The sequence below is a fragment of the Neoarius graeffei genome, chromosome 10, assembly GCF_027579695.1.
Source record: "Neoarius graeffei isolate fNeoGra1 chromosome 10, fNeoGra1.pri, whole genome shotgun sequence".
Lineage (NCBI taxonomy): Eukaryota > Metazoa > Chordata > Actinopteri > Siluriformes > Ariidae > Neoarius > Neoarius graeffei.
In genome coordinates this window covers 20494306-20782663 of record NC_083578.1, presented here as the reverse complement: position 1 = coordinate 20782663, position 288358 = coordinate 20494306, and the positions used below count along the sequence as shown (strand labels likewise).

The following is a 288358-nucleotide window of genomic DNA, read 5'->3' as shown; positions in this document are numbered from 1 at the left end:
CAAAATGCATTCTTTTAATGTATGATTGTGAATTATTATTTGACTATTTATAGTTATTTGTTGAACAGTGTGCTAAACTGTGCTTATGGTAAACAGTTGTACTCCATCTAATATTCGGTGAAGCAAAGTCAGTGGACTTCTGTCCCCTTTTCTTTTGATGAAAAGAAAGTCCTTCCCATGCCATGTGGTGGCGCCGATCTCCGTTTCTGTAGCCCTCGGCCTATTCCATAGCTAGGGTTACAGTGAGGGGCTAGTCCTCTGGTAACTGCGAGAGTTTGACTCCCCACTCGCATCTGTACTGCAGCATGCCTTGCCAGACGGCATCAGGTACCATTTTTATGATGGTCTTTGGTATGACCTGACCGTAAGTAGAACTCGCGATCTCCCGATTGAGAGGCAGACACGCTAACCACTAGGCCACTCGCCGGTATATTTTCTTTTGATGAGTCATACATCAACATCCCTCCTGTTACTGTTACGGGTAGAAGGAATCGGTTTAGTTTTTCAAATGTACATGGCAAAAATAGAATAGCACAGCACTGTTTTAGCATTGCAGACTGAATAAAGTGCTGTGCATTGAACTTATCTGGGTTTGGGTTTAACTGATTTGTATGAGCTACAGTAATTTGCCCCAGGGGTGCCACTAGAAATTTTGGACCTGGTGAAAGAATATAATATCAGCACTTGCTTGTTTGCTTCTGGCAATTATTTGGCAACATACAGGGTTAGTCAAAATTATGTTAACAGTAATGGATTATTTTTCTCCTGAATGTGTGGTGCACCATGATCGCTGCTGGCGTAATTGGGCCCTACTTTTTTGGCACCCCAATAGTGACGTCAGACGTCTACTTACAGATGGTGCAGCAGTGCGCCATTGATGAACTTCCACGACAGATCCGATTGGTTTCTACCATTTAAGTGTTAACATAATTTTGACTAACCCTGTACTAGCTTACATACTTACAATGTAACATGTATATTAACAGATTTTAAAATCATTTATTTAAATAATAAACATCTAGTTATTTTGTTCTCTGGCGTCAAATATGGTCTGAAAAATGTGCCGTGAAGACTGGAAATGTGAATATGGAAAAAGTGTAGGAACCCTGTCAGAAATACTCCCTATTTTATGCTCCTTAAACATAATCCCTAACAGAATTCAATTACACAAACCAACTGTCGTTCTTTGACTTCATTTCTGTTCAATCCCCAGAAACTCTGTGCCTAAAATAAATACGGTTGATCATCTCTTAGTCATCCATTACCTTAGGGAAAACCAAAGAACGCTAAACAGACAAACTGCACAAATCAGACAATGGATGTTAAAATAGATATAAGTAGTTAAAATGCCATTTGGCACAATTAATGCCATGGCGAAGTTTCACGCGTGTGATAGCCATAGCCACACAGGGTAATATCATCCCACATTTTACCTTTTGCACCTTATTAGTTTGCTGTACAGTCCATCATTTACAGACATCTATACAAGCATACTCAAATAACTGACAACACAGTTTGTTTGATTTACAGTTTATTTGCTTTAACCTTACTTTGTTTTCTATGTACTGTGCACATTTTAATACTATAGGGTTGCAAAAGCTATGTTTCTTTGTTTGAGCTTTTTTTGCGTTACCTTGAGCATTGGGGGTGGCCCCTTCCTGGTTGGGCATAAGGCATGGCTGAGGGCTGAAGAGACCTAAAACTTGGAGCCTGCTCGTTAGGCTGTACCATTCCTCACCACACCTCACCATGTGCCCAAGGGGGATTTTGGCTTTAGTTAGTTTGGCTTTGTATCTGTTTACTGTATAGTCAGTGTTTATTTTTATTTACCCCTTCTGTGTTATTTGGTTTGGCCAAGCCACTATACAGTGTTGTTTGGAAATTTGTGAACCCTTTAGAATTTTCTAGATTTCTGCATAAATATGACCTAAAACATCATCAGGTTTTCACACAAGTCCTAAAAGTAGATAAAGAGAACCCAGTTAAACAAATGAGACAAAAATATTATACTTGGTCATTTATTTATTGAGGAAAATGATCCAATATTTCATATCTGTGAGTGGCAAAAGTATGTGAACCTCTAGGATTAGCAGTTAATTTGAAGGTGAAATTAGAGTCAGGTGTTTTCAATCAATGGGATGACAATCAGGTGTGAGTGGGCACCCTGTTTTATTTAAAGAACAGGGATCTATCAAAGTCTGATCTTCACAACACATGTTTGTGGAAGTGTATCATGGCACAAACAAAAAAGATTTCTGAGGACCTCAGAAAAAGTGTTGTTGATGCTCATCAGGCTGGAAAAGGTTACAAATCCATCTCTAAAGAGTTTGGACTCCACCAATCCACAGTCAGACAGATTGTGTACAAATGGAGGAAATTCAAGACCATTGTTACCCTCCCCAGGAGTGGTCGACCAACAAAGATCACTCCAAGAGCAAGGTGTGTAATAGTCGGCAAGGTCACAAAGGACCCCAGGGTAACTTCTAAGCAACTGAAGGCCCCTCTCACATTGGCTAATGTTAATGTTCATGAGTCCACCATCAGGAGAACACTGAACAACAATGGTTTGCATGGCAGTGTTGGAAGGAGAAAGCCACTGCTCTCCAAAAACAACATTGCTGCTCATCTGCAGTTTGCTAAAGAATACGTGGACAAGCCAGAAGGCTATTGGAAAAATGTTTTGTGGACAGATGAGACCAAAATAGAACTTTTTGTTTTAAATGAGAAGCGTTATGTTTGGAGAAAGGAAAACACTGTGTTCCAGCATAATAACCTTATCCCATCTGTGAAACATGGTGGTGGTAATATCATGGTTTGGGCCTGTTTTGCTGCATCTGGGCCAGGATGACTTGCCATCATTGATGGAGCAATTAATTCTGAATTATACCAGTGAATTCTAAAGGAAAATGTCAGGACATCTGTCCATGAACTAAATCTCAAGAGAAGGTGGGTCATGCAGCAAGACAACGACCTTAAGCACACAAGTCGTTCTACCAAAGAATGGTTAAAGAAGAATAAATTAATGTTTTGGAATGGCCAAGTCAAAGTCCTGACCTTAATCCAATCGAAATGTGGAAGGACCTGAAGCAAGCAGTTCATGTGAGGAAGCCCACCAACATCCCAGAGTTGAAGCTGTTCTGTACGGAGGAATGGGCTAAAATTCCTCCAAGCCGGTGTGCAGGACTGATCAACAGTTACCGGAAACATTTAGTTGCAGTTATTGCTGCACAAGGGCCTCACACCAGATACTGAAAGCAAAGGTTCATATACTTTTGCCACTCAGATAATGTAATATTGGATCATTTTCCTCAATAAACAAATGATCGAGTATAATATTTTTGTCTCATTTGTTTAACTGGATTCTCTTTATCTACTCTTAGGACTTGTGTGAAAATCTGATGATGTTTTAGGTCATATTTATGCAGAAATATAGAAAACTCTCAAGGGTTCACAAACTTTCAAGCACCACTGTATACGTTCTCTTTTGTCTCATTGTGGGAAGTCAGTTTTTGTTCAGTTAATGTCATGTCACATGCCTGTGTCTCAAGCCAAGTTATATTTTGTTGACCTCTTTTATAGGCCTAGTCATTATTAATTTTGGTTTTTGTAAACTTTTTTAACACTTTTGGGTCAATAAAACCCTGCCTTTTGAACCAAAAACTCCTGTGTCCTCTTGCCTTGCTGTTTAGTCCCTTACGGCATGTCTGAAACAGTTGAAAAGTTGCCAGGAATTTTAATCGTGGTCAATCTGCACATACTGATATTGGGTGGCATGGTGGTGGAATGGTTAGCACTGTCGCCTCACAGCAAGAAGGTTCTGAGTTTGAGCCCAGTGGCTGACGGGGGCCTTTCTGTGTGGAGTTTGCATGTCTCCGTGTGTCTGCTTGGGTTTCCTCCCACAGTCCAGAGACATGCAGTTAGGTTAACATGGGGCAGCTTTGGGCTGAAGCGCCCTTGAGCAAGGCACCTAATCCCCAACGGCTCCCCGGGTGCTGTAGCATACCTGCCCACTGCTCTGGGTATGTGTATGTGTTCACTGCTTTAGATGGGTGAAATGCAGAGGATGAATTTCACTGTGCTTGAGTGTGCATGTGACAAATAAAGGCTTCTTGTTCTCTGTTCAGCATATTTCCACTGAGGTTTGAAACAGCAAAAGGTTACAAAAGGCTGATTTCAATGAAGACAGCTGCATGTGTGAAGGTATAAAATGCTCCTTGTCTCCTTCGGAATGCTATGAGCAAGTTAAGGAATATTAATAAACACCAGCAGACTGCTTTAATTCTATTAATGGCTATGTTGGGGAAAATGGGCTGTGAATTGAAGTGGATTTTTTTTTTTAAATGCTTTGGATAAAAGCATCTGCCAAATGAATAAATACACATGTAATGTGCACACAGGTTTCAGGCTCTGTATAGGTTCCATTAGCTGTTGTGTTGCATTACGGCATGCTGTGCTGGACTCGGTTTTCCCACTGCAGCTCAGCTTCATCAAAGCAGAATGATTCTCAGCACTGTTTGGTCTCCAGCGAGCTGTTCTACATCGTCGTGCTCAGGCAGATGCTGCAGCGAGGAGATGGAGTGCATTAATACCTGCGTAGTCTTCGCACCAGCTGAGGATAAAAGGGCTCAGAGTGGCATCTTAGGGGATACAGCATTACCATAACGTGATCTTTCGGCCTGCAAGGCCATTGCACGCTACTATTAAATGACAGGAAGGCACAGCTAGCATACTCGAGGGGTTTCTGTGCAGAATTCATCATGACACACAGTACTGTGCAGAAGTCTTAGGCGCATGTAAAGAAATGCTGGAGACCAAAAATGACTGAAAAATAATGAAATGAAATGTTTCAGCATTAAAAAATTACCATAAACAGTACAGTAAGCCATAATAAATGAAACAAAGTCAATATTTGGTGTGAGACGACCCTTTGCTTTCAAAAAAATAAATAAAAAATGGTAGTCTCAGGTACAATGAGTGCAGTTTTATAAGTAAATGAGCTGTAGGTTTTACTGAGCATCTTCCAGAACCAGCCACAGTTCTTCTGGACACTTTGACTGTCACACTCGCTTCGTCATTTTGCACCAAAACCCAGCAGCCTTCATTATGTTTTCTTTTTTAATCTGAAAAGTGGTCATTTATGCAATATGCTGCTCAGATACAACATTTTTTTTTCTGCAACATTTAATTTTGTGCTGGAAAACGAATGTTTGGAACTCTAAAATGTTTTTGCCGTGACTCGATAATGTAGAAGTCATAAGATACGGTAGAAATCTATAACAAAGTTTGTATGAAAAAAAAATCGGGAGCATGAGACTTTCACACAGTACTGAATGTACATATGGACCCTTTTCACGTGACGTCACGACAAACGCGGCCGCCATTTTGGACGTGTACTACCAGTAGTTTACCACAGCCAGCATTGAGGAACGGCAGCAAAGAAAGTGTTTATTTTCAGCAAGACTTCCATCATGCCACTATATTGTTGTGCACCTGGATGTAGTAACCATCAACAAACAGGGCAAGGGTTATCATTTTATCGGATCCCGGTAGATGCTGACCGACGGAGAAGACAGATAGCGGCATACCAACGCTTGTGTAGTGACCACTTTGTTGGAGGTAAGACGAATAAAATTAGCCAGAAAAGGCATTACATTGCTGTTAACATTCCATTCTAGTTTACTGTAATTATGATCTGGCAGCTATTTACACCGGATCCAGTGTAAATAGCCGCTGGAGCCAACATCCGAGGTTCCGGAGCGCGGTCGCTCGCGGCCCGGCCGGAGCCAGCGGCCGCGGAGCCGGCGCGTGCTCGTTCGCAGCCCGGCCGGACCTTGGCTCCGGCAGCTATTTACACTGGATCCGGTGTAAATAGCTGCCAGATCATAATTACAGTAAACTAGTAAATACAGTTTTCTGCATCTCGCTCCTTTTTCTTTTATGTTTGTCGCCTTCCTCTCATTCAAACCGATTTGAGCCGAAGTCCACTACATGTCCAAAATGGCGGTCGCGTTTACGAAGGTCACGTGACTGAAAAGGGTCCATAAACATAGAATGCATATCCATCTTGCTCAGCCTTAGAAACGTCTGCACGCTTATACATCTATTACTGTACACGTACACAGCTCTTTGCTCGTGTGCCCTTAGCATTAGATAAGGTGTCGTAGTATAAGAGTATAATGAGTTCTGAATCAATAAATGTAAATTATGACTGACTCAGTCGTACTTACTCGAGAACACCATTTTGGGGTTTTTTTTTGGGGGGAGGAGGCATATTCTGTGTGAAAGAATGGAAAACAATTAGTACTTCATTCCTTTTGATCAGGAAAACACATCTTTACAACAGTAAATCAGTAAAATTATATTTTGTTGAATCCAAACCATGAAGTTTTGTGTCATTTTTGACCTGATTTGAAGAAGACGGGATATGACATCTGTCAGCGCTATAACATACAGTGCTCAGCGTAAATGAGTGCACCCCCTTTGAAAAGTAACATTTTAAACAATATCTCAATGAACACAAACAATTTCCAAAATGTTGACAAGGCAAAGTTTAATATAACATCTGTTTAACTTATAATGTGAAAGTAAGGTTAATAATATAACTTAGATTACACATTTTTTCAGTTTTACTCAGATTAGGGTGGTGCAAAAATGAGTACACCCCACAACAAAAACTACTACATCTAGTACTTTGTATGGCCTCCATGATTTTTAATGACAGCACCAAGTCTTCTAGGCATGGAATGAACAAGTTGGTGACATTTTGCAACATCAATCTTTTTCCATTCTTCAGCAATGACATCTTTCAGTGACTGGATGCTGGATGGAGAGTGATGCTCAACTTGTCTCTTCAGAATTCCCCATAGGTGTTTGATTGGGTTCAGATCAGGAGACATACTTGGCCACTGAATCACTTTCACCCTGTTCTTCTTCAGAAATCCAACAGTGGCCTTAGATGTGTGTTTAGTCATGTTGGAAAAGTGCACGATGACCAAGGGTATGGAGTGATGGTAGCATCTTCTCTTTCAGTATAGAGCAATACATCTGTGAATCCATAATGCCATCAATGAAATGCAGCTCCCCGACACCAGCAGCACTCATGCAGCCCCACATAAGGACACTGCCACCACCATGTTTCACTGTAGGCACCATGCATTTTTCTTTGTATTCCTCACCTTTGCGACGCCATACAGTTTTGAAGCCATCCATTCCAAAAACATTTATCTTGGTCTCATCACTCCAGAGTATAGAGTCCCAGTAGCCTTCATCTTTGTCAGCATGGGCCCTGGCAAACTCTAGGCGGGCTTTTTTGTGCCTGGGCTTTAGGAGAGGCTTCTTTCGTGGACGGCATCCATGCATGCCATGCTATTTCCCATGTGTCACGGGAAATAATCACCCCAGTTTGGCTTTCTACTTCTTTAGATAACTGCAGTGAACTTGCATGCTGATTTTCTTCAACCCTTCTCATCAGAAGACGCTCCTGTCGAGGTGTTAACTTCCATGGACGACCTGGATGCCTCTGTGAGATGGTTGCAGTTCCATCTTTCTTAAATTTTTGTACCACTTTTGCTACAGTATTCTGACTGATAAGTAAAGCTTTGCTGATCTTCTTGTAGCCTTCACCTTTGTGGTGTAAAGAAATTATTTTCTTTGGGGAATTCTGAAGAGACAAGCATCACTCTCCATCCAGCATCCAGTCACTAAAAGAGGTCATTGTTGAAGAATGGAAAAAGATTGATGTTGCAAAATGTTGCCAACTTGTTCATTCCATGCCTAGAAGACTTGGTGCTGTCATTAAAAATCATGGAGGCCATGATTTTACGCTGAGGACTGTATATGTCAAGAAAAACTGTCAAATATTGCCACACCAATTGTTTTGTTAGTATTTAGTGTAAATACGCAGGTGATTAGAAAAAAGCATGCGCTGATTGGTTGAGAAATTTGGACTATTTCTTGATAATCACCTCGAGCGACTCAGCAAAATGGCTGCCAAACGCTTCGTCACCGTAAGTGAGGAAGAATTACAAATGATGAAAGAAAATGCTGTTCTTAAAGGCACTAAAGATGCTATGAAGTTTGGTCAAAAACTATTCAAAAGGTAAGGTGGAACTGTGATTTATTTTATCGATTTCAAAACAAAGTATTTTATGTGACTTGGCATAGATGAGTGACTCAAGACTGTGCCATGCCTTTATTACCTTTACATCCCACTTTTGAAATTTGAAATAAATTGTTTTTAATATGATTTTTTAAATGATAACCTGTGTATTTACCCTACAATTATTCACCTCAGGCTCAGTGAATATTGGTGATTATTATATACTAGCAGGTTACCCGGCATTGCCAAGGTTTTGCAAAATTCTGGGTTGCCCCCAGACTTCCATGTCAAATTTGGCGAAGATCCATCAAGAAATGGTGATGTTAACCCAAGCCAAACAAAAATCCAAACATCCACCACCCAGGGGCCCAAATATGGAATTTCTGAGTTCTGCCAAATTGTGGCTATCTCCTGTACCTATGTGCCAAGTTTAGTGAAGATCTGCTGAGAGTTTATGTTGATAAATGTAACATGAAAGGCATTGAGGGAGGGGGTGGATGGATGTTGTACCCCCCCCCCCCCCCCCCCCCCCCCAGGGACCTCCCTGGGGCCCATACATGAATTTTGTTTATATCCATCAAGAAATGGAGACATTAGCTCAAGACAAACAAACTTTGCCGCTTATTATATAGAGAATACAGACACTTTTTTGATGGAAAAAAACATGTATTCTATTCCCTTCTAGCAGGTTTCTTTCATTTGGTTTGATAGCATACAACATTGTTAGCATATCGCTTATCCTGCATGTATGGTGCCACTCTACCCAATGGAGAATGAGCACTGAATATGGTTTATGATATTCCATGTTGTCAAGACAACATAACGTCGCACATTGGAGCTGATGCGAATATTCAATGAGAAACTTTTCTGCTGTGCATGCGCAGAAGCATTTCTTTGTTCGCCAGGAAAGAGAGAGATGCATTGAACACCCGAAAGGCAACCAAAACTTCATGAGATATTCTTCACGCATATTTACAAGCAGTGGCGAACCGTTACTATTAGAGCTGGGACTTGAGCTCAGCCAAAACTTAGCCAGACACACCAAAAAAGCAACGGGGCAAAGGATTTTGCAAGGGATTAGCAGCAGGCTACCAGGTAGCTCCGTTGTGTGTAGTTGTTAATGTTGATTTTAAAAGTAACTAAGTAAATTAGATAGAGAAATGAATACTTAAGTCTTAGTGAAAAATACTGTGGTGAGCGTGTGTGCGTAGAAGAAGAGCCTGGAGACATAAATCTTAGTTTTTCGGTTGTTAGCCTGTGCTACTTGCTCTCGATAGCACTGACTTGACTGCTTTATTAGCATTCGCTAACACTACTGATGAACGCTACACCGGCTGGAAGGTAACTTCACTGCTGCACTGACAGTGCCGACTCGCGGGTAAGCTCACCTTGGCCTTTGAGAATGCTGATATGAAGAGTGTGTATTAGAGGTCTGCGCGGGACAGAATTTTCAGTCCCGCTCCCGCATTGTGCAGTCCCGCTCCCGCAAAGAATTATGATTTTCAGTCCCGCCCGCGCCCGCAAATCCCGCATGATGCAGACGTTCTCGTTATTTCTCACAAAAGTTCTTGTCATTGGCTTGGGGAATTAAACATGCTGAGCTTAGCTGAGCTCTCCACTGACCGATCCTTCACCTAGCGCACGTAGCGAGGGTGCGCGTTGCCAGGTGGCATGCACAGCTGAGGCTTTACAGAGATACCCAACACACCTACCAAAATCTACAGTGGATATTAAGAATATTGTACATTGCACATAGCTTATATGTCACTCCTCACATTTACATTCTAGGAAATACAAGTAGGCCTATAAGAAATTAATATAATTTAAAGACACAGCGTGATGGTGCCCCGCCCCCTACTTTCTTTTTAAAGCAGCACTTACTTCTGAAGCACTGTGAGCTTCACTAGAGGAGCTCTGCTCTTCTGCTATGATCGGAGATCTCAAACACGGAAGAGCAGAAAGGAATCGGAAACGTACGCGAGATTAGACCACATCCGCAAATTTAGGCATCTTAAAATGTTTTTATTAATGCCAAATAAAATATCCAGCACAAATTATATATGATAGACATAAATTAATAATTTATAAATTTTATTTTAAACATGTTTTTAGTTAGCGAGACTGCAGCTTATCACCTCTCCCACCCGCTCCCACATTGTGCACTCCCCCTCCCTCCCACGCCCACAATGAGCTTTCAAAATTTGTCCCGCGCCGCACTGCTTTGCGTCGGGTCCCGCGGGACTCCCACGGGAGTGCAGGGGTCTAGTGTGTATGTATAATAATAATAATAATAATAATAATATTGGCTGGCTTTTTTTTCATGATATATCAGATATATTCCATTCAGCTAGCATGATATTGAATTCATCTTCACATCGTTCAGTATCATGCTAGTAGAATGGAATATATCTGATATACCACTCAAAGTTAGCCAATATTATTTAAATAATAACCTTGACTTCGTCATGGTTATTATTCATCCATATTCACTTCACCTTCAATGAATAATTGTTAAATAATAAATAGCTTTATTTTCTTCGTTATATTCTAGGAGTATACAAACTTTTTTACTCAACATATGACTGTGTAAGAGCCACCTAAAGTCCAGACAGGCGAGATACAGGTTGGACATTACTGTAAGGACTGCCTTTGTTATCTGAAGTCACTTCATCTAGCACTGCTATCACTGAATGAAATGAATAAAGTGAAACTATACAGCCCATCCCAAAACAATTACACTCTCCATTAAATGGCAAATTAAAAAGGTATATTTTCAAATGCTAATACTATTAAAAGAATGTACCAAGCTTGACGGCTTAATGCAAAGTGATATTACGTTATGAAGCAAAAGGAGATCTCTCCATTTTAGCAATTTAAACTGAAAAATTTTCTAAAACAAGGTTTTTGTCAGGAAGAAGGGTGATGGTGGATGGGCTATAGAGGAAACAGCAAGGGGAGGGCATTTATTTTTCATAAGGGAGAAGCAACCCTTTGAACTGATGTCTTTTTGTTGTTGTTGTTGTATATTATAACTTATCATGCAGGCTTTGACCAGTTTTCTTGCTTGAGCTAATGAAGGAAAATCTGTAAAAATCTACTAAATGTCTTATTGATATAAATTACATTTCATCATTATTTTGTTCCAAAGGAAATATTTGCACCATAAAATATTTTTCTATGAATAAATAATGGTAAGTTATTTATATAAGAAATAAAAGCCATTGCCCTTCAGCAAACATACAGGTTCACAAGGTTATGCTGTGTTTTGTGATCATATTTACCGGTATAGATCCTCCTCAGGCAACTCACTCGCTTTCCCCTACATCTGTTCATCCATCATTAAGCTCCATGTTTGTCTGCTTTCTTAAATCCGTGGTTTTTAGTTATTACTTCTTTTTCACTAGCTTTCATGGGAACACACACACACATTTCTCATCTGTGATCGGAGAAGAACAAGGTATTTTTTTAAGCTAATTGCATATATATACTTTTTAACCTTGTAACTTCTTCCTTTTGTCTTGAACTGGTTCGAGCTCTTGGGGTTGTTTGTTGACTGCGTGTCCTTAGTTTCCACATAATTAGAGCAAATTTGAATAATAGTCTGTGTTGAAATGACATCTGACCTAGTTAGTCTGCACCAATGTGTAGGAGAGTGCAGATGTTCGACTGAAGTACAGAAAGACTTAGTGTAACTCTGGGGATTTGGGATTTTAAATAAATCAAAAAGCAAAAAGAGCTGTTGTGCCATTGACTATACAAATAGATTCAACAAGAAAAAAATTCAGAGCTATCTTTTTACAGACTGTCAAAAACTAAAGAAAAGAGAAGCAAATGGAGGTAGTTCTATATTGAAGCCTGACTACAGCCTTCACAAATGTTCATAAATGATTATTAAGAAAAAGCCTATTTGTTATTACCTTGTTTCATGCCCTAATGGTTAGAGGCACTGCTTAGGGACCAAAAGGTCACCAGTTCAATTCCTTGGACCAGCAGGAATGGCTGAAGTGCCTTTGAGCAAGGCACCTAACCCCCAAGTGCTCTTGGGTTGTATGTGGTACACAGAGCTTTGGAAATACAGAGGTCCAAAAAATATTTTTTTAATTTCTCTGATCTAGCTTATGTGCTTCATAAGACATTTGGAGGGCAAAAACTGAATAACAGTAGCTTTAAAACAATGTCAGTGGGCAGTAGTATAAATTATCTGTCAAGTAGGCGGCATGGTGGTTAGCACTATCTCCTCACAACAAACAGGTTCTGGTTCCCCCCCATGGGGAAGCCAGGCCTAATGGTTAGAGAAGCAGCTTTGGGACCAAAAGGTTGCTGGTTCAATTCCCTAGACCAGCAGGAATGGCTGAAGTGCCCTTGAGCAAGGCACCTAACCCCCAAGTGCTCGCTAGGCTGCTCTGAGTATGTTGTATGTTGCTCTGGATAAGAGCATTCGTTAATGTAATTTTTAATAAAAGGAATATTTTTGTTAATATGCTATTATTAAAGATTAAAGATTAGACTTCTTAATTTAGGACTTTCAGAGCAAGCAGTAGCATGGTTCTCAGATTACCTAAATGATAGATCTCAATGTATTAAATATGATGATCTTTGTTCAAAATTTGTATCTATTTATAAAGGTGTTCCACAGGGTTCTGTCTTAGGTCCGCTTTTATTTACTTTATATATAAATGACCTAGGACAAAATGTGCCAAATGCAAATTTTCATTTTTATGCTGACGACACGGTAATTTATTCTTGTGCCTCTACTGTTATTTTGGCCATTGAACACCTGCAAAATGCATTTAATGCTTTTCAGAATACTTTAATCCAGTTGAAGCTTGTTCTTAATGCTGAAAAGACAAAATGTATGATCTTCAGCAATTCAAAGACCAGACCACAAACCTCTGCTGTGGTTACTCTGGACGGAAGATGCATAGAAATGGTCAGCTCTTATAAATATTTGGGGGTTTTAATTGATGAGTCTTTCACTTTTAAGGCACATGTCCTCCAGCTAGTGAAAAAGCTGAAACTTAAACTGGGTTTTTATTTTCGTAATAAGTTATGTTTTTCTTTTGAGGTTAAGAAGAGACTTGTTGCTGCTACTTTTTTATCTGTTTTAGATTATGGAGATCTGTTGTACAGAAATACATCTGCTCAGTATCTCCATAAGATTGATTCAGTGTATCATGCTGCCTTGAGATTTATAACGAATGCAAAAGGCTTGACTCATCATTGTGACCTCTACTCTCGGGTGGGATGGCCTTCTTTGGCCACTCGCAGGCTCCATCACTGGTACGCCTTTATATACAAGGCCATTTTGGGTTTGCTTCCACCTTATTTGTGTGTTTTCATGGTGCCAAAGATTATGGGACAATATTCCTTGCGTTCCCTTGATCATTATCTGCTTTTAGTCCCAAATGTCCGTACTGAGTTTGGGAAAAAGGCCTTTGCTTATTCAGCTCCTATGGCATGGAACAACCTGCAAAATGTGTTTAAATTAGATTGTCTAGTTACTTTAAACGAATTTAAAGCTAAACTGAAGGATCTAGAGATGACTTCTTTAAGATGTCGGTGTTTTTAATGTATAATTTTGATTTAATGTTGTAATATTGTCTCTATGTATTTATTGATGTTCTTTTATATTGTATGTCTGTAACAGTTTTCAATGTTGCCTATCTTGGCCAGGTCTCCCTTGAAAAAGAGATTTTTAATCTCAATGGGACTTCCTGGTTAAATAAAGGTTAAATAAAAATAAAATAAAAATTATATTTTACTCCATCCTTTACAAGTGTTTGTAAATAACTATTGTTGATCAAAAGTATTTTTTATTTAACAAAAGGAATTTATAAGTTGATGAACAGGAAAATATATGTTGCATTTTTTTTATAATAAAACTTTCTTCATTTAATTTTTTTAACAAAAATATCATGGGGAAAATCGAATCATGAACCCAATATCACAAATCAAACCAAATCTTAAATTGGCTGAATCATTACATGGCTACAAACTAAACAAGTGAGCACAATTGGGTAACAAACTGATGACAGGACTAGAACAGAAAACTAACACATGAGCATTTGTTGCCATGGGAATAGCAATGCAATTAGGAAAACTGTAACAATCATTTTATGTATTTGTTTGGATTTTCCTCCATTTGCTCACCCAATTCGGTCCCTTGTCAATTCCTACCTACACGCTAGCTCTTTATCGTACAACAGCTATCAACCAGGGAAGATGAAGCCAGATGATCTCATCTTTTCTAACTGCTGCTAATGCTGTGTTATAGGGCAGTGTAAGACACTTGCTATTTACCCTCTTCCACATACCTACACATGAGCTTACAAATGCCGACAAGTAGCTAGTTTTACTGTGACTGACACAGGAGAGAGAGAGAGAGAGAGAGAGTATGCATGCATCCATCCCACCCAGAGACCACAGGCAATTTTTGCTCCATTGGCTCCCAGCCATGAACCAGCTGTACCATTAACAGAATTTGATCTGTAACAATCATTTTACCATACCAATTTTTAGAAGGTCTATTACTTATTACTAGTATATGAAAAATAAATTAGGTGGATTTCACTTGTGGTGCTATGCAATGGATTGGCGTCCCACCCCACCTTACACCCGGTAATAGCATGGGTGGTGCTGGGGGGGGGGGCCTTGAGGGTGGTGTAGTTACCCCAAGGATAGCCACCCAAGAAATTTCAGTGTTTTTTTTTTTAAATGTGTGAATACTATCATTTATAAGTTGAACAATAAATAAATTCATTAATAAAGCAAACTGATTCTTTTTAGACTAAAAAAACGTAAGCCAACACAGGTGATCTTGTGAACCTTATATCTATATCTCATGAGCTGAATATCTTGACTAGTGTCTAATTTAGAATGTCATTATAATTCTCGCAAAGTGGGTATTTTGTGTGTGTGTGTTGGGAGTGTTTCAGTAAGGGCACTCAAAGAGCTCAGACCGCCACCAAGGCCAAATGTCGCAATGTTAGTAAAAGTGAATCTAAATTTGTCAAGCCACTCTGTGAGTCGTATCTGCTCCAAAACTGAATGGCTTGTACCTTGGTCCATACTACACCTTTCCACCAAGTTCCATGAAAATTGGGCCTGTAGTTTTTGCATAGTCCTGCTTAAAGACAAACCAAAAGCATAACCTCCTTGGTGGAGGTAATTGAACTGTGTTGCACAGCCCTAAATTTCAGAACACCCTCACTGAAAAGTCAAGCAACCATAGGTGCTAAAGAAGGCAACTGGACTTGCTTGAAATCCTTGAAGATGTTTCACCTCTCATCCAGAAGGCTTCTTCAGTTCTGTCTGACTAGTGGGGAGTTCCAGGTATTTATCCTCTAGTGGACCAAAAGCAACCCTTAGGAGAGTCATTGAGATCACATGGATCGTTGACTCTCTCAGTCATCCTGTAGGTGTTAGGGTCACTGGAGGCCGGGTGTGAACAGTGTTAGCAGCCTAGAGGGTCGTTAGGGTGATCTGTGGGTCTTTGGCTCTCTCTGCCACCATGTGAGTCATTGAAGTCAGCTGAGTCTTGGTGTGGATGTGTACTCAGTTTTCTGGGAAGTGTGCCAAGGACTGCATTGTAGATGGCTGATAAATGGTGTCTCAGACCACCTCCTCTGTTCAGTGATGGTCATTCCAGGTTGACAAAGATGGCTTCTTTTATTCCTCTTTCAAACCAAGCCTTTTGGTTGAGATGTGAAATGTCTTCATGGATTTCAGTCGCCTTCTTTAACACCTACAGTTTACGATGACTTGGATGACTGAGAACTTTCACAGACATAAGTCAAGCAACCCCATAGCACCAGCAAAAGAGCCAGGCTCCCGATCCACCACAACCCTGACCACAATAAAGCAGACGATGAATGAATGATTGATTATACCTTTGGAAATCATTCAGTTTGACCCAAAGCCTCTGATATGACTGAAGATACAGTGTTAATTCAGACTGATCAAGGCAGTTCAGCACTTATTCAACTGTAAGTGACAGTCCATGATGTTCTCTTCAGTATACAGTGTATTTTTTTTTCTTTTATTCTTTCGTTTACCGAGAGAGAACCATTTGTATTCTGTCCAGTAAGAGTGGCACATCCAAAACAGTTTCCCTTTTCGCTCACCTCAGTTGACTGGCAGTGTTCTGTAACAGCACCTGACAGTGTAGCTCTTCTGACAGCCACCATGCTCGAGGGCATGAGCACACCAGAGCTGACAAATAGCCACTAACCTGAGAGGAGAGGAAATTATGGATGACTTTTTGCCCATGTAATCTCATTCATGACATGGACGTAGGCTCTGGATACAACACTAAGGATTAGGAAAGTTACAGGAAGGCAGAGCTCATCTAAAAATCAAACGTGCTTTTTTTTATTATTGCTAATTACATTATTAGTGCACTTAGAAACTAGATTGTTATTGCTTCTAGTCTCTTAGTAATAGGTGTACTATTTTACATTTATTGCTCATTTTGTCAGCCATATACAGTAGGCCTTGTTTTTACCAATAATGCACTTAGAAATAATGGAATTTCTAGTGGATAAGAAATCAGATTGGGGTCTCTCTCTCTTTTTTATTATTATTTTTTTATTTTTTGGTAATGCATGTTGTTTCATTTGCCAATAACCAATAGTTCAAACATACACTAACAATGTCTCTGGGGGCCCGGAATGGAAAATCGATTCAAACAAATCTTTAAAACATGTACAGTACAAGTCAAAAGTTTGGATACACTTACACAATACAATGAATGATTAAGTTTGTCCAAACTTTTGACCAGTGCTGTATATGAAGTGGTTATGGAGTTGTAGCGGTCAGAGCAGGTGGGTGGAGCACAGAAGTACGGCAGGACAGAACTGAGTTCCAAAAACTATTTATTGTTTCACTTTTCAGTTAAACACACTCTCAGTCACCCAGACACACACACACACACACACACACGTCGTCTGGTGCGGGAGAGAGCTCACTTCCTCTGCTCTCTCTCTCCTTATATAGGGTGTGGTTGCTGGGAAGACACACAAACACAGGTTAATTGCTCTCAGGTGAAGTGATTCTGCCACTTACCTTCCCTGACTCCGCCCTCCTGTCACAGACCGGCGCTTGACCACGCCCCCGCTGCCACATACCCCCACCGCCCGACTCAGGCCGGGCGCCTGTCCGGCCTGCAGCCGACTCCCCCCCCCCCCCCCCTTGACGGGAGAGGAAGTCCGCCACGACCATCTGCGCCCCCGGCCTGTGGACCACCTTGAAGTTGAAGGGTTGGAGTGCCAGATACCAACGGGTGATCCGCGTGTTGGCATCCTTCATGCAGTGGAGCCACTGGAGGGGCGCGTGGTCCGAACAGAGGGTGAAAGGGCGCCCCAGCAGGTAGTAACGGAGGGCGAGGACCGCCCACTTGATCGCCAGGCACTCCTTCTCAATCGTGCTGTAGCGCCCCTCACGCACTGACAGCTTCCGACTAATGTACAGGACCGGGCGGTCCTCCCCCTCCACCTGCTGGGACAAAACGGCCCCCAGCCCTCTGTCCGACGCATCCGTCTGTAACGTAAAAGGGAGAGAGAAGTCAGGGGAGTGTAAAAGTGGCCCCCCACACAGTGCAGCCTTTACCTCAGAGAAAGCCCGCTGACACTGCTCCGTCCACTGGACCGGGTCTGGCGCCCCCTTTTTAGTGAGGTCAGTCAGCGGGCTGGTGACGTCCGAATAATTAGGTATAAACCTACGATAGTAGCCAGCCAGCCCCAGGAACTGTCTCACCCCCTTTTTGGTCTTGGGCCTCGGGCAAGCCGCAATCGCTGCTGTCTTATTAATTTGGGGATGCACCTGCCCGTTGCCCAAGTGGAAGCCCAGATACCGTACTTCCACCCGCCCAATCGCACACTTCTTTGGGTTGGCAGTGAGTCCCGCCCGCCTCAGCGACCTAAGGACGGCCCTCAGGTGTTGCAGGTGCCGCTGCCAGTCATTACTATAAATGATAATATCATCTAAATATGCGGCCGCATAGGTGGCATGGGGCCGGAGGACCCTGTCCATCAGCCGCTGAAACGTAGCGGGCGCCCCAAACAGCCCAAACGGAAGTGTGACGAATTGGTGTAAGCCGAACGGTGTGGAAAAGGCCGTTTTCTCCCGGGATAATGGAGTCAAGGGGATCTGCCAATATCCCTTCGTCAAATCCAGTGTCGAGTAAAAGCGAGCCGTGCCTAGTCGATCGAGCAGCTCATCAATACGAGGCATTGGGTACGCGTCGAATTTAGACACCGCGTTGACTTTTCTATAGTCCACACAGAACCGGACCGAGCCGTCAGCCTTGGGAACCAAGACCACCGGGCTGCTCCAGTCACTGTGGGACTCCTCGACGATGCCCATTTCGAGCATGGCCTGAAGTTCTTCCCGAACCACCTTTTTTTTGTGTTCGGGTAGCCTGTAAGGGCGGCTACGCACTACCACCCCCGGGGGCGTCTCTATGTGGTGTTCTATGAGGTTAGTGCGACCGGGCAGGGGCAAGAACACATCCGAAAACTCGGCCTGCAACTGGGCGACCTCCGTGAGTTGGGTCGGGGAGAGGTGGTCTCCACAGGGGACCGGAGAGGTACGTGATGCCAATGTCCCTTTTTGAACCTCCGGCCCCAGCTCCGCCTTCTCCGGAACTACCGACACCAACGCCACGGGGACCTCCTCATTCCAGAGTTTCAGCAGATTGAGGTGGTAGATCTGTAGCACCCCACCCCTGTCTGTTCGCCTCACCTCATAGTCGACGTCCCCGACTCGCCGTGTGACCTCAAAGGGCCCTTGCCACTTGGCGATCAATTTGGAGCTCGACGTGGGCAACAGTACGAGTACTTTATCTCCCGGTGTGAACTCTCTAAGGCGCATACCCTTGTTGTACAGGCGGGTTTGCCGTTCCTGGGCCTGCCGCAAATTCTCCTGAGTTAGGTGGGTGAGCGTGTGGAGTTTTGCGCGCAGGTCCATAACGTACTGAATTTCGTTTTTACTTTGCGAAGGTCCCTCCTCCCAATTTTCCCGCAGCACGTCCAGGATGCCGCGCGGCTTACGCCCATATAATAATTCGAACGGGGAGAACCCCGTGGAGGCTTGGGGGACCTCTCGCACTGAGAACAGCAAGGGTTCGAGCCACTTATCCCAATTACGTGCGTCCTCACTTACGAATTTCTTAATAATATTTTTGAGGGTGCGGTTGAACCGTTCCACTAAACCGTCCGTTTGTGGGTGATATACGCTGGTGCGGATCGGCTTAATCCCCAATAACCCATACAGTTCGCGCAGTGTTCGTGACAAACGTAGTGCCTTGGTCAGTCAGAATCTCTTTCGGGATTCCAACTCGGGAGAGGACACGGAAGAGTGCCTCTGCAATACTGCATGCTGAGATATTGCGCAGAGGCACTGCTTCCGGGTATCGCATTGCATAGTCCACCAGAACTAATATAAAGCGGTACCCTCGTGCTGACCGATCTAATGGCCCGACGAGATCCATCCCAATTCTCTCAAACGGGGTCTTGATTAACGGTAGAGGGCGCAAAGGCGCTTTTGGAATGGCCGCTGGATTTACTAACTGGCATTCGCGGCATGCCGTACACCACCTACGAACATCGCCGCGAATCCCCGGCCAATAGAATGGGGCCATTATTCGGGCTAGTGTTTTATCCTGCCCTAAGTGTCCAGCCATGGGATTAAAGTGAGCCGCCTGGAATACCAATTCCCGGCGGCTCTTTGGAATCAAAAGCTGCGTGACTCGCTCTTTAGTTTGAGTGTCCTGCGTCACTCGGTATAATCTATCCTTCATAATCGCGAAGTAGGGGAAGGACGGGGTGGCATTCGGCGGGAGCGTTTGACCATCAATTACTCTCACTTGGTCAAACGCATGCCGCAGAGTCTCGTCTCGCGACTGCTCTAATGGGAAATCCGCGAGGGATTCCCCAATAGAGCGAGGAGGGGCCGGCGGCTCCTCACTCTGACGTGGAGATGACGTAGACGGCTCTGTGACAGCTGCTCCCGCCAAAGCGACACCGGGACCTCCCCCTGTCAAATGGCAGGACCCACTCTCTACTAGGCATGTCATTAAACCCCGAAATCCCGGCCAATCAGTCCCCAAAATTAACGAGTGGGTAAGGCGAGGATTAACCGCCGCCTTCACTATAAATTTTTCGCCTCTGAAAATAATGTGGACCGGCACCAAAGGGTAGCAGTGAACATCCCCGTGCACACACAACACCCTCACCCCTTGTGCTCCCCCCAATGCCTCGTTTTGAACCAGGCTTTGGCGAATTGAGGTCTGATTACAACCAGAATCCACCAACACCTGATATGTAGCCCCTTGGATACTCACCGGTATGCGATACGCTCCGGCCCGATCGAGGGCGGCCTCTGGCACGTCAGGGATCCGAACCACCGCGCCCACTTCCATTGCTGTGCACTGCTGTTGAAGGTGGCCCGGCTCCCCGCAGCGCCAGCCAACCGGCCCGGGCTTTCCCTCTGCACTGGTGATCTGGGGTTCACTCACCTGAGGTGGGGGAGAGACAGACACAGAAGGGAGAAACGGGAGGGCACCGCGGGTGCGGCGGGCCGGCTGGGGTGGGGCCGGCCCCCGCCTCCGCGGTGGGGGAATGGGGCGAGGACGGGACACAGGAGGGGGGAGAGAGAGAGAAGAGGAGAGAAGAGATGTCTTCTGCCGTCCTGCCGCTGGGACAGCCGCCAGATGGTCCTCCGCCAGCTCGACTGCCTGATCCAGCGACGCCGGGCGGTGGCACCGGACCCACTCCGCAGTTCCTGCTGGCAAGCGAGCGACGAACTGTTCCAGTGCCACCTGGTCGAGTATTCCTTCGGCGTCGCGGTTGTTGGCCCTCAGCCACCGCCAGCAGGCGTCCCGGAGCTGCTGGCCAAACGCGAACGGCTGGCCGACTTCCTCCAAGCGCAGCGTGCGGAAGCGCTGGCGCTGCTGTTCTGGAGTGCGCCCCACGCGCTGAAGGACGGCCCGGCGGAGGTCCGCGTAGGCCAGCCGGCGGTCGGCGGGGAGCTGTAGCGCGGCCAGCTGTGCTTCTCCCGTGAGCAGGGGGAGGAGGCGCGCTGCGCGCTGCTCCATCGGCCACCCCGAGGCTTCGGCGACTTGCTCAAAGAGCGTGATGAACGCCTCGCGGTCATCCTGCGGGCCCATCTTGGTGACAGTGAGGGGAGACGGGCCCGCAGTAGGAGCGCTGGTGGACCCCGCCGACGCGAGGAGGTGCCGGAACGCCTGTCGATCTTCTTGTTGGGCCAACACCAGGGCCTCGAACCGCTCTTCTTGCTCCTTTCAGAGGGTGAGTAGCGCCTGGTGCTGGCTTTGCTGGGCCGTGGCAAGGGCGTGGACTAGTTCAGCAAACGGGGAGGACTCCATGGGGCTGTGAGGCTGCTGTGCTCCAGTTCCCGGGTTTCGGCACCACTGTAGCGGTCAGAGCAGGTGGGTGGAGCACAGAAGTACGGCAGGACAGAACTGAGTTCCAAAAACTATTTATTGTTTCACTTTTCAGTTAAACACACTCCCAGACAGACAGACACACACACACAAGTCGTCTGGTGCGGGAGAGAGCTCACTTCCTCTGCTCTCTCTCTCTCCTTATATAGGGCGTGGTTGCTGGGAAGACACACAAACACAGGTTAATTGCTCTCAGGTGAAGTCATTCTGCCACTTACCTTCCCTGACTCCGCCCTCCTGTCACAGACCGGCGCTTGACCACGCCCCCGCTGCCACAGGAGTGTATCTCTGTGTATTAAGGAAGAGCTAGTCTTTATTATGGGGCAAATAAATCAGGACTGAATTTGTATTGAACTTCTTTTGCCCATCATTTTGCTCTGTATTTAGGAAGAAAGTTCAAACTGTGTACTGAAATACCCCCCAAAGACCCCCTACAAACTCCAGAAGACAGAGAGAGAAAAAATATATATCACGGAAATACGTGAGTATACAGCTTCAATACAAATTCTGATGTTGTATTTTCACTCTGTCTAATGCATGAAATGAAAAGTGAGCCTGATCCTGGAAAAAAAAGGTAGTCCCTGATAAGGGTGGGGTGGTTTAGGCAAATGGTACTAGTCTTGGATTTAAAAATCAATCAGTTAATTAATCAATCAGTCAATCAACTGTCTAGACCAAATGGATCACAGCCAAAGTAGTCACCTGAAAATGACACTTTTCTTCTTTTTCATACAAAGCAGAAGAACAAAAGCAAATTCACTCAAGGGAACAAAGGAAATTTATATTTCCACGCATAATACACTAATTTTGTAACAGTTGTTTATAGTGCATTTATACATTCAGCCAGGGCCGTCGACAGGGGGGGACAACCGGGTATTTTGTCCCGGGCCCAGGCATGAGGGGGGGCCCAGAACTGGTCCCTCATGAAGATGCCATTAATCATTCTGTTTCATTTCAAAATGTGTTGATTTGGGGGAGGAAAATGTGCTATATTTGCATTCAATGAATGATTTCTGGTTCTTTTGCCTTCATTGTCTTCGAAAATAGATTCAAGAACCCACCTACCACCCCTAATGCAGAAATGGTTTGGTCTTTGATTAAGGCGCCAAATAACACGGCACTATTCCATCATAACGCTTCGACAATAAGCGTGCGAGCCCGTTTGCCAACATGCACAAGTCAGGAGCAAAGAAAAGAAAAGAGAAAAAGAGATGAAGAAGCCAAGAGCCTCAGGGGCTCACTGCAGACCCGGCGCCAGACACGGACTGACGGACGGGCCTTGAATTGCTTTGGGGGGGGCACACATTTTATACGCCAAGCCAGGGCAACACAACTGTTTCTAGCAACCCAGGAGAGCAGCACAGACGTGACGAGTTAAATATTCTAAGAAACCTATAAAGCAACCAAAACAACTTTCCAAAATGTATCAAGCATTGCTCAGCATATTAAAAGTTTTTGTTTTTGTTTTTGCTCCGCTGGCCTCACAATACACAAAGCTGATTTCGGGTATCTACCGGAAGATGTCGTGATATGATCCCGTCCAGCAATAAAATGTGATTGGCTGAGACAGCTGCTCATTTACCCAGATACCATCTGAAGGAAAAATGCGATTGGTCGGTTGGTTCATTCCATGTCATTAACCCATTGGTTCCCAAGAAATATTAGTCCACGTTTATAGCAATGATCCAGAAATTATTACTAGTGTTTCTGTACTCACGGATAATAATGAATGAACCGATCAGCCGATTTCGAATAGTTTCAATACATTTTAAATTGAGCACATTTTTCTTTATTATTGTTATACTGAAAAACTTTGACTTGTAGTTTACGTTTTTTTTTTTTTTGAGGGGGAAAAAAAACAGAAGAAGCAGCAGCTGTGACGGGCTCCTATCAGGCCAAGTGCGGTCACTCGCCGGCCACTTTCAGGCATCTTTTTCGGATTAGTGAGACCAGACCCTCTGAACATGAATGGGGAGATATCAATACTGGACTCTGTGAAAACTAACGGTCGCGAAGAGCATATGATTGAAATCGCCATGAAAAGTTGATTATACTTGAGTGTTAGGTTGGTTCTCATGACTCAGAAAAAGCTTTAAAATCCACTTTTCTCGTGGATTATTTTGACACTGCACAGGCGCAGTACTTCTATAATGGCAGGAGAGGGACAGCGGAGCACGAAGCTGCAAGATGATTGGAAAGCTGTTGGTTCAGATCGACATATGATTGGTTGTTGGCAGCGGAACAGGCGGGATATTTGCAGACCCGTACTGCCGTCAGAGACGGTTGATTAGAATGTTTGCTGCCGTTACGAACTGTCCCCATTCATTTCTATGGACGATTTCTTCAGTGACCTGTCTCCTATGAAAAAAAAGTCTCTGCTCTGGGTTCCAGCAGGGCGGGCCCACATGAGTCTCAGGGCGGGCACGGCCCCCTAAGGCCCGCCCATGGCGCCGGGCCTGGCTCACTGCATAGATATTTTAGAAAAGATTCAGATGATGCAGCAGGTGGTGAAGGCAGTGGGGCAGCTTAGCCAGGTAAGACACAGATAACTTTTTTCCAGCCCCGTAATGTAACCCCAGCACGCGCGACGCGCCATTCATATTGACGACTTTGCCACAGCAAAAGTCCGGCGCATTGCATTTCGCACCTGAATAGTTGCAGACTAAGGAAATGTTCAAACTGTAAATATGTTGAAATGTTGAAATAAAATGGTTGACTGTTATAATGGGCTTGGAATACCTGTTATTTAAGGGTTGGAGTGAATGGAGACTGTGAAAAGAGGGGTTGGGTGTGGGTGGTTGCTGTGTGGCGATGTGCGTGCGCACGTATGTGTGTGTGGGGGGGGCACTCAGATTATTTGGGGGGGGGGCCACTCAGATTTTTTGTCCCGGGCCCAGCCAAAGCTGTCAATGGCCCTACATTCAGCTATTCACCAAATCCAACCATTAAACACCTGAATATCAGTTCAGCCACTACATCGTTTATCATTTATTCTGTTAGCATGGAGCTGTCTGATCCACTGACATACAATACCCAAAGGTTTTAAAGGAGAACTTCCTTTAGCCTTCCTGTCTTGAATAACACTTTTTGTTGCCTGAATCAAATCAAATCAAGTTTATTTGTGTAGCGCTTTTAACAATAAACATTGTTGCAAAGCAGCTTTACAGAATTTGAACGACTTAAAACATGAGCTAATTTTATCCCTAATCTATCCCCAATGAGCAAGCCTGTGGCGACGGTGGCAAGGAAAAACTCTCTCAGATGACATGAGGAAGAAACCTCGAGAGGAACCAGACTCAAAAGGGAACCCATCCTCATTTGGGCAACAACAGACAGCCTAACTATAATATTAACAGTTTTAACAGGTATAACCCTCAACTGTCCTCATGGGCCGTCCTTCACAGGAGCGGTGCGATAAAACTCCGACCAGACACAGGGCACCAGGATGGATCAAGCAGGTCCAAGGGGCAGAAGAGGCCAGCATCTCAATCCCAGGATCAACATGTAACTCAGAGGGACAGATTGGGGGGGGGGGGAGAGAGAGAAAGAAAACACAGGTTGTTAGGTATGCCCTAAAAATGACAAGTATTAAATCTGTGTGGTAGGCTCGCAGAGACGAGAGTCTTTACATCAGGCATAACACACAACAATGGCATGTTAATATGGTAAAAAATATCATGACCTGCTCTGGCTGGATGCTTGATTGGGTGATGGGAGCACACTCCTCAGCAATGATGAGATGCAGATGGGACCCTTAGGGCTGGCCAAGACAATTCAGTTACATTTCACCGGGTCTGGGACATGCGACAGAATGTCTGACGGCCGATTCCCTGCAGGCTACGATAGCCAGTCGAGGTCTCCACCCTCTCCAACAAAAGATTTCCTGTTGACTCCATGTAACTCAGAGGGACAGATTTGGGGTGGGGGGGAGGGAAAGAAAACACAGGTTGTTAGGTATGCCCAATGTCACCTGAATAAGTAGGAGCAGTATACATATTGCACCGAGTACAAGCAGGGACTCCGGCAACTAACTATGACAGCATAACTAAAAGGAGAGAGCCAGAAGGTAACACAGGCATGGGGGAGCCCCGGGACATAAAGCAGCCAGCCACTACACCGTCAACAAACTCGAGTGAGCAAGCGAGTGGGGACTGACAGCATCCATACATCCCAGTTTACATCCCAGTTTAAGAATAACAAACGAACGTCCAGGCTGATTAAATTAATGGCCTTATACAAGAAATCAAAGCTAACATGAACCTGAGTAAGCTATCGATAGCTGGCTAGACTCCAAACTAACATTCATTATGATAGCTGTGTTGTTATCCACTGCCCACATATCGGGAACTTTACAGCATGATAGTGGGCTCACAGAAAGTGTGACTGATATTCGTAACTCTTGACTTACCTCCTGAAATGTTTTTTCTTGCGATCTTAAATCCGAACTTGCTTAGGTCTTGCTGTACACTCTGCTTGGCCATGATGCTGCAATCCGCTGCTGTCACTGACGCCGAATGAAATCAAAAATAACGGAACCCCAACTGAATGTCACCTCCTCAAACGCTTCGCTTGCGCGTGCCCTCTCTCGCAGTAGCTTATTGTATGCTCAGTTTCAGCAAAGCTACGTGGAATGGCATTTCTAATTCCAATGTTAAATAGAAGTAATGTCCACATTTATTGATAAAATTGCTCAAGGGAAGGGAGGGGGGATGCCCGTTTTAAAGGGGGGATGATTTTGACCATTTTTTATTCCAGGGGGGATGGCACCCCCCCATCCCCCCTCAACTCGAGTACAGATTACTATTATATTGAGATAATAATAATTAAGAGATCATCAGCTTAACATCAACAGCTTAATATATTAAATGAATAGGATGTATGAATAAATTACTTGGTATATACATGCACATGCAATTTTTCTGTTTCATAGACGCAGAGATGATGATGGACTGTCGCTGTGGATCATGGGAAGTCTAATATAGCGTGGGGAATAGAGAAAATCAATAATCGTAAATTAGAGTTATTATTTCGTTTTGGTTTCCCTGTTTATTATTTGTTCTGTTTTGAGTTGGAAAAAGGAAAACAAACACCAATCCCTCATTTTTTGGTCATACAGAAAAACAGGAAAACGAAATATTGAGTGGTTTTTTTGTTTTTCATTTTCCAGATTGAATGGAATACTTGAATGATCGGATGATACACGGACCGAGAACTGAAGGCAAATTTTTAATTATCAAAATTCTATTTATCTCATTTTATTAAATATCGGAATGCATTTTTGATAGCTATTTTGTCACTGCTATAGCAAGTTATGAGTCTTTGAAATATGCTCTGTAATATATCAGTCCATATGTCAAAGCAATGGCCGTAAACGAGATTCGCTGAGACCTGTGCAAGACATCGTAGGACGGAAGTAAAACATACAGCGGAAATCAAAGTGACCAACATCTGCCAAGGTTGTCAAAAGACGTGCTCGCCCTCTTTCGAATGCTGATGTAATCAAGCCGGGAGTTTTGTTTGTTTTGATAGCAATCAGGAGAGTTTGAAAAAAGTAGGTGGTAATTGTCATTTAAACTCGTTTTTGTGCAATATTTTGTTTGGAAAACAGTTTTCAAAATGGCGGCACTGACACCTGGCTGGCACTTCATGTTTCAAAGTTTCACTCAAGTCTCGTGAAGATTGCATGGATAAGTGACGCCTGCCGTGGACCGAACGAACTAAATGCAACATGGCTAAAAACCGAATAGACCGATAAGTATAATATTTAATTGCGATTAGTTGCCAATATGAGTCACGATATAAGGTTACTAAAACCGAAAACATAATTGAATAACATGTTAATTAAGAAATAAAGCAAGTTTAAAAATGACTTCAGTTCTCGCTTTTTACCTCCCAGTGTGACAAGCGGGAGCACAACCAGCGCCGTCATGGCTGCAGGACCGGACTGCTTGTTTGCGCTGGGTTACCTGTACCTCTGCCCCTCCCCCTTACCCCCTCCCATGATCGCTCCCACCCTCACTCCCTCCCCCCTCGAGTCCCGAGTTTTCATGTTATAAAGTGTACTGTGTTATTTTGTGCTTATGTGCTGAGGTGTTTTTTTTAATGTTCCCACACTGTACTCCCCACAGGAGCATAGTGTGGGGGTTGCTTTTTTCTCCTCCCCTCCCCTCATGTTACTCTGTGTTTTTCATCCCTGTCTTCCTGTCCTGTCTACTCCCCCTGTGTCAATTGCATGTATGTGTATATGTACGGACGGGTTGATGGCCAATTTCGCTGGTACTTGTGACTAGTGACAATAAAGGGTTCATTCATTCATTCATTTAAGTTTAATGAATTTAATTATAACAGTTATGGAATAGCCTTCGGGACTCAAGGCCTCTGCATGCTCTTGCGACAAGGCTTTCGCAGATAGCTTTTCGCAGACAGTTGTAATTTATCGTTGAGCGGGGAGTAATAGGCGTGCGCGATATTATTCACCACCATAATGCAAGGGGGTGCGAAGTCGCGAAATCGCTAGGAGTAGTTGGTGGGTGTGGATAGTGGAGTGTTTATCCTCCGGTTACTTATAATGACTAGAACTGGAGTCGTATAGATGTACGTACTTCCTCACTTCCTCGATCAACCGCTCTTCGTGCTGCTCCATCTTCGCTCGTGTTTTTAAAAATGGCGGTCGTGAAAACAAAACAAACCGGGAAAGTAGGGAAGCGGAAGTGCATGTACAGCGGATGTAGAGTGGACCAATCAGAGCCCTCTTGTCTGCAATGCTGTCTGCGAGGCTGTCTGCAGTGGTCACAATTTTTGGGAGGTGCGCGCAGAGCGTCTGCGAAGGGGGGGCGGCTTTGCAGACGCCATCTGCGACGCCATCTGCGAGGACTGGGTTGTCAGCATAAATTGGCCTTCAGACACAGTCTCAGTGTTTAAGTCGAGGCTGAAAACATATCTTTTAATCAAGCTTTTTTTCAATAGTTTTTATTAGGTAAAGGAGTAGATCTAGAGGGTCCTCAGGCATAGAGTGTTTTGGTAAACTGGGATGTATAGATGCTGTCGCGCCCCCACTCTCACTCGCTCACTCGGGTTTGTTGATGGTGTAGTGACTGTCTGCTTTATGTCCTGGGGCTCCCTCATGCCTGTGTTACCTTCTGGCTCTCCCCTTTTAGTTATGCTGTCATAGTCTTGCCGGAGTCCCTGCTTGCACTCAGCGCAAAATGTATACTGTTCTTACTCTTTAGGTGACATTGGGCATACCTAACGACCTGTGTTTTCTCCACCCCCATCTTTTCCCTCTGTCTGTCCCTCTCTGAGTTACATGTCGATCCTGAGACACCAGAGATGCTGAACTCTTCTGCTCCTCAGACCTGCCTGATCCATCCTGATGCCCTATGTCTGGCTGGAGTCTCATCACATCGTGCCTGTGGAGGACGGTCCCATATGGACAGTTGAAAGTTGCACTTGGAAGACGCTCCGGACTCTTACAGTAATGCATTTATGCCTGAGGACTACAGTTGATTTGCTAACTTTAGGACTGCTCTTGTCATGAACAGTTTTGTACTCAAGTTTCCATCAATGAACAGTTTATAACTTCAACAAAACAGACTTCATGTTAAAACTATAAGGAATTTCCTGGTTTCACAGTTATACTTTATGACTATATAGGACACAGTTATAGAAGCGAGTTATTTATAATCACGCTATCTGTTATCACCCAGATGAGGATGGGTTCCCTTTTGAGTCTGGTTCCTCTCAAGGATTCTTCCTCGTGTCATCTGAGGGAGTTTTTCCTTGCCACCCTCGCCACAGGTTTGCTCATCGGGGAAAAATTAGGGATAAAATTTAGCTCATGTTTAAAGCCTTAAATTTTCTGTAAAGCTGCTTTGCGACAATGTCTGTTGTTAAAAGTGCGATACAAATAAACTTGACTTCATTCATTTAATTTAGTTTCAATTTCATTTCATTTTTTTCTCTCTCACTGGCTGCTAGAATTTTCTTGTTAGCAATATTGCTACCTCTGTATTAGCAAGAGCATTACATCGAAAATCAGTTATCTTTCTTATAAAGATCTTGGTGGTATATTTCGGTGAACTAAAGACAAAATAACTGTGGGCCACTCACTTTCTAGACTTGTATAATTTTTACCTACTCATGAGCCTGTATTTAAGACCTTTGATGATAAATTTTACCTCGTTGATAGCGAGATAAATTGATACACTTTCCTTATTGTGCTTTTGTCACAGGTTTTACCGTAGAACAATGTCAATGGAGATTTTAACCGTATGAAAGTTATTATTATTATTTTTTTTTTGTCCCCCAGCTTTGTAGCCACGGTTGCCGGTTTGTTGTCTATTAATATAATTCCTTTCTACTTTAAATATTTGATGTACAATTACTGCATGATTCATAACTGGAAGTCATGTTGTCTAGCTCATTAAAGAAAGAAGAGCTGATCAGAGAACATCATCTCATTAATATATACATGCACTTTATACTCTCTTGCTCTATCTCTCTCACTCCCACACACACTCCTTCTCTCTATCATACTCTTTCTGTTTGTCTTCATCTCCTCTTTTGCATATTATTTACTGTGGTATTTGTTTGTACTCCTCTTTTTCATCTCTCTCTATCTCTCTCAGTACTTTTTCTCACACTCTTTCTCCTTCAGATTTTTCTGTAGCCTACTGTTTGAGATAGACAAACAGTACAGAATACACACTCACTCCAAACAGGATCCTAAGCTTCACGTAAAGACTGTTATAGCTCTTCACCTCTGGCATTCTCTCTTTCTTTGTTCTCAGTAGGACAAGTATATTAGAACATGCACGCGCGCTCGCACGCACACACACAGTTTTCAACTCTGTATTAAAGGGTTTACTCTGTTTTAACATAATACATTATGTATATATCACATGTAGAACTGTTTTGTGTATTTATATATGTTACTTTTTTTTTTAGTTGAACAGGCATTATGTGTCCTTATTGTTGAACTGGAAATTGATCTAAGTTATTCTGTTGTTGAATCCTGAACCTGTATCAGAAGTACTTAAAGTGGTGCTTGAAAGTTTGTGAACCCTTTAGAATTTTCTAGATTTCTGCATAAATATGACCTAAAACATCGTCAGATTTTCACACAAGTCCTAAAAGTAGATAAAGGGAACCCAGTTAAACAAATGAGACAAAAATATTGTACTTGGTCATTTATTTATTGAGGAAAATGATCCAATATTACATATCTAAGTGGCAAAAGTATGTGAACCTCTAGGATTAGCAGTTAATTTGAAGGTGAAATTAGAGTCAGGTGTTTTCAATCAATGGGATGACAATCAGGTGTGAGTGGGCACCCTGTTTTATTTAAAGAGCAGGGATCTATCAAAGTCTGATCTTCACAACACGTTTGTGGAAGTGTATCATGGCACAAACAAAGGAGATTTCTGAGGACCTCAGAAAAAGCGTTGTTGATGCTCATCAGGCTGGAAAAAGTTACAAAACCATCTCTAAAGAGTTGGACTCCACCAATCCACAGTCAGACAGATTGTGTACAAATGGAGGAAATTCAAGACCATTGTTACCCTCCCCAGGAGTGGTCGGCCAACAAAGATCACTCCAAGAGCAAGGTGTGTAATAGTCGGCGAGGTCACAAAGGACCCCAGGGTAACTTCTAAGCAACTGAAGGCCTCTCTCACATTGACTAATGTTAATGTTCATGAGTCCACCATCAGGAGAACACTGAATGACAATGGTGTGCATGGCAGGGTTGCAAGGAGAAAGCCACTGCTCTCCAAAAAGAACATTGCTGCTCGTCTGCAGTTTGCTAAAGATCACCTGGACAAGCCAGACGGCTATTGGAAAAATGTTTTGTGGACAGATGAGACCAAAATGGAACTTTTTGGTTGAAATGAGAAGCATTATGTTTGGAGAAAGGAAAACACTGCATTCCAGCATAAGAACCTTATCCCATCTGTGAAACATGGTGGTGGTAGTATCATGGTTTGGGCCTGTTTTGCTGCATCTGGGCTAGGATGGCTTGCCATCATTGATGGAACAATGAATTCTGAATCATACCAGTGAATTCTAAAGGAAAATGTCAGGGCATCTGTCCATGAACTGAATCTCAAGAGAATGTGGGTCATGCAGCAAGACAACGACCCTCAGCACACAATTCGTTCTAGCAAAGAATGGTTAAAGAAGAATAAAGTTAATGTTTTGGAATGGCCAAGTCAAAGTCCTGACTTTAATCCAATCGAAATGTTGTGGAAGGACCTGAAGTGAGCAGTTCATGTGAGGAAACCCACCAACATCTCAGAGTTGAAGCTGTTCTGTACAGAGGAATGGGCTAAAATTCCTCCAAGCCGGTGTGCAGGACTGATCAACAGTTACCGGAAATGTTTAGTTGCAGTTATTGCTGCACAAGGGGGTCACACCAGATACTAAAAGCAAAGGTTCACATACTTTTGCCACTCATAGATATGTAATATTGGATCATTTTCCTCAAAAAATAAATAACCAAGTACAATATTTTTGTCTCATTTGTTTAACTGGGTTCTCTTTATCTACTTTTAGGACTTGTGTGAAAATCTGATGTTGTTTTAGGTCATATTTATGCAGAAATCTAGAAAATTCTAAAGGGTTCACAAACTTTCAAGCACCACTGTATCAAACCTTCTCCTGAGGTCATAAAAATACTGTATAGTATTTTTATGATAAATACTGTATTTGGAGCAGGTTATTGGGGTGCATTAGTAATCACTACAACAGAGCAATGCACTAACCATGTAGAAGCAGAGCTGAATGATCCAGTATCAGTTTAACACACACACACACACACACACACACACACACACACACACACACAGAAAGAGAGAGAGTAATACTGCCCCCTACAGACCTCAGCATCACATGACAAGCACAGGGAAAACACAATTTTGAAAAATCCACTGCTCCATTGCTGCATGTCATTACTACAAAGGGTGAATTCAGTTATATTGGGACAGCAGGAAAATTGGGACAGTGTGTGTAGTACTGTGCAAAAGTCTGAGGCACATGTAAAGAAATGCTGGCGACCAAAAAATGGCTTAAAAATAATTAAATGAAATGTTTCAACATTAAAAAAAATACTATACACAGCACTAAGCCATAATAAGTGAAACAAAGTCAATATTTGGTGTGAGACGATCCTTTGCTTTAAAAAAAAAGTAGTCTCAAGTATAATGAGTGCAGTTTTATAATGAAAGAGCTGTAGGTTTTACTGAGCGTCTTACAGAACCAGCCACAGTTCTTCTGTACACTTTGACTGTCACTTCTTCATTTTGCACCAAAATCCAGCAGCCTTCATTATGTTTTTTCTTTTTTAATCTGAAAAGTGCTCTCTTATGTAACATGCTGCTCAGATGCAAACTTTTTTTTTCCCCCTTCAGTCAGGAACACTTTGTCAAAGAATTTTTATTTACATTGCAACAAATTAATTCGGTGGTGTGGCTCTGTTCTGGGACCTCCCTGCCCTTCCATGTGCCTACATGGAAGCTTGACTACGTGACTCGCCTGAACTACGCTACGCACGATTTCTATAACATTTAATTTTGTGCTGGAAAACAAACGTTTGGAAGTCTAAAATATTTTTGTACTGACTCAATAATGTACAAATAGGGTGCCTAAGACTTTTGCACAGTAATTTTTATATATATATATATATATATATATATATATATATATATATATATATATGGTGGCACGGTGGTGCAGTGGTTAGCGCTGTCGCCTCACAGCAAGAAGGTCTGGGTTCGAGCCCCGTGGCCGGCGAGGGCCTTTCTGTGCGGAGTTTGCATGTTCTCCCCGTGTCCACGTGGGTTTCCTCCGGGTGCTCCGGTTTCCCCCACAGTCCAAAGACATGCAGGTTAGGTTAGGTTAACTGGTGACTCTAAATTGACCGTAGGTGTGAATGTGAGTGTGAATGTTTGTCTGTGTCTATGTGTCAGCCCTGTGATGACCTGGCGACTTGTCCAGGGTGTACCCCGCCTTTCGCCCGTAGTCAGCTGGGATAGGCTCCAGCTTGCCTGCGACCCTGTAGAACAGGATAAAGCGGCTAGAGGAGATGAGATGGTATAATATATCCAGGCAGCATGCTGCCATCGAGACAAGGTCTTTCTAAGTGAAGGACTTGCTTATTTCAACAAGACAATGCCAAACCACATTCTGCATGTATTACAACTGCATGGCTCCATAGTAAAAGAGTCCAGGTGCTAAACTGGCCTGCCTGCAGTCCAGACCTGTCTCCCATTTAAAACATTTGGCGCATTATGAAGCACAATATATGACAAAGGAGACCCCGAACTGTTGAGCAACTGAAATTGTATATCAGGCAAGAATGGGACAACATTTCTCTTTCAAACCTACAGCAATTGGTCTCCTCAGTTCCCAAACGTTTACAGAGTGGTGTTAAAAATAAAGGTGATGCAACACAGTGGTAAACATACCCCTGTCCTAACCTTTCTTGAAACATGTTTCTGACATCAAATTCAAAATAAGCATATATTTTTCAAAAAAAAAAATTGTTTTTTATTTCAACATTTGATATGTTGTCTTTATACTATTTCCAGTAAAACATAGGGTTTTCATGGTTTGCAAGTCATTACATTCTGTTTTTATTTATATTTTATACAGTGTCTTTTTAGAAACAGGACTGTAAGTCGATTTAACTATACTTAAAATATTTCCACTTGCTGTTATTTTGTGTACTGCACTGTTTTCCAAATACTCAGGGAATTGTTTAACACATTCCCTCGCAGAACTTCTTTCTGTCCGGTTCAGTCCTAAAGCACACAAGGTCTGAGATCAGTGGTCAGTCTCACTCTCCTCATCTAATATTCTTTTTGTAGCCTCAGTTCCTTCATCCTTGTCTGCGCCCCTGCAGACTACAGCACTGAGAGCTAGTTAGATTGATCAATCATGCCCAAATGTTTGATGAGATTTCAGAATCTAAGAGCACTCTTCAGTGCAGAATCTCTCCACATCCTCCAGGGTCCTTTCTTGTGCACTCTCCTCTTCAGTTCACTCCAAAGGTTTTTAATCTGGTTTAGGTCAGAGGACTGAGATGGCCATGTCAAAAGATTGATTTTATGGTCATTGAACCATTTTTATGTGGAATGGACAGAATGTTTGTTTTAGATCATTGTCCTGGTGGAAGATGACCATGGTCCAGTTGTAGCTTCTCAGTAGAGGCAGTTGATTTTTATTTAAAGTCTCATGATACTTCATGGATCCCACACTGAAAAAAAGCTAATTGAACTTGCTTAATTCAAATGCATACATTGGTTCCATGGGACTGAATTGAGTTATATTGACACAATTTATACTATGTGAATTGATCATGCTCACTCTGCATAATTCAATCTAGTAATTAGAAATTTGTTTAAATTTTACGATAAGCAATGAAGTAATAAGTTTGGTATAAGCAACAAAATCACGTTTTGATGAGAAACTCATCTCATCTAATTATCTCTAGCCGCTTTATCCTTCTACAGGGTCGCAGGCAAGCTGGAGCCTATCCCAGCTGACTACGGGCGAAAGGCAGGGTACACCCTGGACAAGTCGCCAGGTCATCACAGGGCTGACACATAGACACAGACAACCATTCACACTCCCATTCACACCTACGGTCAATTTAGAGTCACCAGTTAACCTAACCTGCATGTCTTTGGACTGTGGGGGAAACCGGAGCACCCGGAGGAAACCCACGCGGACATGGGGAGAACATGCAAACTCCACACAGAAAGGCCCTCGTCGGCCACAGGACTCGAACCCGGACCTTCTTGCTGTGAGGCGACAGCGCTAACCACTACACCACCGTGCCGCCCATGAGAAACTCTATATAATATATTCCATTTTTTCAGAACAATATTGTAAAAATACAAGTAAGCAATAGTAATAGATAATTATCTGTTGTTACCATATATTTGTGCCAAAATTGTGGTCTGACATATTTTTCTTTACTGCCTCATGGTTTGCATAAAAGAAGACAACTGTAGCCTACAGAAGCCGTCAGCCTTGACCCACCAGCAAATGTAGGTTTTACGTAATCTACTTTAGATGGCGGTGCAGTGGTTAGCACTGTCGCCTCACAGCAAGAAGGTTCTAGGTTTGAGCCCAGTGGCTGAAGGGGGCCTTTCTGTGTGGAGTTTGCATGTTCTCCCCGTGTCTGCGTGGGTTTCTTTCGAGCGCTCCGGTTTCCCCCACAGTCTAAAGACATGCAGCTAGGCTAACTGGCTACTCTAAATTGTCCATTGATCAAGCTTGGAGAGGGATGGGCTCTGCCAAGTTTAAATGCCCTAAACACACCAATGATGTACGTTAAAAATGTCAGCAGTGGTGCCCCTATGGCCCCTGCTGGCTATGGGAAGAAGAATCTACTTTAAAATGTATAGTTAATTGTCTAAAATTATTTTATTTTACATTCATGTGGGAAAAAATGTAAAAATGTAACAGGGATTGGATACCTCTTTTCTAACACCAGCTAAGTCTACCTATCCAGCACAAGCTAGCTAGCTAGCTAAGAATAGCCATCAAATTGGCACATGGTTTTCAACAAATTCAAAGACAATACAGTAGGTCATTGATGACAGGGGCAGTGCCATAAATTTTCTTTTGCTGGTGCTATGGGGTTGCTTGACTTTTCAGTGAGGGTGTTTTGAAATGTAGGGTTTCCCGTTAATGTGCCAATCGCCGCAGTTTAGTTTCCTCCTTCAAAGAGGTTATGCTTTCAGCTTGTTTGTTTGTTTCCCTTTCAGCATAATTATGCAAAAACTACTGGCCCAATTTTCATGAAACTTGGTGGGAAAGTGTAGCAGGGGCCAAGGAAGAACTCATTCAGTTTTGGAGCAGGTCCGACTCACAGGGCAGCTCGATGAATTTAGTTTCTCTTTCGCTAACATTGTTGTATTTGGCCTTGATACAGTACTTGCTCTGCGAGAGTTATAATGCCATTCTGTGTTAAACAAGGTGAGATATTCAGCTCATGGGAGGTATAGATGGAAGGTTCACAAGCCAGCCTATTATACACACCTCTAAATATAAAATTTCACACATTTATGCCATGGCCAGGGCTTGCACACAAGCAGCAAGCACCAGGCACACAGTTCTGTGCACATTTCAGCCTCAGATTCCGAGATCACAAGGGCATGCTGCCAGTTACCAACACCTTGACTAATGAATCAACAGTATTCTGTTCCGTTGCTCTAATGTTATATGAATGAGCATTGCTAGAGTTAGAGATAACTATAAGGAGTCAGAATTTGTGCCTTAAATGCCAAATGCATTAAATTTATAATTGCCAACAGAGAAAAACAGAGCACCCATTGGCTGAATCAGATCAGCTGTGTTGGATTTGTGTTTTGTTTGGTTTTTTTAAGTCTAAAAACATTTGGTTTATTTGATATTCATTCATTCATTCATTTTTTTCATTTTTTCAAATTATAAATTCAAAATGAATCACAGAAATGTATTGGGGTTGCTAAGGGGTTGCTATGGCTATCCTAGGGGTAACTACAGCACCCCCAAGCCCCTCCTTGGCACCGCCCATGATTGATGAGCCTCTTCCATGAAGTGCTTGGTTCTGTCCTCAATCTGTCTCGAGGTAAAGCCATTTCTCTTTAATTCTGCCTCTGTGGCTTGCTTCCATGTTGCCGTGTGTTGACTGACTCTTCTTCTGCCCTGGGGCTTCCAAGTTAGCACTGTCTTTGTGATGTTAGTTAGTTTATTCCATAGGGTATGTCCACTTTCTTCTCCAACTTCAGTTCAGTTCAACTTCAATCTTGCTCGGTAGTTCTTGGTTCAAAATTTTTTTTTATTCTTCCTATTTTCAAGATTCTTTTTAGAAAGAAGATTCAGGTCAAGGTCAAAATCCCTCTCATGCCAGAATCTGGTTTTCCCAGGCAGTCTCCTGTCCCAGTACTAACCAACTCTTTAAGGCATATGGGTGCGGCGCCGATCTCCGTTTCGATAGCCCTCGGCCTCTCGCCTATACAGCTAGGGTTACAGTGGGGGGCTAGTCCTCTGGTAACCGTGAGAGTTTGACTTTCCCACTCGCATCTGTATTGCAGTGTGCCTTGCCAGACAGTAGTAGGTACCATTTTTATGATGGTCTTTGGTATGACCCGACCGTGAGTAGAACTCATGATCTTCCTGTCAAGAGGCAGACACACTAACCACTAGGCAAACTCGTGGTAGAAAGAAGATCTCATCTCATCTCATCTCATTATCTCTAGCCGCTTTATCCTTCTACAGGGTCGCAGGCAAGCTGGAGCCTATCCCAGCTGACTACGGGCGAAAGGCGGGGTACACCCTGGACAAGTCGCCAGGTCATCACAGGGCTGACACATAGACACAGACAACCATTCACACTCACATTCACACCTATGGTCAATTTAGGGTCAATTTCCATGTTTTCAATTAATAAAGGAGTACTGATTTCACATTTGAGTTGAAGATCTTAATTACCTCCGCCAATGCTTTTGGAGGACATTGTTTCCACCTCCATTTGTTTGTTTGTTTGGTTGTCTGTTTGTTCCCAATATAACTCAAAAAGTAGTGAACAGATTTTGATGAAATTTTGAGGAAAGGTGGGTCATGGGCCAAAGAACAATTGACTAGATTTTGATGCAAGTCCAAATATGTGACTTGGCAGAGGTATACCTTGACAGAGGTATGCACTCTACTGAGTGCACTTCTAGTTTTTGGCTGTTTGTCTATTCCAATGGGATAACTTTGAGGTAGTTTTGACTGGAGCGGCACAGTGGTGTAGTGCTTAGCACTGTCGCCTCACCGCAAGAAGGTTCTGGGTTCAAGCCCGGTGGCTGACAGGGGCCTTTCTGTGTGGAGCTTGTATGTTCCCCCCGTGTCTGCATGGGTTTCCTCCGGGTGCTCCGGTTTCTAAATACTGTAGTTTACATGGAGTTTGTGTTGAATTGTAGATTTGGTGACATTACCATCTTCTGCAAATCATCCATGACCCTTGCCTCTCTACCCTTAATCCTCATGGCATGTGGACACAACATACATCTTCTTCCAGGCGGGTTCATTACAACTTTTTTTTATGTTTTAATTATTGACCTATTCTAACACAAATGAATTAAGCTCCATCAAAGAGAAAAGAGAAGGGTAAAATGGACAAACCATGGGGTCACGAAAAAAGAAAGGGTCATACTGCACAGACAGAAGAGAAGTCTTGGGGGAGCTGCTTGTTCAATGAAATATGGTCACTGTCAGGTATGTAGCTCTTTATTTATAGTCATTCTCTTATTCCTGAGGGTCTCATTTCATTTTTCTATTCCCTAATCTTTCCCATATTAATGAATGTCTGATGGAATTTGTCCTCTTTGTCACCTCATTGGACTAGTTACATGCCTAGGAAACAGGCAATCATGGATGTTAACAATTCCAGATGAAGAAAATGAGAACATGCTTCAGGTACATTCATCCATTCTGTATCCTGCTTATCTATCAGGGGCGTGGCAGAAGCTGGAGACAATCCCAGTTGACTTCAGGTGAGAGGTGGGGCTTCAGGTACATTTTGTTCATAATTATTTCTAGAGCTGTCAAAAATTGGCACATTGTTGTTACTGCTATTTTCTTAGTATAAATTTACAGCAAATAAGTCAGGATTTCTAACATTTATCTAATTTTTTCAGTATGAGACTAAGCTAATTAACCACAATACACTGTATTGTATATCTTTACTAAGGGTGGAGGTGAATGTACAGTGGTGCTTGAAAGTTTGTGAACCATTTAGAATTTTCAATATTTCTGCATAAATATGACCTAAAACGTCATCAGATTTTCACACAAGTCCTAAAAGTAGATAAAGAGAACCCAGTTAAACAAATGAGACAAAAATATTATACTTGGTCATTTATTTATTGAGGAAAATGATCCAATATTACATATCTGTGAGTGGCAAAAGTATGTGAACCTTTGCTTTCAGTAGCTGGCGTGACCCCCTTGTGCAGCAATAACTGCAACTAAATGTTTCCGGTAACTGTTGATCAGTCCTGCACACCGGCTTGGAGGAATTTTAGCCCATTCCTCCGTACAGAACAGCTTCAACTCTGGGATGTTGGTGGGTTTCCTCATATGAACTGCTCACTTCAGGTCCTTCCACAACATTTCCATTGGATTAAGGTCAGGACTTTGACTTGGCCATTCCAAAACATTAACTTTATTCTTCTTTAACCATTCTTTGGTAGAACGACTTGTGTGCTTAGGGTTGTTGTCTTGCTGCATGACCCACCTTCTCTTGAGATTCAGTTCATGGACAGATGTCCTGACATTTTCCTTTAGAATTTGCTGGTATAATTCAGGATTCATTGTTCCATCATTGATGGCAAGCCGTCCTGGCCCAGATGCAGCAAAACAGGCCCAAACCATGATACTACCACCACCATGTTTCACAGATGGGATATGGTTCTTATGCTGGAATGCAGTGTTTTCCTTTCTCCAAACATACTTCTTATTTAAACCAAAAAGTTCTATTTGGTCTCATCCATCCACAAAACATTTTTCCAATAGCCTTCTGGCTTGTCCATGTGATCTTTAGCAAACTGCAGATGAGCAGCAATGTTCTTTTGGAGAGCAGTGGCTTTCTCCTTGCAACCCTGCCATGCACACCATTGTTGTTCAGTGTTCTCCTGATGGTGGACTCATGAACATTAACATTAGCCAATGTGAGAGAGGCCTTCAGTTGCGTAGAAGTTACCCCAGGGTCCTTTGTGACCTCGCCAACTATTACACGCCTTGCTCTTGGAGTGATCTTTGTTGGTTGACCACTCCTGAGGAGGGTAACAATGGTCTTGAATTTCCTCCATTTGTACACAATCTGTCTGACTGTGGATTGGTGGAGTCTAAACTCTTTAGAGATGGTTTTGTAACCTTTTCCAGCCTGGTGAGCATCAACAACGTTTTTTCTGAGGTCCTCAGAAATCTCCTTTGTTCATGCCATGATACACTTCCACAAACGTGTTGTGAAGATCAGACTTTGATAGATCCCTATTCTTTAAATAAAACAGGGTGCCCACTCACACCTGATTGTCATCCCACTGATTGAAAACACCTGACTCTAATTTCACCTTCAAATTAACTGCTCATCCTAGATGTTCACATACTTTTGCCACTCACAGATATGTAATATTGGATCGTTTCCCTGAATAAATAAATGACCAAGTATAATATTTTTGTCTCATTTGTTTAACTGGGTTCTCTTTATCTACTTTTAGGACTTGTGTGAAAATCTGATGATGTTTTAGGTCATATTTATGCAGAAATCTAGAAAATTCTAAAGGGTTCACAAACTTTCAAGCACCACTGTAGGTGATCTCCGTTATTGAATAGAAATTCAATATTGTACTACTGTTTCTCCGACGGATCTGCATTTGAACAGAAGAGGGCACACGTGTTCTCCCACTCTGCCAGCTGCTAAAGAAGGTTGATGCCCAACCCCCATCCCCACATGCACACACAAGGCACTCTCAGAAACCAGTTCTTGCTTACAGGTTACTTGTAAACATTCCAAACAAGTGAAAACATGCTTTCCGAAACCGTGTTCTTCAACCCCAATTCCAAAACAGCATAACTAAAAACAGAATGCAATAATTTGCAAATCATGGAAATCCTATATTTCATTAAAAATAGTACAAAGACAACATATCCACTGTTGAAAATGAGAAATTTTATTGTTGTTTGAAAAATGTTTACTCATTTTGAATGTGATGTCAGCAACGTGTTTCAAAAAGTTAGGACAGGGGCATGTTTACCACTGTGTTGCATCACCTCTACTTTTAACAACACTCTGTAAACATTTGGGAACTGAGGAGATCAATTGCTGTCATTTTGAAAGCAAAGTGTTGTCCCATTCTTGCCTGATATACAATTGTTCAGGGTGTCCTTTGTTGTATTTTGCGCTTCATAATGCGCCAAATGTTTTAAATGGGAGACAGGTCTGGACTGCAGGCAGGCCAGTTTAGCACCTGGACACTCTTATGATGGAGCTAGGCAGTTGTAATACATGCAGAATGCAGTTTGGCATTGTCTTGCTGAAATAAACAAGGCCTTTCCTGAAAAAGATTTTGTCTGGAGGGCAGCATGTTGCTCCAAATCCTGTATATACTATCATTCGGCATTAATGATGCCTTCCCAGATGTACAAGCTACCCATGTCATGTGCACTAATGCACCCTCATACTATCACAGATGCTGACTTTTGAACTGTGTGCTGATGACAAACTGGATTGTCCCTCTCTTTATCTCAGAGGATGCGGGGTCAATGATTTCCAAAAACAATTTCAAATGTCAGTTTGTCAGACCTCAGGACAATTTTCCACTTCACCTCAGTCCATCGTAAAAGAGCTCGGGCCCAGAGAAGGTGGTGGTGTTTCTGGATATTGTTTATATCTGGTTTTAACCTGCATTTATGGATGCAGTGATGAACTGTATTCACAGATGATGGGTTTTCTGAAGTGTTCCTGAGCCCATACAGTGATTTCCACTACAGACACGTCTACTTTTAATGCAGTGTCACCTGAGAGCCTGAAGATCACAGGCATCCGATGTCAGTTTTCAGCCTTGTTTCTTGCATACAGAGATTTCTCCAGATTCTCTGAATCTTTTAATGATATTATGTACTGTAGATGATGTGATCCCCAAATTTTTTTTTGCAATTTTCTAATTTTTTGCAATCTGAGCCCACTGCATAATTTTGAAAACATTCTAAAAAGTGGGCAAGGGGCTGAGAGGGCAGGATATAGGGACATAGATGTGTGAGGTAGTAGTTGCTGAGTTTTGATCAGCATATATTTGAAAATGAGCACGGTTTCACAGCCTCCCACTCAAGGATTGAGGCTTGGGGTGGTGGGCTGCCCACCTCTGATTACAGGGCATTAACATTCTTTTTTAATGTTAATATTATTATATAATTAATATAAATTTCATGACATGCAGAAGTACTGAACAGTCAACTCTATGTCAGCATCGACCTTGCAAAGCTCAAGATGATTTTGACCAGGAGATCAGTAATTCACTCTGTGTGTTTGTGTATTTCTTGGTCTTTGCCCAAATACGTAAGAGTCTGTTATCTATGATCAGAGCATGTGCAGTGCCATACAGAAAGCCAGGCACTGTATTAAGGTATGTGAATCCTTTCATCATGGCACACTTTCAGCCTGTTCAGTGTGCTGAGTGCAGGATGTTTAGTCATTCTTCCTCCATCGCTAGCGATAGCTTTATTTGTGATAAGTGCAGATTAGTTAGCTCTCTGACGGAGAAGATTGTAGTGTTAGAAGCGTGTATCCAGGCTTTAGAGAAGGTCAGTGAGAATGAGAACAATGTAGTTTCTGTAGGGGAGAGTCTGGATGCCCTAGGTGGAGTTAGTAATCCCCCAACTCCGGCATTAGAGTACTTACAGCCGGGCGAATGGGTGACAACTCGGCGGCATAAGCATCGAGCCAAAGCTACCGCTGAGTGAGGCTTCCCCACGGGAGCACCACTCCTCTCCGCGTCACGTGTCGAACAGGTTTGCTCTCCTTAGTGATGCACCCACTGAGAAACCTGAAAGAGCTCTGGTTATAGGGGACTCTATCATACGGCACGTGAAATTAGCTCAGCCTTTAGGGGCACCAGCAGCTTTAGTCAGGTGTATAACCGGAGCCAGGGTGCCAGACGTAGCAGGTAATCTTAGGGTCCTAGGCAAGCACAGGTTCTCAAAGATAGTTATCCATGCAGGAGCTAATTATATACACCTTCGTCAGTCTGAGATTACTAAGAGTAACTTTGTAGAGGTGTTTAAATTAGCGAAGGTGATGTCCGATGCTGTAGTATGCTCTGGCCCCATCCCAATGTGGTGTGGCGATGTAGCTTACAGCAGGTTATGGTTGCTGAACTGCTGGTTGTCCAGGTGGTGCTCTGAAAACAGTGTGGGCTTTATAGATAATTGGGCTAATTTTGAGGGCACTGCTGGCCTGTTAGGGCGGGACGGTATCCATCCCACTCAGGAAGGTGCTGCTCTCATTTCCTGCAGCATACCGTAGGTCATAGTCTCAGAACAGGCCTAGTTAATTTCTGACAATCCAGAGCCAAGGCCAGGGAGCAGACGAACAGGCTAAACCAACTGTCTGCTAGCTGCACAGAGTCGTCACTCAGGGTCCACTACATCGAGACTGTGTCTGTTCCCCGAGCTCAACAAAAAAGTAGAAATATTCAGAGAGTTTGTTCCAGTAACCTAATCAATATAAAATTAGATCATACTGACTGTACAGCCGCTGCCAGCACCTTTGATCTAAAGGTGGGGCTATTAAATATTAGATCTCTTACATCTAAAGCACTAATGGTTAATGAACTTATTACTGATCAGGAGTTTAATATACTGTGTTTAACTGAAACATGGATTAAGCCAAATGAATATATAGCATTAAATGAAGCTAGCCATGTATCACCACGCTACTGTATTAAATGTACATTCATGTCAACTACTGCACAGAGCTTTATAAATGATCTCCCAGAGTTATCAACTTTGATTGAGTCACTGTCAGCCCCTGCAGAACTTGATCAGGCAACTGAATGCTTCGAGTCAACATTCCGCCATACTTTAGATAATGTAGCTCCTCTTAAAAGGAAAACGGTCAAAGACAAAAAATTAGCACCCTGGTATAATGATGACACTCACACTTTAAAACAGACCACTCGAAAATTGGAACGTAAATGGCGTCAAACAAAATTGTTAGTGTTCAAATAGTGTGGAAGGAGAGCTTCCTGAAGTATAGAAAAGCTCTTAGTGCTGCTAGATCAACATATCTCTCCACCCTAATAGAAAATAACAAAAATAATCCTAGATTCTTATTTAATACTGTAGTAAAATTAACCAGGAATAATATTGTCCACTATAGACACATGCACACCTGCAGTATATAGTAGCAACAACTTCATGAATTTTTTTAATGACAAACTTGAGAATATCTGACAAAAAAATTCAAACTACTAATTTAAGATCAGACAATGTAAGTGACCCTGTAGTTAACAATATAACTGTATCAGATAAGCAATTAGAATGTTTTACTCTCCTTAGAAACCACGAGTTGGCCTAGTGGTTAGTGTGTCCGCCTCTCGATCGTGAGTTCTACTCACGGTCGGGTCATACCAAAGACCATCATAAAAATGGTACCTACTGCCATCTGGCAAGGCACGCTGCAATACAGATGTGAGTGGGGAGTCAAACTCTTGTGGTTACCAGAGGACTAGCCCCCCACTGTAACCCTAGCTAGATAATAGGCCGAGGGCTATGTAAATGGAGATCGGCACCGCCCTATGCACCACATGGCATGGGAAGGACTCCCCTTAGAAAAATTGAATTACTTTAATTAATCTCGGCATCAAAAGCCTCAACTTGTGTACTAGATCCCTTACCTACACATCTGTTCAAACAGATAATACCTGAAGTAATTGAACCGCTTCTAAAAATAATAAATTCTTCTCTTAGGATTGGCTATCTACCCGAATCCTTTAAACTAGCAGTTATGTGGAGGACGGCCCCATGTGGACAGTTGAAAGTCACACCTGGAGGACACTCTGGACGCTTACAGTAATGCTTTTATGGCTGAGGACTACAGTTGACTTGCTAACTTTAGGACTGCAGTTGTCATGAACAGTTTTGCACTTAAGTTTCCATCAATGAAGAGTTTATAACATCAGTGAAGCAGACTTCATGTTAAAACTGTTAATGTTATAGTCATGTTGTTGCCCAAATGAGGATGGGTTCCCTTTTGAGTCTGGTTCCTCTCAAGGTTTCTTCCTCATGTCATCTGAGGGAGCTTTTCCTTGCCACCGTCACCACAGGCTTGCTCATTGGGGATAGATTGGGGATGAAATTAGCTCATGTTTCAAGTCGTTCAAATTCTGTAAAGCTGCTTTGCGACAGTGTTTACTGTTAAAAGCGCTATACAAATAAACTTGACTTGACTTGACTTGACACTGTGCCAGCCTGCGTATTAGATACACAAACTAGCAGAGTTTAACCTCAGTTGGACAACAACAAAGGCACAAACTTATTCTGAATGCCAAAAATTGCTGCAATGTTAGAAAGAATACACATACAGTCTGCCCTCGCCAAAAAAAACAAACAAACAAAAAAAAAACCCAACCAGAATTGTAAATAATGCAATGCAATACACAGGAATTAGTAACAGTTACATAAGGGGTTGGACAACTTTGAATAAATATAAAGCACAACTTCTTGAATATTGAAGATAATGTTTAGTTTCCTGAACACAGATGCAAAGAAAAAAAATGCATTTTCATATGGATGTATATTAAGGCTTTAGTCAAAGAAAAGTCTTAATCTGTGCCCAGGAAACCAACATCATTCTTTTAAAAAAATGTTCTGCAGATAGTTCATGGCTTTAGCTCCCTAAATATGTTTTTGTTTTTTTGTTTTTTCTGGGAAAACTCTTAGTTGCAGGGTCCAGGAAGCTTCAAGGGTTTCTCTAGAAAACTAAACCCAAGAACCCTTCAGAGTGTTATTTAGTAACTAAATAGAAATATTTTGCATTGATTAAAGGTGCCATATTTATACCCCTTTTCCACAAGTTGACACAGTTCCTTGAAGTCTTACAGGAGAACTGAAGTAATTTTTAAACTTGCTTTATTTCTTAATTAACATGTTATTCAATTACGTTTTCAGTTTTATTAACCTTATATCGTGACTCATATTGGCATATTATATTACACTTATCGGCCTTTTCGGTTTTTAGCCATGTTGAACGTAGTTTGTAAGGTCCACGGCAGGCGTCGCTTATCCGCGTGATCTTCACAAGACTTGTGCGAGACTTCAAACGTGAAGTGTCAGCGCCGCTATTTTGAAAACTGTTTACACAGCGGCCAGATCGCCATATCATTCCAATTTAGATTCATTTCAAGATTTGCTAGCTTCATTAGTGACGGAGATTATTCCATACAACTTTGAACCAGTGTGGAGTAGAGAAGAATTGGAAAGACGACAGGATAAGGACTAGTCCGTCGCACTGGTATTTACGTCATTACTGTCGCACAATTAAAACGTGCCAGATCAGGAGGCTGGTGGGTTTTCAAAATAATAAATCCATGCATGTATTTTTGTGATAAATATGTATTATACTGAGCGCATTTTCCACATAATCCTCACTAAGGTTTCGGACAGCGCTATAAAATGGCATCCCCACTATATAGTGCTCTATGTAGTGAGTAGGCAGCGATTTCGGACACAGGGAAAACTTCCGGCTTGATTACGTCAGCATTCGAAGGAGGGCGCACGTCATCTTTTGACGTTGGCAGATGGTGATCACTTTGATTTCTTCCGTCCTACGAAGTCTTGCGCAGGTCTCAACAAGTCTCATTTACGGTCATTGCTTTGACATATGGACTGATATCATCTCATCTCATCTCATTATCTCTAGCCGCTTTATCCTGTTCTACAGGGTTGCAGGCAAGCTGGAGCCTATCCCAGCTGACTACAGGCGAAAGGCGGGGTACACCCTGGACAAGTCGCCAGGTCATCACAGGGCTGACACATAGACACAGACAATCATTCACATTCACACCTACGGTCAATTTAGAGTCACCAGTTAACCTAACTTGCATGCCTTTGGACTGTGGGGGAAACCGGAGCACCCAGAGGAAACCCACACAGACACAGGGAGAACATGCAAACTCCGCACAGAAAGGCCCTCGCTGGCCACGGGGCTGGAACCCGGACCTTCTTGCTGTGAGGTGACAGCGCTAACCACTACACCACCGTGCTGCCCGGACTGATATAGTACATAGCATATTTCAAGCACTCATAACTTGCTATAGCAGTGACAAAATAGCTGTCAGAAATGCATTCCTGCATTTTATAAAATGAGATAAATAGAATTTTGATAATAAAAAAACTGCCTTCAGTTCCCCTTTAATGAAATGTCTGTGACATGCTTTGGTCTACCACAAGGATAAAGCACCACAGCTCCCTTCTCACCCTGTCTAAACAGCCCTGTTCAAAACAGCTCATTTGAGTGCCTGTTCCTTTCAATGATAATGAACCATTGCTCAGCCCTCACCCCTTCCACCAATCAATCAGGTAGCACTCTTACTGATGTATCGATTGTGAACGATTTGTTCATTTTGAGCTAATCTTTTGCGTAAACCATTCATTTTTCCCTGGCTGACTCAGGCTCAGCTTTGTTTACGAATTAGTTTTTTGTGTATTAGTCTCTCATTAACTTGTCACATGACCGCTGCGTATTCTCAATCGGAGGAGCAAGCCATTCGCGAATCATAATGACAGGTCTTTCGGATATGAGTCTCTCGTTCATTATTCACGTGCTTACAGCAGTCACATGACCGGTGCTATTGTTGGAGACGAGACGAGAGCTTGCTAACATTAGCTGGTCAACCAGAACATTTCTGTAGCTAGCTAGCTGTGTTGTAATGTAGCAGTTGAATGGATGTTTAATTTGCCTTTCCACTGGAACAAGGTCATATATAGGTCATCAATGACCAGGTAGGTTAAGTGAATAGCTATCAGACAGTGAATAGAATGATATTTTTAATGATAGGCACAGCACTCTTGTACGAGCAAATGAACTTGAAGTAATCAGTCATTCCAACTGAATAACTCAATAGGCTATGGTCCAAAGGGTTGCTTAAGAGCTTAATAAAAGGGAACTTGTGTAATACTTTACCAAGTGAAGCAAAGCATGTTACTCTTAGTTTTTGAGAACTGTCTGGGGTGGCCACAGCGCTATACTCGTTCCAGTGAACAAGATTTGACTGAATGGGATTCAAAGATCCAAGTCAATAAAAAGATCCAAACTTCCCATCATGAATATTATGAATGTCATGAATATTAATTCACAAAGGCAGTTCTTAAGCCATGAGTGGAAATAGTCAGATGAGGAGGCGGCATAATTCTAATGAGCTCCCCTTGTGACATAGAAAGAGGAGCCAAATTTGAACAGCTTGCTGAAGCATATCCATCCATCCATCCATCCATCCATTCATTATCTGTAGCCGCTTATCCTGTCCTATAGGGTAGCAGGCAAGCTGGAGCCTATCCCAGCTGACTACGGGCGAAAGGCGGGGTACACCCTGGGCAAGTCACCAGGTTGTTGAAGCGTATTATGTTTTCTGAAATAGGCAGCCCAAAAGAAACTGACTGGGTGTCTTATTTCAGAATTTGTGGGTTGCTAGGCACTCCAGATACTCAAATGTATGTGCACAAGCACTGAAAAAGTGAGTTTTTCATAATATGTCCTTGTTACACTCTGACGGCTCAGGGAATGAGGAACTATGAGACAGGCTTGACAACTCAAGGCATGCTTTATTTTTAACCCTTGTATGATGTTTGGGTCTGTGGGATAGAGCCCTGCACTCCTGCGGGACCCGCCGCAAAGCAGTGTGGCGCGGGACAAATTTTGAAAGCTTATTGCGGGCGGGAGCGGGAGTGCACAATGCGGGCGCGGGCGGGAGCGGTGATAAGCTGCAGTCCCGCTAACTAAAAACGTGTTTAAAATAAAATTTATAAATTATTAATTTATGTCTATCATATATAATTTGTGCTGGATATTTTATTTGGCATTAATAAAAACATTTTAAGATGCCTAAATTTGCAGAGAGAGTCAGATTGCCATTGATCACCCTAACGGGCAATCCTTTGATCACTCTAATGACTCGCCGTTCACACCCAGCCTCCAGTGACCCACACTAACATGATGCCTCAATGACACCTTAGATGAGCTGGTCATCAGGATTCTGATTCTGATCCAGGAGAGGATAAATATCTCTCGTACGTTTCCGATTCCTTTCCTCTTCCGTGTTTGAGATCTCCGATCATGGCAGAAGAGCAGAGCTCCTTTACTGAAGCTCACAGTGCTTCAAAAGTAAGTGCTGCTTTAAAAAGAGGTACATTTACCATTAAAAAGTCAAGAGTCCTGAAATCGGACATTTGGAAATCATTCTCACTCGTGTACGATGCGGAGGGAAATCAGCTGCCCTTTGCTTGCTGTGATAAGTGCCAAAAGGTTCTGACATACTAGGATATTCTAGTTAGAAATGCTTTACAAATGTAAACTGGGTTAGCCTAATGTTTTGTATGGCTGAACAATAAATATACCAAATTTCCACTTGGAATTACGTGCTCGCCTGTCTTTTTTTATTGTTTATTATTATTATTATTATTATTATTATAGACACTGACGAAGGCAACAGCCGAAACGTTTGTCTCCTTCTGCTGCTAAAAACAACTGAAAAGAAATGTAACTAAAAGAATAAGTTCAAGAGTGCGATCCATCTCTCCTTTCACACTAATTATTCATAGGAGACGCACCACGGGAGAGCGCATACTTAAATGATTAGCCTACTTAAATAATTATTATTATTATTAGGTCTACATGTTGCCATTTCAACATTCCGAATTCAGAAACAAGATAAATAATAACAAACGTGAACGTGAGCTGTAGATATTTATGCTCAAATCCACTCAAAGTAGGGGGCGGGGCACCATCACGCTGTGTCAAGACAAGAACTTTCCTGAGAAATAACGCGAACGTCTGCATCATGCGGGATTTGCGGGCGAGAGCGGGACAAAATATGGCAGGCGCGGGCGGGAGCAGGACTGAAAATCATAATTCTTTGCGGGAGCGGGCGGGAGCGGGACTGCACAATGCGGGCGTAGGCGGGAGCGGGACTGAAAAATCCGACCCGCGCAGACCTCTATTGTGGGACCTGTTTTCATTTTTTTTATCAAAGGAACAATGATACGATTAATTATTTTTTCAAGCTCAGACTCATTGGCCTTGGTTTCTGTGAAGAACATATATCAGAACACATTTTCGACGACCACACACTGTACCCCCCCAACACATTTATATTACATACAGGATGTTCGGGTCCACTGGACCCGGGGCTAATAAAAGTGTGTACCTTCACTCTGTCGTCCTCCTGTCTGGGCCTGCTGTTAGTGTGTGTGTGTGTGTGTGTGTGAGTTTTGTGTTTCTGTCCCTGCCATTCAAGCATCGACACCTGTCTGCTCTCACATTCCTGCACATTTTACCCTCTGTCTTGTGGGAACCAAGACAGAGGTTCCCGTAAATTGGGGGCGGGACACAATAAATACAGCTTTTCCAATGTGGTTCCTTATCACAACTGATCAAGATGGCCAAAAGATTCTCTGTATGGACTTGCAAATGATTTTGGAAGAGAGAGAAGCTTTTGATGATGATGTAGAGGAAGATGTTTCAGAACGTGAGGATCACATTTCTGAAAATTCAGAGTCTGACAGTGACTTTGAAGAAGAGGATGAAGATGGAGCATCAGCCGGTCCCAAACCGAAGGCGAGCATGGGGATGATGTGTTGTACAGACTGACATGGTTACTGTATGTGTTCAGCTTGTGTTGTGTAAACTGAACTGAATGGGTTAAATTTCTAATGAAATTCAAAGAAATAAAAATCAGTTGTTATGAAAAACCTTACTTTATTTGTAAATTTGAAGATAAACATCTTTTTTCCACTCATGTTTTGACTGCAATTGATTTTCTTTTTGTAAAATTACATTTTATTAAAAAACAAACAAAGAACGAGTAGCACTTTTTTTCAAATAAATGTAATCTAACAAAGGTAAAGGGCAAATATTAACCATATAAGCTGTTTATGTTGCTTGTAATTGGGGTGAAGTAAACATCTGTTAAGTATTTAATGTAAAATTGTTTGATTGTGTTGAATTTAAAACACCAAAATGCAGCGGGTCTACCAGACCCACAAACCCTGGTTGAGTGACAAAAATATGAACACCACACAAGGGTTAATTTGGAGTTCATTTTTCAGTGTCATTATATTCTCTCTTTTTTACACACACACACACGACACTGGGTAGCCCATCTCTCTCTCTCTCTCTCTCTCTGGTTATCGGTTTCTCCCTGAAAGAACACAAAAGACACGCATAAGTAACCTGCCAGTAATCAAACACGGGTGAAACTCATCACATGTTACCTGCAGGTTCCACCTGACTTCTCACAGCTGACACTCGATCACACCCTCGCTGTCACAGTGCCCTTTAATGAAAGGAATCCTGTCTTCTTTTTTGCAAAAGTAAATATCATGGCACCATCAGTATCTAAAATCAATAGCAAAGTCCTACTGCTAACTTTATGTGAGGTTTTGATCTGTCTGTCCTGAAGGAGGTTGAATTGACAAAGTATGATCTAGGAATGTAGACCTCTGCCGTCTAAGAGATTCTGCTTCACAGATATCTGGGAGATTGGTTTCTCCCTGATTGATCTGCAAGGTGGAATCTCCTGGATATCTGTGAGGCAGAATCTCTTAGGCGGCAGAGGTCTACATTCCTAGGTCATACTTTGTCAATTCAATCCGAAATGAACCATTTTGTTGGCTCACAGCAAGAAGGTTCTGGGTTCGAGTCCAGTGGCCAACGGGGGCCCTTCTGTGTGGAGTTTGCATGTTCTCCCCATATCTGTGTAGGTTTCCTCTGGGTGCTCTGGTTTCCCCCGCTGTCCAAAGACATGCAGGTTAGGCTAACTGGTGGCTCTAAATTGACCGTAGATGTGAATGTGAATGGTTGTTTGTCTCTATGTGTCACCCCTGTGATGACCTGGCGACTTGTCCAGGGTGTACCCCACCTCTCGCCCATAGTCAGCTGGGATAGGCTCCAGCTTGCCTGCGACCCTGCATAGGATAAGCGGTTACAGATAATGGATGGATGGATGGATGGATGGATGGATGGATGGATGGATACTACAGACCACTTAGTAAATCCAAAGCTGTGAATTTGCTTGAGTTTCACAGCACATCTCTTCATGTTGTGACTTTGAGGAAGAACCTTAATTGAGACTGGTATTTCTGTTTGGAGACATTTTGGCTCCAGACCATGTAAAACTGGTTCCACTCCCCTGTGGCACAGAATATGCTGAACATCCAGGTTTGCATACCTTGCATTTGCCAGAACTCTTACTGTTTGATATGATTTTTTTTAAGGCATGGACACCTACTATATAGATAGCAATGATCATTAGCAGCTGTGGTTTTCATAATCTGGTGGTGATTCTTAGTTCAAAAGGAAAGGAAGTGTTTCACTAACAGCCCTTTACCGGTAGTTCCTGAGTTTTCCGGCAGAATAATGTTTAACAACCAACCACTTATTCATTCTATCAGCTTCCTGTGATGGTGTCCTTGAAAATGTTGTCAATACAGTGTTCCTAAAATTATCTTACTGACCAGCTGAGAAGGCCTTTTATAACTCCACAGTAGAACTGGTTTGCTTGTCCCAAATTGTTTTTAAAGGTTGTGCTTTTCAAAAGTTCTGGTAGAAAAAGACACGTTAATAGCAGCATGTTTTGAAATAAATGACATCAACCTGCTATTACTAAAATGCTTCCTCATAGTTATATTAGCAGGTCACTGCAAACTCAAAGCAAGTAGGACTGAGCCTCCTCTCATGATAAGGTCCAGAAAGAACAGTCTTTTTTTCAGGTATTTGCAATTTGTTTGTTCCCTGTAACCAAAGTGCCAACACACACAGAGCAGCAGAATATTCTAGATTAAGGTTAACCTGACACCCTGTGAACACGAAACATTCTAAAAGTCACAGGGGCATTAAAGCCTTAACCATTAACTCAGTTCACCTACTACAGCTACAACTGACCATGTGCACATAGCCCTTAGCTCATACTTGGTTTTAAAAAAAACCCAAACCTTTTGCTTGTAATACAGCACTCAGTTTTATTGTATCCCACTGTTTCTTGAAAAAAAAAAAACACTTCAGCTCTATCAAACTGAGAGGGGATCTCCTGTGCACTGCCTTCTTCAAGTCATTCCACAGGTTTTTGACAGGAGTCGGATCTGGCCTTCTTCTTAAGCCATTCCTTTGTTGACTTGAATTTGTGCTTTGGGTCAACGTCATGCTGGAAGTTCATTGGTTTTCAGAGGCCTGGAAGTTTTGTGCCCCCCCAAAAAAAAAAAAAAAAATTGGTATTTGGAGTGATCCATGATTCCCTTGACCTTGACTAGCACCCCAGACGCAGCTGCCACCACCATGCTTCACCATGAGTATGGAGTTCTTTGGGTGATAAACTGTTTTATCATTATGCCAAAATAGTTCTATCTTGGTCTCTTCTTACTATAACACATAAAGAATAAGATAGATTTCTGTCACATGCAGTGACAAAGAGTGACCATTACTTGCCAGATATTCCTATAGATCCTTTAATGTTGCCATAGGTCTCTTTGCAGCTTCTCTGATAAGTTTTTTTCTTGTCCTTTGATCAGTTTTCAGAGTATCACTGTATTGCCCCATTTTCTCCAATTGATGAGTAATAAAGATTACTTGTTGCGATCTTTGTAGTGTTTGATATATCTGATGAGAATGTCAGTATTTCCATTGTGCTGTGGTATATGTTGTATCGTAGCTCGCACTGCATGTTTGCTTGTTCAGTGAAGCAGACAAGAGCATTGTGAACCCTTAAAATGACATGGCACTTATTTTGCTAATATCAAGGCCATTCTGTTCTCATTATATAATGAAAGCTGATAGTTGTACTGGTATAGTGGTTAGCACTATCGCCTCACAGTAAGAAGGTCCTGGGCTCGAGCCCAGTGGCCGACAGAGGCCTTTCTGTGTGGAGTCTGCATGTTCTTCCCGTGTTTGCATGGGTTTCCTCCGGGTGTTCCGGTTTCCCCCACAGTTTATAGAGATGCAGTTAGCTTAACTGGCTACTCTGCATTGCCTATAGGTGTGAATGTGTGTGAATGGTTGAGAGGAGAAAACCTGTATAATAATCCAGTAGAAGGCAACAGGAACCCACTACTGTAATTCTTCCCTAGAAACTTTGATGGCTGAAGCTGTCAGAGCAGACCTGCCATCAGGCAGAACACTGAAGAAGTGGTAATAGAGCTGTGTTTTGGATGCATTGACTTTGAGTTTTCAACTGTACATTTTCAATTAGTTATTAGTAATATTACAATTCGTATTCATGTCAATGTGGAGCAGTGGTGAACCATTACTATTAGAGCTCAGCCAAAACATAGCCAGACACACCAAAAAAGCAACAGGACAAAGGATTTTGCAAGGGATTAGCGGCAGGCTGCCAGGTAGCTCCGTTGTGTGTAGTTGCTGATGTTGATTTTAAAAGTAATGAAGTAAATTACATAGGGAAATGAAAACTTAAGTATGAGTGAAAAATACTGTGGTGAGCGTGTGTGCGTGGAAGAGGAGTCTGTTGACAGAAATCTTAGTTTCTCGGTCGTTAGCCTGTGCTGCTTGCTCTCCGACTTACAGTTAAGCTCACGTTGGCCTTCGAGAAGGCCTAGGGTGATACATTTTTGGTCCCTCCCAATATAAATCAAAATCTGATTGGTTAATTTGTCTGTCACTTCCTACATAAACATACACTCCGATGGCCTTCTGTCCCAGCAATAAAGTCCTAACCAATGAGCGAGCCAGCTCTAAACTCTTCTCTGCCTGGAAACAACAAACAAAAAAATCTCATTGGATAACTCCGTTTTAATGTTTTCAGGACGTTTCTGAAAACATTCAGGACATTCGCCTTTCATTTCTGAAGCAAATTTGATTAAAAAATGAGGCCAAATTAGAAGAGAATAATTCTAATGAAATTATGAAAGAAATTAAATATAACATTTGAAATGCTGATATGTTTGGTCCATCTCTGAAAGCCTCGAAGGCCCTGACGGTTCCCCACTGATGTGGAGCATATTAAAATGACATCTTAAAAGGTTAAAAATGTGACCGTGTAACAGACAAACAATTCACTTATTCATTTTAAAACACTAACTATGTTTTCATGTATGACATTCATCTCATTGTAATCTAAGTGCATCCTTAGTTATTGGTTACATACAGTATATGTGGCAGCAGGGGCATGGTCGAGCGCCGGTTGTGAACGGCAAGGACGGAGTCAGGTTGAACCAGCGGGTAACATGTGATGAGATACATCTGCGTCGAATTACTGGCTGTCTATTAACGTGTGTCTGTGTGTCTTTCAGATAGCCAGTACCGAGAGAGAGAACTGTATCTCCTCACATGAGTGTGTTTGTAGCATCTGCCTGCAGTTCCTCATTGCCCACTCTGATAAAGTTGTTACAAGACATTATAAGTTGTTTTAAATGGAAGAAAAGAAGTTAACGAGATCTCATGTGTAGATTGTTTTTGAACTACCAAAATCTGGAGGATTCAAGATGGCGAGCTGAGCCCAGTGTGCCTGTGGACAATCGTGGGAGTGGTGTGGACTACCGTAGGATCTGTTCCCAGAAGAAATTAGTTTGTTCCCATTACAAATAGATTGGTTTTTGAACTACCAGAATCTGGAGGATTCAAGATGGCGAGCTGAGCCCGGTGAGACTGTGGACAATTGTGGGAGTGGTGTGGACTACCGTAGGATCTGTTCCCAGAAGAAATCTGATGAGCTTGTTTCATTCGTCTAGACACCAGATAGTTACAGTAGAAGTACAACCAGTACAAAATCTGATGAGCTTGTTTCATTCGTCTAGACACCAGTTACAGTAGAAGTACAACCAGTACACACACCTGGACCCCAGTATTGATGCACAGTATTGATGGACTGAATTCCAAAGGGATTTTCTTTAATTCTCTTGTTTATTATTCTGAAGAGTTCTTCCTTTTATTTCATTTCCTAATCTACAAAGGAAGAGAAGAAAATGCTGTACATTATATTGCCTTGCAAAAGCAGTGCAATCGTCAACATGTTCAACTTATCAGCTCCTCTTGTGAGATAAGTTAAGGTATATCTCTTCCCGAAACCAAGTAGATGTTGGCACCTTTATTATTTATCTGTGTAGGACTAGGACAAAAGATGGCGAGCCAGCCAGGAGAGGTTTTGAGCTCTGTCATTTGAAAGTTGAACAGTTTGACACTTTTGTTGCATTGTAAACATCTGTAAAACTTCTGTAAATATTGATACCACCTACTTAGAATTATTTTGTGGTAAAATGGTAGCCTAAATTATGGATGTAATTCAACCAGAAAACTTTAAAGTCCCCAAATCTCTCCTAGTAGGAGACTTGACTGGTAAATGTGGACAGTTTAAAGACACACTTAGAAGATTGCTCTGGTCACTTACAGTTTTGCTATGATGGCTTAGGACTACAATTGCCCTGACAACTTTAGGACTACGGCTGTCGTGAACAGTCTTTCACTCAAGTCTCCATCAATGAACAGTTAATAACATCAACAAAACAGACTTCATGTTAAAACTATAATGAATTCCCCCGTTACACTACTTTGTGACTATACAGGACACAGTTATGGAAGCAAGTTATTTATAATCACGCTATCTGTTATCACCCAAATGAGGATGGGTTCCCTTTTGAGTCTGGGTCCTTATAAGGTTTCTTCCTTGTGTTGTCTGAGGGAGTTTTTCCTTGCCATCGTCACCGCAGGCTTGCATTTATTCGGGATAAAATTAGTTCATGTTGTGGGTGCATTTGGGTAATTGAGTGATCAATCTCATTAAATCAGTCTCATATTAAATTTGAAGGTTAATAATTAAATTGAATCAGTCTCATTTGAATCGTCTAAATTGAATCACTTAAAGTGAATCAATCAAGTGAATCATTCAAGCGAATCATTCAAAGTGAATCATTCAAAGTGAATCACTTAAATTATTATGATCACTTACCTTATTGCATAACTTATATGCACCTTTCTGAATTCTTTGGGAGATTGGGGACTTCAAAGATTTTGTTAGACACAACAAATAAAGACACAGTTTCAATAATAAATGAATTTATTATAATAAAGATAAAAATGGATAATAGCAGATGGAATATATACAAACGGTGAGGTGTGTGTGTGTATATGTGTGTGTGTGTGTGTGGGTGTGTGTATGAGAGGCCTTGTGTGGGTGTGGCCCACACAAGAGAATTAGCTTTGTGTAGCTAACTCCACGTGTGCTTGTGGGGGAGGAGTTGACCACGTGGCTAGGCCTATGGCCTAGCAAAAGAAAGAAGCTAGCGTGGAATGCTAACTGAAGTGTGTTTGGCCACGTGGTGAAGGCCTAGATTAACCTCGTGTGGCTAAACTAAGACAAAGGGGAGCTAGCTAAAGGTGTGTTTGTATAGGCCTAGATTAGCCTGTGGAGCTAACTCCACGTGGTGGAGGCCTAGATTAGCTTTGTGTTGCTAAGTAGACAAAGGAATGCTAGCTCATAATGCTACTAAATCCACTGAAGTCTTGATGCGGTCAAGATGTATAAGGAAATTAAGTATGTTAGTACAGAATAAAGAGAAGCATGCACAGCCTATCTATTAAACAATTGAGAGAACATAGAACAAAATAAATCAACACGCTGCGTGTTTAACAGTGTAACAAATAAACCTGGGTTTAAGTTCACACTATTTCAATAAAAGCAAATTCATAAAGACTAGCTATAATTATGCCCAAAAATGCCAGTCTTACTTAGGATAATATCCCGCTTCTACGCGAGATTATGAAAAGATTTTCCGAGACTTCGGAGGTTCGCCGTTGTGGAGCACGTGAGTCGATTCCGTGAGTTGATTCCGTGGACAGAGAACTTCTCTTGAGCCGACGCGTCGCTCGTGATGAAAAGAAAGTCTCTGATTAAATTAATGTACACAGCGCTTCAATCAGGAGGAATTCTGGTCGCTCCTAATTATAAATTAACTGCTTTGAGCTGCAGTCGTACGTACTTAATGAATGAAACCGGTTGTAACTCACTGAGTTTAAAATCGCGCGATCTTAGAGTCTACCGTGGCCAAAGGTAAACAAAGAAAAGCGCGAAACTCTGATTCTTGCAAGAAAGAAAGAAAAAGAAAAGACATCTTTATCTGGTTGGCTCGCAGAGCGAGCCTTCCTCTCTGTGTCCGTGTGGAATCACGGCGCCAAAAGAAGCGGAGCTAGGAGTTCCGGGGTTTCTTATGCCTTCATGTAGGATGTGACGTTGGTGATCCCGCCCACACGTGACGTAGGTCAACGCGGAAGTTGGCTGATGGGAAATGTAGTTTCTTAAAGAGACTGTGAATGTACCTACAATGTGTTTAAAGTCTTTAATTTTCTGTAAAGCTTGCATCAATGTCTGTTGTTAAAAGCACTATACAAATAAATTGACTTGACTTAATCAAATTTTGTACATTTGAAATTCTATGCCAAAACAACAACAACTTTAAACCCGTTACTTATTTACAAACGAAAAAAGGGAAACCTTGTAAAAAAAAAAAATTAGATGTTGCCTGAGATGGGTTAACTCATTTTTAATGGTTAAATCCACATTGTCTTGAATATTTAATGTTGAAAAATGAATTCCAAAATATAAAGTTTAGTTTTGATGAGTTATATGGGGCAAATGGCACCACAACCTTGGAATTAGACACGAATATTTTTCCGAAGGTAATTATTCAAAGAATAATTTTTAGAAAACAAGAAAACAGTCATCTATATCCCCCGCCCTATATACCAAGTATATACCAAGTTTCACGATGATATTTGTCACATTTTTCAAGTTCTGCTGCAGGAATCCAACCCTACCTCTTTACACTGACCTCAGCAGCCCATATACCCGCCGGACCTTTGGTTCCAGGTGAGCTAAAAATTTAAATTTCTCGCATTTCTTAGTATCAAAAGGCACATGTACATTACTTAATCAACACATATACCAACTTTCAAGACCATACCATACCATAGTTTTCAAGTTCTGCTCCGGAAACAAAACCTACTCCTAAGACTAACCTGAGAGATTAAGTCTGAAATTTTTTCCATGGAAACATGAAAAATTAAAATTTCTCAAATTTCTTAGTATGAAAAGGTGCATCTACATCACCTTGTTAACATGTATACCAAGTTTCAAATCCGTATCATGAATAGTTTTGGATATATGCTCTGGAAACGAACATTGCTCTTAGAAACTTAGTCAAAATCTATTTTTAATGTAAAAATTTGAAAAATACTTTTTTTTTTTCAAAAATCCAAAATAGCAAAAGGCACCAGCTCACACGTTGCAGTTCATACACAAAGTTTCATGAAGATATCTTCAGTAGTTTTAAAGATATGGCCCGGAAATGAAAATGTGACCGGACAGACGGAAACTTTGTTTGGGCATGGGATAATATTCAGGTAAAAGTCAAAGTCCAGGTTCAAATATTATACTCAAGTAGGTAGGAAAGTATTCAGCTGGCTAACAGACTACAGTCGACATCGCCTGATCAGTCACATGACAAATCTCCCCATTCACAATCGCCTGTACTTATATTCAGACTCAGATGTTTCTAGATTATACCTTTTTTTTAAGAATGTTCGATTTATGTGTAATGTAGTACTTGATCCATGAGATGCATTTGAACCGTATAACTGTTAACAATTTCTTTTCAGTGTAAATGACATCCTTCAGGTATAAATTATGTCCCAAAAAGTTATCATTTATGTCCCATACCAGTCATCAGTTACAGGATTTTTTTAATGGAAATAAAAATTTGATGTATGCGCATGTACTATAAATCATACTTTACCAGTTTTTACTTCAAACTTAGGTTGAATTTGAAATAATTTCTGACGTATCTGTGCTGTACACACTTGCAGTTGCCTAATTAGACCACACACACACACACACAGTATGTAGAAGCACTCCTCTTAAGGTCCCTCAATCTGCTTAAGGTGTTCTTCAGACGGCATGTGACTTGCTGGGCCAGGCTACATGACTTCTATGGTCTTGCTTTAAATCTAAAAAAAGCTTGCACTATGTCTGGACTGTTATTTAAAAAATGGGAATCCTGTTATGGAAAGCTTGTCATGTCCTTAACCCTGACTCATAATGCTATGGGATGATACAATACATCACTGACATCCTGTTTTTGATGATGATTCAAAACAGTGGGTAGTCGTGGCTTTGCTATAGCAAGATTTACAGAGGATTGCATCAGATTTTTATACATTGGTCATTTCAGGTCTTTGGCAAACCATGTGACCAGCTATAATCGTTTAATAATGCCAACAATGCCCCCATTATAGCCCGAAACCAAACGAGGCATAATCGAGTACTTTATAGCATTGTACAGTAAAGAATGGCAATCCGTGAACCTTAAACCTGTACTTATTTTCTATCTGCTATGTTCTCATCAAACAAAGAACACTTTGTTTTATATATAATTCTATAACACAGTCAGCAAATAAAAACAAAGCACATGTGAAGTAATGTAGCTTGAATTATGAGCTCGTTGGCAGTTAAAAGGTCAGTGAGGTAGGTTATATAAAATAAGGTCACACTCTCACAAGCACATCTAATCTAGATCTGGCAACTCCCACACCAAACATCACTCTCACACTGAGACCCCACAACCAGAGCACCTGTTTCTTCATGTGAGTGAGTCAAAGCCCAGAAACAAGGCTGATCTAAGAAACCCTGAATAAGCACAAGTAAATGTGGCTACAAATACAAACGCACCTGCATTATAAATAATTGTCCAAAACCTAGAAGTGGTTTACGTAAAAGATAAAAAGAAGCTTGACAAAGAATAAGACAAACATTACGTATAAGGATAAAATGACTTTAAGATGATTTTTCTTTACTTAAAAAGAAAAACAAGGAATCACAGTGATGATGTATGAAAAATATAATACTATTTAGACAAAATGTGGGTGGCACAGTGGTGTACTCGTAGTGGTTAGCGCTGTCGCCTCACAGCAAGAAGGTCCTGGGTTCAAGCCCCGTGGCCGATGAGGGCCTTTCTGTGTGGAGTTTGCATGTTCTCCCCGTGTCCGCGTGGGTTTCCTCCGGGTGCTCCGGTTTCCCCCACAGTCCAAAGACATGCAGGTTAGGTTAGCTGGTGACTCTAAATTGACCGTAGGTGTGAATGTGAGTGTGAATGGTTGTCTGTGTCTATGTGTCAGTCCTGTGATGACCTGGCGACTTGTCCAGGGTGTACCCCGCCTTTCGCCCGTAGTCAGCTGGGATAGGCTCCAGCTTGCCTGCGACCCTGTAGAACAGGATAAAGCGGCTAGAGATGATGAGATGAGATGAGATGAGATAGACAAAATGTAGCATGATCAGTCTCCTCTAACTTTCTGCTCAAAAACTCAAGGACATACATATGCTTGTTCACGTTCTTTCATTGACAGTTATCCTAATTTATTGAATCCTACTCCTATTCAAACCACGAGTTGGCCTAGTGGTTAGCATGTCCGCCTCTCGATTGGGAGATCGCGAGTTCTACTCACGGTCGGGTCATACCAAAAGACCATCATAAAAATGGTACCTACTGCCGTATGGCAAGGCATGCTGCAATACAGATGCGAGTGGGGAGTCAAACTTTCACGGTTACCAGAGGACCAGCCCCCCACTGTAACCCTAGCTATGTAATAGGCGAGAGGCCGAGGGCTACGGAAATGGAGATCGGCGCCGTCCTATGCGCCACGTGGCGTGGGAAGGGACTTTGACTCCTATTCAAGTGTATTACAAGCCAAAATAATCTAAACTGATGTGATATACTGTCTTAAAAAAATTCAAGTTGAAAACACAGCCAAAGAAATGTTTACTTTCTATTATAGAAGAAGAACCGATGTTAGCAGACGTTCCGATTCATAAAAATAGTCGAATGCATGGCCAAGTTCATTTTAGCGAAGCCATTGGACCGGTGGAGTCGAGCACGAGGCACTTTATGAATCATCTCATCTCATCTCATTATCTCTAGCCGCTTTTTCCTGTTCTACAGGGTCGCCAGGTCATCACAGGGCTGACACACAGACAACCATTCACACTCACATTCACACCTCCGGTCAATTTAGAGTCACCAGTTAACCTAACCTGCATGTCTTTGGACTGTGGGGGAAACTGGAGCACCCGGAGGAAACCCACGTGGACACGGGGAGAACATGCAAACTCCACACAGAAAGGCCCTCGCCGGCCACGGGGCTTGAACCCGGACCTTCTTGCTGTGAGGTGACAGCGCTAACCACTACACCACCGTGCCACCCACTTTATGAATCAGTTAAACTGAATTCAAGTTTATTAAATGGTTACAATGTCTCTTTATAGAAGTCCACATATAGCTTTAGAACCCTGATGACCAAGCCCAAGGCAACAGTGGCGAGGAAAAAAATTCCCTCGGACAACATGATGAAGAAACTTTGGGAGGAGCCGCATCCTTTTTTGACACTAGTGTGATTATGAGTCATCACTCTTCTACAACTGTATGCTATAAAATCAAACAGTACTGAGTGTGTAGAAAGGATCTTCAGCACAAGCATCAAGGTCTTTTATGACTTCAGTAGAGTTTTTAACTTTAAGGGCCCGGTCCTACAACACCAGTAATAATACCTCTGCCTGAATTTAGTTCCAGTCTGGAGCAGTCACACCACAACTATAATCCCGACTACAATATCACTTGGTCCTGCCACTCAGCTAAATAAATACATCTCATCTCATCTCATTATCTCTAGCCGCTTTATCCTTCTACAGGGTCGCAGGCAAGCTGGAGCCTATCCCAGCTGACTACGGGCGAAAGGCGGGGTACACCCTGGACAAGTCGCCAGGTCATCACAGGGCTGACACATAGACACAGACAACCATTCACACCTACGGTCAATTTAGAGTCACCAGTTAACCTAACCTGCATGTCTTTGGACTGTGGGGGAAACCGGAGCACCCGGAGGAAACCCACGCGGACACGGGGAGAACATGCAAACTCCGCACAGAAAGGCCCTCGCCAGCCCCGGGGCTCGAACCCAGGACCTTCTTGCTGTGAGGCGACAGCGCTAACCACTACACCACCGTGCCGCCCTAAATAAATACATGTAACTCAGAAATAGTCATGGAAGTTTTTACCAAGTCATAGCACGTTATTCTGGGTCATACTGTACAGCTTGGACTTCAAAACAACCCATACACACACTCCAGTGGTTGGTAAAATATGGACAGGTCATAGACTACAGAAATATAATAAAAAAGGATACAAAATACAGAGTGGCTATGGATTTTAATATGGATGCATCACGGATGCTAATAATTTACGGACATTTCAGTATATTACAGATTGGTTACCGATTTCATACGGATGATGCATCATGGATAAAAAATTAATAAGTCTAAAACAGTTAAATGTTTGGACTGCAAAAGTTCATAATTAAAATATCTTATCTGCATTCAATGCATCACATATCCATGAATAAAAGAGCCATACTTTGTATTATATATATATATATATTTTTAATTTTCTGTGAATCCATATTCTGTGACTTCATGATGCAACAAGGATGTACAAAGATGCCTGGGGAAAACAGCACGTGCTCAGACAACGTCACATGTAAACAATTACCTGATTGGTCAGATGTTTTATCGGATCAGGTCCAGGCCTGGAAAAATCGCTCCAGAAGCAATCTCACTGATACGGATAAACCCAGGCCTGGGCTATACATAGGTATTGTTATCGGTCTGGTGTGACCACCAACCACATAAACTGCAGGGGACTGATTTATTTATAATTATAGTTATGGTATTGTGGGACCAGGCCTTAAATTTATAATATCCCCATGAAGTTATCCACTGAAGAATGGATGACACTTGGGCATTAACTGGCTTGAGTAGGCAATCTTTAGGCTACCTAAATGGGACCATCCACAGCAATCTTTAGGGTATCCATGTGGTAATTATTCATAAATTACACACTCAGGAGCAAGAGCAAAATACGAATGTTTTCCTGAATATACAGGATTGCCATGAATACCAAATTTCTTGTGTGAACACTCGCAGGAAACTTTTAAAAACAAATCCATTAGTATCAGGTTTTATAAATGAAGCCCATTGTGAGCAGAAATGTGACAGCAGAAAAACATCCTAGCTTACCAAAACTCTCTATGTACATGACCCCGGAACTGTAAGCTTTCACGCTACACTGAACACTATTTGAAAGGCTGTTCTACAGTTTGAAAAGGCTTTGTAGGAAAACGCTCTGCCCCCTGCTATAATCTTCATTATTCTATGTACTAACTAGAAAAGCACTCGGAGAGTGCAGACCTCTGCCAAGAATCCTTTAAAAAATTCCGGGATCCAGACGGTGAGCCGGATCACTGCCAAAATTTAATGGATTGTTATTTGTGCCCAGTCACACCTCTGGAAAAAATTTCAGAGCAATCCGTTCATAACTTTTTCCGTAATGTTGCTAACAGACAAACCAACAAACAAACAAACAAACAAACGCTACCGAAAACATAACCTCCTTGGCGGAGGTAACAAGAAGACAGAGTCATCTATATCCCCCGCCCTATATACCAACTATATACCTAGTTTCAAGATATTATTTGTCACATTTTTCAAGTTCTGCTGCAGGAAACCAACCCTACCTCTTTACACCGACCTCAGCAGCCCATGGCATAAGCCCATCGGACCTTGGTCCAGGTGAGCTAAAAATAAAAATTTCTCACATTTCTTAGTATCAAAAGGCACATATGCATTACTTCATCAACACATATACCAACTTTCAAGACCATACCACTCATAGTTTTCAAATTCTGCTCTGGAAACAAAATCTACCCCTAAGACTAACCTGAGAAACTAAGTCTGAAATTGTTTCCATGGAAACATGAGAAATTAAAATTTCTCAAATTCCTTAGTATGAAAAGGCACATCTACATCACCTTCTTAACATGTATACCAAGTTTCAAATCCGTATCGTGAATAGTTTTGGATATATGCTGCGGAAACAAACATTGCTCTTAGAAACTAAGTCAAAATTATTTTTTAATGTAAAAATTTGAAAAATACTTTTTTTAAATACAAAATAGCAAAAGGCACCAGTTCATACGTTGCTTGAGATGTACACAAAGTTTCATGAAGATATCTTCAGTAGTTTTGAAGATATGGCCCGGAAACGAAAACGTGACCAGACAGACGGACGGAACCCGTTTCTATAATAAAGAACCTTTTGATTGAAGCAGGCATGGTGGATCATAATAGACCAAAAACTTTCTCAGGTACTGGAGTGTGAGACCATGCAGTGCTTTGAAGGTCATTAGCAGTACAGTATTATTAATTAATTCAGGGATTAGAGTGAATTTGGATCCGCAACAGCTGACTGCATAGTCAGTGAAGTAAAAGAGGAGTTGCTGGATTTCGCTAATGAAGACCAGTGCAGCACCTACAACAGCAATCAGTGGGACTTCTTTCCATGACTACAAGCGATTCTTTAGTTTCATCCTGATGCCAATACTAGTTGACAGTTGTGCATATCGGAGCATATGGCCATGATAGTCTTTTCAAGAAGCCATTTGTCTGCCAGCTTATCCAGGGCAAGTTTCCCTCCATCTAATCTGCCTGGTAGCCAAGTCTTAAGCCCCCCCAAGTGTTTGTAGTAGATTAATCTTCTCACTGAAGCTGAATGTGATCCAACGATATGTGTGTATGTCTGCAACTTTTATTATGCATTAATGATCTTCATTTTATTAAATTCAAGGTCATTGGAGTGGTTCCATTGACAAGGCCTCCACAGAGGAGCTCCTACAATTACCTTTGTGTCACTGATTGACTCAGAAAGGACAAAGTACATCTCCAGCACCTTGGTGAATGAAGATGGTGTCTCTGGAGAATGGAGAAATTTGGGTGAGAGACTCCAGCCTCGCTGATACATGATCTGGCACTGATGTCCAAAACTCATCTCATCTCATTATCTCTAGCCGCTTTATCCTGTTCTACAGGGTCGCAGGCAAGCTGGAGCCTATCCCAGCTGACTACGGGCGAAAGGTGGGGTACACCCTGGACAAGTCGCCAGGTCATCACAGGGTTGACACATAGACACAGACAACCATTCACACCTATGGTCAATTTAGAGTCACCAGTTAACCTAACCTGCATGTCTTTGGACTGTGGGGGAAACCGGAGCACCCGGAGGAAACCCACGTGGACACAGGGAGAACATGCAAACTCCGCACAGAAAGGCCCTTGCCGGCCACGGGGCTCAAACCCGGATCTTCTTGCTGTGAGGCGACAGCGCTAACCACTACACCACTGTGCCACCCTCGATGTCCGAAACTGTTTTTTAAAGATTATTTTCTGATGGACAGAAGGTGGCATTTCAAGCTCGCGCCCTCCCTCCAGCAAAGAATAATGGACTAGTTTTGTAATTACTTTGCATCCTTAAAAGATATACTACATTATAATTTAAGTTTACAACTTAAAAGTAAAAGAACTCAGAAATAAAAGCCTTCTCTAATAAAAGAAATAGAGACAAAATGGCGGCGCGCATAGTCGCAGCGGCTACAGGCTGTCCACTTAGGTGCTTTACTTTTGTATTTTTCCTTATGTTTGGGTGTTATTTTACTGATTTTTGCGAAGCAAAACTCTTGTACAGCCACCGGGAACTATGCAACATTGGATACAATTGCCAGATTACCATCACGAGCGATTACCAGTGGACTAACAACATCCCTCCAGAGATAGCGAGACCATCGGACGCTCCATGGATTGTTGTTGGCTCGGCCAAGCGCCGCAGGCGGCGGAAGGAGCGCAAGTAGAAGCGGGGCTGCCGGTCAGGCCTGCTAGCCAGACTTAAGAGGCAGCCATTTAAACCTCCGCTCCCCAGCATCTTCCTGACCAACGGAATGTGTGAGGACTACTCAAGCGAGTAGGACGCTTTTTGCTTTGCTCCTGTTTGAACTTCTCTTTTCTGCTTTTTTCACTATTTCTCTATTTTTTCTTATTTGCTTTCTTTTTACTTAAATTCAACAAGATAACCTAGAAGTTAGACAAAGAAACTGACACAGAAGACTGGATTATAGCAAAATGGGGAAACCAAGGAACTCTAGTAACAAATGGACTGAGCTTGAAAAAAGAATTTCTAGCCTGGAATCTATGATTAATGCCCATCTATTAAGGATTGAAGGGAGTCCAGCAGCCGATACCGCTAAAGGGAATGCGGGGAATGTTCAGCATCTGAATGATGGGAACTTGGATGAATCGGTTGACTTCACAAAGCAAAATGTGAGTACTGATTGCTGGAAAAGACAAGGTGCTAGACCCAAAAACAAAAGGGCATTAACTTCAACTCCATTGCGGTCTGATGCCGTCAAACCTACAGTCTATGAATACCACCGGGTTGAAAACTACAGATATACACAGCCCATTACACTCCAGAACAGATTTCAGTGCCTTACAGACATGGAACCAGTAGTTCCTAGAAAGTGGCAGAATTTGAATAACAAAAATAAAGCTCACAGTAGAGGTAGAAAGCAGCCGCCAACACTTGTTAATCCTACAACCCTTGTTGTGGGTGATTTCACTGTGGAAAATATTGGAGGAGAGTCCATGGTTGTGTGCTGTTTTCCTTACGCTTCCATCTCAGAGACTACAGACAACATTTCAAAAATGCTGTCAAACTACAAATCAATTAAACGCATTATTGTGCATGTTGGAGCAAATGATGTTTTCAGGGAACAGCTCACTGTGAGGAAATCTTTCAAAGACCTTTTTTCTGCCCTAAACGGACTTGGAATGCCTTTTTTTATCAGTGGTCCATTACCAGGATCTGTGATCGGCAATTACGGGTTTTTCCCGACTGCTCAGTCTCAACACCTGGCTTGCAAAGATATGTTTTTCCTCTGGCATTAATTTTATTGACAACTTTAACCTTTTCTGGAAACGCAAAGCCTTTTTCAGCCCAAATAGCACAGAACTCAGCTGGACTGGTGCCAAAGTCTTGGCAGACCATTATCAACACTCTGTCCACCATTCCATGCCGACCTTGGGTACACTCTCTGATAAGCGCTCTGTAGCTGCACTGAAAGGAGCTAACAACACTGATACGAACTCTGTTTGGGTACAAACTGAACCTCCCAGGAACATCAACAAAGGCTCAAAAACAGTACGGAAACACACTGTTGAGGTTCAAACTCAAGCAGTGAATCTGCAGGCAGAAAGAAGCGGGACTAACGCTCACTCTGATGGATTCAAGCAAAACTCCTTGTCACCAACGAAGGCAACTAAGCCCCCAGCAACTACAGAGGATCATGCTGACTCGTCTGCCCCCAATACAGTTCAGGAAAATGATCAGAGAGTGGATATATCACCACACACATCCCCGTCACTTTCCAAGGCTAGCAACATGATATCTGAGCTAACGGGTAAGCTGGCAGAACTATCAGAAAGACAATCAGATAAACAAGCATCACCACAACCTCCTGAGACTGGCAATAGGCAATCACCAACAACAGCAGTGGATGTAACCCCAAGCCCCTCTGTATCTCCTTCACCCCCCAGACTGCGTTTTCCTGAGAAAATGGAGAGACTATTGTCTTTAAGCCGAGTGTCTTTGGCAAGCCCAAGAGGACACTCAAATCAAGTACCGTACACAGAGCTGTCTCATGGTCAGGCCTTGTGTACCCCAAAATCTCTAATGATATATTCAACTGCCACAGCACCCAAGAAACAGAGGGCACCACCTCCCCCTGTGATTACAGATAAGACTCAAGGACCATGTGCACAGCTACAGTTCACCAGCAGCAGTGAAGACCTTTATGTTGGAACGAACTGATATAATCTGGGTCCAGATGGTAGTTTTGAAAATAAGCTGGGACCCACAACGTACTTTTCTATTCCTGTGCTAACAAGAAGGAGAGGTGTTCTTATTCATCCTATCAATGGGGTAAACTCGTCAAATCTCCTTCCAGTTCCAAAACAACCACAGAATGCTTCTGTGGAAATTATCCCCACATTCACTGCAAAACTAGCTCTTCAGAATGTAAGATCACTTAATAAGCCTTTTTTAATTAATGACTTCATCGGTAAACACAAACTGGATTTTATGCTTCTTACTGAAACTTGGCTTGAACAATCAAGTAGCTCTATTACTCTTATTGAAGCAACTCCCCCACTCTTTGATTTCATGAGTGTTGGAAGAGCCAATAAACGGGGAGGAGGAATAGCAAATATATACAAGGCATGTTTTCAGTACAAACAGACAACTCTTGGTGATTTTACATCTTTTGAATACCTAAGTGCAATCCTAAAATGTTCTTCTAACATATTAGTGTTGACTATTTACAGACCACCAAGACTTTCTGCACCACTGTTCCTAGAGGAGTTTGGGGAACTGTTGTCAAATATTTGTTTAGAGTTTGACAATCTTATTATTTCTGGGGATTTTAATTTCCATGTTGATAATCCAGATAACACGTATGCAAATGAATTTCTTACACTGATTGATGCCTTCAACCTAACACAACATGTACAAGGGCCAACACACTCCCATGGCCACACCCTCGACCTTGTCATCACTAAGGGTCTTAATGTATCTACTAGTGTCATGGACCTGGGTATATCTGATCATTTCTGTGTTTTCTTTGATCTTTCCATTTCCCCTCACTTTCAAAACAAGTCTGTGACTGTAAAAAAGAGGGTAATTACCAATGGCACAGCAGCTCTTTTTGAGCAGGCACTCTCAGAACTCCCATGTCAATCTTCAGATTGTGCAGATGATCTAATGGAAATTTTTAATTCAAGAATGAATCATATTATGGATGCTATTGCTCCTTTTAAAATCAAAAGAGTCATAGACAAAGGAAAAACACCCTGGAAACTAAATCCAGCAGTTAAAATGTTAAAGAGGGAATGTAGAAAGTCTGAAAGAAAATGGCGTAAATCTAAACTCCAGATTCATTATCAAATCTACAAAGGGATGTTATGTAAATACAACTTAGAAATTTCTAAAGCAAGACAGTCTTTTTTTGCTGACATTATTAATAGGAATATCAACAATGCCCGTGTGCTATTTTCTACAGTTGAAAAGCTAACAAACCCATCAAAACAAATGCCTTCTGAATTTCTCTCAGTTAATACATGCAACGACTTTGCATCTTTTTTCAAAGGAAAGATTGATAAAATACTTATGAATATAGCCACACAGGTGCAAACACTTCAAAATCTGGAACCACTGGATAACGAGAGAGGGGGTCGTAATACAATGTCAACATTTAGTTTAATTGATGTTGAGACTCTGAAAAAAACAGTACAAAGTCTCAGCTCCTCCACATCTGAACTGGACATTTTACCTACAGTCTTTTTCAAATCTGTTCTTCACCTAATATCAGACGAGGTACTTCAGATTATCAACACCTCCTTACGAACTGGCATGTTTCCTTCATCTCTGAAAAAAGCGGTTGTAAAACCCCTACTGAAAAAGAATAACCTGGATGTCTCAGTACTCAACAACTACAGACCCATATCCAATTTGCCATTCGTTGGTAAAATAATTGAAAAAATTGTTTTTAATCAATTAACTGCCTTCCTGACATTAAACGGATGTTTTGATAAGTTTCAGTCAGGTTTTCGTGCCAATCATAGCACTGAAACAGCTCTTACTAAAGTCATGAATGACCTACTTCTTAATTCTGATGCTGGTAAAACATCAATCTTGGTGCTTTTAGACTTAAGTGCTGCATTTGACACGGTAGATCATTCCATACTGTTACATCGACTGGAGCATTGGGTTGGATTTACTGGTATAGTAATCAACTGGTTAAAATCTTACCTACAACAAAGATTTTTTTATGTGGCCACTGGAGGCCACAGTTCATCACCAGTGTCCTTGAACTGTGGGGTTCCCCAGGGCTCAATCCTGGGACCATTACTATTCAACCTTTATATGCTCCCACTTGGACAAATTATTAAGAATAACTCAATAAACTTCCATAGCTATGCAGATGACACTCAGCTTTACTTAGCTATGTCACCTAATGACTACGCCCCTCTTGAGTCTCTTCATAGATGCATTGACCAAATTAACAAATGGATGTCTCACAATTTTCTTCAGCTGAACGCAGATAAAACTGAAGCAATTATATTTGGCAAAAAGGAGGAAAGGCTTAGGATTGCCACTGTTCTTGAAACTAAGGGGCTTAAAGCAAAGGATACTGTCAAAAACCTTGGTGTCCTTATTGACAGCGAACTTAACTTCAACAGTCATATGAAAGTGGTAAAAAAGTCTGCATTCTCATCTCATCTCATTATCTCTAGCCGCTTTATCCTTCTACAGGGTCGCAGGCAAGCTGGAGCCTATCCCAGCTGACTATGGGCGAAAGGCAGAGTACACCCTGGACAAGTCGCCAGGTCATCACAGGGCTGACACATAGACAACCATTCACACTCACACCTACGGTCAATTTAGAGTCACCAGTCAACCTAACCTGCATGTCTTTGGACTGTGGGGGAAACCGGAGCACCCGGAGGAAACCCACGCGGACAACATGCAAACTCCACACAGAAAGGCCCTCGCCGGCCCCAGGGCTCGAACCCAGGACCTTCTTGCTGTGAGGCGACAGCGCTAACCACTACACCACCGTGCCGCCCAAGTCTGCATTCTATCACCTAAAAAACATTTCTAAACTCAGGGGTCTCATGTCAAAACATGATCTAGAAAAACTTATTCATGCTTTCATCTCCAGTAGGGTTGATTACTGCAATAGCCTTTTCACAGGTCTTCCAAAAAAGACCATCAAAGAGCTTCAACTAATCCAAAATGCAGCAGCAAGGGTTCTTACAAGAACAAAAAGGGTAGTCCATATCACTCCAATCCTAAGGTCTCTGCACTGGCTCCCAGTGAGCTATAGAATTGACTTTAAAGCACTACTTCTTCTATTTAAAACATTAAATGGGATGGGACCCAGCTACCTACTGGATATGTTTCAATTATATGCACCAACTAGGTCTCTAAGATCACAAGAGAAAAACTTGCTAGTAATACCAGCTGTCAAAACGAAGTGTGGTGAAGCAGCCTTTAGTTGCTATGCTGCTAAGCTTTGGAACCAACTTCCAGATGATATCAAAAATGCTCCTACTGTTGTTAATTTTAAATCCAGGCTCAAGACAAAGCTGTTTTCAGATGCTTTCACTTGATTAATTTTTACCTAAGTAATTAATTTCCTTTAACATAATTTCTTTTAATTTTGATTTTAATGATTTTACTTTCTTTATTTTAATTTCTTTTTAATCTTGGATTTTAATGATTTTACTTTAATTCTTTGTTACTGTGATCCTCGTAGATTTTGTCTGCGGGATGGTTTTTGGTGATCCTCGTAGATTTTGTCTGTGGGACGATTTTATTTGGTGATCCTCGTAGATTGTGTCTGCGGGACGATTTTTGGTGATCCTCGTGGAAGAGCCACGGGAAGAGCGCGCTTTATATGATATTTGTGATCCTCGTAGATTTTCTCTGCGGGATGATTTTTGGTGATCCTTGTGGAAGAGCCACGGGAAGAGCGCGCTTTATGAGTTAAACCCATAATAATAATTAATCTCGAGGCTGATTAACTTTATTTCATTTTATTATTTTATTTCTACTATTGTTTAATTCTTATTATTTTTCTTCCCCAATTATTTTATGTAATTTTATTTTCTATTGTTTACTGTTCTGCTTTTACTTCTGTAAAGCACATTGAACTGCCACTGTGTATGAAATGTGCTATATAAATAAACTTGCCTTGCCTTGCCTTGCACGATTGATCGTCAACAAAATCGACGAATTGGATGTGCAATTGGATGTATTGGCTGTACTGGTCAGACATCCACTCGTTTGCGACTGCTGCGCCCTGGTCATCACGGAGACTTGGCTCCGGGAGGAAGTCCCCGATGCCTCGATGCAGCTAGCTGACCGCACAATGCATCGCAGCGACAGGAATGCTAAAGCCGGCAAAACCAGAGGAGGAGATTTGTGCATTTACACACATAATGACTGGTACACAAATAGTAAGATCATCGCCACAGCCTGCTCCCCAGACTTAGAGCTAATGACTGTCGTATGCAGACCATTCTATTTGCCTAGAGAACTGTCGGTTGTGTTAATAACCGCTGTCTATATAGCTCCGGATGCCAATGTCAGCTTAGCCCTTGCCTACCTACACGACTCAATCACTGAACAGCAGCGGACATACCCAGAGGGAGTACATATCATCGCGGGGGATTTTAACAAAGCTTGTTTAAGGTCTGTGCTGCCCAAATTTGTTCAACATGTGAAATGCCCCATGAGAGGGAACAACACCTTGGATCATGTTTATACAAATATCAAGCTAGCCTATAGATCTGTACCTCTTCCCCATCTGGGCATGTCAGACCATATCTCCCTGCTTCTCATCCCAGTATACACACCACTTAGGAAAAGGTCAAAGCCTACCACCAGAACCATTGACACCCTGTCTGATGAGGCCCTGGCCCAGCTGCAGGACTGTTTTGCCCACACAGAATGGAGTGTCTTTGAACACGATGACCTGCAGACCCATACAGATACAGTGCTAAGCTACATCACGCACTGCATGGATACTATCACCACGGAAAAGCGGGTCCGTGTCTACCCCAACCGCAAACCCTGGATGACGGGCAAGGTCCAGTCACTGTTAAGAGCACGCAACTCTGCATATAAATCTGGGGACCAGGCACAGTACAGCAGAGCTAGGGCAGATCTAAAAAAGGCCATCAGAGAGGCAAAGCTGGCCTATGCAAATAAGTTGTCCGACCACCTCTCAGATAACAACCCCAGGCAGGTATGGGAGGGCCTGAAACATATCACCAACTACAAAGGTAATGGGACAAGCACAGGAAACATAGACTTCTCTCTAGCTGAAGGAGCTAAACCACTTCTTCACTCGCTTCGAGAAGACTGTAAACATCCCTAGAATAGAATAGAATAGAATAGAATAGAATAGAATAGAATAGAAGCTTTATTTGCCATTGCATAAAATACCTGGTATCAAATACAATGAAATTAGAATTGCCACTCTTGATCAGTGCTTCAAGACTAACAGGTAGTAAAAAAAAAATAAATATTTAAACAGACAGGACTCCATACACTCTCACACACACCCTCTTTCCAGCTCCAAAGACAGCCCCACCTCTCCCACTCAAACAAACACTCCCACCCCAAGCCTATACTACTCCCTCCTTCCCTCCCAGACAAAACAAGACACTCCCCAGCACCAAAAGTATAGCATCATGACAAAACATAGCAGCACCAGACTGTAAAGTGCCTCGTGATAAAATGCAAGTGCTCAAAGTCAATGTCCAGAGGTACAGTTAATCATGGCAAATGAAGAGGGGGGGGAGGGGGTTGGGCTGGTAGGTGGCTAATGTCTGCAGGGGGATATTGCTCTTGTTAAGTGAACGTATGGCCCAGGGGAAAAAGCTGTTGGACAGTCTTGTAGTGCGGGCGTTTATGGACCTGAACCGCCTGCCAGAGGGAAGCAGGTTGAACAGGTGGTGGGCTGGGTGGACAGAGTCTTTGAGAATGGACCTGGACCTGGAGAGGCAGCGGGCGTTGGCAAGCTCTTCCAGGGAGGGCAGAGGGCAGCCTATGGTCTTTTGGGCTGTGCTAATGACCCTCTGCAGAGCCTTCCTGTCCGTTGCCGAGCATCCCGCATACCAAGCTGTGATGCTGTAAGTGAGAATGCTTTCGATGATTGACCGGTGGAAGGACACCAGCAGGTTCTGTTCCAGATGGTTTTTCTTGAGAATTCTCAGGAAGTGCAGTTGCTGCTGGGCCTTCTTGGTTATTGCCTTAGTGTTGGTGGACCAAGTGAGATCTTCGGAGATGTGCACCCCTAGGAATTTAAATGATGGCACCCTTTCAACACAGTCGCCATTAAGCTTTAGTGGGGCATGGGCAGTGCGTTTGCGTCTGAAGTCTATGATGATTTCCTTGGTTTTTATTGTGTTGAGAAGTAAGTTGTTTGATGAGCACCAGGTTGCGAGTGACTGCACCTCTGCTCTGTATGCCGTCTCATCGCCCCTGAAATGAGACCGACCACTGTGGTGTCGTCTGCAAACTTTATGATGAGGTTGGAGGGGTGGGTGGGGGTACAGTCCGATGTGTAGAGAGTGTACAGAAGTGGGCTCAACACACAGCCTTGGAGGGAGCCAGTGCTGAGTGTGAGCGGAGGGGAAAGATGCTGTCCAAGTCTCACCTGTTGTGGCCTATTGGAGAGGAAGTCTTTAATCCAAGTGCAGGTGGAGGGGGGGAGGTGAAGGTCCAGGAGTTTTTTGATCAGAATGTCTGGGCTTATTGTGTTGAAGGCTGAGCTGAAATCTATGAAGAGTAGTCTTGCATAGTTACCAGGGTGGTCAAGGTGGCTCAGCATTCCATGGAGAGTGGTGGCAATGGCGTCCTCAGTGGAACAGTTTGCCCTGTAGGCGAACTGGTGGGAGTCGAAGGATGGAGGGAGGTAGCCCTAGGTGTGCTGGGCAACCAGCTTTTCCAGGCACTTCATTGCCACAGATGTTAATGCCACTGGCCTAAAGTCGTTCAGGTTTTTGCTGGTGGACGTTTTTGGAACTGGAATGATAGTGGCGGATTTCCAGCAGGATGGGACGATTGCTCGAGACAGGGAGGTGTTGAAGATCTTGGTGAAGACTCCTGCGAGTTGGTCTGCGCACGCCTTAAGTACCTTGCCTGGTACTCTGTCAGGTCCAGCTGCTTTCCATGGATTAACCTCCCTCAACACCCTCCTCACCTGATGTTCCTGGAGGATTAGCGGGGTGTTGGTGAAGGCTTAGGGGGGGTGCTGATTGACCATTAGCCTCGAACCGGGCAAAGAAGTTATTTAACTCCTCTGCCATTGAAGCATCGTCGGAGGGGGGTGTGATGTTGTGGCCCTTGTAATTGGTGATGCATTGCAGTCCGTGCCACACTTGACGTGGGTTCTTCTCTGTGATGTATCCCTCTATTTTCCTTTTGTATTCCGCCTTAGCAGCCCTGATGCCCTTCTTCAGGCTAGCTCTGGATGTGCTGTACAGTTCTCTGTCTCCTGACCTGAATGCTGCATTACGGTCCCTGATGAGGTGCCGTACTTCACTCGTCATCCAGGGTTTTTGGTTGGGGAATATCCTGACGCGCTTAGTGATGGTAACCATTTCAATACAGTAAACAATGTACGATAGCACAGTCACTATAAATTCCTCCAAAACCTGGTTTTCAAACAGGTTCCAGTCCATGGTGGCGAAGCAGTCTTGAAGCTGGGAGAGGGCGTCCTCGGGCAAAGTTTTGATCACCCTGGTGGCCAGCTTACTTTTCCTGATGTGGGGAGTATAGGTGGGTATGAGGTGCAACAAAAGGTGGTCAGACTGGCCAATGTGAGGGTGTGGCTCTGTTTTATATGCATGCTTAATATTACAGTAAACATGATCAAGGGTGTTGTTTTCTCTGGTGGCACATTGCACATATTGGGTGAATTTAGGGAGAACAGTTTTCAGGCATGCCTGATTAAAATCCCCAGCTATTATGTGTACCCCATCTGGATGGGCCTGCTGTTGTTTGCTAATGCATCCATGGAGATAGCTTAGGGCCAAGTCCACGTTAGCATCTGGATGGATATACACAACCGTGATGGAGACAACAGTTAGCTCCCTAGGTAAGTAAAAAGGGCGGCAGATGACAGTTAATGCCTCGAGATCGGGGAAACAGTATTTATGAGTGGCATGGCTTTGTGAACACCAGTCATTATTGATGTACACGCATAGACCACCTCCTCTTTTCTTACCAGAGTCACTGTTTCTGTCGTTCCGGTGAATGACGTGGCCTGCTAACTGCACAGCGTTGTTGGGTATAGCAGGATGTAGCCAGGTCTCAGTCAGTATCAACACACAGCAGTCCCAGACAAAGTTGTCGGTTGCTATCCATAGCTCCAGGTCATCCATTTTCTGCACGACAGATCTTACGTTTGCCAGGAAGACGCTGGGAAGCGGTGGTTTGTGAGGATCCTTCTTAAGCCTCTTTATCAGGCCGGCTCAACATCCCCGCTTCTGTTTCCTGTCCCGTCTCCGTCGCCGCTGCCTGTGGGAGCCGACAACAATCCATGGAGGTCCCGGTGTCCTCGATATTTCGGGCGGTATGTTGTTGGCTTGTCAGAAATAGTCCGTAACAGGAATGCTGTTTTGAAAACCGATGCTGATCAGGTTTGCACGGCTATATACACATCGTGCCTGACAGAGCTCGCCATGTAAATGCCATGAAAAACAAACTAAACACATTAAAAAGCACCAAACTAGAGGGCTACAAGCCGCAGCACTCACGCGCGCCGCCATTGAATGATCTGCAGTGCTGCAGTGATCACACACACACACACCCCTCTGTTCACAGCCTCCCCTGAGCCCAGTTCACACACAGTTACCCTCCAGGAACACCAGGTCCGCAGTGTGTTCAGGGCAGTGAACCAGAGGAAAGCTGCTGGCCCAGATGGTATACCTGGCAGTGTACTTAAGGCCTGCGCTGAACAGCTGTCTCCCATGTTCACCAGGTTATTTAATCTCTCTTTGTCACTAGCCACCGTCCCCCACTGCCTGAAATCAGCAACCGTAGTTCCCATCCCTAAGTCCACCACCATTAGTAGTCTCAATGACTATAGACCCATTGCACTAACACCTGTGGTGGCAAAATGCTTCGAAAAGCTGGTCCTAAAACACATCAAAGATTGCCTCCCCCCAGCTTTGATCCCCACCAGTTTGCCTATAAAGCGAACAGGTCTACTGAGGACGCCATCTCCACTGCCCTCCACCACCTGGAGAATCCTGGGACCTCTGTAAGAATGCTCTTCATCGACTTCAGCTCGGCCTTTAACACCATCATTCCAGACATCCTCATAGCCAAGCTGGTCAACTTGGACTTCCCTCCCACCACGTGTGCCTGGATCAAAGATTTCCTCACCGACCGCCCACAGTCTGTCAGAATTGGTAACAGGAGCTCATCCACTCTGACACTCAGCACTGGCTCTCCACAGGGCTGTGTGCTGAGCCCTCTCCTGTACACCATACACACACATGACTGCACACCCACACACCCCTGTAACATCATCATAAAATTCGCTGATGACACCACTCTGGTAGGACTCATCACAAAGAATGACGACTCTGCTTATAGAGATGAGGTCCAGAGACGGACAGAGTGGTGTGACAGCAACAACCTTACCCTCAACACCAGAAAGACTAAGGAGGTGGTCATGGACTTCCATAAGAGCAAAGCCGACCCCCCCCACATAAAAGGCGACATAGTGGAGAGAGTGCCCACCTTTAAGTTCCTGGGGACCCACATTTCTGGGGACCTGTCTTGGGCGGCTAACACAACTGCCCTAGTAAAGAAAGCCCAGCAGCGCCTCCATTTTCTGAGGGTCCTGACACGGAACAGGCTGCAGACCGACCTGTTGGTCTCATTCTATCGGGCCATAATTGAGAGCGTGCTGGTGCACGCCATCCCAGTGTGGTACGCTGGCTGCACAGTGGCCGACAGAAAGAGGCTACAGAGGGTCACCAGAACTGCAGAGAGGGTGATTGGCTGTCCATTCCCCTCCCTGGATGCAATCGCCAGCTCCAGGTGTCTTACCAGAGCTAAGGCGATCATAAAAGAGCACTTTCATCCCAACTATCACCTGTTTAGCATGCTGCCCTCTGGGAAAAGGTTTAGTTCCTTCAGATGTAAAACCAACAGATTCAAGAACAGCTTATTCCCTTGGGCAGTCAGAACGTTAAATGCACTTAAAAAAATAATAATAATAAAAAACAAACAAACAAATTGTTTTTACAGGCTGCTATGAGTTAGTCTGGCTAACGCGACTTCAAAGCTCTGCGAGCATTTGGTCTGGCAAAGATATTAAGCCCAACCGTTTCCCAAAGGCGTGGTTGACCCGCCTCCCTGAAATGCTTCAGTTTGCTACTGGTCGAAACCAGAAAAGGCTGTGACGAAGCTTAAACCAATCACATCACTCTTTCCTCTGACGTATGTGACGCGACGGAAACTGCTTGAGTAACAGGAAGAAGATAAATACCTCCAGGGCTGCTCTTTGCTCCGTTTTCAATGAGAACTTCCTGTTGAATGCTTTCAATACATCATCTACCGCTGTGTCAAAGGCTTGCTGCTGCTCCATGTTCGTAATGTTTCTAGTGAATGAAGCGCTTCCGGCATAGATTCTGTAAACAATCTATGGCTTCCGGTCGCAGTTCTACTACGTCACTGCCTTGAACACGCCTCTACCCAGGGCCGTTGGGGATGCTCAAAGTTGATTGGCTCCCGATTTTTCAGGAGCTTGGAAGAGCTGGAGATAGCTTGCCTTGCCAGACTAAGCTCGCAACAGGCCCTCGTGTTGTGTCACACTTAGGATGGGCGGGCCCCGGCTAGCTATGAGTGAGCGTGTGTGTGTGTGTGTGTGTGTGAGTATGGGACACCACACTACCATTATTGATCGATCATGTGTGTGAGTGTGTGAAGGTCACCACACTGCTGCTACTGATCATACCCATATCATGTGCAATACTAATGTGCAATATTACCTCTGCCTACCTCTATTTTTATTTTTTTTATTTATTTTATTATTATTACTAGTAGTATTACTTTTTATGTTGTTGTATTTATTATGAATTTTTTTATATGTTCTCTTGCACCTTTGTGGCCATGCTGGCTAAATTTCGTTGTTCAGGCAACTGCTCAATGACAATTAAAGTCTTGAATCTTGAAGAAATAGACATAGATAAAAAGATATAGACAATTTCTTTATAAACATTTACTTACAGTTTTATTAAACAGAAAAGGCATAACATTAGAAATGCCTAAGGGCCAGTTGTTCAAAAAATTTAATCTGGATCAAAATGATCCGTATTTCCAAATCACATTTTTTGCTATCCAGGATCAGGTAATCCTTCTTACTTTTATGCCGGTTTTTCAAAGCAACATTGGATTGGATCACGCTAATTCAGATACACCGTTTTCAAGATTACCTAATCCAGATAACCAATGCTCTAAATGGGACAGCATATCACAATGTGGGCTACCAGGTATGTAAAGAACAGGTGGAAGAGCCAATATGGGGTCACTTAAATGTATTTTATTTTGAGACAAAACACAAAAATAACCCACAAAAAGACCCACTTTTATTCATAATTGCTTTTACAACCTCCTCTGAGCAACAACAAATAAAAAATACATTAACAAATACATTGTGACTATTTTGAAAATATAGTAAATTAAAAAAAATGTCCTATTCACAGGGTTCTTCTTCAGATGAGGAGGGAAGACCAGCATTTTCAAGGCCTGCTTTCAGGATGAGGATCTGAAGTTTTGCTTTGGTTTGCTGCAGTCTGGTCAGTTTGATTTGTTCCTCTGCCAGGAGTATCTGTGTTTCTACCCTTTCAGTTTCTCTTTTAAGTAGTAATTGACTTAATTAGTAAGTAACTTCCTGCTTCCTGAGTTGTTCGCGCCGAGTCCTTTTTCCCGCGAGTGCCGGCGTTAATTACTAATCCTTTTTTAACTTTTTTTCTACAAATAAATTTCCAGTATCCTCTTCATTTTTATTGTACTGTCGCTTTCATTTTTGTACTTTTCACTTTCGCTTTCGGGCGGCACGGTGGTGTAGTGGTTAGCGCTGTCGCCTCACAGCAAGAAGGTCCTGGGTTCGAGCCCCGGGGCCGGCGAGGGCCTTTCTGTGTGGAGTTTGCATGTTCTCCCCGTGTCCCCGTGGGTTTCCTCCGGGTGCTCCGGTTTCCCCCACAGTCCAAAGACATGCAGGTTAGGTTAACTGGTGACTCTAAATTGACCGTAGGTGTGAATGTGAGTGTGAATGGTTGTCTGTGTCTGTGTGTCAGCCCTGTGATGACCTGGTGACTTGTCCAGGGTGTACCCCGCCTTTCGCCCGTAGTCAGCTGGGATAGGCTCCAGCTTGCCTGCGACCCTGTAGAAGGATAAAGCGGCTAGAGATAATGTGATGTGATGTGACTTTCGCTTTCCTTTTTCCGTTTTTTTTCCCGTTATTTTCTCTTTCTTTTTTCGGAAGAACGCCGAGACCGGAAGCTTTCTTTTTCTCTCCTCCTGTGTAAAGTCCACAAGCGGAGGCCATCCACATCTGATCTGCTTTAATATCAACAGATCTTCATTTAAGGTACGTGAATCTTTTCATCATGGCACACCTTCAGCCTGTTCAGTGTGCTGAGTGCAGGATGTTTAGTCATTCTTCCTCCGTCACTAGCGATAGCTTTGTTAGCTTTACTTGTGATAAGTGCAGATTAGTTAGCTCTCTGACGGAGAAGATTACAGTGCTAGAAGCGCGTGTCCAGGCTTTAGAGCAGGTTAGTGAGCGTGAGAACAGTATAGTTTCTGTTAGGGAAAGTCTGGACGCCCTAGGTGGAGTTAGCAATCCCCCAACTCCGGCATTAGAGCCCTTACAGCGGGGCGAATGGGTGACGGCTCGGCGGCATAAGCGTAGAGCCAAAGCTACCGCTGAGGCTTGCCCACGGGAGCACCACTCCTCTCCGCGTCACGTGTCGAACAGGTTTGCTCTCCTTAGTGATGCACCCACTGAGAAACCTGAAAGAGCTCTGGTTATAGGCGACTCTATCATACGGCACGTGAAATTAGCTCAGCCTTTGGGGCACCAGCAGCTTTAGTCAGGTGTATACCGGGAGCCAGGGCGCCGGACATAGCAGGTAATCTTAGGGTCCTAGGCAAGCACAGGTTCTCAAAGATAGTTATCCATGCAGGAGCTAATGATATATGCCTTCGTCAGTCTGAGGTTACTAAGAGTAACTTTGTAGAGGTGTTTAAATTAGTGAAGGCGATGTCCGATGCTGTAGTATGCTCTGGCCCCATCCCAATGCGGCGTGGTGATGTAGCTTACAGCAGGTTATGGTCGCTGAACTGCTGGCTGTCCAGGTGGTGCTCTGAAAACAGTGTGGGCTTTATAGATAATTGGGCTAATTTTGAGGGCACTGCTGGCCTGTTAGGGCGGGACGGTATCCATCCCACTCGGGAAGGTGCTGCTCTCATTTCCTGCAGCATAGGTCATAGTCTCAGAACAGGCCTAGTTAATTTCTGACAATCCAGAGCCAAGGCCAGGGAGCAGACAAACAGGCTAAACCGACTGTCTGCTAGCTACACAGAGTCATCACTCAGGGCCCACTACATCGAGACTGTGTCTGTTCCCTGAGCTCAACAAAAAGGTAGAAATTTTCAGAGAGTTTGTTCCAGTAACCTAATCAATATAAAATTAGATCATACTGACTGTACAGCTGCTGCCAGCACCTTTGATCTAAAGATGGGGCTATTAAATATTAGATCTCTTACATCTAAAGCGCTAATGGTTAATGAACTCATTACTGATCAGGAGTTTAATGTACTGTGTTTAACAGAAACATGGATTAAGCCAAATGAATATATAGCATTAAATGAAGCGAGTCCTCCTGGATACAGTTATATACACCAGCCTCGTCTAACTGGCAGAGGAGGAGGTGTCGCGGTTATTTATAACGATTATCTAGGTGTAACACACAAACCTGGTTATAAATTTAATACATTTGAAGTTCTTCATACTCATATAATGTATGTAGCCTCGAAAAATAAGTCTACCCAGTTAATTCCATTGCTTATTATTTACAGGCCCCCGGGGCCATATTCTGAGTTTCTTTCTGAATTTGCAGATTTTATCTCAGATCTGGTTATTTCCTTAGACAAAGCTTTAGTTGTCGGAGATTTTAATATTCACTTCGATAACCCAGAAGACCCTTTAAAAACAGCGTTTGTGTCCATCTTAGATTCAGTTGGGATTAAGCAGAATGTCATAGGACCGACCCATAATGGTGGTCACACCCTTGATCTAATACTAACATTCAGATTAAACGTAGACAATATAGTCATACTTCCACAGTCTGAAGTTATCTCAGATCATTGTCTCATCTCATTCAAAATATGTCTGAGTAATAATATATGCACCTCACCACGCTACTGTATTAAACGTACTTTCACGTCAACTACTGCACAGAGCTTTATAAATGATCTCCCAGAGCTGTCAACTTTGATTGGGTCACTGTCAGCCCCTGCAGAACTTGATCAGGCAACTGAATGCTTAGAGTCAACATTCCGCCATACTTTAGATAATGTAGCTCCTCTAAAAAGGAAAATGGTCAGAGACAAAAAATTAGCACCCTGGTATAATGATGACACTCGCACATTAAAACAGACCACTCAAAAATTGGAACGTAAATGGCGTCAAACAAAATTGGTAGTGTTCAAATTAGCTTGGAAGGAGAGCTTCCTGAAGTATAGAAAAGCTCTTAGTGCTGCGAGATCAACATATTTCTCCTCCCTAATAGAAGATAACAATAATAATCCTGGATTCCTATTTAATACTGTAGCAAAATTAACCAGGAATAAGTCCACTATCAATACATGCACACCTGCAGTATGTAGTAGCAACGATTTCATGAATTTTTTTAATGACAAAATTGAGAATATCCGACAAAAAATTCAAACTACTAATTTAAGGTTAGACAATGAAAGTGACCTTGTAGTTAACAATATAACTGTATCAGATCATCAGTTAGAATGTTTTACTCCCCTAAAAGAAACTGAATTAATTTCATTAATCTCTACATCAAAAGCCTTAACTTGTGTACTAGATCCCTTACCGACACATCTATTCAAACAGATAATGCCTGGAGTAATTGAACCGCTTCTAAAAATAATAAATTATTCTCTTATGATTGGCTATGTACCCAAATCCTTTAAACTAGCAGTTATCAAACCCCTAATTAAAAAACCTGACCTTGATCCCTGTCAGCTGTCCAATTATTGGCCAATATCAAACCTCCCCTTTATCTCCAAGATCCTTGAAAAAGCTGTGGCACAGCAGTTATGCTCATATTTACATAGGAATAACATCCATGAAATGTATCAGTCAGGATTTAGACCTCATCATAGCACAGAGACAGCACTGGTTAAAGTAGTAAACGACCTACTGTTGGCGTCTGATCAGGGCTGTGTCTCGCTACTTGTGTTGCTTGACCTTAGTGCAGCATTTGATACCATTGATCATTCCATTCTTCTGGATAGACTAGAAAATGTTGTGGGAGTTAAGGGAATGGCCCTCTCCTGGCTCAGGTCTTATCTAACTGATCGTTATCAGTATGTTGATATAAATGGTGATATTTCTAGACGTACCAAGGTAAAGTTTGGTGTTCCACAAGGTTCTGTCTTGGGTCCACTGCTTTTTTCTCTATATATGTTACCTCTGGGCGATATTATTCGTAAACATTGTATTAGTTTCCACTGTTATGCTGATGACACACAGTTGTATGTCTCTGCAAAACCTGATGAGAGACACCAGCTTAATAGAATTGAGGAATGTGTTAAGGACATTAGACACTGGATGCTTATTAATTTCCTTCTGCTTAACTCTGACAAGACTGAAGTACTTGTACTAGGACCACATACAGCTAGAAGTAAGTTTTCTGATTACACAGTAACTCTGGATGGCCTTTCTGTTTCTTCACGTGCAGCAGTAAAAGACCTCGGAGTGATTATTGACCCCAGTCTTTCATTCGAAACTCACATCGATAACATCACCCAGATAGCTTTCTTTCATCTCAGAAATATTGCAAAGATAAGAAATTTAATGTCATTGCATGATGCAGAAAAACTAGTCCATGCTTTCGTTACCTCCAGGTTGGATTATTGTAATGCCTTACTGTCTGGATGTTCCAATAAATGCATAAACAAGCTCCAGTTAGTTCAAAATGCAGCAGCAAGAGTCCTTACTAGAACTAGAAAATATGACCACATCATGTCTGTCTTATCCACACTGCATTGGCTCCCAATCAAATTTTGTATTGATTATAAAATACTACTATTGACCTTTAAAGCACTAAATGGTCTCGCACCACAGTACCTGAGTGAACTTCTGCTCCTCTATGACCCGCCACGCCTACTTAGATCAAAAGGTGCAGGCTATCTGCTGGTACCTCGTATAGTGAAGGCTACATCAGGGGGCAGAGCCTTTTCTTACAAAGCCCCACTGTTATGGAACAGCCTTCCAAGTAATGTTCGGGAATCAGACACAGTCTCAGCATTTAAGTCTAGGCTGAAAACATATCTGTTTAGTCAAGCCTTTTGTTAATGGTGTTTATGAGGTAAAGGAGTAGATCTGGAGGGTCCTCAGACATAGAGTGTTTTGGTAAACTGGGATGTATGGATGCTGTCAGTCCCCACTCGCTTGCTCACTCAAGTTTGTTGACGGTGTAGTGGCTGGCTGCTTTATGTCCTGGGGCTCCCTCATGCCTGTGTTACCTTCTGGCTCTCTCCTTTTAGTTATGCTGTCATAGTTAGTTGCTGGAGTCCCTGCTTGTACTCGGTGCAATATGTATACTGTTCCTACTTATTCAGGTGACATTGGGCATACCTAACCACCTGTGTTTTCTTTCCCTCCCCCCCACCCCAGATCTGTCCCTCTGAGTTACATGGAGTCAACAGGAAATCTTTTGGTGGACAGGGTGGAGACCTCGACTGGCTATCGTAGCCTGCAGGGAATCGGCCATCAGACATTCTGTCGCATGTCCCAGATCCGGTGAAATGTAACTGAATTGTCTTGGCCAGCCCTAAGGGTCCCATCTGCATCTCATCTTTGCTGAGGAGTGTGCTCCCATCACCCAATCAAGCATCCAGCCAGAGCAGGTCATGATATATTTTACCATATTAACATGCCATTGTTGTGTGTTATGCCTGATGTAAAGACTCTCGTCTCTGCGAGCCTACCACACAGATTTAATACTTGTCATTTTTAGGGCATACCTAACAACGTGTTTTCTTTCTCTCTCTCTCTCTCCCCCCCCCCAATCTGTCCCTCTGAGTTACATGTTGATCCTGGGATTGAGATGCTGGCCTCTTCTGCCCCTCGGACCTGCTTGATCCATCCTGGTGCCCTGTGTCTGGTCGGAGTTTTATCGCACCACTCCTGTGAAGGACGGCCCCATGAGGACAGTTGAGGGTTATACCTGTTAAAACTGTTAATATTATAGTCAGGCTGTCTGTTGTTGCCCAAATGAGGATGGGTTCCCTTTTGAGTCTGGTTCCTCTCGAGGTTTCTTCCTCATGTCATCTGAGGGAGTTTTTCCTTGACACCGTCGCCACAGACTTGCTCATTGGGGATAGATTAGGGATAAAATTAGCTCATGTTTTAAGTCGTTCAAATTCTGTAAAGCTGCTTTGCGACAATGTTTATTGTTAAAAGCGCTATACAAATAAACTTGATTTGATTTAATTGATAGGCATCATCATTCTTATTTGGCAAAGGATGCTTCAAGGATATTTTCTGAGCTCCTGTGACTGCTGGCTCTAACTGTGAGGATACAGGTTGTTCTTCCGTAACAGGGCTGAGATCTAGAATAACTGTTTCCTCCTCATTAAGGGGAACTGGCTCACTTTCCTCTACAGTTGGCTCACCATCCCCTACAACACCTTGAATCCCATGCAGAGCATTAGAGTTCTCACCTCCAATAATGTCCAGAACCACATCTGTGTATTCACCTTTCTTCAAGGGTTTGTTGCCCGTTTGGGTGTTTTTTACTTCAGCGAGGTCCTTTGTTGCTCTGGCCCTCAGATTCTTCCATCTAAATTTCACTTGATCCAAGGTCCTCTTCTGGCCAGAGCCCATTGCATTCACATTCTGGGTGATTTCAATCCAAATGTCTTTCTGCTTTTTGTTAGTTACTATTGCACCTGAACTAGGACTTCCTATTATTGAGGCATAATGGTGCTTAACACCCTCCAGCAGTGCATGGGTTTCTGCAACAGTGAAATTAGGTCCTTTTGAGTCCATGGTTCCACCTCATCTATTGCAGTGAACAGAGTATTCATAGGCTTTGGACATGATTGATGTAATTGAACACAAGCTGAAGGACATCAACTAATGAGTAGGTGGGTATTTGACAACCATCTTGTATTCAGCCTCTCTCAGAGGACTTACAGAGAGACACTGAAATGGCAGGTATTGTCCATCGCTACCACCATGTTGGAGGAAGAAGATACCATCAAAGGGTGTATGTTGAGCGTGCAAAACTACTCGAGCAATACACCACTGAAGAAATGTATGCTCGCTTTCGCTTTGGGAATGCAGATATTATGTACATTGCAGACCTTGTCAGGCCAAAACTTCAACGGACAACCCGAAGGAGTCACAGTCTGTCCGTGGAAGAACAGGTCCTCATTGCTCTGCGCTTCTATGCATCTGGGACTTTCTACCAAGTTGTTGGTGACAATATAGGAGTAGACAAGTCAACTGTGAGTGATGTAGTGAAAGCTGTGTCAATTGCATTGGCCAGCCTGGTCAATCAGTTTGTTTCATTTCCAAAGGATGACCAGATTGCACAGACCAAGCACAAGTTTTTTCTTTTGGGGAACATGCCCAATACTATTGGGGTTATTGACTGCACTCATGTGCATATCCAAGCACCTCATGAAAGGGATTGGGAGTACATCAACCGAAAGTGGAGGCGTAGTATCAACAATCAGCTTGTGGGCGACACTGACCTAATCATCACAAACTGTGTTGTGAAGTGGCCTGGGTCTGTTCATGATGCACGTATCCTGAGGGAGAGTGCTTTATACAGAGAGCTCCAAACTAACCGACCAGATGGCATAATATTAGGAGACAGTGCCTATCCACTCCTACCATGGCTAATGACTCCTTTTCTTGCAGCAGCCACACCTGCTCAGGCACGCTTCAACACTGCTCATTGCAAAACAAGATGCTCAATTGAGCGTTTAAATGGAGTTCTAAAGAGACGCTTTGCATGCCTTAACTACTTACGAGTGAAACCACAGGTAGCATGTAACATAATACTTGCATGTATTGTCCTACACAACATCGCTACCAGACGCAATGTGCCTCTCTGTGACGTTTATGATGCACCTGAGCCTGTTGAAGAACCAGACCAACCTCTGGCGTTTTGTCAGAATGTGGGACAGACTGGATGTGTAGTAAGGGATGCAATTGTTAGAAATAATTTTTGATGGCATCTGTCATCTCTGATTGTTTCTTTGAAATTAATATAGGCTACAATGGTCAATGACAGAAAAATATAATGTATTTTAATTTGTTAATGAATTCTGTTTGGGGAAAAAAAATATATATATATATGTATATATTTAATACAATACTGAAAGGCTTAATTGGTAGCCTATGTCTACTTCTACTTTATCACTGCATTGGTTAAACAAGTCAAGTGCAAAACATAAATAAAAGTATCACTAAATAATGCAGTTGTATTATTGGACCAGTTTTTGAAGTTTTACTACATTTTCTACCTGATATCCACCTTGAACCCCTCCTAGAACTGGACCAATTTTTGAAGTTTTACTACATTGGACCAATTTTTGAAGTTTTACTACATTTTCTACCTGATATCCACCTGGAACCCCTCCTAGAACTGCCACCTTATTGTGGTGGAGGGGTTTGTGTGCTTGAATGATCCTAGGAGCTATGTTGTCGGGGGCATTATGCCCCTGTTAGGGTTTCCCAAGGCAGACAGGTCCTAGGTGACAGACCAGACCAAGAGCAGTTAACCAAAAACCCCTATGGAGAAAAAATCCAGGACCGTGACGTCTCCCGGTATGACGCAGCCGGGGCCCCACCCTGGAGCCAGGCCCGGGGTTGGGGCTCGTATGCGAGCGCTTGGTGGCCGGGCCTTTGCCCATGGGGCCTGGCCGGGCTCAGCCCGAAGAGGTGACGTGGGCCCGACCTCCTGTGGGTTCACCACCCACAGAGGTAGCAGTAGGGGTTTGGTGCAGTGTGGATTGGGTGGCAGTCGAAGGCAGGGGCCTCGACGACCTGATCCCCGGACACAGCGGCTGGCTGTTGGGACTGGTTGGGAGGAACGGCCTCCCCGATCTGAACCCGAGTGGTGTTTTGTTATTGGACTTCTGTGCTAGTCACGGTTTGTCCATAACAAACACCATGTTCGAGCATAGGGGTGTCCATAAGTGCACGTGGCACCAGGACACCTTAGGTCGGAGGTCGATGATCGACTTTGTAGTCGTTTCATCTGATCTCCGGCCCTATGTCTTGGACACTCGGGTGAAGAGAGGGGCTGAGCTGTCAACTGATCACCACCTGGTGGTGAGTTGGATCTGCTGGCGGAGGAGGAAGCTGGACAGACCTGGCAGGCCCAAACGTATGGTGAGGGTTTGCTGGGAACGTCTGGCCGAGCACTCTGTTGGGGAGGTCTTTAACTCCCACCTCCGGGAGAGCTTTTCCCAGCTTCCGAGGGAGGCGGGGGACATTGAGTCTGAGTGGACCATGTTCTCTACCTCCATTGTGGACGCAGCTGTTCGGAGCTGTGGCCGCAAGGTCTCCGGTGCCTGTCGTGGCGGCAATCCCCGAACCCGGTGGTGGACACCGGAAGTAAGGGATGCCGTCAAGCTGAAGAAGGAGTCCTATCGGGCCATGTTGACCTCCGGGACTCCTGAGGCAGCCGACGGGTATCGGCAGGCCAGGCGTGCTGCAGCTCGGGCAGTTGCGGAGGCAAAAACTCGGAACTGGGAGGAGTTCGGTGAGGCCATGGAGAAGGACTATCGGTCGGCCTCGAAGAAATTCTGGCAAACCGTCCGGCGCCTCAGGAGGGGGAAGCAGTACTCTGCCAACACTGTTTACAGTGCGGGTGGGGAGCTGTTGACCTCGACTGGGGACATTGTCGGGCGGTAGAAGGAATACTTTGAGGATCTCGTCAATCCCACCGTCATGTCTTCCACTGAGGAGACTGAGGCTGATGACTCAGAGGTGGACTCGTCCATTACCCAAGCCGAAGTCACTGAGGTGGTTTGCAAGCTCCTCGGTGGCAAGGCACCGGGGGTGGATGAGATCCGCCCTGAGTATCTCAAGTCTCTGGATGTTGTGGGGCTGTCTTGGTTGACACGCCTCTGCAACATCGCGTGGCGGTCAGGGACAGTGCCTCTGGAGTGGCAGACTGGGGTGGTGGTCCCTCTTTTTAAGAAACGGGACCGGAGAGTGTGCTCCAATCACACTTCTCAGCCTCCCAGGGAAAGTTTACTCCAGGGTACTGGAGAGGAGAATTCGACCAATAGTCGAACCTCGGATCCAGGAGGAACAATGCGGTTTTCGTCCTGGTCGCGGAACACTGGACCAGCTCTATACCCTTCATAGGGTGCTCAAGGGTTCATGGGAGTTTGCCCAACCAGTCCACATGTGCTTTGTGGATCTGGAGAAGGCATTCGACCGTGTCCCCCGTGGTATTCTGTGGGGGGTGCTTTGGGAGTATGGGGTTCGGGGCTCTTTGCTAAGGGCTGTCCGGTCCCTGTACGAACAGAGCAGGAGTCTGGTTCGCATTGCCGGCAATAAGTCAGACCTGTTCCCAGTGCATGTTGGACTCCGGCAGGGCTGCCCTTTGTCACCGGTTCTGTTCATAATTTTTATGGACAGAATTTCTAGGCGCAGCCAGGGGCCGGAAGGAATCCTGTTTGGGAACCACAGGATTTCATCTCTGCTTTTTGCGGATGATGTTGTCCTGTTGGCTTCTTCAAACCAGGACCTTCAGCATGCACTGGGGCGGTTTGCAGTCGAGTGTGAAGCGGCTGGGATGAGAATCAGCACCTCCAAGTCCGAGGCCATGGTTCTCGACCGGAAAAGGGTGGCTTGCCCTCTCCAGGTTGGTGGAGAAGTCCTGCCTCAAGTGGAGGAGTTTAAGTATCTCGGGATCTTGTTCACGAGTGAGGGAAGGATGGAGCGTGAGATCGACAGGCGGATCGGTGCAGCCTCCGCAGTGATGCGGTCGCTTTACCGGTCCGTCGTGGTGAAGAAGGAGCTGAGCCAAAAGGCGAAGCTCTCAATTTACCGGTTGATCTACGTTCCGACTCTCACCTATGGTCATGAGCTTTGGGTAATGACAGAAAGAACAAGATCGTGGATACAAGCGGCTGAAATGAGTTTCCTTCGCAGGGTGGCTGGGTACTCCCTTAGAGATAGGGTGAGAAGCACAGTCACTCAGGAGGAGCTCGGAGTAGAGCCGCTGCTCCTCCACATCGAGAGGAACCAGCTGAGGTGGCTCGGGCATCTTTTTCGAATGCCTCCTGGACGCCTCCCTGGGGAGGTGTTCCAGGCATGTCCCCCCGGGAGGAGGCCCCGGGGAAGACCCAGGACACGCTGGAGGGACTATGTCTCTCGGCTGGCCTGGGAACGCCTCGGTGTTCTTCCCGAGGAGCTGGCCGAGGTGTCTGGGGAAAGGGAAGTTTGGGCTTCCATGCTTAGACTGCTGCCTCCGCGACCCGGTCCCGGATAAGCGGAAGAAGATGAGACGAGACGAGATCCACCTTGAAATCCTACCCCCTGTTGGGATCAGGATAATCTTGTTTTTTTTGGATTAAAGTTATCCAGATCCTTCTGAAAAGTTTTGAACAACACAAACTGAAGGTTTGATCCAGATTGAAACTAGAATTGGATTACATGATCTGATCAGATTTCAGAATCCTACTTTCGCTTTTGAACAACCCATTTTCAAGATTTGATCCAATCCGATTACCAAAATCCGCTAAGATTACCTTTGAACAACTGGCCCTAAGTGAACAAAAAAAGCAGTTCTAATATGCTTGTTAAACAGTACAAAAACTAAATAACTACCATATATTATATAGACGTGAGTGTTTTACTGGGAAATACGCCACTCGTTTTGCATTTTTCATACAAACTACATTCAGGACATTGAGCAACACATTTTTCAAAATGTCACTCACTCGTGAGGAAATCCATGAATTGTTTTGATACATTTGGAGACATTTTGTTCGTGAATGTGTCTATATAATCAGAAAATCACATGTTGGTTTGAAGATATGAAGTTTATTTTCTCGTGTTGAAAAACTCGTATTTTTCATACAAAATACATTGCGTATCTGAGTGACATTTAAATAATACTGGCTGGCTTCTTTCCGTGATATATCAGATTCCATTCGGCTACCATGATATTCAACGAGTCGAAGATGAGTTCAATATCATGCTAGCTGAATGGAATATATCTGATATACCATGAAAAAAGCCAGCCAATATTACTATTATTATTATAATACATACATATTCCTTTCAGGTGTTAACAATGCGTCTTTCTCTTTCAAAATTCTCTCAAAATCTTCCGTACAAACAAACCTGGTGGCCATGTTTGTTTACAAATTGTCATGGAAGTTTTATGTGTAATCTTATCGCATTTTCAATTCACTGCGACAGTTTACTGCGGGTGTCGCCAGCGAACAAAGAAATGCTTCTGTGCATGTGCAGCAGAAAACTTTCTCATTGGATATTCACGTCAGCTACGATGTGTGACGTCATGTTGTCTTGACAACCGTGCAATATTGTAAACCATGTTCAACGCTCATTCTCCATTGGGTAGAGTGACATAATACATGTAGGATAAGCGATACGCTAACAATGTTGCATGCTATCAAACCAAATGAAAGAAACCTGCTAGAAAGGAATAGAATACATGGTTTTTATTCCATTGAAAAAGTGTCCTGTATGTATAATTCCTGATATTTCACTCCAATGATGTCACTCCCAGTGCTTTCCTACTGATTGAATGCACGTTGTCAAAATGGAGAACTGGTTCAAAATTAAAATTCTTTAACTTGCATGCATATATATATATATATTTTTTTTACTTCATATCTTCACACCACCATGTAATACCCTATGCGCGCATATATATATATATATATATATATATATATATATATATATATATATATATATATATATATATATAATGTGTGTGTTTGTGATTTTTTTTTCTATCCACATTCACTGGATATGAGCAATTACGCACTCTGATTGGCTACTCTACTAATAGGATATCAGCTCATATACCATGAGTAGAGAAAAACAAAATGGTGGAGCATGTTGCTGAACCAACCGAGGACGAAATAAAAACTCTGCTCGTAAACAAAACCCCAAAAATATCCAAAAAAGCAACAAAATATGGAATAAAAGTATTTGATAATAAGACTGTATCTTCTTTCAATCATAATAATAATTATTATTGCATTTTTCACTAATTGCTACTGTCATTTCGCCAGTTTGTCTACATTATAAGTGGAAATGATTTTATCAGACCATCCATCATCTATAACCGCTTATCCTGTGCAGGGTGGCGGGCAAGCTGGAGCCTATCCCAGCTGACTACGGGCGAAAGGCGGGGTACACCCTGGACAAGTCGCCAGGTCATCACAGGGCTGACACATAGACACAGACAATCATTCACACTCACATTCACACCTACGGTCAATTTAGAGTCACCAGTTAACCCAGGGGTGGGCAAACTTTTTGGCTCAGGGACCACATTGACTTTTGAAATTTGCCAGGCGGGCCGGGCCAACACCAAATTCATACATATCGAACATAAACCGGAAAAGCTTTAGTGTTATTGTAAGGCCTTCACTGACAGAGACCCAAATGCAGATCAGATTGACATTTATTTTAGTTCTCAGTCAACAAAGGCAGAGCAGAAAAATGCTTGCAGTTCAATAGATTGGCACTGGATCCATCCAGAAAAGTAATACACACACACACACACACACACACACACACACACACGTACGTGACAGTAAGAAAAGTAGCACACTTAATTCTTAAATTACATCTTTGAGCTGCCAGGATGAGTAGGATGCCAGTGTATTTGTATATTTGTATCATTTTATACATACAACTAAATTGCATATCATTAAATTGAACTAAATTACATATCAGTACATATCATTTTTGTACATTTCACTGAACTCGTAGATTTACACCTGAGTGGTTTTTTTTTTTAACCATCCACTTCCAGCCTGCCAGTACAACCAACCACCATTAGTAGGAGAGGCACCACACCATGCCAACATGTTTGCAGTTCAACAGTTTGGGTACCACACCATGCCAACATATTTGCAGTTCAATGGTTTGGCACTGGATCCATCCAGCCCACAAAATCAAACAAAACAGCTCAAGAAAGCAAAAAACTCCAAACTGGTTTTCAGGTTCAAAGTCACTCACTGAAATATTTCCAGTCCTCAAAAAATCAAAACACAGGTTCCAAACAGGTTTTCATATTCCAAAAGGCCACTCATAGATCAGAATAACCTCCACAGGCAAAAGTCCAGGAACAGATATAAGCAGAAGCAAGGTCAGCTGCTCATAATACACCTATAATAGCAGACAGGGACATAAATGAGGGGCGGAGCAGACACCCAAAAGCACACGGTACTTAAAAACAAACGCCAGCACTACAGCAGCCACCCACGACAACCAAAATTACTAAGAGTTATACTTTTTATATTATGTCTGTAAACATGTGACTGCTATCTTATTACAGCTCCAACATAGTTTTAAAAAGAGAAAGTGTTAATACGTTCACTCCGCAACCGCTGAGCTGTATTCGTCCGTGCTTGCGCTGACTGGTTGTTAGCATAATTAGCATGCTTGGAGGAAAAGTGCCGTTTGATGTTATATTCCTTTAAAACTGCAACAGTTTCTTTGCAAATAAGGCATACAGCCTTTGATCGGACTTCAGCAAAAAAATATTTAGTTGTCCATTCTTTATTGAACACCCTGCACTCACTGTCCACTTTTCTTTTTTTAGGACCACTCATTGTAAAGCAGGGGTCACCAAACTACGGCCCGCGGGCCAGATCCGGCCCGCCACCCCCCTTTGACCGGCCCCCCAGCCCCTCTACCCCCCATCACTTGAACCGGCCCTATGAGGCAATCCCCAAAAGTGGTCATGGCCTATTTTTTTAAATTGCTTTTTGGCAAATAATAACATGTCTGCATCTTGTATTTTGTTGATTTTATCAATTAAAATTGATATTTAGTTATAAAATGAACTATTCATATTTTCCGAATTTTCGTCATATGCTCGCGATCAAGCAGTGACAGGCAGCGCATGCGCAAAGAACTGTCAGTGTTCAGGACAGCAAAATGGCTAGCGGTCAGCGAAAAGCTGACACAGTGCAGAGTTTTAAAGAACAGTGGACCACCGATTATTTTTTCGTTCAGTGTAAGGACCGTGCAGTTTATCTTGCATGTAAAGAAAGTGTGCCGGTTTTCAAAGAATATAATCTGCGTCGTCACTATGAAACCCGCCACAAAGCAGGGTTCGAATTATAAATTTGACCCTATGGGGGTCTCTATTTAAAAAAAAAAAAGCAATGCATACTTGCTCTCCTGGACCAGCGCACTTTTGCGCACTGCAGTGCACAGCTTTCACACACAGGCGCGCGCATGCACGCACGCGCACACACACACACACGGTGTTGCATTTATATATATATATATATATATATATATATATATATATATATATTGTTAAACAAAGGAAGATCGTTGTGAGATAGAGGACAAGTCTTCTTCGGACTTAACTACACATTCGATTTCGCAGGCTGCAAATTTCAGTTTGCGCGCATAGTGGTGTGGTGGTGAAGTACAGCCGTACATGTTGCGGTTTAATAACACGTTCAATACAAAGTTATGGCTGCATGGTGATCGGAAATGAAATGAGTTTTATTTATATTTATATGGTGATATAGGCTATTCAAGCTTATTATGGTGATATATGACGTATTTGAGAGACTTCCACAGAAAATTAAGTTTGCTTCTTTCATGGGAGCCTGAGGGAATGGGAGCTCAGCTCCCATTGGCTCCCACGTAATTCGAACTATGCCACAAAGAGTGTGCTAGTTTGCGAGGGCAAACAAGAGAAGACAGGATTCTGAGGATGAAATGCGGACTGGCTGCACAACAGAATGTATTCCTTCACCAAACCCAGATCAACCAGACTGCTGTCCGAGCTCGCTATAAGGTAGCTCACCTACTAGCTACCCATGGAAAGCCGTTTACTGATGGGGACTCTGTTAAAGTATGCATGCTTGCTGTGGCCGAGGAGGTGTGTCCCGACAAGTAGGATGCGCTCAACGCGGTGAGTCTCTCCGCACCTACTATGACCAGGCGAACCGAAGATTTGGGGGACAACGTGTCTGACCAGCTGAATGAGAAAGCGTCAGAATTCGAGTTTTTTGCTTTGGCCATGGATGAGAGCAATGACGTGCAGGACACAGCACAACTGCTGTGATCTATTGATCTATTGCTCATATTATTATAATTTCACTGTTTTTTAAAATGTATTTATTTTATAGGCCTATTTATTTGACCTTTATTAAGTGCTGCATACAATTATTATTAATATTATTAATGATATCAACAGGCCTACCTACAATTTATAATTTTCCACTCACCTTTGCCAGTGTCAATCACCTCAACTAGGCAGATGTTTCTTACCTTGACAGCTTTGATATTATTTTTATTAGAAAATAAATAAATGGAATATCAGTGGTATTTCAAATTAAAACAAAGTGTGAAGACTTGATTACTACTTTTGCAAACCACTAGTAAAGATAAACAAATATGTGCCAGGAATCAAGTGTTGATATAGTAGTGTGGATATAGTAGTGGGGATATAGTAGTGGGGATATAGTAGTGTTGATATAGTAGTATGGATACAGTAGTGGGGATGGCCGTGCCAGGCTAGTAATCTCTACTACACAATGAGGCCTGCTGGTGGTCATATTTGTCTGGGTTATACAATTCTATGTGATATAGCTGACCCGACCCCGGCCCCCATCACAGTCAGGAACGACAATGTGGCCCCCAGAGAAAAAAGTTTGGTGACCCCTGGTCTAAAGTGATCTTCATTGAAAAGAACAGTGCTTTTCTTTCAAAAATAAGGACATTTCAAAGTGACCCCAAACTTTCGAACGGTAGGGTAGGTACATTTAAACTGAATCACAGCAGTAAGAAAATAAAGTCATTGCACTGTTGGTTCACAAACACAAATGGCTCGATGGAACTGTGTCTATTCATACCTCATTATTAATAACAAACATAAAAATAAAAAGATTGCACGGTTGTTACACTACCAGGAATGGCACTACAGTACTGTGGGTCTATTCATAACACAGCACAGGCTGTTTTATTTCCTTAATAAGTAGCTTGGTGTCAGTTTTGGAAGGCTGCTGAAGGACCCTGGTGAACTAATTTCCAAATACACCGCACACGACGCGTTCACTACGCTGACGCGTAGCGTTCAGGACGCGCAGAAGCAACGCGCGCGATACGCGCAGCAGCCATCTTGCGCACGCGTAGTTAGAAGCGCCTTTAAATCTCGGCCAGAGAGTGCTGACTGCTCTACATTTCTCACAACTAACATTATTATTATTATTACTGATGATGAAAGAAGAATAACTAAACATTTTTGCTCTCATCAGGTTTCTCACTGCTTCCTAATGAGGATTTTCCTATTCAGGCAGATTCATTCTCCAAAGCGGATGGAGCCCGTTTGCTGTGTTTAAACAAAAACACCTCTTTAATGATAAATAAATGTTTATAGATTTTGTAAAATAATTTTATTTTTAATTATAATAATAATAATAATTATTATTATCTTAACCGCCGAAGCTAGCGAGAATCACCCGGCAGATTCAAAAACAGGATGCGCGCCACCGGAAATACGTCATGGAAATACGTCATGTCTCCTCCCTCCCGATGCAATGTTGCATCAGGAGATTTCATCAGCCAGAGGCATGAGCGAAAACGTAATGTCTCTAATACTCGGGAATGAGAAAAGTTTAAAGGTCATGTACCGTGTTTTGATGCTTGGTTAAATGTGTTTTAAGCATGTTCTTGGTTGCCTTTATCAGTCATCCTTTCTTTTTTATTTTGAACTATTGTTTCACTTCATATATGTTCTTTATAATTTTGTTAATTATTTAAAAAAAAAAAAAAGTGTGAGCATGTGTGCATAAGAGCAAGCCCAATCATTCTTCTCTAGTAAGACAGGGAATTAAAAATATGTTTGGCATGCTTGGACTGGTACATGCTGTTCTGATTACTATTTGTTTTGGTTTAATCACATCCTTGATATTTATCTTTGCTTGTTCAAAGGTATGCAGTTCGGTTAGGTAGGTTAATATGGGACGGCCTTGGGTTGAGGTGCCCTTGAGCAAGGCACCTAAGTCCCAACTGCTCCCCGGGCACTGTTATTATTATTACTGTGCCAGTTTGTTATATTATTATTGAATAATATTATTCATCACATGTGCGCATGGCGGCCCACTGCTCTGGGTATGTGTGTGCGCTCATTGCTCACTTGTTTGTGTGCACGTGTGTGTTCACTGCTTCAGATGGGTTAAATGCAGAGAGGAATTTCACAAGCGTGTGATGAATAAAGTTCTTCTTGTACATTCTGCTCTCTGATTAATGGTTATGGAAGAGATTAGATAGAATCATATGATGTACTCTCTTCTTTCATCCAGTAACATAGTCTAAACCAGTGATGTAATGCTTCATCACCCATTTATGTTATACACTAACGAAGCTATCACATCATCCAATTACATAGCTACAACACACTCTTGAATGTGAACATATACTCATGTTTGTCCTACAATAAACTGAGAAACATGTCTGAGCAGCTGTGTCCATGTCAGTGAGTGATTGTTCCTGGATTGATCTGTGAGGCAGAATCTCTTAAACAGCAGAGGTCTACGTTCCTAGATCATGCTTTGTCAATTCCTTCACTACAAACAGATCAAAACCTAACATAGTTTCTCCTTTACTCTCATTCTATACCATTATAAAGTGCCACAGATTCTATAACATGGCTGATAATGTGACAAAATGACACAAAATTCACAACTCAGGTAAAACAGTCTCCGTGTGCAGAACGTTCCTTTTAATTTTACTCTTATTCACCAGCAATTCACAAACATGGGGAAATAAAAACAAAATGAACATAGGGGATGAAAAGTCCAAGGTGATGGCAAGCAACAGCATTTTTTGTCAAGATTATTACACAATAACCCGAATCACTGTCAATGTCCACGTCCTTCGATGACATGCATCTGCTTCTGATTTAGTCTCTCTTTAAAAAAAAAAATTCACACACTGACTTGTGTATGTTTATTCCAACTGGCAGAAGTTCCCAAAACAGTCTGAAAAGCCTCAGACTTGTTTGATAAGTGAAAACTCCGTTCATAAATAGCTTTAAAAGCAGTTAAGTTAAAGTGATCGTATCAATACGGTGATATTGAAATTTTGGCAAATAATTTTGCGCTATAGTTTATAACCACATTTAATAATGGTGTTTAAAATAACCCACTCAACATGAATGACTTTTTCCAACCGAGTACTGCTCTGAAATGTTACTAACATTACAGTATCATGAACAACCAAAACATTAGTGGTGGTTTAATAACAATGTCTGGGGTGTTGTTACAAAGTCCTAAAATGAAAAAGCAGCAGATTGGCTAATGAACATTTGCTTCATCCAGAGGTTCTGGAGGTGCGTTTTGCAATTCAAACATGTCATCGATGATTTGCCATAGACAGTTCTCCAGGGGGAAATCATTGTCCACTAGGTTGACGAGGGAGTAGTTATCATGGATGTACTGGATAATCATTCTTGAAGGGGACTCGTCCTCGTACAGTTTCCCCCACTGCTCAATCCACAGCGCAAATGCCTCGTCCTGTAGGGGGAAAAAAACCAAACAACATTGTCACCACTGGCAAACATAACCACAAGTGATTTCCCTTTCAGATTATACATAGAACAGCAAGCAACCTTTTTTTTTTTTTTTTATATTATTCAATAAAAAATAAGAGGCTACACAAAGGTGTGAAGCTTTCATACTGGCCAAAAAGTGTAAAGGTATATCCACCTTAAAATCTAATCGATTCCTTTCAAAATATCACAATATTCCACTATCCTGCATTAACTCTATAAATCAAACCATATAATGAACCCATAAGGAACATTTATGGGTTCACCTGCTCGTTCATGGAATAATTCAATTAGCAAATCATGTGGTAGCAATGCAATGCATAAATTCTTGCTAAAAATACTACAAAAACGTGATCCTTATGACTTGATTTGTGGAATGATTGTTCCATTTGAGTATTTCAGAAACTGCTGATCACACTGTCTACAGTAGTTCAAATATCCACTCGTTACAACTACTGAGCAGAAATCATCTCAGAACGCACACATCAAACCCTGAGGCAGATGGCCTACAACAAGAAGACCACATCAGGTTCTACTCCTGTCAGCCAAACACAGAAATCTGAAACTACAGCTGGCACAGGCTCATCCAAACTGGACAGTTGAAAATGTTTGTGCCTGCTCTTTTTCGCCTGATGTTCAGCTGTAGAACTGCTGCTCATTTGATTTTTTTTTTTGTTTCGGCGTAAACTCTAGACGCTGGTGTGCATGAAAAATCCCAGGTCAGCAGTTTCAGAAATGCACAAACCATCCCACCGGTCACCAACCACAAAGCCACGGCTACCAAGATCACATTTTTCCCCCCGTTGTGATGTTTGATGTGAAAATGAACTGAACCCCTTGACCCGTGTCTGCTGTATATGATTTCATGTAGCGTGCTGCTGCTTGTGTCTGGCTGATATGAAAAAGTAAACAATAACAAAATTATGGACAGATATCAAAAGTATAAAAGCTCCCTCACCTTCCAAGACATAAAGCTGACTGGATCCACTACTGTGGGCTGAACAATCTCTCTGCCAGGGAAAATCCCCCAGGTTACAGCATTGGGTTGCTTATCGGGTGCATTTGTAATATCCTTACCCTACAAGAGAAGTTAAAGCCATGTAAAGTTGATTATACAAAGAGGGGAAACTGAAGGTGTCAACGTGCCTCACTGTAGAAAAAGCAGAGAGAATTTTACCTTCACGTTGACAATGTGATAGTTCACACGCGGCTCGTATTTCTTCAGCACTTTAAGAAGTGCATTTATATTTTCATGTGATGTGAAAAACTCCAGGTAAGCCTTCAAATTTAAAAAGAAAACGCATTTTATTTTTAGTTGTCCATGTTTGAATATAAACGTCTAATTACAATACTATCCCAGTACTCCATTTCCAAAGAAAGAGAACAGCTGATATACCTTAAGCCTAGGTCACAACCGGACGTACGATTTTTTGGCCGTGCGATTTTTGGCGTTTCCCAAATCGCTGCGTTTTTTTTGTTCATGGAGAAAGACGCACGTTGGCCGCAAGTTTGTCTTGCAACCTGAAAAAAAACATAAGCGCCTGTAGAGTTTGTTTGACATGACAAAGAACCTCTGCGGCCGGTCTACGGCTCGAAAATCAGCACGTCACACGCGCGCCCTCCGTGCATTTCTTGTGTTTTTTGCACATAGACCGGCCATAGGAGCACGTACGGCCGGTTGTGACCGAGGCTTTAGATAGCATTATAAATACTAAATAATCTGATAACTTTTTCACGAAGAGTAATGATGGATATAAGGCAAAGTAAAACGATGAGCCTTAGAACACCGCAATGCTCTTCATGATTTTTCTACCTTTTGGAAGACGTATCCTCCTGGGGGTCCCCAACCTACAATCGGGTCAGAAGAAGGCTTGCCATTGATGCTGGGTTGGGAGTTTATGGTGAGGATACCTCGACGGTTCACTTTTGCTAGCTCATCCTTCAGCATGTTCGTTTCTGGAGCTAGAGGGTCATCGTTCCATGGTAAACACATCACCTGATAATTAAAATGAGTGGCTTATTTCATTTTTGCAATGCCGTAAAACCTATACAACTCATTAATAGTAACCCAGGTAATCAAGCACACGTTTAAGCTTTGAGATTTAAGAAAAACATGTGGTTTAAACATTAGAACAAATAAACTACAGAGTCTGTTGTACGGAAATTGGCAATTTTCTGTAATGTGCAAGAAGAAGCTGCAACCACTGTCCATCTACAGTACCTTGTGTCCATTTTGGTTGGGCTGTGCTGTAATATAGTTGGTGAAGACTTCATACACACTCTGCTCACTCGTTAGCTCCTCTCCCCACATCTTTAATAGGGCTTCTTTCGGGCTCTTACTCTTCAGGTAGAACAAATAGTAATCCGTCAGCTCACCAAAGGCTGGAGATGAGGAGTTCCCCCTTTAAAAAAAAAAAGCAAGTTATATAATGCCGCACATGAGTTTTTTGAACGAAACAGGGGCTTTGATGTTATTTTGTCAAATTTATTTAAATTATTATCAAAACATCAAAAGATTTAGAAACACATCATATGTGATAAAAAAAAAAAATTTGAGGTACCATCTCCCATTGGGAAAATCATCCCAGTCCTGCGTCCTATAGATGTAGCTTTTGGACCTCGCAGACCAGAAGATTGGCCGGACATCCTCCATCTTTCGTTTGGGATGAGCACTAACAGTCCAGGGCAGAGGTCGCCTTAAAAAAAAAAAAAAAGTGTCAAAGTCAACAATTTCACCAAAAACACATACTTGGATGATACTCGTTCAACGTTATTTATTAAAATTAAAACTCAGAAATTTTCAAAAATGTCGTTTTCAGCATGAATGCACTATGGAGCTAAAGAGCTCAGATTCGCTCACCGAGGGTCCTCGAGCCATAAGCCGAGCTGTTTGAGCACATCAATTGTAGCCACCTCTCTGTTGAGTGTGTAGAAGTGCAGGCCGGGCACATCGCCGCTGCTCAGTAGTACCTTGCACATCTCCACGGCCTGATGGATGCCATAGTTGCGGATGGCAGCATCGTTGTCTTTGATGGGCTCGATCGCTTCCATGATGTCGTTTGGCACCTCCAGCTTTGACAATTTGACCAGTTGACGAAGTGAGTGATAACCCTATGAAGAAGGAAATATGTAAAATCGTTCTCAAATACAATAAGTTAGGAGCAGACTAAGAACTAGTCTTAGATGCTATTATAGAACATTAAATCAACACCTCCTGACCAATCAGATTCGAGAACTCAGCAGCACTGGCGTACAACAACAAATAGAGGGTTTTTTTTTTTTAAATAAAGAATTAAAACGCCACATATGGCACTTCTGTAAGTACAATTACATGATTCGATACTGTGTGAATGAATTCAGCCTACAATTTTAACATGCTTTATAGCTTAAGATATAGAGTCTGATGTAATTTGTGGGTTAAGTGTCATTTTAAGACAGTTTTTTTTTTTAATTTCATTCAAACTGCCATTTTGTTCAACTGGTTTTAATTACCTGAAGGGGGAAGATTCCAGGCAGAATGGGACAGGTGATGCCGATAGCTCTGCAGTCCTTAAGAAATTTCAGAAACGTTTCAGCTCTGAAAAAGAGCTGAGTCACGACAAAGGCTGCTCCTGCATCCACTTTCTCTTTTAAGTGCTTCAGGTCCTCTTCATAGCTCTCAGCCTCTGGGTGCCCAGCTGGGTAGCCTGGTCATCACAGAAAGTGAGGGAAAGAATAATAGTACTGTACACATTTTCCCCCCCAACTCCCAGCTTACCTGATCCAATATATGAAAAAGGTTTGATAATCAGCTGATGGATTGGATCAGGTCAGGGAAAACATTACGCTATACAGAATTGTGGCAGATCACAGAATCCAGGGACACATGTCTGCCTGGGGGCATTTTGAGTTATTGACAGATTCAGAAAGTACAGTTTCTAAGCTTTCCAATGATGCCTTCCATGTGGGCTACATCCACACGACAACGAGATGTTATTTAAAAAAATATTGCGTCCACATGGGCAACAATCAGTAAAATATCAGGTCCATATGGCAACGCAACGCTTGCTGAAAACGATGCAATACACATGCCACACCTCTAGGGGCGCTGTAAGACGGTCCCTTCGGAGACACCAGAACAATAGAAGAAGTAAGGACGCATGCGCATAAACTATTATGCGCGAGACTTCATATTAGCCACAAAGTCAGAAAAATCTGTTCGTAAAATTACATTATAATGACCAAATACAATGAAAAGTATTTTTCCAGTCTCACCTGTGAAAGGTAATCCCATGTGATCTCGTTTGGACGGCAAACCTGTTGGTACAGTTAAACGCAGCACATGAATGAGGCATCTTTATTCTCCGCTTTGACCCATCCAATATGGCGGTGAGGATGACGTACGATTCTACTCGGAAGGCGGCGTCTTTAATGGTCCGGAATAAATTGAATGCTACACATTGATGGATTAATTTGTTCTTCTACACCCTTTTTGAGGAATATATTGTAGGACTTAAACCAACATCTGAAGAGGTGAGATCGCTCCTTTTTTTCCCTATTTTTGCTGGCGGGATTGACTCTGCCCTAAGGGCTATTCTCTCTCTCTCTCTCTCTCTCACTTTGCACCATTACACAATAAATATTCACAGTGAAAATATTCTGTAAGCACGTTTCATGAACCAAGTTATAGGATTTGTTGACAACTCGCATCGAGTTCGTTACACTTCTACCCGGCGTGAAGCACTCACAGTCATGTGGTTGTGACGTCATCGTAAACAAATCCGTTCTACTCATCCAGACGACTTCGCAACGGCAACGTTGCCAGATCTTTCCACTCTGGGACCTGTTCTCAAAAGATTGCATTTTGGGGCACCCAAAACGCCGGTGCCGTGTGGACGCCAGGCCTAAATGATAAACAATTGTATCGGATTCACCTGAATCCGTTGCCGTGTGGACAGGGCCGTGGAGATCTGACAATATTTGAAGAATGTGTGGCCTTTTGAAAGTGTATACTTCTTAAAACAGAAAAGGGAGAAAATCGCCCTCAAAGTTTTCCATCTCAGCTACTCTGGGTGTAGGGTGGGCACATAATGGTGCTCATCTGCATGACATTAAGGAAAGCCCTACCCCCTACGAGCTAGCACGATACTACTTTCATGTAAACAAAGATCACCACGTCAATTTTCCTTCCATGCAAAGTATGCCCAACACAATTATGAAGTACAAAAATAAGTCCTAAAGTATACTTTAACGTTTTGTGGTTGAAAAATTACTCACACCGTAAGAAAGAAAGATAGCACGATGATGACACAACTAACACAACACTAGTTTCATGTAAAGCCTCGGTCACAACCGGCCGTACAGTACGCACTCCTACGGCCGGTCTACATGCAAAAAACGCAAGAAACACACGGAGAGCGCGCATGAAACGCACGAGAGCACGCGTGTGACGTGCTGATTTTCGAGCCGCAGACCGGCCGCAGAGGTTCTTTGTCATGTCAAACAAACTCTACGGGCGCTTACGTTTTTTTCAGGTTGCAAGACAAATTTACGGCCAACGCGCGTCTTTCTCCATGAACAAAAAAAAAAACCAAAACACAGCAATTTGGGAAACGCCAAAAATCACACGGCCAAAAAATCGTACGTCCGGTTGTGATCTAGGCTTAACCAAACCACAACACTCTCCGTTACATGCAAAAATAACCACACAGCCTTAGATTAATAAACTCACCCCATCAGAAAGAGAAACGGCGCCTTGCACACACCAATGCCTCCGATGGAATGTAATCCTAGAACGGTCCGTGTATCATCCAATTATTCAAGTATTCCATTCAATCTGGAAAACGAGGTTGCGTTTTTTTTTTTGCTAGAAATGGTGATCTCCGATGTAAATACCGAGTGTCTGTTTGCTTCGCAGTGTTTGCTCCTCTGCGCTCTGTTTAGTAACTCATTCCATAGTGAAATCACACGCGTCTATGCAGTTAAGTAGCCATGCACTCAACTCGGATCATACAGCTGATTGGCGAAAAAAAAAAAAAGACTTAAATCATCATGTGAATGGCCCATATGGTAATTTACCCACACCCCCCAGCAGGCTACAGTCCTGACAAAAACGAGACAATCTGCAACAAAAAAATGTATGCTTTTCCAACAAAACAATCTATTATCTGAAATACTGATTGCATTCTTCAAGATCTCAGCTTGCACATGATGGAAAAAAACAAAAATCACAAATTTCGAAAAAAAAAAGCTTCTTTTGCGATTATCTCGGATTCGTTTCGGCCGACATGTGTCCCTGGATCCGGTGAGGGGTCACAATTAGGGAGCTGCGAACCCCTGTCGTTGCTGACCGCTACAATACTTACCAGCAACGCAAATGTCAAAGTAATCATCAAATTCGCTGCGGATGTGCTTCACCAGGTCTACAGCATAGCTGAACCCTCCTTCTTCTTCTTCCCAGTCTGCTCCCACTGGATCTGCGCAGATATACCGTTGTCATGCACTGGGTCACAGAAATATAATAGAATACGCAAGTCTGATTCAAAATTCAGGTCCCACTAAGTATCTCACCTCCCCTCAGTGCCATGATGTTCTTCAGTCCCAGGTGCTTGGCCTTGTTCAGATGGGATGTGAGCTTGTCTTTTGTTTGTTTGCAGCAGGTCATGTGCAGCACACTCTCTAGGCCACAGTAGTTGACAGCTGTGCTAGCGATCATCATGGATGAGGTCTCTTTGTCTGAGCCAGGATCTCCCGCTGGATGCCATGTAATGTCAACAAAGAGAGGCCCACCGGCACCCATACGGTCAAATCTAAAACAGAAAGCAAATTATACTCTTCTGTACCGTTTTAACACACGCATATCAATTTGGCTAATTAAATAAACTCTGTGACGACCTTTATGTGTCTTCGTTCTGCTAGTTAATAAGCCAAGATGATACCTGTAAGGCTTGAAAATCGCCAAGCTAATCTCTTCATCTGCTTAGTGCTGGTTGCCAAGGGCAAGTGCATTATGATTAAAAAGACAGCTATGCTGCTCACTGGAACATAGCCTAAAACTAAGGTCTTGTATTTTCTCCAATATATGTTTTTTGAGCATCTCATTACAGATCTAGTCTCCCTTTTCTGTTATAACCACCTCTATTCTTCCGGGAAGGCTTTCCAGTAGATTTTGGAGTATGGCTGTGGGGATTTGTTCACTAAGGCAAAGTTTACATTAGACCGTATCTGTCTCGTTTTCTTCGCGGATGCACTGTCCGTTTACATTAAAAAGCCTGGAAACGCCGGGAAACGGGAATCCGTCAGGGTCCACGTATTCAATCCAGATCGTGTCTGGTCCGGTGCTGTGTAAACATTGAGAATACGCAGATACGCTGTGCTGAGCTCTAGCTGGCGTCGTCACTGGATAACGTCACTGTGACATCCACCTTCCTGATTCGCTGGCGTTGGTCATGTGACGCGACTGCTGAAAAATGGCGCGGACTTCCGCCTTGTATCACTTTTCATTAAAGAGTATAAAAGTATGAAAATACTGCAAATACTGATGCAAATACTGCCCATTGTGTAGTTATGATTGTCTTTAGGCTTTCCATCCTTCCACTTGCAAGTGGTAAGTGACGTGCATGCCAGACATGCGCTGAGATCGCACACACAGCGGCTCAGTCCCAAATCACTGCTTGTGCGCTCCACTCGCGCGCTCTGTGAGCTGCGCAGGGCCGGAGTGCGCACCCTCCAGAGGGCACTTGCTGTTCAGGGCGGAGTGATTTGGAGTGCAGGATGCCTGCGGAGCCGAGCGTATCCGTGTATTGGCGTTGCTATGTGCACGCGAATCGTGTATTGGCGTTGCTGTGTGCACACTAATCGTTTTAAAAACGTTAATCTGATGATCCGCTGATACGATCTAATGTAAACCCCACCTAAGCCACAAGAGCATTAGCACGGTCAGGCACTGATGTCAGGTGAGGAGACCTGGGTTGCAGTCGGCACTCCAGTTTCTCTCAAAAGGTGTTCAGCGGGTTTGAAGTCAGGGTTCTGTGCGGGACACTCGAGTTCTTTCACTCCAAACATGGTACACCATGGTGGTCTTCATGGACCACGCTTTGTACACAGGGAGCACTGTCATGCTGGAACAGATTTAGGTCTCTAGGTTCCAGTGAAGGGATACTGGAATGCTACAGCATACAAAAACATCCTATACAATTGTGTGCTTCCAGCTTTGTGGAAATAGTTTGTGGAATAACCACAAATGGGTGTGATGGTCAGCTATCCACATACGCTTGGCCACATAGTGCACATATGCACCAAGTCACTTTCTTCTATCCAAAAAAAAAAAAAACCCCACTATTTTTTTAAAATCATTGAAAATCTGTCTGTGATGAAAAGGATTCCGTTAATTTATTAATTCATTCACAGGACACCATCAGCATACGCGTTCAATTTAGCGTCGCCAATACTAAATTGCTACTATGTTTGTTGTTGTTATTGTTGTTAACAACCAAATCAGCAAAGGTCCGTAACCAGGGTCCGGACTGCTTGCGAGCCAGTCAGAGCGCACGATTTAATGGAAACTGGACTGCAAAAAAAAATAAATACATGACACCACATTAAAATGTGACGGTACTGTTCCATCCTGAGTTATAGGAGATGCGCATCTGCATGTCTTTGAACTGTGGAGGAAACTGGCGCATCTGGAAGAAACCCACGCAGACACGGGGTTTGATATGAGGTGACAGTGCTAACTAACCACCGTGCCACTCTGCTAATAATAATACATAGGGCCAAATTACTCAATTCTGATTGGTCAATCAAGGAGGGCTTTTTTCCTTAACACGGGGCCATATTTCTGAAATGCTATTGGCTAGTTTGTTGCTTGGTTACGGTTACAAAAATTAGCAAATTTTGTCAACAAAATGGCTTTTGTAAAGAAGTTCCAATAAAATTTTGTAAACCACTTTCAAAATCCTCGTGTCGTGGCAAGACGAAAGATGCTTTAGAAACTGATTCAAACGTGCAAGATAGTCTTGCGCCCTGATTGGTTCAGAAAATGTGAATGACAAATGTTGTGACCTTGAATGGCTTCCGAAGTATGAATTTGGCCCTATGTATTATAAACAAGTAATCGTAAAATTAAGGATCAATTTCACTCGTGATTTCAAAGTTTTGAAATTGCCCGAGTCGCAAACTTCGAAATCACTTGTAAAATTAATCCTTAATTTTACCCGGCCCCATACGATTACCTATACTAATAATATGGCGCAATGTCAAATTCTCATCTTTAGTACTGTTTACTAACTACAGGTAATAATTTGGAGCGGTTTTGAATTCCTGTTGTATGTCAAATATGAAACATTAAAGGGCACATCACGGGTAAATTCAGGAGCAAGATCAATGTAATTCTATTTTATATTAAACTTTGGTCAAATATCTGTCAGATTTTGTGCTTTTTTTTTTTACCTTGCGCAATACCAAAAAAATTCAGTTGAAATCAAGCCATGAGGTGAACCGGTCTGCCTCTGAAAAAACTTGGCATTTGGATTTCCCGGGAAACACTGATTTTCGTCTCTAAATTGACCGTAGGTGTGAATGTGAGCGTGAATGGTTGTCTGTGTCTATGTGTCAGCCCTGTGATGACCTGCCGACTTGTCCAGGGTGTACCCTGCCTTTCTCCCGTAGTCAGCTGGGATAGGCTCCAGCTTGCCTGCGACCCTGTAGAACAGGATAAAGCGGCTAGAGATAATGAGATGAGATCTGTCAGATTTTGTGCTTTTTTTTTTACCTTGCGCAATACCAAAACAATTCAGTTGAAATCAAGCCATGAGGCGAACTGGCCTGCCTCTGAAAAAACTTGGCATTTGGATTTCCCGGGAAACACTGATTTTCGTCTCTAAATTGACCGTAGGTGTGAATGTGAGTGTGAATGGTTGTCTGTGTCTATGTGTCAGCCCTGTGATGACCTGGCAACTTGTCCAGGGTGTACCCTGCCTTTCGCCCGTAGTCAGCTGGGATAGGCTCCAGCTTGCCTGTGACCCTGTAGAACAGGATAAGCAGCAACAGATAATGAGATGAGATAAGTTCGATTTAATGACGGGGCTAAACTACCGTAAAGCACTGCTGCATGTAGGGTTTTGTTTCTGGGGTTGGAGGAGGTGGAAGGAAACCGGAAATACAAGCGGTGCAGGGAAAGATATGAAGCTCACCTGGAAATGAGGTTGACAGCACCGTTGGCTGTGCGTGGCGGAAAGAACTCGAGGGAGAACCAGCGGTCCCCGGAGTCAATGCGCCGCCTCATCTTGTCGCTCAACCGGGTTCCGCGGTCCACCTCCCCGACAGGGGTCGAACACCTGGAGCTCTCCTTGGAGCTTTCATCGCTGTTACTCGCTCCGCTCGAGTCGCTTTTAAACGACCAGCCGTTCTCCTCGTTTTGCAGCACCATGACTCCTAAATGATCTGGATATACACCAGCAACAGGAAGTGAGCAAAGCTCCAAGCAATCATTTTAACAATTAAATCATGCACGAGACAAAGATGCGGCTCGCGCGCGCGCACAACAACATGACTTTCCTATTATAATAAACACCAAGGTTGTTTTTAAACTAGGTGGATAAGACACGTTTAATATTATCACTAATATATAAATAACCCCCATGTAAAAAAAAAAAAAGAGCCGATAAACTGAGGCGATCTTTCTAAACCGACAGACACGTTTACAAAATGACGGCATCCGGAGGAACATGTGCGCTCGTGCCCGCGATTAGCCGCCGTGACGGTGCTAATAGCTCGAAAAGCTAGCGCTTACTCACTTAGCTTTCAGTCGGTAACAAAAAAGAAAACAGAACCAGCCGTGTTTACCTCAGACAACTTCCTGAGTTTTCAAATAAATAAATAAATATAGGCGAGCAGGAGCAGCTCCGTCGACTACCCGGTCCAGCATCCGCTGAATGTGCCCGAAAATGGTGCTATAGCGAAGTAGGCGGAGTCTCAGACAACAGAATGGGCGGGGCGTGTAGTAATACAGAGAGGAGGATTGTGGGTAAGCGTGATACGCGGAGAAGAGCGACCTGTGCGTTGTGCGATCAGAGCGGCCGGTTATGAGGCGACGGCTGGTTTGTTGGCAGAGAGGTGTGTTGGGTTGAGTCCCGCTGACTAAACACTGGGTCAGAAGGTGTGGCATTTCTTCAGCAGGTTCAGTCAAATTATAAGGAAGACCGTTTCTGTCACTTGGGGGGGAGAAGAAAAAAAATCATAATAATGAGATTCATCTCATCTCATTATCTCTAGCCGCTTTATCCTGTTCTACAGGGTCGCAGGCAAGTCGCCAGGTCATCACAGGGCTGACACATAGACGCAGACAACCATTCACACTCACATTCACACCTACGGTCAATTTAGAGTCACCAGTTAACCTAACCTGCATGTCTTTGGACTGTGGGGGAAACCCAGACAGATACAGGGAGAACATGCAAACTCCGCACAGAAAGGCCCTCGCCGGCCACGGGGCTCGAACCCGAACCTTCTTGCTGTGAGGCAACAGCACTAACCACTACACCACCGTGCCGCCCCATGACTTCTCATCTCATCTCGTTATCTCTAGCCGCTTTATCCTTCTACAGGGTCGCAGGCAAGCTGGAGCCTATCCCAGCTGACTACGGGCGAAAGGCAGGGTACACCCTGGACAAGTCGCCAGGTCATCACAGGGCTGACACATAGACAACCATTCACACTCACATTCACACCTACGCTCAATTTAGAGTCACCAGTTAACCTAACCTGCATGTCTTTGGACTGTGGGGGAAACCGAAGCACCCGGAGGAAACCCATGCGGACACAGGGAGAACATGCAAACTCCGCACAGAAACGCTCTCGTCGGCCACTGGGCTCGAACCCGGACCTTCTTGCTGTGAGGCGACAGCGCTAACCACTACACCACCGTGCTGCCCCATGACTTCTATTATAATAATTAATTACTTTTTCATAATACTAAACGTTTTCTCATCTCATCTCATTATCTCTAGCTGCTTTATCCTTCTACAGGGTCACAGGCAAGCTGGAGCCTATCCCAGCTGACTACGGGCGAAAGGCGGGGTACACCCTGGACAAGTCGCCAGGTCATCACAGGGCTGACACATAGACACAGACAACCATTCACACTCACACCTACGGTCAATTTAGAGTCACCAGTTAACCTAACCTGCATGTCTTTGGACTGTGGGGGAAACCGGAGCACCCGGAGGAAACCCACGCGGACACGGGGAGAACATGCAAACTCCACACAGAAAGGCCCTTGCCGGCCCCAGGGCTCGAACCCAGGACCTTCTTGCTGTGAGGCGACAGCGCTAACCACTACACCACCGTGCCGCCTAAACGTTTTCTCATTTTTTAAATTCCATGTATATAACAACTTTCCCATCCATCCATCCATCCATCCATAGCCGCTTATCCTGTTCTACAGGGTTGCAGGCAAGCTGGAGCCTATCCCAGCCAACTATGGGCAAGAGGCAGGGTACACCCTGGACAAGTCGCCAGGTCATCGCAGGGCTAACAACCATTCACACTCACGGTCAATTTAGAGCCACCAATTAGCCTAACCTGCATATCTTTGGACTGTCCAGGGAGCACCCGGAGGAAACCCATGCAGATACAGGGAGGACATGCAAACTCCACACAGAAAGGCCCTCGCTGGCCTTTCTCTTCTTAGCCCAGGTAAGACGCTTCTGATGTTGTCTCTGGTTCAGGGGTGGCCTGATATTAGGAATGTGGCAATTGTACCCCTTTCCTGAAGACGTCTGTGTGCGGTGGCTCTTGATGCACTGACACTAGCCTCAGTCCACTCTTTATGAAGCTCTCCCAAGTTCTTGAATCGGCTTTTCTTGACAATCTTCTCAAGGCTACGGTCATCCCTGTTGCTTGTGCACCTTTTCCAGCCAGCCTTTTCAGCAATGACCTTCTGTGGCTTACCCTCCTTGTGGAGGGTGTCACTGATTGTCTTATGGACAACTGTCAAATCAACAGTCTTCCCCATGATTGTGGTTGCGTGTACTGAACTAGACCCAGAGATACACACTATTTTACTAAAACTTGAAAAGTAGCTCATATTTTGAGATTTTTTAAAAAACTTTTGCACTGTAAGCCATAATTATCAGAATTAAAATAGAAAAAAGCTTGAAACATTTTAGCTTGTGTGTAATAATAATAATAATAATAATAAATGCCTTTGCCATACATACATTCAGTCTAGAATGTATTAAATTTTCACTTTCTTAAATATCTGATGGAAAATATTGAACTTCACAATATTCTAATTGTTTGAGATGCACTAGTACAATAAAAGCACATTTTTTTCATAACAGAAATGGATCATTTTGTACAACAGTAACCTACCAACATTTTCAGTTGATTTTGAATGTCTTAATTTTACTTCTTTCACCAAAATCATCACATAGCCTTTTTGCATCACATTTTGCATAATAGTAACTGGTGATCAGCTTTCAGAACAGTGCAAAACTGGAGTACCACAATGTGGAGCTGAGGATATGGATTATCTTCTTTGGGACTATTTGTATCAATAGCAATATAAGTGATAAAGACTGGGTTTTATTCACAAAGATACAATTTTTTTAAAAAACAGTGTGTGAGGGTATAAGTGGTGCACAGAGCTTTGGAAATACAGAGGTCCAAAATTTTTTTTTAAATTTCTCTGATCTAGCTTATGTGCTTTATAAGACGCTTGGAGGGAAAAAACTGAATAACAGTAGCTTTAAAACAATGTCAGTGAGCAGTAGGATAAATTATCTGTCAAGCAGGCGGCATGGTGGTATAGTGGTTAGCACCATCTCCTCACAACAAGCAGGTTCTGGTTTCCCCCATGGGGAAGCCAGGCCTAACGGTTAGAGAAGCAGCTTTGGGGACAAAAGGTTGCTGGTTCGATTCCCTGGAAGTGCCCTTGAGCAAGGCAAGGCAACCCCCAACTACTCTCCAGGCTGCTCTGGGTACGTTGTATGTCGCTCTGGATAACAGCGTCTGCTAAATGCCTGTAATGTAATGTAATGCTGGTTTCTGTGTGGGATTTGCATGTTCTCCTGTACGGATTTCCTCCCACAGTCCAAAAACATGTGAATTAGGCAACTGGCTTCTCTAAATTTCTCATATGAATGTTAAGTGTCTGTCTCTCTGTGTTAACCCTGCAATAGATTGGCGACCTGTCCAGGATGTACCCTGCCTCTTGCCCAGACTAAGCTGGGATTGGTTCAGCACACCAGTAAGCAGTAGACACAATGAATGAATCTGTCAAGAAGTAAATCGATGGGAATCAGGTTAAACATTGTCATGAATGATCCACACTACAATCTGGAATTACAGAAATGTCTAACAAACAGTGCATAACAACACAAACAAAAGCTAAGTGTGTTTTATACAATAATGTCTTTCTACAGAAATACTATATTATAACACTATAATTATGCTTAGGTTTTTGTTGTTGTTATCCTGAGCCTATTGTAATTACCAAATAATCTATCTCTGTGCTAATTAGGCCTACATAGTTTGAACATAATCAGGTCGGTCAGCTTTTGTTTGTGCTGAACAAAACAGGGATATAATGTCTATATCAAATAATGTCTATCATATATCAATGTCAAAATCAAGAGACCTATAATCTTATCCTGGGCACATTGGGCAGTACCTGCACTTCCATCTCCACCACCTTCTTTCTTTCTTTTTCTCTCGGGCTCTTCATCTCGTCTCGTATAGCTTCCCTTCCCAAAGCTGAACTTTGATTGATGTATTCTTTTCATTTTCGTCTGGGTCAGTGAAGAAAGCAAACACAGGCTCAGTTAATATTTATATACAAATTATGAAATATACACTCACCGGCCACTTTAACAGGAGCTTGTTCTTGATTCTAAGATTCCTGTTCTTAGCTGGCAAGATTGAAACCCAATGTGAGCTTCTGCTGTTGCGTGCTGAGATGCTTTTCTGCTCAGCACGATTGTAAAGAGTTACTACGAGTTGTTATATTCTTCCTGGCAGTTTGAACCATTCTAGCCATTTTCCTCTGTCCTTTGTTATCAACAAGACGTTTCCACGCACAGGTCTGTCGCTCACTCATTGAATGTTTTTCGCACCATTCTGTTTTAAACGCTAGAGACTTGTGTGCCAAAATCTCAGGAGATCAGCCGTTTCTGAAATGGGAATCTCATCTCATCTCATTATCTCTATCCTGTTCTACAGGGTCGCAGGCAAGCTGGAGCCTATCCCAGCTGACTACGGGCGAAAGGCGGGGTACACCCTGGACAAGTCGCCAGGTCATCACAGGGCTGACACATAGACAACCATTCACGCTCACATTCACACCTACGGTCAATTTAGAGTCGCCAGTTAACCTAACCTGCATGTCTTTGGACTGTCGGGGAAACCGGAGCACCCGGAGGAAACCCACGCGGACATGGGGAGAACATGCAAACTCCGCACAGAAAGGCCCTCGCCGGACACGGGGCTCGAACCCGGACCTTCTTGCTGTGAGGCGACAGCGCTAACCACTACACCACCGTGCCACCCTTGAAATGGGAATAATGCAATTTTTTTCCCTATTCTGATGTTTGAAGAAGTGAACATCAAGGAAAGCTCTTGATTTGTATCTGCGTGATTTTTTTTTTAACTATTAAGTAAAACAGCTGAATGAACATCCTCCAAGAATAGTGATTCCATATTTTTGCCAGGGGTTATATAAAGGGTAGGATAATCTTAGAATGAAAATTACACACACACACACCTCATTTTACCATGCATTTCTATCCTTTCTATAAACTGAACTGAAAGAAAAGCATTTCTATTATGGTTGAAAGTTGATCAGTCTTACATTGGATGGATGGATGGAATGAATGAATATCGTTACCGAGCTAGCTAGTTCATTCACTAATCTGAACCTGACTAGCCAGCATCATCATGGACGGCTCCTGTGTTTTAATGGAGCGGAAACCCACAGGAGCCACTCATCAGATGATGCCTGGGGATGAATGGCACTGAACTACATACGAATAAAATTCTCTCATTACCTGAAAGATATCACGTTTTCGCCGGATTCAGACGCTTTTCCGGTTTGCTGGCGTCAAAGAACCACCCGGTTGAGGAAAGATTCTGGAGTCACTGCAAGACCATTCACTCCACCCACGACAATGACGTCACTCCTGGGGATCAGATGACAAATTCGTTATCTTGACATCGGACAATATCTTTACAGGACCAAAGCAGAAAGTTATTTTAGGCAAAAAAATTTCACGACTTTTATTACTATTATTATACACACCTCCGCAAGGGCGCAGATAGGACGGGGGGGGGGGACAGATAGGGGTCACTATACGGTAAATCTGGGGGGGGGGGGGACATGTCTCCCCCCCCCCCCCCCCCCCCAGATTTACCGTATAGTGACCCCTATCTGTCCCCCCCACCCACCGTCCCTACGTAGGGCGCCAAACACAGGTAGAAAAAGGTGAGGATTAATGTTCCGTTAGTTAGGCTAACTTACATTGCAGCACAGGGCGGCACGGTGGTGTAGTGGTTAGCGCTGTCGCCTCACAGCAAGAAGGTCCGGGTTCGAGCCCCGGGGCCGGCGAGGGCCTTTCTGTGCGGAGTTTGCATGTTCTCCCCGTGTCCGCGTGGGTTTCCTCCGGGTGCTCCGGTTTCCCCCACAGTCCAAAGACATGCAGGTTAGGTTAACTGGTGACTCTAAATTGACCGTAGGTGTGAATGTGAGTGTGAATGGTTGTCTGTGTCTATGTGTCGGCCCTGTGATGACCTGGCGACTTGTCCAGGGTGTACCCCGCCTTTCGCCCGTAGTCAGCTGGGATAGGCTCCAGCTTGCCTGCGACCCTGTAGAACAGGATAAAGCAGCTAGAGATAATGAGATGAGATGAGACATTGCAGCACAAAGTTGAAATGGCAGCAGCAGTAGCCTTGTCTGTGATCAATCCACATTACACCGATTGAAGAAGGGGAAAGGCTGGAGCAGATCCTTGCAGAGTTGGGAAAGCAAGGTGTTCAATTTTCCACATAATTCTGGGTTAATAACACTGCACAGCTCATCCATTTGATCGCAACGGTGTTTCTGCTGCGACTAATGGTGCGTTCAGTTGTACTCATAAGTTGGAGGTTTGAAGTCGGAAAAGCATTGAAATCCAGCATCTACCAGCATAAACGCTGGGGTTTTCGTTTCATTTCATTAACTGTCCATTTTTTTTCGAATTCCATGTTCCATGTCCCAGTTTTTAAACTGGGAAGCGGCGGAGAGATGTTTTTGGGACCTGTTGAGTCTGATTCTAGACTTTGTTTGGCTGCAGAGGGAATTTTTTTTCCGATCAATTTTGTTTATTGGAAAAATAGTTTTTATTTTTATTTGTATGAATCTGTTGTTCAAGTGTTTATACTTCTGTTTTCATACACATTGTATGTTTCTAATCATTTACATGAAGGCACGAGTGTGAATCATTTCAATTTTATTTTATTAATTTTTTGGACATTCCCTTTTTGTTAGAAGTTACAGTTAAAGTTTCTGTGATGACATTCTTCATCCTGCTGAGATCAGCAAATGTTTAAATAAAACATGCAGAAGACATGAAATTTTGGAGCGTGATGAACATACCAGACAAATAACAATTTGATCATGTATGGCTAGTGTTGACCAGGTAGGCCTTTGTCTACCAATGTTCATTCAGTTAGAAAACTCACAATTCTAATGTATATTGACGCTTCAGTATATTTTATATATATACTGGCGGCTCGTTAATAGGGGCGATTTGGGCGACGCACTCCCAAACAGGGAGGGAGATTTTTTTTTATCTACTCCTACTACCAACAGTAATGTCATTGTCCAATCAGGCTATTGCCGCTTTTCCACTACAAACGCGGCTGAGTCGGGCTGAGCCGTGCCGTGCTGAGTCGGGCTGAGCGGGGCTGTTGGAGTTGCATTTCGACTACAACCGCGCTGAACCGTGCTGGCTGGAAGTGGGTGGACACATTGGGTGGAGTTAGCGAAAGTGGGTGGACGTCACGTGATGTCGTTAAGCAGCGCAAACAGTGACATCAGTGAGCTTTTAAGTGGTAGTCTCACGACCCGAATAGTAAACAATAAACATGGAGGACATGGAGTCGTTAGTGTTGCTGGTCTTGGTGCTGTGGCTTGTTGTCACCAACAACGCGGACAGATACTGGCAAGAGCGTATAGATGAGGCGAGGCGCATAAGGCTTCAGAAATTCTCGCAATTCGTAATTCTTCTCCTTCCAGGTTTGCGGTGTTTACAGATCCCAGCGTGCTCGCGGGGCGTGTGTGGGCATGTGAGGACACTCCTCCTCACCAATCAGTGCACAGGGGAGTGTCTGCTCACGCCCCCAGCCTCACTCGGCTCGCTTTGGCTCGCTTCAGCCCCACTCCAAAACGGTGCGAGTTTTAGGGGCTAAGCAGGGCTGAAACGAGCTGAGTCGTGCTGGTTTTTGGTAGTCGAAACGCGAGCCGTGTCGGGCTGAAGTGAGCTGAAGCGAGCTGAAGTGAGCTGAAAAAGGGTAGTGGAAAAGGGCCATAAGGTCGCGCCTGGTGTAGCCACGCCCTTTTGGGGCGATTTCTGTCAGGTTCAGATTTGCCCCAAAATCTCCCATTGACACTAATGGTACGTACGTTTTTTTTTTTCGAAAATCATGCTCCCAATGCAGTTTCTATTAGGTTTTATGTGCTCGCACAAGCAGCGTGCTTACGTCATACGCCTGTTGCATCGCGCAAGTGTTGCCAGATTGGTTTTAAGTGCATTTTGGCGGGTTTTGAACATAATTTTGGGCTGGAAAACGCAACTTGCGCGGGAAATGTGTGAACATTCTATGAAGAAGATGGCGAGTGTTGAGTGCAACAATACGATAGCGTCTCTGAAAGAAGTTCCCTTTAGTCGTCGTACCAATGAGGAGAAAACGGCAATCAAACAGCTAGGACCTCCTAGACTGAATTTAAACATCAAGCAAGTGTCTACGAAGGGGGAGAAGACCTACTCAAGAGGTTTTAACAAGAACTGGTGCCACCGGAAAACTTGGCTAGCTGGCTGTGATGTAGTCAATGCTCTTTTTTGCTACCCTTGCGTTCTCTTCCACCCTGGAAGTAGCACAGCAGACGGTACAGTGATATCTGATATTTGAATTTACTAGGCAAAAGTTGTTTTTGTGTGTGTGTGTTTTACCAATGGCAGTTTAACATTGCCATGCTTGGAATATTTCAGTAGCCTCAAGTTCTCTCTGACTTGGTGTAAATTAAGCATATTTTCAGTTTTTATATATTGTACAGTATGTGTTCATTGGAGCCAGCAGCACCTTACCTTTTTTCCAACTTGTTAAGCCAAGTTGCACTGACTACAAAACCTTGTGTAACCTTGTGTCACACATCACATCACATTATCTCTAGCCGCTTTATCCTTCTACAGGGTCGCAGGCAAGCTGGAGCCTATCCCAGCTGACTACGGGCGAAAGGCGGGGTACACCCTGGACAAGTCGCCAGGTCATCACAGGGCTGACACACAGACACCCATTCACACTCACATTCACACCTACGGTCAATTTAGAGTCACCAGTTAACCTAACCTGCATGTCTTTGGACTGTGGGGGAAACCGGAGCACCCGGAGGAAACCCACACGGACACGGGGAGAACATGCAAACTCCACACAGAAAGGCCCTCGCCGGCCCCGGGGCTCGAACCCAGGACCTTCTTGCTGTGAGGCGACAGCGCTAACCACTACACCACCGTGCCGCCCGTAACCTTGTGTGTGTATATAGCTAAATAACTAAAGCCTCTTGTGTTCATTGACATGCTTGTAATACTTTAAATTTCCTTTTAAGGCATGGCTTTCTGGAGGAATTCTTGGGAAAAAAAACTGCAGAATTTATTTAGAATTATTTGTTGTTAAAATGGTGCAATTCCATATAAAAAAAACACATAATTAAGCTGCACATGTTTGTTTGATGGTTATGCTTTTCTTCATCTTTTTCAAAACTTAAATAAACACTTGTTTTGGATTTATATCCTGCCACTTTAATTGCATTCTTTAGAACTGAAGAAATTTGAATATGTTTATAATTAAGAATTTGTGTCTACTTATTATAGAATACTGGAATAATATGAGAAAATAAATGAGTAATGTAATATTAATTGATTGTGATGCCAAATGTTTTTCTTTGAAGGCTTCACAATGAATCTTCCTTAGTTTTAGCCTGGCAAGCCAGACTAAATGTGAATATTTGCCACTCGTAGGCAAAAATATTTTTGGCCGCTAGGCGGGTGGGTCTAGTTTACTAGGCTACCTTAGTTTGCCACCTTTAACTTGTTTAGTGTTGCCACCTAGTGGAGAGAAGAGATATTGTCTATATTGATATCTGAATTTACCAGACAAAAACAAGTTCGGCCAATTGATTTGCTACCTAGGTCGATTTACTTCAGTTCTGTGGACATTTACGGTCCGTGTAGACATAACGGGGGAAAATTGCCCCCCCTGAAAAAAAATTCAGGAGCCGCCACTGTGTGTATATATATATATATATATATATATATATATATATATATATATATATATATATAAATAATCTCATCTCATTATCTCTAGCCGCTTTATCCTGTTCTACAGGGTCGCAGGCAAGCTGGAGCCTATCCCAGCTGACTACGGGCGAAAGGCGGGGTACACCCTGGACAAGTCGCCAGGTCATCACAGGGCTGACACATAGACACAGACAACCATTCACACTCACATTCACACCTACGGTCAATTTAGAGTCACCAGTTAACCTAACCTGCATGTCTTTGGACTGTGGGGGAAACCGGAGCACCCGGAGGAAACCCACGCGGACACGGGGAGAACATGCAAACTCCGCACAGAAAGGCCCTCGCCGGCCACGGGGCCCGAACCCGGACCTTCTTGCTGTGAGGCGACAGCGCTAACCACTAAACCACCGTGCCGCCCTATATATATATATAAAATATGCATTTACACAAAATGGAATCATTTGCTGACAGCTCAGTCCCCCCAGTTCAAAAATCCTATCTGCGCCCCTGCACCTCCGGAAAAAGCAATACCGTGTGTGTACACGCTTCCTTATAGTTTGATTGGTTTTTGTTAAGGATTATATTGGTTCCAAATAAGGTTTTCATTCATGCACATCAATTTATTTCTCTCTGGTTTGTTTGTTTGTTTGCAATACGTCGTGTTGTGTACTCAGCAATCTGACTTTGTGTTCTCTTGAAAAAGGCATTAAAAATAAAATACATTTATTTGCTATTTCGTATGATTTACAGTGGTGCTTGAAAGTTTCTGAACCCTTTAGAATTTTCTATAGATTTCTGCATAAATGTGACCTAAAACATCATCAGATTTTCACCCAAGTCCTAAAAGTACATAAAGAGAACCCAGTTAAACAAATGAGACAAAAAAAAATTATACCCGGTCATTTATTTATTGAGAAATGATCCAATATTACATATCTGTGCATGGCAAAAGTATGTGAACCTTTGCTTTCAATATCTGGTGTGACCCCCTCTGCAACTAAACATTTCCGGTAACTGTTGATCAGTCCTGCACACCAGCTTGGAGGAATTTTAGCCCATTCCTCCGTACAGAACAGCTTCAACTCTGGGATGTTGGTGGGTTTCCTGACATTAACTGCTCGCTTCAGGTCCTTCCACAACATTTAGATTGGATTAAGGTCAGGACTTTGACTTGGCCATTCCAAAACATTGACTTTATTCTTCTTTAACCATTCTTTGGTAGAACGACTTCTGTGCTTAGGGTCGTTGTCTTGCTGCATGACCCACCTTCTCTTGAGATTTAGTTCATGGACAGATGTCCTGACATTTTCCTTTAGAATGCGCTGGTATAATTCAGAATTCATTGTTCCATCAATGATGGCAAGCCATCCTGGCCCAGATGCAGCAAAACAGGCCCAAACCATGATACTACCACCACCATGTTTCACAGATGAGATAAGGTTCTTATGCTGGAATGCAGTGCTCTCCTTTCTCCAAACATAACGCTTCTCATTTAAACCAAAAAGTTCTATTTTGGTCTCATCCGTCCACAAAACATTTTTCCAATAGCCTTCTGGCTTGTCCACATGATCTTTAGCAAACTGCAGACGAGCAGCAATGTTCTTTTTGGAGAGCAGTGGCTTTCTCCTTGCAACCCTGCCATGCACATCATTGTTGTTCAGTGTTCTCCTGATGGTGGACTCATGAACATTAACATTAGCTAATGTGAGAGAGGCCTTCAGTTGCTTAGAAGTTACCCTGGGTTCCTTTGTGACCTCGCCGACTATTACACGCCTTGCTCTTGGAGTGATCTTTGTTGGTCGACCACTCCTGGGGAGGGTAACAATGGTCTTGAATTTCCTCCATTTGTACACAATCTGTCTGACTGTGGATTGGTGGAGTCCAAACTCTTTAGAGATGGTTTTGTAACCTTTTCCAGCCTGATGAGCATCAACAACGCTTTTTCTGAGGTCCTCAGAAATCTCCTTTGTTCGTGCCATGACACACTTCCACAAACATGTGTTGTGAAGATCAGACTTTGATAGATCCCTGTTCTTTAAATAAAACAGGGTGCCCACTCACACCTGATTGTCATCCCATTGATTGAAAACACCTGACTCTAATTTCGCCTTCAAATGAACTGCTAATCCTAGAGGTTCACATACTTTTGCCACTCACAGATATGTAATATCGGATCATTTTCCTCAATAAATAAATGACCAAGTATAATATTTTTGTCTCATTTGTTTAACTGGGTTCTCTTTATCTACTTTTAGGACTTGTGTGAAAATCTGATGATGTTTTAGGTCATATTTATGCAGAAATATAGAAAATTCTAAAGGATTCACAAACTTTCAAGCACCACTGTGTTTGTTTGTGCGTTGTATTCCTTTATGGTGTAGTGCTTAGCGCTGTCGCCTCACACAAAGAAGGTTCTGGGTTCGAGCCCCGATGGGGGCCTTTCTGTGTGGGTTTCCCCTGCAGTCCAGACATGCTAATTGGTAGCTCTAAACTGACCGGAGGTGTGTCCAGGTCGGCTGTGCCCCACCTCGAGTCAACTTGGATCAGCTCCTGCACAGGAGTTCTGCGTAAATTGTGCGCAGATACAGACCGCTTGAATAGCCTTGTTCCTCACGTGACGCCCAAGTCATGTCTATGAGAGTGTGTCGGGGCTGTTTAACTCCGTAAATAATCATGTTATATTAATGTGACATGAAAATAAAATAAAATAAAAATCACATTATATTGTACACTATATGTGTTCGAGCGTGTGTGTGTGTTTATATCAACAAAAAACAACTTTGCGCCAGGCGTGCGCAAAAATGATGCACTTGAATAACGGTCTTTGGCGTCGCTGCACGTCACGTGACACGAGTGTCACGCCCACCAGTGTGATGCTGAAGATGGCGTGTTGTGGAAGCTGTTTGTGCTGTCAGTGCTGTTGCAGAGAAGGAGAGCCCAGGACACCAGAGGAGCTGGTAGGTTTCGTGTTCAATGAACTGCGTGTTATTGTGTCATATAAGGAGGGGAAAACAAATCCTCCAGCATTCTGCTGTAAACATGTTTACAGCACGGTGTTAGTTAGCAGAGACTCCACTCGAGGCTCCACCCTCTGTTTTCATTTTCATTCTGCACAACAGAGGCAGAGCTTGGCTTTTCATCTCAACATGAATGATGCTGAATGTCTGAAGTGATCAGGCCGTACTTGCTAACTTTTCAAAATTCTCATGGGAGAGAAAAGTGCGTGAACGACGTTTTCAATTGGACGAGGGTATGATGTGCGGTTGAAATGATAAAAACATTGGATCCCAATTAATTGCAAGCCATTTGAAATTTATACAGTTAAAGAGTTTTTGAATTGTTGATATTGTTCGATCAATTACTCTAGGTTATGGGATTCATGTATCAGTCATGAGAGCGCTCAGAGTGAAAAATCTGAAATAATACTCGTCTTGAATTTTAACATAATAACAATGAAAGGGAAGTCTTAAATCAGATTTTGAGCTGAAAAATCTCCTGCCTGAATATCGTCTACATACAGAGACCCGCAGAAAATAAAACAAGTGATGCTTTAGAAGGATGCTTATCATTTCTTAAAATAGTCACAGTGAAAAGTATTAATGTGTTTTCCTTCTGTAAGCTCATGTAAAAATACAGAGAACTATAATATCATATATGAGTGATTCCACGCTTATGGGTACTGAAATGGGGACATGAACTTATTTTTAAAAATTCACCTAAAACCATTTCTTTTTTTACCATCAGGTCACAAAACATGTAATCTTTAATGAATGATATGTTAAAAGATAACTTTAATTTTCTGAGATGTAATAAAAACATATTTATATGCCAAAGTCAGACCGTTACAGAAGTGTTGTGGACATATATATTCTCAATTTTAACAATGTAGAATTACTTTTTGAAACATAGGAAGGTGATGTTTTAGCAAATATAATTAATAAACGTGTAGTAGAATAAACATACACATTCTTTCAATAAGATTAACATGGTATATAGCTAGATTGTAATTAATTTGTAACAGACGCGAGATGGACAATTGTAACAGAAGTAATGTGACAGACATCATTTTGGAACTCATAGGCTTGACTTTGGCATATAAATATGTTTTTATTACATCTCAGAAAATTAAAGTTATCTTTTAACATATCATTCATTAAAGATTACATGTTTTGTGACCTGATGGTAAAAAAAGAAATGGTTTTAGGTGAATTTTTAAAAATGAGTTCATGTCCCCATTTCAGTACCCATAAGCGTGGAATCACTCATTCATATATATATATATATACACACACACACACACACACACACACACACACACATATATATATATATATATATATATATATATATATATATATATATATATATATATATATAAATTAAAAAAATACAGGGGCGGCGCGGTGGTGTAGTGGTTAGTGCTGTTGCCTCACAGCAAGAACAAGAAGGTCCGGGTTCGAGCCCCGTGGCCGGCAAGGGCCTTTCTGTGCGGAGTTTGCATGTTCTCCCTGTGTCTGCATGGGTTTCCTCCGGGTGCTCCGGTTTCCCTCACAGTCCAAAGACATGCAGGTTAGGTTAACTGGTGACTCTAAATTGACCGTAGGTGTGAATGTGAGTGTGAATGGTTGTCTGTGTCAGCCCTGTGATGACCTGGCGACTTGTCCAGGGTGTACCCCGCCTTTCGCCCGTAGTCAGCTGGGATAGGCTCCAGCTTGCCTGCGACCCTGTAGAAGGATAAAGCGACTAGAGATGATGAGATGAAATTAAATACAATTTTAATAAGATTTAACCAAAATAGTAATAACTCAATTAAACAAATATTGCACTGTCTTAGTCCTACTAAAATGCATCTCTCTCACTAAACACTTTCCAACAGAATGTTTAAAAAGCACTAGAAATCCGATCCAAATCCTATCGGAATGCATCAAAGGAATTTGCTAATTTGCAAACTTTGACTGAAAGTTTTCAAACAAAATTTAAAAATGCCACTATAAATACTACCATACTATTAAAATATACTCCACAAAGAAATTCACTCAAATGCAAAATTTTAGTACGACCCAAATACACTCACTAGTAATCTTTCACTTAAAACCTCAAAACTCGATCAAAATCAATCACTTTCCAGATAATTCACTTGTAAACTTTCACTTAAAACTTTCAAACATAAATTCAAAATAGCACTAAGACACGACCACACTATTCAAATACACTCACCAAACACATTCTCTGTCATGCAAAATTTCACTAAACACTTTAGAAGTTGTACAGTTTGTTTCTGAAATGGTACGGAAGACTAGTTTAATTTCACACTCAAATGTCCATTATATTCTGATTTAAGGCATCTTTACCTTAAAATGTGTAACTGGCTAGTTGAACATTTGCTTATCCATGGAAATTCATTCTCCCATGCAACCTGGTATTTGCATTCATATTTTTGCCGTGTGGTATTGGGTTTAGTGGCCATGATGAATGACTGCTTGTAAGAAATGTCGGACAGCCTGGGTGAATCCCGCATTACGGAAGTGACTGTCGTTCTGGTCGTTGATTGGTTAAAAATCAGTTGACGTCAGCAGTGTTTCTCATACGATTCTGATTGGACATAATCGGGAGTACTTTTAACTTGGCGGTAGGGATTTCCCAAAACCGGGAGATTTATCCTGTTTTTAACAAATACGATCAGGAGGCGGGAGACGGAGGCTAAAATCAGGAGCCTCCCGCCGAAATCAGGAGGGTTGGCAAGTATGGGTCAGAGTTATGTAGCTGTAGTACAGTTAGATGGTTCAGTCTCTGATTCCTTTGTGCTGATCTAACACCAGGATAAAATCTGTAAATCTAACCAGAAAGGGTTTTTTTTTCTTCTGTATTAAAAAAAAATCTTTAGAACAGAAATAGCAAGGGCAGTCTGTGCTGTGGAAAGGAATAATCCCTTTGTTTAGAAATAATTGTCCATCTGCATCTCTGACATTAGCCTAGATCAATATCTCAAGCTGTTTCAGGGTTGAATCCCAAATGACTCCTCACTCCATACATATGTGCACTACTTTTACATATAAAACAGTGTCTACCTAACCTTTCGCAAACGTTAGTTGTCATTGCCGAACCTGATCTGGGCTTGAGGTGAAGCATGTTTGGTTGACTTGGCCAGAATTTTAGTAGTAGGGTGACCAGTTCCTTTCTGCACACTCCCACACATCCACACCTATGAGTAGCCAGTTAATCACAGAAAGGCCCCCATCAGCCACTGGACTCGAACCCAGACCTTCTTGGTGTGAGGCGACAGTGTTAACTGTACCACGTGCCACCCAGGATGGTGTATCCTCCTAAAGCAAGGTTGATGATTAACATTTAAAGGAACAGTCCACCGTATTTCCATAATGAAATATGCTCTTATCTGAATTGAGACGAGCTGCTCCGTACCTATCCGAGCTTTGCGCGACTTCCCAGTCAGTCAGACGCGCTGTCACTCCTGTTAACAATATAGCTAGGCTCAGCATGGCCAACGGTATTTTTTGGGGCTGTAGTTAGATGCGACCAAACTCTTCTGCATTTTTCCTGTTTACATAGGTTTATACGACCAGTGATATGAAACAAGTTCAGTTACACAAATTGAAACGTAGTGATTTTCTATGCTATGGAAAGTCCGCACTATAATGACAGGCGTACTAACACCTTCTGCGCGCTTCGGCAGCGCATTGATATCTGAGCTCCGTATCAATGCACTGCCGAAGCGCGCAGAAGGTGTTAGTACGCCTGTCATTATAGTGCGGACTTTCCATAGCATAGAAAACCGCTACGTTTCAATTTGTGTAACTGAACTTGTTTCATATCACTGGTCGTATAAACCTATGTAAACAGGAAAAATGCAGAAGAGTTTGGTCGCATCTAACTACAGCCCCAAAAAATACCGTTGGCCATGCTGAGCCTAGCTACATTGCTAACAGGAGTGACAGCACGTCTGACTGCGTCTGACTGACTGGGAGGTCGCGCAAAGCTCGGAGAGGTACGGAGCAGCTCGTCTCAATTCAGATAAGAGCATATTTCATTATGGAAATACGGTGGACTGTTCCTTTAAGTGATGGAGAGATTATCAGTACATCAGCAACAAACCAGACCTTCCTCTTCACAGCAATGTAAAAAAAAAAAAAAAGTCGTTTTTTTTTTTTTTAAAAAAGGTCTGAGTGACGAATGATGTCACATCTGACTTGTTAACCAGTCAAATAACATGATTAAGAATTAAGGCACATTTGCTCACAAGGGTGATCAGAACAAATGTCACTGCTTGAATACTTTGTGGAAGGAATAAAACACATGACTCACTTGGCAGAAAACCTGCTGATTTACGAAGCTCCGACATTGGACACTCCTTCCATGAATCTTAAATAATCAGGTCCTAACAAAACGTTTCCCATTTATTTACATTTTCAAAGACACAAATCCACCAATGTTTCCGATTTAAGTTCTCGCGTAAGCCTGTTGAAATGCAATGACATCTCATTTCATTATCTCTAGCTGCTTTATCCTTCTACAGGGTCGCAGGCAAGCTGGAGCCTATCCCAGCTGACTACGGGTGAAAGGCGGGGTACACCCTGGACAAGGCTGACACATAGACACAGACAACCATTCACACTCACATTCACACCTACGCTCAATTTAGAGTCACCAGTTAACCTAACCTGCATGTCTTTGGACTGTGGGGGAAACCGGAGCACCTGGAGGAAACCCACGCGGACACGGGGAGAACATGCAAACTCCGCACAGAAAGGCCCTCGCCGGCCCCGGGGCTTGAACCCGGACCTTCTTGCTGTGAGGCGACAGCGCTAACCACTACACCACCGTGCCGCCCATGCAATGACATTTCCTAAACATTTTTAACTGAGTTACACTTCATTATATGAGGAATATAGCTTTGAATGAATGTATATGTTTTGTCTCCTCTACGTGTGTTCTTATGATTTATCTGAGATTTGTTCAATTATGAAGTTATTCTAAGGCATCGTGTCATTTCTGACTTTGCCAGACGATCCTGGGCGAAACCAGGGAAGATGAAGATGAAATACTACCACGGAAAGACTACGAGGTGAGACTACTATCTAAAATTCAGCTCGTTTAAATCTACAGCTGCTGCGTGAGATCAAGGATATGGAGACGTTTTAATGCTTCTGGTATTTGCAGAGTTTGGATTATGACCGGTGTATTAATGAGCCATGTATGGAGGTGTTGGAGGGGATGGACAATAAGGTACCGATTAATTGATTGCTGTGTGGTGTTTCTTTGATAATTGCTTCTCATTTAATTGTTGAGATTTTTTGTTGTTGTTTTTCCGCTTTGCATTTACATTGTAGAAAGCCAAAAAGTATGAAGCGGTCAAGTGGATGTTGGTGTTTGCTATTGGAGTATCTACAGGCCTGGTATGTGAAGTGATGATCTGAAGTAAACTATCTGAAATAACTGTCGTACTTGTAACATGACATGAAGCACTCGAGCATAGCGGATAGTCGGATTATAAATCAATACTCGTCTACAGCTAAAGTCAAACCGTACTCGGTGTGTCGAAGGTTGTTCGGTATGAGTCAGGCTTGTAGTACTCGAGTCTGATTCGTGACTCGACTTGGACTTGTGCATTAATTGCATTCAGACTCGTAAATTGGAGACGAGGACTTGGATTTTTTTCTTTATTTTTTTGTAACAGGCCATAATAATTGGGCATAAGATATTTATATTTACATTCATTTTTGTACTAATTTCATGCAAGTGTGTCACACCTGCGAGCAGGGCTCGAAATTAACTTTTTTTCTTTGTGTCCCCCAGTGGTCCCGAATTCTGTGTTGTATTGTCCCGAATGGAAGCAATAGTGTCCCCATTTTTTTCCTCTCTGAAATAACCAGTGGTTAATATTATCATATGAAGTTACTATTATATTTGTAACTATGCGATTTTGAACCCTTTATATCATTTTTACAATAAGTCACAAGACACAAGCGACACATGTCCTATACATCATCTACTTCAAAATTACAGTTATTGCATTTTCAGTTTATTAAACTTTGGCGATCTCACTGTATGAATAGATACCCGTTTATTTAAAGGGGCCAACTAGCTCATTCAGAAAATGTTTCAACTCACTACATCTGCAGTACACTTTAGTTGAAAATAAGACCCCTTTTATGTTCATTTCATCTACTTATACCTTGAATATCTGTTGGCACTTATAAGGCCAACTTATCATTTTCACCATTACCGTTATCCATTTTTATGCACTTTCCGTTATCCATTTTATGAACTTTCGCTGCCGAAACGTGGGTGCAAATGTTAGCAACATCAGCATAGTGCCAGGTCCTAGCCTAGTTGTGCTGCTGACTGACTAAACTTTCTGAACTAGAAAGACACCAAGAAAACTCACTTACCGTAAAATACCAAATAATAGCCGAGTTCCAATTAACCGCCAAGTTCCCTTTAACGGCCGGGTGTACGCATGTGTTGTGACAAATAAAGGCCGGTTCCGAATACTCGCCGGGGTCTAAAAAAAAAAAAAAAAAAGCGTCCGAACGTTCTATCTAGAATCTTGAGGCCCAGCACTTTTCTGGTTTTCTGGTGTTTAAACGATTTTGCATTGCATAGTTTTCTACCGAAACAATATGAATGAATGAATGAATGAATGAAATTATTTCTCTAATACTGTTTACAACATTTTGTTACGTGATAATAAACATGCCATTTCAATGTTATAATCTTGGTCTACCGTAATATTTCTTGAGGAATGCAACTCCGTAACTTTTGACAGATGTCTTAGCCACCCCTTTGGGTATTCACCCAACGAAAGCCAGCGTGTGTGGTGACATTGAGGACTGCGGGTTTCCAAGGTTGGACTGCTGCTTCTGTTAAACGACCTAAATTGCCGAATGCATGCGTCAAAGCACACACTGAGTTTTATTAAAGACCTTATACCATTTCACTTGCCCTTACCCATTCGGATCTGGAAGACGCTTTACAAAAAAGGTGAGAGCGTTCTAACATGCATTTCAGTCTGCTCGCGGCCAATCTAATCCAAGGGGCCTTTTCAACAAGTAATCTGTCGTGCAAGTTGGGCAGAAGCACGCGTCAGGCAGGCAACATGTAGGCCTACAAGTCAGTAACCTATTCAACTAACTTTCATCCGAACTTTAAGTTTTCTACGGGGTCGAGCCACCGTACCAACTCACTCGGGGAATAGGCTCATATCGGCCAAATAGGGAGACGTCTTGGAGAGAAACGTGATGCAAGATGACAGTATGTAGCCACTGCAGGTCACTTATTTTTCAGCATAAGAAAAAACCCTTTGGTTTGACACTTCGCACCCTAATTATGTTGCTTCAACGTCGCGCCCTCCATGCAATTTCAGATTGACAGACATCGCGAAGCGCAAAGGGTGGAGGCTGCATGGGTGAGGGTGATAGCAAGTGACCATAACTTTGCAGAGTAATTAAATCACAGTGCTGCGCACAGACAATGGTGTGGTTTCTTGATTATTTTGTAAAGCATGCGCTTAACTAGTCATTAACAGGAAAAGGTGTGTGATTTATCCTTTATCCACCCCGACTGTGCCATGCGAAGATGCATTCTGCGTCTTCAAAATTCCCCGAAGTCGGCACCGTGCTATCTGTAATCTAACTCTAAACAAACTGTAAGTTATACTGGTTAAAAGTAGGCCTATCTGAGAATGATTTTTTCCCCCGTTTTGAGGTAGATTTTGGGGAAGGTATTTGTGAAGAAGGAATTAATCGCCTGTTCCAAATAGCCGCCTAGTCTCTAATACGCGCCGGGTCTCTTACGTGATTGAGACAAATAATCGCCCGGGCTATTATTTGGTATTTTACGGTATTCTGTTGAACGGTATCTTCCGTCAATATCATCCACATCATTCCTGTTGTATTTTATAACGTGTCTAACAGTGTTCATTAAGTTCATTCAGTTGCTAGCGTTGCCTGCAGACCAGGCGATGACACTTTGGATCCTGAAGGTCCCGGAGACGTTATGTCTGGGCTTTCAGTTTCTTCCCCGCGGTCGGTCCGCTTCAACCACTTCAGCATTTTTGTTCTGGCAAGAGTCGGCGCAGCGTGTGCGGTAGCAATTCCATTCCAAGTCCATATAATGCGGACTCCGACCGAAGATTTTAGAACAGAATGCGCTGCTCTGTAGCCTACGGATGCAGGACAGGTGCATCGAAAGTGAAGCTACTATGTATTTTTCGCTGTTAACGTTTTAAAATTAAAATTGACAAATTAGGTGAATGTCTACGTATGGTTTACGGCTTTGTAAATAATATTAATGTAGAACTTTTTTTTCTAGATCTATTTTTTTCCATTGTCCCGAGATTGTCCCAGATATGATGATTTTGTGTCCCGATGACATTTTTTATGGTCCCCGGGACATCGGGACACCGTTAGTTTCGAGCGCTGCCTGCGAGCCTCGGTATGTGCATCCGAGAGACTATCGGGCACACTTTGGACAGGGCGCGTGCGCGCCAAACGGGCTCTCGCACGTGCGCTGTAAACAACTTGCACCTGCACAGGACTAAGGCGCAATCAGCGTGCCTATATAAAAACTGTGAAAACACACTTACTTTGCGAAGTATTGAGTTGTGTTGCTGACACATTAAGTCAAGTTTGTTTGTTTAGCGCTTTTAACAATAGACATTGTCCCAAAACAGCTTTACAGAATCTGAATGATCCAAGACATGAGCCAATTTTATCCCTAATCTATCCCCAGTGAGCAAGCCCGTGGCGATGGTGGCAAGGAAAAACTCCCCCAGACGACACAAGGAAGAAACCTCAAGAGGTATCAGACCCAAAAGGGAACCAATCCTCACCTAGACAACAACAGACATGACCATAGCATTAACAGTTTTAACATGAAGTCAGTTTCATTGATGTTATAAACACTTCATTGATGGAAACTCGAGTGCAAAACTGTTCATGACAACTGCAGTCCTAAAGTTAGCAAGCCAACTGTAGTCCTCAGCCATAAAAGCATTACTGTAAGAGTCCAGAGCGTCCTCCAGGTGTGACTTTCAACTGTCCATATGGGGCCGTCCTTCACAGGAGCGATGCGATGACATTACCGAGCCTTATTTCCTTGTTTGGTTTCCTGATCCCTGATTTCCTGTTTCTCGTCTTTGATTCTGCCGAGTCTACGGTTGCCTGTTTCACCGTTTTACGATTTTGCCTGCCGTTCTGAATTGTTTACCTGTCTTCACTTGTATTAATAAACACACCTTCTGCACTTGCATCCGTCTCCCAACCATCTCTGACAGAATACTTCACACTCCCTGACCAAGAGAACACACATTCACCTGTTCAGACTAATGTTAATGGCGCTAAAGCAGCTACCGTCAAATGGTGCAGTTGGAGTGTTGTTCTGGGACTCGACTCGGATCAATAGTGGAATTGACTCAAAATTTTTTTTTTTAATGACTTTGACTTGAACACTGGGGACTCGAGACTGGACTCGGACTCGAGGTTTAGTGACTCGACTACAGCACTGGTATGAGTAGGATGAATGTTTTATAGCTTTAAAGGAAATGATCACTGAAAACTAATCGAATTCTAGTCACCATATCAATTCTAGGACGGTGCTTCTGTTTTTTTTTTTTTTTTTTTGTGTGTCTCAAATGGAATAAACATAGAGAAAAATGTGTCATTTATAAGGAGCTCTTTCGTTCAACCGGCGCAGCCATCATGACGTCGGAGTTGCTTCTTGTGAGAGCGTGCGTGTATACGTTTATCGCGAAAGTGAGTGAGTGATGCACCGTAGTCTACAGTGCCTTGCAAAAGTATTCATACCCCTTGAACTTTTTCACATTTTCCACCTTACAACCACAAACTTAAGTTTATTATTGAGATTTTATGTGATAGACCAACACAGAGTAGCACATAATTGTGAAGTGAAACGAAAATGATAAATGGTCTTCAAAATTTTAAACAAATAAAAATCTGAAAAATGTGGTGTGCATTAGTATTCAGCCCCCTGTACTCTGATACCTCTAATTACAATCCAGTGCAATCAGTTGCCTTCAGAAGTCATCTAATTAGTTAATACAGTCCTACTGTGTGTAATTTACTCTCAGCATAAATACACTTGTTCTGTGAAGGCCTCAGTGGTGTGTTAGAGAACACTGAAGAACAAACAGCATCATGAAGACCAAAGAACTCACCAGACAGGTCAGGGATAAAGTTCTGGAGAAGTTTAAAGCAGGGTTAGGTTATAAAAAATATCCCAAGCTCTGAACATCTCAAGAAGCACTGTTCAATCCATCATTCAAAAATGATGGATTGAAGTATGGCACAACCGCAAACCTACCAAGACATGGCCGTCCACCTAAACTGACAGAGCGAGCAAGGAGAGCACTGGTCAGAGAAGCAGCCAAGAGGCCCATGATCACTCTGGAGGAGCTGCAGAAATCCACAGCTCAGGTGGGAGAATCTGTGCACAGGACAACTATAAGTCGTACACTCCACAAATCTGGCCTTTTTGGAAGAGTGGCAAGAAGAAAGCCATTGTTGAAAGACAGGCATAAGAAGCCAAGTAGGGGACACAGCAAACATGTGGAAGAAGGTGCTTTGGTCAGATGAGACCAAAGTTGAACTTTTTGGCCTAAATGCAAAGCACTATGTGTGGCGGAAAACTAACACTGCTCATCACGCTGCACACACCATCCCCACTGTGAAACATGGTGGTGGCAGCATCATGCTATGGGGATGCTTTTCTTCAGCAGGGACAGGGAAGCTGGTCAGAGTTGATGGGAAGATGGATGGAGCTAAATACAGGGCAATCCTGGAAGAAAACCTGTTGGAGGCTGCAAAAGACTTGAGACTGAAAGGAGATTCACCTTCCAGCAAGACAATGACCCTAAACATACAGCCAGAGCTACAATGGAATGGTTTAGATCAAAGAATATTCATGTGTTAGAATGGCCCAGTCAAAGTCCAGACCTAAATCCCATTGAGCATCTGTGGCAAGACTTGAAAATTGCTGTTCACAGACGTTCTCCATCCAATCTGGCTGAGCTTGAGCTATTTTGCAAAGAAGAATGGGCAAAATTTTCAGTGTCTAGATGTGCAAAGCTGGTAGAGACATACCACAAAAGACTTGCAGCTGTAATTGCAGCAAAAGGTGGCTCTACAAAGTATTGACGCAGGGGGGCTGAATACTAATGCACATCACATTTTTCAGATTTTTATTTGTTTAAAATTTTGAAGACCATTTATCATTTTCATTTCACTTCACAATTATGTGCTACTCTGTTGGTCTATCGCATAGAATCTCAATAAAAACTTTTAAGTTCGTGGTTGTAAGGTGGAAAAATGTGAAAAAGTTCAAGGGGTATGAATACTTTTTCAAGGCACTGTATAGACTATAAAAACACTACCACTAACTTTTACACACTCTTTCTCTCTGTGTTTCATACACAGACACTAGTGGATAGCCATGCCATGACGATCCCAGCGGACAAGTTGACTGACCGATCCCGTTTTTACAACCAAATGCTGTGCAATACGGCACTATCTTCACAGAACACAGTTCACAGAGAGAATACAACAATATGGTACTCAAAAAAAAAAAGTTTGCAATGAAATGAACTGCACTAAATACGAGAAGTCTTTTGCAAACTCCCCACCATAGACCATGCAGTCAGCAAACGGGGGGGTCTCGCCTGGATCCGGCTTCAGCAACTTCATCAATCCCGCAGCCTCATTTTGACTTTCACAGTATCCTTATTTGCCCCTTTACCAAATCCCAGTATGCAGTGTGTGCTGGGAACTTCCGGTGGCTTTGCTCACGTCCCTGATAAAGGTACAAAAACAAATATTGGGCTATAAAATTTTCGATGTTCAAATATCAGATGTAAGCTGAAACGTGATTGCCTTTATTTGTCTCGTTACTGGTGCCATGGTATTTTTCGTCAGCACAGAAGCTTTTAATTGGTTATTCTTATATTATCACGCTGTCTTTGGCTCTGACTGACTGCACTGCCACTGCATTCTGTGCTACCTGTCTGTCAGACTTCCAGTGAGGGAGAAATCCGATGATGTAGATTGTATATTAAACATTTAATGCTTAGCCGAGGCTGAATAACAATCATCTTGGCTGCTAGCTGCTTGTATATTTGACTCTAATTTAATGCCTTTTACCTTTTCTGCTTTCCAGTGCAACCAGGAACATTCTGCATTGATCCCAGTGGTCCACGGTGGTGAATAAAATATTTGGAAAGTAATTATTGATGATTCACTTCATGAACTGAAGAGATCTGGGTGTAAAGCAGACCTGAATTCAGAGATTTATTCTCAAATACGGTTATACCCATCACCCCACTGACATCAGGTGCTTATCAGTATGCTGGTCTGACATAGAAATGTTCAAAGAAATGTTATCACTGACATTGACTGAAGAGACGGGGTGAAAGCTGTACTGTCAATCAGTGGAGTCTGCAGAACACAGTGGCAGTGCAGTCAGTCAGAGCTAAAGACAACACGATAATGGTCTATAAGACCAACCGACAGATCGAAAGCTTCTCTACTGACGAAAAATACCATGGAACCGGTAACTAGACAAATAAGGCAATCTAATAGCATCACATTTCAGCTTCCATCCGATATTTGAACATCGAAAATGATTTTATAGCCCAATGATTTTGTACCGTTGTCAGGGATGTGAGCCGAGCCACCGGAAGTTCCCAGCAGGCAGTGCATGCTGGGATTTGTTGAAAGGGATGAATAGCAGTGCAGATGAATATGGTGGCGTACACGTCAGTGTTGTAGTCGAGTCACTAAACCTTGAGTCTGAGTCTAGGCTCGAGTCCCCAGTGTTCAAGTCCAAGTCATTAAAAAAAAGTTTCGAATCTGAGAACAGGACTCCAACCGCACCATTTGACGGTGGCTGTTTTAGCGCCATTAACATTAATTTGTTCCTGAACATGATTCTCTTTGTCAGGGAGTGTGAAGTATTCTGTCAGAGATGGTTGGGAGATGGATGTAAGTGTAGAAGGTGTGTGTATTAATGCAAGACAGGTAAACAATCCAGAACAGCAGGCAAAATTGTAAAACAGTAAAACAGGCAAGAGGTCGAGCGAGACGCAAACAGGCTATCATCGACTCAGCAGAATCAAAAACAGGAAATCGGGCATCAGGAAACCAAACAAGGAAATAAGGCTCGGTAATGTGTCAGCAGTGCAACTCAATACTTCGCAAAGTAAGTGTGTTTTCAGTTTTTATATAGGCTCGCTGGTTGCGCCTTAATCCTGTCCAGGTGCGAGTTGTTTACGGGATGCGTGCACGCCCGAGAGTCTACCTGATGCACGCGCCAAGGCTCACAGGTGTGACACTCCTGCACGAAATTAGTACAAAAATTAATGTAGATATAAATATCTTATGCCCAATTCTTCTTCTTTTTGTGTCTTTGAAGCTGCTTGGTTATATGGCAGTTTCCCATTTCTTTACACAGTCCTTTGCATTTTTATTGAACACTGCGAGATCCTTTGAGCTGCACTGATTGGGTAGTAGGGGGCAGACAAGGCAGTGCTGCATTGTATGGTCCTCTGCTCCACATTCACAGATGGTTTGGCCAGTTTCATAGCCCCATCTGCCCATGGCAGCTTTTGATTGCCCTGTTCCTGTTCTCAGACAGTTGAGCGTCTTCCACTAGACCCATGGTGCTTCTGAGCCCGGAGGGAGGGCTTCAGCAGGGGGGATTGTCCTGAAGCCTTTGTGTTGATAGTTGGAGTCTGGTTTCTTCCCATGACGCTACTAGGGGCTGGACATGGCTGAGAAAACTTCTCCTGGACTTCAGCCGTTGGGCCGGGGGTACACCTCCGTAGAGGAGGTGGTCTTCATCACTGGTGGTCTTGGTCATCTCTACTTGGCTGGCGACTTCCCGTCTCACATCAGCAGGGGCAATGCCAGTGAGGAGGTGCAGGTTGTTTATGTTGGTGGGCTTCAAGCAGCCAGTGATTAAGCGGCAGGTGTTATTCAACGCAGGGGCGGCACGGTGGTGTAGTGGTTAGCGCTGTCACCTCACAGCAAGAAGGTCCGGGTTCGAGCCCCGTGGCCGGCGAGGGCCTTTCTGTGCGGAGTTTGCATGTTCTCCCCGTGTCCGCGTGGGTTTCCTCCGGGTGCTCCGGTTTCCCCCACAGTCCAAAGACATGCAGGTTAGGTTAACTGGTGACACTAAATTGACCGTAGGTGTGAATGTGAGTGTGAATGGTTGTCTGTGTCTATGTGTCAGCCCTGTGATGACCTGGTGACTTGTCCAGGGTGTACCCCGCCTTTCGCCCATAGTCAGCTGGGATAGGCTCCAGCTTGCCTGCGACCCTGTAGAAGGATAAAGCGGCTAGAGATAATGAGATGAGATGTTATTCAACGCTGGGTCTAGTTTCTTGGCATGGGATGATCTCTCCCAAACAGGACACGCATACTCCACAGAGGAGTAGCACAGAGCCAAAGCAGTAGATCTTAGCGTGTGTGCTGTGGCTCCACATTTGGAGTTGGTCAGCTTCCGGAGGATGTTATTTCAGGAGTTAACTTTCAGTTTGGTGGTTTTGAGGTGTTCCTTATGGGAGAGAGTGCGATCCAGTGTTATACCAAGGTAGACAGGGTTGGTACAGTGCTCAAGAGGTGTTCCAGACCATGTGATGTTAAGGGGTTGGTTTGCTTCCCGGTTCCTGAGATGGAACGAACAGACTCGAGCCTTCGCAGGGTTTGCGTGTAGGTAGTTGCACTCGTAGTAGAGGTGTAGCTCATCTAGGGCTGAGGTGAGATTTGCTTCTACAGCTTCAAACGTACTCTCTTGGGATGTTACACAGAGGTCGTCAGCGTAGATGAACCACTCAGTGTTCTGGTCCATTGGCTGGTCATTGGTGTAGATGTTATATAGTAGTGGAGCCAGCACGCTACCTTGAGGCAAGCCATTCTGTTGTCGTCGCCAGCGACTTTGCTTGTTGTTAAGGACAACATAGAAGCACATATCTTTCAGAAGGGCTCTGATGAGGTCTGTGAGCGCCAGGTCTTTTGTCATCTCCAAGATCTTTTTCAGGAGGAGGCGGTGGTTCACAGTGTTGTATGTGGTAGACAGATCAACGAAGATGGTTCCTGTCGCCAGTCCTTTCTGGAACCCGTCTTCAATGTGCTGTGAGATTCAGAAGTTGACTTGTTGTGGATTTGCCAGGTTGGAATCCAGCTTGTTGAGGGATGATGGCTGGTTCAACGACTGGAGCAAGCCTGTTGAGGATCAGGTGCTCAAACAGCTTGTATGGGTGACATAGCAGGGAGATTGGGCAGAAGCTCTTTGCGTATGCTGGATCTTTACCTGGTTTTAGAAGAGCAATGATTCTGATTTTCCTCCAGATCTTTGGGATGTTTCTTGTCAGCATACAGTTGTTCATCAGCTCAAGGACCCACTTCCGTGTTAGAGGTCCAAAGTATTTGATCTCCTCTGTGAAAATATTGTCCAGGCCGATGGCTTTGCCAGTTTTAAGGGCTTTGATGCTGATATTGAGCTCTTCACGGGAGAACGGCTCAGTCAGTCCACCTGGTTTGGGAGTGCTGAGGTCGGTCTACCTTTGGTCTTGACTGTTTGGTGGTGGATTTCCCATTGAGCAGCAACTGATGTGCAACTTGGTTGGCCGTGATGGTATACTGTTGCTGTGTTGGGGTTGATGGGTCATTGCTGATTTTTCAGATAAGGTTCCATGCCTTTTTGCTGTTTTTTGCCATATCAGTTGTCTCCAGTAGAGTTTGCCATTTCTGCTGGTGGCTTTCTGATAGGGAGGTCATGAGTCTCTCACCTACTTCGATGGTGCTTTCAGAAAAGGGGTCAAATTTGTAAAGCTGTTGGTATTGCTCATATAGTTCGCTGCTTGGAGCGTCAAGGCTGGGGATGTATTGAGTGCGGCAGCCTCTTGATGTTCTTCTGGGCTGCCTGGTGCACTAACTTGGTGAAGATTTCATAGTTTTTGGGGTCCGCTGGGAGGTGGGCAACCTTCCGTTCAAGATCTTCTTGGAAGCCAGGCCAATTTGCTTTCCCAAAGTTGAATCTTCTCCAGAAAGGAACTGTGGCTGGGGTAACTGCAGCATTGACTGTAAGGCCAATGGGGCGATGTTGGGTTTTTGGCAGTGGCTCCAGTACCAGCTTCTTGGTCAATCCATACATGCTGTGGCTGACAAACACAATATCAGGGTTGTAGCCTGCTTTCCCTTGCCGGCTATTGAAGGACTTTGGTTGTTTGGCATCATGGATCAGGTTGAGCTGGTTGGTTTCGGCCCATACTTCCACTGCATCTCCATCTGCATTATTACCGGTGTATCCCCATTGTGAGCTGTGGCTGTTGAAGTCTCCAATCACTATCCTTGGTTTCCCAGATGATGGTATTTCTGGCATCAGGAAAGGTGTAGGAGGTGGTTTGTAGACGGAGGTAACGATAATTCCTCTGAGCTCAGCAGTTAAGACCTCAATGTTGTTTTCATCGCTCTTTGATGTTGAGTCGACGATTGTCCCATTTTTTTTTTTGCTAGCATGACACTTCCATGTTTCTCATGTGGTCTTTCTATGAGGGTGGTCATACCTTCCACTCAAGGGCGGGGATGTTTGGGTCCACAGTGGGTTTCTTGAAGGCAGAGAATATCACACTGATGCTCTCTGCAGAGTTTGGCAACAAGTTCTTCTTTAGTTGCAGATAGTCCTTCAACATTTAGAGATATGACGGTCAAAGCTGGCCTTGGGGGCGGGCGTTGGCCTCTTATTAAGGTATGTTACAAAAAAAATAAAGAAAAATCAGTCCTCATCTCCAATTTACAAGTCCGAATGCAGTTAATGCACGAGTCCAAGTCCAAGTTGAGTCACGAGTCCTTAAAATTAGGGCACGAGTCCTGGACTCGACTACTACAAGCCTGGTACACATATTTTGATCGATGTCCTAAGTTAGCCACTTTTAAAAGTGAAAATAATGAATATCCTTTCAGAATTACTACCTCAACTTGGTGCTACTTTGAATTGCATGTCAAAGTGCTTAATTACAAGTAAATTCGTATTTTACAATTCATTTCCTTTAAATCAAGGTTTCTGTATTTTTAGATTGGCGTCTTTGTCGATTTCTTCGTGCACCTCTTCACCCAGCTGAAGTTCAGACTGGTGGGAAAGTGTATCCTTTTGACATTGTGTGAAATTATTATTGTTATTTTTTATTTCTTTTTTTAAATACGAGCTGCATTATTCCGTGTTTGTGCATTGATTATGAGCAGTCTGCTGAACGATTCTCCTGAACCTGCCTTTCAGCTGTGGAGGAGTGCAGTGAAAATGGCTGCCTTGCTTTGTCATTGCTCGAACTTCTAGCATTCAATATGGCATTCGTCTTTATCGCCAGCGTCCTCATTTTGATCGAGGTAACACAGTCAGTACAACTCTGTAGTAATGAGATCTGCTGTGTACAGTGAGCTCTTATCATGTTTACTCACTGAACACATCACTCGCCTCGTCATCCTGAGCTTGGGAAATAAATGACCTCATCACATTAGAGTAACCTCAGCCTTGGAGTTAAGATCTAAATCTACTAATGTGCAATGCCCAGTGATTAGTATTAAATTTCTCTTTGTTTTAATGTATCATTCATCCGTCAGTTTCTCATAGCAAAAAGGATTTTTCTTTTTTTCTCTTTGTTGTACTTGCATAACTAAGAAAAGATCCAGATGCTGTTTGTTTTTAATGGCATCGTTTGTGTCATGCTTTTTCAGCCCGTGGCTGCTGGGTCAGGTATTCCAGAAATCAAAAGTTACCTGAATGGTGTGAAGATTCCAGGAATCGTACGATTGCGCACGTTCATCTGCAAAGCCGTTGGGGTTCTGTTCGCTGTAGCTGGAGGTAGTGACATACCACGGAGTTGAAGACGGCTGGAAATCACCAACGGCTTCTTTAAAATTATAAAACATTTTAAAGTGTTTTTAAAAATCTCACATCGTATGTATATGCAGGTTTGTTTGTGGGGAAAGAGGGACCCATGATCCACAGCGGAGCCATTGTAGGAGCTGGACTCCCCCAGGTACAAACTAACAGACTTTTTTTTTTTTTTTTAATTGTTTTATTAACCCTCATAAATCAGCCTAAATGTCAAAACATCAGGATTGATAGGGTGTTAATATTGGTAATGCACTAGTGGCTGTTAATTAAGGAATAAAACACTTAGGAGTGTGATGTGATAGGAGAATAAGCAACGTATATGTGGCGTGATGTGAAGCAAAGTTCATGTTTCCACCCTTGGGGTTATTTAACAGTTATCTGCCAAAGGTGAAGTGGAGACGAAGTCAGGGTTATTATTCACTGATATTAATCAAGCCTGAGGCAGATAACTGTTGTAGTGTAAATACATAGGTGATTTTTATTATTATTTATTTTATTTATTTATTTATTTAAATCGTATTAAAAAAATATTTCAAACTTCAGTAGTGACATGCAAATGTAATAAAGGTGTGGGGCAGACTTGTCACTTATCTATGCCGACTCACATAAAATACTTGGTTTTGAAATAGATAAAATAAATCACAATCCCACCTTACCTTTAAATAGTTTTAGATCAAACTTTGTAGCATCTTTACTGCTTTTGGGGACAGCGTTTGTCTTTCGTAATTTGTAATTCTGCCTCACTTACGGTGGCAAAGCAATTGGCAGCAATTTTGCCGAGTCACTTGAGGTGATTGTCAAGAAATAATCCGAATTTCTCAACCAATCCACGCATGTGATTTTCTGTAATCACCTGCATAGTTATACTCCTTTCTAATAACAGCACGTGGCAAAGTGTTTTCTTCCTCTTTTACCACAACAGTTTGCCAAGACGAATGATTATTTTTTTTTATTCGTTAAAGAGTGATACTTTTTATTTGTTTATAGTTAGGTTTCATATTGTGGAACAAGTTCATGTTATCACTTATGTTATAGCAGCTATAAACACTCCTTCCCTCACCAAACTCACTGTCTCTCGACGTTAATAAAAATTGCAGCTTGTCAAGTTACCAAAAAAAACCCCACAAAGTCTTTTGTCCTGTGTCGGAAAACTTACATTTCCAGTTGTCACTTCTGACACTGGAGACTCCTTCCAAAGCTGCGACATGTACGTTTCTTCAGAGAAAATTTCAACGCATCAGCAATTACACCCACTTGTAATCCGTTTACATGGAGTGTCGACCTATCTGTTAGAAACGATAAGTTTGAGAACTAGTGCATTTAATATAAATCTTGAACTGCTGTTGTCTGAGCTGCTGTTAAAGAAAATGAATCGACACCTTCTGATCGATCAGAATTGAGAGTTAAACAGTGTTGTGGTATAAAGGGGTTTGTTGTTCCTGTAGACAGAGAAATGAAAACCTTGAAGGATGCCGATTATACACGTAGTCGTACTGTAATATTATTTATTGACTTTTTTTTGAGTATGATGTTGATTATTTGTCAAAGAAATATCTGCTTCAATTTAGTTTCAGAGCATCACCTTCAAGAAAATCCACTTTCAGTTTCCCTACTTCCGTAGCGACAGGTAAGAACTTCAAGGATGTGCTGATACACTATAGTGTATACACAGAGCGCATCTGGGTCCCCTAATATACTTATTTAATGCTGATTGGTCATTATTGGTGGGGTTTTTTTTTTAATTTATCAATTTAATTTTTTTTTTAATTTTTTTAAATCCTCAGGGATAAGAGGGATTTTGTGTCTGCGGGAGCAGCAGCAGGAGTGGCTGCAGCATTCGGGGCTCCCATCGGGGGTACTCTCTTTAGTCTGGAGGAAGGCTCGTCTTTTTGGAACCAAGCTCTGACATGGAAAGTGGTGAGGAAGTGGTTTGCATCGGGGGAAATGTTTACTCCCTGGAATATGAATATATAGTGCTCAGTGTAAATGAGTACACCCCCTTTGACAAGTAACATTTTAAACAATATCTCAATGAACACAATTTCCAAAATATTGACAAGACAAAGTTTAATATAATATTTAAGTTATAATGGGAAAAAGTATGGTTAATAATATCACTTAGATTCCACATTTCAGTTTTACTCAAATTACAGTGGTGCAAAAATGAATACACCCCACAACAAAAACTACTACATCTAGTACTTTGTATGGCCTCCATGATTTTTAATGACAGCACCAAGTCTTTAGGCATGGAATGAACAAGTTGGTGACATTTTGCAACATCAATCTTTTTCCATTCTTCAGCAATGACCTCTTTTAGTGACTGGATGCTGGATGGAGAGTGATGCTCAACTTGTCTCTTCAGAATTCCCCATAGGTGTTCGATTGGGTTCAGATCAGGAGACGTACTTGGCCACTGAATCACTTTCACCCTGTTCTTCTTCAGAAATCCAACAGTGGCCTTAGATGTGTGTTTAGTCATGTTGGAAAAGTGCACGATGACCAAGGGCATGGAGTGATGGTAGGATCTTCTCTTTCAGTATAGAGCAATACATCTGTGAACTCATGATGCCATCAATGAAATGCAGCTCCCCGACACCAGCAGCACTCATGCAGCCCCACATAAGGACACTGCCACCACCATGTTTCACTGTAGGCACCAGGCATTTTTCTTTGTATTCCTCACCTTTGCGATGCCATACAGTTTTGAAGCCATCAGTTCCAAAAAACATTTATCTTGGTCTCATCACTCCAGAGTATAGAGTCCCAGAAGTCTTCATCTTTGTCAGCATGGGCCCTGGCAAACTCTAGGTGGGCTTTTTTTGTGCCTGTGCTTTAGGAGAGGCTTCTTTCGTGGACGGCATCCATGCATGCCATTCCTCTGCAGCATACGCCGTATTGTGTGACGGGAAATAGTCACCTCAGTTTGGCTTTCTATTTCTTTAGATAACTGCAGTGAACTTGCATGCCGATTTTCTTCAACCCTTCTCATCAGAAGACGCTCCTATCGAGGTGTTAACTTCTGTGGACGACCTGGACGTCTCTGTGAGATGGTTGCAGTTCCATCTTTCTTAAATTTTTGTACCACTTTTGCTATGGTATTCTGACTGATAAGTAAAGCTTTGCTGATCTTCTTGCAGCCTTCACCTTTGTGTTGGAAAGAAATTATTTTCTTTGGGGAATTCTGAAGAGACAAGTTGAGCATCACTCTCCATCCAGCATCCAGTCACTAAAAGAGGTCATTGCTGAAGAATGGAAGAAGATTGATGTTGCAAAATGTCACCAACTTGTTCATTCCATGCCTAGAAGACTTGGTGCTGTTATTAAAAATCATGGAGGCCATACAAAGTACTAGATGTAGTAGTTTTTGTTGTGGGGTGTACTCATTTTTGCACCACCCTAATTTGAGTAAAACTGAAAAAAATGTGTAATCTAAGTTATATTATTAACCTTACTTTCACATTACAAGTTAAACAGATGTTATATTAAACTTTGTCTTCTCAACAGTTTGGAAATTGTGTTCATTGAGATATTGTTTAAAATGTTACTTGTCAAAGGGGGTGGACTCATTTACGCTGAGCAGTGTGTGTTTTCAGTAGAATTTGTAGTAATCAGGATTTCTGTGGGGCATTAAGTCATTAAATGGATTTTATGAAAATTAAGGCCTTAAATTGCATTAAAAAGCATGAAATATGATTCCCAGTAGCATTAAAAACTCTTTCAGTAGTTTTCAAGAAGAATATTTATTTTGAATATATAGGGTATATTTGGTGCAGAATTGCCGTACCACCGGATGTTTGGACAGTGACTGAACCGGGAGGAGGAAAAGTCGGAGCAGAGAAGAAATGGGGAAATGCAAATTCCAGCAAAAGTGGCTGGAAATCGAGGAATTCATGACATGGTTGCAGCCCGTTGATGGTCAAGATGGAGAAGGATTTTGTAGTGTTTGTGGAAAAAAAAAAAAACTAAGCTAGGTACAACGGGTGTCAACGCCGTTAAAACTCCCATGCAGTCTGATAGCCACAAATCGGCTGTAAAAGGCAGACAGCAATTAACTGTGTCTAGTTGCTTTTCCGTGACCTACAAAGAAACATCTTCAGCAACTACTACGACCACCACAAACAGCACAACTGCTGCTGTAGTGATCACTGCTACCATCAGAAAATCGTGCGACCTTTGAGCATCATTTGGATCGAATGCGACGCTGCAGGCAGAGGTCCTCTGGTGTCTGAACACTGCCATGCAGCACCACTCATACACATCCAATGAAGGTGTTTCTGAGTTGTTCCAAGCAACGCTTCCGGATTCAGAAACAGCCAAATCTTTCACCTGTGGAAAGGACAAAACCAACTACGTTTTAAAGGAGAGCTGAAGGCAATTTTTAAAAAAAATCAAAATTCTATTTCTCGTTTTATAAAATGTCAGAATGCATTTTTGATCGCTATTTTGTCGCTGCTATAGCAAGTTGAGTGTTTGAAATATGCGATGTAATAGATCAGTCCATATGTCAAAGCAATGGCCGTAAACGAGATTCGCTGAGACCTGTGTGAGACATCGTAGGACGGAAGTAAAACATACAGCAGAAATCAAAGTGACGACATCTGCCAACGTTGTCAAAAGACGCGCACGCCCTCTTTCGAATGCTGATGTAATCAAGCCGGGAGTTTTCCCTGTGTCCGAAATCGCTCCCTGCTCACTATATAGGGCACTATATAGTGGGGACGCCATTTTGTAGTGCTGTCCAAAACCTTAGTGAGGATTATGTGGGAAATACGCTCCGTATAATATATGTATTTATCACAAAAATACATGCATGTATTTTATTATTTTGAAAACCCACCAGCCGCCTGATCTGGCACATTTTGATTGTGTGACAGTAATGACGTAAATACCAGCGCAACGGACTAGTCCTTATCCTGTCGTCTTTCCAACTCTTCTCTACTCTACGTTGGTTCGAAGTTGTATGGAATAATCTCCATCACTGATTGAAGCTGGCAAATCTCGAATCTAAATTGGAATGATATGGCGATCTGGCCGCTGTGTAAACCATTTTCAAAATGGTGGCTCTGACGCTTCACGTTTGAAGTCTCGCACAAGTCTCGTGAAGATTGCGCGGATAAGTGACGCCTGCTGTGGACCATACGAACTATCTTCAACGTGGCTAAAAACCGAAAAGGCCGATAAGTGTAATATAATATGCCAATACGAGTTACGATATACACTACCGTTCAAAAGTTTGGGGTCACTTTGAAATGTCCTTATTTTTGAAAGAAAAGCACTGTTCTTTTCAGTGAAGATCACTTTAAACTAATCAGAAATCCACTGTATACATTGCTAATGTGGTAAATGACTATTCTAGCTGCAAATGTCTGGGTTTTGGTGCAATATCTCCATAGGTGTATAGAGGCCCATTTCCAGCAACTATCAGGGATGCAAACAGCGCGCCTTTTGGTGGATGCCGCCTTTTTCATGGCTGAATCGCGCAGATCCAATTTTTTTTGGGGGGGGGGGGGCGTTGGACTGTCTGATTATAATTTCAAAGTAAATTCTGTATTAAAATTACTAAATAAGCAAATCCGTTACAGTCCATGAAACATAGGAAGTATAAGGATGAGAAAAAAAACAGTAAATTGTTGAAAGCTGCGCACATTTGCGTTCGATTTTTGGGAAGCTGGTCGATGATTGAAAACAAAATCTAATACTCTAAGGAACAGATACAAGGACAAAGGCAGTGAACTGAAAAATGTCGAGTCAGAGTTGGAATCAAAAGCTAGTGAATTAAGGCACATGCATTCATCCTCTTCTGTACAAAAACCCCTGTGTAATTGCTGTAGCATGTAACATTCTATGTAATTTCTGTAGCGTTTGATTTTGCATACATTACGTTTCAGACTTTAAATTTATTTAATTTTATTTGTATCGTGCCAAATCATAAAATGCATTTATCTCAAGGCACTTTCCAATAAATTGAGCGTTTCCAGAGTTGTTTTTTCTTTACACTATATAATCTCCGTGGGTTGTTGATGGTGTTAAAAAGGGCATTAAATTAGTTTTGCTAATTTCTGCAGAAACCCTGGTAATATTCAGTAGGATTTTGTGTGACTTATGGGACGGGGGGGGATACCATGCTTAATTAAAAAAAAAAAACACACAAAAACGGCAGACTCGAAATAAACATTTGCTTATCTCTTGGCCTTCTTATGTGTGTAGCTGTTCTGCTCCATGTCGGCCACCTTCACTCTGAACTTCTTTCGTTCTGGAATCAACTACAACAAATGGGGTTCCTTCCAGCTCCCTGGCCTGCTCAACTTCGGAGAGTTTAAGGTAAACCCACATTTTGGATTAAAAAAATAATAATAATAATAATAATCATTAATTAATAATCCTTTTTCAACTATTGGTTATATTTAAGTGCATTCATTTGCGTATAAAGTAAGACTGTTGGCTGTATTCAAGGGGGAAAAAGTATCTCATCTCATCTCATTATCTCTAGCCGCTTTATCCTTCTACAGGGTCGCAGGCAAGCTGGAGCCTATCCCAGCTGACTACGGGCGAAAGGCGGGGTACACCCTGGACAAGTCGCCAGGTCATCACAGGGCTGACACATAGACACAGACAACCATTCACACTCACATTCACACCTACGGTCAATTTAGAGTCACCAGTTAACCTAACCTGCATGTCTTTGGACTGTGGGGGAAACCGGAGCACCCAGAGGAAACCCACGCGGACACGGGGAGAACATGCAAACTCCACACAGAAAGGCCCTCGCCAGCCACGGGGCTCGAACCCGGACCTTCTTGCTGTGAGGCGACAGCGCTAACCACTACACCATCGTGGCGACCCGGAAAAAGTATTATTATTATTATTATTATTATTATTATTATCTTAGAAAATCACCTGAGGATTTGTTAGAAGGACCAAATCCGGGAAGATAAATTTAAAAACTTTAATCGATTCTAGTATCAAGCAAAACCTGGTTCCTCTAAATTCAGCTCTCTTCAGCTTGCATCCATAAAACCTACTGATCATAGTTCCTCAAAATACTGGATACATGAATTCCTATATGGTACCAGTCAAAAGTTTGCACACCCCTAGTCATTCATAGGTTTTTCTGTATTTTGACTATTTTCTACAAAACTGAAGACATCAGAACTATGGAATTATGCGGTAAACAAAAACAATGTGTTTCAAAGTAGCCACCGTTCACCTTGATGATGCTTTGCACACTATTGGTATGATCTCAAGCAGCTTCATGAGGTCGTCACCTGGAATGCTTTTCAATTAACAGGTCTGCCTCGTCAAAAGTGCAGTTTCTTGCCTTCTTAATGTGTTTTGTAAGTAATACAGTAAATAGCCCGTTTCCACAACTGTAGTAATCCATATTATGTCAAGAGCCGCTCAACTAAGTAAAGAGAAACAACATCCATCATTTACTTTAAGACATGAAGTGTCTTAATTCATAAAAATAAAGAAAACATTCAATTAGAAGGTGTACAAACTTTAGACTGGTACTGTAAATGATTTATATTTAAAATATTGCTCATACATTGAATAAATGTTTAACATAACCTGGGTACAACTTTTCTTAACTAGTTCTTGGCCAAACCTTTTTGCTAAAAAGCTATTTTCAAATCTGCAAGGCTTTTAAATCTCATTATCTCTAGCCGCTTTATCCTGTTCTACAGGGTTGCAGGCAAGCTGGAGCCTATCCCAGCTGACTACGGGCGAAAGGTGGGGTACACCCTGGACAAGTCGCCAGGTCATCACAGGGCTGACACATAGACACAGACAACCATTCACACCTACGGTCAATTTAGAGTCAGCAGTTAACCTAACCTGCATGTCTTTGGACTGTGGGGAAACCGGAGCACCCGGAGGAAACCCACGCGGACACGGGGAGAACATGCAAACTCCGCACAGAGAGTCCTTCGTCGGCCACGGGGCTCGAACCCGGACCTTCTTGCTGTGAGGCGACAGCGCTAACCACTACACCGCCGTGCCGCACGCTTTTAAAACTGCTAAGCTTTTTTTTTTTTGAAAGTTTTGCATTGAAGTCTTTTTGTATAAATACAGGCTCTGATGTGTATCTTTTCTCTCTGCAGTGTTCAGATGGGGATAAGAAGTGTCATTTGTGGACGGCGGTGGACCTGGCCTTCTTCGTGCTGATTGGGTTGGTGGGTGGCCTGCTTGGCGCCATGTTCAACTGCATCAACAAACGGCTCGCCAAGTACCGCATGAAGAACGTCCATCCCAAAGCCAAATTCATTAGGTATACTTTGTAAGATGGTGCTTGTTGGCTGTCGTTTCTGTTTTAACCGTAGCGAATATAAGAATGAATAACTTTCTTTGTGTGGTTTTTTTTTTTTAAATGGACTCGTCTTGATGCTCAGGGTGCTGGAGAGTCTACTGGTGTGTCTGGTCACTACCGTGGTGATTTTCCTAGCCTCCATGACCCTGGGAGAGTGCCGGGATTTAGTCTCCTCAGCAGCTAACAACACAACAGCACTAGTACGTATAAGGTTATACAAAGAATTTATTTTTGTAGAACTGGGTGATACGGTATCATCTTATCAATATTGTGATGAATTATGGTATGGTTTTTCTGAGATCGCCACCGGTTAACCTAACTGCATGTCTTTGGACTGTGGGGGAAACCGGAGCACCCGGAGGAAACCCACGCGGACACGGGGAGAACATGCAAACTCCGCACAGAAAGGCCCTTGCTGGCTGCTGAGCTCGAACCCAGGGCCTTCTTGCTGTGAGGCGACAGTGTTAACCACTACACCACCGTGCCGCCCGTCCTTCGAAATCAGTGTTCTTTATTTCTTTCTGACATCAGAATGACTCAGACAGACCTACTGAATGGCCATGGCTTGTGACCTTTGTACATTTTGGTGTGAGTTGTTTTTGTTGTACTGGGTTACAATGTTCCCAGTAGCAGGCTGTACACCTGACCTGACTAGAACTTCCTACTGGAATTTTTCAACATCATGTGGACTACAGAGTGCATTCTCCCTGACCTGATTAATCCAAACATCACCCTTCTTGAACAGTATGGTAACCGAAGTGAATGTGAAAATTACAGAGGCATTTCTCTGTTGAGTGTTATTGGGAAAGTGTTTGCAGATGTCATCCTGCAAAGGTTGCATGTGCTGGCAGAATCTATATATCCTCAGTCACAGTCTGGCTAGAGGTCTGCGCGGGTCGGATTTTTCAGTCCCGCCCGCATTGTGCAGTCCCACTCCCACCCGCGCCCGCAAACAATTATGATTTTCAGTCCCGCCCGCGCCTGCCATATTTTGTCCCGCTCCCGCCCGCAAATCCCGCATGATGCAGACGTTCGCGTTATTTCTCAGGAAAGTTCTTGTCTTGACACAGCGTGATGGTGCCCCGCCCCCTACTTTGAGTGGATTTGAGCATAAATATCTACAGCTCACGTTTGTTATTGTTTATCTTGTTTCTAAATTTAGCATGTAGTATCTCTAATAATAATAATTAGTGCTGTCAAAACGATTAAAATATTTAATTGCAAATCGCACATTTTTATCACATGAGAAACCATTGTAATTCTCTGATCAGTATAAAAAAGTGAATGGGCTTGCTTTGTACCAATGTTTTGTTTTTTTATTGCAAAGCAGAGCTAGTAAAAGAAGTGAATTGATTTACTTTGTTGCGTTAGTCTACAACTTTAATCAGAGAGACATGTTACACAGTGACGGTAGGCTTGACTCAATGCTATCCCAGAAATCCTTCCTGTAATATGCAAATTTGGCCGCCTCTGATTGGACAGCCAAATTTGCATATTACAGGAAGGATTTCTGGGATAGCATTGAGTCAAGCCTACCGTCACTGTGTAACCTGTCTCTCTGATTAAAGTTGTAGACTAACGCAACAAGTAAATCAATTCACTCATGGTTCTCTTGCTAGCTGGGTATGAACTGCGAGTCATTAGAGTGATCAGTGGCAAGTTTAAGATGCCATTTCTCACTCAATCTGACTTTCTCTGCAAATTTAGGCATCTTAAAATGTTTTTATTAATGCCAAATAAAATATCCAGCACAAATTATATATGATGGACATAAATTAATAATTTATAAATTTTATTTCAAGCACGTTTTTAGTTAGCGGGACTGCAGCTTATCACCGCTCCCACCCGCGCCGCATATGTGCACTCCCGCTCCCGCCCCGCGCGCGCATATGTGCACTTCCGGTCCCGCCCGCGCCCGCAATGAGCTTTCAAAATTTGTCCTGCGCCGCACTGCTTTGCGGCGGGTCCCACGGGACTCCCGCGGGAGTGCAGGGCTCCAAGTCTGGCTACCGAAATGGCAGAAGCACTATTGATGGGAAGACAAGAGCAACGTACAAATTTGTACATAGCTTTTGTGGACTTCGTTAAGGCTTTCGGCCTTGTGAATCGTGAACTGCTTTTCATCATTCTAAGCAAGCTTGGCTGTCCACCGAAGTTTGTAAGGATCATAAAGATGTTCTACTCAGATGTACATGCCAGACTCATCGTAGATGGAGAGCTTACTCAGTCTTTTCAGTACAATGGTGGTGTCAAGCAAGGCTGCAAACTAGCACCAACACTGTTTGGCATTTATGCAGCAGTTTTACTTTGGCTTGCTTTCAAAGATTTAAAACATACATGCAGTATACAGATTAGGTTTTGTTACGATGGGGATCTGTTCGATCTACGCAGACTTAAAGCAAAGACCAGAGTTTTTAAAGAATTCATCAGAGAAGCTCAATACGCTGATGACATTGCAATCTTCAGTGACCCATCAGTTGGGCTACAGTTATCATTAAATGCGTCCAACAATCTCGCAAAGAGAATGGGCCTGCATATCAACACCACCAAAACAGAGACTATGTGCATTGGCACTACAGCAGATTTCTTCATTGATGCAAAATTAGGAAAGGTCATTCGTTTTAAGTATCTTGGTAGCTTTGTTCAATGGAAGTGGAACTTGGACGATTACAAAAAGAGTTTTTGGCTCACACGACCTCACCATATCCACCAAGGCCAAAGTTTACAAACAGTGTTTGATGCCTCTGTTACTGTATGGTAGTGAAACATGGACCCTATACCAGCATGAGGTCAGACAACTACGTACCATCCAGCAACGCCACCTTTGCCTGATGATGACTATTAAATGGGACCAATTTGTTAGTAATGAGGAAGTCTTAGTACGTGCAGGTGCTGAAGACCTTGATCTGAGACTGATTAGAAGTCGACTGCGCTGGTTCGGACATGTTTGCAGATTAGATGGCGACAGACCTATAAAAGCACTTCTGTATGGCGAACTGACCCAGGGAACTCGACCTGTCGACCATCCAAAACTGAGGTTTAAAGACGCTTGTAAAAATACCCTGAAGACTGCTCATGTGCTAAGTCAAGGGGACACTGTTGTGGAAGGATGGAGAGAGCTGATACGTAACGTGTGTGACCATCACAATGATAAAAGGGAAGAAAAGAGGAAACAAGCTGTGTAATAACCATCAGCGGCTACAAGGCGTGTATATATGTGTTTGTTGGTCTGACTGAAGCTGAAGATCAAAACATACCACACCTTCAACCGGAGTGTTTCACATCCAGTGTTGTAGTCGAGTCACTAAACCTCAAGTCCAAGTCATTTAAAGAAAATTTCAAGTTGCGTCCACTTGATCCGAGTCGAGTCCGAGAACAAGACTCCAGCCTAGGGCTTTGACTTCGAACTTCGATATTCGAATACAATTCGAATGTTGTGAAAAAAAGTGATGTTCGAACGAATATTAGGCAGCTCTAAATATTCGAACCTGTATATGGTATCATTAGGCATAATTCTTTTATTTTTGTGAATGTGGTTGTAAACGTTTTCAGTTCAGGTCACAGGTTTTTTTTTTTTTTTTTTAACGTCTGTGGAATTTATGTGAATCGCGAAGGTCATTGTCTTTTGTCTTATCTGGGCACCTGTAGATGTTAGCGTCAAGCTGGCACGCATTGAACAATGGAGTCAGATGCTAGCATGTTGGAGATTTGCACTCCGGAGAATTTAAAAAGTGATGCGTGGTGCTATTTTGGATTCGAAAAAAAAGATGGAGAATGCGATAAAAGGTTACCTGTAAAATATGTGGAAACAAATTGGCCTATCAATCAACAACTTCAAACTTGAGGGCCCACTTGAAGACATTGCATGCGGGAGCTCTAGAAGGTGAGAGGGGGCTGCGAGAGGGGTCTGTGATACGCCGGCAGGTGAAGATAGACACTCTAATTCCTAATATTAACTCTAATATTTTTCATTTCCTCATCAGAAGTCAGTCATTTTTGCGAGATTGGACAGAGTCTGACTTTATTAAGTACAACATAGGCCTACAATAAATGAAGTGTAATGTAACTGCTGATGTGATTAAATGCAATATAAAATGTGACTTTTTCTTCTGAAAATATCGGTGTTTGTTTTTTTTCTGCAGATATTTGGTTGGTTTTTGTACACCTGATGTTATAACATAAATGAAATTACTAACGTAGACTATGCGACACTGCGCAGTAATGCTTTCATGTGCTGTTATTTTTGTCAACTTTGGATAGTTGCTAAAAAAAAAAAAAAATTATTAGCTTACTTGCGCAAGTAGCCTATAGGCCTAAATTAATTTAGCCTACACATGGTGGAATTTACATACCATGAAGTTCATAAGTTAACGAAGTGAGCACGTAAAACTAATCTGTGATCTTATAACATATCGTGTCCGTGTTTGTTTGAATTGTGAATCAGAGACGCGAGCAGGAAGCAGTGACATGACAGCTGACACCGGTCTCATTCAAAACAAACATTCTCAAAAGCCAACACGAATGGGCTCGGAACGGCAGTGTTATAAACTCACAGATTAGGTGTAGGCCTAGCAGCACCTGCTCATTTTGTAAACGTTCCCCTTTGATTGCCAGTGAGGCTACAGTTTAGAGGCTTTCATCAGTACAAGCAACCAGGAAACCGAAGGAACAGCGTTTCACACAAAAAAGGCAACGGACAAACGACGAAGTTTGTGGATTATGTAACGTTAAAAGTGTCAGCCGGTATAATGCCAATTACTACGACACTGCACGTTTCATTAGTAGTGGTTGTAAAAACACGCCTGAATATTTCATATTTCCTGCACGTAATCTTATTGACATTGACTGAACACTGCCCCCTGGTGGACTGAATATCATATTTAATTTTGATGCCGAGGTGTTAGTGAGGCATTTAAGAATAATATAATTAATAAAAGTTCGAATACTATTCGAATGTCTAGATTAATTTCCAAACGAACTTCGAATATGATTTTTGGGCCAAGGTCAAAGCCCTACTCCAACCGCATCATTTGTCGGTGGCTGTTGCGAGCTTTATATGAAACCGTCTCTGGTACTGTGTTGGACTAACGTTACTGCTCGACTGCCCCGTTTTAGTTAACAGGCTACAGATAAAAAGCTTGTTCATCACTCAGCAAGCCCCGCCCACTATCAACAGGGCAAATAACACGAAAGAGGGTTAACACTAGCTAGCTCATCGCTCAGCAAGCAAGCCCCGCTATCAACAGAGCAATAAACATAGCGTGTCACTTCCTTCTCTGGGTGGAGTCTTGCCAAATGATGATTGAAGTTCGAGGTTGTCCCCGTCGTCTCCTCGATAGTTCTTCTACATATGGAATACATCGCAGTGCAAGAAGTCTGTATAAGCAAAGCAGACCATCCTCAGGGCTTCTCTCCAGGCATTTTAGTGCCATTTAACATTCGTTTGTTCCTGAACATGTATGAACAGGTGAATGTGCATCCTCTTGTACGAAATTGGTATAAAAATTAATGTAGATATAAATATCTTATGCCAAATTATTATGGCATGTTACAAAACAGTGTTTTCATTAATGATGACTATGACGAAATGATTTCGTTAACGCACCTTTTTTTTCATGACTAAAACGAGGCAGTGATGAGCTAAACATAACTCTTTGATCACGAAAATATGACAAGACGTATCCGTTTTCGTTGACGAGACGAGATGAAAATGTTAGTGGGTTGGCTATAGGACTATCAAAATGCACGGCGTTTCCTCCAACAGCGCGAGCAAGAGCGTGCACGCGAAACATTAATGTCTGCATCGCGCATATGACGGAGTGCGCGAGGGAGAGTGAGAGACTGCGTGTGTGCCTGTTCATGTAGTGCATGCTAGACAAAGAGCATCCTGATTGGTTTACAGACATCCAAACTCATTTCAGGAAGGTGTTGTGACGCATGACTTTTTTTTTTCCCATCAGCGGGGGGGGTGTCACGACGCCTCCCTGAAATGAGTTTGGATGTCTGTAAACCAATCAGGATGCTCTTTGTCTAGCATGCACTACATGAACAGGCACACACGCAGTCTCTCGCTCTCCCTCGCGCACTCCGTCATATGCGCGATGCAGACATTAATGTTTTGCGTGCACGCTTTTGCTCTAGATTCTGGGAGATATTATCCAATTTGCGGGCATCAGGGAGCCACTATCAACATGTGGGAGACTCCCGGAACTTCCGGGAGACTTGGGATGTCTGCACTGGACAGCGTTTATGTAGAGTGCATGCACACTTCACTTCAATCAATCAGTCAATCTTTTATTTCAATTACATATAAACATATAATAGACTACACGAGTCTGCAAATAGTACACTGCTAATCAAAGCAGACTCATGTTTACAAAGAAAAAATATATGAATTAATATAATACTTGTATATGTATGAAAAAGATAATAAAACATACTTGACATTAACAACTATTTGGTAACAAAGAAAAAGAGGAGACAATGCTTGTTATTCGATATAAAGGTACAGTAATATATCATTCAATAACATTGAAAAAAATTTTATCTATATATCTAATATATGAATATGAGAGAGGTATACTTGTCATACTGATAATAATAATTCATGTATGGTATTAACTTGAAATATTACTTAACACTAAAATAAATAGGCACGGTGGTGTAGTGGTTAGCGCTGTCGCCTCACAGCAAGAACGTCCAGGTTCGAGCCCCGTGGCCGGCGAGGGCCTTTCTGTGTGGCGTTTGCATGTCCTCCCCGTGTCCGCGTGGGTTTCCTCTGGGTGCTCCGGTTTCCCCCACAGTCCAAAGACATGCAGGTTAGGTTAACTGGTGACTCTAAATTGACCGTAGGTGTGAATGTGAGTGTGAATGGTTGTCTGTGTCTATGTGTCAGCCCTGTGATGACCTGGCGACTTGTCCAGGGTGTACCCCGCCTTTCGCCTGTAGTCAGTTGGGATAGGCTCCAGCTTGCCTGCGACCCTGTAGAACAGGATAAAGCGGCTAGAGATAATGAGATGAAATGAGACTAAAATAAATATATATAGCTCTTAATTATATATAGAAATAAAGTTCTGTAGAAAGAAAGAGTTTGGAGATGTCAACATCATATCTACTTAAATCAGAAAAAAGGTGGTGTCTGACTTTTTTCTTGAACGACAATTTAGGTGAAGATCTTATAGAAATTGGAATATGGTTCCATACCCGAACACCAACATGGGAAAATGAGTTCTTTTATAGATTTGTACGAGAATACTGAGTATATAAGTTCTTGGAATAAGATGATCTAGTGTTATAAGAATGGATACTAGAAATAGAAGAAAATAATTTACAAATGTTTGAGGGTGCACTTTTTGATTAACGACGTCATACATTAATTTAGAAATACATTCATAGAAAAGATTTACTAGTAAAATATTGGTTTTGGAAAACAATGGAAGGGCACTTTATCAACAAAATGGATAATCTTAAACCTCATTTTTGTAGGATTAATACTTTGAGTTTTACAAGCCTGTCCCCAAGAACTAAGACCATATGTTAAATAAGGTTGAATCAGAGAGCAATATAATGTCATAAGGGTATGTAGTGGAATAAAATGTCTAAGCTTGGCCAAAAGGCTGACAACCTTGCTTATTTTATTGCAAATAAAATCAATATGAGGCTTCCAAGAAAGATTGTCATTGATTATTAAACCCAAATATTTGACGTACTTTTTACGTTCGAGTGAAACAAGTTTGTTTTGAGACGCTGTTTTGAGTGTGTTATGCACAACCTGTCAACCTCGATTACAATTTCCTATCTCTGTATTGGCCTAATTTAATTTTTTTAAGTAATTATTTTTTCGACTAAAATTAAGGACTAAAACTCTTAGTTTTCGTCGACTAAAACTAGACCAAAACTATCAAGGATGGAATTGACTAAAATGTGACCTAAAACTAATAAGCATTTCGTCCAAAAGACTAAAACTATAAATCAAAAATGGCTGCCAAAAACAACACTGTTTACAAAAAAATCTCATCTCATTATCTCTAGCCGCTTTATCCTTCTACAGGGTCGCAGGCAAGCTGGAGCCTATCCCAGCTGACTACGGGCGAAAGGCGGGGTACACCCTGGACAAGTCGCCAGGTCATCACAGGGCTGACACATAGACACAGACAAACATTCACACTCACATTCACACCTACGGTCAATTTAGAGTCACCAGTTAACCTAACCTGCATGTCTTTGGACTGTGGGGGAAACCCACGCGGACACGGGGAGAACATGCAAACTCCGCACAGAAAGGCCCTCGCCGGCCCTGGGGCTCGAACCCAGGATCTTCTTGCTGTTAGGCGACAGCGCTAACCACTACACCATCGTGCCGCCCTGTTTACAAAAAATAAAGAAGAAAAATCTTAAGTCCTCATCTCCAATTTACAAGTCCGAATGCAGTTAATGCACGAGTTTGAGTCCGAGTCATCAGCGTCCAAGTCAAGTCACAAGTCCTTAAAATTAGGACACGAGTTGGACTCGAGTACTACAAGCCTGTTCACATCCCAATAAATATATAGTTGTATATGGGGAAAGTAGCAAAAACTTGTAAAAAAAAAAAAAAAAAGCAGTACGTTAAAATTCATTTGTAGAGATGTATCTCTCGGACATGTTAAGACGCCATATGTTAATATGTTTGCATTTGTTCAGCAATACAAATTTTTTTTTTTTTTTTTAAAGGTGTCACCAAATGAGGACGTGAACTCAACAATACGGCGTTTCTTCTGCTCCAATAAGACCTACAATGACATGGCAACTCTTTTCTTCAACCCTCAGGAGACTGCAATACTTCAGCTGTTCCACCAAGATGGTGAGACACGTGGACTATTCACTTACACACACACACACACACACACACACACCCTATCCTTGCGTCAGAAAGATTGATTAAGCATGGTGACCGAAGTTCATTCAGGGTGCTTCTCCTTTTCGCTTTATCATTTACTCCATAATAAACTGTAAGCTTCACAGCAACCGCTGAGCTACTGATGATAAAGTTAGCTGATAAAACAAAAGACATGCCTATCTATGCTCCACATGTCTGGCATTGAAACCCTTAAGTGTCTGTGGTGTAAATAAAAGTGAGAACAGCCACAATTTTTTTTTTTTTTTTAAACATAAAGTATGCTTTGTGTATTTCTAATTGTAATCTCTCTCTCTCTCTCTCTCTCTCTCTCTCTCTCTCTCTCTCTCTCTCTAGCCACCTTTAGTCCAGTCACCCTCTCTCTGTTCTTTGTGCTGTACTTTTTGCTGAGCTGTTGGACATATGGCGTCTCTGTCCCTAGTGGACTCTTTGTCCCTTCACTACTCTGCGGGGCCTCTCTTGGGCGCCTAGTGGCCAACATCCTCAAAATGTGCGTATATACTGACCTTTTTACAGGCACGTATACTTTATTAGGAACAAAACAAGCCACTTGTGAGGCAGTAGTGCAGTGCGTCAAATCATGCAAACACAGGTCAAGAGCTTTAGGTCATCATGTTCACATAACATCGGGGGAGGAATGTGATCTCATTGACTTTAACCGTGGCATGGTTGTTGGTGTTAGATGGGTGGGTTTGAGTCCTTCAGAAACTGCTGGAATCATGTGACCAAACAAACAAATGTCAGAAATGCCTTGTAGATGACAAAGGTCAGAGGAGAATGGCCAGACTGGTTAGTCAAATACATAACTACTTGATACAATGATAATGAGCAGAAAAGCATATCAAATCCTTTAGGTGGACAGGATACAACAGTAGAAGACTACATCAGGTCCACTCCTGTCTGCAAAGAACAGGAATCTAAAGCACCACTGGGCACAGACTCACTGAAACTGAACGGTTAAAGACTGGAAAAATGCTACCTGGTCTGAGGTATCTTGAATTCTGCGAAAACCTACAGGTCTTAAGGTCAGAATTTGGCCTCAAACGCATGAATCCTTGGATTGAACCTGCCTTGTATCACCAAATTAGCTGGTGGTGGTGTAATGATGTGGGGAATGTTCTCGTGGTACACATTAGGCTGCTTAATACTAACTGAGCATTATTTGAATGCCACAGCCAATCTGTGGATTATTGCTGGCCACAATTTACCCAAGTTCTAATGGCTGCTTCCAGTATGATAAGGCACCATGCCACAAAGCTGTCTTAGTGTGCTTCAGTGTACTTCAGTACCTCAGTGGCCTCCCCAGTCACCAGATTTGAATCCAATAGAGCGTCTCTGGAATGTGGTGGAACAAGAGATTTGCAGCATGAATGTGCAGCTGATAAATCTGCAGCAACTATTTGACCCAATTGTGTCAACATGGACCAGTATTTCAAAGAAAAAAAAAAATCTTTCTAACAAGGGGGCGGAGGCAACAGCTCGTCAGCGGCGGCTGTTCGTCACTAACGATGATGATTGCTTCATTAGGATGCACAGAAATGCAGATGGGCCACGAGGCCTGCACCAGAGCGACAGACGTCCACAGTGGCAGCACAAATGGCCCGGCCAAGCCGCCATGGAATGCCTGGGCTCGTGAGCGTTTGTATACTGTTTTTTTTTTTTTTGTTTGTTTGTTTTTCCTCCTCTCCTAACGATGTGCCTTGCACAGTAAGGTAAGACAAGTGATGTCGTGCCCCCATTGTGTTGTCTCTCTGGACCTCCAGACCTGATGCCAAGTGGTGCGCAAAAGTGCCACAGACCTGATGAGTATGGAAGTTGTCCCGCAGTGACAACTGACTTGCATGCCATTTGGTGATGTGCCATTGACCCTGTTTGGTTCATCTGCCACATTGCACCAAAAAGCACCCTGCTGCCAGCGCCTTATTGGTGATGTACTATTTGACCTATAGCTGGAACCCAGGCAGGTGCTACCACTTCAGGTAACAGCGGACCTGGGAGCAATGATGATTTAAGGGGTAACTCCACTTTCCCCAATACTCAAGTCCTCCCAGACCTGAGACTCACTACCAGTTGCAGTTTAAAGTCATACCCAGGACTAAGGGGGAGGCAGCTATCTATTATTTGTATGGTGTTGCTAATAAAGTGGCCATAAAACAATCCCGTTCCCCCCCCCCCCCCCCCCCCCCCCCCCCCAGTCTCTTTGTAACAAATGGAGAATATATGAAGGTTTATACTTTATTTTTTCCCCTGAAGACAAATGTGAATAGTAAGTTAATGCTTATTTATAAATCTGCCTCTGAAACAAATTTTTTTTTTAATCAGTAGTTTTTACTTAAAAATTAAGAAAATCAGCCAACAAGTGCTTAGTCAAGAGTGTGGAAGGATTCATCAGTTATATGGTTAAAAAGGAGAAGAGAAATCAGGATTGTGCAAAATCTACCAACCCGGTTTCCATGACACTTGGTGGAAGGGTGTAGCATGAGCCATAGAAGAACCCATTCAATTTTGGGGCACGTTCAAGTCATGGGACGGATTCACACATTTTAATATCACTCGCTAATATTGTGAGAGAGGGAAAACATAACCACTGTAGAAATACGGTGACTGCACGTCACGATCCGCATTCACGGGTACCAGTAATCCTCTGGGGTATACACATCGGGACATAATCCGAAGAGATTTGGAAGTGTATCCAGACGTATAAAGTGGCTGCAGTTGCCGATTTGCATATCCTAGAAGAGTTGACGATTTTCCTTGGTGGAGGTCTGTGCTCTCCGAATCCTTTATTATTCTTCTAAAACAGTAGCAGTAAGGAAACTGTTCATGAGCCAGTTTCCTGGTGACCTGCCTCTACAAGACTTTTTATGCCAGGGCCATGTTCTGCTTTTTGTCCCTGTAACTCCTACTAATGTTGAAAGGCTAGAAGTGTGTAAATGACAGTTTCTCTTCTGCAGAAATCTTGGTATGCAAATATACTCAGGGACTTTTGCTCTGATCGGAGCAGCTGCCTTTCTGGGAGGCGTGGTACGCATGACCATCAGCCTGACCGTCATCCTCATCGAATCAACCAATGAGATCACATATGGCCTTCCCATCATGATTACACTAATGGTAAGCACATATTCAGCCTTTACATGGTTCAAATGTTTGTCAAGTTGTTTACTGTACAGAAAAAAAAATGGTTGCTGAGAATGGGTGAGAGTGATGGAATAAAAATAGAAAATCTAGAAATGCTTCATTGAGGAGGTTTTACATTACATTACATTTAATGGCGTTTAGCAGACGCTCTTATCCAGAGTGACGTACCACACACCCAGAGCAGTCCAGGGAGCAGTTGGGGGTTGGGTGTCTTGCTCAAGGGCACTTCAGCTATTCCTGCTGGTTCAGAGAATCAACCTGACGACCTTTTTTGGCCCCAAACACAAAGATTGTGCAATATAACAAAACAATACACAAAAACAATAGCGCATGGACAGTGAATACTAGATATGTAATAAACAAAGGGGAAGAGTTAAATTTTTAAAGTGCAAATTAAATCCTTAATGATTTCATACAGTATCAGTGATTTTGTAGTATATACATCATACCAGGCAAAAGTTTGTACACCCGTACTTGTCCATAGGTTTTCCCGTACCCCGATCACCCTCCCCACTGCAGAACAACACCGAAGACACCAAAACCCTGAAACAATATATGGAACACGTATATGATGAAACAAAGTGGTTTAAAAAAACAAACATACATATTTTAGATTCTTCAAAGTAGCCACTGTTACCCCACCACCACCCCCAGGGGGTGAATAAGGGATGGATGGACAGTGCCTTGAAAAAGTATTTATACCCCTTGAACTTTTTCACATTTTTCCACCTTACAACCACGAACTTAAAAGTTTTTTATTGAGATTTTATGTGATAGACCAACACAGAGTAGCACATAATTGTGAAGTGGAACAAAAATTATAAATGGTCTTCAAAAGTTTAAACAAATAAAAATCTGAAAAATGTGGTGTGCATTAGTATTCAGCCCCCTGTACTCTGATACCTCTAAATACAATCCAGTGCAATCAATTGCCTTCAGAAGTCATCTAATTAGTTAATAGTCCTACTGTGTGTAATTTACTCTCAGCATAAATACACTTGTTCTGTGAAGGCCTCAGTGGTTTGTTAGAGAACACTGAAGAACAAACAGCATCATGAAGACCAAAGAACTCACCAGACAGGTCAGGGATAAAGTTCTGGAGAAGTTTAAAGCAGGGTTAGGTTATAAAAAAATATCCCAAGCTCTGAACATCTCAAGAAGCACTGTTCAATCCATCATTCAAAAATGGAAAAAGTATGGCACAACTGCAAACCTACCAAGACATGGCTGTCCACCTAAACTGACAGAGCGAGCAAGGAGAGCACTGGTCAGAGAAGCAGCCAAGAGGCCCATGATCACTCTGGAGGAGCTGCAGAAATCCACAGCTCAGGTGGGAGAATCTGTGCACAGGACAACTATAAGTCGTACACTCCACAAATCTGGCCTTTTTGGAAGAGTGGCAAGAAGAAAGCCATTGTTGAAAGACAGGCATAAGAAGCCATGTAGGAGACACAGCAAACGTGTGGAAGAAGGTGCTTTGGTCAGATGAGACCAAAGTTGAACTTTTTGGCCTAAATGCAAAGCACAATGTGTGGTGGAAAACTAACACTGCTCATCACCCTGCACACACCATCCCCACTGTGAAACATGGTGGTGGCAGCATCATGCTATGGGGATGCTTTTCTTCAGCAGAGACAGGGAAGCTGGTCAGAGTTGATGGGAAGATGGATGGAGCTAAATACAGGGCAATCCTGGAAGAAAACCTGTTGGAGGCTGCAAAAGACTTGAGACTGGAAGGAGATTCACCTTCCAGTAAGACAATGACCCTAAACATACAGCCAGAGCTACAATGGAATGGTTTAGATCAAAGAATATTCATGTGTTAGAATGGCCCAGTCAAAGTCCAGACCTAAATCCCATTGAGCATCTGTGGCAAGACTTGAAAATTGCTGTTCACAGATGCTCTCCATCCAATCTGGCTGAGTTTGAGCTATTTTGCAAAGAAGAATGGGCAAATACTTCAGTATCTAGATGTGCAAAGCTGGTAGAGACATACCACAAAAGACTTGCAGCTGTAATTGCAGCAAAAGGTGGCTCTACAAAGTATTGACGCAGGGGGGCTGAATACTAATGCACATCACATTTTTCAGATTTTTATTTGTTTAAAATTTTGAAGACCATTTTATCATTTTTGTTCCACTTCACAATTATGTGCTACTCTGTGTTGGTCTATCACATAAAATCTCAATAAAAGTTCGTGGTTGTAAGGTGGAAAAATGTGAAAAAGTTCAAGGGGTATGAATACTTTTGCAAGGCGCAGTGTGTGTGTGTGTGTGTGTGTGTGTGTGTGTGTGTGTGTGTGTGTGTGAGATGGCGTCATCTATATCCCTCGCTCTATATACAGTACCAACTATATACACCAAGTTGCAAGATATTTTTCAAGTTCTGCTGCAGGAATCCAACCCTACCTCTTTACACTGACCTCAGCAGCCCATGGCTTAAACCCACTGGACCTTTTGGTCCAGGTGAGCTAAAAATTAAAATTTCTCACATTTCTTAGTATCAAAAGGCACATATATATTACTTAATCAACACACATACATACATACATACATACCAACTTTCAAGACCATACCACTCACAGTTTTCAAGTTCTCCTCTGGAAACAAAACCTACCCCTAAGACTAACCCAAGAGACTAAATCTGAAATTGTTTCCATGGAAACATGAAAAATTAATTTCTCAGTATGAAAAGGTGCATCTACATCACCTTGTTAACATGTATACCAAGTTTCAAATCTGTATCATGAATAGTTTTGGATATATGCTCCGGAAACGAACATTGCTCTTAGAAACTAAGTCAAAATCTATTTTTTTATGTAAAAATTTGAAAAAATACTTTTTTTCAAAAAACCAAAATGGCAAAAGACACCAATTCTCATGTTGCTTGATATGTATACAAATTATAATGAAGATATGGCCCGGAAACAAAAAGGTGATCGAACAGACAGCTGGATGGAACCCGTTTCTGTATCCCCCACCAAAATGACATTATGGCAGTTTTTGACTTTTTCACGCGTGTGCTTTTCCACCGTTCTTGCACCACATGGACAAAGCTTTGAACCAGCTGTTTCTCAGTGGGTCGGCGGCTCTTCTCTAATGGAATACAAGGTGTGATTTTCACAGCAGGGTTCCGACACCATGCTCTACTACATCCAGCAGATACACTTTTTTTTTTTTTAAGTTGAATTGATCAAAATGGGGCGGCACGGTGGTGTAGTGGTTAGCGCTGTCGCCTCACAGCAAGAAGGTCCTGGGTTCGAGCCCCGGGGCCGGCGAGGGCCTTTCTGTGCGGAGTTTGCATGTTCTCCCCGTGTCCGCGTGGGTTTCCTCCGGGTGCTCCGGTTTCCCCCACAGTCCAAAGACATGCAGGTTAGGTTAACTGGTGACTCTAAATTGACCGTAGGTGTGAATGTGAGTGTGAATGGTTGTCTGTGTCTATGTGTCAGCCCTGTGATGACCTGGCGACTTGTCCAGGGTGTACCCCGCCTTTCGCCCATAGTCAGCTGGGATAGGCTCCAGCTTGCCTGCGACCCTGTAGAAGGATAAAGCGGCTAGAGATAATGAGATGAGATGATCAAAATGGTTCTTTAGTTTGCCCTTTATGGAGGAACGTTCTTTGTACGACCACACAAGTTGTTTGCATCTTGGCATACTATTCAAATAGGAAGATAGATGATGATTATCCAACCCCTTTTCTTATACTTGTGAAATTAAAAATATCCGTACTGCATGTAAGCAATAAAACTTGTCAGGGCATGCTGCAGAAAGTAATGAATGAGGATGGGCTGTGATGTCCTGACAGACAGACCGGCCCTGTTTCTATATCCCCCACCAAACTTCATTTGGTCCAAAAACTGCTTCTCTAACAATTAGGCCTATTTAACTACAACCCCGATTCCAAAAAAGTTGGGACAAAGTACAAATTGTAAATAAAAACGGAATGCAATGATGTGGAAGTTTCAAAATTCCATATTTTATTCAGAATAGAACATAGATGACATATTCAAATGTTTAAACTGAGAAAATGTATCATTTAAAGAGAGAAATTAGGTGATTTTTTAAATTTCATGACAACACCACATCTCAAAGTTGGGACAAGGCCATGTTTACCACTGTGAGACATCCCCTTTTCTCTTTACAACAGTCTGTAAACGTCTGGGGACTGAGGAGACAAGTTGCTCAAGTTTAGGGATAGGAATGTTAACCCATTCTTGTCTAATGTAGGATTCTAGTTGCTCAACTGTCTTAGGTCTTTTTTGTCGTATCTTCCGTTTTATGATGCGCCAAATGTTTTCTATGGGTGAAAGATCTGGACTGCAGGCTGGCCAGTTCAGTACCCGGACCCTTCTTCTACGCAGCCATGATGCTGTAATTGATGCAGTATGTGGTTTGGCATTGTCATGTTGGAAAATGCAAGGTCTTCCCTGAAAGAGACGTCGTCGGGATGGGAGCATATGTTGCTCTAGAACCTGGATATACCTTTCAGCATTGATTGTGTCTTTCCAGATGTGTAAGCTGCCCATGCCACACGCACTAATGCAACCCCATACCATCAGAGATGCAGGCTTCTGAACTGAGCGCTGATAACAATTTGGGTCGTCCTTCTCCTCTTTAGTCCGAATGACACGGCGTCCCTGATTTCCATAAAGAACTTCAAATTTTGATTCGTCTGACCACAGAGCAGTTTTCCACTTTGCCACAGTCCATTTTAAATGAGCCTTGGCCCAGAGAAGACGTCTGCGCTTCTGGATCATGTTTAGATACGGCTTCTTCTTTGAACTATAGAGTTTTAGCTGGCAACGGCGGATGGCACGGTGAGTTGTGTTCAGATAATGTTCTCTGGAAATATTCCTGAGCCCATTTTGTGACTTTCCAATACAGAAGCATGCCTGTATGTGATGCAGTGTCGTCTAAGGGCTCGAAGATCACGGGCACCCAGTATGGTTTTCCAGCCTTGACCCTTACGCACGGAGATTCTTCCAGATTCTCTGAATCTTTTAATGATATTATGCACTGTAGATGATATGTTCAAGCTCTTTGCAATTTTACACTGTCGAACTCTTTTCTGATATTGCTCCACTATTTGTCGGCGCAGAATTAGGGGGTGTAAATTGGTGATCCTCTTCCCATCTTTACTACTGAGAGCCGCTGCCACCCCAAGATGCTCTTTTTATACCCAGTCATGTTAATGACCTATTGCCAGTTGACCTAATGAGTTGCAATTTGGTCCTCCAGCTGTTCCTTTTTTGTACCTTTAACTTTTCCAGCCTCTTATTGCCCCTGTCCCAACTTTTTTGAGATGTGTTGCTGTCATGAAATTTCAAATGAGCCAATATTTGGCATGAAATTTCAAAATGTCTCACTTTCGACATTTGATATGTTGTCTATGTTCTATTGTGAATACAACATCAGTTTTTGAGATTTGTAAATCATTGCATTCCGTTTTTATTTACAATTTGTATTTTGTCCCAACTTTTTTGGAATCGGGGTTGTATTTAATAACTATTTTAATCTTGTTTTTTCCTCCCCCAGGTGGCCAAATGGACAGGAGATTTGTTTAATAAGGGAATTTATGATATTCATATTCACCTGAGAGGAGTGCCACTACTGGAGTGGGAGACTGAAGTAGAAATGGACAAGTAAGAGAAAGTTTCTGTATTTGCTCTCTGTTTTAACATTTCATTCCACAATATACACCGTCAGACGAAAACGTACTATAGAGGTAAAATTGTTACTGAAATTTAAGTGTCGATTTTAAAGCACAATGGTGTTCTGTAAGGCCCAGTTTTGGAAACACTACAGCCACTTTTCCAGAAAGCTAAATGTATAAAAGACGTGTATTTTATTTAATTTCAATCCCACTCACAGACTAACCGCGAGTGACATCATGGAGCCAAACCTGACCTACGTGTATCCCCACACACGCATTCAGTCTTTGGTCAGCATCTTGAGGACCACCGTGTATCACGCCTTCCCCGTGGTCACTGAGAACCGTGATAATGAAAAAGAGTTCATGAAGGGGAACATCCTGGTCAGCAACAATATCAGATTTAAGGTACAGCCTTCATCGTTCAGAGTAATAATTCCAGATAGCATAGATTAAGCTGCTTTAAAGACATCGAGCATCATAACTGTTATTTTTTTGAGAGCAATGCAAGCAAGTCCTTCAAAGCTCAGGTTTTAAACATGATTACAGTTTTTTATCAGTTGTATAAGGCAGTTTCCCAACCTTTCTTGAGCCACAGCACATATTTTACATTCAAAAAATCCCATGGCACACCACCAAACAAAAATGTCACAAAAAGTATATATAATGAAATATAATGATAATCTAGTCTCAATTTACTCACAATTTACTTACTCCGTGTGAAACCTGGGCCTGTTTAGTTGAACACAAAGCTGATATACTCGCAGGAATTGAAGAAAGGCACACACAAAGATCTTCAGCTTGGAGTCACTCTCCTTTTTTAGTTTTTATAGCAGTCATGCTTGAAAAGCCCAGCTCGCATAGATAGGTTGTGGAAAATCACTTTTTTTTTGCTTTCTTCTGACCTCTACTCATACTAGGGCCTTCATCTGGGTCAGAATTTTCTCCAGGACCCAGTTTGGATTGTGTACTTTTTCAAATATTTATCCATTGCTATCACCGCTGTCACACCTGAAACATTACTAATTCTATTGTTTGAATGGCAACAGGTAGATACACAGGTTAATTAGCTACCTGCTGCCATCTAGTGGAAGAGTGTTTAATTGTTCTGCCTGTCATTATATGTCGCTGGCATAGACGAATAAAGACAAATTATTTGCAGTAAATAAATAATAATTTTTGGAACAATTAAGTGGAATTGGATAATTTCCCACGGTACACCTGATGATCTCTTACAGCACACTAATGTGCCGCGGCACAGTGGTTGGGAATCACTGGTATAAGGAATAAAACACTACAGGGAGCGCTGCTGCAGGGCAATAATCAACAACACCAGAGTTGATTATTTTCCTCTAACAGTACACTGCAAAGTGCCTTATTTCTCAATTTAATGTGACTCGCAAGGGAACGATGGGTTGGATAATAATGATTATTTTATCGTCAGGAGATCAAGATCTTTATTCTGTCACAATATTATGATTTATGAAAGAATTCACACAATTTATTTTATTATTAGTAACAAAGTCCTCATTGCATTCCTACTGTACAGTGCCGTTTATTTCCACACGATGGAGCAAGTGACCTACTTTTAAAATGTCTTTCCTCCCTTTTATGGTGACGGGTTAGTTGTTCATTTATCAAATCCTTCCTGTTAGAAAGGATTATAGAGGTATTTGACCCAGCTTTTTGTGTTTTTCAACATTTAGAATGTAGTTAGAAATATGTTTAGTAATGTGCAAACTGTAAAGAAAGCTGGAGATTGAACCATGAATGTACCACTGGTCTATATTTAACTTGCTGGATATCTATTGGTCGGAACTGATGATGCCACTTGCCACCATGTTTGTGCTCCATGCTCTCATGCCCTGGTAACATTAGATCAGTAAACAGTCATACCCACGTGTGTTGCATTTGGATGCAAAAACAAACAATTTTCCGGTTGCACAAAATCATTCCACAGGTAATTATTGAATAAATGGTTAAATGTTAAAGATGTGGTCAAAACTGGTAACTAATTTGTAGAGGTGAAAAGTTATACATTTTTTCTGATTTTATGCCAATCGTTTGCCTACATTGGCTGAGGCTGCAAAATCTTTGCCAAGCAATGCAGTAGATCTAGATCTTAGTTACATTTACAGCTAGTCTATAGGGCCTAGTTTAGCAGGTTAGTACAGTTACAAGAACACTGCAATCAATACGTCAAATCAACATCACCACCCTTCCCTCAAGGTCTAACACCCATGTACCTATAAGCAAGGTACTTTAACGCAAATTGCTAGTCGCACGTTGGAAAAACGTGAAATTCGTGAAAAACTTGCATGTATGTGAAATGTATGCATAGTGACTCGTGAGTGTGGACCACTCCTTTAGGGAGCACAACAAAATAAACAAATGTACCATATGAACAAAACAAATAAATGTACAAGGAATTTCTTTTTGCTTCACTAACATGCAAACTTGGGCACTGAACAGAAATATATACAAATTAGTGCTGTCAAGCGATTAAAATATTTAATCGCGATTAATGTCGCGACTGTCATAGTTAACTCGCGATTAATCGCAATTTAATCGCACATTTTTGTCACATGAAAAACCATTGTAATTTTCTTATCAGCATAAAAAAAGTGAATGGGCTTGCTTTGTACCAATTTTTTATTTTTTTTTTAAATTGCAGAGCATAACACTACGGAGCCGTAGAGGGGACATGGTGAATAAAAAAATAACAAAGCATGGGAACGACTTATAAGGCGTGTGCACGAGATATTAATGCGCGCGCACGAGTTATAACCTGTGCGCACGCTTTGCGTTAAGGCGTGCGCTCGGGTAATTAAAAGTGAGGGGACGAGTTACTACGGCTCCGTATAACACGTCTTGTCACAGCCACTGCAAAGTCGGGCTGGAGCCGCCGATGGGAAAACAAAACCTAAGCCAAGCACCGTGGCTCTTCGTCCCGAGGTGCGGCAGCGCGAGCTGCCCGCGCTGGTTCTTTGGGGGGAGGGCAGAGGACTCTGGCTGTGCGGGGCGTGACATTACAGTCTAGCTGCTATCGTTTTTCTAAGCAAAGTCTCTGTTCTGTTCCAAGTTCCTGGCAGTTTCAAAAGCTTATGAAAACCTACATCATGTCACAGAGCGTTAATCTCGCAATAAAAAAATTATTGCCGTTAAAATTGAGTCAAGTTAACGCAATAATAACGCGACATTTTTGACAGCACTAATAAAAATATATAACTGATAGACTCATGATCTCTGTAAAACGTGCATGTAATTATTAGGGGGGAAAAAGCAAGAAAAGCCATAAGAAAACGGTATACTTGATGGTTCTTTGAAATAGTCATAGTAAAATACATGAACAAATTATAAAAATATTGCAGTAAATGACATACTCTCTGTGTGTGTGTGTGTGTGTGTGTGTGTGTGTGTATAAATAAATAATGAGAGAGAGGATATTACACGGTAGATATGAAATTTATCTTCGAGTGGTGAATATATTCACAAGTGAAAATATTTTCAACATGAGAAGATAAACTTCATATCTTTGCACCACCGTGTAATGTGCTTTTATATTATATGGACACATCCACACAAAAAATGCAAGTTAATCAAAATAATTTTAATTATGAACTGGTTCCCCATTTTGACAACGTGCGTCAAGTCAGTGGGAAAACACTGGGAGCGACATCATCTGAGTATAATATCGGCAATTATTATACATACAGGCCACTTTTTCAGTGGAATAAATACCTTTTTTTTTCGCGGTCCGGTTTCCATCAAATCCTGCATTCTGATTGGCTAGCGAGCAGGTCCGTATCCTATGATACGGACCCCGGTTATAGACCTCTGGTGACTCGCTTGTTCACAACAGCAACAAACGTAGCATTTTTTGCCAACATTTATCTTTATTTGTTTGTTTGTTTATTTTTTATAAGATTTATTTATAAGATTATCAAAAATCTTAAATTTTTGCCAGCATTTCTCAGGAGAATAGCATTAATTTTACATCATGGGTAGTGATAACGACAGTGTTCACAGCGAAAGCGAGTTTTACTACCCTGAGGAAGAAGAAATAAAAGAAAACATTTCAGGAGAAAGCTAAAAACCTGTAACTGTTGCTAACCCCGAGCAAAAACATGGCTGAATCCTGAATGACTCCTATTTGTATAAATAGGGGACTACGTAGGCGGCAAAATGTAGTTTTTTTTTTTTTTTGTTTTGTTTTGTTTTGTTTTTTCCTGCCATGGAAGTGCACTTGTATACCGAGGAGGAAGCCATTTGCATTACAGCCGTGAATGAGGATTCAAAATAGCGGCTCAGCTCAGTTTTCCCTTTCGGCCGCTCTCGTTTTGTTAGAATTTGGTAAAGGAAAAAAAATATATATATTATTTACCAGCTTAAGGTCGGTCTGTATGGTGAAATACCGTGACCTTAGTCTTGAATACTGACCTCGGTCATGGTGTTTCATGATATGGACCTCCAAGCTGGTAAATAACATATATGTATTCTATTCCCTTTTAGCGGGTTTATCGATGGCATGCAATATTGTTATATCGATTATCCTCCATGTATTACGCCACTCTCCCCAATGGAGAATGAGCGTGCAGTATTGTTATAATGCACCTTGTCAAGACAACACATCACACAATGGAGCTCATGCAAAGATCCAATAACAACTTTTCTGCTGTGCATGCGCATAATCATTTCTTTGTTGGCTGGCAGAGAAGATGGGGCTAATTCAGTGTTAGGTTTAAGCACTAAGTAAACTGAAACTGAAGATGTGCTGAACACCTGAAAGCTACCAAAACTTCATTACATATTCTTCACACACGTTTTTCTCTTCTAAAGATCAATGAACATCGAAAAACTGGAAAAGAGACACATCAGGGATGTAAAACTAGTGCTAGTGAGTGACCGTTTGTCAACAAACATGGCTGTGAGGTTTGCTTTGTTAAAAGTGGAAGATTTTGAGAGAATTTTGGCTCTCCGGTCACTCCGTTGTATGTAATTTGTTGATGTTGATTTTAAAAGTAACTAAGTAAGTTACACAGGAATACTGTGGGTGGTAGAAATGGGCAACTGGACTTGCTTGAAGATTCTTGAAAACGTTTCACCTCTCGTCCAAAAGGACAAGAGGTGAAACGTTTTCAAGAATCTTCAAGCAAGTCCAGTTGCCCGTTTCTACCACCCACAGTTTACTATAACCTGGATGATTGAGAATCTTCACAGACATGTTACACAGGAATAATAATCAGCAGCTTGCCTGCGCTAACACTACACCAGCTAGAAGCTAACTGGACTGCGGCACTAACCGCACCGAGTCGCGGGTAAGCTAGCATCTGCCTTTGCTAACACTACTGCTACACCGGCTGGAAGCTAACTGGACTGCTGCACTAACAGCACAGAGTCGTGGGTAAGCTAGTGTTAGCCTTCGAGAATGCTGATATGAAAAGAGGTATGCATGTAGTATAATAATGTTGGCTGGGTTTTTTTTCACGGTCCATCAGATATATTCCATTCAGCTAGCATGATATTGAACTCATCTTTGACTCCTTCAGTATCACGCAAGCTGAGTGGAATATATCTGATATACCACTCAAAACCAGCCAATATTATTTCAATATGTCACTAAGATCTGCGATGTATTTTGCATGAAAAATGTGGGGGGTTTTTTGTTTTGTTTTTTTTTCCCCAGCATGAGAAGATAAACTTCATATCTTCAAGCCAACGTGTGATCTTTTTATTATATAGACATACAAAAAAATAAATAAATAAAGTACTCGAATTTATCAAAACAATTTATCAATTTCCTCACAAGTGACCTATAGAGATTGATGTCATGGTTTTGATTAGTTTTGGGTCTCCATGTCCCGGATGTAGCTCGTATGAAAAATACTAGTGGCGTATTTCCCAGTATTTTATATAATGTGTTTTATATAGGCTTTACAGCCAGGGACTAGCAATGCAACCTCTGTAGGCTAGTCTTGGTGAATGCAATTTGAAGTGTATGAAGTGCTAACGTAACCCTACATTATTATTGTCCTGTCACCTCTGTTTTTATTGTTTGTACAAATCCAACAAGATTGAACAAAACTTTAAAAAAATGGCCAAATTATTAATGTTGACACGTAAAGTGGCGGTTTTCTTTACGCTTTTCAATGCCGGTTGTTAGGGCACCCCAAAATGGTGGACACGTGGCTTCATTAACTTCTGTACATATGCACCAATCAGCTATCCAGGGAGTTAAATATACAGTACACTCACTGGCCACTTTATTAGGAACACCCATTCACCTACGGTTTCGTGCAGTTGTCTAATCAGCCGATCTCTTGACAGCTGCACAGTAGATGAAATCCTGCAGATACAAATCAAGAGCTTTAGTTCATGTTCACTTCTTCGAACGTCAGAATGGGAAAAATTGTGATCTCAGTCTGACGTTTACTGTGTCATGGGTGTTGGTTTGAGCCAGATGGACAGGTTTGAGTATTTCAGAAACTGCTGAAACGGCAGTCTCTAGAGTTTACACAGAATGGTGCGAAAAATAAAAAAAAACACCGAGTGAGCGACAGTTCTGTTGTGGGTGGAAGCAAACTCCTTGTTAAGAGGTCAGAGGAAAATGACCAGATTGGTTTGAGCTGCCAGGAAAGATATAGTAACTGAAAGCAACTCCTTTTTACAACCGTGGTGAGCAGAAAAGCATCTCTGCATGCAACAGAAGACCACATTGGGTTCCACTCCTGCCAGCCAAGAACAGGAATCTTAGAATCAAGAACAAGTTCCTGTTAAAGCGGCCGATCAGTGGAATGTTTACTGATGTAAGTAAGGTGGTCAAAACATCTGACGTCCTTTTGCATGTAGACCGACAAAATAAATTTCATGTTCCACCCATGTAGTCATTTATTCATACGGTTTATTAACCACAGTCGGGAGAACGTTCCAAGGATATGACGTGGAACGCTTCCCGTGAACCTTTTACTTCTCTGATATTATTACATCTTGTCACTTTTTAATATAAACACGTAAATGAGCTATGCTTTTTATAAATATATAAGGGAACAAAAGCATGTCTCCCTGTGTAGAAAACAAGCGTGTTGACACGGGCAGGAGAGCAGAGGCGGAGGTGCCAGTCGATGAAATCGTACCCTTCCAGTGAGCTGCGTAACGTGTGTGATGAGCAGGTGGGGGTGGAGCTCGCTGAGGAGGGTCAGGATATCCTGCAGCAGATGCTGGACAGGAGGTAAGCAGTGTTTTTGTCATGGTGTAAAGCACTTTCCATGAAATCAAGCAGCCTAGTCCTGATAACTTCTACTGCCACTCCGTGTCAGTTAAATGAATAGTTCGGTCATCGTAGATGCACAATGACCAATTGGTATCGCAAAGCTTCAGTTTCTTTTAGCCAGGGCTTGCGTAAGCTAGGCAAAACTCCGATACCAAGTACATCTTGACTGATCTAAATTTCATGTAATGGGTATATTGTTGACAATTATTTTCAGTTAAAGCTAGACAGCCTTTCGATTTCATAAAATCGGTGAAATTTAGTTCCGTCTGAAATTTGGTCATTGTGATGTATGTTTATTTCTGTAATATCTCACAAAATATCAGGCCATTCTGTGCCTGGGAAGTTATTTAATTCGAGTGGATTCCCGAGCAAATAATATGCATGAAATCGCTTGCTTTGCGCAGTTAAGCAGACCGAGGAAGTCCGTGTGCGCATGCGCAGATTTACCTTCTTTTGGGTTTTACGGCAGTTGACATCCACAGTGTTGCATTACTGCCACCTACAGATTTATATTTGACCGTGCGCTGACTGTTCCATCATTCTGTCGCTAAACGAACAGCTGATCACACCGAGGTGCTCGCTGACTGCCGAGATTTATTAGTTTGGTCCTGCGTTTCCTTTCCTTCACAACAGAACGTCTTTTCTTCTCGCTTTCCGTTACTGTAGTCGGTCTTCCACGTTTCATTCGCGTCATCCATCGTTCTCTCCTGTTTCAAATTTGTATCCCACAATGCCTTGCGCGAACGGGGAAAGCCCACCATGTGATGCAGGGGCTTCAAAGTTTGGGAGAATAGCAGGGTACAAATAATTTACAGCAGGGTGCAAAATGGTAAAATGTCTGCCAGCGGCAGACATAATGCACGCAAAGCGTGCAGGGATAGATAGATAGATAGATAGATAGATAGATAGATAGATAGATAGATAGATAGATAGATAGATAGATAGATAGATAGAGATATGCAAGTACGAATTTTTCATGGGGTGGGATGGTTTGGAACAGGCCATCTAAAATTGGGATAACATTTACCCGGGACGGGTATTTGAGGCGGGTCGTCTAGCTTAAGCTTGATTAGCGTTGTTACGCACGCCAGTGTTTCCCACAGAAATTTTGGAGACTATGGGGGCAAGTCGTGGGGGAGGCGCGGGGGTTGTTTAAAATTGAGTGATATGTTAAATATTAAGTTATTACTGAAAAACTATTGATTAAAAAAAACAGACACTGAGAAATGGTCCTATAAACAACTTTACCAATATAAAAGATTACCAGGACTACAAAAATGCAGAAAAATAGGCTTTACTTATCCAAATGCACCTGTTGGTTCAAAAGTTAAAGTGCAGAGAACCTCACAGCACAACATGAAGTTACCTTAAAATATAATATAAATGCCTCAGCTTTCATGTAAGAAAAAAAAACTATTAATACTAGTACTGTGTGCAGGCAGTCTCTCCTGAAGACTAAATTAAACAATAATTATAAACTAATAAAATAAATGGTTCAGGCTTCATAGAAGAAAAAAACCAGTTTGAACAGAATCTTACAGTATGATGCTGACGCTGCCTAAACAATGGAAAATAAAATACCATTTTGGCAAAAATGTTGGCATCCATTAATTTCTTGTATTAAGTAAAAAAATATGTTGCCAGATACTGCTGATGTTTTACAGCCCAAAATATGTTCAAAACCCGCCAAAATGCACTTAAAACCGCCCAAATTGGGCGGGAAACCGCCCAATCTGGCAACACAGGTGGCAGTAATGGCTGCACTCATGTCGAGGATGTAAACACAATCTGGCAACACAGGCGGCAGTAATGGCTGCACTCATGTCGAGGATGTAAGCACAGTTGACGTGGCAACGGACATACATGACATAGTGGATGTAATTTACGTTCACAACTTTATTTGCTGTCAGAAATATTTAATATTAAATTTTGTGACTTGACTGACAATAGCCGGCGGCATAACAAGCCATAGCCGGCGATTTGCCACCGGTGACCGGCTACTTTTGAGACCGCTGGTGATGCATGACGTAGTCTCTTGAATTGGGTCATGGTGAAGCAGGAAAAAATAGTGGAGAATTTGGGGCCACATGGCCCTAAATTCATTAATTGTTCTATTTAAAAAAAAAAAAAAAAACTAATAAAATTGGAAGTCTGTGATTTGAATTCAGTAGCTTTCGGTCCACTAAACAAAAATAATTGGATGTCGGGGAAAATTCTTTTTATGACCCACTTGAAAAATCTGAACGGCAGTACAGCTTTAAACTATTCCATCCTCTTTATTCTTACAGGTGAACTTGCAGAGAAGTATTGGCATCCCGTAACATAGCTGCAAGATAAAAACACTCTTTTTAATGTTTCCATTCTACTAATTTATATATGCAGAAACTATTGTTAAACTGGTGGTGTATGAAACTGTGTGGAAATAGACTTCGTGCTACAGTTTGTTCTTTGATTTAAGATTCAAGATGTTTGTCATATACACAATAACGGACACAGTGGTTATTATTGGGTAATGAAATTCTTATTTTGCAACTGCCTGACCAGACTATGCTTACTAATATAAAATATAAAGTGCATATGCAATACAAAATATAAAAGTAGAATGAAAAATAAACATAATTCAAATAAAGAATAACAAATAACCGATCAATGTGCAGTAGGACAGCAATCAAACATCTGAATTTGATGATTTTTTTTTTTTTTTTGCGCGCTATGTTCACTATATTGATGGAATGGTAGGGTAGGGAGTTAGTAAATTGCATAATTTGACAAGAAAGAGGTTTGTACAAGCTACTCTGAGTCATCTGATAAGTAACATATTGCAGTCTGAGCTCCGAGAGAAGGAGCATAATGTTTCACTAGAGAGTGCAGTTTGTTACGGCTCGTTAAATAGCTTTCTGCCTTCAGGCTCTGCCACCCTACTTTCATGTACTGCTAGTTTGACATTCATATCGTCTGCCTCCTGCAGCAAGCTCGCATCTCTAAATGGCAAGCTTTTGGGAGCAGAAAAACCTCATTTAAACTTGTAGTGCTTAACATAAAGATAGTTGCTGTTTGTTGTTATAAAATAGCTGGATGAGAACTTGCGCATTAGAGCAAACACACCGTATGCTTGCTGAATAACGTTTACTCCAGGATGCTGTAATGGGTCATGCTGGTTTTAATCTGTTTGCAGAGACTGTGAACATGTCAGCTTTTTGGCTATTATTTTGGATATAATAATGATTTAAGAGTAACTGTTGTAAGTGTAAATAAAACTATCAACCTAAACTAGATAATGAAACTCAGTGTTGTAGTCAAGTCACTAAACCTCGAGTCCGAACCCAGTCCCGAGTCCCCAGTGTTCAAGTCCGAGTCATTTAAAAAAAATAAAATTCAAGTCCACTATGGAGCACTTGCATGTGACGTCACAGCCAATCCAGATTGTGACAGACGCCATCTTGTTGGTCAAACGCCATATTTCCGCCTTCTACTTCTGGTTCTACTTCTACCTTTTCTTCTGGAAAACCCTACTATATACAATTCTACTACAACGGCTGCGGCTACAAGCTCTCCCTACCTGTGCACGTTTTTTATGTTTTTGTGTGTGTATTTTTGCGTGTTGTTCGTCTGTACCGGACTTCAATATCCACTACAACCGTATGGACTTACTGGACATTGGTTTCCAGCAGAAAATGACGGTTTGTAGCGATTTCCATCGCATGCACAACATTCCGGATGAGATAGCGAGACCAGCGGGGTCTCCGTGGATTGTTATCAGAAGCAAAGCGAAGGAGGCGGCGTCGGGAGCGGAAGCAAAAGCGAGGCTGCAGAGCTGGCCTGTTGACTAAGCTCAGAAAACAGCCACTCAAATCTCCACTGTCAAGCCTCTATCTCTCCAACGCCAGATCCATGGTAAACAAAACGGACGATTTGGAATTACAGCTGGAATTACCTTATTCTATTCTATAATCGGCTGGTCAGTGCTATACTAGATACTGATATAAATAGTGTTAGTACTCAATACTTAAGTGACTTACCTGTCCAATGAGGATTGTTATTTTCTTGTTTACAAGATGCCACATCTGAGTCGCTGACAAATCCTGAATTTCTGTAAAGATAACTGTCCAGAGATTTATAAGCACGCAGTGCTTCACCATTGAACAGCGAGGGAAAGTTAATGAGGTAATTATACACATCTGGGTATTCCGCTGGCAGTTCAACATCCACTGACACGGTCGTGAAAACTCCGTCCGGTAAGCCATAAGGGTTACTAATCTGTAGATAGTTTATTTTAGACATATATCTAGTTATCTGTTCATTAGAAAAATGAGCCGTGTAGTCCGTCGGTTGAAATTGATCCATTCTGTACACGAGTGCAGCAGTATTCAGCTGTGTTTTTTACCGACAAGATGGCGGCTGTGTACTTTCCGGTCACGTGACTGCAAGATCTCTATTGATCCGAGTCGAGTCCGAGAACAAGACTCCAACTGCACCATTTGACGGTGGCTGTTTTTAGCGCCATTAACATCAGCTTGTTCCTGAACGTGACGTATGAACAGGTGAATGTGCTTCTCTTTGTCAGGGAGTGTGAAGTATTCTGTCAGAGATGGTTAGGAGACGGACGTATGTGCAGAAGGTGTGTTTATTAATACAAGTGAAGACAGTAAACAATCCAGAACTGCAGGCAAGATCGTAAAACGGTGAAACAGGCAATAGGTTGAGCGAGGCACAAACAGGCTATCGTAGACTCTGCAGAATCAAAGACGAGAAACAGGAAATCAGGAAACCAAACAAGGAAATAAGGCTCGGTAATGTCAGCAATGCAACTCAATACTTCGCAAAGTAGGTGTGTTTTTCAGTTTTTATATAGGCGAGCTGATTGCACCTTTAATCCTGTGCAGGTGCGAGTTGTTGACGGCGCGCACAGAGTCCGCTTGGTGCACGCGCTGTCCGGAGCGCGCTCGAGAGTCTATCTGATGCATGTGCCAAGGCGCGCAGGCGTGACACTCTTGCACGAAATTAGTACAAAAATTAATGTAGATAAATACCTTATGCCAAATTATGGCGTTACAAAAAAATAAAGAAAAAATCCGAGTCCTCGTCTCCAATTTACGAGTCCGAATGCAGTTAATGCATGAGTCTAAGTCAAGTCCCGAGTCCTTCAAATTAGAGCACGAGTCAGACTCGAGTACTACAAGCCTGATGAAACTACAACAAAAAGAAAACTGAAGCTACAATTTTGCAATGAAAACTGATACTAATTTATCAATATTATATTTGATAAATCTATTATTCTACTATCTTTCCCTGAAAACTGTACTGAAAGCCATAGGGAGGCTTATTTGATGCATTAATAATAAACCTGTTAAGTATTACTTATTTTAATGTCCAGTAAAATGCGTGCAGTGCTTCAGCTCAGGTATGTGTGTTGTCTCGGACAGACATGTGCCGTACCCGAGTCTGTACCCGGATCAGTCCCCCAGTGAGGAGTGGAGTATGGAGGAGAGGTTCCGTCCGCTCACCTTTCACGGCCTCATCCTGCGCTCACAGCTCGTCAACCTGCTCATTCGTGGAGTGTGTTATGCTGAAAACCAGTCGGTCAGTTTTTACATCTCATCACCATGTTCTCAACATAATCAGCATAGAGTTTGAGTCTTTGGTATAATCAGAGTCACCATTTTCTCTATAGAGTTCACCATGTTCGCTATAATCGATATAACTTCACTCGTGTTATCTGCCCTCTTCTGCATACGTAAGCTCATGGGCACCAGCGTTTGGCTAGTGTTCTTGTGATTGACAGAGGAGAGAGTGTATGCCATCCATCCCACCCAGAGACAATGGCTCAAATTCTCAGAGATCTCTTGGACTCCGGGGCCAAGTGTGGCTGTGGCATTGTTGGACTTCGAATTCTCCCAAAGCTCCCCCCCCCCAAGAATCCCATTAGCTCAAGCACACATCTGGCAATTCGCAAAAACTTGACTCCCGGCGACAAAGCTTATGGTTGATTTTCCCCCTCCTCTCTAACCCACTCTCTGTCTTTTTCACATTTTATTTCTCTCCTGCAGAGCGCGTCTCAGCCCCGGCTCTCCTACGCTGAGATGACGGAGGATTACCCACGTTTCCCTGACATTCATGATCTAGACCTCACCCTCCTCAGCCCACGCATGATCGTGGTAAGACTCCTTCAGGAGAGGAGGTCACCTTCGGGCTCACATTCAGCTAATAAAGACAGAAGGGAAGGAAGTACATAGAGCGAGTGTAGAAGAGAAACGTAGACACACAAGGAGAAAGGGAGAAAGCAAGAATGTGAAAGGGCATTGTGCAAGTTTTGGCCAATGTTAATTGGTAACTAATTAGCTATTAATTAGTGCTGCAATGCCTTTACACTGCAGTGGGTCTGCCCTAATAATAGCTTGTTCCCTAAACTCTCAGAACGAATTAGCGTAATTATTTCTGCACAAGCTCAATTCCTGTTAGTTGCTCATACTGGGGTTTTTTTTTTTTTTTTTTTTTTTTTTTTTTTTAAACTGCAGGATGTGACGCCATACATGAATTCAAGTCCATACACTGTCTCTCCGAACACACGCGTCTCTCAGGTCTTTAACCTGTTCAGGACCATGGGGCTGCGCCACCTACCTGTAGTCAGTGCAGTAGGAGAGGTATGTTTATTTCCCCAAAGCATTAATAATTGTTGTATGGATATATGTATTGAAAAAAGCAAAACGTGATCATATGCACTCACCGGTACCCCTGCTCATTCATGCAACTGTCCAGTCAGCCAGTCATGTAGCAGTGGCACAGTGCATACACTGCAAAAAATGATCTCTTGTTGAGAGAAAATATCTTTTTATGGGTGAATTTATCTATTATTTCTTATTAGAAGTTTACTAGAACTCAAATATAAGATTATTTAGCTTACTTTGAGATGCTTTTACTAATTTCAAGCCTTAAATTTTCTTATTCTATTGGCAGATAATTTTGCTCATTTTAAGCATTCAATTCTAGAAAGAAGCAAAATTATCTGCCAATAGAATAAGAAAATTTAAGGCTTGAAATTAGTAAAAGCATCTCAAAGTAAGCTAAATAATCTTATATTTGAGTTCTAGTAAACTTCTAATGAGAAATAATAGATAAATTCACCCATATTAAAGATATTTTCTCTCAACAAGAGATCATTTTTTGCAGTGTAAACATAAACATCACCTGGTTTTCTTTTCTTTTTTTTTTCCATCTTTAGCTCCTCAGTTTATCCTCAGATTTCTGTTCTTGGGTGGCATGAGTTGAACCCAGTATGATGATCTGCTATTATAGCCCATCTGCCTCAAGTTTCAATAACAAAAGCATTCAGAGATGCTTTTCTGCTCACCACGGTTGTAAAGAGTGGTTACTGGAGCCTTCCTGTCAACTCAAACCAGTCTAGCCATTCTTCTCTGACCTATCAACAACAAGGCGTTTGTTTTTCCACATCATTCTGTGAAAATCCCAGCAGATCCGCAGGGTTTTTTGTTTGTTTTAAATTTATTTATTTTTTAAAAATACTCGCTTGCACACTAACCACGTCACAGTCAGTCATTGAGATCACATCACATGTCAAATTCTGATGGTTAAAGCTAGAATGCCTTTCACATTTTTCAAGTTTAGGTCATAAGAATTTTCCCTGACACCAAATTATTTTTGTTTAGTGGACCGAAAGCTACTGAATTCGAATCACAGACTCCCAATTTTATGATTTTTTTTTTTTAATAGAACAATTAATGAATTTGGGGCCACATGGCCCTAAATTCTCCACACTTTTTTTTTTTTTTTTTTCTCCCCCTGCTTCACCATGACCCAATTCCAGATACTACGTCATGCATCATATGGTTGGAGTTCCCTGTTTGCACAAGGCATTGTGGGATACAAATTTAAAACGGAAGAGGAAAAATGGAGGATGTGAGTGAGCGAATGAAATGTGAAAGACCGACTACAGTAACGGAAAGCGAGAAGAAAAGACAATACAGGAACAAACTAATATCGGCGGTCAGCGAGCACCTCGGTGTGATCAGCTGTTCGTTTAGCGACAGAATGATGGAACTGTCAGTGCATGGTCAAAGGTAAACCTGCACATGCGCACACGGACTTCCTCTCTGCTTGACTGCGTGAAGCCAGCGATTTCATGCACGTTGTTTGCTAGGGAATTGCCTCAAATTGACTAACTTCCCAGCTACAGAATGGCCTGATGTTTTGTGAGATATTACAGAAATAAACATGCATCACAATGACCAAATTTCAGAGGGAACTAAATTTCACCGAGTTTATGAATCCGAAAGGCCGTCTAGCTTTTAATGTTAATATTAGCTGAAGCTCTTGACCTGTATTTGCATAATTTTCTGCATTGCACTGCTGTCACATGACTGGTTTATTGGGTACTTTCATGAATGAGCAGCGTATCTGTGTTTTTGTGAATGTGCATGTGTATCAGATGTTCATCACACATCTCTTTGTCCTTAAGCCAGTATCTCACTGGGCTGCGACAGCCTTCGACTAGTTGGAGACACACAACAATTGCGATAAAATATGTGAATTAGCGACAATTTTCACTTGGAATCACACTGAATTGATATTCACATATGTGACGAGTCATGGAATCCACGGACATATGTCGGCCAAAACGAATCCGAGAAAATCGCAAAAGAAGCATTTTTTTTTTCCGAAAAAAAAAAGCTGCTTTTGCGTTTTTTGTTTTTTTTTTCTCTCCCCTGTCCCTCTCTCCTCCTTCCAAAAAAGAATGCTGCTTTTGCGATTTTCTCGGATTCGTTTCAGCCGACATGTGTCCGTGGATTCCATGACTCGTCACATGTTTTACCGCAATTGTGTCTCCAACAAGTCACAGGCTGTCGCAGCCCAGTGAGATACACTCGCACTTCCTGTCTCACAGAAACTGATTTGCGAAGGGTTTGTGACGGCTTTGCGATACCAGCGACGCGTTTGCGGCTATTTTGAAAGAAATTTTGTCTCTCTCGCACATTTTTTGAACATGTTCAAAATTTCAGCGACGAACGAGCGATACTTTGCGACTCATGCGAGGAAATTGAGAAGCCCCGCAAATGTTTCAAGACACTTTTTTTGAAACTCTCTCGCGAATGACGTTTGCAATTTGTCGCAAGCTGTCGCAGCCCAGTGAGATACTACCCTTATGTATACAGATTTTGAATACTCTGATTTCTTGATCTTTTTCAGATTGTAGGAATAATCACAAGACATAACTTGACCCATGAGTTCTTAATGGCGAAGCTCAGACAGCATTCCATCACCATCTGAGATCATCTCTTTTCAGCTGTGTGTGTGTGTGTGTGTGTGTGTGTGTGTGTGTGTGTGTGAGAGAGAGAGAGCCATGTCTCAACTCCCACTGGACCAGAAATTCAGCTCTCACTGTTAAGCCATTCCTGGCTACTTCCTGGACCACTAGAACATGGTAAAGCAGGTTCATACTGACTGACACAGAAACAAACACACACACACACACACACACACACACACACACACACACACACACACACAGGCAGACTTTATCATACTAATTTAAAAGTTGAACACGAGCTCATCATGAAACTCCATCCACATTATCGTGTATGATATGAAAAGAACTCTCGCCTTGCTTTATGAACCTCACTGTAGCCCTTTTGGGTTGTGTTTTTGGTTGGTTTTTTTTTTTTTGGACATTTGTTTTTGTAAAAATTTTCTGACATCTTTGTATTTGTGTTCATATGCTGTTGCACAAAACGTCAATTTCAGAAAGAAGGTAATGTCTGGAACAAGGCCAGAAGAAAAACTTCCTGAAAGTATGGCATTATAAAAATATATCAGATTATTATCGTGAGAATACTGTAGATAAGCAAGCATGTCCACCCTGCAGTGTCTTTCATATACGATTTAAAGGGCATATTCTGGACCAATTTTTTTTTTTTTTATACATCAAAGTATGTCCCTTTACACACTCATCCAGAAGGGTAATTTTGCACAAGGCCATCTGTCTACAGCAGAAAAAAAAAACACGTCTGGAAAAATCCCAAGGGAGTCTGGCGCCAGATTCGTGATGTCACCTGCGGAAGCACCAGCAGGCTGCGAGAGCTTTGCACGGTTTCAGTGCACAGCCTGTGTAGACCAAGCGCTCCCATTTCTCTCTCATTGTCCGGTCTTTTGGGAAACGATGAGTACTAATCCCATCAAGATTGGTGTTGCTACGCCCTCCTACGATACATCTGTTAACCATTTTAGTAATTACGTGATAACGTTAAAGAAATTTGCAGAAAACCACCAGGTCGTTTTTTCATAAACAAACCAGCGCTGACATAGGATTCAGAAGGAGGCGTCCCGCATGCGACGTCACGAAAATCAGTGTTTGCCGGGAAATCCAAATGCCAAGTTTTTTCAAAGGCGGACCAATTCGCCTCAAATGGCTTGATTTCAACTGAATATTTCTGGTATTGCGCAAGGTAAAAAAAAAATGTCAGCGAATGCAGGATGTTACAGATGTTTGACCAAAGTTTAATATAAAATAGGAGAATTACATTGATCTTGCTTCTGAATTTACCCGTGATATGCACTTTAACTCCTTCAGAAATGTTCTGATTCAGAGTCAGGTGTGTTGAATGAATTGGGATTAAAATGAAATGCACACCTCATCTCAAACAGGCCAGTTCCTCTAGTCGATGGGTGAAATGCCATTCTTTTTTTTATTTTTTTTTATTATTATTATTTTTTTTTTAAGAATTAAATGAACACGCCAGTGTTTTTCAGCTTGCTGTCTATTCTCTGTATGTGTAATGACCTAAAGACGATCACTTTGACGGTTTCCTTGTACTGAGAACGGGGGGGAAGCTGTTTACTCCAAAATGATTTATAGTGGATGCCGAAGGGCAGTTATTGAAATTCTGTCAGTGAGCATTTCAAACATGACTAGATAGCACAAATTTAAAACAACCATGACACTGTAACAATAAAAAGTCTTCAGATAAAATAACCATGAATGAAAAATCTTACCAAAACTGCTGAGGCAACACTTGACATACCGATATAAACATTTTATAAAGGCTTATTTCAACAGGCATTGGTTAACGTAAGGGCTGCTTTTGTCAGTTTTGATGTCAGACCTAACTTACGTGACAGACTTTTTTTTTTTTTTTTTAAGTTGTTCTTTCCAGAAAGCCATAATAACTGACTTTGTAATTCTGTTGTGTCAGAATTTCATATTTTGGCTTATTTTTTTTATTTTATTTTTTTTTAATCCCTCACTGGCTGAAAGACCTGAAGGGGTATTATGTTCTGTCTGTCTGTCTGTCATGGACGTCACTAGGATTGAGAGATGGGGGGGCTTAGCCCCAGGAGTTTGTTCAGTAATGCGCACGCTGAAATTTTATTATTATTTTTTATTGCTCCTACATAGGCTTCGTCAATTATTCATTATTTGAAGAACATTTATCAGAATCTGTTATCTGGATCACTTTCTTTTTCTACCCTGCTGTTTCTCTCCCAAGTCTTCAGGATATCTAATTTATATTAACAAAAGTCTAAATCAGTTCATTAGAGGCTGGGGCTATGTTTATGAAGAAGGATGTTTGCAAATATCTCCATCAATGCATTTGGTAAACATTAATTAGGTTATATTCCAGATAAAGCTATTTTATTTCAGTCTGATGCACTGAACAGGAGACAACATAATGGTGTGGGGCTTTTATTTAATTAGTTTAGTTACAACTAGCGTAGTTCAAAATCCTAGTGAAATCTGACAATACAGACAAATATGAATGTTTCTCAAACATATTTATTCTGCCAAATGAGATTACAGTATACCTTAACCCTTTGGGGGACACTTAGTTTTCAGAGCAGATATCAAACAAATAAGCTTAAACTGATATTGACGTTTAGAAAGAGAAAATTTGCTCACCATTTCTGTCCTACCTCAAAAACAGCTTTCATTATTTAAGTGCTAGCTAGAGCTACTTTACGAGATGGGCTAAAACACAAAGAAAAAAAACTACGGTCTTGTTTAGTTTAACCCAAAATATAAGTTGTCAAGTTGTACATCATCATCACAGGAAAGATGAACATCCTTGAGACTATTTCACAGTACGCAGCTACATTCTTATAAACTCAGTGTACGCATGTCTAACTGAGTCTTACATAAGAGTTTTAATGTAAGTAACAGTGATATGTTAGAGAACAGAGGAGGAAATGTCTTTAAATCAACAATTAAAGACAAAATTACAGTATATAACTAAGGCTACATCCACACGACAATGGCAACGAGATTTTTTTTTTTTTTAAATATCGCGTCCACATGGGCAACGGATCAGTAAAATATCAGGTTCATATGGCAACGCAACACTTGCTGAAAACGATGCAATACACATGCCACACCTCTATGTGCGCTGTAAGACGGTCCCATCGGAGACACCAGAACAATAGAAGTAGACGCATGCGCATAACTGTGCATGTGCACAGTGACTATCCCTGTCACTGTCACACGCACACACTTTCTCACTCCCTATCCTATGGATATAGTCCCTTTAAATCACGTGCTCGTTTTTTGAATGGAGACGCGGAAAGAGGAATGAATGGGGGTAGATGGAAGCAGGTACGCCAACATTCTGATATCCTCCAGAATTCTTTAATGGTCCAGAATAAATTGAATGCTACACGTTGATGGATTACTTTGTTCTTCTACGCCCTTTTTGAGGAATGTATTGTTGGACTTAAACCAACATCTGAAGAGGTGAGATCGCTCCTTTTTTTTCCCTATTTTTGCTGGCGGGATTGACTCTGCCCTAAGGGCTATTCTCTCTCTCTCTCTCTCTCTCTCTCTCTCTCTCTCACTTTGCACCATTACACAATAAATATTCACAGTGAAAATATTTTGTAAGCGCGTTTCATGAACCAAGTTATAGGATTTGTTGACAACTCGCATCGAGTTCGTTACACTTCTACCCGGCGTGAAGCACGTGGTTGTGACGTCATCGTAAACAAATCCGTTCTACTCATCCAGACGACTTCGCAACGGCTCCGTTGCCAGATTTTTTTCACTCTGGAACCTGTTCTCAAAAGATTGCATTTTGGGGCACCCGAAACGCCGGTGCCGTGTGGACGCCAGGCCGAAACGATAAACAATTTTATCAGATTCACCTGAATCCGTTGCCGTGTGGACAGGGCCTAAGTAGAAGAACTTGTAATACAGAAAGTCAACTATCCATTCTTATCACTGTTGTGAACTGAATATGAAATAAGGGGCTAGTTTATGCCATGTAAGACGGTTAATTCGACAGAAACAGAGGTGCACTAAAGGCGTTGATCAGAGAGGAACAGCTGAGTGGGCCATCGCTTGCTATTTGCTTTTATCCAAGCTTGATTAAGGCATATAAATATGGGGATTACTTTATTTTCACTCTTATATCATTCAACTGGAGGTGGATAGCCTACTGTGCATGTTGTCTTCTTTTTTTATTTTTAATTCGGTGGGTTTTTGATAGCCTGCACATCAGTGCTGATATGGTGACTTCTGACACACCCACCAAACGAAAGAAAACAAACCAGAAGCCTATTGCAAAGGCCAATGCAGTCACAATGTTTTTTGAAATGTTTTCCTACAGTTTCCATTCTTATGCAACGCGTTGTCATCTTTAACTCGAGGAAAGCGTTGTGGGCTACTACGTTGCGGCCAAATAGGCTACCTCGTTCAATTAGTGGCCTAGATCAAACCGTAGCTAAACCGTCTCAAAACGGTGCATTGGTTGAACTCGGCCCTGTTTTCTCTGTTGACATTTACTGACCTCGATCACGCAGACCTCTTCAGCATCAGCTCCCTCGTCACGCTCCTGTTCCTCACTCACTCTCTTAAAAAAATCACCGTATATCCATCTAGCCAATGAATTGAAAGGACACATTAAATCTTCTCTCGCCATAACTATTGCTACTAATGGCATTTAGTTTTCACTCGCAATAGTTGAACATACCAATACACAGATGGGACCGAATGTAGAAAGCTGTCAAATTTAACTGTTCATGCTAATATTGGCTAACATTTTCCATAAAGTTCAATTTCGCTGCCAAAATGTTAAAAGGGACAAGTAGCCTACATCACCACATTTTCTTCTCCTTAGATAAATGTAGGTAACATTTAAGCAATTAACAATGACTGACCTCAACTTACAATCTCTTGTTCACTGTATCATTCACTGCAAATTAAGTCCTCCTCTTCTCTTAACTCTGCCGGCCTCAGGAACGTAACGTTACAGCAAGTAAGCCTAATAATATACAGCTCCCGCCTGAACCGCACATGCCCGCCTACCTGGCTATGCTGGGAAACATAACGATAATTTTATTCGTGTCGTAGCTAGAACTTGTAGACATATATTATTGTTTGACTCGTTTTCTTGCTGGTTTGTGTTATGTGCAAGTCTGTACTATTTTAGGGGGGCTTAAGCCCCCCTAAAATGGACCTAACGACGTCCATGACTGTCTGTCTGTACTGGGAAGGGTGCTCACTTCTGAAGTCACACTTCTCTCTCAATTTTTGGAAGAATTTTACAAAACTTGGCAGGATTCTTTGTTGCATGTCGGTAACACGCATATTGCAATTTTGTTCAATTCAGTTACATTTTACCGGAGTTATGGCAAAGTTGCCAGTGGGGAATATTGTGCTCTCAGAACACTCTTGTTTATTATTAGCTATAAATGTGATGACACTATAATTAGGTTTTTTTTTTTTTTTTTAAATACTATTTCTGACCCATAACTCAAATTTCATTTGACTATACAGTATTTTAAGGGCTGTATAGTGGTGTAGTGATTTTTAGTGCTGTTGCCTCACAGCAAGAAGGTCCGGGTTCGAGCCCCGTGGCCGGCGAGGGCCTTTCTGTGCGGAGTTTGCATGTTCTCCCTGTGTCCATGTGGGTTTCCTCCGGGTGCTCCGGTTTCCCCCACTGTCCAAAGACATGCAGGTTAGGCTAATTGGTGGCTCTAAATTGACCGTAGGTGTGAATGTGAGTGTGAATGGTTGTTTATCTCTGTGTCAGCCCTGTGATGACCTGGTGACTTGTCCAGGGTGTACCCCGCCTCTCGCCCATAGTCAGCTGGGATAGGCTCCAGCTTGCCTGCGACCCTGTACAGGATAAATGGTTTTAAGAATCAAAGCTTTATGGGTCAAGGTAATGTCATGACAACTGTATATAATTTCTCGGACCCTGTTTTGGTTTTGATGTCAGTTTAGTCACGATTACAAAGTCAGTTGTCATGACATCCTAACATAAGACGATGCAAAAAGTGTCATAACGAAGACAAACTGACTCCGGTGTTCTTGGCAACTTGACCTCAAACTTGACGAAAGTAGCTTTTATGACAACTGGCGTCTGTTGGAATAGGCCTTAAAGGAGAACCTGAAGTCATTTTTTTAACCTTGCTTTATTTCTTAATTAACGTGTTATTCAGTTACATTTTCGGTTTTAGTAACCTTATACCGTGACTCGTATTGACAGCTCATTGCAATTAAATATTATACTTATCGGCCTATTCGGTTTTTAGCCATGTTGAATTTAGTTCATTTGGTCCACAGCAGGCATCACTTCTCTGCGCGATCTTCAGGAGACTTGTGCGAGACTTCAAAACGAAGTGTCAGACAGGTGTCAGTGCCGCCATTTTGAAAACTGTTTTCCAAGCGAAATGTTGCACAAAAACGAGTTTAAATGACGATTACTGCCTACTTTTTTAAAACTCTCCTGATTGCTATCAAAACAAACAACTTCCGGCTTGATTACATCAGCGTTCGAAAGAGGGCGCGCACGTCTTTTGACAACGTTGGCAGATGTTGGTCGCTTTGATTTCCGCTGCATGTTTTACTTCCGTCCTACGATGTCTCGCACAGGTCTCAACAAATCTCGTTTACAGCCATTGCTTTGACATATGGACTGATATATTACATAGCATATTTCAAACACTCATAACTTGCTATAGCAGTGACAAAATAGTGATCAAAAATGCATTCCTATATTTAATAAAATGAAATATAGAATTTCGATGATAAATTTGCCTTCAGTTCTCCTTTTATGTTTATGTAGGTGTTTCTCTGTAGACACTCAAATAAAATGCAATGATTGGCTGCTGAGTAACACAACAGAAAAGCATTCATATTATATCCAGGAGGAAAATTGGAAAAAGTTGTGCTTTCTAGGTGGGATGGATAGCATCACCGATGGCACTTCACTCCCTCCGATCAAACAGAGCACCATTAGCCACTCGCAGGCATCTGTGAGGTCATGGATGCAAAAGAGGGTAGATGGCACGTTCCGTTGAGTTTGTTCAGCGACATAAATATTAGTATTGCGTATCCACAAATTGAAAACACTTAATCATGAAATGATACATTACAGCTGAATTAATTTCCATATAATTTGAAATAAGTGTTTGCTGCAACAACACTTCGACTTCTGTTAGAAGTAAGTTTCAAGTAAACCTTTTTTTTTTTTTCCCCTCTGCACAGGAAAACGTCAACGTGTCCACAAACTCTCTACACACGTAGTAGCTATGGATCGATCGCAAAACACTGCAGTGATCCTTTAAGATTGATTGAATGAATGAATTATTCCTTTGAAGCTTGCAGGAAAAAATTCTAAGACGCTCTCTGAACATTTCGAGGGACCAGTTTTAGTTCAGCTACAGTCATTCTTGGAGAACAAGCATTCTACCGGATGCTGTCTAAGATTTCTAATTTAGAATAACGTTTTAAGAAATCATGTAATTGCCATCCTTGAGCAGAAGGAGCTCTCGTACAAATGTTTTGGTCTTTTAAACTCTTGCGCCTCAGTTGTAACCCTCACACTTCTGACTAGACTGGACTTCTTAGCAGATGATTTTAAAAAAGTGTTCTCAGGGCGTTTCTGTATTGTTGAACTGGTCAAACAACTACAGAAGGACAGGTTATGAAAGACATGTCCACTACTGTGATATAATAGTAGACAAGTCGCTTAGGCATAGCATTCATAATTCACTTTCATGTGGTGTAATATGTATATAGTGTTAGAACTGCGCTAAGCTGACACGTTTGGTATGTGTACACTAAGCATTCCTCGTTTTGTTTTTTATTTACTGTTAATAGTTTTTATTATTCTGTTCTTTATTTAAGATCAAGCTTCTGTGAAATGCAGTTTGCTTTTTAAGTGCTTTAATATGGATCGGATCAGTCAGTATTATACTGATAATGTGAGCAAGTGAAAAGCTACAGACTGAAAAGTGCATCTCTGCTTTTTAATACATCATTTCATTGGTTATATTTTGAGTGTTTTGTATTTTCCTGAAGCAGATTGTGTGACTCAAGACCACTGTAAAAGTTGGAAAGGAACTTTCTTGCATCTCTTCTGTTACCAGACTTTCATTCTGTACGAACAGTAGGCATATCAGGTGAAAATTCAATCCAAATTGTTTGAAATGGCTCTCGTTGAATTCAGAAATGAACGCAGAACAGCATACTTTTTTTACAGAATTAAAATGTTTAGCCGTTCTTGAGATATTACAAATCAAAGATTGGAAAAAAAAGGCTTAATTTTTTGAAAACTGACGTAATATTCTGTATTAGGATCACATGGTCCTAAACGGGCCTCGTTAATGAATGAGATCAAATGTTTTTTTTTTTTTTCTTCATAACTTTTCTATTTTTCAAGATATTTACATGGAAATTAGCAGGCACGTAAATAGTTGTATACTGAATACAAAGATTGAAAAATTAGTAAAAACAAATTATGAAAATCAGTATGAATTGTTAATTAGGTAAAAACGTTAAATCGGTACACTCAATAAAAAAGTAATAAAAGTATTTCTAATACCCTTTGTGCTCTGTAGGGCTTTGTATTTCACAAAAGTAGGGCCTACTAGTGTTTTTATCATTTTATATTCTTTTAATATAATATTCACAGCTTTCAAGGCTAACCTCGAAAAAACTGTGAGAGCCACATCCAATAACCAGTTCCAATGAATTGAATTGAAATTGACACTCACGTTTCTGACTTCCGGTTATTGAAAATCTCATTCCGACCACTAAGATATCTATTTTTCATCAAAACAACTCCAGTTATATTATAAAATATTTTATTTATTTACAGGAATCAGTTTGAGTTGGAAAAAAATAAGTAGGTAAAGCTATGAAAACTCACTTCAAAGTCTCCCGTGAAGCATATCAAAACTAGCTGATGGAAAATTTTGCTGAATACTTCATCAGAAACAGTGAGAGCGAGAGAACATCCCTATAAAAGTTATCTGATTGATTATTCACGAGTAATGCAGTTGGAAACCGATCAGGAGAGAGAGAGGGAGCCTGAGCGCATTCCCGTGACCTCAAAAATCACCGGCAGTTTCTCGACGTCCTGCGAGCAGAGTGTACACTCTGTTGTACCTGCTGTTAGTCCCAAAGTACTGAACAGATCTAAGCAGAAATTATAAGCTTTTTAATGATAGTATTTGCGATTTTAGAAAATATACAAGCATTAAGCAGTGACTGATTTGGAAACTTAGATGAGCGTCTGCATGCACAGTTTTCACAGCGCGGCCAGCGAGCGTCTGATATGCCTACTGACAGAAGTGTATACAATAGGTGACTGTAACTCTTCCCTCCTGTCTTAGACCATGGATTTCAATTCATTTATACTTGTAGTTGAAGTGAGAAATTGAGAATTTCTGAAACACAAGATTTATTCAGCTAGAATTTAATGAATGGATTTATTTGAAGCATTTTAACCATTTTAGATTAGTATAATTCTTCTAAACATTTCTGGTATTGGATGATTCAGGGTTTTTGTTTATATTTAAATGTGTTCAGTGTTATATTCATCTTTGTTCATTGTTTGTCGTTTGCTTCCGAGATGAACAAGCAAGCGTCCGTACTGATGGAGTCATGAGTCTCCTAAGACAAGTTGGTAACGAAGTTGCATCTTCAGATGTGCTGCTGATTTCTTTATCAACAGAAATGAATTTAACCCCAGTTCTTACTGTCATATACATATCTGTATCCCATGTAAGTTTTATGAGGACATGACAGTTTCTTAACAGTTGACGAACTTCTGTTCAGCACCCCTTGAAGGAAGATGCACTCATCTTATTATTTTTATTTTTTTTGCTTCTTTTAATGATTGTGTTCCACTTGTCCTGCATTGGTTTCTCTGTAACTGACTCGCATTGAGAGAGATGCAAAGTCCTGTGCCTTTACCTGACTTCTAATAAACATTACTGCAAGCTCCTGAACGAAGGCTTGCAATCTGATTGATTTGTATTTTTAAACAAATGTCTGATAAAAGCCGATTAGCTGATGTCGATCATGCTTTTCTGTCCACTTAAGTCAGTCATGGCAAGCAGACTAGTAGATAGGTGGAGCGTAGAAAACTGACTCACTACCTCAGTCATGTACCATATACAGATTTGGTGGGAAGACATGTGGCATCTTCGCAATAAGATTTATAGGTCTCACAAGGGTGAGTGGTTTTGACAGTCCATTATTCCTGGATATGTCCAAAGATGCTTTGAGCCAATTTTCAGATTCAAATTTGGAGGGGGGGAATATTTTTGCATACGATTGTAATTACACTGGTGCTTGAAAGTTTGTGAACCCTTTAGAATTTTCTATATTTCTGCATAAATATGACCTAAAACATCATCAGATTTTCACACGAGTCCTAAAAGTAGATAAAGAGAACCCAGTTAAACAAATGAGACAAATATTGTACTTGGTCATTTATTTATTGAAGAAAATGATCCAATATTGCATATCTGTGAGTGGCAAAAGTATGTGAACCTTTTGCTTTCAGTATCTGGTGTGACCCCCTTGTGCAGCAATAACTGCAACTAAACGTTTGCGGTAACTGTTGATCAGTCCTGCATATCAGCTTGGAGCAATTTTAGCCCGTTCCTCAGTACAGAACAGCTTCAACTCTGGGATGTTGGTGGGTTTCCTCACATGAACTGCTCGCTTCAGGTCCTTCCACAACATTTCGAATGGATTAAGATCAGGGCTTTGACTTGGCCATTCCAAAACATTTAATTTTATTCTTCTTTAACCATTCTTTGGTAGAACGACTTGTGTGCTTAGGGTTGTTGTCTTGCTGCATGAACCACCTTCTTTTGAGATTCAGTTCATGGATAGATGTCCTGACATTTTCCTTGAGAATTCGCTGGTATAATTCAGAATTCATTGTTCCATCAACGATGGCAAGCCGTCCTGGACCAGATGCAGCAAAACAAGTCCAAACTGTGATACTACCACCACCATGTTTCACAGATGGGATAAGGTTCTTATGCTGGAATGCAGTGTTTTCCTTTCTCCAAACATAGCACTTCTCATTTAAACCAAATATTCTATTTTTGTCTCATCCATCCACAAAACATTTTTCCAATAGCCTTCTGGATTGTTCACGTGATCTTTAACAAACTGCAGATGAGCAGCAATATTCTTTTTGGAGAGCAGTGGCTTTCTCCTTGCAACCCTGCCATGCACACCATTGTTGTTCAGTGTTCTCCTGATGGTGGACTCATGAACATTAACATTAGCCAATGTGAGAGAGGCCTTCAGTTGCTTAGAAGTTACCCTGTGGTCCTTTATGAACTCGGCGACTATTAGATGCCTTGCTCTTGGAGTGATCTTTGTTGGTCGACCACTCCTGGGGAGGGTAACAATGGTTTTGAATTTCCTCCATTTGTACACAATCTGTCTGACTGTGGATTGGTGGAGTCCAAACTCTTTAGAGATGGTTTTTTCACCTTTTCCAGCCTGATGAGCATCAACGATGCTTTTTCTGAGGTCCTCAGAAATCTCCTTTGTTCGTGCCATGATGCACTTCCACAACCATGTGTTGTGAAGATCTGACTTTGATAGATCCCTGTTCTTTAAATAAAACCGGGCGCCCACTCACACCTGATTGTCATCCCGTTGATTGAAAACACCTGACTCTAATTTCACCTTCAAATTAACTGCTAATCCTAGAGGTTCACATACTTTTGCCACTCACAGATATGTAATATTGGATCATTTTCCTCAATAAATAAGTGGCCAAGTATAATATTTTTGTCTCATTTGTTTAACTGGGTTCTCTTTATTTACTTTTAGGACTTGTGTGAAAATCTGTTGATGTTTTAGGTCATATTTCTCATCTCATTATCTCTAGCCGCTTTATCCTTCTACAGGGTCGCAGGCAAGCTGGAGCCTATCCCAGCTGACTATGGGCGAAAGGCGGGGTACACCCTGGACAAGTCGCCAGGTCATCACAGGGCTGACACATAGACACAGACAACCATTCACACTCACATTCACACCTACGGTCAATTTAGAGTCACCAGTTAACCTAACCTGCATGTCTTTGGACTGTGGGGGAAACCGGAGCACCCGGAGGAAACCCACGCGGACACGGGGAGAACATGCAAACTCCACACAGAAAGGCCCTCGCCGGCCCCGGGGCTCGAACCCAGGACCTTCTTGCTGTGAGGCGACAGCGCTAACCACTACACCACCGTGCCGCCCCAGGTCATATTTATGCAGAAATATAGAAAATTCTAAAGGGTTCACAAACTTTCAAGCACCACTGTAGTTCAATGTCTAAAGAGCAGAGGTAAAAGATCCAAATTGTCATCATGTTTAGCCCGAGGTAAAGGATCGGGATGAAGATTCCCTTCATCGCTTGTGAGGTTGCGTAGAATACTCGAGAATGGGTCGATGGGAGATTCAAATTTCATGACAGTCGGCAAACACTAATGCTGCATTCAACTGACCTTGGAAGTGGGAAGTCAAAGCTCGGAATTCCATCAGTTTTGACCTCCATGCGTTCAAGCAAAAATTGGGGAAAATAAACCTGGACATGATTGTGTCTTGTTGGCAACAAACCAGCCAGCGAACTGTTTGAAGTAATGTATATTTTTCTCGTCAAAAAGCAAACTCTGTAGTCAGTGTTGTAGAAATAACAAGTGAATATGTCTGTATGTTGATTGAGCTAAAGAAAATACTTTTATATTTGTATACCACGTATATAATTAAGTTATTCCACGAAATCGAGTCGTACATGAGCTGATGGCTAACGAGGCGTGAAGCACCGAGTCAGCTATAAGCCATGTACGACGAGACTGAGTGGAATAACTGTTTTGGTATTATCCGTTTCCTAGTGCAAGCTGTCTATGATGTCCTGCCTAGCCCAGCGAACCTCCATGTCTGGGGAAAGAGTGAGACACCCTCCTGCCTTCTGTGCTCTGGTAGAGGCTCCTTAGAACATCATCTCAGCTGCTGCCCAAAGGCCCTGGCTGATGGCCGCTACCGGTGGCGCCATGACCAGGTGCTTAAGGCAGTTGCTGAAAGCTTAATCTCTGCCATCAACTCCTGCAAGCACCATCATGCCCCAAAGAAGGCAGTCTCCTTTGTAAAAGCTGGAGAGAAACCCCGAGCACGCCAACATAACAGGCCTCCTCCACACGGCAAATGACTGGCAGCTGCAGGCCGACCTGGGAAAGCAGCTGAGGTCTCCCCAACATGTGGCAGCAACAACTCTCCATCCAGACGTGGTGATAACATCTGAGGCTTCAAAACACCTCATCATTCTGGAACTAACAGTTCCCTGGGAAGAGCGTCTTGAGGAGGCCAATGAGGGGAAAAGAGCCAAGTACCAGGAGCTGGTGGAGGAGTGCAGGGAGAAAGGTTGGAGAACCTTCTACGAGCCTATAGAAGTCGGCTGTAGGGGTTTTGCAGGTCACTCCCTCTGCAAAGTCCTGAGTCGCTTGGGCATTGTAGGAGCAGCTAAGAAAAGGGCCATTGCATCCGCAAGCGAAGCCGCAGAGAAAGCCACACGGTGGCTTTGGATTAAAAGGGGTGATCCGTGGACTGCTACTGGGACGCAAGTCGGGGCTTGATCAACCCCGGCTGGGTCGCCTGGGTGAGGGTGTATGATGTTGCGAGACCCGAAACACCCGAGGACCCCAGGATACATCACTGAGGATGCGTCCCAGTGCATCCATGAGGTGTTTCTAGCATAGTTATTATACCCCCGCTCTGTGGGGTGGGGGGTTAATACTGGTTTACCTCTGTCTGTCCGTCTGTATTTCCGTCCATCCGAAACACCCTTTTTCTCAGCAACCAAAAATCATAGCCACTTAGTATTTGGTACCAAACTTGAGCTTGGGGTTCTATACCGTGTATACTGTTTTCAAGTCTGTTGCACATTGACTTCCTGTTTACCGAATGAATGTATTTATGAAACGTATAGCGTGGATTTACAAAATTTTCGTAACATTTTTCTCAGCAACTACAAATCACAACTGCTTGATATTTGGTACTGAGCTTCAGCTTGGGATTCTATACCGTGTTTACCGTTTTCAGGTCTGTCACACATCGACTTCCTGTTTACCGACTGAATGTATTTACGAAACGTATACTGTATAGGGTGGATTTTTGCCGCTATTTCAAGAAGCAAAATGTTATTTCAAAAGGACAGTTTACCAGGATGCTATTTGAAATCCCTGGGGAGAACACTGCTCTTTTACTTAATTGTTTCAGGGTTAATTATTTGTTAAAGTCAACATTTCATAAGTGTCCTGTTCCTTCGATTGCTTGTATTCTGATATAAGCGAGAGTGGGGGATATGTAAGTGAGCAGTAGCTCACAGTTGAGCTTGTTCTGTCCACGTTCACTGGATTTTCAGAAACGGAGCATTTTTATTTTTTACAAATTCGATAAATAAAAACGTCTATACAAAACGTCCGACAAAATGCTTTCCGCTTAGAATGTAAACAAACCAGTGAAATGACAGTAGCAATTTGTGAAAAATGCTATAATTATTGAAAAATAAAAAAAGATGTGTTCTTACATCAAGTACTTTTATTCCATATTTTGCTGCTTTTTTTTCGTCCTCGGTTGGTTCAGCAACGTGCTCTGCCATTTTTGTTTTTCTCTACTCACGGTATATGAGCTGATATCCTAGTAGTAGAATAGCCAATCGGAGTGTGCAATTGCTCATATCCAGTGAATGTGGCTAGAATAAAACAGTATGTACAGAATAACTCATTTAAGCATGAGCAGTACTGCTTTGTTTACTGCCGATGTTGGAGGCAGCTATGTTGATTTCGCATCACTTGGTGAATTCGGAGGAATTCAGAGTTGAAGCGATCGTTTTGAGTTCCTGAGTAGGAATTCCAAGTTGAGGGTGTGTGTTTTTTTTCTTTGACACCCCCCCCCCCCCCCCCCATGTCACAGGTAGTGAAATTCAGAATAACCCCTTCCACCTACTTACCCTTGGGTATTAATGCCTTCCCGCCCCCCATTTACAGGTCACAAGGGCTGTACAAATATAAGAGTGAAGAAGAAAAGTTCATCCAACATAATAAAATAAGATTTAAAATAATGTATAAAATTAGAAATGAACAAGAAATGGTTAACAAGTCAAAATACTTGTTCTCAAAATTTAAAGTAAAAGATGAGAAAGAAAAGAAAGGACATAAACAATCTGCATTTTGAGAACGAAATGTAATGGTTGCTTCACCACTTGAGTGAGGGACAAATAACTTGCAGTTTTCTTTTAAAATGCATTTTTAGTTTTGCTGTGGCTTATGATCAACAAGCCATGCTTGTGAACTTGACAGCAGCAGCTGGCCAGCTGTTGCGTGGTCCTTTAACGGAGGTTGATGTGTCAGACGACGGAGACATTTCAGAATCGAGACTAATGACATGCCAGTCAGTAATCCGACATCCCTCAGTGGAATATTCCACCATGATCCATTTTGCCCACCGAGAGTGGAGAACTAATAAGCTTCCAAAGTGAGTCTATGTTTGATTTGTGGTGTTTGTTATAGCTGGGAGCTTGTAATTGTGGTTGATGTTTGAGTAGGAGGCCTTAATTGATATAGATAAACCTAACTGGACAGTGAAGACCCAGTGCCATGCAAACACATCTTGTGATGAGGTCCAATTTATTCAACCTGTCACCATGTGTTCAAGTCATGGGCAAGATGCTAATTCGCATGAGCAATTTCCTGGAAGTTTTGCTAAAAGGTCTGCTTTTTAAGCGAAATGTGAAAATGTGACGTGGTTTTGATTGCATACTGATGGTGTAGCAAGAGCTGCTACGTTCGAGTATCTTTGGAGTATGGCTAACTACTGGTGTGAGACATTAAATAAACTACATGTACAGTGTCTTGCAGAAGTATTCATCCCCCTTGGTGTTTGTCCTGTTTTGTCGCATTATAAGCTTGAATTAAAATGGATTTTTGGAGGGTTGGCACCATTTGATTTACACAATACTGTATGCCTACCACTTTAAAGGTGAAAATTGCTTTTTATTGTGACACACACAATAATTAAGATGAAAAAACAGAAATCCGGAGTGTGCATAGGTATTCACCCCCTTTCGTATGAAACCCCTAAATAAGAGCTGGTCCAACCAATTCACTTCATAAGTCACATAATTAGTTGATTTAAGATCCACCTGTGTGCAGTTAATGTCACATGATTGGTCACATGATGTTTGTATAAATCAGCCTGTTCTGGAAGGACCCTGACTCTGCAACACTATGAAGCAAGCAACATGAAAACCAAGGAGCCTCCAAACAGGTCAGAGACAAAGTTGTGGAGAAGTATAGATCAGGGTTGGGTTATAAAAAATATCCCAAACTTTGAATATCCCACAGAGCACCATTAAATACATTATAGCAAAATGGAAAGAATATGGCACCACTACAAACCTGACGAGAAGGCCGACCACCAAACTCACAGACCGGGCAAGGAGGGCAATAATCAGAGATGCAATAAAGACACCAAAGATAACACTGAAGGAGCTGCAAAGATCCACAGCGGAGATGGGAGGATCTGTCCATAGGACCACTTTAAGCCATACACTCCACAGAGCAGGGCTTTATGGAAGAGTGGCCAGAAAAAAAAAAGTCATTGCTTAAGAAAACACATTTGGAGTTTGCCCAGCAGCATGTGTCAGACTCCCCAAACACATAGAAGAAGATTCTCTGGTCAAATGAGACTAAAATTGAACTTTTTGGCCATCATGGGAAACGCCATGTGTGGTGCAAACCCAACACCCTGAGAACACCATCCCTACAATGAAGCATGGTGGTGGCAGCATCATGCTGTGGGGATGTTTTTCATCTGCAGGGACAGGAAAGCTGGTCAGGACTGAAGGAAAGATGGATGGCACTAAGCACAGGGCAATTCTGGAGGAAAACCTGTTTGAGTCAGCCAGAGGTTCGAGACTGGGACGAAGGTTCACGTTCCAGCAGGACAATGACCCTAAACATACTGCGAAAGCTCCACTGGAGTGGTTTAAAGGGAAACATTTAAATGTCTTTGAATGGCCTCGTCAAAGCCCAGACCTCAATCCAATTGAGAATCTGTGGCATAACTTGAAGATTGCTGTACACCAACACAACCCATCTAACTTGAAGGAGTTGGAGCAGTTTTGCCTTGAGGAATGGGCAAAAATCCCAGTGGCTAGGTGTGCTAAGCTAATAGCGACATATACCTCAAGAGACTTGCAGCTGTAATTGCAGCAAAAGGTGGCTCTACAAAGTATTGACTTTGGGGGATGAATACCTGTGCACACTCCAGATTTCTGTTTTTTCATCTTAACAAAACGATTTGCACCTTTAAAGTGGTAGGCATGTTGTGTAAATCAAATGGTGCTAACCCCTAAAAATTCCATTTTAATTCCAGCTTGTAATGCAACAAAACAGGACAAACACCAAGGGGGATTAATACTTTTGCAAGACACTGTACTTTTTGTTATAGTACTTGAGTACATTTGAGTATAACTAAATAATGGTACTTTTACTTGAGTTTTGTTTTAAAGAAAATATTCAAGGACACAACTTTGCTATATTTATGACCAGAGTTTAAAAAAAAAAAGAAAATATGTGCAAATTTGAACAAACTCAATTTCAAGACCCAATTAAAATAAAGCACTTTGCTGATGAAAGTCTACACTTCAAACACCAACTCCTGTACTTGGCTGCAATGTATGAGACGGTGGAGGCATTGGAGCAGCTGTCTCTCATTTTATCAGGTACCGGTTTTAAATGTTTCAAAGGGAGCTGCTTGATTGTGATCTGCAGGCTATTCAAGCCAAAACCTGTGGAGATATTGTCATTTCACAGCTCAAAATCCAACTTGCGGAAACATGTACAGCGAAGCCATTAGCGAGCTGACTCAGCAAGACCAGCTAATCAGATTTCTTGATCATCTACAGTATAAAAGCTTTGTATTAAAGTTAAAACTTTCAGTAAAGGTTGCCTGTTGTGTTAAACATGTCTAAGTGCCATGACAGCCTTTAACGGATAATGTGTAAGTGGCATCTTTGCTATAAACACGTATGATATAACCTGAGCTAACTAAAGAGCCTAGCGAGCTACTGAAACCCCAACAGCCAGCTAGCATTACCTTTCTTTTATAAATGGTGTGGTTTATGATCTTGAAGTTTGTCATGACTTTAATTAATTACTAAAAAAGAAATCTAAAACAGACAAGACGCTAGATCTGTTTTGGATTAGTTGCGTCAATTGTACGTTCTGTGGCCACTTTATTAGGTACACCCATCCACCTGCTGTTTTTAAGCAGTTCTCGAATCAGCCGATCACTTCACAGCAGCACAATGCATCAAATCATGCAGACACAAATCAGTTAATGTTCACTTCTTCAAAGATCAGAATGGAGAAAAATTGGGATCTCAAAGTGTGACTTTCACTGCGACATGAGGACTGGTTTGAGTATTTCAGAAACTGCTGATCTCCTGGGGTTTTCTCACACAACAGTCTCTAGAGTTTACACAGAATGGTGCGAAAAACAAAAAACATTGAGTTTAGTGAGGGGCAGTTCTGTGGGTGGAAACAAACGCCTTGTTGTTAAGAGAGGTCAGAGAAAAACGACCAGATTGATTCAAGCTGCCAGGAAGGATATAGTAACTCATCGCAACTCTTTACAACCGTGGTGAGTAGAAAAGCATCTCAGCATGCAACAGAAAACAGAAGACCACATTGGGTTCCACTCCTGCCAGCCAAGAACAGGAGTCTTGAATCAAGAACAAGTTCCTGTTAAAGTGGCTGATGAGTGTATGAAAAAGTCATTTTTAAAGTATTTACTCAACATACTTGCGCTTGGGTATATTTTTGATTACTACTTCTGCTTAAGGCAGCATGGTGATGTAACGGTTAGCACTGTTGCCTCACTGCAAGAAGGTTCTGGGTTCGAGCCCAGTGGCCGGCGAGGGCCTTTCTGTGTGGAGTTTGCATGTTCTCCCCGTGTCTGCGTGGGTTTCCTCCGGGTGCTCTGGTTTCCCCCACAGTCCAAAGACATGCAGGATAGGCTAATTGGTGGCTCTAAATTGACTGTAGGTGTGTGAATGGTTGTTTGTCTCTGTCTCAGCCCTGCGATGATCTGGTGACTTGTCCAGGGTGTACCCTGCCTCTCGCCCATAGTCAGCTGGGATAGGCTCCAGCTTGCCCATGACCCTGCACAGGATAAGTGGTTATGGATAATGGATGGACTTCTGATTAAGTGAACTATTACAGCAGTAGACATAGTATTACTCAAGGCAGTGTTTTTTTTTTTCTCTTTCCACCACTGGTTATGTGACCGGAACACATACAACCTACCAAGTCCGTCCATCAATGATGACCAAAGACACTTTTCCAGTCTAATAACCACACCATAACTTCAGGATCAAAAGCAGGCGGTGGTTCAAAAGATCTCTGGACTCCATCAAGGCCACCATAGAGATCACTAATTGCACACGTTACACTAATTTTCAGCTTCAACAGGTGTGGAGTGAGTGTGCCAAAACTCTCCTTTACCACCGCACTTTTATGATGTAATTGGATAAGACAGCTCCTTGCACTTTCCCCCATGTGCTGGTGGCGATCTGGGGTAATTTGACAAGCTGGAAAAGTTAGTAGAGATGAGCCGTTGACAGTCTGTTAGAATTTAATGAAGCGGCTACGTCGAGCAGACAGAAAATCACAGTTTTCTAATCAGAGTCATCCGCCGAGACGTCGTCCGAGAGCCAGACCATTATTAATTTAATTAGGAGTTGCCCCTGAGAGGGAAAGATGATAGGATTAAAGGCAGTGCAGCTTTAGCTTTTCAGTAAAGGTTAGCGCAGGTGTCAACAAGCTCAATGCAAATCACCTCCTGCTGTGGCACTGGTCCTTGTTCTGTTGTAGCTTTGCAACCTTTTAATAACCTTCAACCATTAGGCAGGATTTCATGAGTCACATTTTAGCGATATGTCCACTAATAAGCCTGGTCCATTAGGCAAGACTTCCTTAGATATCCAGGATGAGTAGGTGTGGGTGAAATTTGTGACCTCCTGCTGAAAAGTTTCTAATGTGATTTAATGTGCTAAAGTGCCGGTGTTTGAGTCCAATGATCTTGTCACTAACTCCAAGTTCTTATGTACTTCATAGAGCACATGGTAAGATGTCACTACTTGCACTGAGGAAATGTTTTAGAATAAGAAATAAAATCTCTGAAACAAAAACTTGTTCATCTCAAAGGTTTATTCACGCTGAGACAATATAAATTTTATTTATTCACACCGAGACGATTCAAAGTAATTTTGATCTGACTGGGAAGATAAAATGGACATACAAGTAGATTATGACGTGCAAAACAAAGAGAACAGTCAAAACAGAAGAACGTTCTGGATAAATAAACTTTAACTCCAACAGAGAAAGAAGTCACCAGGTAAGTACAATGTGAAATGCATTAGACAAAATTGATATTACTTTTCCCTATAAAAAGAAACTCAATGATGCATCCATTAGCTCTCAGTTCTACGTGTTAATAAATGGATCTTTAGTCACAAGCTGTGCTCAGATTTAAATCAATCAAATAAGGCAGAAAAATTATTTTGACATCTTTGTAATTAATCGTTCAATTGCATTCACACTTTCACACCTTTCATGGAGTTGCAACCAAGGCTGCTGGAGGAGCCAATGCGGTCCAACCTTCCACCAAAGCAGCCAGAGAAGTTCTTGCTTCTTGTGGACAGCAGGAGATCCAGGAGGTGCTTCCTTTGCATCTCAAGTCCCTCGTCAGTGTTCCTGTCCTCATCTGGAGAAGTTTGGCTTTGACTTAGTGCTATGTTCCTGTCCTCATAATCCACAGCACCTTCTGTGTCATCTTCGGCTATCAAGCTTTCTTCAAGCTGCTGGAGCAAGTTCTGAGAAGCACATCATGGAGTGTTAGACTTAATAGTTTAATGGTTCTTGGGTCAAAAAAAGATCCCTATGTTTTCAAGGTCATCTTGACATGTCAAAGAAAATAAGTCCTGCTATTGGAGACATGTCTAGCAGATAGCAACCCATGTTTAACACTGTTAAATATGTTCTCCAACCATCTTTCATTTAAATTTTTATTTTCATCAAAGCCATTAGACTGGTGAAGATTAGCAAACACTTTAGGTGTGATACTTACATTTTCATCAGTTGCTGCCACTATGCTCTGCTATATTTCAATAAAAATGTAGCCAAACCAAAAGCAGCTATAGACAGACAAGTTTAGTCTCACATGCGAGAAGATTGTTGATGTTTGCATTACCTGAGGAGCAAACGACCAAGTTGGTTGCATGGGTATTTCTGATGACTAGTTTAAAGTAAATCAAGTTATTCTCAAATCATCAAAGCCAAGATCACACGTTTTCTTCACAACCATTTTGATCACCAGACATTTAGTTAAGAATTAAACAGATTTAAACTTAGGTTTTAAAAAAGGTTTTAAACTTACTTTGATCTTGCCAATGCTGTTGGCAGAGTTGTGCCTACTCAACACATGAGCTTGTACAGCTAGCTCATGACAGAGCAGGACCAGGAGTCCCGCTAGAATAAGTCCTTTAACCATCCCTGTCTTCCTTTGAGGCTTGATTGTAACTTTCTGTGATGGCTGTGTGCTTGGCTCCTTGTTTTATTGGGACACTCGACTGTCCAGGACTCATCCTTTCACAAGCCATGTGAAGTGCATTCCAACACCTCGCCTCTGATAAGTTCTTGTGGTAGATTTCCTTTTAAGTGGCTGTTTGGTGCTACATGATATGTTTTTTTTGAGAGAGAGGTTGTGGCGAGCGACGAGTCGGACACAAGCAGTCAATGACCTCGGGAGCAGTTTTTGAGGGCAGGAAGAAGATGTGACACCCATCAACAGGCATTCGTCCACTACACATGCCTTGCATTGTTGGAGCGTCAGGTCAGAACTGATAACATCAACCTATACTAAATATACGATTTGGTTGGTCAGACCATGGACGTTCCATATTTAGACTGAGAAACTCAACTCAGGAATACAGTATGTTAAGAAATCATTTGACCTTTGGGCTTGAATATGTGGTGCATTTTTTAAAGTTTTATAATGTAAGTCAAAAGAAGCTGACACGATATTGGTAAAAATCAAGCTGTTTGGGGCTTTTTTTTCTGAGGTGGAAAACTTAAAGAGGAACAGGCACTGACCAATCACCTCTCTAAACTGATCATGGGAACACATTTCAATCATTAAAACCCATGGTACTTTAAAAAGTATCAAGAACCAGGTATGTCCAGACTCTTCACTACTGTACTCTATGTACATTTCTTTAGTTTCATTATAGTTACCAAATAATTCATAGCAGTTAATGAATAATATACTTTTCTGAAAAATAACCAGAGACTTTTTAAGAAGTCCATGCTAATATGAATTTCACAATAACAAGAAGACATGGTCATCACTATCCCCCGCCACGAGCATTTTATGAAGACCTCTTAACACTTATGCCCTTATAAGCTTTAATATTGACTTATGATGTCCTAAGTGCTATGACACCTTCATGAAACACTACCCAGCTTTTTTTCAGTAGTATGAGCATGCAAAGTTTCATTGATGTAGCTTGTGTAGTTTCTGAGAAAACTTGTCCAGATTGAGTCCACTTGTACAAAGTCCAATAACGAAAATCAAGGGCCATAACTCCTGAAAATAATAATTTCTCAAAAATTATTTTCAAACTCAACTTGCATCAGGGATAGTAATATGGGCACGCAAAGTTTCATTGATGTAGTTTCTGAGAAAACTTGTCCAGATTGAGATGGAAGGATGGACTCCATTCCTATATCCCACTGCGCACTTCATGGCAGGGGATAGTAATGATGCTAATAATAGCTAATGATGAATAGTTGCCTTGTAAATGTTTGATTGTGCCAATTACAGTAGCTGCTGATAACCATATTAAGGCTTATCCTGTAATGCTTATTAATTAATGAGGTTAAGCATGAAATTTGTAAATTCAAGGGACCCCATGGTGAGGACCAGTCTATGGTAGTGTGGCACCATTAGTCATTAATAGTGTATGTTATAACAGTTGGCGATTAACCTTTTAAACTCTCCAGATATATATTCCTCACTCTCAGAACTACTTTTCACTGTAGTTTCTGAGTAATTCATAATATTTATGCTTTATGATGACAAGCTAGGGGTTTAAGCTTCCCCCCCCATTTTGTGTTGTTAACAGGAAAGTATAGGAATAAAGTATGTTTCATCTGCCAAAAGCACTGCCCATTGGATTGACCTGAGTAACTGAATGACAAGAAGATCCTGTTATTAAAATCTGGCTTGTTTGGATATGGGGTCTGATTTGCAAACACAAATGAAGTGTCCTATGCATAAAAGTCTCTCTCTGTTCATTTCCACATAATACTGTTAACCAAATACCATCATACCAATTTCAAATCATTCATTAAATGTGTTCCAGACCTAAACTGGTATGATTCTACCTGACTACAAAGGTCTGTTTTACTGATCCACACGAACGACTGGACCCTAAAGATACTGCGTAAGGCAAAAATATTTTATTTATCCTTATGGCATAAGGTAAGTTGTTTTGTTTTATGTCTCATCACTTTGTCCAATGTTTTAGCTGACTTCAGTTTCCTGTAATAGCGTTTGCCTGTGGATAAGTTTCGCTCTCCATGGTGCTGAATGAAATATTGCAACATGTTCACACACATATGGCAGTGTCGTGTTTTCATATTTTCTGTTTCGTTTTCCAGACAGGAGGGACGTGAACAGAAAGCATTGTCATATAGAGCCACCCATCAAAACATTTAATAAAACAGACTTATAATCATGGTGACCAAAATAAAAAACAGGTTTGAGATGCTTCAGACGAAATGAATAAATGAAATCATACTGTAGATAGATAAATAAATATTATTAGGCATAAAGGTTTTTTCCCCAAAAAATCATTTATTGAATATTTTCATTTCAATATACAACTGATTATTGAGCATAAATAATGCATATAAATATAGATTCATATCTAGGCAGATCAATAAATATTCTAATAAATAAATGCACATTTAAAAATGAACTCTGGTGTAATCATAGGCAATGACATAACAGTTCTGCTTAAGACTTCATTTCCTCTTTGGGCCTGGACAAAAAGAAAGAAAGAAAAGAGGAAATTGATAAGTGACACACAAAAAACAAGCAAGTCCCTTTTTTTTTTTTTTTTTTTTAGTGAAAGCTTCATTTTTATCCCCCAAATCTGTTTATAATGACACCTGATCTCAAAGCAAGTGCAAGAGCATTTCATGGGTTGTACAAAGTTGTAACTTTGTGCAAATTCTAGCCAGATATAAGCCTGTAGAACGATGAAGGTAACTTACTGTGGCGTCCAACAGTGTTGCAGCCCAGAGTGGACATGGAGCCAATCCGGTCCAGCCGGCGGCCAAAACAGCCTGAGTACTTCTTGGAACTGGAGTCCTGGCGAACTGTCTTCAGATCCCGAGCAGAGAGAAAGTCTCTTGCAAGCATCTCAGGCTGAGGTACAACTTTCTCTTCTTCAACTGCCATTTCTTCCATTTCTGGTTCCAGCGTTTGAGCGGGAACTGATTCTTCCAGTTGGCTGAGCAGAAGCTGTGAGAGGATAATGATATTGGAGGAGTTAAACAGAGACATTGTGTAACACTGAATTAAAGCATTGCTTCCTGCTCAAACTAGGCATAATAAACATTAATGCATACACACTGTTTCTTGCAGTTTTTACCTTCAAGACGTCTAGGTCTTCGCTGGTCAAGGCCGTGCTTTGTAGCGGGAGCGCGCTCGTGAGTGCCAAACTAACAAGCAGTAAAAGGCTAACAGATGGAATGTAAAATGGTGACATGTTCTCTGTTTTCCTTAAGAATAGCGAGCTTGAATATGACTCGACTCCTTAGTCTTTTTCAGCTGTGTCCGTTGTCTGTGTATCATAGGTCCAAGCTGGGAAATGGGGCTCTTTTATACTTTAAAGTCTGACTCACAAAAGTTATGTGAGGAATTAGAGGCCACATTCCAACACCTCCAGTGATAAAGCTGTCTGTCGGAAATAACTCCTTCATCATAGCAGATATGAGCCCTATGACATCGCCTGCAATGTGCTTTGTTTAGATACTGAGCTTGGGAAAGTGGTTCCCTGAAATTACGCACTAACACACATTGCATTTATTTGGTGACATAATGGAACACGTAGGCCTATGTATACCTAGACATTAGAGTAAAAGACATTATTTTATGTATGTCTCTTGTAGGCGGCACGGTGGTGTAGTGGTTAGCGCTGTCGCCTCACAGCAAGAAGGTCCTGGGTTCGAGCCCCGGGGCCGGCGAGGGCCTTTCTGTGTGGAGTTTGCATGTTCTCCCCGTGTCCGCGTGGGTTTCCTCCGGGTGCTCTGGTTTCCCCCACAGTCCAAAGACATGCAGGTTAGGTTAACTGGTGACTCTAAATTGACCGTAGGTGTGAATGTGAGTGTGAATGGTTGTCTGTGTCTGTGTGTCAGCCCTGTGATGACCTGGCGACTTGTCCAGGGTGTACCCCGCCTTTTGCCCGTAGTCAGCTGGGATAGGCTCCAGCTTGCCTGCGACCCTGTAGAAGGATAAAGCGGCTAGAGATAATGAGATGAGATGAGATGTCTCTTCTATGTATGCATGCATACATATGTCAAAAGTCAGTCAAAGTCCCTCTCACACCACAATCTGGTCTTCCCAGGCAGTCTCCTGTCCCAGTACTAACCAGCTCTTTAAGGTGTATGGGCGTGGCGCCGATCTCCGTTTCCATAGCCCTCGGCCTCTTGCCTATACAGCTAGGGTTACAGTGGGGGGCTAGTCGTCTGGTAACCACGAGAGTTTGACTCCCCCACTCGCATCTGTATTACAGTATGCTTTGCCAGATGGTAGTACCATTTCTGTAATGGTTTTTGGTATGACCCGACCGCGAGTAGAACTTGCGATCAAGAGGCGGACACACTAACCACTCGGCCAGCTCACAGTCACATACGTATGTACATACATGATATTATAGGTTTTATTTTCCTATACTTTAGTGTTAAAAGTCAGCTCCAAAATTATTAGCAAAAATGGGTGAATTATCTTAAAAACTGAAACTATGACAGAAATCAAACCTTTAATTCAAGTAAATTAATTCAAAGGAAATAAAAAATATCTTCATAGATTTATTTTTAATAAAACTATACATTTCCACCCCAAAACATGCATTTGAACAAATAGCAGCTGTTCCCATTTATGTTTGAATTTTTTTAAGCAAGTGGCTTTGCACTCAGTCATCCATGACTTCCTGTTTCACTACAGTGTAAATATGAAGTGACACAGAGTCCAAATTCCCTTAGTCACTCATCATCAACATGGGAAGGATTAGAGAATACACAAATAAAATGAGACAGCAGTATGTTGACCTTAAACCGCTTTAGAAATGTCAAAAACGTGTCCATATTCAGTGTGACGTTTAACATAACCAGAATTGTAATGAACCTGCCTGGAAGTGTATTTTGCCCCCATGCTGATAGAAACGTTTGATAAAATGGTATCTCCAAATCTACAACTGGACACCACCTCCATGCCAACAAATTATGGAAAGAGTCTCAGTAGGCAGCTTTTTTGTTTCATCTAACCACTAATATGAGCCCATAGGGGTTGTGCTGGAACTTTTGACTGAAACCGGGTTCTGTAGTCAGATGAGACAAAAACAGAACTTTTTGGCAACAACCACTCAGTTTGGAATTGGCATGAAAAGAAGGATCGATATCCAGAAAATAACTGTGAATTATGGGGCTGGTTTTGTTTGCCCCCCCCCCCCCCCCCCCCCCCCCCACACACACACACACACACACACCAAGGACCTGAGCACTTTGTTCAGACTCCATGAAAAGCCAGGAGCTTTTAAATAAAGATCTAATAAATACCCAGTTGGGTCACATTTGTATTTCCAGCAGGACAATTATGCAAAACATACAGTGGTGCTTGAGTTTGTGAACCCTTTAGAATTTTCTATATTTCTGCATAAATATGACCTAAAACATCATCAGATTTTCACACAAGTCCTAAAAGTAGATAAAGAGAACCCAGTTAAACAAATTAGACAAAAAGATTATACTTGGTCATTTATTTATTGAGGAAAATGATCCAATATTACATATCTGTGAGTAGCAAAAGTATGTGGACCTCTAGGATTAGTAGTTAATTTGAAGGTGAAATTAGAGTCAGGTGTTTTCAATCAGTGGGATGACAATCAGGTGTGAGTGGGCACCCTGTTTTATTTAAAGAACAGGGATCTATCAAAGTCTGAGCTTCATAACACATGTTTGTGGAAGTGCACGAACAAAGGAGATTTCTGAGGATCTCAGAAAAAGCATTGTTGATGCTCATCAGGCTGGAAAAGGTTACAAAACCATCTCTAAAGAGTTTGGACTCCACCAATCCACAGTCAGACAGATTGTGTACAAATGGAGGAAATTCAAGACCATTGTTACCCTCCCCAGGAGTGGTCGACCAACAAAGATCACTCCAAGAGCAAGGTGTGTAATAGTCGATGAGGTCACAAAGGACCCCAGGGTAACTTTCTAAGCAACTGAAGGTGTCTCTCACATTGGCTAATATTAATGTTCATGAGTCCACCATCAGGAGAACACTGAACAACAATGGTGTGCATGGCAGGGTTGCAAGGAGAAAGCCACTGCTCTCCAAAAAGAACATTGCTGCTCATCTGCAGTTTGCTAAAGATCACATGGACAAGCCAGAAGGCTATTGGAAAAATGTTTTGTGGACAGATGAGACGAAAATAGAACTTTTTGGTTTAAATAAGAAGTATTATGTTTGAAGAAAGGAAAACACTGCATTCCAGCATAAGAACCATATCCCATCTGTGAAACATGGTGGTGGTAGTATCATGCTTTGGGCCTGTTTTGATGCATATGGGCCAGGACGGCTTGCCATTATTGATGGAACAATCTCATCTCATCTCATCTCATCTCATCTCATCTCATCTCATCTCATCTCATTATCTGTAGCCGCTTTATCCTGTTCTACAGGGTCTCAGGCAAACTGGAGCCTATCCCAGCTGACTATGGACAAAAGGCGGGGTACACCCTGGACAAGTCATCAGGTCATCACAGGGCTTGATGGAACAATGAATTCTGAATTATACCAGCGAATTCTAAAGGAAAATGTCAGGACATCTGTCCATGAACTGAATCTCAAGAGAAGGTGGGTCATGCAGCAAGACAACAACCCTAAGCACTCAAGTTGTTCTACCAAAGAATGGTTAAAGAAGAATAAAGTGAATGTTTTGGAATGGCCAAGTCAAAGTCCTGACCTTAATCCAATCAAAATGCTGTGGAAGGACCTGAAGTGAGCAGTTCATGTGAGGAAACCCGCCAACATCCCAGAGTTGAAGCTGTTCTGTACGGAGGAATGGGCTAAAATTCCTCCAAGCCGGTGTGCAGGACTGATCAACAGTTACCGCAAACGTTTAGTTGCAGTTATTGCTGCACAAGGGGGTCACACCAGATACTGAAAGCAAAGGTTCATATACTTTTGCCACTCACAGATATGTAATATTGGATCATTTTCCTCAATAAATAAAGGACCAAGTATACTCTTTTTGTCTCGCTTGTTTAACTGGGTTCTCTTTATCTACTTTAGGACTTGTGTGAAAATCTGATGATATTTTAGGTCATATTTATGCAGAAATATAGAAAATTCTAAAGGGTTCACAAACTTTGAAGCACCACTGTACATCCAAATGCACCACAGAATCAAACTTTTGACTTGACCTTCTCAGTCCTCTGATCTAAAACCCATTGAAAACCTGTGAGCTCAAGTGCAGAAGAGATGACCAGAGATGATCCAGAGTGATTCTGTATTTGAGTGCTCTGAGATTCCTTGTTCTGGATTCTTCACTATTAAAGCAGAGGGTTTCTGCATGCTGTTATGTTCGCAAAAGCAATAAATGCTGGACCACCGGTAATTATGACATACCTTTTTTTTTTATTTTGTTTACTTCAGTTAGAGACTTGATTTCACTCATATATTTTCATTGTGAAATTATCTTAATCGACAACAAAGGCATTTCTATAGACCTAACCTTTTTACGCATCTCTACCAAAGGTGCTAATAATTCTAGTCCTGATTGTATAAAGACAAAAACTCTGTAAAGACTTACAACGGTCTTGGTCCATAGGTGGCTTGCACAGTCACCCAGGCCATGATCTAGGCTTGAACTGTATATTTATATCATACAACGTAGATAGACGTACACTACACTGTCCCCTTTTTCAAGTTCCAAGTTGTGTGAATTGTGCATGTGCATTTTCAGTTCTGATGTTGGACTTTGTCCAGTCAAAGTTAAACCTTTATTTCTGAATGTTAAAACTATGTGTAATTAATTTACAACTACTCCCACACTCTTGTCAATAATCATACAAATGACATAATATTTATGTCCTACCAAAATTGCGCCATGTGCAATTTAGACTAGTGGATTTTTCCCATGCAGGCATGTGTTTGTATTTTCCACGTGATTTTCTGACACAATGAATTTTTCACGTGTACAGTCCGTGGTTTCATTTTTCAGATGCGTCTCTCACATAAATCATTCTTTTTCACCTGTAATTCCATATTGTTTACACAATTTTACACGTTTACTATGTGCAATTCCAGGGTATACCATGCATAAATGTTTTTCATATGTGGAAAAAAAATCTTATCTCACAAATAATTAATGTAATATCTTTTTCCTGTAAGGGATATAATGTAACCATCATATATGTGAAAAATCAACTTTTAGTATTCATCAGTGCCCCGTCTCTAATTACAGTATGTGTCACTCAGATTTCTGACTGAATATCTCTCTTGACTTTGTAAACCCACTGGCATTGACTTTTCACCCTTTAACTTTCTCCTTCCCCAACCCACTCTTCATACATCTGTTATCCTATCGGTGAATCATAACTTCAACAGTTTAATAATTAAATTTCTGAACGGTTGACTATCCTGTCCTGTTAAGCTGCTGATCTCTCTTCGTATCTTGAAATCAAATCATCATGATTTGACAAATATTTGAAGCATTTTAATATAGGAACAGCAAACTCGGTGGTCTAAAGATCTACCTGTAATGTTGGTACTATAGGTAAGAAGACTACATCATCATCATCATCATCATATCCATGGTCTATTGCTCATTTGTTATTTTCTTGTTGATTAATTAGAATAAAAAAATAATAATCTGCTTGACTGATGTCGGGATCCTTGCTGTACAGATGTTGCACAGGTTTTCTGTTTCTCACCTTCACCTGTGTCATTTGCATCTGCACCCACTAGCCTATATGAGAGTCGAACAGGGTCAGCTTGCATATTATGCAAAATATTTATTCATTATTCCACACCTTTCAGTCTATGACACGGATTTGGACAATAAATAAATACATACACAGAAGAAGAAGAAGAGGAAGCGAAGCTGTAAAAGCTTTAAAAAAAAAAAAAACACTATTTACAATTCTACATAGTTACCACAGAATAAATAACACTTAGCAGACAATGCTCTGTGCACAGCTGTAAACATGTCAATATTTAAGAATAAAGTTACATTTGATAATAATAATAATAATAATAATAATAATAATAAGACATGTTCCCTGCCCGAGGAGTTCAAGTAAGGGGGTTCAGTGCCCTGTTCCAGTGCAAACCGCTCCTGTAGGGGAACAACAACAACGCATAAACAAACAAACAAACAAACAAACAAACAAACGCATACGTTTAATTAAAAAGACGCACATTCGCACAAAATGCGCACCATAAATAAATAAATAAATAAATAAATACACTAGATGTACCTGATGTTTCTAGCATCCGAGACCACTGAAAGAGCCGATGCGCTCTAGCCTAACACCAAAGCAGCTCCTTAGGCCACCTTTCTTGAAGCGACTGCGTTTGGACACGGACAGGATGTCCCCGATGAGGCGATCCAGTGCGTTCTCTTTGGCCGCGAGCGCGCCGCTGATCTCCCCGACGGTCCACGCGCTTCCACTCAGAGCGCGCCGCTCCTCTGTCCCGCCTCTCCGCTCCGACTCCGACTCCGACACCGACTCCGACTCCTCCGGAGCAAGGAAAGGCGCGTTCGCAGTTTGTTCCTCCTCCAAAAGCTCCTTAAGGCTCTCCTAAGCAAAAACCGTTAGAATTGATATTTATTACAAAGTAAGAGCATGCGCAAAACGATAAAACTCTAGCCTACGTTATATATAATATAATATAATATAATATAATATAATATAATATAATATAATATAATATAATATAATATAATCCCAGAAATTTCCCCAAAAGACATAGCACTGTAATCTATGCATCAAATAAATGTCAAAAAGTGCCCAAAAAGCACATCCGGGCGCATGCGCACCACGCACGGATCCTCATCCTCAAAGAGGACAATGTGATTGCTCACCTGTAACTCAGAGAGCGGTTTGGCCCCGATGAGGTTCAAAAGCAGGAGCAAAGAGATGCAGAACACGTAGAAGTTGGCTTTCATGTTGCGTTTGCTTGTGGCTGAGTGGTCGGGTTCCTGAACGCTCCTCCTCACGTCAGCTGCCTGAGCGCAGTCTCCAGGTGCGCGCTTTATATCCGCACTGATTTCGTCACAGGCTGCCAAGCAAACCAACCGAGCTGTAAAGGACCATAGAGAGGGGAAGGGAATCAGGGCAAGTTCGATGTGATCCTATAACCCACCTCTACTGACTAGGCACGAAGAGCCAAATTATCCAAACTAATTTGCCACATTAGACTCCTTCTTTGACAGAAAGCATAACACACTGTAATGTCAAGAGAATGCACATGGGATCAGAATGTTCCAGTAATTCTGTGAAAACTCCTGAATGTCAGACTGAAGCCACAGTTACACCTTTTTAGACAAAAAGCCTCCACTGGTGTGAAAACTGAGCATGAAACCAGCTGATATTCAAAATCTATCCATATGGAGCACAGTGAATCTACCTGCTGGATTTTGTTCATTTGTTGGCATGTCGTCGGCTCTTCCAATTGAACCAACTCTCCAGTACACATTTAACTCAACTTTAACATGGCTGTTATGCAAGTGATTTGTTTAAACAGGAGTCGCTTTTGAACATCTGAGCAGTAACTGATTTCTAAAAAGATTTCTGGAGAAGACAGACCCGTACATTTGCCCTTGAGTAGGCTACAATACTCTTCAGATTTTGGTGAAGTGGTTAGCACTGTCGCCTCACAGCAAGAAGGTCCTGGGTTCAAGCTCAGCGGTCGGCGAGGGCCTTTCTGTGTAGAGTTTGCATGTTTTCTCCGTGTCTGTGTGGGTTTCCTCCAGGTGCTCCAGTTTCCCCTACAGTCCAAAGACATGCAGGTTCAGCTAATCAGTGGCTCTAAATTGACCGTAGGTGTGAATGGTTGTTTGTCTCTGTGTCAGCCCTGTGATGACCTGGCGACTTGTCCAGGGTGTACCCCGCCTTTCGCCCGTAGTCAGCTGGGATAGGCTCCAGCTTGCCTGTGGCCCTGTACAGGATAAACGTTTATGGATAATGGATGGATACAGTGTTTAAGAATCAAAGCTTTATGGGACAAGGTAATGTCATGACAACTATATAATTTCTTGGACCCTGTTTGGTTTTGATGTCAGTTTAGTCACAATTACAGAGTCAGTTGTCATGACATCCTAACATAAAACAATGCAAAAAATCTGTGTCAGCCCTGCGATAACCAGGCGACTTGTCCAGGGTGTACCCCGCCTCTCACCCATAGTCAGCTGGGATAGGCTCCAGCTTGCCCGCGACCCTGTAGAACAGGATAAGCGGCTACAGATAATGGATGGATGGATGGAATCTGTATGTGCAAAGACATAAAGTCCTATAACTGCATTTCATATAATATCATGCTAGTATGTCGCCGTGGTTATTAAGCAGAGAAAGAACAAAAGTGCATGCATTCAGCTGAATGTTTGTTTTTCTTTTAAGTATGTACTTTGTCTGAAGGCGCCCATGAAAATGCCAGAAAATTTCCACAAAATGATGCATTTTACTATATAGATGGAGTTGCAGACAACTGAGAGCAGCATTAAAGAACAAGTATTAACTGCCTTAAAGGGGCCAACTCTCCCTTCCCAGAATCCAGTTTATTGTTTCTGTTTTGAAATCATGTGACTATGGCTCTACTCATTCTCTGCACAGCGAAACCTCTGCACATTTCACTGCTAGTGATCCCTTTGAAACCCGTCTCAAAAATCTACAGGTCATATGTTGAAGTTTTGAATAGAATATAGTTAGCCTGATAGTTTTTTTTTCCTTTGTGGCCACCCATGAGATGCATGAGGCCAGTTCTGATCCAGTATCACAGATTAACCATATGAAAACGGAATGAATCAGTCAAAAGAATTTAAAATATAACTAATATAACAGGGGCGGCACGGTGGTGTAGTGGTTCGCACTGTCGCCTCACAGCAAGAAGGTTCTGGGTTTGAGCCCAGTGGCCAGCGAGGGCCTTTCTGTGTGGAGTTTGCATGTTCTTGCGGTGTCTGTGTGGGTTTCCTCCGGGTGCTCCGGTTTCCCCTACAGTCCAAAGACATGCAGGTTAGGCTAATTGGTGGCTCTAAATTGACCATAATTGTGAATGTGAGTGTGAATGGTTGTGTGTCAGCCCTGCGATGATCTGGCAACTTGTCCAGGGTGTACCCCGCCTTTCCCCCTTAGTCAGCTGGGATAGGCTCCAGCTTGCCTGCACAGGATAAGCGGTTACGGATAATGGATGGATAGACTAATTTGACAAAATAGCTTCAATTTCATGTTACAATTTCTGATCTATGGCTTAGGATGTCCAACCATCTGGTCTTATTTCACGACTAATAATGGCAATCAAAACAAAGCAGTCTGAAAAATGTGCTTTGAGTAAACAACAGGAGGTTGTACTGTATTACAGCATCTTCCTATAATAACAAGTAACCTGACAAAACATTTAGTAGTGCTTAAACTTATTTATTTATTTATTGTAATATCAGTAAGCTTGACCCTGTAAATCACAGTGATACTAGCGAATTGCAGGCACCTGTGAACTCGTTTATGTGGAAGAGGGCAGACAGCACTTTCCTCCTAGTGTGTTACGCTGCCGTGTGATGCAGAAAGCACTGTTGTATGATGGGGAGAGCTGAAACCATATACATCTCAAAAGGGCAAATATTTATAACTATTTATCTTTAGTGGTTCCATGGCAGCCATTAATGCCAACACAATCAGAGAACATCAACCATCAGCAAACGAATGCCCAACAAAAGAATAGCCTGTGGTTTCTTCTGTTTATCAAGCTGCCTTTGTGAAGTGTGTGACGTGTGTGTGAGGTGTGTTTTCTCACAGGGATATCCTGAGTCTATTTCAAGGATACACATTTTACCTGCTCACCTCTGTCCTCCAATGGAACAGATCGCTGAGCACCATTCAGTGTCATGATTAAGAGTCATAGAGCTAATTAAGATTTTAATGGCAGGCCAGAGTAGCTCATGCCCATTTCACGTATCCTTTACCCGAAGGACATTTCATTTGAAATGTCACATGATGAATCACTGGAGAGGAAAGTTTTTATAGGCTACATGTGAAAGGCATAATGGTCCAATCATCCATACTATGGAGAAAATAACTGCCAGCAAAAAAAATACTTTATAATTTCTAGAATGTAGATTTTATTATAATTTTTGGTACAAGGAGAAATGTGCCAGATGGGCTCTAAACCCTTTTACCAATAGTTGTTCTGTAGGTGCCAACAGACACTAAAAAACTAATCAGTCCCTGTCTGCCTCCACATTGTGCTTCAGTTCTGAACTAGCAGGAGACCATCGGTCATGCTGACTTTCTCTTGCTGCCTCTCTCATGCAGGATGGCAATGGGCCTCAGGGCATGAATGCTAAAGCTCAGACTCTCACACTTTCCACACAGCTTAAAAAAGAAAACAAGAAAAAAAAATTGAGAAAGAGCTTCTCTCATGTAGGCTAGCTAAAAAGAAACAACCAAGAAACGGGAATAGGATCGAACCTAGCCAATGACTGACTGATAACTTTATAACAATATATCGTATAGTATTATAATTTTGTAATTATAGTGTGTGTGTGTGTGTGTGTGTGTGTGTGTGTGTGTGTGTGTGTGTGTGTTATTTAAACAGGTCATTAAAACTAACTGGCATCTTTAGGAATATTAAAAGGCATTCTCATAGTTGCTACATTTTCCTGAAAATGACTACTGTAAATTAACAACATAAATCCAGTCCAAGTTTTATCCCCTTCCTCCATATTTTCCTGAACTTGATCTCATGTTCAATTTCACATAAATGGAAACTAGTGAGTTCTAAATTTACTTTGACTTGTATTTCATTGCAGACACTATCAACCCAAGATATTTCACATTTTGTCTGGTCAACTTCATTTCATTTGTTAATATACATCCATTCCTGCATTTTAGGCCAACAAGACATTCCAAACAAAGTTGTGACGGGAGCAATTTAGGGCTAGTAATGAGGTAAAACAATTAAATGATGATGTGATTTGAAGCAGGTGATGTCAACAGGTGACTGTAATCATGATTTGGTACAAAATCAGTATCCAGGGAAGGCCTGGTCTTTGAGGAGCAACGATGGGCTGAGGATCTCCAGTTTGTCAACAAATGCATGAGAAAATATTTGAAATGTTTAAAAACAATGTTCCTCAAAGAAAAATAGGAAGGGGACTTGGATATTTAACTCTCCATGGTGCATAATATCATTAAACAATTCAAGGAATCTGGAAGAATTTCAGCCTTGCATAAAAGGCAAGGGCACAAGCCTAAGCTGAACACCTGTGGTCTCCAGTCCCTCAGATGGCACTTCATCAAGAACTGTCATTTATCTATAGCTGATATAACCACATGGGCTTGGGATTACTTGTGTCCAGAAGCACTGTTGACTTCTCTGGGCACACAGTAGAAACATGTGTTGTGGTTAGACAAATCAGTATTTCAGGTATGTTTTTGTAAGAAATGGATGCCATGTGTTCTTGACCAATGGCAAAAAGGACCATCCAGACTGCTACTAGCAACAAGTCCAAAAGCCAAGGTCTGTTATGGTATTAGGTTGTGTCAGTGCCCTTGCTAAAGGTAACTTACACTTCTCTGATGGCAGCATTAATGAGGAAAAGTACATTGAGATTTTGGAGCAACATATGCTGCCTTCCAGATGACATCTTTTCCAGGGATCTTTCACCAAGACAATGCAAAACTACTCTCTGTACACATTACAAAGGCATGGCTGTGGAAGAAGAGGGTGTCTGTCCCCAAGAGAGAATGTGTGGTGAATTTTGAAATGAAAAATATAACAATGACAACTACGGACTGTTGCACACCTTAAGACCTGTTTGCAGGAAGAATGGAACAAAATAACACCTGAAGCATTTCATCACTTGGTGCCTTCAGTCCGTAAACATCTTTGAAGTCTTGTGAGAAGGAATGGCAACATTATAAATTGTTAAATGCTTTTAAGACCATACCAACTTTTTTGAAATATGTTGCAAGAATCAAAATTGAAATGTGTTTATTTTGGAAATATATATTTTTTTAAATTAAATTCATGAGGTAAAACATCAAATTATATGTTCTTGTATTGTTTTGAGTGCAATACAGGTCAAATATTATTTACAAATTATTGTTTTCAGTTTAGTCTCAATTTCAAAATACTGTCCCAACCTTTTCTGATTTGTATTTACCGCGAACGACAGGACCTAGGATTTAACAAATTTCTTAGATTTACTAGGCTCAACAAGGTGTAAGGGGCGGCACAGTGGTGTAGTGGTTAGTGCTGTCGCCTCACAGCAAGAAGGTCCGGGTTCGAGCCCCGTGGCCGGCGAGGGCCTTTCTGTGTGGAGTTTGCATGTTCTGTCCGTGTGGGTTTCCTCCGGGTGCTCCGGTTTCCCCCACAGTTCAAAGACATGCAGGTTAGGTTAACTGGTGACTCTAAATTGACCGTAGGTGTGAATGTGAGTGTGAATGGTTGTCTGTGTCTATGTGTCAGCCCTGTGATGACCTGGCGACTTGTCCAGGGTGTACCCTGCCTCTCGCCCACAGTCAGCTGGGATAGGCTCCAGCTTGCCTGCGACCCTGTAGAACGGGATAAAGCGGCTAAAGATAATGAGATGAGATGAGATGAGAACAAGGTGTCGGATTTTAGGAATTTCAGGATTTTATTCCTGAAATTCCTGCCACATTTTAGGACAGCATCATGCCACAACTAAAAGGTTGTGTGTTGTTTCTCTTGTGATGTGTATCTGTATAGGTCTTTATATTATTCTTTGTGTTTTGTGTGTGTGTGTGTGTGTGTGTGTGTGTGTGTGTGTGTGTGTGTGTGTGTGTAATATAAGCAGGGTTTTATTCTGCAAAAGTGTGTATTTGAAACTGATCACATTGCCCAACAAACAACTAAAAGTAAGAGCACGTAGTATGCAGAAATACACTTGCCAAACATTTTATCAGGTACATCTGTACACCTTTGAAAAACAACAAAGATCAAATGAGCATGATTTCTGTTGGCGAAAATGCCTTATGGTGAGACAGGTCCAAAGAGGTCAGACTGGTTTGACAGGAAGGCTACAGTACCACAAATAACCACTCTATACAAACATGGTGAGCAGAAAAGCATCTCCAAATGCATAAAACATCTACTCTTGTATCTACGATGTAGTTATTGGCTAGATATGTTTACATAAACACACATGTTAGCTGCCCTTGATGAATCTAGCTCAATATTAGTCAGAGTATTCAATTAGTTATGATTTGTATTTAAAGTGTATATTTATGTAGCTACTATAAGCTTATATGGATTACTTTTTTAAATGAGTAGAATGTTGGTTAGATGTCTGCTGAGTAGCATTAAACATAATTTCAACAGTAAGTTAGATTACTGATATTGAAGCTATGCTGTTTTGTCAGCCATTATTAAAAATTAAGGGAAAATGGGGGACCTAACTACAACCCCGATTCCAAAAAAGTTGGGACAAAGTACAAATTGTAAATAAAAATGGAATGCAATGATGTGGAAATTTCAAAATTCCATATTTTATTCAGAATAGAACATAGATGACATATCAAATGTTTAAACTGAGAAAATGTATCATTTAAAGAGAAAAATTAGGTGATTTTAAATTTCATGACAACAACACATCTCAAAAAAGTTGGGACAAGGCCATGTTTACCACTGTGAGACATCCCCTTTTCTCTTTACAACAGTCTGTAAACATCTGGGGACTGAGGAGACAAGTTGCTCAAGTTTAGGGATAGGAATGTTAACCCATTCTTGTCTAATGTAGGATTCTAGTTGCTCAACTGTCTTAGGTCTTTTTTGTCGTATCTTCCATTTTATGATGCGCCAAATGTTTTCTATGGGTGAAAGATCTGGACTGCAGGCTGGCCAGTTCAGTACCCGGACCCTTCTTCTACGCAGCCATGATGCTGTAATTGATGCAGTATGTGGTTTGGCATTGTCATGTTGGAAAATGCAAGGTCTTCCCTGAAAGAGACGTCGTCTGGATGGGAGCATATGTTGCTCTAGAACCTGGATATACCTTTCAGCATTGATGGTGTCTTTCCAGATGTGTAAGCTGCCCATGCCACACGCACTAATGCAACCCCATACCATCAGAGATGCAGGCTTCTGAACTGAGTGCTGATAACAACTTGGGTCGTCCTTCTCCTCTTTAGTCCGAATGACACGGTGTCCCTGATTTCCATAAAGAACTTCAAATTTTGATTCATCTGACCACAGAACAGTTTTCCACTTTGCCACAGTCCATTTTAAATGAGCCTTGGCCCAGAGAAGACGTCTGCGCTTCTGGATCATGTTTAGATACGGCTTCTTCTTTGAACTATAGAATTTTAGCTGGCAACGGCGGATGGCACGGTGAATTGTGTTCACAGATAATGTTCTCTGGAAATATTCCTGAGCCCATTTTGTGATTTTCAATACAGAAGCATGTGTGTATGTGATGCAGTGCCGTCTAAGGGCCCGAAGATCACGGGCACCCAGTATGGTTTTCCGGCCTTGACCCTTACGCACAGAGATTCTTCCAGATTCTCTAAATCTTTTGATGATATTATGCACTGTAGATGATGATATGTTCAAACTCTTTGCAATTTTACACTGTCGAACTCCTTTCTGATATTGCTCCACTATTTGTTGGCGCAGAATTAGGGGGATTGGTGATCCTCTTCCCATCTTTACTTCTGAGAGCCGCTGCCACTCCAAGATGCTCTTTTTATACCCAGTCATGTTAATGACCTATTGCCAATTGAACTAATGAGTTGCAATTTGGTCCTCCAGCTGTTCCTTTTTTGTACCTTTAACTTTTCCAGCCTCTTATTGCCCCTGTCCCAACTTTTTTGAGATGTGTTGCTGTCATGAAATTTCAAATGAGCCAATATTTGGCATGAAATTTCAAAATGTCTCACTTTCAACATTTGATATGTTGTTTATGTTCTATTGTGAATACAACAGAAGTTTTTGAGATTTGTAAATTATTGCATTCCATTTTTATTTACAATTTGTACTTTGTCCCAACTTTTTTTGGAATCGGGGTTGTAGTTGTACAGTAAAATTAATAATACAGTGCCATGCAAAAGTATTCATCCCCCTTGGTGTTTATCCTGTTTTGTCGCATTACAAGCTGGAATTAAAATGGATTTTTGGAGGGTTAGCACCATTTGATTTACACAACATGCCTACCACTTTAAAGGTGCACTTTTTTTCTTTTTTTTATTGTGACACAAACAATAATTAAGATGAAAAAACAGAAATCTGGAGTGTGCATTGGTGTTTACCCCCCCCCAAAAAAAAAAAAGTTAATACTTTGTAGAGCCATGTTTTGCTGCAATTACAGCTGCAAGTCTCTTGGGATATATCTCTATTAGCTTAGCACATCTAGCCACTGGGATTTTTGCCCATTCCTCAAGGCAAAACTGCTCCAACTCCTTCAAGTTAGATGGGTTGTGTTGGTGTACAGCAATCTTCAAGTTATGCCACAGATTCTCAATTGGATTGAGGTCTGGGCTTTGACTAGGCCATTCCAAGATATTTAAATGTTTCCCTTTAAACCATTCCAGTGTAGCGTTCGCAGTATGTTTAGGGTCATTGTCCTGCTGGAATGTGAACCTTCATCCCAGTCTCAAACCTCTGGCTGACTCAAACAGGTTTTCCTCCAGAATTGCCCTGTATTTAGTGCCATCCATCTTTCCTTCAGTCCTGACCAGCTTTCCTGTCCCTGCAGATGAAAAACATCCTCACAGCATGATGCTGCCATCACCATGCTTCATTGTAGAAATGGTGTTCTCAGGGTGTTGGGTTTGCGCCACACGTGGCATTTCCCATGATGGCCAAAAAGTTCAATTTTTATTTCATTTGACCAGAGAATCTTCTTCTATGTGTTTGGGGAGTCTGCCCCATGCTGTTGGGCAAACTCCAAACGTGATTTTTTTAAGCAATGGCTTTTTTTCTGGCCACTCTTCCATAAAGCCCCACTCTGTGGAGTGTACAGCTTAAAGTGGTCCCATGGACAGATACTCCCATCTCCGCTGTGGATCTTTGCAACTCCTTCAGTGTTATCTTTGGTGTCTTTGTTGCATCTCTGATTAATGCCCTCCTTGCCCGGTCTGTGAGTTTTGGTGGTTGGCCTTCTCTTGTCAGGTTTGTAGTGGTGCCATATTCTTTCCATTTTGCTATAATGGATTTAATGGTGCTCTGTGGGATATTCAAAGTTTGGGATATTTTTTTATAACCCAACCCTGATCTATACTTCTCCACAGCTTTGTCTCTGACCTGTTTGGAGGCTCCTTGGTTTTCATGTTGCTTGCTTAGTAGTGTTGCAGAGTCAGGGTCCTTCCAGAACAGGTTGATTTATACAGACATCATGTGACAGATCATGTGACACTCTGATTGCACACAGGTGGATCTTAATCAACTAATTATGTGACTTATGAAGTGAATTGGTTGGACCAGCTCTTATTTAGGGGTTTCATACGAAAGGGGGTGAATACCTATGCACACTCTGGATTTCTGTTTTTTTTTCCCATCTTAATTATTGTTTGTGTCACAATAAAACTACAATGTGCACCTTTAAAGTGGTAGGTCTGTTGTGTAAATCAAATGGTGCTAACCCCCCAAAAATCCATTTTTATTCCAGTTTGTAATGCAACAGAACAGGACAAACACCGGATGAATAATTTTGCAAGACACTGTACTGTACATATTTACAGGACTGTTTTAGAAGCTAAAAGAAAAAAGCTGCTGAACTGAACTGTAAACAGAGTATTCCGGTACATTGACTTGAACAATATTTCGTGAGAGAAATTATAGAAATTCCTTCCAGTTCTCATTTGTGTGAAAGAAGACTTTGCATAAAAGGTACAGAACATACAAATATGCTTAGTCAAATAGGGAAAACTACCGTCACTTTGTCAAAATGTATATAACAACAGAGGAAAAACACAAAAGAGAGCAAATAATGATTAATGAATCATGCAACACAGAAGTAAATGGATGAGTACATGCGTTTGTCAGGCGTGCAGGCAACAGTCAGATATAAAAACAGAAGAGTGTTTATTCAGATCACACTGGTAAACAGATCCAAATCGTGAGGCAAAAGGCAATATCAGAAACGGGCAATGCATGAACACAGACACTGAGAGCAAAGTCCAAAACGCAAAGTCAAAAACCAGAATCAACAGAGCAATAACAAAGGCTTGGTAAAGTTAGACACAAGAAACTGAGCATATACTTCAAAGTGTGAGTGAACCAAATGTCCTTAAGAACTGTGACTGTGAGACAGGAGGTGACTGAGTTCAGGTGTTCAGATTAGAACTCCAGAAACTATAAGCAGTGAGGAGCAGGATGGTCATTGTAGTCCATGGCGGCCATATTTGAAGACCGCTATGAATTCTGTGAAGTGGAGTCTTGAATGCAAGCGGGCGCAGAGTTGACAGTGTTTGGGTGGTGATGAAGATTGAAGACAAGCTGAAAAGTGTCCGAGTACGTACCTGACATTGGTACAGGTTCAGAAATGCTCACTATTTCACAATTTGTCTGATTATTTGGAGAATTGATGCAGCTTCTACAACAATATACTGTATAGAGAATACATGTGCAATTCACACTGGATCAGAGGTGGACAGTAACGAAGTACATTTACTTGAGTACTGTACTTAAGTACACTTTTTGAGCATCTGTACTTTACTTGAGTATTAATTTTTTTGGCAACTTATGACTTTAACTGCACTACATTCGAAAGACAAATATCGTACTTTTCGCTCCACTACATTTCTATCAAGGTCCTCGTTACTATGAAGCAGCTTTGAAAGTGGATGGGGTTTTTTCTTTTCTAAAACATGATGGTTTTTTCGCAGGTGACACTGGGACAGCTGATCAGTAATCACTAGGGTCACGTCACATCCATAGACTGTATAAAGCCAAGTTCAGTGATTTCTCAGTAGCATTATTTGAACACGATCAGTTGATGGCAGAATGGAAGGAGGCGGTTCTTCTGGGGAATGCACATGCACCCATGGCCCATGAACCCATGTTTCAGTTTTCTGAAAGGATTAAAGATTCATTTCGTTTTAATTGTTTGCTTTGTTTGCCTAAAATGAACCACTTCACATCCTACAAAAACTCGCCGTCCAACCTGCAGAAGCATATTGAGGTATATAGACGTTTTATTCCAAGAGAAAGCTTGTAGTGAAGTTGTCTGTGCTTTTAGAGCTAGTGATAACATAGCAATCGCTATGCAGTCTGGTTGGTCAAATGACTTTCTATGGATTTGCCAGCCAAGTTGTCATAGCCTTGTCCACGGCTAACGTTAACACATAGCTAGTTAACTTGGACACTGTTAGTTAGCATGTAAAGACGGAGTTACGCTAACATGAATAATGTTAACTTATCTGAAGTCCTTTCAGAAATATGTTTTAGCATAATCTTGCCAAATAAACAGAATGTAGAAAATGTTCTTTTCTAGTAGCATTAGCTACCCAACATGATTTCGAGTTTGAAAAGAGTTTGCTAGCATGTCAGGTGGAGCTTCACTGACTAGCTAGTTTAATGTTAAACCACCATGATGGCACAGCTTGCGTTCATTTTGTGAATTCACATTTCTTTCTTTGGTAACAGCATTAGGTTTTGTAAGCATTGTGGCAATAATACAACGATGCATTGACAAAAAAATGTACTTTTAATACTTAAGTATTTTTAAAAGCAAGTACTTCAGTACTTTAACTTACAATCCCGATTCCAAAAAAGTTGGGACAAAGTACAAATTGTAAATAAAAACAGAATGCAATAATTTACAAATCTCAAAAACTGATATTGTATTCACAATAGAACATAGACAACATATCAAATGTCAAAAGTGAGACATTTTGAAATTTCATGCCAAATATTGGCTCATTTGAAATTTCATGACAGCAACACATCTCAAAAAAGTTGGGACAGGGGCAATAAGAGGCTGGAAAAGTTAAAGGTACAAAAAAGGAACAGCTGGAGGACCAAATTGCAACTCATTGGGTCAATTGGCAATAGGTCATTAACATGACTGGGTATAAAAAGAGCATCTTGGAGTGGCAGCGGCTCTCAGAAGTAAAGATGGGAAGAGGATCACCAATCCCCCTAATTCTGCGCCAACAAATAGTGGAGCAATATCAGAAAGGAGTTCGACAGTGTAAAATTGCAAAGAGTTTGAACATATCATCATCTACAGTGCATAATATTATCAAAAGATTCAGAGAATCTGGAAGAATCTCTGTGCGTAAGGGTCAAGGCCGGAAAACCATACTGGGTGCCCGTGATCTTCGGGCCCTTAGACGGCACTGCATCACATACAGGCATGCTTCTGTATTGGAAATCACAAAATGGGCTCAGGAATATTTCCAGAGAACATTATCTGTGAACACAATTCACCGTGCCATCCGCCGTTGCCAGCTAAAACTCTATAGTTCAAAGAAGAAGCCATATCTAAACATGATCCAGAAGCGCGGACATCTTCTCTGGGCCAAGGCTCATTTAAAATGGACTGTGGCAAAGTGGAAAACTGTTCTGTGGTCAGACGAATCAAAATTTGAAGTTCTTTATGGAAATCAGGGACGCCGTGTCATTCGGACTAAAGAGGAGAAGGACGACCCAAGTTGTTATCAGTGCTCAGTTCAGAAGCCTGCATCTCTGATGGTATGGGGTTGCAATAGTGTGTGTGGCATGGGCAGCTTACACATCTGGAAAAACACCATCAATGCTGAAAGGTATATCCAGGTTCTAGAGCAACATATGCTCCCATCCAGACGACGTCTCTTTCAGGGAAGACCTTGCATTTTCCAACATGACAATGCCAAACCACATACTGCATCAATTACAGCATCATGGCTGCGTAGAAGAAGGGTCCGGGTACTGAACTGGCCAGCCTGCAGTCCAGGTCTTTCACCCATAGAAAACATTTGCCGCATCATAAAACGGAAGATACGACAAAAAAGACCTAAGACAGTTGAGCAACTAGAATCCTACATTAGACAAGAATGGGTTAACATTCCTATCCCTAAACTTGAGCAACTTGTCTCCTCAGTCCCCAGATGTTTACAGACTGTTGTAAAGAGAAAAGGGGATGTCTCACAGTGGTAAACATGGCCTTGTCCCAACTTTTTTGACATGTGTTGTTGTCATGAAATTTAAAATCATGTAATTTTTCTCTTTAAATGATACATTTTGGGGCGGCACGGTGGTGTAGTGGTTAGCGCTGTCGCCTCACAGCAAGAAGGTCCTGGGTTCGAGCCCCTTGGCCGGCGAGGGCCTTTCTGTGTGGAGTTTGCATGTTCTCCCCGTGTCCGCGTAGGTTTCCTCCGGGTGCTCCGGTTTCCCCCACAGTCCAATGACATGCAGGTTAGGTTAACTGGTGACTCTAAATTGACCGTAGGTGTGAATGGTTGTCTGTGTCTATGTGTCAGCCCTGTGATGACCTGGCGACTTGTCCAGGGTGTACCCCGCCTTTCGCCCGTAGTCAGCTGGGATAGGCTCCAGCTTGCCTGCGACCCTGTAGAAGGATAAAGCGGCTAGAGATAATGAGATGAGATGAGATGATACATTTTCTCAGTTTAAACATTTGATATGTCATCTATGTTCTATTCTGAATAAAATATGGAATTTTGAAACTTCCACATCATTGCATTCCGTTTTTATTTACAATTTGTACTTTTGTCCCAACTTTTTTGGAATCGGGGTTGTAAGTAAAAATTTGACTGGACAACTCTCACTTGTATCGGAATAACATTTGACCAGTGGGATCTGTACTTTGACTTAAGGAATGAAGTTGGGTACTTTGTCCACCTCTGCACTGGACGTAACGTCAATACAAGAGTTGTTATACAAATCGCCGTTTTTGACATTTGACTCACGAAACTATTCACATTTCATTGTGACCTGATAGTGTTTGATACACAGACTGTTTATACTCTTCTCATCTGGAAGAAGGCTACAGAGCTATCTGAGCATCAACCACATTCATGAACAGCTACTTCCCACAAACCATTAGACTCCTCACCAGATTAGTCTGACGGTCACGTCACCTTATTTCATTTTGTTTCCTTTCATTACTGTCACTGCACTCAGTCATGTTATGAGAGACAAAATGTTTTATTACAGTCTACACACATCACTTTATACGTTCATACTGCTGTTAACAGAGTTTATATTATCACTACTATGACAGAATAGAGTTTTGGTTTTCTGTATTGATTGTATTTATTGACTTTGCAATACCACTATGTTGTTTAGCCTCAACTATAGAGTTATATTTCATTCCTAACATTACATCTGATTGTGATGAGAGGAATGATAATAAAGATTTGACATCACAAGTCAGAGATATTGACCTTTCTTTTACCGTTATTTCTTTTTATCCATATTGAATCAGTACTGACTTAACGTGTATGGTGGAGAATTAAACTTTTTTGTTTTGTGGTGGGTCATAACCTGGTCGTGCCACATTATGGCCATATCATAATCACACCCATATGTGCAGCTTTAATAAACTGTTGCCACAAATTTGGAAGTAAACAATTGGATAAGATGCCTTTGACTGCTGTAGCATTATGATTTCCCTTCATCAGAACCAAGTGGCCAAACATGTCCCAGCATGACAATTCCATTGTGCACAAAGCAAACTCCATGAAGACATGGTTTGCCAAGTTTGAAGTGGATGAAGTCAACAGAGCCCGGACTTTAAACCCAATAAACACTTTTGGTATGAACTGGAATGTGAACTGCACCCCTCCTCACCTGACATCAGTGCCTGACCTCACTAATGCTCTTGTAGCAGAATGAGCAAATCCTCACAGCCACACTCCAAGGTCGAGTGGAAAGCCTTCCAAGAAGAGTGGAGGTTATTACAACAGCAAAGGGACACTAAATCTGGAATGGGATCTTTATAAAGCACATAAGTGGGTGATGGTTAGGTGTCTACAAACTTTTGGTCATATAGTGTAGCTTGCATAGTTAGTACTAATCGGATCTAACTTTAAAAGTCAATATTGAAAACCACTGGTGCATTTATTCCACTGGATCTGATATCCAGTTCAAGAACATAGAAGTGATATGTTACATTTGTTCGTATGTGATGTGTTCATACGTGATTTTATAGAAATGAAAGTTTATTTGCTTTGCAATCTGCTTGAAAAAATAAGTCTATGCACTTCCTTTCGGTGGTTCAGGAGAGAACTGACGAATTACTAAAAATGCAGCGGAAGTCTTAATCTAAAAAATGAGAACTCTGACCCTCTGCATTACTCATATGTATTTATGTCTCTCAGAGGAATCTCACAGCTGATAAAGGCTAGGATGTTCTGCTGTATGTGTCTTTTCAGACACAAATATGTCATCAGCATCTTCTCACGTTGCTGAATGACACTGGCGGTCTTATCGTTGAAGGTCCAACAAGAATGCTTGACAGCTGGCATCCAAAGCGCTATGCTAGCATTTAATTTCCAATTCATAAATCATTAAAGACTGCTGCCAAAAATATCCACTGAGGTCCTTTCTGAAGCCAACCTGCAAAGTCTGGTTGATGTTTAATCCTTTGCCAAAAGCTTATTTTGGGTTTCACTGAAGTGTGGCAGTCATGACATGTATGTAATGACCAATTTAATGGCAATCACAACCTGTTTACGATCTTCAAACTCTGTAACTCAAAATCAGTATCTATTTAATCAATCTAATTATATTGCAGTCTGGCATGCATGCTCCCATAAACAAACAAATGCACAGAGCATTTGATTTTATTTCTTAAGTTCTCGGTATTTACCAAGAAAACATCTGGCGAGAAAAGCAATTAATTTGTTAATTAGTATAGAAAAATTAGATCACTACCAGGTATTTTCTAAAGGCTTTGGAGAATTGGTTGCAATCTTGTTTTAATTGAATCATGCAAATAAGAAAAACTTTTACTCACAACTGCGTTCCCAATGAGATATCAACAAAATATAAAATAATTTTCTGTCTATAATTTCATCACTGAACAATCATTGTAAGCGTAATACCAGTATGTTCACTAAAAATGCTCATTAATTGCTGAAGACTGAAACCAAGTTCAAAGTTATTCATGGGAACAGGAAGCCATTTTTCTTCACCATGAATTTAAAGGGATGTTAAAAATTTTTAGAGTCATGTGGGAGTAGGCAGGCAGGTCATGTAACTATTGTAGAAAGAGGACTTGTCAAACTTCCTGAGACATCTTGTCCCATAAGCATTTATGCCACTTATGCAGATCCTCAATTACATCACAACTCATGGGTCTAACACTATCCATTCATCTGCATTCCTGCTTGCTGAAAGGCCTCCATTTAACACGAGTTCTGTAACCTCGATGCCTTTTACAGAGATGACACAATTTTAGCAGAACCAAGACCTACAGTGGTGCTTGAAAGTTTGTGAACCCTTTAGAATTTTCTATATTTCTGCATAAATATGACCTAAAACATAATCAGATTTTCATGCAAGTCCTAACAGTAGATAAAGAAAACCCAGTTAAACAAATGAGACAAAATATTATACTTGGTCATTTATTGATTGAGGAAAATGATCCAATATTACATATCTGTGAGTGGCAAAAGTATGTGAACCTCTAGGATTAGCAGATAATTTGAAGGTGAAATTAAAGTCAGGTGTTTTCAATCAATGGGATGACAATCAGGTGTGAGTGGGCACCCTGTTTTATTTAAAGAATAGGGATCTATCAAAGTCTGATCTTCACAACACATTTTTGTGGAAGTGTATCATGGCACGAAAAAGGAGATTTCTGAGGACCTCAGAAAAAGCGTTGTTGATGCTCATCAGGCTGGAAAAGGTTACAAAACCATCTCTAAAGAGTTTGGACTCCACCAATCCACAGTCAGACAGATTGTGTACAAATGGAGGAAATTCAAGACCATTGTTACCCTCCCCAGGAGTGGTCGACCAACAAAGATCACTCCAAGAGCAAGGAGTGTAATAGTCAGCGAGGTCACAAAGGACCCCAGGGTAACTTCTAAGCAACTGAAGGCCCCTCTCACATTGGCTAATGTTAATGTTCATGAGTCCACCATCAGGAGAACACTGAACAACAATGATGTGCATGGCAGGGTTGCAAGGAGAAAGCCACTGCTCTCCAAAAAGAACACTGCTGCTCATCTGCAGTTTGCTAAAGATCACATGGACAAGCCAGAAGGCTATTGGAAAAAAGTTTTGTGGACGGATGAGACCAAAATAGAACTTTTTGGTTGAAATGAGAAGCGTTATGTTTGGAGAAAGGAAAACACTGCATTCCAGCATAAGAACCTTATCCCATCTGTGAAACATGGTGGTGGTAGTATCATAGTTTGGGCCTGTTTTGCTGCATCTGGGCCAGGACAGCTTGCCATCATTGATGGAACAATGAATTCTGAATTTTACCAGTGAATTCTAAAGGAAAATGTCAGGGCATCTGTCCATGAACTGAATCTCAAGAGAAGGTGGGTCATGCAGCAAGACAACGACCCTAAGCACACAAGTCGTTCTACCAAAAAATGGTTAAAGAAGAATAAAGTTAATGTTTTGGAATGGCCAAGTCAAAGTCCTGACCTTAATCCAATCAAAATGTTGTGGAAGGACCTGAAGCAAGCAGTTCATGTGAAGAAACCCACCAACATCCCAGAGTTGAAGCTATTGTGTACAGAGGAACGGGCTAAAATTCCTCCAAGCCGGTGTGCAGGACTGATCAACAGTTACCGGAAACATTTAGCTGCAGTTATTGCTGCACAAGGGAGTCACACCAGATACTGAAAGCAAAGGTTCACATATTTTTGCCACTCACAGATCTGTAATATTGGATCACTTTCCTCAATAAATAAATGGCCAAGTATAATCTTTTTGTCTCATTTGTTTAACTGGGTTCCCTTTATCTACTTTTAGGACTCGTGTGAAAATCTGATGATGTTTTAGGTCATATTTATGCAGAAATATGGAAAATTCTAAAGGGTTCATAAACTTTCAAGCACCACTGTAATTAGAGATATTTAACCTCTGTAATGGCGATATTTAACTTCATCCAAATGGGAACAAGAAAAGTTCCCTTTCTCAATGCAAGCAGCACTGAGGCAATTTGTTATTTTCTATTGTCCATTTGGAAAGTCATATAAACACAACCTAAACAGTTTCAGCTTATAAGTATGTACAGTAAACGTATACAAATCACATTGCAGCTAATCAAAGCACTTTTTATGATATGGATAGTATCAAGGAAATACTAACCTGCTTGGCCAAATTCAACAGCAACATGGTTTAATGTATTCAACTGAGACTCAACGTCTGTTCCATTCCCACACCCAAGACTGTGTTAATGTGGGAAATACTCCACAAGGGACAGATAACATGTCCATGGAGTTTTAATGACTCAGGAATGGTGTTGGTCTATTTTCGAGGCTGCCTCATAGCTTTCAAAGAACATATCGACAAATGAGTAAGAGAGAAATTACACATTCTGCTTGTAGTTACATTTTGTACGTCATAAACCTATAATTGGAGGACAGTCTTCGGTAAAATTTAAATCTTGCACCTGAAAGGTATGTCGAACCCAGAACAGTGGCTTTACTTGAAACAACCACTGAAGAATCTTTTAACACTAGTCTTGGATTGCACTCAGTAAATAATGACTGACTTGTATTGCAAATAGAATATAATTTCTGATATTATTTATCCTTTGATATCTGAATTTACCAGCTACTGAAGAATTAACCTTTTAAAATCAGCAATTTATTCATTTGTTTGTATAACTCTTTGCTTGATTGTGTGACTGCTTATTGTTTGATTGTTTGTTCATTTGTTTGTTTGCTTGATTGTAAAGATAAGGGTAATATACGTACAAAGCCCTCCACAATTATTGGCACCCCTTGTAAAGATCAGTAAAAAAGGGTTAGAAAAAAATCCACCTTTTGGTGAAGTAGCTGCATCTCACTGAAGCATGTTTCCCATTTAAATTGTACATTTTTGAGTGTGTAGGAACTTTCTGTAAGCTGTAAGCTGTAAACTGTAATCCATGACTTCCTGATTTAACTGGGGTACAAATATGAGGTTATACAGGGGTCACATTCCTTTAACCATCCATCAACATGGGAAAGATAAGAGAACACACAACCCAAATGAAGTGTGTTGACCTTCATGAGTCAAGGAATGGTTCTAAAAATAGCTACTTGCCTGAAAATGTCCATTTCTACTGTTAGCGCAATAATAAAAAGTGGACACCAACTGGAACTGTTACAGGCTTGCCTGGAAGAGGACTCAAGTTTATTTTGCCCCCATGTACAGTGAGGAGGAGGGTAACAAAGGCAAAAAAAAAATCCCCAAGGGTCACTAATGGTGAATTCCAAGAAAAAGTAAAATCTTGGGTTTTCCAAGTTTCCAAAGCCACCATCAGACTCCACCTCCATGCCAACAGACTATTTGGAAGGTTTGCCAGGAAAAAGCCTTTTCTGTCAGTTAAACTCAAATGTAAACACCTGAAGTTTGCGAAACACTATGTCAACTTTGACTGGAACTGTGTTCTATTGTCTGATGTAACAAAAATGGAATGAAAAGAATCTGATCCCAACTGTAAAATATGGTGGAAGTTCTGTGATGTTTTTGGGGCTGTTTTTCCTCCAAAGACCTTGGAAACCTTGTTAGAGTATATGACATCATGGACTCCATGAAATACCAGGACATTTTAAATCCAAATCTGGCTGCCTCTGCCAGGAAACTAAAACTGGGTCGTCACTGGATCTTCCAGCAGGACAATGATCCGAAGTATATGTCCAAATCAACACAAAAATGGTTATCTGACCACAGAATCAAGCTTCTGCCCTGGCCATCTCAGTCCCCTGACCTGAACCCCATTGAAAACCAGTGGGGTGAGCTGAAGAGTAGAGAGCACAAGAGAGGGCCGAGGACCCTGGATGATCCGGAGAGATTGTGTAAAGAGGAACGGTCTCAGATGCCCTGCTCTGCATCTCCAACCTTGTAAAATGTTAGAGGAGAGACTCAGTGCTGTTTTACTGGCAAAGGGAGGTTGTATAAAGTATTAAATGCAGGGTTGCCATTAATAATTAAAGGGGGGGGGCGCATAACCTAAAGTTAGAGAAGCAGCTTTAGGACCAAAAGGTCACTGGTTTGATTCCCTGGACCAGCAGGAATGACTAAAGTGCCCTTGAGCAAGGCACCTAAACCCCACCTGCTTCCCAGGTGCTGCCCACTGCTGTGTGTGTGCGTGTGTGCTCATATTCCCTGATGGGTTAAATGCAGAGAAAGAATTTCACTGTGCTGTAATGTACATGTGATGATTAAAGGCTTAAATCCCCCCCCAAAAAAAAAAAAAAAATTGTGACATGGTTTTGTTGAAAATAATTATTTCATGATGAGGGATTTATTTTTCTCTGAATAAATTAATTTCAGTTAAAGGTTGGATTTTTTTCGGAGTTTTTTTCAAAGTCAGGTGAAGCTACTTCACCAAAACCTGGATTTTTTCCTAGCCCTTTTTACAAGGGGTGCCAATAATTGTGAAGGGCACTGTATGTGTTTGTATTTTGATATACACGGACTGCTGATCACACCACTCCCACTGCAGACTTTGCACAGTGAACAAGAATGCACTATCACGTTTACACTGTTTACAATGCTTCTCACACACACACACACACACACACACACTGTTTACATTTATTTATTCCTTTTTACATATACTACCTCAAAACGCACACTCAACTTTCCGCATATTAACAGTAAGTGATACTGGTTGGTAATATGCTGTTGTTTATGCTAGTTGTCGTTTTTTCACTGTCCTTGTTGTCTGCACTTTATGTTGTGTGTAGTTTATTGTCTGCAATGTTTGCTGCACTCTTGTACTTTATGTTGTATTTGTAGATTTGTAGTCCTGTGATCTTTAATGTAGGCGGCACAGTGGTGTAATGGTTAACACTGTTGCCTCACAGCAAGAAGGTCCGGGTTCGAGGCCAGCAGCCAGCGAGGGCCTTTCTGTGTGGAGTTTGCATGTTCTTCCCGTGTCTGCATGGGTTTCCTCCGGGTGCTCCGGTTTCCCCCACAGTCCAAAGACATGCAGGTTAGGATAACTGGTGGCTCTAAATTGACCGTAGGTGTGAATGTGAGTGTGAATGGTTGTCTATGTGTCAGCCCTTCGATGACCTGGCGACTTGTCCAGGGTGTACCCCGCCTCTCGCCCATAGTCAGCTGGGATAGGCTCCAGCTTGCCTGCAACCCTGAATAGGATGAGCGGCTACAGATAATGGATGGGTGATGTTCAATGTAGCACCATGGTCCTGGAGAAACGTTGTTTTGTTTTAACTGTATACTGTACCAATTGTATATGGTTGAAATGACGATTTAAAAAAAAAGCCTTGACCTTGATTTTGATGTTTTTATTTCTGCCGATTTATTCATTTATTTTCTATACCGCTTATCCATTGCAGGTTGCAGATGAGCTGGAGCCAATCCCAGCTGACTTTGAGTGAGATGCAGGGTACACCATGAACAGTTCAACAGTCTGTCACAGGGCTAGCACAGAGAGACAGACAGCTATTCTCAGTCACTTTCACACCTATGGGCAATTTAGAGTATCCACTTAACTTAATCTACATGTCTTTGGACTGTGGGAGGAAACCAGACCACCCAGAGGAAACAGACAAACTCCACACATGCCCCTTTTCCACCAAATCAGTTCCAGGGCTGGTTTGGGGCCAGTGCTTAGTTTGGAACCGGGTTTTCTGTTTCCACTGACAAAGAACTGGCTCTGGGGCCAGAAAAACCGGTTCCAGGCTAGCACCAACTCTTTGCTGGGCCAGAGGAAAGAACCGCTTACGTCAGCAGGGGGGCGGAGTTGTTAAGACCAACAACAATAGCAAGACCGCGAAAGGTCGCCATTTTTAAATAAGCGATGAGATATCATGGATGCAGTAAAGCAGCAGTCATCCATTATTGTTGTTGTTGCTGCTGCTGCTTCTTCTTCTTCTCCGTGTTGTTGTTGCTTCGATGTTCGCACCAAGGTTTATGCAAACACAGCGACGTAACTGACATATACAGTGACGTAATGATGTGGCTCCCCTTAGTACCCTGAGCTATGGAAAAGCAAACTGGTTCTCAGCTGGCTCGCAAGTTGAACGAGTTGTGAACCAGCACCAGCACTGGCCCCGAACCAGCCCTGGAACTGATTTGGTGGAAAAGGGGTAACAGAAAGGCCACAGGTTCAACCAGCAGCTTTGAACCCAGATCCTGCTTGCTGTGAGGCAACAGTGCTAACCAGTGCACCACTGTCCTACCCCATGTTCACTTATTACGATGTTTAATAAAATACAAACAGATATATAAATTATCTTGGAATCACACTTCTATTTAAAAAAAAAGATGGGGGATTTTGTGATATTCTTTGTCACTTCAAAAACTCCATCCATCATATTTGTTGCTCTTGTTGTATACAGCAATGCTACATAAATCCATTAGTGCTTCTTTAAGAATCATTAAATTGTCTTTAGTGCTCCCCATGAACTCAGTGACGGATATGGATGGCTGACCGTGGGGCTCGAGCCTCCCCACTGTGGCTCATGTTGGAACAGCGAATGTGTTCACTATCACATAAGCTCCCTTATCCTTCGACATTGTGCTTTTGTAATTCTACTGTGACAAGAATACAGAATAATCTGCATGTCTATGCATTAATAGGTGGTAAAGGGTTTTTAAAAAAACATTTAGGTGTTACCCAGCTCCCTCACAATTAGTCGTGTTCATATGGATTTTACAAGTATACAAAATAGGGTGTCCTGGCGAGCTCATAATTAATGGATGTCTGTTGTTCTTTTGATATATAAACTATGGCTGCCCTTCTTTGAAACCGAGCCAAACGTCCAGCGGTGCCATTCAAACACAAAGCTCAGCTGAACAGAATAAACATGAATAAGAGTCAGAGAGAGTGGTCTGCATATTTGGCTCTTGTGTTTGTCACCTTATGGTAAGGCCACTGGTTCTGTCCGGCCCACACCACTGCCATTTTTGGGGTGGAATGTGATGGACACCTTCAGACAGCATGGTCACACATAAACGACATGGATAAAATGCCACGGCATGAGTTACAGGATAGAACCATTTCTAGCTTGACAACTATACTTGGATATTTTCAAGTATATGCCTCTCCTTTGTATCAGTTTATTCCTTTAATCTGTTTCAAGGTGAAACTTTGAATGTTATTTATTTAAAAAAAAAAGATGCTGGCAATATACAAGGTCATATATTTTCTTCTTAAGAGTCTTTAAATGGATCTGTAACAGTGAAACCCATCCTGATTTCTAGGTTGCGTCTGACTGTTGGTGAACATGCCTTCGTCTCTTTATTTTGATAGTAGTGTTACCATCAATGGTGGCGCGGTGGTGAGTACTGTGCCTCACAGCAAGAAGGTTCTGGGTTCGAGCCCAGTTGCCAATGGGGGCCTTTCTGTGTGGAGTCTGCATGTTCTCCCCGTTTCTGCGTGGGTTTCCTCGTTTCCCCCACAGTCCAAAGACATGCAGTTAGGTTAACTGGCTACTCTAAATCACTCATAGGTGTGAATGGTTGATCCCAAGCCTGGAAATGGGAAGGTTGTGGCAGGAAGGGCATCTGGCATAAAACAACAACAACTATGCTCCAATTAATATGATATGTCAAGGACATGGCAGCGACCCCACACACATAAGTGGGGCAAGCTAGAAGAAGAAAGTCACCATTGAGCATCACAATGACTAATTTACCAAAGGTTGCCAGATCTATTGAAATTGACCATAATTAGAATCTAGAATTTTTTTGGCATTTTTGCTTTAGGGTTTTGGGCTTTCTAATGACTGTATGAGTGTGGAGAGGGAAGAAGGTGGTGCCTGTCCTGGTGACAGCTGTATTATCTTTTGGAATGTGCAGTCAGTCTTTTCCAACAATGATCCCAGCAGTTTCCACCACACTTCCAGACAAGTGAGTGTGACTGACATGCAGAGAGAGAGAGAGAGAGAGAGAGAGAGAGAGAGAGAGGTGGGGGGAAATGTGTCATTTGACTTTCAGACCCCTCATTTAATAAGATGAGGTGCAGAGAGTAATTGCTGACCTGTATAATATTAATTAGTGTTACCTCTAACGTCAGCAAATAAAACCTCAAATGCATAAACATGCTCCCATAGATTAAGAATCAAATTTAATAATTGCTGTATTGTATTATGATTAAGCTTAGATCAATTATAAATGTATATTTGATGTGGATAAGAATTTGTCATTCATTTGTTATAATGTTATATTCTATATATGTATAATTCTTGGTATACCTGTAAGGTTTCCAATGTGAACTACTGTGCTTCCAAATATTCTCACTGAAGTTCAGTTTGATCCATAATTACTCTGTTTAATTTATTTCTACAGTCAATTTCGAAGACACCGCATGTGCTATCCATGCACACATGTTCACTTTCACTATATTATGCCATAATGCCATTGTTTAAAGCACACTTATGAAGGGAAAAATGAAATAGTCTGAAATAAACTGCAATGTTTTCAGTACTAAAGCCCAATGTTTTTTCTGTATGCCCCAGTGTAGAATCATACATGTATTAACCAACATTGTCCCCTAGTGTACAGAGAGAAGATTTGCTGGAAACTCGAACCCAGACTATATTTAGTTAGCTATATTACACATGCATAGATGCATACTGATAATGTTGATAATTAATTTAGGAGGGAAAGAATGAAAATTAAGCATAATCAGTTTTATAAATGCTAATATATAGTATGGGTGGCACAGTGGTGTAGTGGTTAGCACGGTCGCCTCACAGCAAGAAGGTTCTGGGTTCGAACCCAGCGGCCGGTGAGGGCCTTTCAGTGCGGAGTTTGCATGTTCTCCCCGTGTCTGCGTGGGTTTCCTCCGGGTGCTCCAGTTTCCCCCACAATCCAAAGACATGCAGTTAGGTTGACGTGGGGTGGCCTTGGGCTGAGGTGCCCTTGAGCAAGGTACCTGACCCCTGACTGCTCCCCGGGTGCTCTGGTGTGGCTGCCCACTGCTCTGGGTGTGTGCGTGTGTTCACTGCTTCAGATGAATTAAATGCAGAGGATGAATTTCACTGTGCTTAAAGTGTGCATGTGATGAATAAAGGTTTCTTCTTCTAGTAGTGTAGTTAGGTGCAAATGTACTTGTACAAATTATTGTATTGGACACCAAAAAAAAAGGCATATGTTGGTAGCATTATTTGCCAACAAACTAGTCAGAATATATTGTAATATATTTTCATGGATATACAATAGTGTGCAAAAGTCTTAGGCACATGTAAAGAAATGCTGTAGACCAAAAATGGCTTAAAAAATAATGAAACGAAATGTTTCAACATTCACAAATACCATTAACAGCAGGAAGCCATAATAAATGAAACAAAGTCAGTATTTGGTGTGAGACGACCCTTGGTTTGAAATAAAAAATAAAATTAAAAAACGTTGTCTCTGGTCCCATGAGTGCAGTTTTATAAGGAAATGATCTATAGGTTTTGCTGAGCATCTTACAGAACCAGACACAGTTCTTCTGGACATTTTGACTGTCACGCTCGCTTTTTAATTTTGCACCAAAACCCAGTAGCCTTCATTCTGTTTTCAGATTAAAAAAGGAAAGTGCTCTCTTATGTAATGTAATATGCTGCACAGATACATACATTCTTCCCTCCGTAACATTTCATTTTGTCCTGGAAAATGAACGAACGTTTGGACTCAAAAAAACTTTTTTGTACTGACTCGATAATGTAGAAGTGATAAAACAGAAATCTATAACAAAGTTTGTATAAAAAAAAAATAGGATGCCTAAGGCTTTTGCACAGTATCCTAAAGTATATGTTTCCTTCTTATTAGTCTTAATCCAAAATCTTGCTGGAAATGCTTTCTTTAAAAAAGTTTGAAGATGAAACTCATCCTGGGGATATTTAGTTCACAAAAGCCTTGCAAAGGACACAAGTCTGGAACTTATTTGAATGGAAAGCACGACTAAGTTTGTTTTCTTACTTTTTATTTTACTCGCAATTCTGTTTTTTAATCTATACAGTTTTTTGATTTGTCATCCCTTAAACTTAAAATCCAATCTAAAACTATGTTTATATTGCTGTGAAGTCAGTATAAGTTGTGCTAATGGTGAACCTACCACTTTTAATTTAGACTATGATGACAAAGCTACTACAATCGTCTCAGCAAGATTCCAATCATAGTCATGAAGGACATGTTGGACGCTCTGCTATACAAATACAATATGCTCTAGTTAACAGCCAAATTTCTCTTCCCTTTACAAGTTAACAGGCCCCCAGTTTAGGTGCTCTTGGCTCGGGCCAGATGGCTGTGTATGTGCCTGCTATGAAGTGGCGTGTGCTTCAGCCAGGCAATTATCCCCAGCCTTCATCTGACTAAAATATAATGGCTCCTTCTGGGCACAGGCCTCCATCTTTTCATAGCACCTAAATAAGGGGGTATGTCTTCCAAATCACCCTCAGTGTAAGAGCTGGGATTTATCCATGACATTACACTCCACTTCTCCTAATGAAGATCATTTATTGCTTTTTGATGATATGTGCTGAGAACCTGTGACATAAGACCATAATGACTGAAGCAATTAAACGCTGTCACCACACAGAAAACCAAGACAGCCAGAGGATTGGAGCTGTGCGTTTAATTTGTTAAAGACTAGGGTATGTATGATTATTTGTGATGTACAACACAGTGCAATCCGATCTACAATCTCTAACCATGATGTAGCATAAAAAGAGAGACAAAAAAATGTTTAACCAAAGAAAAATTGAAGATTAAAGAGGCAAAATACACACTGACCAATGAGAGAATAGAGACAAACATTTGTACAGTCCTAATTAATGAAGTAAGAAATTATAACAAAATTGCGAAAGCTATTCACGTCCAAACACACATTCTTTTTTCCAGAACTTCAGCCTAACAACGAACTACAAACCCTGTCACATGATCCGCTACCTCATTCACCAAATCGCACACTCCCATAAATAAACCAGACTTTCTGTGTATCTTTGCAAAGTCTTGTTCCTAGCATTCCACTAGTTACGTTCCTCAGTCTTTTGTTTGTACAGACATTTTATTTACTGACCTCCTTATACTTTGCCTTTGGTACAAACTCTTTCTGGCTGAGCTGAAAAGAAACAAAAATGTTTCTTGCGTTGAAATGTTTGTATCTAATGTTATAACATATGTTACGGTAAGTTATAGCTTGGCTATGAAAAGACATCAAGATTTTAGAAATCTGTCTGTCTTCAAAAACACATACACACACATATATATATATATATATATATATATATATATATATATATATATATATATATATATATATATATACACAACCCCGATTCCAAAAAAGTTGGGACAAAGTACAAATTGTAAATAAAAACAGAATGCAATAATTTACAAATCTCAAAAACTGATATTGTATTCACAATAGAACATAGACAACATATCACATATCGAAAGTGAGACATTTTGAAATTTCATGCCAAATATTGGCTCATTTGAAATTTCATGACAGCAACACATCTCAAAAAAGTTGGGACAGGGGCAATCATGCCGCTTTTCCACAACAAACGCGGCTGAGCCGTGCCGTGCTGAGTCGAGCTGAGTCGAGCTGAGTCGAGCTGAGCGGGGCTGTTGGAGTTGCATTTCGACTACAACCGTGCTGAACCGTGCTGGCTGGAAGTGGGTGGACACATTGGATGGAGTTAGCGAAAGTGGGTGGACGTCACGTGATGTCGTTAAGCAGCGAAACAGTGACATCAGTGAGCTTTTAAGCGGTAGTCTCACAACCCAAATAGTAAACAATAAACATGGAGGACATGGAGTCGTTAGTGTTGCTGGTCTTGGTGCTGTGGCTTGTTGTCACCGACAACGCCAACAGATACTGGCAAGAGCGTATAGATGATGCGAGGCGCATAAGGCTTCAGAAATTCTCGTAATTCGTAATTCTTCTTCTTCCGGGTTTGCGGTGTTTACAGATCCCAGCGTGCTCGCGGGGCGTGTGTGGGCATGTGAGGACACGCCTCCTCACCAATCAGTGCACAGGGGAGTGTCTGCTCACGCCCCCAGCCTCACTCGGCTCGCTTTGGCTCGCTTCAGCCCCACTCCAAAACGGTGCGAGTTTTAGGGGCTAAGCAGGGCTGAAGCGAGCCGAGTCGTGCTGTTTTTTGGTAGTCGAAACGCGAGCCGTGTTGGGCTGAAGTGAGCTGAAGCGAGCTGAAGTGAGCTGAAAAAGCGTAGTGGAAAAGGGCCATAAGAGGCTGGAAAAGTTAAAGGTACAAAAAAGGAACAGCTGGAGGACCAAATTGCAACTCATTAGGTCAATTGGCAAAAGGTCATTAACATGACTGTTAATGACCTATAATGACTGCTAATTCTGCGTCGACAAATAGTGGAGCAATATCAGAAAGGAGTTCGACAGTGTAAAATTGCAAAGAGTTTGAACATATCATCATCTACAGTGCATAATATCATCAAAAAATTTAGAGAATCTGGAAGAATCTCTGTGCGTAAGGGTCAAGGCCGGAAAACCATACTGGGTGCCCGTGATCTTCGGGCCCTTAGATGGCACTGCATCACATACAGGCATGCTTCTGTACTGGAAATCACAAAATGGGTTCAGGAATATTTCCAGAGAACATTATCTGTGAACACAATTCACCGTGCCATCCGCCGTTGCCAGCTAAAACTCTATAGTTCAAAGAAGAAGCCGTATCTAAATATGATCCAGAAGCGCAGACGTCTTCTCTGGGCCAAGGCTCATTTAAAATGGACTGTGGGAAAGTGGAAAACTGTTCTGTGGTCAGACGAATCAAAATTTGAAGTTCTTTATGGAAATCAGGGACGCCGTGTCATTCGGACTAAAGAGGAGAAGGACGACCCAAGTTGTTATCAGCGCTCAGTTCAGAAGCCTGCATCTCTGATGGTATGGGGTTGCATTAGTGCATGTGGCATGGGCAGCTTACACATCTGGAAAGACACCATCAATGCTGAAAGGTATATCCAGGTTCTAGAGCAACATATGCTCCCATCCAGACGACGTCTCTTTCAGGGAAGACCTTGCATTTTCCAACATGACAATGCTAAACCACATACTGCATCAATTACAGCATCATGGCTGCATAGAAGAAGGGTCCGGGTACTGAACTGGCCAGCCTGCAGTCCAGATCTTTCACCCATAGAAAACATTTGGCGCATCATAAAACGGAAGATACAACAAAAAAGACCTAAGAAAGTTGAGCAACTAGAATCCTACATTAGACAAGAATGAGTTAACATTCCTATCCCTAAACTTGAGCAACTTGTCTCCTCAGTCCCCAGACGTTTACAGACTGTTGTAAAGAGAAAAGGGGATGTCTCACAGTGGGAAACATGGCCTTGTCCCAACTTTTTTGAGATGTGTTGTTGTCATGAAATTTAAAATCACCTAATTTTTCTCTTTAAATGATACATTTTCTCAGTTTAAACATTTGATATGTCATCTATGTTCTATTCTGAATAAAATATGTTATTTTGAAACTTCCACATCATTGCATTCCATTTTTATTTACAATTTGTACTATGTCCCAACTTTTTTGGAATTGGGGTTTTATATATATATATATATATATATATATATATATATATATATATATATATATATATATATATATATATATATATATATATATTAATCTAAATAAATCAACTAGTTACTCAAGAAAGGTTGATGTGACTTGGGGATGTATTGGGCCTTTCAAAGTAGACTGTTACCTTCCCACTCTGTAATGGGCATAGAAAGAAAACTGGAAAACAGAACAGGCCAGTTACAAAAGTGCATGCATCTTACATAGAATCTCCTCTTATTTTTATGGTACCACCCCCATTAACATACAACCAGCCATAGCAATCTGAATCAAGATGATAGAGCTGTGCCAACTCTGTTGTAGTCAACCACCAGTCGGCAAACCGTAAGTAAAACGTTCAAATTTCCAAAAAATCAAACATTAAAGGCTGTACAGGATATTGTAATACATGGACTGAACCTGGGCGGCACGGTGTTGTAGTGGTTAGCGCTGTCGCCTCACAGCAAGAAGGTCCGGGTTCGAGCCCCGTGGCCGGCAAGGGCCTTTCTGTGCTGAGTTTGCATGTTCTCCCCATGTCCGTGTGGGTTTCCTCCGGGTGCTCCGGTTTCCCCCACAGTCCAAAGACATGCAGGTTAGGTTAACTGGTGACTCTAAATTGACCGTAGGTGTGAATGTGAGTGTGAATGGTTGTCTGTGTCTATGTGTCGGCCCTGTGATGACCTGGCGACTTGTCCAGGGTGTACCCCGCCTTTCACCCGTAGTCAGCTGGGATAGGCTCCAGCTTGCCTGCGACCCTGTAGAACAGGATAAAGCGGCTAGAGATAATGAGATGAGATGGACTGAACCTTATTTCGCTTGCATCACCCACCAATCAAAGCCCTCGGGTAACATTAGTCGATCAGCGAACATTAACATTTTTTCCACAGCGCAAAATTTCGATAAAACATGTAGTTCGCTAGGCCACGTTATCTGAATTGACAATACTATTGTGTATTTTTTTAAATTTGCACCCACCGTGCACTGAGGTGAGCTCCTACCGTATAAGCACTCATATTACCGAAGGTTCTTTGTTTTTCACTACTTCACACAGTTAGCTGCTGTTAGTTCTAGTTAGCTTGGCAAGGTAGCTTACCCAGTGTCAGAGCTGTGATTGGGCATACAAGCTGTGTGAATATTATATGTACAAAGTTTCGGGAATATTTGTTTCATTATGTACACGAGCGTCTGGATGTCGTCATAAAAACGGCAATGTGAAGACCATAGCAAAAGAATTCTGTGGGTAAGGATGACAGAGTTCTCATTTAAAGATGTTAGCCAATCAGAGTGAAGCTATTTACATATTTAATTTTTAAAAGCATAGCAGCAAAACCAGTCTGCTTTATCCTTAGGATTTTCATAGCATGCCAAAATACTATGACAAAAAAAGAACCAAGGTGTGTATGTACTGCATGTGTGTGTGTGGTTTTTTTTAATAAAAAAAAAACTCTCAAACTTTTACAAACGCATCTCGGGGAATAATATAAAATAATTCAAAAGTGTATGGCATGTCACCTTTAAAGGAGCTTAGAGTCTAAAATTGTTAAATCTCCAAGAGTGTAAATAACTGAAAGTATAAATAAGTATAATTCTCTGAACCTGTTTATCTAAAAAAAAAAAGTAAAATGCTACAATCATGTTCTCTCAGTTCTGTCTAGCAGTGTGGCACGAGGCCTGGTAGTGAGGTTTCTCTGTGCATTTGCGGGTTGGTGGAGTTCTCCTCATCCTGAAGAGCCCCCATCATAGAACCCAGTGTCCCGTAGCCGCTCACAGCGCTCTCCACCTGAGCCGACACACACATTGTGACCTCTGATGTCTCTGGTATGTAAAGACCTTCAGGCTGGGAAACCGGCGTGGTTCTTTCACTCACACTCTGTACTGTGATAGTGGACTGGAAATTCCACACACACAAGAAGAAAATTGTAAGACATAATGAGTTTAGAGTCCTCAAGCAAATAAGATTTAATTTTAATATCGGGTGATATTTAATAGGCATGAATGAACAAAGAATAGTATTGAAACACATGGTCACTCCCGACACATAGGTTTAATGATTGCTTCCTTCTGTAACATGAGGTGGGAATACACCCTGAATGGGATGCCAATCAATCTCAGGACACCGTTGTCATGTCCATGTGCATTGGCGCTCGGAGCACACAGTGCACATCATGGACTGCTACTCGCGCGCAGCACTGCACTCTAGCTCATTAGAACTAACTGCCATGGACCTGTACCTGATTAGAGTGCAATCACAGCGTGTACATATAAGGACTCTCACAACACAGGGACTGGGTGAATTATATGCGCTGTACCTTGTGTCTCATGTTACCAAGCCTTTGTTCATTGTATTGCTTTCCTGGTTTTGACTTGCTTTTGTATTTTGGACTTTGCTTTTGACATTACCTCTGATATTCTGTTTGTGCCTCGGATGACCCTTGCCTGTTTTTCGACTCTGCATATTTTGGATCTGTTTTCTAGCATGCTTTTAATTACATCTGTCCACCACCTTCACATGACAGATATTTCCTCTATTATTACTCTTCTTCTTCTTCTTCTTCTTTTTCCCAAATGTTCTACATACTGTACTTCTTCTAGGACAGTACCAGTCAAAGGTTTGGACACCTTCTAATTCAGTTTTGTTTTCTTTATTTTTATGAATTAAAAGACACTTCATGTCTTAACGTAATGATGGATGTTTCTCTTTACTGAGTTGAGCGGTTCTTTATATAATATGGATTACTACAGTTGTGGAATAGGACTATTTACTGTATTTTTATTATTTACTATTAACTGTTTGATCTCAAATGCATTAAGAAGGCAAGAAATTGCACTAATTTACTTTTGACGAGGCAGACCTGTTAATTGAAAAGCATTCCAGGTGACTACCTCATGAAGCTGGTTAAGATAATGCCAGTAGTGTGCAAAGAGCTTTTGATCACAACATACTACATGACAAACTTATCACCTATGGATTTAACGGTTCTGCCCTATATTGGCTAAAAGACTATTTGACTTACAGAAAACAGTTCATCTCTAATCGAAATAACAATTCTTCCCAAAATGTCATAACATGTGGTGTACCCCAAGGATCCATTCTCGGTCCCCTTTTGTTTCTGATTTATGTCAATGACTTGGCATCGGTATCAAAGAAATTATTTACTTTGTTATTTGCAGACGATACAAATTTATTTAGTATGTCCCACAAAAATTTTGACACCTTAGTGATATATATATAAATAAAGAATTGTGCAAGGTAAATCAATGATTCAAGGCGAATAAATTGTCCCTTAACATTAAAAAAAACAAATTTCATTATCTTTGTAGGCAGGAACAAGAAATACGATAAAGAAAAAGCTAGAATCTATATAAATGACAAACCTATCAATCAGGTAAGTCACACTCACTTTTTAGGTATATTGATAGACAAAAAACTTACATGGAAGAATCATATTGGTTTTATTAGCAAAAAAATTTCCAAGAACATAGGTATCATAAGAAAAGTCAAAACCTTGCTCTCACGAAACATATTTATGACCCTTTACGACAGTTTGATATATCCTGATTTAATATATTGCAATATTATCTGGGCTAGTACTTACACAACGTCCATCAAACCACTCTATCAACTACAAAAGTGCTTTGTTAGAATCGCAGCCAATGCCTCTTTTATAGCACACTCAGTGGCTCTGTTTCAAGATTTAAAAGTTACGACTGTGTATAACATCAACAAACTACAAATTGCCTTATTTGTTTATAAAATTGTCCATAATAGCTCTTGTTTACCTGATCAATACAAAGGTTTTTTCGATTTCAACTCAGATATCCACCACCACAGTACAAGACAGCAGAATCTTTTAAGATCAATTATGACAAAATCTAGTAAAAAACAATTTACAATAATGTTTAGAGGCCCCACCATACGGAACAATTTAAGCCAACTACAGCAAACTTGTCTGTTATTACCCAGTTTTAAAAATCTTCGAAAGATGGATTTTATAGAACACCCAAGCACTACTTCCACCTGATTTGTTTGTTTTCCTTGTTTCAGTTATCCGCTTTTCCTTTTATGTTTAATAATTTATTAGTTTCATTTTGAATTTCATTTCATAGATTTCAAGACTCCTTATTTGTTTTTCATATGTGTAAGCTTCCGATGTATATAGATACTTTATTATATAATTTTGATTTGTTTGTTTCATTAGTTAATTTTGTTTGCTTATGTATGTATACCTTAATTACAATGCTAGCATTCTCATATTTAATTTCATAGATTTCAAGACTTTTGTCTTCATATGTGTAAGCTTCCGATGTATATAGATACTTTATTGTATAATTAACCCCGCCGACAGTAGTCGGAGGGGTTATTATTTTCACCTGCGTCAGTCTGTGTGTGTGTGTGTGTGTATCTGTCTGTCTGTCTGTCTGTCTGTCTGTCTGTCTGTCTGTCTGCAAGATATCTCAAGAACCAATGGATCGATTTGGACCAAATTTTGTACATGTGTTGCCAATCACCCAGGAAGGAAACCATTAAATTTTGGAGGTCAAAGGTCAAAGGTCAAGGTCATGGCAGAACTTCGAAATTTTCGCCCAATGTATTTTAATAGGGAAAAGGCGGGGTTTGCACTCGTTAGAGTGTCCCTGTCTAGTTTTGATTTGTTTCTTTCATTAATTAATTTTGTTTGCTTATGTATGTATACTTTAACTACAACGCTAACATTCTCATATTTTTAAATTTTGGGGGAGGCCCACGAAAAACCATATAGGTTTCTGGCCTCCCCTGCATGTTTTTTTGTTTTTTTTAATTGCTATTATTATGATTTAATGTCCTTATACATGCGAATAAACAATAACAATAAGGTAAACATTGGCTACTCTGAAGAATCTATAGTAAGAAATATATTTTATTTTTTAACACATTTTTGTTTACCACATAATTCCTGATATGTTCCATATGTTATTTCATAGTTTTGGTATCTTCAGTTTTGTTCTCCAATGTCGAAAATAGTCAAAAAACAAACAAACAAACAAACAAACAAACAGATGATTAGGGGTGTACAAACTTTTGATTGCTACTGTATATACAAGCCTTTTTAACTAGTATGAGTCACGAATGAGTATTTAGGAAATATATTTTGACAAACTGTATGAGATTCTTCTAATTGATAAATTAAAACAGTGATTTGAACTTAGGTTTTTGGACTTTACTGTGTTTTCTGTAGTTTGTCCTTCTATAACATATGCCATGTTCTCCAAGTTTTATCTAATTTGACTAAAGGGACACCTTATGGAAAAGTTATGGATCAGGGGAAACACTCCCCTGCACTAGAACCTGGATGAGGCTAGATTTGCGCAATACTTTATATAATATGTGTAACAATGCATATGCATTCATAATACTTTTTCCGAATATTTCATAATATACCTATACTCACATTCGCCAAGGAGACATTACTCCCTATAGGGGTATTTTTCTTTCTGGAGAGGTTCGGGTTCCAGTGGCACACCAGACTGTCATTCTGGACACTGTAGTTTTTGTGGCCGATCAACCAGTAGGTGTTCATTTTTCCTTTTCCCTGAAAAATAAATCTGAGAATCTGAACTTTGGTATGCAAGAGCCTTTAGGGATATTTCACACAATTGTGATACAAATTGGATGTGATCACCTTTGCATTAACAAATGTTTCCTGAATTTGTAATCGAAACAACTGTTTAAAGTTGTGCTGCTGTTTCCTGTAGCACACAAAACCTCCACATCTTAATCACGATACTCTTGCACATTGTAAATTGCGAAATGGATTCTCACCTTCACTTCGATCTCTCCCCGTAATTGGAGCTCATAGGCGTTGTCTTTCATCAGAGCCAGGTAAGTTGCAGAGCTGGCATGGATCTTTTGAGCTGAAACAACAGTAGACAAAAGAATAATTTACTTCATAGGTTTTTTTTTTCAGCTTTAGTACAACCCAAATTCTTTTCCTTTTAGAGTTTTACACTTATATAAACCAAAACAATTGACACTTGCTGAAACAGCCACTAAAAACAGTAACTGTGATCATGCAGAAAGCAAAACTATCTTAATATCACATACGAATTGTTCAAAGATACCACTGTGTAGGAGTGTAAGTATGAGCAATAATTATGATTATTTTTTTCGCGGTCCAAATCCTGCGCTCTGATTGACTGGCGAGCGGGTCCGTATCCTACGGTACGGACCCCAGTTACGGACCCCGGTTACGGACCTCTGGGGACTCGCTCATTCACAACAACAACAAACATAGTAGCAGTTTTTGTTAACATTTATCTTTTTTTATAAGATTTATTTATAAGATTTTTATCAAAAATCTTATACATTTCTGCCAGCATTTCTCAGGAGAATAGCATTAATTTTACAGCATGGATAGCGATAACAACAGTGTTCACAGCGAAAGCGAGTTTTACAACCCTGAGGAAGAAGAAATAAAAGAAAACATTTCAGGAGAAAGCTAAAAACCTGTAACTTGCTAACGCCGAGCAAAAACATGGCTGAATCTTGAATGACTCCTATTTGTATAAATAAGGGACTACATAGGCGGCAAAAAGTAGTTTTTTTCCTATCATGGAAGTGCACTTGTATACTGAGGAGGAAGCCATTTGCATTACAGCCGTGAATGAGGATTCAAAATAGTATTAATTTTACAGCATGGATAGCGATAACGACAGTGTTCACAGCGAAAGCGAGTTTTACTACCCTGAGGAAGAAGAAATAAAAGAAAACATTTCAGGAGAAAGATAAAAACCTCTAACTTGCTAACGCCAAGCAAAAACATGGCTGAATCCTGAATGACTCCCATTTGTATAAATAGGGGATTACATAGGCGGCAAAATGTAGTTTTTTTTCCTGCCATGGAAGTGCACTTGTATACCGAGGAGGAAGCAATTTGCATTACAGCCGTGAATGAGGATTCAAAATGGCGGCTCGGCTCGGTTTTCCCTTTCGGGCGCTCTCGTTTTCTGTTAGAATTTGGTAAAGAAAAAAATAAATATCTTATTTACCAGCTTAAGGTCGGTCCGTATGGTGAAATACCGTGACCTCGGCCTTGAATACTGACCTCGGCTCAGAGGGCCTCGCTCAGTCCTTTCAAGACCTTGGTCACGGTATTTCACGATACGGACCTCCCAGCTGGTAAATAACATACATGTAATTTTTAAAAAATAAAGCAAATGGATAGCACGACATTCACGTTTTTTTAAAATTGCAATTTAATCTGATGATTACCCAAACAGCTTATTTTGAAATATTAATTATCACCTGGCTAAAGCAAATTGTGATTTCTTACATTATGTGTGGAAAAAACAACGTCCACATGGTGTGTAAGAGATTCAATGCTGTCGTTAATTGATTAATTTAATACTTTTAATCTTACATTAATAGTAGTGTTAACATTTATGTTATGTTCATTTTGCTCCATCTGTAAAGTGACCTGTCTATGGCAGCACTGTTTATATTGAGAAATCACATCTACTGATTATTTATCTTCCTTCAAAAGACTTTTATAATAGCATGGGTTTCTTTAAAGGAAGGGTTTGGGTATTTTAAATTATAATTAAAAGTTATTCCACAAAACTGAGTCATACGTGAGCTGATAGCTGACAAGGCGCGTAGCTCTGAGTTGGCTATAAGCCATGTACGACAAGATTGAGTGGAATAACTGTTTTATTATATCCACATTCACTGGATTTTCAGAAACTGAGCATTTGTATTTTTTTTGCAAATTCGATAAATAAAAACTTTATACAAAACGTCCAACAAAATAATTTTCGCTTCGAATGTGAACAAACCAGCGAAATGACAGTTGTGAAAAATGCGATAATAATAATTCTTGAAAAATAAAAATAAGATACTTTCATTCCATATTTTGTTACCTTTTTTTGTATTTTTTGGGGTTTTGTTTTCGAGTAGAGTTTTTATTTCGTCCTCGGTTGGTTCAGCAACATGTGCTGCCATTTTCTTCTTCTTCAGGTTTTTTTTTGATAGTTGGCAAACCAGCTTAAAGGTGTATTACTGCCACTGACTGGGCTGGAGTGTGGAACAGGAGATACTGGGGGGGGTGTTCTATTCTTTTAGCTATTTCTCATCTCATCTCATTATCTCTAGCCGCTTTGTCCAGTTCTACAGGGTCGCAGGCAAGCTGGAGCCTATTCCAGCTGACTACGGGCAAAAGGTGGGGTACACCCTGGACAAGTCGCCAGGTCATCACAGGGCTGACACATAGACACAGACAACCATTCACACTCACTTTAGAGTCACCAGTGAACCTAACCTGCATGTCTTTGGGGGAAACCGGAGCACCCGGAGGAAACCCACACGGACACGGGGAGAACATGCAAACTCCGCACAGAAAGGCCCTCGCTGGCCACGGGGCTTGAACCCAGACGTTCTTGCTGTGAGACAACAGAGCTAACCACTACACCACCGTGCCATTTCTGTTTCTTCTAAATACTTGATAACAAAGTGACATACACTAACTGACTTGATGCGCTCCACCATTTTGTTTTTCTCTACTCACGGTATATGAGCTGATAGCCTAGAAGTAGAGTAGCCAATCAGAGAGTGTGATTGCTCATGTCTAGTGAATGTGGATAAAATGATCTATGAATATGTGATAGAGATATCCATTTGGCATGCTTGCAACTTGTTTTGGCTATCTTCAGTTCAATCCTTGAAACTTATCTTTGCTCACACCGCTGCTCTCTGTTTTTCATAAGGCTATCCTGATCAGGATATTCAACTCTCCATCACCCGTTGAAACTACCCCATCACACTCAGCCAACTCATATTACATTTTCCAATCATATTGCTACACCACACTCTTGAATGTGGATATACAGTTGTGTTGGGGAAAAAAAATAGCAGTACAACATCAGTGACCTGCTGAACCACTGTTATTAGTAGTAGTGATATTTCTGAATGGCAAATAATTTACTTGTAGATGTAGTAGTGTAATAGAAAAACAACAGACCTCACTGTCATGACATGCACACTGCTTGTTCTGAGTAACTGACTCATTCATTGAAAGGGGCATGTTCAAAATAATAGTGGTGTGGAGTTTAATTAGAGAATTCATTAATTCTGTGACAAAACAGGTGTCATTAATTATTCTTTATGAAGGAAGAAGGGAAGCGGATGTTTCACACATTGTTATAAAATATATTTCCTTCTGAATTGCTCAGTAAAATGGGCTGTTCCAAACATCATTCGGAGGAACAAAATAATCTGATGAAAAAGCTGATTAGAGAGGGGAAACTGTATAAAGAAGTTCAGCAAATTATAGGATGCTCAGCTAAAATGATCTCAGATGCTTTAAAATGGCAACAAAAACCCGAAACGTGCGGAAGAAAACGAGCAACTACTGTTAAAACGGATTGAAGAATAGTCAGAATGACTAATCATCCAGTCCAGATCCAATCATCACCTCCAGAAAGGCCAAAGATGATGTAAAATTACCTATAAGTACTGTTACAGTCAGAAGACGTTTGATCGAAACTATCAGCAAGATAGTTTCGATAAAGCACCATTGTTGAAAAAAAAAACGGCACGTGCAGAATCAGTAAAAAAATTACCAAGGAACACATCGATTGGCCCAAAGAGAAATGACGTAACATTCCATGGACTGATGAGAGTAAAATTGTTCTTTTCAGGTCTCGTGGTCATCAACAGTATGTCAGACGACCTCCGGGTACTGAATTCAAACCACAGTACACTGTGAAGACAATGAAGCACAGTCGTGCAAAAATCATGGTACAGGGATGTTTTTTATACTACGGTGTTGGGCCTATTTATCATACACCAGGGATCATGGATCAGTTTGAATACATCAAAATACCTGAAGAGGTTATGTTGCCATATACCGAAGAGGAAATACCCCCAAAATGGGTGTTTCAACAAGACAACGACCCCAAACACATGAATAAGCGAGCAACATCTTGGTTCCAGACAAAAAGGATTGAGGTAATGGAGTGGCCAGTTCAATCCCCTGACCTCAACCCCATTGAACCTGTGGGGTGACATTAAAATGCAGTTTCTAAAGCAAAACCCAAAAATTCACAGGAACTCTGGAATGTAGTTCGTTCATCCTGGGCTGAAATACCTGTTTACTGGGGCCAGAAGTTGGTTGACTTGATGCAACACAGATGTGCAGCAGTTATGAAAAACAATAGTTATGCAACTAAACATGAGTTCAGTTTGAAGAGAAAAATGTCAACACTGCTATTTTTTTAACAGATTAATATTCCTTTTCTTTGCTTCCTGTAAAAGAATAACGCAGACTTGATAAAATTTGTGAATCCTTTGATTTGGAATTGAATGTGTAATGTTTCCACTAGGGCGGCACGGTGGTGTAGTGGTTAGCGCTGTCACCTCACAGCAAGAAGGTCCTGGGTTCGAGCCCCGTGGCCGGCGAGGGCCTTTCTGTGTGGAGTTTGCATGTTCTCCCGTGTCCGCGTGGGTTTCCTCCGGGTGCTCCGGTTTCCCCCACAGTCCAAAGACATGCAGGTTAGGTTAACTGGTGACTCTAAATTGAGCGTAGGTGTGAATGTGAGTGTGAATGGTTGTCTGTGTCTATGTGTCAGCCCTATGATGACCTGGTGACTTGTCCAGGGTGTACCCCGCCTTTCGCCCGTAGTCAGCTGGGATAGGCTCCAGCTTGCCTGTGACCCTGTAGGACAGGATAAGTGGCTGCAGATAATGGATGGATGGATGTTTCCACTACATTTGAAATATGGAAATAAAAGCTATTAAAAAATATTTCACTTTATTCCCTTTGTTAATGCACTGCTATTTATTTGAACACAACTGTATACTCATGTTTGTCTTTCAATAAACTGAGCAACATCTCTGAACAGCTGTGTCTGCGTAAGTGACCGTTGCTCCCAGATCGATCTGCGAGACAGAATCTCCGGATCTCCTAGGCAGCGGAGGACTTATATTTCTAGATAACTCATACTTTATCAATTCAACTTTCTTCAGTACAGACAAATCAAAACCTATCAATAAATCTGATGTGCCTTTCAATAACTAATAATACTATTTTAGACAAACAATATCACGAATGAGCGCAAAAACTGTACTCGTATATCCCATTTTGTTGAACTCATTAAATTCATGGCATGCTAAAAGGGCACACAGTTTAGCAGTAAATAAAGAGATGCTCTGATGACTTAAACCTAAAATGAAGAATGATACAATCATGGCTGAAATGGAGGCCTGTCTCTATGGTGATGTAGTAACTGAAAATATTCATGAACATCACAGCAGCAAAAAGCACTGCGAAAACAAGCCTTTCAACTCTGGGCAAAAGCTGTCTTTATTTCCATACAAGTTTTAGATCTTGATGTTGGACCATATACAATTTATCTATGAATAGTAAGAAAAGTCTGATTAGCTAATCGGTGGATGAAAATATGATCATGGGAAAGTTGTGAACATATGAAAGTGTTATGAAAAGGACATACGCAGGCTGGTGGATTCCATTCGGGAGGCTGTGTTTACTGTGTCTCCAAACAGGCAGTACCTGGGCATCTTGTAGCCTACAATTCCAGCTACACATGGTCCTGTAGTACATGGACCACAGATGATTTTTTTTATTTTTCCCTGTAAATAAAATCTCAAAACCCTTTTCGGTGAAAAACTTGAACAGTTATAGAGTAATTACAGGTTTGCATATCATATAATTGACTTACAATATTGATATCATCAGTACTGTCTTTATTTGATAATGTAACCCTACAGCGGTGCTTGAAAGTTTGTGAACCCTTTAGAATTTTCTAGATTTCTGCATAAATGTGACCAAAGACATCATCAGATTTTCACACAAGTCCTAAAAGTAGATAAAGAGAACCCAGTTAAACAAATGAGATAAAAAGATTATACTTGGTCATTTATTTATTGAGGAAAATTATCCAATATTACATATCTGAGAGTGGCAAAAGTATGTGAACCTCTAGGATTAGCAGTTCATTTGAAGGTGAAATTCGAGTCAGGTGTTTTCAATCAATGGGATGACAATCAGGTGTGAGTGGGCACCCTGTTTTATTTAAAGAACAGGGATCTATCAAAGTCTGACCTTCACAGCACATGTTTGTGGAAGTGTTTCATGGCACGAACAAAGGAGATTTCTGAGGATCTCAGAAAAATCGTTGTTGATGCTCATCAGGCTGGAAAAGGTTACAAAACCATCTCTAAAGAGTTTGGACTCCACCAATCCACAGTCAGACACATTGTGTACAAACGGAGGAAATTCAAGACCATTGTTACCCTCCCCAGGAGTGGTCGACCAACAAAGATCACTCCAAGAGCAAGGTGTGTAATAGTCGGTGAGTTCACAAAGGACCCCAGGGTAACTTCTAAGCAACTGCAGGCCTTGCTCACATTGGCTAATGTTAATGTTATGAGTCCACCATCAGGAGAACACTGAATAACAATGGTGTGCATGGCAGGGTTGCAAGGAGAAAGCCACTGCTCTCCAAAAAGAACACTGCTGCTCATCTGCAGTTTGCTAAAGATCACGTGGACAAGCCAGAAGGCTACTGGAAAAATGTTTAGTGGATGGATGAGACCAAAATAGAACTTTTTGGTTTAAATGAGAAGCGTTATGTTTGGAGAAAGGAAAACACTGCATTCCAGCATAAGAACCTTATCCCATCTATGAAACATGGTGGTGGTAGTATCATGGTTTGGGCCTGTTTTGCTACATCTGGGCCAGGATGGCTTGCCATCATTGATGGAACAATGAATTCTGAATTATACCAGCGAATTCTAAAGGAAAATGTCAGGACATCTGTCCATGAATTGAATCTCAAGAGAAGGTGGGTCATGCAGCAAGACAACGACCCTGAGCACACAAGTCGTTCTACTAAAGAATGGTTAAAGAAGAATAAAGTGAATGTTTTGGAATGGCCAAGTCAAAGTCCTGACCTTAATCCAATCGAAGTGTTGTGGAAGGACCTGAAGCAAGCAGTTCATGTGAGGAAACCCACCAACATCCCAGAGCTGAAGCTGTTCTGTACGGAGGAATGGGCTAAAATTCCTCCAAGCCGGTGTGCAGGACTGATCAACAGTTACCAGAAATGTTTAGTTGCAGTTATTGCTGCACAAGGGGGTCACACCAGATACTGAAAGCAAAGGTTCACATACTTTTGCCACTCACAGATATGTAATATTGGATCATTTTCCTCAATAAATAAATGACCAAGTATATTTTTGTCTCATTTGTTTAACTGGGTTCTCTTTATCTACTTTTAGGACTTGTGTGAAAATCTGATGATGTTTTAGGTCATATTTATGCAGGAATATGGAAAATTCTAAAGGGTTCACAAACTTTCAAGCACCACTGTATATTCAAACCCTTTTACAATGTAGACATAAAGCTGTGAACACATATCAGGCAATTTTCTGTCTGGTTCCATAAAGCGTTGTTTATTTTTCTAATACACTGCTATGAGGATATCATATATTCAGTATTTTATCATTCTAGTCCTATCAAACATTATGCAATAACAAAGCACATGGAGAAATCAGCACGTAAAAACACACACCTGTGTGTATCCCTGCTCGAAGCTGAAGACGTTTGTTGGGCATGTGGGGAATGGAAACCTGCCTCACAGCAGCCACCAGGTCTAGAGACATCTTAGCGATCTCATCAGCATGTTTATCCCCATTTCTCTCAGGAAGCCCACTCACTACCATGTAGGCATCGCCAATAGTCTCCACCTGTCACAGAAAACTCCACATTGAAGCACCATGTCAATGTAACTTACAGTTACTTTATAGTTTACACCATTGTTGCATGTTACCTTGTAGACATCGTAAGAGTCAATGCGCGTATCAAAGCACATGTACAGATTGTTGAGCATCTCGACGACTTGCAGAGGTGTGCATGAGGCTGATATGGCAGTGAAGCCCACAATGTCTGAGAAGAAAATGGTGACCTGAAATGAAACTGTGTATTAGTGCTGACCAAGTATAAATGTATTGTTTAAAATGAGCCTAATTCAAATGTACATCTACAATCAGTTAAATACAGAAAACCTTTTGCCTTAGGTGGCTATAAGAAAGAAAAGCATATTTTGACTGGGTTTTTTTTTTCTGTAGTTTTATCTGCTTTTCTGTTGTACCCAAGCTACAATATACAAACCAAAACCAAAGTCTTGAGCCCTAAATGTCAGTCTTCAGTAAATGTGACATTTACTAAATATTTAGGTGAAGAACCTACATGCTATAGCAGAGAGAAAATGATCTGCCAAATTTATCCTCCATGAGAGACACACAATTTGCTCCTCTCCATCATAAGCTGTTTTATCTCCTAATGAATATGTAATACCATAATTATAGGCAATTACTACAACAATAAGAACAAACAAAATTGGAGCATGTGCTCTTTCTGTATACACCAATCTTACCAACACGTCTAATGAATATGGACTGCTTTCCTAACATCAGTTTGATTTATTAAAAGTATGTTAGTAGTGTTAAACGCTTCGTTTAACATTTTTCTAGCTTTAACCTGTTAAAATCCTGGTTTGGCTATGCATGTACACATTTTCTAATTCAATTCTCGCTTACACTCTCGTAGCTCTCAGCCTCTACGTGTCTGTTTTTGCGAAGCTGCTTAGCCACGGACTTGGGCAGCATCTGATGAAGGAGGTCCTCAGCAAGCTGCCTCTGTTTTTTCAAATCTTCTGTCTTCTCCTTCAAAGTCTGTGCGTAGTCCTGGATCCACCCCGTCATCTGCTTAAAGGAGAGCAGCACAGTGGGATAGATGAGGCATGCAATGGTGAGCAGGCAGATCTTCAAGCTTATGCTGGATGAGACGTCTCTGGATTTCAGCTTCAGGGCTAATGTGGCCCTTGTAAGGAAGCAGTTCTGGATGTTCCCCAAGGCAAGAATGAATATTTGGGCTCCTTCCAAAGAGGAACCGGGGTTATAGAGAGAAAAGTCTTTCAGGTGGAGCTCCTGGTCAACATTCTCTATCCAGCAGCTCTGGAAATTCTCAGATATGTCTCGTAGGACCATCAGTGTGGTTAAAGTTTGTAACCACTTATACTGGATGTCTGGTCCGCCTTCATTTAAGATCCGCTGATAGTTCGTCTCTTGGAATGTAATTAGAAATCTCAGCGTGATCATGTCTGTCCAGTCTGCACTGTGCTTCAGAAGACCAAAGTCCACATCTCTTATGCCTGATAAATCTAATATCTTTTCAATTGCAGGACTGAAAATCCAAGTCCCATTGCTGCATCTTGGATCATCTCCCCATATCACGCTAACAAACTCAAAAAAGTCAGACTGAAGCTGCTCACAAAACTCCGGCAGCTCCACGCCACAAGGCTGTCCCAAGCCGTCCATTTCCACACCTGTACAAATGTGGCTGATGATTGATAATTCAGGAGTCGGAAACATCTCTTGATCATTAGGTTTGCTCTCTCTCGATGAGCATGAGTTTCTCATCATTTGGAGTTCAGTAACAATTCGGAGTGTAGCTTGAATCCTGCAGGAGGTCAGTTCAGCGAGGCAGTTCTCAATCATCTGCCATTGATCCAAGGAGGAACTGAAGTCCATGGCCATGGAGCAAAACAGAGCCAGGAAAGAGATGACGCAGGCAACCAGGATCCTGCGAACCGTGCTATTACACCTGCTGCAGCAGCAGAGAGAGGGACTGTGGAGCAATATAATATAATATAATATAATATAATATAATATAATATAATATAATATAATATAATATAATATAATATACAGTATATGCATATATCTCAGTGAGCTATATCTATAGGCAATGCTATATTAAAACAACAGTGTCTAGACAGCACAGGATTTCATAATGCACTTAATACTAAGCAATTTGCTGCAATAAATGTATTTTCAGGGCTTTTGAATACATTCAACAAGTAATGGGTTTCCTGAAATGACTTTGTTATAGTATTAAAGTGATACCTGCAAGTATTCCAGTCGTCCTCAGTCTCCTCTGAGCTGTGGGCTATGAGCTTCTCTCGGGCTTCGTGTTTTCTGCTATGAATTTTGGTTAAAGTGCCTTTTAAAGAGGTCGATGACAAGGTGCTGGATGCCAAACAGTCCTTCTTCATTGACTCCAGTGATGACATGAGACACCTCTCCTGGACTGGGATGATAAAAGTTAAGTTATTTCTTTGTCTTTTAAAAATCTGCTTCTTCGATATTTACAATAATTTTGATAATCTGTCGTCTATTCTTGAATATAACACCCATTCATGCACCTTCGTCTCCTTTACTGGACATTAAAGGCACTCAATCGGTGACGTAGGCTAATAATTACACAATGCTGCATTGTGATTGGTGGATTCGCTGCGCTCCGTGTTAATCCTTCCCTTCTGGTTGAAACCGGTTTTAAAGTTCAGCTTTAAATTCATATCGCGTTACTTTGGTGTGTCACTTGTTTAATAAGTCGCGTTTTCATTCATTTTAGCCTGCATTTTGTACAAAAAGCTCATTTTTATTTAAATTCAGGAAAGTTGGCTTTTGAATTAAGTAAATAATAATAATAATAATAATAATAATAATAATAATAATAATAATATGCTAGAGCTGCTATTTCAGTGACAGCCTTGAGTTTCTCGTTTGCTTGGCGTGTAGGTTACATCAAGTGATATGCTTGGATGGTGTAAGTATTTTACACATTTTAGTAACAACAAATGATGCTACTCATAACTGTCTGTATTCTAATTAAGCTCATTCCCTTAAAAATTCTGAATAATATTGTTATTATAATTCAGTTCCGGATGCTCTATGTCCTTCTCAGTCATTTTGGAATAAGCTAGAAGATCTGTTCACTATTCCAGAAACTGTAGGGGAGAGCGGGGAGACTTGTGACAGGGGAGACTTGGAACAGTTTGTATTCCCATAAATTAATTCCAACCAATCAGGTTTTAGATTATATCAGAAGTTAGGTGTTGCCCCGTAGAGTAACCTACTTCCTTTGGAGCCACGAAGCTGGAAACTGTAGTAAACTGTGTGCAGTTTAATATTTTAGTCGACTAAAACTTGTATTTTCTACTTTGTCTCCACCTCCATTCTATGGTGTAATATATTTCTAACTTTCAGCTGTTCCTGTTAGGGGTCACCACAGCAGATAATGTCCCTCCATCTCCTGCTGTCGTCCGTATCTTTTTCTGTCACACCAACCATCATGTCCTACACATCTATAAATCTCATCATTGGTCTTCGTCTTTTCCTTCTACCTGGCAACTCATATATATATATATATATATATATATATATATATATATATATATATATATACTCTGTATAACCTCTAATGAATGCCCCCCCCCCCATATTTCGGAAAAAAAAAATCAAAATTAAAAAAACTAACAGTCTGAACAGTTTTATATACCCCAGGTTTTCTATCCAAGTCCAGTATCCAAATCAAATACAAATTCAATGTCCTGGACTATCACAATCCGTCGATGCCTGCTCTGAATCACTGCTGTCAACCTCCTGCTCCGACTAGCCTTTTTCTGCCCGGCTGCCAAAGTTTCAATTTTGCGTTTTTGTTGGCACCTTTCACGGACTCGTTTACGATTGATCTTGTAGAGTTTAGAAGCAAAGTGCTTTCCTTTCTCCTCCGCTGTTTTTAAGACTTTTAGCTTAAAACTCGCAGTGTAGGATTTGTGTTTTTCAACACGTGTGTCCATCTTTACGATTAGAAACAGAATGATCAGATCAAATTATCTGGGAGGCGTGTGACTTCTGCAAAAAGGGAGCTTTATGCAAAGTGAGTGATGTAACAGTGGTTGGCGAAAAGACCAAATGTGTCAAGCCAGCTGACACGTGAGCTATATCTGGGCTGTTTCCTCGCCGAATGAACACCTGCATTACCGTATACACTCCAGTAAGCGCCCCAAATAATAAAAAAATCAATTTTTAAAAACACTTAATTCGACGACTTTTCACTTAGAAAACGTATGAAAGTTAGGGAAAATTAGTAGGGCAGTTATGTTAGGGTTTGAAAAATTGGATCAACTGTGATTTTTTTACCCCTAATAAACGCCCCCCTTTTGAAAAATGTAACGCCCCCGGGGGCGTTCATTAGAGGTTTTCGGTGTGTATATATATATTTTATTAGCAACTCAGTGTCAGTCAGTCACAACTCAGTGTTTGTCTAGTCAGGTTTTGGTTAAACTGACATTTTTCTATCACTGTACCAGCATTGTGTGTTCTTACAGTTCATACGTTACACGTTTTGATAAAAAAAAATCAAAATTAAACATGAAGGCCTATGTATTTTATTTTTGTTCCATGTCTCACCACTATGTCCCAAGTCTCCCAACATAATGTCCCATGTCTCCCCTCAATGTCTCATGTCTCCCTGCAAAAAATAATGACAGAAAAGTGAAGCCTGAAGGCCAGTATATGTGACAAACTAAGAAACAATTGTTATGGTAAAAGGGTATAGTAAATCCTGTCTAATGCAATATGAATGTGATGCTACCTGCAAAGAATTTCTCACAATCTACAAAAGCTGAAAACTTGTCCCAAGTCTCCCTACTTATAAAAAAATTCCTACATGCAATTTGAAACTTCAGGGTCACAGAACTTTTCAGAGGTTTGGGTTATTAAATGATCAAACGCATGTATTACTCAGTCTATTTAATGTGTTGAACACACATACGTTTGTCGTATTATCCTTGTGAGGACCTTCCACTAGCATTAAAAAGAAGAAAGAAAAAAACAGCATTGCATTCCTCATGGGGACCAAACAAATGTCAAAACCCACAATGTCAAAACCGTTAGATTTGATTGATATCCTTGTAGAGACATTGGCGTTTGTTGTTATGATGTTGCAAAGAATCACACGATGCTCAACAGGAAACATAACCTTTATTCCTTCAGAAGATGCAAGACAAAATTACCAACAAAACATCCAGTATTGCCCATAAAAATCAACTTAAAAAAATACTAAATTCAGTGCATAAAATAATTAACATCATATCATATAAAAAGTTTCCCACTCCACTCCACACTTCAATAATAGCTCACAGTAGTTCTCTCACCTGGCTTCATAAGGTCCATAATTTTGTTTATTTCTTTTAATTAAATATTAACAGCTTTCTTTTCATTTTTTTGCATTATTTTTGCATCTGCATTCACAAAGGCATATTCTACTGTAAACAAAATATGTATTTAGATTTTTAAACCAATTTTTAGAATGTACATATCCCATAGAGATACATTTAGTGTCATGTTAGTAATTAGTGCTAAAATGAGTCAGCCCTAAACTACAGTATATCACTAAATTGGTCCTGATTAAGGATATCCTAAAGGAGAGCACACCACACCTACATTATACTTGTCACATCTGCATCCATTACCTGTGGACACATTGTTCATTACACATGAATAAAGATTTATAAGCAATTGCATACCCTCATTATAGATAATGTCAACAGGAGGTATTAAACCTATGTGCAAGTAGGCATGTTATTCAAGCTGTCAAATCTCAGAAGCTCGGCAACACTCCATATGTTCCAAATATTACCACCTAGTGGCTTTTCTTCGTGGTACATCCTACCATGGGATACACCACTTCACATTCTTTTTTTTTTTTTTTTACCACTTCACATTCTAATTTTAATCCTGAGTACCACTTGCTTCAACTTTGTCTGTTCTTTCTTTAACAGTGTAGTCCCTAGTCAGTTGGAAGTAAATTAGTTTTGCAACAGCTCTGTGCTTGAATTTTATTCTGCCTCACTTATAAGTCACCTTGAAAGAACATAGTCAACTAGAAAATAAATCAAATGAGCAAGGGGAGTGTGGTTTATTTTAGAAAATTATTAGAAAAAGTAAAACAGCAGGGCTCAACATTAACTTGTAAGCCCGCTTGTCCTGGGGGGCAAGTGGGGGTAAATTTCCACTTGTCCCCCAATATTATCACTTGCCCCCTATTTTGTGAGTCGTACTTTATCACACATTGAGTTGAAGTTTGGTTATTGATTAAGTTGGTTATTGGTTACTTTTTACTTGTAACGGACAATAACAATTTTATCCAAAATAGGTTTTCCTGCCTTAATCGATTTATTTCCATTTCACATGCATGCAGCTGTTGTAAAGTTCAGTGTGCTTGTGTAGAACACTCTCAGACTGTAGGTTCATTACTCGATAATGTAGAAATCATAAAATAAAAATCTATAACAAAGTTTGTAGGAAGAAAACAATAGGGTGCCAAGACTTTTGAACAGTACTGTGTTTGGGGATATTTATATATAGTTTTTTTGTTATATCATCCACCTCTAGGTTTAAAAAAAAACGCACTGTGTCATGACAGACAAGATAATGTTTGAGTTTAAAATTGTTTAGTGTAGGCTATGGGTGTTTTATACAGACCTGGCAACCTGTAACTGAATCAGTGCAGCCAGTCTGTCATGACGCAGCGTGGGTGTTTTTGTTTGTTTGTTTGCTTTTTTAATAAACCTAGAGGTGGATGGTATTTAAAAAAAAACAGCTATATAAATATTCTGCACAGGACTGTGTTCCTCTGATAACAGAAACAAAGCTCCAGCTCTCTCGGCTCTTAATCTTTTCTGTTCTTTCAGGATTTATTGCACATGTCACTCTTTGTTGAGTTTTTTATGCCTGAGTTGTTTGACACCAATCTGGGTTTTCTGTGTCGAATAAGGAAGCAGTTTCACCTGTAAGAAAATCAAACACTTTCATGAAGGAGCTAATTCGAATGCGAGCAGAAAAAAAAAAAACGAGATTCTTAAGCAAACTCTTCCATCCTCACTTCCGACTTTCTGTTTTTGGAAAATACATTTTAAATACAATTGTGAATTTCTCTGGAGTTTTCAGGCTGAGCTGCTCTTCATATTTTTTAACCACTCATTTCCTCATTGTTCTTGAAACATTTGTTTCTATTTGTTAACATTTTTCTTGATAGCAGTGAGAGACGGTAATGCCTTTTATCCATTTCTCTCTTTGAACAAGCAAAAACAGCGCAGAAATTAACCATATTGAAGACGGATTAAACCTTGCTTACATGAAAGACGGTGTCTGTCTGACCCCAGCTGTAATTATCACATGATGCGTGACATCATGCACAAGGGGTCTATAAACAGTGCGCGTACCATACTACAACAGCGGGGGTATATAAAATAACTTGCAAAGCAGGAAATGAAACGGAGACTAAGAAAACAGCCAAGACATAATGGTGGATATGTAGTGAGGGATGCTTTTAGGAACTGAAATAAAATATCAAAAAGCCTAATTTTTGTGGTGCTAGTTCGTGATATATGCTCATTCCAACTTGCCCGGAGAGGCATGTTGGGGACATAGCCCACTTGCCTGAATGCATGTTTCACTTGCCCCGGGCAATCGGGCAGTGCTTAATGTTGAGCCCTGAATAGCAAGCCCTGTCTCTAATGTCATACCCATTCACACAAATTTAATCATGTAGATTGTTGCAAATTTGCAGACATGACATTGGGTTGGGGAATCAGTTAACAAATCCAGTCTAAAATCTTGATGCTAAAACTACAACTAGCACAATTAGCAGTTCCCTTCTGTGTCTCATTTATCTTTCGTAAAATACAAGCATTTAACTAAAAGTTAACATTGGAGCCCTTTGTTCTCTTATCTTCATTTATCTCATCTCATCTCATTATCTCTAGCTGCTTTATCCTGTTCTACAGGGTCGCAGGCAAGCTGGAGCCTATCCCAGCTGACTACGGGTGAAAGGCAGGGTACACCCTGGACAAGTCGCCAGGTCATCACAGGGATCTTCATTTATATCACACTTAATGCGTACTGAGTGCCCTTTTTTAAATATGTAATTTTATTCTATCCACATTCACTGGATATGAGCAATCGCACACTTTGATTGGCTACTCTACTACTAGGCTATCAGCTCATGTACCATAAGTAGAGAAAAACAAAATGGCGGTGCATGTTGCTGAACCAACCAAGGACGAAATAAAAACTCTACTCAAAAACAAAACCCAAAAAAATACAAAAAAAAAGCAACAAAATATGGAATAAAAGTATTTGATGGGAAGAATGTATCTTTTTTATTTTTCAAGAATTATTATTATAATAGCATTTTTCACAAATTGCTACTGTCATTTCGCCTGTTTGTTTACATTCTAAAGCAGAAATTATTTTGTTGGACGTTTTGTATAAAGTTTTTATCAAATTTGCAAAAAACATACAAATGCTCTGTTTCTCAAAATCCAGTGAACGTGGATAGAATAAAATAGTTATTCCACTCAACCTCGTCATACATGGTTTATAACCAACTCAGTGCTACACACCTCGTCAACTATCAGCTCATGTACGACTCGATTTCATGGAATAACTGTTAAATGTTCAATGGTGGAAGAAGTATTCGTGACCTTTACTTAAGTAAAACTTGTTTTTTGAATATGCTCTAGGTCTGAAATGCAGGAATGGATGGATATTAACAAACAAAATAAAGTTAACCAGACAAAACATGAAATATCTTGAGTTCATGCTGTGTGCAATGAAATACAAGTAAAAGTAAATTTAGAAATCACTGCTTTCTTTTTTACTTGCATTTACCACACCGTCCCAACTTTTTCTGATTTGGGGTTGTATTATATATGATGTTTTTGGATTAATACTACTTCTGCATTAATGTGTATGCTACATTTTACTGTTATAGATGTTTAAGACTGAGCTCATTTTAATTTGTTTATATACTGTTGGGTAATTTAAAGTGCCATTCCACCATTGGATGTATTCTTTGGCATAAAATACAATATATTTTATGACAACATGACTAGACAGAGAAATCTTTTAGCTTCAAAATGATATATCAAACATAATTTTTTGACAACGACAAGTATATTAATTTTGCGACCAAAGTCACCTACCCTTTTAATTTCCGCGCGGTAGTGAAACATGATGTCATCGGCAGGTTCCCCTTCTTGTGTACCACGTGTCGGTCTATTTTTAGACCAGGAAACCCCCAAAGTGAGAGAGTCATTTCTCCTCGTATATAGGGGCCAAAAAAATTGCGAAAATTTTTGAGTTAATCTTTCAGTTAGCTAGATTTATTGGTATTAGCTAGATTTATTGGTATTATTTTTATCGCGTTCTATCCGCCATTGCTGATAATATGTGCCACATCACACGTCACGTGGTACACAAGAAGGGGAACCTGCCGATGACATCACGCGCAGAAATTAAAAGGGTAGGTGACTTTGGTCGCAAAATTAATATACTTGTCGTTGTCAAAAAATTATGTTTGATATATCATTTTGAAGCTAAAAGATTTCTCTATCTAGTGATACCATTTATATATGTTGTCAAATATATTGTATTTTATGCCAAAGAATACATCCAATGGTGGAATGGCATTTTAAGCGATAGCAAAGCATCATGTTCTATAAGATCATCATATGTTTGTAGAATCACTGTCCTGTGGAAACCATTTATGTCTAAAAAGTCAGCTTTTCATGAGCTCAGATAAACAGCCCTGTTTTCATCTGTGACGATATGTTTACCAGCTAATCCAAAAGGGTTATTAAATAGAAGTATACATTTGCGTAAAACAGAGACACTCAAGTACATGTACCTCGAATTTTATGCTGAAGTACAGTATTTGAATAATTGGGTAGTTCTTCGGTAAAGGAATTCCATTCACAGCAAAATGTGGTAACTTTTTTAGTCGCAGTACTCAAGATAATGGTATTAAATAAAAAGTTCACACTGTAAGGGGAAAGCACAGGAAAAATTGGCTATGTTTAACTCTGAATGCAAAATCTTTTATGAGGAAAGAAAAGTCAATAACGGAATTATATTCGAAAAAAACCCTGAACTTTCATGTCTTAAAATTCAAACCAAGATTTCTCTGAAGCGACACTGCTATAATTGAGGTGATGATTTTTAAACCTGGTTTTCAGTACATTTTGCCTTGGATTCCATACTTTAGCAAGATCACTGAGCTGACAAGTTCAGACAGTCTTAATGATTTCATCATTTTGGCCTCTCTGCTGAAGAACTGCCCAATTGTACTTAGTTACATTCAATCACTTATTATATTGTACATTATATGTAAGCATGGAATCCAAAATCTTGTTTTTTCCTGCTTTACAACACCAGTACAACTATATTGTTTTCTATAATTAAATTAAGTAAATGATAATAATAATATTCAGTGATGGATTCCAGTGTAAACAGTGAACGAGTTGAAGAAATAACTTTGAAAATTTGACTCGTTGTCCTCAGGACTTCAGGAAGGGCTTCATCGTAAAGCTCCGCGCATTACCGGACGGGGGTCAGTGGCCATCCTCATTCTGGAGACAGACATTCAACAGGTAGGAATCAGACCATTTCAGTGCACTATGGATAACATTCATTTGGACTATTTCATTTTATTAAAGAGAAATGCTGCACAATGGAAATGCTCACTGCCAACTTTAAAAGGAACATCTGTACATCTACAGTGGTGCTTGAAAGTTTGCGAACCCTTAAGAATTTTCTATATTTCTGCATAAATATGACCTAAACCAACATCAGATTTTCACACAAGTCCTAAAAGTAGATAAAGAGAACCCAGTTAAACAAATGAGACAAAAATATTATACAACCCCGATTCCAAAAAAGTTGGGACAAAGTACAAATTGTAAATAAAAACGGAATGCAATAATTTACAAATCTCAAAAACTGATATTGTATTCACAACAGAACATAGACAACATATCAAATCTTGAAAGTGAGACATTTTGAAATCTCATGCCAAATATTGGCTCATTTGAAATTTCATGACAGCAACACATCTCAAAAAAGTTGGGACGGGGGCAATAAGAGGCTGGAAAAGTTAAAGGTACAAAAAAAGGAACAGCTGGAGGACCAAAGTGCAACTCATTAGGTCAATTGGCAATAGGTCATTAACATGACTGGGTATAAAAAGAGCATCTTGGAGTGGCAGCGGCTCTCAGAAGTAAAGATGGGAAGAGGATCACCAATCCCCCTAATTCTGCGCTGACAAATAGTGGAGCAATATCAGAAAGGAGTTCGACAGTGTAAAATTGCAGAGAGTTTGAACATATCATCATCTACAGTGCATAATATCATCAAAAGATTCAGAGAATCTGGAAGAATCTCTGTGCGTAAGGGTCAAGGCCGGAAAACCATACTGGGTGCCCGTGATCATCGGGCCCTTAGACAGCACTGCATCACATACAGGCATGCTTCTGTATTGGAAATCACAAAATGGGCTCAGGAATATGTCCAGAGAACATTATCTGTGAACACAATTCACCGTGCCATCCGCCGTTGCCAGCTAAAACTCTATAGTTCAAAGAAGAAGCCGTATCTAAACATGATCCAGAAGCGCAGACGTCTTCTCTGGGCCAAGTCTCATTCAAAATGGACTGTGGCAAAGTGGAAAACTGTTCTGTCGTCAGATGAATCAAAATTTGAAGCTCTTTATGGAAATCAGGGACGCCGCGTCATTCGGACTAAAGAGGAGAAGGACGACCCAAGTTGTTATCAGCGCTCAGTTCAGAAGCCTGCATCTCTGATGGTATGGGGTTGCATTAGTGCATGTGGCATGGGCAGCTTACACATCTGGAAAGACACCATCAATGCTGAAAGGTATATCCAGGTTCTAAAGCAACATATGCTCCCATCCAGACGACGTCTCTTTCAGGGAAGACCTTGCATTTTCCAACATGACAATGCCAAACCACATACTGCATCAATTACAGCATCATGGCTGCGTAGAAGAAGGGTCCGGGTACTGAACTGGCCAGCCTGCAGTCCAGATCTTTCACCCATAGAAAACATTTGGCGCATCATAAAACGGAAGATACGACAAAAAAGACCCAAGACAGTTGAGCAACTAGAATCCTACATTAGACAAGAATGGGTTAACATTCCTATCCCTAAACTTGAGCAACTTGTCTCCTCAGTCCCCAGACGTTTACAGACTGTTGTAAAGAGAAAAGGGGATGTCTCACAGTGGTAAAGATGGCCTTGCCCCAACTTTTTTGAGATGTGTTGTTGTCATGAAATTTAAAATCACCTAATTTTTCTCTTTAAATGATACATTTTCTCAGTTTAAACATTTGATATGTCATCTATGTACTATTCTGAATAAAATATGGAATTTTGAAACTTCCACATCATTGCATTCCGTTTTTATTTACAATTTGTACTTTGTCACAACTTTTTTGGAATCGGGGTTGTACTTGGTCATTTATTTATTGAGGAAAATGATCCAATATTACATATCTGTGCGTGGCAAAAGTATGTGAACCTTTGCTTTCAGTATCTGGTGTGACCCCCTTGTGCAGCAATAACTGCAACTAAACGTTTCCGGTAACTGTTGATCAGTCCTGCACACCAGCCTGGAGGAATTTTATCCCATTCCTCCATACAGAACAGCTTCAACTCTGGGATGTTGGTGGGTTTCCTCACATGAACTGCTCGCTTCAGGTCCTTCTACAACATCTCCATTGGATTAAGGTCAGGACTTTGACTTGGCCATTCCAAAACATGAACTTTATTCTTCTTTAACCATTCTTTGGTAGAACGATTTGTGTGCTTAGGGTCGTTGTCTTGCTGCATGACCCACCTTCTCTTGAGATTCAGTTCATGGACAGATGTCCTGACATTTTCCTTTAGAATTCGCTGGTATAATTCAGAATTCATTGTTCCATCAATGATGGCGAGCCGTCCTGGCCCAGATGCAGCAAAACAGGCCCAAACCATGATACTACCACCACCATGTTTCACAGATGGAATAAGGTTCTTATGCTGGAATGCAGTGCTTTCCTTTCTCCAAACATAATGCTTCTCATTTAAAACAAAAAGTTCTATTTTGGTCTCATCCATCCACAAAACATTTTTCAAATAGCCTTCTGGCTTGTCCACGTGATCTTTAGCAAACTGCAGACAAGCAGCAATGTTCTTTTTGGAGAGCAGTGGCTTTCTCCTTGCAACCCTGCCATGCACACCATTCTTGTTCAGTGTTCTCCTGATGGTGGACTCATGAACATTAGCCAATGTGAGAGAGGCCTTCAGTTGCTTAGAAGTTACTCTGGGGTCCTTTGTGACCTCGCTGACTATTACATACCTTGCTCTTGGAGTGATCTTTGTTGGTCGACCACTCCTGGGGAGGGTTAGTCTGGCTAACGCGACAAAGCTCTACGAGCTATTGGTCTGGCCAAGATATTAAGCCCAACCGTTTCCCAGAGCCCGTGGTTGACCCGCCTCCCTGAAATGCCTCAGTTTGCTACTGGTCGAAGCCAGAAAAGGCTGTGACGAAGCTTAAACCAATCACTTCACTCTTTCCTCTGACGTATGTGACGCGACGGGGCTAAATGGTAGATTAAACTCTTACCGAAGCCGGTCGGGAGCAAGGCGAAAACGTCCTTCCTTTCAATAAATACCTCCAGGGCTGCTCTTTGCTCCGTTTTCAATGAGAACTTCCCGTTGAATGCTTTCAATACAGCATCTACCGCTGTGTTAAAGGCTTGCCGCTGCTCCATGTTCGTGATGTGAATGAAGCGCTTCCAGCATAGATTCTGTAAACAATCTATGGCTTCCGGTCGTAGTTTTACTACGTCATTGCCTTGAACACGCCTCTACCCAGGGCCGTTGGAGATGCTCAAAGTTGATTGGTTCCCGATTTTTCGGGAGCTTGGAAGAGCTGTAGATAGCTTGCCTGGCCAGACTAAGCTCGCAACAGGCCCTGGTGTTGCGTCACGCTTAGGATGGGCGGGCCCAGGCTAGGGGAGGGTAACAATGGCCTTGAATTTCCTCCATTTGTACACACAGTCTGTATGACTGTGGATTGATGGAGTCCAAACACTTTAGAGATGATTTTGTAACCTTTTCTAGCCTGATGAGCATCAACAACGCTTTTCTGAGGTCCTCAGAAATCTCCTTTGTTCGTGCCGTGATACACTTCCACAAACGTGTTGTGAAGATCAGACTTTGATAGATCCCTGTTCTTTAAATAAAACAGGGTGCCCACTCACACCTGATTGTCATCCCACTGATTGAAAACACCTGACTCTAATTTCACCTTCAAATTAACTGCTAATCCTAGAGGTTCACATACTTTTGCCACTCACAGATATGTAATATTGGATCATTTTCCTCAATAAATAAATGACCAAGTATAATATTTTTGTCTCATTTGTTTAACTGGGTTCTCTTTATCTACTTTTAGTTGTGTGAAAATCTGATGTTTTAGGTCATATTTATGCAGAAATATAGAAAATTCTAAAGGGTTCACAAACTTTCAAGCACCACTGTACATAGACATTGATGCAATTTTCCAGTCAGCCAATCACGTGGAAGCAGCACAATGCATACAGTCATACAGGATAGAAGAGGAACTCAAATAAGCAGTCTTTATTAGCATGCTGAGCAGAAAAGCATCTCAGAATGCACAACACACTGAACTGGACAGTTTTAGAGTTGACTGTAAAAGGGCCAGGCAATTTTTTCTTCAGTCTTCAGCTGACAGGAGTGGAACCTGATGTGGTCGTCTGCTGTTGTTGAACATTTCCTCATGGTTTGGTGTGCTGTGCATTCTCAGATGCTTTTCTTTTCAGCACGGTTTTAGAGAATGATTATTTGAGTTTCCATAGCCTTTCTGTCACAGCAAACCTGTCTGGTCTTTCTCCTCTGAACTCTCTCATCAGCAAGGCATTTCTGACCATTGGATGTTTTTTGTTTTTCGCACCATTCTGTGTACACTCGAGAGAGTGCTGTGCATAAAAATTCCAGATCAGCAGTATCTAAAATACTCAAACTAGCCTGTCAAACACCAACAACCATGTCACAGTTTCCTCAGTCTGATGTGAACATTAACTGAAACTCTGCTGCACTGCGCTGCTGCCACAAGTTCGACTGATTGAATAATTGCATGAACGTGTGGAATGCAGAGGTTCCTGAAAATGTGGATGGTGAGTGTACATACATATACAAAATCAATAGCAGTAGAGAATGATTCCACAGAGTAGGAAATACCAAAACTAATGCCAAAACTTAAATTTTACTATTTGCTACATATTAAGGCAAATATGTATGTCTTATCTCATTATCTCTAGCCGCTTCATCCTGTTCTACAGGGTCACAGGCAAGCTGGAGCCTATCCCAGTTGACTACGGGCGAAAGGCGGGGTACACCCTGGACAAGTCGCCAGGTCATCACAGGGCTGACACATAGACACAGACAACCATTCACACTCACATTCACACCTATGCTCAATTTAGAGTCACCAGTTAACCTAACCTGCATGTCTTTGGACTGTGGGGGAAATTGGAGCACCCGGAGGAAACCCACGCAGACACGGGGAGAACATGCAAACTCCGCACAGAAAGGCCCTTGCCGGCCACGGGGCTCGAACCCGGACCTTCTTGCTGTGAGGCAACAGTGCTTACCACTACACCACCATGCCGCCCACAAATATGTATGTATAGCATGAAAATGAGAAATCCTTGTTTGGAATTGACATCTATCTGAATGTCATGTTCACCACCATTTTTCTAAAAATGGAATAAAATTTGGCAAGTGGTCTATTTTTCATAACTAATTACACCAATTCACAGTGGAAAAAGACTTTTGGATAGATTAACCTCAGCACCCTGAAAAGGATTCTTCTATTTGTACCTATAGAGGAACTTTTACAGCTTCCGTGCAGAGTTCATTTAGAAATCTGGAACCTTTAACCACCAATGCCGCTTTTCCACTACAAACGCGGCTGAGTAGGGCTGAGCCGTGCCGTGCTGAGTTGGGCTGAGTCGAGCTGAGTGGGGCTGTTGGAGTTGCATTTCGACTACAACCGCGCTGAACCGTGCTGGCTGGAAGTGGGTGGACACATTGGGTGGAGTTAGCGAAAGTGGGTGGACGTCACGTGATGTCGTTAAGCAGCGCAAACAGTGACATCAGTGAGCTTTTAAGCGGTAGTCTCACGCCCCGGATAGTAAACAAACATGGAGGACATGGAGTCGTTAGTGTTGCTGGTCTTGGTTCTGTGGCTTGTTGTCACCGACAACGCAGACAGATACTGGCAAGAGCGCATAAGGCTTCAGAAATTCTCGTAATTCGTAATTCTTCTTCTTCCGGGTTCACAGATCCCAGCGTGCTCGCGGGGCATGTGTGGGCATGTGAGGACACTCCTCCTCACCAATCAGTGCACAGGGGAGTGTCTGCTCACGCCCCCAGCCTCACTCGGCTCGGTTTGGCTCGCTTCAGCCCCACTCCAAAACGGTGCGAGTTTTAGGGGCTAAGCAGGGCTGAAGCGAGCTGAGTCGTGCTGTTCTTTGGTAGTCGAAACGCGAGCCGTGTCAGGCTGAAGTGAGCTGAAGCGAGCTGAAAAAGGGTAGTGGAAAAGGGCCACAAGAGAACCCTTGAGGAACCCATTTTCCAAAGAGTATTTGTGAATAGTCTAGGGCTGGGTGATACAGACAAAGAAAATTTTTCCACTAGATATACGGACCAGAATATTACAATACCAAGCTGAATACCTATCACCCAGACCTAGATCATGATCACATTTGCAGGGAAATCAGTCTCAGCAGACACATCAATGAAGATAACCACCACCTCTGATTCATTAATTTAATCATAGTGAGTCAATATAAAAACACAATTCAAGACTCAAACAAATGCAACACCACAAAACACTTTGCACCCAATGATTTCCAGGTCGACGCTAAAAGGAAAAAAATAAAAATAAAAACAATAATGCATAAGAAAAACAGTTTCACCCTGAAATTTCAACCATAAAGATTCCAGAAAAAAAGTAAAATCAATCAATGCAATCAATGCAGTTTCACATTTATAAACTAGAACAGCTACAACAAAGTGAAAGATATTTTTCTTTCCCAATTGGTTTGTACCACCGGTGAATAATGTAATTCTTGGCTTGGATTTGATGCAGTGCAGATTTTCTTCAAATGAAAGTGATTCAAAGATGAAATGTTTATGTAAAACACATTCACATTCTGATGATGAAATATGAATCTAGCACGTTTTAGGATCAGACATATAGTTGACACGGTTTGTCTATTAAACCATGCAAGTGTTGGGTTTATTTGCGTCAAGTGTTTAAGGAACGAGGCGATTAGGATATGAAAACTGATTCTATAATCACTGACCGTGCAAGCACGTTTCCTTTTCATACAAGATGGCAGTAAGTGTTTGGTTCGAGCTCTTCAGATTGTGTTCTTATGCATGACGGTAAAAACAACTGTCTAAACTGAAAAGGACATGAACAGTGAAGTCAATGGAAAAAGATGGCATGGCGTGCACACACAGAAACCCCATATACCAGCTTGGAAGAAGAAGAAGAAGAAGAACTCGAAGGCACCAGTGAAGAATTTATGCTCAAATTTCTTATCAAATAAAATTCAAATCAAATCCTTACTCTATTCGATTGGACTAATTCACAATTCTCTGAAGTGTGAAATGTATAGTCTACACGTGTAAAGAAAGAAATTGGCTGCTGCCAATTAACGGATAAATGAAAATTAAAGATGATTTTGTGACAAAAACAAATGTCTGTTGCAATAGCGCCAACTAAGCTGCATTTGTATAAAAAAATAAATATTTCTATTACTTTATGACTCACAAATAATTATTAATAGGATTAAGAATTATCAAACAAAGACCAAAAAAAAAAAACCCTTTCAGCAAGATCTTCAAGAACTTCATGCAGCAGTGCCAGCCACGATTACACTGGTGCTTTCAGTTAGCAAGGAGTCTCTGTGGGGAAACACCCAGGCAGACGACTGTAGAGAGATTCTTCACCTTTGCCTTACTCTCCAACAAAGTTCTGGGAGTAACAAGTTAACAACACAGACCATTCTGATGAGTACATTTTTTTCAGGAACAAAAGGATTTTGGGAGTAGAAAGAAAGTGAAAGGAGGGGGGGAAAAAAGGAAGATCTAACACCACCCCAAAGTTGACGACCGATCCTTCATGGATTTATACCTTGCTCCTGAAGAGTGGCTTGGCGCCGGGGCCGCAGTACTCGTTATAGATGAGCTTGAAGAGGAAGAGGTGGAAGAGGGCAACCAGAGACGCAACACTGAACCAGAACAGGAAGGGCAGACCTGGGTTCTGCTTGGCCATGTGCTCATCGTGTGCTAGGATGGCCTTGACGTGCAGAGTGTGGCGCAGATCCTGCAGGTGCCTCAGGTCTGTCGAGATGTAGAGCAGCGGCGTCAGAGGCTGCGTCACTAAAACGGGGAAAACATGACCCCGAGGCTCAGACGTGAGCTCCACGGGTTCGTTGATGCATCCTGCCTCACAGGCATACAGCTTCACCGGCTTGTCTTCATCCTGTGGTTTTACAGAGACGTGCAGTGAGGGCCGTCCCTCTGCATCGGCCACCACGGAGAGGCTGATGCGGTCACGGTGGTAGCGCAAGCCGCGCAACGAGTAGCTATTATGCAAGACACTCGGCTCAGCCTGGAACTGCAGGTGGTTCTCTGTGAACTGCAGGCCACCAAAGCTGAGTGTCACAGCTTGCATCATGCCATGAGCGCCTGCTGAAACCAGAGCCTTGCAGGCACGTTTTTGCAGGGTTAACGTCCAGAGATTAACTAGTTGCAGGAGGGAAGCAGCGCCGCTCACACGCTCAGGCCACAGGTTCTCGGCGTGCATGGTGGCGTGGCCACTAAAGCAGTGATCAGCGTAGTTCAGGCTCGACTCAAGCTTATCACGCTCCTCTGTGCTCAGGGTGCTCTCCAGCAGGGGTGCTGTGGAGGAGGAGAGGATGTAGTACAGCGTAGTGTTGACTGTACGGCTCGAGGGAGTGTGGGCATCAGTGATTTTCCTAATCTCGATACCTATGAAAAGAAAACAGAACTTTTAGCAGGAAAGTATTTCTGTGTTCAGGCAAACTACTTTGTGTAATAAAAATCACATTAATTTTACATGCACATGGATTCTTATTCTTCACCTGCTTTGTAAAACCCAATAAAATTATCACAAAATAAACATGAACTTTTAGACAGTTTAGTTGACTTGCCAGATACGAAAAGATCCGCCCACATCTGCTGGTGCTCCTGGACCAAATCTTCCAGTTTTGCTCGTAGCAACTCCACCATCTCTCTCCTGACATCATCTCGAAGCTTGCTGAAGGTCTCGTCTGTTTTAGAGGGCTCGACAGGCTCGGACATGTGAATTACACTCACTATGTTTTCAGTATGATCAGATTTCGCAGGGACTTGAAAACGTGTGCTGAATCGTTTTGTCCCCACAGCCATCAACACTGTTTCCTTCTTTTCTGTCAGAACTTTTCCAGTGGACAACATGAATTCTTTATCTTCCAGAGTCTCTGCAACACTCCGAAATGATGGAGATTCCCCCGATGCCTCGACTGATACCGTATTGTCTGTTGGGTTGTTTATGTGAACCCGCTGAATGTAGACATTCGGTCGGCTACGGTGGACGATGTGTTCCTCTCGAATAACGACACAATCCCGAGAGGACTGGGAAGTATCGAGTAGGATGCAGCGAGAAGAGAGCACAGAGCCTTTTCGGTACCACAACATCTTAGCCTGTGCCTCAGAGCGTTTTCCAGCTATCTGCCATCGTACTATGGGGGAATATTCCGTCAGGAGCACTGGGGTCAAACCCAGCTGAGAGGATGATGTCACCCAGAGTTTATTAGAATCCACATCCACCAAGACGTGCCCATTACCGGTTACAAACGGGACTGAGACTTTCGATTGCGGTGTGCTCATGATGCCCTCACCACGGTCGACCTGTGTTATCCACCTGTTAATATCAGTCTGCAGACAGGCTCCAACAGTGCCTCCAGCCTCCTGGAAGAAACTGGGGAACTTGAAGATCCTATCAGGACTCAGGTACCAGTAAAACATCAGGAAAAGGAGCAAGACGACCAAAACTCGTCTGGCCCAGCTACTTGAGAGCAAACCAGGAAGTCCCTTTAATCTCTGCTGAAGCCACATGGTGTCTGTTTTAGATCTCATATCCTTTGAATAATCACACATCAGCTGATATTGCTTTCTGTAGATGTGGACAAAGCTAGTAGAATAGAAAACAATCCAACTGAGTCATAAAATGACTTCCTGAGAGTAATAAGTGGGAGTGGCACAATGCCTGAATGCCAGTGTAATTAATAATCAACCTGCTGTTTGTTTGATTACTTGGTCAACAAGAAAAGGCTGAACGCCAACAAGTCTAGCTAGTTATGCAACCACGTAAACAAACCATAATTCTCATTTAGCAAGCTATGTGCTGCCTCGACAACTTTTTGCATGTCACGAACTACTAGTATTTGTAAAACCTACAGCATTTTACTTCAATGTTACAATATTTATCACTGAAACACTAAAAACATTACTACCTAGCTTGCGGTCTTAAGACTCAGCTGACTCACTTGGACATTACTTATGCAGCTAGCTTTATAGCTAACGTTGTCTCTTCGAAATAACCTTTTAAAAAAAACCTCAAGTAACTCCCAATAACCGCTGACTATCTTGTCTGGCTTTATCCAATTTTCTTCCTCACGTAAATCCACGGAAACTCCATTTTAAGCACCATGTCAGATAGCTGATTTATCAACCTACCAAACTTGACATTTTGGTTTGTTTAAACTGCCGTAAAGCAGGCTGACTCATAACCGGAAGTGTCGCGCCTCAGAGCGCTCGTCGATGGCTCGCGCTCACAGTCGCTGATCTCAGATCAGACTTGACTGTCGCACACGTTTTATTTTAATCGTATGGTGTCGCGAGATCTGACCTCGAACCGGTGTCTATATCCAGCCCTAAAATCAACTTTTCGACAAAAAAGATCGCTTGCCGTATTTCCTTTTATTCCTGCTAACAGTCTGGAATTTTCTTTTGAGGCAAAGAAACTACTTCAGTGGTAGATACCTTACTACCTGTGGTGGTTTTTGTAATGATAAACTGGCCAAGTAATTTGTTTTTTCTATATCAGAATCAAGTTTATTGCCAAGCACGTTCTCACATACAAGGAATTTGCTTTGGTGATTGGTGCTAGAAGAATTTAGCAAAGACAAAAGTATAGTGGTGCTTGAAAGTTTCTGAACCCTTAGTTTAGAATGTTCTATATTTCTGCATCAATATGACCTAAAACATTGTCAGAACCTAGTTAAACAAATGAGACAAAAATATTATACCCGGTCATTTATTTATTGAGGAAAATGATCCAATATTACATATCTGTGAGTGGCAAAAGTATGTGAACCTTTGCTTTCAGTATCTGGTGTGACCCCCTTGTGCAGCAATAACTGCAACTAAACATTTCCGGTAACTGTTGATCAGTCCTGCACACTGGCTTGGAGGAATTTTAGCCCGTTCCTCCGTACAGAACAGCTTCAACTCTGGGATGTTGGTGGGTTTCCTCACATGAACTGCTCGCTTCAGGTCCTTCCACAACATTTCCATTGGATTAAGGTCAGGACTTTGACTTGGCCATTCCAAAACATTAATTTTATTCTTTTTTAACCATTCTTTGGTAGAACGACTTGTGTGCTTAGGGTCGTTGTCCTGTTGCATGACCCACCTTCTCTTGAGATTCAGTTCATGGACAGATGTCCGGACCGTTTCCTTTAGAATTCACTGGTATAATTCAGAATTCATTGTTCCATCAGTGATGGCAAGCCGTCCTGGCCCAGATGCATCAAAACAGGCCCAAACCATGATACTACCACCACCATGTTTCACAGATGGGATAAGGTTCTTATGCTGGAATGCAGTGTTTTCCTTTCTTCAAACATAACACTTCTTATTTAAACCAAAAAGTTCTATTTTGGTCTCATCCGTCCACAAAACATTTTTCCAGTAGCCTTCTGGCTTGTCCACGTGACCTTTAGCAAACTGCAGACGAGCAACAATGTTCTTTTTGGAGAGCAGTGGCTTTCTCCATGCAACCCTGCCATGCACACCATTCTTGTTCAGTGTTCTCCTGATGGTGGACTCATGAACATTAAAGGATATGGGACATGAAACATAAAAGCACGCTATATCAGTTTCTTTCCATTAAAAATATGAATTAATTGCGTCAACAAATACAAAATCATCTATTAAATTCAGCAAAATCGTTATATTCGTGATGATTATATGGCATTTCTGCTCGACTTCCGATATGCATTTTTTGCAACCAGAAGAGCCGCTGTCACGTGATCATACGTCACAAAAACTTTCCGGCACAGCACAAGCGGGTAGATGAATGGAGAAGTGGATGACAAGAAAATTGTTTTTATAGTCTTTAAAGTACATTGGACATCATACATTGGACATCGTGGTGTATTGTGCTGCTTATGGTTGCAATAATTCCAATGGGAAATGCCCTGGAGTAAGTTTTTTTGCATTCCCCAAGGACCCGAAGCTGAGGAAAGTGTGGGCTCACCTGCGCATGCGCAGTAGGCTTCGCGCATGCGCAGTAGGCTTGGTAGGACAACTTTACAGAACACCTGTTGAAAAAAACTTTGCACCTACTGTTTCCCACAAACTGTATTCGGACCATTTCACTGAGGATTCTTTCAACATTAATACTCAGGTACTGAGCGATATTAATTCATGAAACAGGAAGCATAAGGATGAGAAAAAAAAAACAGTTCAAATCGGGAAGCCGCGCACACCTGCGCCAGGCTGCACAAATGCGCGCAGCTTCCCGACCCAAACCGCCTCTTTCTCATCCTTACGATTCAATGCCTCATGATCCATGAACCAACATCGCTATTTTTTTTTTAAATCGGATCTGCGCGATTCAGCCGTGAAAAAGGCGGCATCCGCCGAAAGGCGCGCTGTTTGCATCCCTGCACGGAAGCCAGGGGACAGGGCGGGAATATTTTTGTTGATATGAGTGATCCGGTGCGATTTCGCGACCCCCCTGTTGAAGACCTCTGCGCTAAGCGACTGAAAGCCGAGGTAAGGATTAGTATTATAATTTTGGGTGTATCAATTATTGATTATCATAATTCTGACTCGTTTCGCCATTTTGAATGTTTTCATCTCGGACTCTGGAAGCATTGTATCTCAATCAATCTCGAAAAATATCAGCAAAAAAAAAACTAGCTTGCAACGGACTTTAGCTAGATCTATGATGAACTTTCAATGTATGATACAAAAATAATACTTCTTTCAACAGATCATTAGCCTTTGAGCAGAATTGTTTTTAACTTACTAGGAAGTGTTATCGAGCCGACCGCTTTCAGTTTCATGAGGGCTGAATGAACTCTCACTCTCAGAATCATCTGACCCGTCAGAGTAAAGACAAGATCTATGTTCATGTGAATTTCCAGCTATCGGTTCGAATTGATAGGGTCTAACTTCACATCTCTGTAAAAAATCGGGAATATCACTGTCGATGGTGTCCATTTCGGTAACCTGTTTACATTAGATTCCCAAGCGCTGGCTCCTTGGAAAGTTTTTGTGACGTCACGGGTCACGTGACCACCTAGCTCATTAACGAATCCTTGTTTTACGCTGATGTATAGAAAAACTTGAATAATGTGATGATTTTCACATTTTTGACGCCCTGCAGTGATTTAGATGGCATTTCTTATGTCCTTTATACATAATTATGCCCAGGTAAAAATCCATGTCCCATATCCTTTAACATTAACCAATGTGAGAGAGGCCTTCAGTTGCTTAGAAGTTACCCTGGGGTCCTTTGTGACCTCACCGACTATTACACGCCTTGCTCTTGGAGTGATCTTTGTTGGTCGACCACTCCTGGGGAGGGTAACAATGGTCTTGAATTTCCTCCATTTGTACACAGTCCGTCTGACTGTGGATTGATGGAGTCCAAACTCTTTAGAGATGGTTTTGTAACCTTTTCTAGCCTGATGAGCATCAACAACGCTTTTTCTGAGGTCCTCAGAAATCTCCTTTGTTCGTGCCATGATACACTTCCACAAACATGTTGTGAAGATCAGACTTTGATAGATTCCTGTTCTTTAAATAAAACAGGGTGCCCATTCACACCTGATCATCATTGAAAACACCTGACTCTAATTTCACCTTCAAATTAACTGCTAATCCTAGAGGTTCACATACTTTTGCCACTCACAGATATGTAATATTGGGTCATTTTCCTCAATAAATAAATGACCAAGTATAATCTTATTGTCTCATTTGTTTAACTGGGTTCTCTTTATCTACTTTTAGGACTTGTGTGAAAATCTGATGATGGTTTAGGTCATATTTATGCAGAAATATAGAAAATTCTAAAGGGTTCACAAACTTTCAAGCACCACTATAGCTATATACATAGAATAAAAAAATAGAAGAATCTGAAATATACAAATTAGAAAAGTGGACAAATTTAAGGGGCATGTGTATGAGTTGTTGAAGTCCAAGCTGTACAGTATGTCCCAGACTGTGCAAAAACAGTAGGTCACATGATGAGGATGGAGAAGTGACATGATATGAATGTGTGAGAGGAACAGAATATGTGTAATGGGTTACGGTAAGTCAATAACCAAGCTGTACAGTGTGTGCTGGAATGTGCAATAAAAGTTCACAGAGTGAAGATGTATGACATGACTTTGAAATGTGCAAAAATGCACTTTAGAGACAAAATGCATTAATGTTACAGATTGGAAGTGTGAGGTTAGAATCAGTGGGGGTCTCTGACCTTATTGATGAGGCCAGCTGCAGTGGGGGGAAAAGCTGGCCTTATGGTGTGAAGTTTTGGTTCTAATGGACCACAGCCTCCTACTAGAGGGGAGTGATTCAAAAAGTTTGTGTCCGGGGAGAGAGGAGTCAGCCACAATCCTTTCTGCTCTACTCAGGGTCCTGGAATCGTACAGGTCCTGAAGAGACGGAAGGTTGCAGCCATTTGTCCTCTCAGCAGAGCGGATGATGCGCTGCAGTCTGCCCTCGTCCCTAGCAGTGGTAGCAGCGTACCAGACAGTGATGGAGGAGGTGAGGATGGACTCAATGATGGTGGTGTAAAAGTGCACCATCATTGTCTTTGGCAGATCAAACTTCTTCAACTGCTGTGGGAGGTACATTCTCTGCTGTGCTTTCTTGGTAAGAGAGCAGGTATTCGTGTCCCACTTATAGTCCTGGGTGATTATAGTGCCCAGGAAGTGAAAATATTCCACAGAGGTTACTGGGGTAGTCAAACAGGATGATGGGGGAGAGTGTGGCAGAGCTCCTCCTGAAGTCTACAATCATCTCCACTGTCTTTAGAGCTTTAAGCTCTGCATCAGGACACCAGATGGTCAATCTCCTGTCAGGAGTGGTGAGCTGAGGTGAAGTGAGGACCCAAGAGCAGACTCAGAAAGCAGGCAGTGTAAAGAGAAAACTTCTTTAATGAAGTAGATGGCAGAACGGCAAAGGTAGCAAAAGACACAATTCAAAAGAACAGGCAGGCAAAAAATAGGGACAAAAAACTGGGCAGAAAAAACTTGACAAAAAACAAGGAGAAATTCAGGCAGGAGGAATCAAGAAGACACAATACCAATGAGCTGTAGTGAGGCGAGGAAAGTCTACAAGAGACAGTCTGGCAAATGGAGTAGCTCCAAACAGTTCTTAAAAAGTCCTGGCTGATGGGAGAGGAGTGGTAGCAGGTGTGGGAGTGCTGCTTCAGGAAATGGCCTTCAGCAAGGCAGGACTGAATTCCTGTCCTGGAGCCGGCCTGGAAGTCCCACAGTCTAAGGCATGGATGGACTGGACCGGACTGTGACATCTCCCACCTGTAGGCAGACTCATCCTCATCAGAGATGAGTCCAATGAGGGTGGTGTCGTCTGCAAACTTTAGGAGCTTGACAGACTGATGACTGGAGGTGCAGCTGTTGGTGTACAGGGAGACGAGTAGAGGAGAAAGGATGCAGCCTTGGGAGGATCTGGTGCTGATGGTTTGGGAGTCAGAGACATGTTTCCCCGGGTTCACATGCTGCTTCCTGTCAGACAGGAGGTTAGTGATCTACCTGCAGATGGAGTCAGGCACACTCAGCTGGAAAAGCTTGTCCTGCAGAAGAGCCAGGATGATCATGTTGAGGGCGGAACTGAAATCCACAAACAGGATCTTAGCATAGGTTCCTGGGGAGTCCAGGTGCTGGAGGATGAAATGAAGAACCATGTTGACAGCATCTTCTGCAGATCCGTTGGGTCTGTAGGCGAACTGCATGGGGTCCAGGAGCAGGTCAGTGATGGCTTTAAGGTGGTAAAGCACAAGTAGTGCCATAAATTCTTGTCATGTCTTTGTCGGGAGACTGGCAACAGTACAAGTTTTACCCCTACAGTCATTGTTCACGTCCTTGCGTGTCATCGGGGAGGAGGGTCAAGAAATTGTCAATCACAGCTACAGAAGAAACGTCAAGGAACTGCTGTAGGAGTTGTCAAACTAGGCAAGAAACTGCAAAAGATTCTGGAATGCTAGACTTTTTGGCAGGGTGTTGCGGGGCATCCCAAATGTGGCATTACTGTTTTTGGATTATGTCACACTTGAAGGCCCATTCGTCATTTTCAACATTCATATTTGGGCCCAATACTGGAAATTTGTCATCCATGACAAAATCGTGTCAAAATCGGGCTGAATTCATGTAGTCTGATCCCGGCATAACAGGTAAAGAAATAGGTTTGTGAATGTGGCGCTTAAAAATGATGATAGATGTTGAAGTATATAAGGAAATCTGAAGCTATTATAAGAGAAAAGATATTAAACAAATTGTAAGTGAAGCAGAATAAGAGTAGGAGTAGGTTAGCTACGTTAATGTTAAATTGCATTGAATGGGCAGTATCATGTGATCGAAACTGCAGAGCAGATTTTATTGGTGTGCCATCAGTTTAATAAACATCTAGGTTTTTACTCATAGGTATTTTATTAAAAAGCTGACCCCATTCAGTTTAATGCTAGTAATACTAACTTATGAACCATTGCACTAAGTCTCAAAACTCTTCCCAGCAAAGCCAAGGATGAGATTCCCTACTTACATTTATCAATATTTCTTATTATAATTGGAACATGCTTTCATTCTCCCCTTGAAACACCCTGTCCAGAATCAACACTCTGTCCTAATTAGGGCTACTTTCATTCTGGCAAAAGTTTTGTCTATTTCAAGTTACCCAAAACTTATTCAGTTTGATATTAAAATAATAAAATGCTTAATTGCTTGTCTAATGACCCCCCCCCCCCAATAGTCTTGTCTCAGCCTTGAAGACTTAAAAGCATCTGATATTCACTGTATACTTTTCTGGTAGGCGGCACGGTGGTGCAGTGGTCAATACTGTCGCCTCACAGCGAGAAGGTTCTGGGTTCGAACCTCACAGCCAATGGGGGCCTTTCTGTGTGGAGTTTGCATGTTCTGTCTGTGTGGGTTTCCTCCGGGTGCTCCGGTTTCCCCCACCGTCCAAAGACATGCGGTTAGGTTAATTGGTTCCTCTAAATTGTCCCTAGGTGTGAATGGTTGAGTAGGAACTGCTCTCTGTCCTCAATGTCCACCATGGGTAGCTCTTCTGAACTAGCTAACAAATCTGCAGTAAACAGTTAACTATGGTTGAGATATGAGGAGAAGAAGAAGACTTTTCTGGCCACAAGCTTCACAGATTTGAAAGTTGCAATATTACAAGGCGTCCACAAATTTCTATCTGTCTATCTATTTATTTATTGCATGCATACATGTAGTACGCGTATTGGCTTCCAATGGGTAGATTTTTGAACATTGTGATAAGAGCCTTTTGGAGCAAACTTAAACTGTTGGAGAAGTTGTAGAACACAACGCCATGTTTTCAAACTGATGTTACAATTTCTTGAAGCAGTCAGTGGAGACCAAACATGACATTCTTGGGAGTTTTTCGACTTATTCTGGGAAAAGTCAATAGTTGATCGCTTGCATTGTCAGTAAAATGGGCTCTACCACAAAAATATGTAGTTCTTGGCCATGATTAGTCATGAAATGTACTAGACTCTCTCATGAAAGTTAGAGGTCTGGCCAGGGCCAAATTAATACATGGCCCAGGGCTGATGAATATATGAGGCCCCACCTGCACTACAGAACTACAGTGGTGCTTGAAAGTTTGTGAACCCTTTAGGATTTTCTATATTTCTGCATAAATATGACCTAAAACATCATCAGATTTTCATACAAGTCCTAAAAGTAGATAAAGAGAACCCAGTTAAACAAATGAGACAAAAATATTATACTTGGTCATTTATTTATTGAGGAAAATGATCCAATATTACATATCTGTGAGTGGCAAAAGTATATGAACCTTTGCTTTCAGTATCTGGTGTGACCCCCTTGTGCAGCAATAACTGCAACTAAACATTTGCGGTAACTGTTGATCAGTCCTGCACACCGGCTTGGAGGAATTTTAGCCCGTTCCTCCATACAGAACAACTTCAACTCTGGGATGTTGGTGGGTTTCCTCACATGAGCTGCTCGCTTCGGGTCCTTCCACAACATTTCCATTGGATTAAGGTCAGGACTTTGACTTGGCCATTCCAAAACATTAACTTTATTCTTCTTTAACCATTCTTTGGTAGAACGACTTGTGCGCTTAGGGTCGTTGTCTTCCTGCATGACCCACCTTCTCTTGAGATTCAGTTCATGGACGGATGTCCTGACATTTTCCTTTAGAATTCGCTGGTATAATTCAGAATTTATTGTTCCATCAATGATGGCAAGCCGTCCTGACCCAGATGCAGCAAAACAGGGCCAAACCATGATACTACCACCACCATGTTTCACAGATGGGATAAGGTTCTTATGCTGGAATGCAGTGTTTTCCTTTCTCCAAACACAATGCTTCTCATTTAAACCAAAATGTTCTATTTTGGTCTCCTCTGTCCACGAATAATTTTTCCAATAGCCTTCTGGCTTGTCCACGTGATCTTTAGCAAACTGCAGATGAGCAGCAATGTTCTTTTTGGAGAGTAGTGGCTTTCTCCTTGCAACCCTGCCATGCACACCATTGTTGTTCAGTGTTCTCCTGATGGTGGACTCATGAACATTAACATTAGCCAATGTGAGAGAGGCCTTCAGTTGCTTAGAAGTTACCCTGGGGTCCTTTGTGACCTCGCCGACTATCACACGCCTTGCTCTTGGAGTGATCTTTGTTGGTCGACCACTCCTGGGGAGGGTAACAATGGTCTTGAATTTCCTCCATTTGTACACAATCTGTCTGACTGTGGATTGGTGGAGTCCAAACTCTTTAGAGATGGTTTTGTAACCTTTTCCAGCCTGA

General features: G+C 41.6%; 6 protein-coding genes across 8 annotated transcripts; 1 reads left to right on the top strand and 5 right to left on the bottom strand.

Annotated features, from left to right (window-relative positions):
* Positions 1–99097: 99097 nt before the first annotated feature.
* mthfr (methylenetetrahydrofolate reductase (NAD(P)H)) lies at positions 99098–116060 on the bottom strand. Its single transcript, XM_060931503.1, has 13 exons — positions 115972–116060; positions 114600–114717; positions 110119–110368; positions 106496–106734; positions 106291–106401; positions 103439–103632; positions 102807–103057; positions 102508–102642; positions 102168–102348; positions 101760–101942; positions 101124–101225; positions 100905–101024; positions 99098–99911 (listed from the first exon to the last, which is right to left on the bottom strand). Exons 2-13 carry the CDS (start codon positions 114709–114711, stop codon positions 99693–99695), a joined length of 2097 nt encoding a protein of 698 aa, XP_060787486.1. The 5' UTR covers positions 114712–114717; positions 115972–116060; the 3' UTR covers positions 99098–99692.
* Positions 110139–185423, top strand: clcn6 (chloride channel 6). Of its 2 annotated transcripts, XM_060931501.1 has the most exons (24): positions 110139–110392; positions 112531–112621; positions 128501–128560; positions 128656–128721; positions 128826–128891; positions 140584–140650; positions 140785–140891; positions 141240–141366; positions 141477–141544; positions 142971–143029; positions 143187–143319; positions 147613–147726; positions 149508–149674; positions 149796–149913; positions 158423–158552; positions 158943–159096; positions 161561–161717; positions 167279–167385; positions 167615–167801; positions 174464–174621; positions 180087–180243; positions 180711–180818; positions 181179–181304; positions 183865–185423. In XM_060931501.1, exons 1-24 carry the CDS (start codon positions 110364–110366, stop codon positions 183943–183945), a joined length of 2637 nt encoding a protein of 878 aa, XP_060787484.1. In that variant the 5' UTR covers positions 110139–110363; the 3' UTR covers positions 183946–185423. The 2 variants fall into 2 exon arrangements, with proteins under 2 accessions (XP_060787484.1, XP_060787485.1); XM_060931502.1 differs by lacking the exons at positions 110139–110392; positions 112531–112621 and adding an exon at positions 123354–123437.
* A 19146-nt stretch (positions 185424–204569) lies between these two features.
* On the bottom strand, positions 204570–205525 carry nppa (natriuretic peptide A). The gene is made up of 2 exons (XM_060932695.1): positions 205412–205525; positions 204570–204848 (listed from the first exon to the last, which is right to left on the bottom strand). The coding sequence occupies exons 1-2, from the start codon at positions 205523–205525 to the stop codon at positions 204570–204572; spliced, it is 393 nt and encodes a 130-aa protein (XP_060788678.1).
* Positions 205526–208054: 2529 nt separating this feature from the next.
* Positions 208055–208811, bottom strand: nppb (natriuretic peptide B). The gene is made up of 3 exons (XM_060930742.1): positions 208695–208811; positions 208311–208564; positions 208055–208079 (listed from the first exon to the last, which is right to left on the bottom strand). The coding sequence occupies exons 1-3, from the start codon at positions 208809–208811 to the stop codon at positions 208055–208057; spliced, it is 396 nt and encodes a 131-aa protein (XP_060786725.1).
* Positions 208812–214815: 6004 nt separating this feature from the next.
* nppal (natriuretic peptide A-like) lies at positions 214816–215498 on the bottom strand. The gene is made up of 2 exons (XM_060930741.1): positions 215415–215498; positions 214816–215130 (listed from the first exon to the last, which is right to left on the bottom strand). The coding sequence occupies exons 1-2, from the start codon at positions 215496–215498 to the stop codon at positions 214816–214818; spliced, it is 399 nt and encodes a 132-aa protein (XP_060786724.1).
* Positions 215499–268456: 52958 nt separating this feature from the next.
* On the bottom strand, positions 268457–279805 carry kiaa2013 (KIAA2013 ortholog). 2 transcript variants are annotated; one of them, XM_060931499.1, is made up of 3 exons: positions 278197–279805; positions 277155–278014; positions 268457–269493 (listed from the first exon to the last, which is right to left on the bottom strand). In XM_060931499.1, exons 1-3 carry the CDS (start codon positions 279182–279184, stop codon positions 269476–269478), a joined length of 1866 nt encoding a protein of 621 aa, XP_060787482.1. In that variant the 5' UTR covers positions 279185–279805; the 3' UTR covers positions 268457–269475. The 2 variants fall into 2 exon arrangements, with proteins under 2 accessions (XP_060787482.1, XP_060787483.1); XM_060931500.1 differs by lacking the exon at positions 268457–269493 and adding an exon at positions 275766–276995.
* Positions 279806–288358: the final 8553 nt, after the last annotated feature.

Bases quoted from the DNA above. Each gene is read 5' to 3' on its own strand.
- clcn6 (XM_060931501.1), top strand. From the start codon at position 110,364: ATGATCTGGATATACACCAGCAACAGGAA. The intron at 112,622-128,500 runs GTAAGACGCTTC...TGACTTTGCCAG, and splicing joins CCTTTCTCTTCTTAGCCCAG to ACGATCCTGGGCGAAACCAG. The intron at 141,545-142,970 runs GTACAAACTAAC...GCTTCAATTTAG, and splicing joins TAGGAGCTGGACTCCCCCAG to TTTCAGAGCATCACCTTCAA.
- mthfr (XM_060931503.1), bottom strand. From the start codon at position 114,711: ATGAAAAGAATACATCAATCAAAGTTCAGCTTTGGGAAGGGAAGCTAT. The intron at 110,369-114,599 runs GTACTGCCCAAT...GTGTATATCCAG, and splicing joins TGGTGGAGATGGAAGTGCAG to ATCATTTAGGAGTCATGGTG. The intron at 106,402-106,495 runs GTGAGATACTTA...ATATCTGCGCAG, and splicing joins CATCATGGCACTGAGGGGAG to ATCCAGTGGGAGCAGACTGG.
- nppa (XM_060932695.1), bottom strand. From the start codon at position 205,525: ATGGTTAAAGGACTTATTCTAGCGGGACTCCTGGTCCTGCTCTGTCAT. The intron at 204,849-205,411 runs GTAAGTTTAAAA...TGTGCTTCTCAG, and splicing joins ACAGCATTGGCAAGATCAAA to AACTTGCTCCAGCAGCTTGA.
- nppb (XM_060930742.1), bottom strand. From the start codon at position 208,811: ATGTCACCATTTTACATTCCATCTGTTAGCCTTTTACTGCTTGTTAGT. The intron at 208,565-208,694 runs GTAAAAACTGCA...ATCCTCTCACAG, and splicing joins AAGACCTAGACGTCTTGAAG to CTTCTGCTCAGCCAACTGGA. The intron at 208,080-208,310 runs GTTACCTTCATC...CTTTTTGTCCAG, and splicing joins ACTGTTGGACGCCACAGTAA to GCCCAAAGAGGAAATGAAGT.
- nppal (XM_060930741.1), bottom strand. From the start codon at position 215,498: ATGAAAGCCAACTTCTACGTGTTCTGCATCTCTTTGCTCCTGCTTTTG. The intron at 215,131-215,414 runs GTGAGCAATCAC...GTTTTTGCTTAG, and splicing joins AACCGCTCTCTGAGTTACAG to GAGAGCCTTAAGGAGCTTTT.
- kiaa2013 (XM_060931499.1), bottom strand. From the start codon at position 279,184: ATGTGTGATTATTCAAAGGATATGAGATCTAAAACAGACACCATGTGG. The intron at 278,015-278,196 runs GCAAGTCAACTA...TTCTTTTCATAG, and splicing joins GGCGGATCTTTTCGTATCTG to GTATCGAGATTAGGAAAATC.